This window comes from Plecotus auritus, assembly GCF_963455305.1.
Source record: "Plecotus auritus genome assembly, chromosome: 5".
Taxonomy (NCBI): Eukaryota; Metazoa; Chordata; class Mammalia; order Chiroptera; family Vespertilionidae; genus Plecotus; species Plecotus auritus.
The window spans coordinates 8,348,369-8,636,726 of record NC_137776.1 but is presented as its reverse complement, the minus strand read 5'-3'; the positions used below and the strand labels follow the sequence as shown (position 1 = coordinate 8,636,726).

General features: G+C 39.8%; 1 protein-coding gene across 1 annotated transcript; it reads left to right on the top strand.

The window, feature by feature from the left end:
• Positions 1-56,751: 56,751 nt before the first annotated feature.
• Positions 56,752-57,108, top strand: LOC308248196 (V-type proton ATPase subunit G 1-like; the record flags this gene model as incomplete). The annotated part of the gene is made up of 1 exon (XM_080668240.1): positions 56,752-57,108. One exon carries the CDS (start codon positions 56,752-56,754, stop codon positions 57,106-57,108), a length of 357 nt encoding a protein of 118 aa, XP_080524366.1.
• Between the last annotated feature and the right edge of the window lie 231,250 nt (positions 57,109-288,358).

Sequence of the window (288,358 nt, the reverse complement as noted above, 5' to 3'; positions counted from 1 at the left end):
ACTGATGCCCTAGGCCCACTCCCCTTGGGGAGTGGATCTAAGCTGGCAGTGGGACATCCTCAGTGCTGCTGCAGAGGTGGGGGAGGCTCCCACCACTGCCACTGAGCTTGTCAGCCATGAGCCCAACTTCTGGCTGAGCAACACTCCCCCTGTGGGAGTGCTCTGACCACCAGGGGGCTGCTCCTGCATTGAGCGTCTGTCCCCTGGTGGTCAGTGCACGTCATAGCGACCATTCATCTGCCATTCGGTCAATTTGCATAGTAGCCTTTTATTATATAGGATAACCATTTATGGTGTCAGATGGGTACCAGATCACACCATATTGGGGTGATCACTTATATAAGTGTCTAATCACTCTGCTGTATACCTGAAACTAATATAATATTGTATGCCAACTGTAATTGAAAAATAAAAAAAGCCAACTTGCATTGGACATGCTAAATTCAAGTTAACTTGCCCTCTGCCTGCTCTCCTTAAATTTTTTTCTGCCAGACATTTTTTCAAGTTCTTATGTCAGCTATCTTTATAGCTTTAAATAATACCTAAACTCCCATATCTTGGCCCATCAATTTTAGATTGTATCTCTTGACTTTCTCCTATATAAATCATTAATTGGTTATTTAGCTTGCTATGGAATTGCAGCTACAATATTATTTTCCTCTGACCTTTCAAGATATTGTTCTGTTGCCTTCTAGCATCAACTAATGATCTCTGCTTAATTTGTTTTCTCTAGAAGCTTTCTGAAACTTCTCTTCAGTTGGGTATTTTGAAATTACACATGTCAATATTTTTCAGTCATCTGGTTTAGTACTTGGTTGAATCTTGAAATTTCCTGATTTTTATCTCTTTTCAGCTCTGGGGTATTGCCTTATATTATTTCCTCAAGATTTCTTTGTCCTCTCTTTTCAGAACTTCTTTTAGTTGAATATTGAACTCCTTCATGTATTCTCTATGTCTTTTATTCTCAACTATTTGTAAATGTGATGTACTCTTTAGGATAGTTGCACCTTTATCTACCAACCTTTCCATTAAGTTATTATTGTCTGTTCAGTTATTTAGAATTTAACCTCATTTTTAAACTTTTAGTTCTTAAGAGCTCTACCTTGTTCTGTGGGAATTATTATAGCATTATGTTTTTGCTTTATGAATAGAATACATGAAATCTCTCCAAGGATATTATACAGTCTTTCAAAATTCTCTTTTGTTCTTTACTGACCCTAGGGTGAGTTTTGTTTGTTCCTCTTGGTCCTGCTGCTTTTTTTCTCATTGTTGCTTTGTCCTTAAATATATGGTGGTTCTTGGTTGTACATGATTAAATATGAATAGAGAAGTAAGTTGCTAGATATAGGGAGCTAACTTAGGTTTTTATCTTAAGTTGTTTCCTAACAGGTCTCTCTCCTGGATGCACGGGCTGATTGTGAGCGTTGAGCAGTTTGCAATGGGCAAGGAAGGGGTTGGCACAAATCAAGCAGGAAGCTCGTTGGATGTACCCCAACCAGCTGAAGCCCAAATAGGGAGGGCTCCATTGTAGAATGCCACCAGCTCAAAAGGACCCCATATCCTTTACCATGCTCCGCCCCCTTCATGAAAATACATTCTATGGCTTTTAGCCTTGGCTTCCTAGGGATACGTTACAAACTGTTTTGTAGAATCCTACAAATAATCCCCTAGATTTTTGCTCTATTTCCTAAACTGTTCTTTGTTGTTTCTAATATGGCTTTATAGGTGGGGAGAAAAAGTATCTTACCTGTGTTCTGGGAAGGTATAGTTTCAGTCGGAGAAAATAGCCAACTAGATCAAATGCCACAGAAAGCATATCTGAGATCATAACTTTAAAAATATGCACGAGGCTTGGTAATATAGAGACCAGTGATGCCTCATAGAAAACATTCCAGTTTGACTTCAGATTGAAGAGAAACTGGAGATGGATAAAAAAGGTTTGTATTATGAGAAATGTGTATGATAAATGTTGAAAGTGAGAGGGACATTAGAGGAGGAGGATATGAGATCATAAGAGGGATTTTACTGTTAGAACAGGAGAAATTGGAAATGAAGGTGCCTCCACAGAGGAACAGGCTGAAGAAAGACGGAGAATTCAGGGCCCAGAGGGACAGACTGAGCCATAAAGAAGAATACAGGTGGTGAGTAGTCATCAGATATCACACTCTTGAATTTAGAGATTCTCTTCTCAAATGTCAAAATAATAGAATATGGCAAGAATGGAGTTAGTGTGTGTGTGTGTGTGTGTGTGTGTGTGTGTGTGTGTGTGTGTGTAAACATATAGCAGCTAATGATCAACAGTAGGCTAATGTACAGCATAAGCCTGGGGGTTAGTTCACATGCACTATTGTGCAATACACAGCAGTGTATTGCTCCAATCTAAGTAATGGTCAATTTGAAATTGAAAATTAGTTTGTTAGTCTAGTGGGTGTGTTGTCTTTTTGGAATTTATATAGAATGACACGCACCTGTTCCTGGAATAATTATGGACTTTGCTCTTTTATAGAACATGAGGTGCCTGGCAAGTGAATGTCTGTAAATAGCTAGACAAATCTGTAGATTAATTTTTTAAGAGAGCACAATTTATTTAGGACAAAAACCATCAGATGTAATGCAAAGTCAGAAGTTGTTAAATTTAATTTATTTAAATGCAGTGACATTTTTAGTCTTACCTGTCTCACTGTGAGATGTCCAATTCAGAGATCTTAGTATTTAAAGTAGATAAAAACAATATGTGTTTAATCCTCTAAACAACTTCCTCTATTTATTCTCATATTTAGGAGTTGCATCAAAATACATAAAGTACTCATATAACTCAGCAACAAAACAACAAAAAAATGAGCAAAGGACTTTGATAGACATTCCTCCAAAGATTTATTACAAGTGGCCAACAAGCATGTAAACAAATATTGAACATCACTAATTATTAGGGAAATAAAAAATTAAAACTGCAAGGAGATGCCAACTCACACCTACGAGGCTGGCGATTATCAAAAATAAAACAAACAAAAAGCAGAAAATAGAAAGTGTTGATGAGGATGTGGAGAAATGGGAACCCCTTTGCACTGTCAGTGGGCATATTAAATAGTAGAGCCACTTAGAAAACCATATGACAGTTCTTCAAAAATTTCAAAATAGAATTGCCATCGGATGCAGCAATTTCACTTCTGAGTATATAACCAAAAGCATTGGAAGTAGAATCTCAAAGAGATATTTGTACACCCATGTTCATAGGAATAGCCAAAAGGTTGAAGCAACCAAATGTCCATCAATGGATAAATGCATCAACAAAATATGTGTATACAGACAGTGGAATATTATTTAACCTTTAAAAAGGAGTAAATTCTGCCAGGTGCTACAACATGGATGAATCTGAGTGAATGAAGCCAGTTACAAAAGCATGAGTGCTGTGTGATTCCACTTACATGTGGTACCTAGGGTAGTCAACGTCCTAGAGACAAAAGTAGTGTGGTGGTTGCAAAGGGCTGGGGGGCAGAGGGAATTGGGGATTATTTAATGAGTACTGACTTTTATTTTTGCAAGATAAAAGAGTTTTGTGGATGGAGAGGGATGATGGTAATACAAGATGTGAATGTACTGAATGCCATTGAACTGTACACTGCAAAATAGTTAAGATGGTAAATCTGTGTTAATGTATATTTTACCACAATTTACCAAAAGATGTTGGAGGCTGTTTTAGGGATGCAAACTCCAGAGGCAGGCTTTCAAGTAGGTGAGTCAGCTTAGGGGATCTGCTACTTAAATTAGATGTCTGTTACTTGCTAGTTGAGTCATGTAAGGCATGTTATTTCAATGTTTTAGTCTTATTATCTATAAAATGGGGATACCTCAAGGGTTGTTACAAGTATTAAATCAGTTAGCATATGTAAAACATTTAAATAGTGCCTAGCATTGAGTGCACTCTCTATAAATGGTGGCTATTAAAAGCTGTACTCTAATTTTCCTCTCTTTTTCCTTGACTTGCCTCTTCCCCATTATATTGTTAGCCTCCTCTTAGGTTTGTGCATTCTAGTTGCTCTGATCACCGATGCTACTGCAACATCCTCTTGTCTTTTCTCTGTTTTGTCTTTTGTACTTTTTATATACCCTCAACGCTCTTGAAAAATGGTTAATTCCTTGTCCACATTGGATTCTTCCCATGTACAAGTGAATACTTTTGATCCCCTTATTGAAGAGAATTGAGAAGAATGTATTAAGCCGAGTTTAGTAGCTGCATACCAACTGCCAGTGGTGGTGGTGATCTATTTCAGTAAAAATGCCATATTCTTCACAGTAGCAGCTTTTGGATCTACCACTTGGTTACATTTTGTTGCAGCCCACTGTCATTCTTTTATGATCTATCTAATTTTTATAGTGACCGGCCAGGCAAACTGCATGGGGATCTGATGAGGAACAGTATCCTTCATCTTTTGATTGTGATACTAGTCTCTGCAAATCCTCCCAGAATGCAGTCTTGCTTATAATATATTATGTTGCTTAAGTAAGAGCAATTGCAGTGGTTTCAGTCAACCCTTCTACCACAACGTAATTTACCGCACAGACCAGGGAACCAATGTGAACATGCTGTAAGTTACGAGATCTTTCACAATTTTATCGTTAGTCTGGTAAAACAACCACAACACAGTTACAAAAACCCAATGAACCTGCTATGAGATGGACGTGGACAAAACTCTGTACTAGGTCTGGCTAAGGTATCTTTGTAGGCCATTTTACTCTGAATCATGGATGCGTGCTCCCATGTTAATAAATCCTCCCTACCAAGTCTTATATTCCAGCTCGCAGCCCAACACCTGTAAGGTACACTTTCACACATTGAGATTCCTGCCATAGACATCGAGACGTGCAATGCCGTGGGTCTGTAAACTGAAGAGATAATGTATTTTCTTGCTTAAGCTGTGTTGATATTCCATCCTGGTCACTGTCTTGGTGGCAATAGGGAGAGGCAGGAACAGCTATTATTATCTTGTGAGGTTGCTGTTTCAGATATGGTCATTATAGGTTCTTCAGTCAATGGAAGGCTACTCCCCTCAAGAAAAAAAAAAGAGATAGCTTTTGTCAGCATTGAAATTCAATAGTATCTAGTTCAAGATACATGCTAATACACCCAAATGTCCCTATCCCAGGCCTCAAGCCTCCTCTCTTTCCTTATTCTTGGCACGAGAGTCCTGCTGATGTTATACATTTAGTGGTACTTTTATTGCTGACATCCTTGCACCTGTGGCCCTGATATTCATCACAATCTTTTCTACAAATTCAGGGGCTAAGGGATGCTCTCTGGTTCTCACATTTTCTTTTCTCAAGGCTTCCAAAGCAGTTAACAAAAGACAGGCAGAGTCTGACTCCAATTGATGGAGAAGTTTCTTGATTTAGTAAAACTCAATGGAAGCAAATGGCATAACTGAGAGGATGGATTTGAAAATATCCAACACAACACATTTCTCACATCTTGTAGGATAAGCCTCCTAATTTTATAAAGTGCTATTTTCCAAAAATGCTTTAGTCTCCAATAGGCCCTTTGACTGTACACAAGGCCAGCTTCTTCCCGGTGATGATTTGGGTAATGAAATCAGTGGAATCCCTTAATGCCGGCTCATTGTCTGACTTATTCCACTGGACACCACCACTGGATACTACTGCTGCTGTCATCACCTCTAATCACTATTGCTGGGCTGCCACATCTAATAAATCTTAAAATGTCCCTAGATTTCCAGGCTATTTTAGGATCTCAGCCAAACTGAGGGATTTATTATCTATAAATAGGACTGTAACCCATGAACAGAGTCAACCTTAGAGACTGGCTGCTCTTGATCTGGGATTGTTCCTCACCACACACACCTGTGCTCTCCTCTACCTGACAGATGTGCTTGTGCATGGACTTTTCTTCCTCATAACTTCAGCTTCCCATGAGCGCTGATGGTCCTGACGCTGATGGTTTCTCTGTGTGAACTACCTAGCTTCAGTCCCTAACTGTTAACCATCTCAATCTCCCACCAATATCTCAAAGTTTAAATTCTTCAATAATAATTTATTCTAGGCCATATGACCTATCTGGATAGCCATGGATTGACTGGCTGCATTTAGCTCTGGCCCTTACCAGCTTTTCAGTGAGCTGGAATGGTGGGGGGAACCGACTATGCAGGATCAAACCTGCTGACTTGCATCTTTTGCTCAGTGAGGTCAATGGGTGGGGCATCTTTCCTAGGGGACTGTGAGCGCAGCTTGTGCTAGCGCTAGCATGTAAACTTCCATACACCAGCTGTCCTAATCAGGGTGGAAGTCCTGTGCTCTGTCTTGGGAAAGAAAGGAGAGAGAGAAACACATTTTTTGATTTTGCTAATTGTCTTTTCCTCTTCATTGAGCTGGCCATTTGTGTGTCTCAAACATGACAACAAAGAATGAATGGATGAGAATTAAATAACCTTCACTATTTCTTTTAATTCACAAGGAACTAAACATTTCATTTTGTTAATCCAATGAATTCTCCACAATTAAATTAATTATTTTCTTTATATGTTGATTTTCTACATGACATCCTATCACATGTCATATTTTATTATGCTTTAAACTTTACAAAGCACTTTTGTGCTTATTACTATATTCAGTCCTCACAACAACTTGGAGAGTTAGGTGATAGAGACAGAATCAAACTCATAATATAAAGAAACTGCTCAATATCTTGCTCATATCTTATCTCTGAAAATTAGCAGGGTGCAAATAGAACCCTTCCCCAGATTTTCAGTCAAGTGCAGCTTTTTTTTATACCATACCATACATTACCATACCATACCATACCATACCATACCATACCATACCATACCATACCATGCCATACCTGCTTATGTAAAAACATGTAGATTACATCAGTGAGGTCCTATTTTTACAGGACCCTGGAAACACACACACACACACACACACACACACACACAGACTGTGATAGTTTCTTACATGTAAAACAAGGGGATTAGACTAGATGACTTCTAACATCTTTTACATTCAGATATTTTTTTAACTCAAACACCATAGCACCCTGATGAAACCCACTTTTATCATACCGTAAGCCATTAGTAGGATATTTTTCTCTCACTTTCACTAGGAAATCAGCTCCCGTTGGCTGTTGTATCCCTAATTCCAAGGATGGTGCTTTTCACATAGTAGGCATTCAATACATTCATCAATTGAATGAAGCAACAATTGGGAATCAAATTTTAGTTCCTGCCAAAACCGGTTTGGCTCAGTGGATAGAGCGTCGGCCTGCGGACTGAAGGGTCCCAGGTTTGATTCCGGTCAAGGGCACGTGACTTGGTTGCGGGCACATCCCCAGTGGGAGGTGTGCAGGAGGCAGCTGATCGATGTGTCTCTCTCATCGATGTTTCTAACTCTCTATCCCTCTTCCTTCCTCTCTGTAAAAAATCAATAAAATATATATAAAAAAATAAAAATATATATATTTCAAATTTTAGTTCCTAATTCTAAAAACATCACATCTTATTATTTATGGTTATATTGAACTAAAGGTCTTGAATAATTGAAAATCAAATTTCAGTTTTCAGTTTAGGGCATTTATATTATTAGAGCTAACTAAGGCAAAATGATGAAGTGGGCCAAGCGAATCTTCAGTGACTGTATGTTGCTCCTCTTTCCAAAGCTGTTTGGCGGTGAGTATGTAATTCATTCACCTAAATGTTCAGAATTAATGGAAATGGAAAGATAGACTTTGAAAAAGGCAGAATTGGATAGTAGGGATTTAATGAAGTAGAGTTAACATAATAGATTCAATGAAATCTAAGATACTCTTCTGTAAGCAAATAAATGCCTTTGAAAAGAAAACATGACTTGGTTTTAGTGTAGATGACTCAAGCACAATTGTATAAGAATAAAATAATTGAATTGTGTTCTTAGTTCTATAGATGTCACAGACTCAATTTATTGTAATTTGTCCCAATATCAGTGACTTATTTTAAAAATATCAAATTTAATGTAACATTTACATTAAATTTGCTGCAATAATAATATTTTTTTCAAATATATATATATATTTTTTATTGATTTCAGAGAGGAAGGGAGTGGAGAGAGAGATAGAAACATTAATCATGAGAGTGAATCATTGATTGGCTGCCTCCTGCATGCCCCCCAACTGGAGATTGAGCCTGCAACTCGGAGCATGTACCCTGACCAGGAATCAAACCATGACCTCCTGGGTCATAGATCAACACTCAACTACTCAGCCACGCTGGTCGGGCAATAAAAATATATTTTTAAATGCACCTCTGCGTATGAAACTGACATCGTGTTTCTATTTCTAGGTCGGAAAATAACTTACGCAATAATATCAATATGCACAATTTGAGCTAGAATAATGCAAACAGTAGATAGTAGGTATTATTGCAGTAACTCTAATGACTGCACCTCAATATTTATTCTTTTAATTCATTAATTATGTAAAAATCACGTGGAAGTTGAGCCTCCACACTAGAAGGATGATTATGTTGATGTGTCTATGCGCTCCCAATTTGGTGACCTCAGAGGTGCTAGGATCCTTTTCCTCCTGAGTTTAGGATGACTACATTTCCCGTAACTTGAAGTTCCATGCCTGATTTATGCTTGCTTTCATTTTTAAAAGGCAATTCATTTTTAATAACTGTACCCCATATTTTGTTTATGCCACATATGTTCAATCTAATAATTTATTTTGTTCACTTTGTGCAATTTTCTTAAGACTCCTTCTGTGGTTTTTTTTTTTTTTTTCCTTTTCAAGTATTAAAGTTACCATGGAAATCTTGCCATTGGCATCATGGGTGGGGCTTTTCCACAAGTATATCTAGTTGCACTTTGTGAGGTTTTAAGATTCAGACCATGTCATAAAGTGAGAAAAATCAAGGTTGACATGCCTTTTACCTTCAATATATGTTTTAGCACATTAGTCACAGAAAGCAATGTTTTAGCAATGCTTTGATTGAAAATTAAATGGCAAAGGGATGAAAGTTAAACCTTAAATCTTTCTTGGTAATGCCAATTGGTTCATATTATATTTTACTCAGACACTGTTAACAATCTAACTATTAATGGTGTATAACAAAAAGTTTCTGTGTTATAAATACATTATTACGTGCTTCCATTTGCTAAATTTAAATTAAGAAAATTTAACATCTGTATTTTTTTATATTGGTACTATGACATGCCTGTATGGGCCATGTGGCTAAGGGATATTATACCATTTACTTATATTTATAATATATGTCTTGATATGGAGATGATTCCATATAATGGAAAGAGCTTATCATTTTAGTATGTTATATGTAGTTTTGGAATATAAAAATGCCATAAGTGCTTTTAATTTTCAGTTTTAATTAATTCCCATTCTCATTTTTAAAACTCATATCTGAGAAATGGTGCTTTTTATAAATGGCATCCAAAATATATTGAAAATATTTTTGTCAAATATTTGCTGAGATTTTATACAGTATTGCTTAGAAAAATGTTATAGACTTGAAAAATTTTTTAAAAATTTAGGAAGTCCTTGATCTATCATTAAAATATTGCCAGGCCAGCATGGCTCAGTGATTGAGCATTGACCTATGAACCAGGAGGTCACAGTTCAAAAATTCCCAGTCAGGACACATGCCCAGGTTGCAGGCTCCATCCCCAGTGTGGGCGTGCAGGAGGCAGCCCATCAATGATTCTCCCTCATCATTGCTGTTTCTCTCTCTCTCTCACTCTCCCTTCCTCTCTGAAATCAATAAAAACATATTTTAAAAAATACTGCTTAGTTACTAATTAAATGTCATATCCAAATTTCAAATATCATACAGGAGAGGACACTCTGTGGCCCAGGGGCCAGACCCAGGTCCCTGCCTGTTTTTGTAAATAACGTTGTATTAGAACAACAGCCATGCTCACTTCCTAGTATTTATAGGTGTTTTCTATGACTGCTCTCATGCTATTATTCGCAGAGTTGAATAGTTGCAACAAAGATCATATCATAGCCCATCAAACCTAAATTATTTACTCTCTGTCCCTCTGCAGAAAGTTTGCTTACCTCTGGCAAAATACAGCCCTTATTATCATACGTGTGAACAGCAAACTGATGGAAAAATGCAGTGAAACGGACAGACAGATCATTCCTAACAACCTAAGACTTACATGCGTTGTTTGGGGGCCAATTCTTCTCGCCCCACCCAGTGTTTTCTTTCCTGTGGCCTGTGCTCTGTGAGTGGACTGCTGCTGCTCTCCCCGTCACCCCCATTATGCTACACCAAGAGAAATAGGGGAGCTATCTGACTGGCGAGTTTGGGAGAGGACCTGGGTAGTATCTGCCAGCCTCATCCTCCCCGCTTTGGCCTGAGAGCCAGCCATGGGCCATGCTGAATCCAGCCCTGCAGGAGCGGGGAGGGCAGCCCCTCCATGGGGAAGCTGCCCTGAGACATCCCTCCTAGGGCCTGGACTTTGGGTACAGGGAAGCCATCCACTAGAATCCGGAACACCAGGACGATTGTCCTCAGTACTGGTAAACACCTAGATACAGGCAGTCTTCAATGTTTTCTGACATGGAAGCGTTTTACAAATGACATCCCTCTCCTGTATTCCCCGAGTCCCCTGGGTGCACATGAGCAGTGGAGCAGTCCAAGTCCCTTCGGATGTGCATAGTGAGGCATCAGGGGTCTGCTGCCCAGGTGAAGGCACACGCAGCCTTCAGTTCGCGACGGTGTTAGGGCTGAACAAGCCATTGCAAGGAACACGATGCCGCCGAGTGGCATCTGGGGGCTGAGACCTGGCGGTTGCCCGCAGGGAGGCCCTGGTGTTTGCTGGCGTGGCTGATTTCCCAGCAGAGGAGATGTCAGAGTCTGCGGACACACGGAGGGAGGAGCAGGTGTTGACCTCTGATCCGCAGCCTTCTGGCACGTTTCCTTTCCACCCTTCCACTGAAAATCATTTCTAGTAAATTGTTCACGTTCTCTTCGCTCCATCTCGTCCTGAACGCCACCTGCCATTAGCAAGTGCTTCGCAGGGCACAGCAGACAGCGCTTTCCCCAGGGCAAAGGGAAAATGTTACCTGTAAAGTCTGCCGCATTTCCTCCGGGTGCTCAGGCCTCTGGAGGCAGTATTGCATTTCAGGTTCGAGCACCAAAACTCCCAGCAACTGTGTTTTATTGGTGGTGGGGGTGCATTTATCTTAATGTGGCAGAAAAATCCAGAATTCCAATGGGGGTGCGGGGGAAGCTTTGTATTAGTCTCAGAATTTGGTGGACCCAAGTTTAACCTGTAAGCTGTGTAACTTTAAATATTTTTTTAATTTTTAAAATATGTTTTTATTGATTTCAGAGAGGAAGGGATAGGGAGAGAGAGAGAAACACCAATGATGAGAGAGAAAGGCAAATCAATGGCTGCCTTCTGGGGACTGAGCCTGAATTAGAGTGATGAAGAGCCAGGGGTCCTCAAACTTTTTAAACAGGGGGCCAGTTCACTGTCCCTCAGACCGTTGGAGGGCCGGACTATAGTTTAAAAAAAAAAACTATGAACAAATTCCTATGCGCACTGCGGGCCCGGGACGCGTCGGCTGCTAAGCAGGACAGGCAGCGACACCCGGCGGGCCGGATACATGTCCTCGGCGGGCCGCATGTGGCCCGCGGGCCGTAGTTTGAGGACCCCTGAGCCAGACTATGAATCAGAGATACCTAGGGTCAAACCCTGGCTCTCCTAATTTTAGCTTTGTGACCTTGGACTTGTAAAATGAGGATGCTACGACTACTAGCCTCATTGCATGCTAGTGAGTTAAGTGCTTAGATTAGCCCCTATCATACAGTAAAGGTGAGGTCTACTGTTTACTGTTGCCATTAAGCTCTTCTGCCTCAGGGTCACCATGCTTCTTTGATAGCAAAAAATGTTATGCTTCGTTCTCATTAAGGGGAAGAAGCAGTCCAGCCAAATCCTGTTTTTCTCCACCAAGTAATCACCGATAGCCCTTTCATTTCCAGGATACTATTCCCTTTATGTGTAGCTTAGAGAGGGTGGATGGTCCTGGAGGTTGTAAAACTCTTAAGCCAAGTGGAGGACAAGGCATGTAACCATGGCTTATGTAAGAAAGCCTGTGAGTATCAGTGCTTTTCCGATGAAAAGATAAGAACCAATAGTAATTGGTACCTTGTTTTGTGTTCTTACTGTGTGACATGCAGTATTCAAAGCCCCAAATTAAATATAACTTAATCTTTATTTACATTTTATTATCTCAGCAAGCCTATGAGGCAGGGACAATTAATCTCTAGCTTTTTAAAGAAGAGGCAACTGAGATTACTGAGATAAAAAGTGAAGTATTTTGCACAAAGTTACATAAGCTGGGATTCAAATTCAGGTTGTCTTGTTTCCACATCTCTGCTCTTAACCACAGTGGCAGTTCACACAATTCTGAGTCGCTTCCATCCTGTAAAGGTAGGCAGATTGATATTGCATAGACTGCCACAATCCAGCAAATAGAAGAATACATACAGGGGCTTTCTCTAGACCCAAATATTTCTTTGTAGCTAAAAGTTCCTTGGGTCATAAATCTGAGGTGTACATAACCATGATTCTCCTCTTTTACTGGCTTGTTAGGACACACACATTCTTTATTTACCACTGGGATAAAACCAGGCAAAAAATGTGATGCACATTTTAGAAAATGTATCTGGTCTCTTACCAAGAGCAGAATATTTGAGACACTCGGATATTGTCAGAAAACCAACCGCAAAGCCATTTTGGGCTTGAAAACAAAAGTACATCTACGTACTTTAAATAAGTCTTATGAATACTATTGCTACAATTAAGCACACACACAATAAAAGAGGAATCGACTCTGGAAAAGAGAAGAGGCACCTTACAATAATGAAATGGCCACTGGTCAGCCATTAAGTCTAAGAAAAATGTATAAGCAAAGGACATAGAGAAACAATCCATTTCCCCAAAGGTGCTGGCTGAGGAATGACTGTGCTTCACAGATAATTGAAACTTGAGGAATATTTTATTCCTCTCAATGCATGTGAAATGATTTTGCCATTGGTATATATATTTTTTAACTTGGAAGCACATTTCCTCCATTTAATGCAGGTTGAATTTTATTTTCACTTGCTTTCCGAAGGAGATTCTAGCTATTGTAGGCTTTGCATAAAGCAATATTCTCCTCCAGAGAGGGCATGAATGATATGTTGTGTTCTTAGAAAACCTCCTGGTATCTACACAAGCATGAAATTTGGGGGCAGAAGGTAGTATTCTGGAAAGATGACTAATACATTTAGGAGAACTTGCTTTCCATACTACATTTACTTCTAATTAGCTTTGCAATTTGATCAGCTTCTTGGTCCTCAGTTTCCTCACCCTGCAAAATAAAAGGAATATTCTGTAGATAGATTCCTGTCTAGCTCTTCAAATAAACCCATTTACAAATCATCTGCTTCAAAGCTTGGTAAACTGCAGGGGCATAGACAATAATCTGGAACTTGGAGATGGATGGATTTTGTTCAGGTAAAAGTTGTTCCACACAAGAAGTTGAACCACTTGGAGAACAAGTGGTTCTTCTTCCGGGGGTTTTGGAGTTCTAATCTCTGAGCTCTGATTAGAGATAACTACCCTGCCTCCTTCATAGGGCGGGTGGGAGCTCAACCCAAGGTCCTTTTGAAGCCTCACTGCTTTCCTTATTTACCCTAGGTTAATGAGAGCAGAGATCCTGTCTTTCTTGTTCTCCATCTCCTTGGAACCCAGACAGCCCATGACATGGCAGACACCCAGTACATAAATAAATAATTAAAAACCATTTTTTTAAATTTACAATCGACATACAATGTTATATTAATTTCAGATTGACAACACTGTGATTAGGCATTGATATAATTTGTGAAGTGTTCATCTCAATAAATCTAATAACTGTCTGATACCATACATAGTTATTACAATATTATTGGCTACATTTTCGCTGCTGTGTTTTATATCCTCCTGACTATTTTGTAACTAGTAATTTGTACTTCTTAATTCCTTTCTCTTTTTCACCCACCCACCCCAACTCCCCTCTTATCTGGTAACCATCTAAATGTTCTCGGTAGCTATGAGTTTCTTTCTGTTTCATTTGTTTTGTTTTTTAGATTCTAAATATTAGTGAAATCATATGTTATTTATCTTTATATGACTTATTTCACTTAGCATAATAGCTTCAAGGTCTATCCATGTTGTTACAGATGGACAGATTTCATTTTTTATGACTAATATTCCACTGTATATATGTACCACTTCTTTATCCATTCATCTGTTGATGGACACTTAGTTTGCGTCCATATTTTGGCTAATGTAAAAAATGCTGTAATGAACCTTTGGGTGCAGATGTCTTTTCAAATTAATGTTTTGGGTTCAGATAAATACCCAGAATTGGAATTGCTTGGCCCTTCTTGTGCTCTTGTTATAGTCTTTGTTTTAAAGTCTACTTTGTCTGGCTCAAGTATTGCAATCCCAGCTTTTTGTATTGATTTGTTTCCACCCCCATAAACTATCTTTTTCCATTTCTTTATTTTAGTCTCTGTGTGTCTGAAATGAGTCTCTTACAGGCAGCATATGTAAAGGTCTTGTTTTCTTATCCATTCAGCCACCAAATGTCTTTGGATTGGAGCATTTAATCCATTTACATTCAAAGTAATTATTGATAAATATGTAGGTATTTCAATTTTATTATTCATATTTTTTTACCTTTCTTTTCTTAAAAATGTCCCTTTAACATTCCTTACAATACTGGTTGGGTGGTGAACTCCTTTAACTCTTTCTTATCTGGGAAGCTCTTTATTTGTCCTTCAATTCTAAATGATAGCTTTGCTGGGTAGAGTAATATTGGTTGTAGGTCCATGCTTTTTATCACTTTGAATATTCTGTGCCATTCCCTTTTGTCCTACAAAGTTTCTGTTGAGGGATCAGCTCTCTTAAGAGAGCTCCCCTGTAGTAACTAACTGCTTCTCTCTTGCTACTTTTAAGATTCTCTCTTTGTCCTTAACTGTTGGCTTTCTATTTATGATGTTTCTTGATGTGGGCCTCCTAAGGTTCTTCTTGTCTGGCACTCTGTTTCCTGGGTTTGTATGTATATTTTCTTCACCAGGTTAGGGGTGTTTTTGTCATTCCTTCCCAACTAGATTTTCAATCCTAGCTCTCTCTCTTCTTCTGGTACCCGTGTGATGGGAATGTTGGTATGCTTGATGTTGTCCCAGAGATACCTCCTATCTTAACTGTTTTGGATTCTTTTTCTTTTTGTTGTTCTGATTGGGTGTTTTCTGCTATCTTGTCTTCCAAATTGCTGATTCAGTCATCTGATTCATCTAATCTACTGTTGATTCCCTCTGATATATTCTTCATATCAGTTATTGTATTCTTCATTTCTTACTGTTCCATTTTAATGCCTTCTATCTCCATTTTTATGTTTCTTCTCTTTGCGTTGAAATCCTCACTGAGATCATTGAACATCCTTACAACCAGTGTTTTGAACTTCACATCTGGTAGATTGCTTGTCTTCATTTTGTTTAGTTCTTTTTCTGGAATTTTATTCTGTTCTTTCATTTGTCTTCTCATTTTGGCCGCCTTGTTTGTTTCTATGTATTAGGTAGAGCTGCTATGGTCTTTGTAGAGTGTCCTTATGTAGTAGGTGTCCTGTGGGACCCAGTGACAGCGTCTCCCTGGTCACCTGCACTGGGTGCTTTTGCATGTCCCTGGTGTGTGTCCTCTTCTTGCAAATGAGCCTTGATTGTTTTGGCACATCAATAGGAGGGATTGACCTTAGGGCTGATTGGTTGTGAGGACTGGCAATTTGTATTTAACCCTCAACATCTCGTTATAATCATGACCTAATTGCTTTGTATTGATTCCCTGATCTTACTTTATGAATCTGGATGATCTAACCAGCATAGACAAAAATTTGGAATGTGAATTTTTAAAATGATTGCCTTTTTTTTTTTTAGCTGAAAGCTTAAGGCAAACAAATTTCAAGTATAAATATTCAGGTTTTTGGAATATGAAATTATTCAACTTCTTTGGTGACCCATTGAAAGATGCTGCAGAATTCTTTCTGGTTGCCAGTGTTCTGGGTTATTTTCATGGATGTGTAATTCTAAGAAGTTCTCATTTTTTTAGAGAATTGGTGATGATGTGGATTTGTTTCCCGAATAGTGCAATGCAAGGATTTTGACTAAGTCTGTTTCTTGGTCTCCTTTTCAAATTAGTCCACCTTATTAAAATCCTGGAAAAGGTATGTGACTAGAGGTATAGAACAATAAATGTGCTGGACTGAGAGAGAATAGATCTTTTAAAAGTTGAAAAAATAAATTTAAGTAACTTGTATTTTAATTGAATTTATTTGGTGATTGCTTATTGCTAAGCATTATACTTTGAAGTTTAGAAATTTTAAGTTGAGAAAATAAGTGTCCTGTGAAATTAGAGTTCAGCTAGCAAATGATTTATGTAATCAATTCACTTGAATACACCATCCATCCTCCACAATTCTGAGGGCTGAACTTTATAACTACGTGGATGAATATATGCCTAATAATCTGCAGCTTGCTTTGTTGTTCTGACATACCTCTCCATTTATAAGTAAGAGCTCTTGTGAATAAGCACTGTAACCTTCACAAGCTCTTGAGAAGGCCAAGTTGAAGTAAAAAAACAAAGCTCTATTAAACTACCCCGCTATAAATTGGCTTTAACCTGAATGCAGTTTTCCTTGGAGTATAGGAAATGTTTTTTATTCTTGTCTTGGACCTCATGTAACATTCTTCTGAGATCCCACAATGAAGAATTTTATTAAGCTCTATTATTTGTTCAAGTATTTTTATAGTTAGTAAGGACATGAAGGGGCTAGAGAGATTAATAATGCAAGGAATGCATGTTGCTGACAGAATAGCAGCGATTTTAAAAATATTGCCAAGTTCATTAATAAAAGAATACTTCATAATTTTAAAAGCTGTGGCCATGCCCATCATGCAAGGACAGTGTGAATGTTTGTTGGGGTTTGTACATTTTCCAGACATTTCTCAATATCACTCTTAACAACTGTGCCAACAATTTACCCTTTTCAAGGTTACTTGGTTTTTCATATAGAAGTGTCTCTTACTTTGCTTGGTAGGAAATACAGAGGTAATATTATGAGTTATTTGTAGATAATAAATTTGAAAACAATTTTCCTTTCAGAAATGTATTTTCACCATTTTCATAACATCAGGGCTTACATTTAAATGAAATTCAAAGACAGCAATATCAGCATCTTTTATAAACATTTCTTTGCAAGTAAGCAAATAGATACTAGCAATGTGGTCATATTTAGCGACATTTTTAAACAAAAAGCAGGGACATGGATTGTAGTATGAAGCTTGATTAGCTTCTATTGGACTTTGGGCAAGCCGCAGAATTGGAGTGCATTGAATGTGAATGTGATTGTCACTGCTTCAATTTCTTCACAGTGGAAATGTATAAAATTGTGCTATGGCCCTGACTGGTTTGGCTCAGTGGATAGAGCGTCCGCCTGTGGACTGAGGGGTCCTGGGTTCAATTCCGGTCAAGGGCATGTACCTTGGCTGTGGGCCCATCCCCAGTGCGAGGTGTGCAGGAGGCAGCTGATCTATGTTTTTCTCTCATCGATGTTTCTAACTCTCTATACCTCTCTCTTCCTCTCTGTAAAAAATTAATAAAATATATTTTTTTAAAAATTGTGCTATGAAGACAACAATTAATTTATTTAAGTTGGGTATTTGGGATGAAAATAATTTACTTTTAATTTACACTATGAAAGATGATTTGTTAAGTAAAGTTTTTCATCACCTTCCTTCCTTTTTTCTTTCTGTTTAAACATAATTGACATATAGCATTATATTAGTTTCAGCTATATAACATAATAATTCAATATTTGTATATTTTGCAAAATAATCACCATGGTAAATCAAGTTAATGTCCACCACGACTCAGTTACAAAAGGTTTTCCTGTGATGAGAACTTCTAAGATCTACCTTTTTAGCACTTTCAAATACACAATACAGTATTATTAACTATAGTCACCATGCTGTGCATTACAACTCCCCACTTATTTGTTTTATAACTAGAAGTTTATACCTGTTGATAACTTTTACCCATTGAACTTTCCCCTGCCCCCACCCCTACCTCTAACAGCCACCAATGCATTCTCTGTGTCTATGAGCTTTATAATATAGTTAAACATGTATAGATTGGTATACAGAAAAGAATGAAGAGATTTGTTTAGCCTTTTAAGGTATGTAATCCTTCTTTTGCTGCTTCTTGAAGCAAATGGCAACTCTTTAGCCAGTCCATCGTAAGTTCTTTCTTTAGCTCATTTTCTGATGTTTCAGTTCTTCGAACCTTTCCTACTTAGGACACAATTACCAGTATCAAAATCATGGAAGACTCATGCCAAACTTTTTGGGAGGTTCATGAATCTTGAGAGGGAAAAACCATGAAATACTCCAACTTGCTCCTCAGGGATCCTATTAATTGAACTGTTTTCATCATTTTTCTCCTCTCTTTCTTTTGTGTAGTCTAGAGGTAGGTGATGGTGTAAGGATGCCAGAACCAGTTTTTGTCTACCATTTTGCCCTACATATGTATTCTGATACTGCGTAGAAAATATGAGTGTGGCAACTTAACATTTTTGTTCTCAGTGTTGCACACGTAGTAACGACTGGGGTAGTGTGCCACTTTCTCATTCTATCACATATGCATTTAAATTAAGTATTATAAATTCATTGATCTTAAAGTCATGTATTTTGGGGGTATACAGAGCAAAGATATACCTATGTCAAATGAATGACTAAAGGACTGAAGATATTCTTCTTTCCAACAGTAGTCTCAAGCCAACCCATGCCACTGAGGGTGTATTTCTAGTTGGCAAGTCTTGCACTGAAGTATTCAAGATCTTAAAATATCATTATGGTAGCTACCGTTTTGTGGCACTGTGTAGAGTCTGGAATAAAATTAGTCATTGTTTCAATGCAGTCAATAAAATAAGTTGAGCTCATTGCATTCACAAAGCAGGCATGTGTAACCAGCACATCTGGCAGTGTCTGAAATGGAGGTGAATTCCCAAAGATGGAAATTCAATTTCCTTCTGACTTGTAGAGAGGCGAACTACACTCATCACAGTCCATAGACCAGAAAAAATTTTCAAAAATTTTAATTGAGAAAAGGATACAGTGATTTTCGTTTTATAGGGCTTCAAACCAAAAATAACATGTAGCTTATGCCTGGTCTTCCATACACAAAATATTTATTGATAAAGCACTGTTCAAGTTCTCTGCTCGACAATGAAGAGGAGTAAAACCCCAATCAAAGAGATTAGATTTTAATTGGGAGGTAAGGGGTGTAATGCTCAATCAATATATGTCTGCATCAGTTGAATATAGAAAGAATGAATATATAGTATAGTCTGTACTATTTGTGAAATAGAAAGATAAATAGATAAATAAGTATATCAATAGTGAAAATTTTGGACTGGGCTGTCCGAGAGCACCAGAAATATTCAGGAAAAATCTTATTGGTCAAAAGGGAAGTTCTTTTTCTTCACAATCTCTCCAGCATTTGTTATTACCTGTTTTGTTGATAATAGCCATTTTAACAGGTATGAGGTGGTATCTTATTTTGGTTTTGATTTGAATTTCCTTAGTAGCTATTGAAGTTGAACATATTTTTATCCATCTGTTGGCCATTTGTATGTCTTCTTGGGAGAGGTGTCTGTTCAAGTCCTATGCCCATTTTTTAATTGGATTGTTTGTTTGGTGTTGAGTTGTATTAGTTCTTTATATATTTTGGATATTAACCCCTTGTCAGAGCTGTTGTTTGCAAATATCATCTCTCATTTGATTGGTTGCCTTTTCAGTCTGTGGTTCCTTAAAAAATTAAGAGTTACCATATGACCGAGCAATCCCCTTTCTGGGTATGTACCCAAAAATCTCAAAAAAATGTTTATTCACAAAGATATATGCACCCCTATGTTCATTGTAACATTATTCACTGTGGCCAAGACATGGAGACAACCAAGGTGTCCTGGAACAGAGGACTGTATACTATGGAATACTATTCAGCCATAAGAAAAGATGAAATCTTCCCATTTGAAAAAACATAGATGGACCTTGAGAATATTATGCTAAGTGAAATAAGTCAGTCAGAAAAAGCTAAGAACCATATGGTTTCACTTATATGTGGAATGTAAAACTAAAATTCATAGACATAGTTAACAGTATGGTGATTAGCAGAGGAAGGGGTGGGGGGTAGTAAAGGGTAAAGAGGGCCAAATATATGGTGATGGAAGAACTTTGGACTTTGATGGTGGGCACACAATGCAGATCATATATCATAGAAATGTACACTTGAAACCTATATGATCCTATTAACCAGTGTCACCCCAGTGAATTTAATAAGAAGGGAGGTTCTTGATGTTTTACTTTACACGTTAACTTCTAATTGATGTGCTGGAATATGATGAAATCAATGAAATTGCTTTTGCTTGGATAAAACAGATTTCACTCTTTCAATGACTTCAATAAGAGAAAGGATTGAATCATTGTCTTGGAAATGAAATAGATGGAAAGGAATAACTGGTGAAGTTGAACACCTCAGCATGGGGCTGTCTTGTATTCAGCTATAGAATCACTGCAGAATCTCTCCCACCCTAAATTTCAAATTCATCTGCCAGACACAGTTCATAAGTGGGACTGGAGGTAGAGTTTTATTTTGCTTATTTTTAGCGTTTTTAAAAAATCCTATATCAACACACAGGTGTAGATTTGGCCAGGGGCTGCAATCAAACCTGCTCTTTGAAGAGGAGCAGAGTTGACTTAACTTTATTGTGAGAAGTTTTTTTTTTTCTAAAAGAAATTCAGGTTTCAAGGAAGGGAATTAGAGGAGTGGGAGAGAAGTGGAGAGTGTTCAATTTCACCAATGCAGAGGTCTGCTGCTTAAGGGAAGTATAGCTTAGACCTTCCAGAAATGAGGACGAGAGGATTTCATTCAAAAGCGGGAAATACCAGGAAAAAGCACTGACCAGCTGTATCATTACCCTTGTACAGTAAAGACCTCTTCCAGTTTTGGCTCATTGGTTTCCTTATTGACTTCCTTTCCTAAATATATTTCTCAATCTGTACGTACCTGTCGGCTTCTAAATGAAAACCCCGAAAGAACATCTTTGCCTCTTTGCTTCTATATTACACTTTAAAAAAATTTTTGCTAGAAAAAATAATTTGAAACTTTTTTCCTCCTGTCTTAAAGAAAAGACCTTCACCTTTACAGGTCCACTTAACTGAATAAATAGTCTGTGCAAACAAACCTTTGCACCCCTGCATCTGAGAGTCTATCTTCTGGCCTTTGTCTCTGTGAGGGAAACCCCGTGTGTGAAGTTAATGGGGAGGATGCCTTTCTCCTGCAGACAAACTCCTCGTCCCTCCTACTCATGACGGTTCTGGTTATTCTAATTTGTGTGTGTATGTTAAGGCTGGTTCTGTTCAACACCGCCTGAAAGGTTGCACTGTTCTCCCTTTTTCATGTGTTGATGTTTGTTTGAATTTGTGTATTGGAGCCCACGTCTCTGTGGTATATTTTAGGTTAGAAATTCTTAGAGGACAGGAATTGTTACTCTCCGATTAACCTTGTATATCTTCTAGCATGGCCCTCTGTATATACAAAAGCTTAATGCATTCAATCTGTTGAAAAATGACTGGGCCTGGGATTCTTCAAGGGTAAAATTGTATTCTATGATATTTTCATTTAAACATGGAATTTGTCCAGATGATTGTTTCACAGAGCGGTTCTAATGGAAGGTTAGAGGGAGAGGAGAAAGAACGCACAATGCTCTTATTTTACCACCATGTGAGGACTGAGGGGAGGTAACTGATTCTTAATGCTCACCTGCTGTGTGACAGGTAGTCTGGTACAGGTTATCCCAGTGACTGTTCACAAGGTCAGGGGCAGAGGATAATGAAGTGCATCTGAAAGATCCTCGTATTTAGTTAGAATAGACGTACCTGAGTTTGAATTCCTTTTTTTGCTACTAAACTGTGTAATCTTGAGACTCTTACTTAACTTCTTTGAAAATCTTTTGCCAATTACACCTGTCTCACGGCGTCCTTATAAGAATGTAAATGGATGTTACTGTTATCAAGATAAGATTTACTGTACTCATTTCATAAATGAAGCAACTGAGGACAGAAGCATTTCATGATTTACCCAAGATCGCACTGCAAATGCCTGGCAGGGTTTCTGTGACACTTTAAGAGCTGAACAGCATTGGGAAGAATGGAGTTAACTCAGACAGTGGATGTGGAAAGGTGTTCTCAACACTGAGCAAAGAACAGCCATGATATTTGAGTGACAGTAGAATGGAGGAGCTAGAGGCTGAGATGTTTGCTATTTGTATTCGTTAAGATGAGATTTGCTCACGAGTGAGAGAAGACCCCAAACAACAGTGAATGTTAAAGGTGCAAGTGTGCCTCTCCCCTGGGTAAATGTAGGCAGTCTAGAGTTGATGTGTTGGCTCCGAAATGACTGAGGATTCGGGCTCGCCCTGTCTTATGTTCTGCCATTTATTAACACCCAGATTCTACCTTGTGGCTCAAGGTGGCTGCTCTCTGCCCAGCCGGCCCATCTACATTCTCAACAGCAGGACGGAGGAGGAAAGGCAGGGGGAGGCATGCTCTCATCCCTCTAGGCCTCTTCCAGAGAGTTGTGTTTAGCCACTTCTGCTTGTATTCTTTCAGCCAGAATGAGGTCCATGCTCCACTAGCTACAGGAGGGCGGGCAGCCATGAGCTAACCCGAGAGTTCTAGGACTGAGGGGCAGAGGAAAGCGGGTACTGGAAGACAACCCCAAGTCTCTGCCACACCATTTATTAATGGTTTTTGTGTTTGCAAAATTAGTTAGAATGAAGCTGTTTTTACTGATTCCTATGATTTCAATTCGATTAAGAAACTATTTTCATTAAGGAGGAGTCTTAATAGTTTCATAGCTGGAACATCTGAGTTTCAATTATAGACATTCATACAAAGGAATACATAAAATCTGCAAATTATGCCCTGGCTGGCATGGCTAAGTGGTTAGAGCATTGGCCCACACACTGAAGGGTCGTGGGTTCAATCCCCGGCCCCCGGGGAACCTGTGGGAGGCAACCATTCAATGTGTCTCTCTTATATCAATGTTCCTCTCTCTTTCTCTCTCCCTCTCCCCACTCCCTCCCTCTTCTACTTTCTCTGAAAATCAATAGAAGCAGTAACTCATAGAACATTCAGATAACCTCCATTAACATAAAAAATAAAATCTGCAAATTGTAACTTTTTCATTGACAATAAAATGTTATCAAACAAGCCCAGTTCCAACAATGATAAGGTTTTATACATAAAGTACAACACATAGTAAGGGCTATTGAAAGAAATGAAATGTCTAAGGATAATCAGCACGTTTAGTAAGATTTAACTATTCTTAATACATTTAATCTAAACCTCTGGCTAGGCTTGAGTAAATCACAAAGTTAACTTGCTGGACTATAATCCTGGGCCATTTCTTATTTGTCTTTGTATCCTGGGCAAACTAGCCCACTCTAGGTCCTAGCCTGTAGTAGGTAGAGGAGGCTAGATGTTTGGCCCATCTATAATAATAAAAGCGTAATATGGTAATGAAATGGACGACCTTCTGGACGAAGCCGGGGCTGTGAGGGAAGCCTGGGTCCTGGGTGCCAGAGGGAAGCTGGTGCTGGCAGCTGAGGGAAGGAAGGCCTTACTCTTGCACGAATTTCATGCATCGGGCCTCTAGTAAATAAGTAAGTAGAAGACTGAATACTTAGGGTGGAGGATGAAGTAATAAGCATCCTTCTGAAGTAGAGAAGTAGTGTCAGCTTTAGTCTTTCGCAGTTTTTTTTTTTAATTTTAATTTCTTTATTAAGTTAAGTTATTACATATGTGTCCTTATTCCCCCATTACCCCTCCCATCCCTCCCCCCACTCATGCCCTCACCCCCCTGGTGTCTGTGTCCATTGGTTAGGCTTATATGCATGCATACAAGTCCTTTGGTTGATCTTTCCCCCTTATCTCCACCCTCCCCTACCTTCCCTCTGAGGTTTGATGGTCTGATTGATGTTTCTCTGTCTCTGGATCTGTTTTTGTTCAGTCTTTCGCAGTTTTAAGGTGCTTTGTTTCATATTCCCAGCATTGGAACGTCAGAAAGATTTTCATTTCAAAAGCCCTCGAAGAAAGCTCAGTTTTTCAGACAGAATAAACCTTTGGGTGGTGGTTAGTAGTGTATGAAGGGAAAGGTTCTGGTTAGTCTTCCAAGTGTTGTCTTTCCTATTTTCTGTGGATCATACTGTAGATATAGTTTTGTATCTTCCTTATCACTTAAAAGTATATCATAAGTGCTTTTTCACATCATCATAGCTTGACATAGACATTACCCTTTTGTTGAGTATTTTTGTGTGGCCCGAGATTTCTTATACAATGCTGTGGGAAATATCTTTATATATGAGCAATTGACAGCTTTCTAATTTTCTTATGCTACTGGGATTACTAGGTCAAAATATATTACAAAAATCCCAAATACTTATTACTATATTACATTCCAAAAAGGACTCAGTTTCCATTCCAGCATTGTGTGCAAGTGCCAGTCCTATCACACCATCCCCTATATGAAGTTATTAGAATTTTAACTATCTTTCCAAATGTATTAAGTAAAAAATTACACTAGTTATAGTTTTAGTTTCTTGTTAGCCATTTGATATAATACATACATGCATACACACATTTGTGGTGTGTAAACATATAAATATGAATATATAGAAAACATCGGGACCATACTGTTTTTCCTTTGTAATCTTTTTATTTTTAAACTTACAATGTTTTATGACTCAGTGGTAATTCTTCCATTATTTCATATTTAGATGTAATGTTGACTAATGGCCTGAGATGGCATTTTTAATCATGTTAAGAAAATATCCTTTTTCTTATTTTCTAAGTTTTATTTAGTGACAAATATTGAATTTTATTTATTTAAAAATTTGTTTCCATATTCCTTTTTTCCTTCCTTCCTTCCTTCCTTCCTTCCTTCCTTCCTTCCTTCCTTCCTTCCTTCCTTCCTTCCTTCCTTCCTTTCTTCCTTCCTTCTTTATTCCTTCTTTTCTACTATCCTTTTTGCATATATATTTACTTTTTTCTTTATTCACTTGCTTTGAAATATGCATTTTATACCTTCTTCCAAAGAATAAACTTGTATATTTATTTGTCAATTCTATTCTTTTTCTGTTTTTAATGGCATTTCTGTTTCCACACACACATTCCCCATGCCCTCCTGGGGCCTAAGCGTCAGACCTGGCTGGGGAGGGCGTGGCCATGGCTAATTGAGTGGCAGATGATAAGCTGTGGGGTCACACAGGTGGAACTCGCTGGAAATCTACCCTCCTAGGCGCTGGGGAAAGCTGTCCGTGGAGTAGTGTTTCTCTGGAGGCTCATTGCTACAAAACCAGTGGACGCGCTGGCCACTGGGTTTCCTGCCGCCATGCACTCCAAGCTTTGGGTGTTGAAGATGATTCCGAGCTCCAGGAGCTGGGCTGAGCGACAACAACCAGGAGAGGAAACTCCGTTTTCATTGTGTCGCCAGTGCTTTCTGCTAACAACGCATAGCATCACGCTGACTGGCAACAGAAAAACAGCTAAAGGCCCATTTTAATATTCTCAGAGTAGACTTAATAAAGGGCGAATTTGGAGTTGAGAAGCAGCAATAAACTGGTAAATTAGTATTAGAATACAAATTCTTACTACTTATGAATTTGGAATGGAAAACACCGATGTACAGTCTTAACTGTTTCAGTTTTTATCATTCAAGTAAAGCAGCATTATCCATGACCAGGCCTCGTATATAAAATCTAACAGGCACATTTAGACTTCTGCACTTGACTTGGACAAATTATAAATTATTCCCCGGGGTATGTGCCTGCTTTGATGCTCATGTGTGTGCAAAAGAGAATAAATACTTAAATGGCAATAGAGCTCTTTTAGGAAGGATGGGAAGAGGGACATTATGAATGTTGACAATGTATAAAATGTCCAAGCTTCTAAAAACATATAGATTTAATAAATTTTCTTTAATTAGATATAAAATGTTATATTAAGTCAATAAAAGAGAAATAGCAAGAATCCATGAAAAGCTTAAAAATAATATTATATCAAGGGAAAATTTAGTATATCAATGATCACAATAATTGTAAATGGATTAAGTTAAATTTTTAATATATATTTGGTTCAGGTAAAAGAAGAATACACATATACATGCATACACACACACACACACATACACACATAGTAAACAACTTGGAAGAGATACACCAATAGGAAAGGGACATACTTTATTAAAAGTTTGCTTAAAAACAAATATTTTTTAATGTCATGGAAAGTTTTAAAATAAATGAATGCTAATAAAATGAAAGTAGGTATAATTCTGTAAAAACAGAACATTAAATGATAAATTGACCAAGTACATATGAGGTAAAAGAATAATTTTTATGTAACAGGTAATATAGCATTAAATACAGAGAAAAATGTTAGAAATGTGGGGGAAAATGTAGAATTTCAAAGAGTAGGTAGTTTATCATAGTTCAAATGATCAAGTTCACAAATGTAAGTAAAGACATAGAATTTAACTAACACAATCAATACAAATAAATATACCTAGATAAATTGTGTACATATATAATTATTTAAATGTATATACTAAATAGATAAAAATTGACCTTGAGTTTATGGTATTTACTAAGTGTGAGACACCATTTTATGCACTAGGCTGCACTCTTAACCATTATGCTACGCCACAAGGAAATGTTAAGTAAATTATCCACAACAGAAATCATACTGTGTATAATGTCTGTTCACAGTGCAATAAAATTAGGAATTAGGAACAAACAGAAATAAAAAATACCAGTCTCCTTTAAAATGTAAAAACAAAAAACCACCAATAAATAATGCTTGGGTTAAAGAGAAAATAAAAATTCAAATAAATTATTTCAAAAGGAAGCCTGATGGGAGCATTCAAATAAAAGTAATAAATAAATAAAACCCTGTGATTTGGCCAAAAGCATTGCTGAGAAGAAAATAATTGAGCTTAACTTAATTTATTAGTAAACAAGAAAGATAAAAACAATGGATCAAGGATTCAACTGAAGGAGTTGAAAAGAAAATAAATAAGTTAAAAAAATGAAAGTAGGAGGAAGAAGTTAATAAAGATAAAAGCAGAAATTATTAAAATGAAACACAAACCACCAGATTTAAAGACAGTTGACTTAACCATTTAGACAAAAAGCTGGTTCTTTGAAAAGAATCAAAGTAGACCAATATTGCCCTAACTGGTTTGGCTCAGTGGATAGAGTGTCAGCCTGTGGACTGAAGGGTCCCAGGTTCGATTCCGGTCAAGGGCATGTACCTTAGTTGCAGGCACATCCCCAGTAGGAGGTGTGCAGGAGGCAGCTGATGGATGTTTCTCTCTCATCGATGTTTCTAACTATCCCTCTCCCTTTCTCTCTGTAAAAAAAATCAATAAAATATTTTTTTAAAAAGTAGACCAATATTTTAGCAAGTTTGATTAAGAACTATTGACTTAGAAACAATATTATAGTAAAAACAAGCCAACAAAAAAATGAGTAGCACTACAGATACAGAATAGATTTTTAAAGAAAATCCATTTTCCAGGAAAATATAAATTACCAAGAGTCTCCAAAAGACACAGAAATCCTGATTGCACATAGTCATAAAAGACAATAAACAGCTCTTCAGAGATCTGCCCTTGAATAAGCACCTGCCACAGACATGTCTACAAGACCTACCAAAGTCTTTCCTATGCTGTCATGCTGTCAACCTATAGCTCTTGGACACAAGGTGAATATTTGTTTTTTAAACAATTTTTAAAAAATATTTTTTTATCGATTTCAGAGAGGAAAGGAAAGGGAGAGAGAGAGACAGAAACATCAGTGATGAGAGAAAATCACCAAGTGGCGGCCTCCTGCACACCCCACACTGGGGATTGAGCCCACATCTGGGGCATGTGCCCTGATGGGTAATCAAACTGTGACCTCCTGGTCTATAGGTTGAAGCTCAACCACTGAGCTCCGCCAGCCAAGCAAGTTTTGCAAATCATTCTATAAAACAGAACTACCATGATACTAAAATTAGACGAGGGTGATAGAAAAAAATAGATCTGTATCACTTATAGAGTGAGTAGTCCTAAAATAATAAAAGTGAGCACCTAAACCTAGCTGTGTATGCATAATGATGAAGTAGGATTCAACACAAGGATGGTGTTAGCTTAGGAAATCTACATGTAATCATGACTGAAATGGATCATAGAAGAAAAAGTACACGATCAACTTGAAGACCATGAGTAGGTTATCCCTCTGGTCAAGGCAGGAATAGAAGGAAGCTCATCTGTTAGAAAGTTCTCCGTACTGTGGTGAAAATGAGAAGGCTTCTAACTAAATGCAAACACTAACAATAGTGATGGTGGTGATCGTTGTAAAGTGAAGAGCCCGCCTGTGCCAGCGTGCTCCTGGTCGAAGAACATTCTCGTGTTCCATCTCTTTGCCACTGACTCATTCTCGAGGAACTGCTTATATTTAACTTCCAAATCCAGATTCAATTGTTTTTGAAAGTATCAATTTTACTCTTTACTTCTTATAATGCAAATTTTGTCTTAAACTTTAATTTTTTAATTGCCTTAAACTCTGTTACATTTAGATGCATTTAAAAATATAACTCATTGTCATTTCATCAGATTTTCATCTCTTCCTTTATAAAAATTATATTTTCTGGAAAGTCATCAGGAACACACACAAAAAAAAAGATGATTTCTAAAATTTAGCTTTGTTTTCTGTTGCTAAACTTTGCCTAAAGATTCTTCTCTTCAGAATAGTCATTAGTTTCCACCTTATTTAATGTTTTAGAATATTTTCATTAGCATGTGTGTGGAGGCGGGGAGGGTAGTTATTTTGTTGTTCTTTTGCTAGTTCTTTATACTTGAATGAAGAGAAAATGGCTCTCTTTGGTATACCCCACTGTCCTCCTGCTTGGTAATAGACTCTTTTTCTCTGATTTGAACTTGGAGGAGGTGCTTACTGTGCAGATCTCAAGCCTAGTTTTCAACGTTCAGGGCTCATGCATCTGGCACGTCTCTCCTGGCTGAGGAGACTCCCAAGGAGATGCTCAGGATGAGCTGTTCCTAAGCACATTCATACAGCTGCGCTGCTTTGTGCGTTGTGGGGCTGAGAGGCTGTAGAACCAGAGGTCGCAGTGTTCACGCTTACAGTGTTTGTCCCTTCAGAGAAGTGGCTTTCTCTCCCAGGAAGCAGTCGTCCATCACATGTCACCTTTTGTCTTTAAAAGAGAATATGGAGAAAGAAACACTGGAGAAGGGAGGCTGAGATGTTTTAATGTTTTCCTACACCTGCCATGAACAAATCAACAAATGACAGGTGCTGGAGAGAGTGTGAAGAACAGGAGACCCTACTACACTGCTGGTGGGAATGCAGACTGTGCAGCCACTGTGGAAACCAGGATGGGGTTTCCTCAAAAAGTTAAAGATGGAACTGCCATTTGACCCAGTGTCTCACTTCTAGAAATAAATCTTAAGATTTCTGAAACATCAATCAGAAAGATTGTTCATAGCAGCACAATTTACAATAGCTAAGATCTGGAAACAGCCCAAATGCCCATGAGTCGATAAAAAGGCTGTGGTACATTTACACCACGGAATGCTATGCAGCTATAAAAAAGAAGAATATCTTGCCCTTTGGAACAGCATGGAGTCACCTGGAGAGTATTATGCTAAGTGAAATAAGCTAGTCAGAGAAAGACAAGTATCACATGATCTCACTTAGATGTAGAACCTAATGGACAAAATAAACTGACAAAATAGATCCAGAGACAAGGAAATATGCAACAGAATGACAACAGAATTCTCAGAAGGAAGAAGGGTGGGTGGGAAGACATCAACCAAAAAACTTATATGCATATGTGCATAACCCATGGACACAGACAATAGTGGGATGAAGGCCTGGGGAAGGGGTGGGTGTAGTAGAGGGGTATCAGTGGGGGGGAAAAGGGAACATCTGTAATACTTTCACCAATAAAGATAAATTTTTTAAAAAGATTATTTATATAACACAATCATAGTTGTGAAAAAATTAGGTAAAGAAAATAATTGAAACATCTCAGCCTCATAAACCATCTTTCATATTATATAATTTTTTACTAACTATTCTACATGCATTTCACTTTAGTGCAAATGATTCATGACATGATTTTAAATAAAGTAAACTTTTAGGGATTATTATTTTTTTCTTCCATCTTCATAGATATAGCCTCAAGAACAAGCATGATGTGTAAGAGAGAATAAATATTTGTGAGAAAAACTTAATTTTTATTAATTTATTTAGCCATTTACCAATTGTTGATCATTTAGTTAATTTCATTTTTCCTATTATTAATAATTTTCTATTGGACAAGTCTGGGTAGTTTGTTTCTTAATTTGATGATATTTCTTGGTATAAATTCTCAGAAGTAAATGTTTATTGATGAAACAAACATTGTTATTGATGTAAGGATGCAATATTAAAAACATTTAATTTGGCAGCAATAAGATTTTCCCCTCAGTTTTTCCTCATGATGAATCATTGTGATTTTGGGATAAATATCATGGATTATCATATTATCAGCTACTTCATGTTATTGCAAATGTTAAACTAAAAAGCTGCTTTTAAAAAATATTCTAATTTATCCAAACTTCTTTTATTCTTCCATCACAGTAATCAAAATTTGGTTCTAGTACTTGAAATTGGGTAAATGATACTTTATTTTTAGATCAAGAAGATAATTTTTAAGACAACACTGTATTAACTCCCAAATATATTTATTTTCTTCCTCAACACATTCTGAATAAAACAGAGAGGTGTGATAAGGCTAACTGGGAATGTAGTTAATATCAATTTTTAATATTATCAATAAAATAAATGGAAGAAATTGAAATATCTGTAAAGTGTTATAGAGTTAAATAAAAATGTATTTGTTTTTTTCCAGCCTGAAATGATATTTTTGCTGTATGCTGGTGAAAGCATAACTATATAATTTATATAAAGCTAGGGTATTATTTTGCATTTTGTGAACTAGAATCTCTGGGCTATCAGGGAAAAGAGGATTGTGAAATTGAGGCCAAAATAAGTAATTATTTAAATCTGTAATCCAATTACTATCTTAAAAACAATGAAAGCAAACCAGTCAACAGATCTGTAGAGAAATTTTCTGTGTGCATTTGAAGGTCATCTTTCTGAGCTCTCATTTGGTGTGCCGGCCACTGGGGTTGTTTTTGTCGTATTAGTGATAGATTTGTGGCCTTGACCATTCATAAGACACATGGCTTGAGTTAGGGATTCATTCTGTGGCCACAGAACAGAGGGAACCCAGAAGCCCTCAGGTATGAAAGCCAGCGTTCTGCTGTCAATCAGCGCAGTGCTCTGGCCAACTCAGATACAAAATAAAATAAAATAAAATAAAAATTAAAAACAAATGAGGGACTGACCTTTCCCTTTTTCAGACAGAAGCTCTGGTGTAACAGAGAGAGCTTTAAGTCTGGGTAGATACAGGCCTTTGGAATTTCTCTGTTGATACATGTGCTAGAGGAGAACAATTTCTCATGACTTGATGCTGGGTCTGAAACAGTCTTTCTCTTACTAGGACATCAGGTGGCATTAGTTCTCTGAAAAGACATCACAATGAAAAAAGTTATATATTTTTTAGGAATATCATTTAAAAATATACTTATTTTCAACCAAAGAACGTGTAGGCATACATGCCTAACCCATGGACACAGAGAGTGGTGTGGTGAAGGCTGGAGGGGGTCAATGGGAGAAAAGAGAGCACATATGTAATACTTTCAACAATAAAGATTAAAAATAAAAAAATGAAATTTAGCTAGCACGAGGACCACAGACTATACTGCAAGCCCAAGTAAGTTTCAGAGATTCACTTCTAAAGCCTGCTGACCCGGGGAGTGGGGGGAGCTGCTCCGCTCTGGCTGGGAGCCCCACACAGCAGCGCGCCTCCGCTCTCAGATGTTGACTCTACGCTCTCCTGGGCACCATGGCATCTCCTCAGACTCTGTGGTTTGCAAGGCAGGAAGCTTCTCGGATCCTTGGGAACAGAGAGTCCTGCCAGTGCCACCCAGTCACAGGGAAGGGCCTGGCGACTCAGCTGTGAGGTGCAGCATGGAGCATTCTGGTTGGTGTTAGCTTTTTGCTGTATGGATTATTGAAATTCTCCATACGGGGAAATGGGTTATGACAAATCTCTTAAAATCATTTTTGACACTTCCTAGGATGGTAATGTCAGCATTAGGTTTACTCTTGTCTTTTATGAGCTATTTGAACTCTGCAAAAAGAGGAACTTTTCTCGAATTAGTCATCTGCCTAATGGAACTACCTATGCTATTGGACTCGATTGCATTGCAACTGTAGCTTATGGTACAGGCTCTCTGAGTTTTGAACATTCTTCAGTAGGTGGCTTGTTTTTATTGGCTTCTCACGTTCAACCTAGAGAGCTCTTTAGGAATAGCAAAACAGGTAAGACTTGTGGGAACAGATCATTATGGAAGTGAAGGAACTGAGGTATGTGCCTTTGATCGGAATCAAAACTGGCACCCTTCAGTCCACAGGTCAACACTATCCATTGAGCCAAACCGGCTAGGGCTGGCCTCATAGTTCTTGTTTCAAGACTAGGCTATGAGCCCTAACCGGTTTTGGCTCAGTGGATAGAGCGTCGGCCTGTGGACTGAAGGGTCCCAGGTTCGATTCCGGTCAAGGGCATGTACCTTGGTTGCGGGCACATCCCCAGTAGGAGGTGTGCAGGAGGCAGTTGATTTATGTTTCTCGCTCATCGATGTTTCTAACTCTCTATCCTTCTCCCTTCCTCTCTGTAAAAAAAAATCAATAAAATTAAAAAAAAAAAGACTAGGCTATGAAAGGAAAATAATGACCACCTACTATGTGTCAGGCACTGCTATCTTGTATAATCCTCACATATATCTTATGAGGTGAGTATTGTTTTATTTTACAGATGAGGAAACTAAACCTTAAGAAGTTAAGAAGTAGGCCAATTTTATGGATTGAAGGTATTAGAGATATAATCCAAACAAAGTCTGATTAATCCCCAACTCTGACTTGACCCCCAACTCTCCATCTATACATACCCACAAAAGTCCTCATGAGTTAAATATTAATTCTCACTTTAAAGATCACAAAACTGTATCAATTTGCATATTGCTTATGTGTAGCTACAAGTTTAGAGAGAACTCAGAATGTTAACCAATCAATCTAGCCCTGTCCTACACACATTCCCACATATGTAGTACATGTATCAAAAACTGTCAAAGCTACCCCATACTATAAAGTACTTAAATGTCTTTTGTGTAATTAAGGGGATTCTTCGTCTTTAAATTATTCAGATATTTTTTATAATGGATAATACTATACGGAGCGACTCCTTGTTATTCAGAGTACAGAAATGGAACAAACTGTTGGGATTATAATGTGGCTGGTCTATAGGGCATGCTGAATAACCTGAACATACCAAGCTTCATGATATTTGCAAACAATTAATTGTTCTGAGGAAAAATTATGAGTTGAACAAAAGTAAGGTATTTTTGTCTATCTTTTAAGAGGATTCTCCTGTACTTACTGTAGGAGGCATATAAGGAAGCCGTGCAATTCTGTCCTATGTCAGTTTTTCTGAGCCCCTGGATACAACCACCCCTGAGAAGACACAGCTATTCTAGGAGCACCCATGTGCTGTGTGCATGGGACAAAGGCTCTTATTTTTATAGAGTCAAGGTCTGATGTTCTCAGCCAGTCGGATCCCTATAGTTAATAATTGTTTCCAGGGTCATTATGGTCTCTGTGACTCACTCTTTAAAATTAAAAATAAGTCTGATAATTTGTTTATAATGAATTTCTAATAAAAACATGGCAGTTACACGATTTGATTATTATAATAACATACTAAAATAGATTTATTACATACATAAAATGAAATATTTCATAAGGTACCAAGTTAACTACTATATGTCACATGTGACAATGTTATCACAGCATATTTTTTTTTTTAAGTTTTGTCTTGTTTTGATTGTTTTTAGCACTATGAGGAATTGTGTTCGAGAATATTTTCTTTTCTTAAAATAATTGAACTTTTTTTCTGAGTGGCATTTGTCTTTGTTAGGGTTTCATGCATTTTACTGAGGGGTGTGTTTTCTTTTTAAAATTAATTCACTATTATTTTCCCCTTCCTGTTCCAGTTAACTGAGTCATTTATAATTTTGTCAGATTTATTTATCTATCCAAGGCACCAAATTTATCCTCAAGTCATTCTTTTAAACAGCAAAAGAGACCAAAAAAGAAAACATTAAAAGACTCAAGCACTCTCACAAAGAAACTGCCAGTTCAGTCAACAAAATTTAAACTTCCAGTAAAAACAGAAAACTCTCTGAGGTGTAGACCCCAATGGCTAAGAAAAGCCACAAGTTCAAGTTGACCTCGCCAAAAGCATTTATACTTTCAGCCAAACTTATTAAAAAAATTCATTTGAAAGGGAAAAAAAACATGCTACTGGGTTTCATAACATTAAGATGACAGGCTACAAAAGGATTTTATTTTTAATAATATTGCCTACTGAACATGACTCTAAATCTGTTTTTTTTTTCTTCCAAGTTTCTCTGTTTCCTACATTCCAGCTACTTCTAGAATAGGCAGTCCACACTTGTGACTAAAAAACAAAACATCACATTTGACAGGATTTTATTTTCAGGAAGCATTCGTTTTCTTCTTAGCGTTATAAAGGGTTTCCCACCAATCCTAGGATGAAACGTAAACCAACCTTACAGCGAATGCCTTAAAAAGACAATGGCTGACCGGCGCTCTTTCACTTTATGGAAGTTTAAAATGGGTCAAAGACAGATCCCAAATTAGAGCTGCATGCTTCTCTTTCTCAAACACCCAGCTTTTGTTGTTTTGTGTCAGGGGAGAAATGTCATTTTAAAGTTGTTCACATTTAATAGGCCATGGATGGCAGCTGGAGGAAGCCCAGTCACTGGTAGTCTAAAGGAAAAGGATTTGGCAGGACTTGTGAAGTTCCGCACTGATAGTCTTGAGATCGAATTTTCTACAGACAAAATAGCTGTGACCTCTGTCACTCTAGTGGCACAGCACATCAAGTGGAGATGCACCCAATGTGCATGTGCACTTTTCTGATCCACACTCCCCAAAGAGTATTGAGGTGACATTGCCTGCCCAGCGTGTGTGGCTCAGTGGTTGAGCGTCAACCTATGAACCAAGAGGTCACAGTTCTATTCCTGGTCAGGGTACATGCCCAAGTTGCGGGCTCTATCCCCAATGCGGGGTGTGCAGGAGGCAGCCAAGCAATGATTCTCTCCCATCGTTGATGTTTCTCCCCCTCTCTCTTTCTCGCTGAAATTAAAAAAAAATATACTATATTTTTTTTAAAAAAGGAAAAAAAAAAAAAGAAATGACATTGCCAAACAAAGGGAAATGTGTTGGACTTTGTGGCTCTGGATGGGCATTCTGATAATGTATTGAGGAGTTGTTGAGATGTGATCTAAACAATTTGCCTGAGCTACATTCTGAAGAGTCTTTATATTCAGGCTAAGATTTCATCTCACCATATAATGAGTTCAGTTGTCGGTCCTACCATGAAGAACAGAGATCTACCTTCTTAGGAAGCACAGTTAAAGAATGGGGGTGTAAGAGCATGGGTGACTTTCTCCTTATATACTGCTAGTAGGGGGCGTACAGGAGGCAGTTGATCGATGGTTCTCTCTCATCATTGATGTTTCTATCTCTCTCTCTCCCTCTCCTTTCCTCTCTCTGAAATCAATACAAATGTATGTTTTTAAAATGTTGAAACTGTGATAAAACATTTATGTCTTAGATTCTATCTTGGTCAATGAGGAAGGAGTTTAGGACTTTTTTTAGGGGACAGGTGTCAAAATTCAAATCTGCTATATTTAGCCTTTAGAGATTTCTCTGAATAGCAGTAAAAATAAGTGTGGAAAATCAATTTGATGAGACTATGGTGGCTCCAAGAAACACTATATGATCTCAGCATAAAGCATTTTTTAAATTGACATAAAGTTACAGAGATTATTTTTTAAATGGCTTAAAGTTGATCTTATAATCTCCTATTATTTGGGTAGAAAAATACATATATTAACATTTGTTTAAAGAAAGCATATTACTCAATAGTATTAAAAAATCAACCCTGCATTTCCCTTTTTCTTTTATTCACACTGAATTTTCTTACATCTTATGGTGCAGTAGATACTAAAAGAGTGAATTTCTATGGCTTCTATGAGGTGGCTGTTGGATGTGATTTATTTCAATGGCAGAATTCATAGGACATTGGATCACATATAATACCTCTCTAATTCTGCTTAGAGGTCCAGGAAGAAGTTGAGGGAAATACATCTGAGAGTAGGCAGGAAAAATGGCTAGATCTGTATAGATTCCAAAATCTTAGCACACATTTAAATGTGTCTATTGCCATAGTTGTCAATACAAGTATCACACATTGTATACCAGATCTATTCTTTATAAAATATTTGTGGCTGATATTTTCTGAATGTTGATATATCTTACTTCTATAAAAGAATTATACTCTGTGAGGACAAGTATATTGCCTCTTTTATTTCCTGGTGTATTTCAAACACCTGGAATACTTTCTGATATAAATATTGTTGAATAAGGGTATAAATAAACAAAAGAGAATTTAGAATGGAGCACAGTCCCATAATACTTTCCTATAAATCAAATAATTGTTATTAAAAAATTTAGTTTTCCATAATTTGATTTATTTAAATGGGGTTACAAGTTGAATAAAGGATACTGTAAGTTTTGTCTGCCTTATTTTCCAATTTTGATAAAAATCTCAAATTTAGGGAATAAAAAGCAATTGGGAAGATAATTTTTTTTAAAGATTGTGTACCAGTTCTTATGCTATTGTCTCTTATCTCCATGCCCATCCTTCCATACTTCCTTTTATGATGCTGGGGCAGGCACTCTATAAACCACTTTTTCTATTGCACCAGCTGGTTCTGCTAGGCTCAGCCACTTGGAGGTGCTAGACAAAGAAGTGAAGCTGCTTCCTCTAGTCCTCTCACTGTCAGTGCATCTCAGCTTCTCACAGGTGTCCTGTCTGTTCCTTGTTCATGTGATCATCGCCCCAGTAGCATCATTTTATCTCCCCAGCAGCAGCTCCTCCTCATAGCAGCATGTAAATCCACCTTGTGGTTTATTCAACACTCAGAGAACCATCCTTATCAGACGTTTAGAGACACCACCAGCATCAGACCCACAGTGCCCTTCCTCAAAATTTTGAATTTCAGCTTCCTCTAATCTTCTAAATTTTAATAGTTTCAACCTCTTACCTTTATTCCTTCAGTCTTATGCATTGGAGCTTCTTCCTGAAGTTGTTACCTCGACATCACCTAGTATTCTCTTTTTACTCTTTCACTTAGGTAGTTAACAATTCTAGTTAACACTCTTCATATTAAACCTTCTCTGTCCCAATAATTGGTGTCATTTCTGTGTCTTAATGGGACCCTAACTTATACAAGTTGGTTTTACTAAGTCTCTCTCCTTAATTTCATTAGTTTCTACATGCTGTTTGATTAAATGCAAACAAAGAGTCATTTTAAAAAAATGTCAAGAGACTTCATGTAAGCAAAATCCTAAAATAAGTGAAATGTCCTGAATATTTCCACCATCTTCCCTGGTCTGTGGTTTTTGCTCCCTCCTATTTCTTTCTTTTTTTCTCCTCCTTCTTCTTTTCTGGCCTTCCCTCTAGGTGTGTTTTTTCTCGATCCTTTTCTTTTCATCTTGGAAATGCTGTTTTACCTTATTCTCATCAGCCCAATATTCATTCATCATCTTCTCTTCTATTATTGAGGAGACAGTGAGCTCCGTTATTTCTCCTAAACTCATCAAACACAAGCTAGGCGCCTTACCCCACTGAAAACAGAGAGAGGCCAAGTCCCTACACATTGCAACACAGGAAATTGAAAATTAAACAGCTGTATCCAATGGTGGAGAAGATCTATTCCTATGGCACCCTGTCAGTGGTCTCTGGTTAGCTTACTCATAAGGACCTACCCCCTTCCTTTGGTGGCAGGCAGTAGAAGAGGGAAATGTTTCATTCACTGGAAGGATCTGTAGCTGGATGAGCCCCTAAGAAATTTAAATCTCATAGATGGATCAATATGTGCTCAGATACACTGCCAGGACCACACTCTGATCACAGTTCTTATTACTGACTGAGTGTCTAGGTTCCCACTCCTCACCATCACCTCAAAATGAGAATATTTCTTCTGTATCCCAAATCTCAAGGGATTTCAGCTAGCTTTTACATAGAGATAATTAGCAATTCTAAGCTGTTCTAAGGTGTCAACATTTTTATATGTTAACTTTTCCAAGGATATTTGTATTTTGAAAGAGTAGGCCCAGACCTCTTGTCTTGATGCAAATAGTAAGAAATTATAAGGTAAATTTTAGGCATAAAAAGGGGGCTGTTTTGGCAACTGTCTTCAGAGAACATATTTCTTCATCCTCATATTAATCAACCTGAGGTGGAAGCCAGTCTAAACCAGACTTCCACTTCTGGAATGCAGCTTTATGAGTCAGAAAGTTTAAACATCCTATAACTATATAAATAAAGATAAAATAACGGGTTTTTGCATCTTACTGGAGATACATTTCAAAAGAGAATAACAATATAAGAAAAATAGTCCGTAGCCCTATTATGGTAGAGTGTAAATCAATGTAAGGGGAATTTATTTTTATTATGCTAATTACCAAGAAGTCTTAGTCTCAGCCAAGAAACTGTTTTTCATTTGCTTCTTGACAAAATTTGAAAAATAAAAGTTTGGTTATAGATCAGAAGGGGGCTAGAAATGAAAAAAAAAAAAGCCTATTTTTGAACTTTAAAAATGGGTTGTAAGCTTATTATTAAAACCATCCCCTCATACATTTCCTAATACAGTCATCTGGATGCATTAGGGCCTCACAGTAGTGTTTTCCTGCTGAGTCTTAGAATTCCTACTTAAACCATCCTCTGGCCTAATTTCTCAGACATTTTCTCCTTCTCCTGATACTTGTGGTATCAGGTAGACTAAAGTAGCTTCAGAGGACTGGCACCTGAAGGTCATGTAAGAAAAAGACAGGGATTGGCCTTGCCACCAATTTCATGCTTTTATTTACTTGGCAGAATCCTTTGACTTCTAGAGTACAAGTGTAGAAAAATTTGATTTCTTAAGATTCCTTTGAGGTTTTATGGATGGTTTCCCCCAAATTTTACTTAGCATTTTGTAGGCACTCATCAAAATTCTAGTGGGATAAAGATGGTTCTCTCTTTTAGAATGTTTTCTGGCCCGGCTGGTATGGCTCAGTGGTTGAGCATTGACCTATGAACCAGGAGATCACGGTTCAATTCCCAGTCATGGCACATGCCCAGGTTGCAGGTTTGATCCCCAGTAGGGAGCATGAAGGAGGTAGCAAATCAATGATTCTTTCTCATCATTGATGTGTTTTTTTTCTCTCTCTCCTTTCCCTTCTGCCGGGGTTCTTTTCCCAGCATTACAAAGGGTTCAGCATTCTGGAGAAAGGGGCTGCGTGTAGATGATTAAAGAGTCTGGAGACGAAAGATAGTTTTGAAAGGCATTGGGGGTCAGAGGAGCTTCAGCTAAAGGGAGCTAAAGACTCTCCCTTGACCAAGGACCGGTGCTTTTATTCAACACAATTTGTCCCAAGGCAAGGTGGAAATATACACTTCAAAGGGTACCGTTTCAAAGGGTTTAGAGAGATTGTTAGTTTCGGGAATAGCCTACAGCTGTTCAGGTGTTTGGCCAACAGGAGGCAATAAAATGCCCTGAGCTGTCTGGCAGCAGACAATCCTATTCAGGTTTGGGGGAAGTGCCATTTAACCGTTTCCAACAGGTAAACTACATATGTGGCTCACCCTTGTTGAGCCGCCCAAGTCCCATCAACCTTTTGATGGAACTCTTGTAATTATTACATGCTGGAATTGGTTCCCGGCACCTTCCTCTCTGAAATCAATAAAAATATATTCAAAAAAACTATTCCTCAAGCAAAAAATAAATAAGAAAATATGTACAGTACTGTAAATGTATTTTCTTTTCCTTATGATTTTAATAACATTTTCTGTTCTCTAGCTTATTTTACTGTGAGAATAGAGTATATAATACATACATTATATATATATATATATATATATATATATATACACACACACACACACACACACACACACACACACACATATATATATATAATACAAAATATGTGTTAATTGACTGCTTATGTTATTGGTAAGGCTTCCCATCAATAGCAGGCTAATAATAGTTAAGATTTTGGAGAGTCAAAAGTTATATGCAGATTTTTTACTGTAGAGGGGGTCAGCACCCCTAACCCCCATGTTGTTCAAGGGTTAATGTACAATATAATGAAGACTCTCCAACATCAGCTTAGAAGTGTCTAAATGGATTATTCTGTTGCGCATATTTTCCTCATGCTCAGGTGGTGTGATAGGGAAGAAAAAGTACTAGGAAGTCAGGATGTTAACTCATAGGTACTGGCACACTTATCTCTGGACCTATGTTATCAGCCAGAATTGAAAATAATGGAATAGATAATACATCCATTCCCTTGCATTTGTAAATATTCTATCTGAAGTATTTACTATTTCACTTTTTATTATAGATATAATAAATATTTAAAAATTTAAATATGGAAAATATGTGGCAGGTATTTAAAGAAACACCTAAATTCCACCATCCATTAAAAAGCACAGTGAACAATTTGTAAATATCCTTCCAGACATCTCCTCTTTACAGGATTGAACACATAACTTTATATACATAGGAGTATACTACCTAATCTATGTCGCTCTCATATCTTTTTACACTTAAAAGTATGTCAAAAGAACTTTTTATATTGATGAATATCCATATACATCATACTTTTAAAAAGATACAAATAATTCCATTGTATGAATGCACTAAGATTACTTAAATTCTCTTGATAGACAATTAGGTTCTTCTCAGATTTTCTTATTGTATGCCCCACTGTGATGAATTTTCTTAGGCCTATGCTTTCCCACATTTAAAAAAAATACATTTTTATTGATTTCAGAAGGGGAGAGAGAATCATTGATCGGCTGCCTCCTTCTGGAGATTGAGCCTGCAACCCAGGCATGTGCCCTTGACTGGAATCGAACCAGGGACCTTTCAGTCTGCAGGCCGGCACTCTATCTGTTGAGCCAAACTAGCTAGGGTTCCCACATGTTTGTGCATGACCATTGCTTCTATGAGATATTTAAAAAATAAACCACTGGGTAAAGACTATTGGCATATGTTACCAAGTTGCCTACAATAAGGTTTAATAAATTAACATTTCTACTGGCAATGTATGAAAATATGGTTTTCTTCACCCTTACCAACATTAAATAATTAATATTTTATTGAGAATAGGTCACTCAAAAAGTAATAATAAATTGTTTTTACTTACATCTTCTTTTTTATTAGTGAAGGTGACTATCTTCTCATTTTTTAGTCTCATATTCATTCCTTAATTGCCTGCTTATGTGTTTAGCTAATTTTTTTCTATTGTGACTTTATGTTTATTCATACTGATTTTGAAAATCATTGTAGTTGATATTAGTTTTTTATAAGTCTATTACAAATATCTCCCCCAAGGCTTTATTTTTTATAGTGTGTTTATAGTGTGTTTTTTCTTTCTGTTTTATTATTATTTAAATTGTTTTTGTTTGAATATAAAAAACAAACCCAGGCCCAAAACATTCCATGTAAATAATCTATGGTGAATAGGAAAGATTTGGTGCCCAAAACCAAGATGACAATGATGTGTGATTTCCTTGGAGCATCTTCTTTGCAATCTTTACAACTTGGTCATCTGATATGCACAAGGGCAAGAGAAGAGAATCTCCAAAAATACACTTGGCTCACTTTACATGTTTGCCTAAACACTGTTCACTGTTCGTTAGTTTATGTGTGTGTTTTTTAATTCTCACCCAAGGATATTTTTCCAATGATTTTTAGAGAGAGTGGGGGGCAGGGGGGCAGAGAGAGAGAGAAACATCGATGTGAGAGAGACACATTGATTGGTTGCCAGTGCTCTGACCAGGGCCATGGGCCTGGGAGGAGCCTGCAACCGAGGTACATGCCCTTGATCAGAATGGAACCCTTCAGTCTGCAGACTGCTCTATCCACTGAGCCAAACAGACCAGGGCTGTTTGTTTTTTATCACCTATGATTTAGTTCTCAACCGAGAAGTTCAAATTCAATAGCATTCAGTGGTTAAAAAAAAGGTCTGTGGATGCTGTCCCCACAATAGCAGAGTCAAACAGCTGTGCTAGATGACCTGTAACAAGGAGCCCGAAGCCCCCACTCTCTAAGCTTCCACAGAACAAGGCTACAGACAAATTCAGTTTCATTTCTTGGCGAGACAATGCAGTGTTGGGCAAAAATGTCCAAGAGGAACCCTTTAAGGAGTCATGTGAGAAATTTAAAATGTCATTCCTGAGTAAGAATGACATTTCTCACTCAGGATGAGGGTCAGTAGCTCTCTATTTATTTACATTTGCAAATACTCTGTAAAATTTTTAATTCATAGCAACAAATTATTTACTCCCTAAAACAAAATAAAGAATGTTGTCCAGCATGTAGAATCTAAGTATTAGGTATGTTTCTCAACATATATTGTTTTACAGTGTTCTATTTTTAAACCAGTGCTTTTAAATCATATATATATATATATATATATATATATATATATATATATGTATATATATATGTGTGTGTGTGTGTGTGTATGTATATATATACATAGGTGATATATAACATATATATAACATAGGTGATATATACATATATGTGTGTATATATATATATATATATACACACACACATATATATGTATATATCACCTATGTTATATGAGAAACATGGAGAGTAGCAGAAATAGAATTGAATTGAGATCTGGTTCATACTTCCAATTTTTCCCAATGACATGTTGCAATTTTGGAGAGAGGCCAGGATTTCTATATTGGTCAATCTGGCCTTTTTTTTTTTTTTTTTACACTGAAGACCTTGCCATTTCATGCCATCCAGATTGTCCTAAAATCCTTCGGGGATTTGTAAGAGCCAAATCATCATTTTTATTTGATCAGGAAGGAAGATACCTTATAAGCAGTTAGGTTTATGTAGATAAGCCTGTGGAAGCAGAGTTTTCCTATTTTCAGCTGCCACAGACTTTGTTTCTCCTCCAGCCTTCAACACTTCACTCATGGCTCCTTTTCTAAGCTAGTGAGTTCACCTTGTTCTTAAAATAAAACGATCAAGGCTATCCCTCATTGATCCTCATCTTCATCTCACTCTGTTTTCTTCTGTCACTACAGACACCTCTGCATATTTTCCCAGTCTTAAAGGAGTCTCAGAAGTGCTCACCCTGCCCCTGGTACACTCCATTGAGGTATTTTGCCCCACACTTGTCTCTTTCTTCTCCATTCCATTTCTCCTCCTCTAGTTTCAGTAATTCCCATCGCTCCATCTTGAGGAGAGCTTTTGCTTGACCTTCCTGCCACTCTGCCTTCCAGTCAATTCCTATCTATTCTGTTCTACCACAGACGCCCCACTTCCCCATGCTCTTCCCCAGCATGCTTCTGTCCTTACTTCTGAAGCATAGTTTTCATCCCACTCACGTACTGAAGAAACTCCTTCAAAATTCACCATCTTTGTTGTCAATCACAATGGCAAATGCAGCCTTCCTGACCGGTTTGTAGTTTTTGACACTGTTCAACTGCATTTCCTTCTTGAAACACTCTACTTCTTTGTCTTTAGTGAAATGGTACTCGACTAGTTCTTTTTCATCTACTTACTTCTGCCCTTTCTTTTATTGGAGGATTTTTAATTTATTTCTCTGTTCCTTTCTATATATCCTGTCAGTCACCATATAGTACTGTGAAGGAATCAGGGCTCAAAACAGGATATACCATTGGTTGGTGGTACCACTTTGGGCAAGTTAATTTATTTGTTAATTTCTTCTATGTAGATTGATGTTAAAATGCCTGACTTGAAAAGAGACAAGGAGGAGTGAACGAGAATCGATGTAAAAGCATCCATCTAGCACAGTACCAGCCTGAAGACCATCCATGTTTGATCTTCTCCTTGACATTCTCTTTGATAATTTTGGCCCTGAAGCTTTTCTTCCTTTATGGCCTCCTAGAGTTTAGGAAAGCATCTGCTTCACAATTAAATATTTAATTATATACCGTCTTTTATCAGTTATTCTTGTGTCTTTCTAACTACAAAGTAGAGATCATCCCCACCTATTCCACTACAGCTATGCCTCTTAGCACCGAACATGGCTCAGTTTTCAGTAGATGTTAGATATTTGTGAATTAGTTCACCTGAGATAGTCACTTTGCCCTGATATGGACTTAAAACAAGTAGTCCAGAAAACTATGAATATGTAAGGAATTTAATATTACCTTCTTGATCATTGCTCTGGATTCCTTTGACTCGCACAAAAGTATTACACTCTGAAATAAAGACAATGCAGGTGGTAAATTAGTTAAAATTACCTTTATTCTCTATATTCTTGGGGTCAGATCATTCCCTATTTCTTCCATTGTTTCCACAAGCACTTTCAGAGTACAATAAAGTGTCAGACACTTACATAATGGTAAATAAAACAAGGATCCATCCCTTAACTAACTCACATATTGATAGGCGAGACAAAGGGGCATGCAATTCCATTAGGTATGGTAATAATACCCCATGGGAAAGAAATAGGTATTATAATATACAAGGAAAGAGCACTTAAGTCATTCTTTGGAGTTAGGGTAGTCTGAAAAGACTTCCAAAGGAGATATTCTTTGAAATGAAACCTGAGACTATATTTCAGGTAATGAATATAGGATTAGTGTTACTTATGATATTGCTTTTTAAAGGGATGCACATTATTGGCTTATACAAATTTTAAATGTCTTCACCTTCACCCCATACACTTTTTTCCCCAAAATTACTGCCAGATTCTGGACCTGTGATGCCCTAAGATTTTAGTTAAGAAATGTTGGAAAGAATAATTTAATTTTAACAATCAAGTATAAGAAAATATGAAAAAAGTGGTCAGTTAAAATCGATTTTCTCTTCTTAATCATAGAAAGGTGGCAAAAGTTTCAAACCTACTATTCTACATTAGAAGCTAGGAAACCCAAATTTAAAAAATATACATTTTTTATTTTTCATTGATTTCAGAGAGGAAGGGAAAGGGAGAGAGATAGAAACATCAATGATGAGAGGGAATCACTGATCGGCTGCCTCATGCATGCCCCCTACTGGGGATCGAGCTCACAACCCAGGCATGTGCCCTGACCCAGAATCCAATGCTGACCTCCTGGTTCATAGGCCAATGCTCAACCACTGAGCCACACTGTCTGGGCTGAAACCCAATTTTAAAATGGCATATAATGCACAGAAAAATATCAAAATGAAAATGTAAACGGTGCAGTATCAAAACAGGATAGCCAAAGATTGTCAAAGACCTATAGTTACACATATGCCCCCATGGTCAATGTGAAGTGGAGGAAATGCTTTACAACTTGAAAACCTCACACCAAAGAGCATTGATCCTTCCTGGCTTGGTTGTGTGTGGAAAAGGCTTATGGCTACTTTTTTGCTTCATGTATCTTCACTTTTTCTCTACCTCTGAGGGTTATGGAGAAAAAAACAAAGATGAATTAGCAAAGTGCCCTGACTTTGTAACAGAGTCAATGTCTGTTTCATATGAATAACACAGTGACCCCAAAAGAGTAAATATTCAAATCAACGAATTTTGTGTTGTGCCCAATTTCCTGTTTAGAGAGAAAGGAAAATGTTTTCCTTCCATGTCCCCACTACACAATAAGATTGAGGAAAGTAGAAAAGAGAATTCAGCTGATCAAAATTCTCCACTGGGAAACCAATGCTCCCATTTTACACACTATTTGTGATTGGCTTTAGGGTCTCTCACCTAAGTCTTTCCTTTGAATTAATTCAAGGATGTTGGAGTGTGACAGACATTTTAAAATTCCCTGTAATCTGGCAGGAAGAGTTTTTTTTCCTTTCCCATTCTCCTTTTTTTCTTCCATAACTATAGAGGCTCCAAGCTCCAAAGATATTACCACAATGCTGCAAGGTTGTTTACCTTCGCTCCTTCACAAAAGATAATCCAACAAATTACATTAATTATAAACCAATATGTTCCGTTCAATTCCCATATGAGCCAAACCTGGGGATGAGCATCTGCTCTTATTTTCTGAGCTCAGTTTTGAGGACAAGATTCACAACAATGCTCAATCCATAATTAACAGAAAAATTAAAGATGCAACATCCGACACCCTGCTTTTTGAAGCAGTATGCTTAAAAATATCCAAGCCTACTCCTAGCAAGCTCCCCCCACAACTCAGAAATAGCCTATTGTTATCCCTGACATGTTTTTGTTTATTTAAAATATTTACATTTGTATTTGACTTAAAATAAACACGCAAATATTTCCTACAAAAAGAATGAACAACAATTTGCCACTATGACAATGTTTTAAAAACTTGGGGTCTCTTTTTTCCTGGATAATTTCTTCTCCTTCTTCTCCCTTTAAAAACAATATTGTTATAAGCATGTCATTTCATGGTGGGGGAAATAGAAATGGATAAAAATTTATTTAGGATACTTGGTTTTCTTTTTTTCCTGTTTGGCCCTTAAAAGAAATAATAGTAAATTATACTATATATATATATATATTCATATATTTAGCACATACATCTTTTATTCTATTCATAGAAATCCTAGTTAAGCAGTTGGTGGTAAATAAATATTTAAAATATCTGCACTATAGATACCTAATTCATATATAGCGCCCATATGTGACGGAATATAAATAGGCATACTGTTTAAGTACACCCACACACCACACAGAGTGAATGGAGAGCGGGACAGTGAATGAGCTTCTCTTTCTTGTTCACATGTAAAATACCTGAGTCTGATGTGAAGATGACCATTCTTTACATAGTCGTTCTGAGATCCTGGGAAGAAAGGAGTCACAAAATGAGCATAATTCTATGCACCTCTGAAGTGCTTCATTGTCATTTATCTTTATTGCATATTCAGTTGAGAAGGGAAAGTTATTTTGCTTTCATTGAATTTCCTCTGCTGATCTGCAAATTATCCTCAGCATCATCACCTATTTGCACCTAAAACTTATTGCCTTGATGGGGTTGACTTTTATCATTGAACTAGAGGCCCGGTGCATGAAATTCATGCACAGGGGGGTGTCCCTCAGCCCGGCCTGCACCCTCTCCAATCTGGGACCCCTCGGGAGATGTCCAACTGCTGGTTTAGGCCCGATCCCGGATTGAGCCTAAACCAGCAGTTGGACATCCCTCTTGCAATCTGGGACCGCTGGCTCCTAACCACTCACCTGCCTGCCTTCCTGATCGCCCCCAATTGCCCCCCCCCCACCAGCCTACTCACCCCCAACTGCCCCCCCCCCCCGCTGGCCTACTCACCCCCAACTGCTCCCCACTGCTGGCCTGCTTGCCCCAATTGCTCCCCCTGCTGGCCTGATCACCCCAACTGCCCTCCCCTCCTGTCCTGATTGCTCCTAACCACCTCTGCCACGGCCCCACCACCATGGCTTTGTCTGGAAGGATGTCCGGAAGGTCTTCTGGTCTAATTAGCATATTACCCTTTTATTAGTATAGATTACTGTTATTTTGGAGGAAAGGTGGATATGATACAAGGTTCTAGGTTCTTTGAGTGATAGAAAGACCAGACAGTCTTGTGGTGGTTCCACAAAGCATCAAGGCCCAGGAAAACACTGGCCTGGAGGCTGAGGATTCCCGGTCTGATCTTTCATGTTCTCCATGGGAAGAGAAAGTTTATCAGTGGGCAGGTCAAGGAGGGCTCTGATTTCACATTCCCAAAGGGTCTGTGATTTGTGTGTTCGTGTTCTTCCCAAAAGAAGTTTGCTATATAATCATGAACAAGACGGAAAGAAATAGTAATTTAGATGCTTTCAAATGCAAATAAGAGAAAACCCAAGTGAAGTGTGTTTCTTAAGGTTTTAGAAATAGTTATTGCTAGATTAATAAAATAGTCATAAGCTGGAAGTTCTAGTGGGTCAATAGAGTCATCAAAGACAGGTAACACTCTGTTTTGTTCTTAGTATTGCCATCTCATTATTTCAAAGTGGCTGCCACCAGTCCAGACTCATATCCCTGAATTAGGAAGGGAGGCGGGAAAAAGATTCACCTCCTAAGAGGCTCTCCTTTTTAGGGAGAATATGTTTCACAGGGTCTCTCAGTTAAGTTGTTTTGAGTTCTTTGCTAGAATTGGGTCTCATGACAACCCTCAAACCAATAATAAAGGAGAATACTATGATTATACTAGCCTAATAATAATTCATTTCTGTTATTTTCTAGGACTGGGAACATTGCTGCCGGTGAGTAAATTTCTATTGCATAGGCAAACTACAGTTTGCTGGTCACCAAATATCTGTCATACAAGTTTACACATGTACCATTACTAGGTCATATCTGGAGTATACCATATATGTGTGTGCATGCAAACGTCCACACAAACACCTATACATACCTTTACTTATAATTCCACCGTTATTTCACCTAGAATAGTTGGGGGAATGTTACTTCCTTACAGAAAAGGAAGTCCCATCAAATTTCAGAGACCAAAAAGACTTGGTGATCTTGACAGGAAGATGACATTTGGGATGGATCTGATGGATGGTAGAGTAGAGGAGATTGTGATAGAGAGAAGCAATGTCATAAACAAAGGCAGGGAGCCAGGAAACTGAGGGTTGTGTGTGGGAAACCATGAGTAATCTAGTTCAGCGGGAGTGTCTGGGAATCATATATAAATGAATTTAGTAAAATGTGTTGGAATCAGAGGGCCATATGCCAAGTTGAAGACTTCTATAGACTCAGGGTTCCACAGAGCCGGTGAAGGATTTTTGAATAGGGTTTGGGTATAATTGTGCTCTTTTGCTTTGGTACATTCCTGGGACACTGTTATTCTCTCAACAGTGTTTATTTAATCCAGGCCACTTTTAATTAAAAGAGTTTATGAAGGATTATTTTTTAATCATTGCTAAGAAATGATGATCAAAAGAATACTTTTGGTAACAAGTTGAATAGAAGGTTTCCAATGATGTTAAGAAACATTCATTTGCATATATATTTTCTATTATCATTGGATCTTGCATTTTGTACTGGACCAGTACAATGCAACAAATAATTGCATTTCTCAAAATGGTTTATTTATACTGTTTGATCAAGCTAAGTATGTGATGACCATCAACCAAGGGTTCTCATTAGTCTTCTTGAACTCCAATTTGAATTTTTAAAACATGTTTTGATTCTCTTGGAATGAAGAAAGGAAGCTTCAGTGTCATGAACATGGAGTCTAATGAATTAATGTAATCAGGAATCCCACATCTCTGCTCTGAGGAAATGCCTTCTCTAACCATAGGACTTTCTGGGTTTCTGCTGCTAAATGAAGGTTCTTAATCTCAGTTACTAGCACCCTTGGGGTTGGCTGGAGTAGTCACCAGACTGCTCAGTACCTGTACTCTGAGGGTGTTTGCCATTTGGGGGCCTCACAGATCCACTAGTTGCTCATCAAATGATTTCTAGTTCAGGTGGAATAGGCTCCTGAATGTGAAGTTCCCCCCATAAATCTCAGCCTGGGAAGATTCATATACCTTTCATCTTTCTTCTAGGAATCAGCATTGGGTGAGTACTGCTGCCATCACTACCGGTATGAGTACCACTGCCACTTCCATTATTGGTGGTTACATCTTGAGTACTAAGTACTGGTCCTATGCCAAATGCTTTATGCACAGTCCTCTGATACTGGTTTATATCCTTGATTTTTACACATGAAAACTGAGGCTTAGAAGAGTTAAATTTTATTTTCACAGTGGGATACAAATGCAGTCTGTCTGTCTATAAAGACTCATGCCCTGGCCCTCCTCCCTCACCTAACTAATGCCTCCTTCTCCACAAGCCTCAATTTAAGTGTCATTGCCACAGAGGACTTGCCTGACTCACCAGACTTGGTTAAATTACTTGTTATACATTTTTTACTGCTCCCTTACTTTTTAATTATAAGTTCATGTTGTATTCATTGTCCAGTGTTTGTCTTTATGGCCAGACTCAAAGCTTCACTAGGGCAGGAACGGTATCTTTCCGGCCAACTTCAGTATCCCTTTGATTGACATGATTTATTGACTTAACCTAAATTAGTTACAATATGCATGCTATTGGGATGCTTCTGTCGAAAGGATGATACTGTCTGGGAAGATGTCATATTTAGACACCATTATCATTAATGCCATATCAGAAACTCTTAACTCATCTCTGAGATCAAGAAAAATAGCATACAGAGAAGTAAGTTTTGATGGGGCAGAAGAGGAAGAACTGCTCAAGAGCAGTGAGATTGGTTGAGGACCAAATATGGAGACCCCAAGCAGTGGATATTCATAATGAATGTCCTGGGCATTCAGGGTCACAGACACCAAAACAGGACAAGAACAGTAGAAATAAGGCAGCAACACTGTGTTTTTCTAGTTATGTCTATCTTCTCTTCAAACTTTGCTTATTCTTCTCCCCCAGCAATGGCACTGGGGGTGGTTCTTAGCATAGGTAAGGCTAAGGTTGGCATCACCAGTGGGCAGAACTGTTCAAGAGCAGGGAACTGTCTTCTTCCCCTTTGCTTAGCAAGGTGCCTGGAATATGCTCCTTGTTTAGCCTATATTTGTTGATGTGAGATTCACTGGTAGACAGAAGCTTTGTCCATCTCCTTTCATGGATATTTTTACCTCAACTTAGTTTCTCTAGATTTGATTAGCTCTTGTGAGTTTACACATTTTAGAAATTTGTGTATGCAAGTAAAGTCACAAAACACTACTTATTTTAAACATGTAAAAGACAAACTACTTTCTATTACTTTTCAAATGCTGGTTGATGCATGCAAAATTGATTTCATGACTGACTAATGGATTGCAACTTGTGAATGTATTTTCAAATATACCCACACCCACACCCACATACATTTCTGTATATGCTGGGTCACTCTGTAAAATACATGTCTTACCATCCCAGGCAGACAATTTGAAAGGTGCTGTTCGTAATCAATGCTAAATTCTCCTTCCCAGACTTCCTTGGAAACATCTGGTACACCCTATACAAACCATCTTAGTCAGGTCCCCAAGCCCATCTGTAGCCTGGAGGCAGATCTCCCGGTGCAGATTGCAGGGTTTCTGCACATATTATTAACGGGGAGGTCTGTTTTGCTCAGAGGCATCCAGAAAATCAACAGACACTTCCTTTTCTTGAAAAATACTCATGGGCAAGGAGGGGCAGAGGATGAGTTCTTTGGCTGATTTGGATGACAAGCTTTTCTTTTTTAACTTCTTGAATATGGCTAATAAATGTCATTATCCTAGTATTTCTCAAGTACCATGGAGCAGAACTTAATAAAGTTGTATTTTATTAACCAATTTCCCCTCTTCATGTTCTTTTAAAAAATGGATATTTTGTGGGCTTTAAAAAAGACGGAGTGCAAGAAATCTTTCCCCGCTGGGCTGAAAGGGGAAAAATATATATATTTTTTCATATTTAGTTTAGCACTGTCAGTACTATCCTCTGAGATCAGGTATATCATAGAAAAAGAAGGAAGATGCAAAATGGGAGATTATGCAAGTTGTTATAAAAACACAATTTGGGCAGCGTTAAGATTAGAAAGTGAGTGAAGCTGGTTCACTGGAGAATTGATTAGGACAGCATCCCGCAAACTGCTTCCACCAGAACACAAGAACTGTTTATTTTCCTAGGGCCACATTTCAAACCCCAGACTGTGGACAAACATTTTTCTTAGCTGTTTTTTTTTAAAGCTTAGTCATCTAAATTGTGCCATTAACTTTGTTCTCATGAACGTGGTTTGAATTTGGCTTGATTATTGTTCTGGATATAACATGGAGTTAAACTATGTTATATCTTTTCACAAACTTTTTGCATGCTGACTATGGCCAAGATATGAAGAAACAGACTGGGGGTTTTGGAGATGAACCCAACATCAAGGAACATCCAAGATAAATATGTGTCTATTTAAAATCATAAAACCATCCTGGCAGGACATAATAATCACCTGAGAAGCTTTTACATAGCACAGACAGTCAGATCCTCTTTCAGGGCAACTAAATGTGAATTTCTGTGGGTGGAGCTCAGGCATCATTAATCTTAAAAGCTTCCTAGGTGCTTATAATACCTCACTCTGGCTGTGATCCACTGATGTAGAATGAGAAGTGTCACAGGAAGAGAGCTGAAAGAGAATACTCAGAGTCCAAGAATACATCAGGGCCTTTAAGATCTAGTTCTAGCCCTCACTAGCTGAGTGGTCCTGGGTGTCTTACTTGAAATCACGTAGCTGCTGTTTTCTCATCAGTAAAATCTATATGTAAGTATATTTCACACAGTATAGTGAAGAATAAATTAGGCAATGAGTATGAAATGCTTTTAAAAATATAATGAGCTCTATTATCATTGCAATAACACTAAAGAATGTGTAGTGTTCTGTAGGTGATGGAGAAGGACGAGGAGAGGTTGATATGGCTGGTAAGACATGAATTGCTGTCTTGACACAATTTTTCTTGTTCCGTGTCATGGTCTCTAGTGCTGCGCCAGCACAGCCAAGGGTTCAGTGAGCCTGAGGGAGGGCTGGCGAAGGATGAAGAAAAGACAGACAAAGAGAATAAGCTGGGTCTAGGTGGATCTTCTGTGCCTGGCTGAGACCACAGAACAAATCCAGACTGCAAGCTGAGCCTTTATTTTATAGTCAGAGGCAAACAAGGTAATTTACAATGTTCTTGTAAGTTTCAGTTATTTTGGCAGCATTTGCTGCACCTCCCACAGCCCATTAGCTACCCAAGAAGGATCTAGGGAGCGTCATAAGGTCAAGCTTAATTATGCTAAGAGGGCTGTGCCCTCCAAGCTGGGACTTATTTGTGGCTTTGCCAGCAGGTCAGTCCAAGGCTTAACCCTATAACTGCTCCCTACAGTCTCTGACCCTGGATGTCTAGTTACTTCATTAAGAATCTCCATGAATGTGGGATTTGTAGTCAAACAGTTTGGGTTTTATCTTGAAGGCAATGAGAACTCATGTAAATGATTTAAGGTAGAGAGTTACACAGTGAGATCTGTATGTTAGAAATGTCACTCTGGAAAGATCATATAGATCCAAGTATGAAGGTCTAATAATACTGAAGGCAAAGTCATTGGGGAATTGCAGTAATAATCCAGATAAGTTTGAATTGACAAACTTTATAGGTGATAGAATTAACATAATAAACCATCATTTGATACTTCTGGCTTGGACAACTCTGTGGATAGTTGGGCTAAGCATCCAGATAGAAAATAATAGGATGAACATGTTTGGTTTAGTGGTGGTTGGGAATTAAGGGAGTGAACAAGCAAAATAAGTCTTGTATGAGGTTGAGTTGGAGATGACAACCGTAATTACAAGGGGGCAAGTGTATTTATAGTTCTGGTGCCCAGGACAGAGTTCTGAGCTGAAATATAAATTTGTGAGTCATTAGCAAAAAGATGGAAGTTGAAGCTGTGGATGAAATCACCTAGAGAAATAATGAAGAGAGGAAGGCAGAGAGTATAACCATTGAGATAAGAAATGGAAAAGTAGGAGCCTTCAAGGAAGACAAACTAGAAATGGTCTGAGGGGTAGGGAAGTGTCACCTACAAGGGAGGAGAGAGTTTCAATAGAGCAGAGTGATGAACAGTTTCAAATATTATGAGGAGGGGAATGGGCAGAAGAAAAATACATACAAGATTAAGGAAAGAAGGTATTAGAAGAGAAAAGGAAACCAGGTGAATATAGAGGCTTGGAAGCCAAGAAAGAAAGGGTATAAGGTTGTTAATAACAAACAAAGAGACCAAATGCATGAGGTTTTATTAGGATCTGGTGAAGAAACTCAGTAGGTTTTGGCAGTTAGGGATTCAACCGAACCTAAAAGAAAGTGATCTCGGTAGAATGATGGGGCCCAAAGCTACTTTGCAAGCATTTGAATAGCTCATGGATAGTAAGGAAGTAGAGACAAGGAGAGAACTCTATCAATGAAAAGATGGAGAGCTATGATGAGCAGCATAAAGGAGCAATGAGATTCAATATCTGAATATTTTTATGGGAAAAGGTAATAAAACAGAAGTGATTGGACATGGAGGGCTACTGAAGGGAAGGTCAACAAACAGAGATATATTAGATGTACTGGAGTGTGGAAGCAAGTAGAGAAGTTGAGATTAAGGACATGTAAAAGTAAATGATGATAAAAGTGTCAAAACCAGAGCGGTATTTTACCTTGCAAAAATAAAAGAGGGGAGGTTATCTATACTATACTTTATTGAAACTAAGATGTATAGTTTCAACATTTTAATGTTTCTAAAATTGAATATAATTTACGATCAATGCCAAAAGAAATTTGCTAATCCCAAGAAGAAAATGTTAGCTTTGATACTGCTGTTGTTTTTCTGTTATGTGAAAATTTAGCTGTGTGTAGAAATTATCTGTTTCTTCAGTTGTCCTATATATTATTTCAAACTCATATGGAATTAAATGTGAATCCCCAGTAATGAATTAGTAGGTCTTTTATTTATTACTTTTTATTTTGGTATAATTGACATACTATATTATATTAGTTTCATGTGTACAAGATAGTGATCCAACATTTATATACCTTACAATGTGATCCCCACACTAAGTCTAGTTAGTAATCATTGTTACCATGCAGTTATACCAGTTATACTTTTTTCGTGATTTCTAAATGAATAGCATAAATAGAACATTCTCTGACATATATCAGGCAATAGAAACTGCCAAATCTCTCAGAATAGATCAAAGCATTAATGTGAGTAATTCATAAATATGAAGTAATTATCACTTATTACCTCACATTAGTTGGTCAATGGCATACAGCTGATGCTCAAGACAATATTTTAAATTTTTAGAAATATAAAATTTAGTTAAGAAAATGAAATTACAAGTTTGATGAAATAGATAATGCAAATATAACAGTGGTACTGTTTGATAGGTTTTGAAATCATGTCATTTGTAAAGATTCTGCCGAGGTTAAGATCATGAGCACAATTTTGAAAAGAAGCCTATCACTGTGGTGAAATACATCTATAAAGAAAGCAATAAGTAATGTAGAAAGATCTGTAGATTCTGTGTTTTGATGCTTAGGTCTACTCAAACTTTAATTTGAGGAAGTCAGGACTGTTAACTGTCTATGTCCACGCTCATGAATGCTGTTGTGGGATAGTGTGCATTTTATACAGTGAGTCACTTAACATATCCCCCAAGCTATTAATCACCAATGCTTCTTTTAGTACTTATAGTTAGACCCAATTAAAGAAAAATGATCAAAAGCATACATTTTGATGGGACACACATCTACCACCTCTTCAAGAAAAAATTGTGTAGTGAATGAATTTGGACATACATCTGCCACTTCCTCAATTTTAGAAATCTCTTCTTCTCCCAGACCCACCTCCAGCCAGCCTCATACTTACAACCTGTCTTCTCAATCAGTTCTGCCCTTCTGATCACATCTCCATCCCCAGAACTTGTCAAAACATTGTGGAATGTTTATAAGACATTCCACAAAGTTACGCTGGAAATTTGAGGCACCTAGGTATAAGAGTTGAATATTATAGGCCATCAGTTCTTTGTCCACCATAAACTGATGGGGGTAGAATTAATCTTATGGGGATTGAGCTAGACATAATTGTGTGTGTGTGTGTGCGCACGCGCGCACGTGTGTGTGTGTGTGTCAGACAAAGAACAATACAGAAAGAGAAGGAGAGAGATAGAATTGGAGAGGAGAGTTTTATACACTAATGGATATAAGATGAAATCTAATAGTAGATAGTGAACACAGCTTTAGTGAATATCTAGAGTGTGCATATCTTGGTTAAAACGTTTATTTTCTTCCAAGAGTTAAGATCTGTTTTTATTTTCATACTTTGGGGCATGAAAATATAGAGAAGAAAAAATAATCCAGTATTTAAAAAAATTATTTCATACACACACACACATATATATATACACACATATGTATACACACATATGTATACACACATACATACATACCAATATGCACATTATATATTCCTGTGAGGATCCAGAAATATTCCCTTGGCCTGAAGACAGATGCTGGCAGCTCAGAGAGAGAATCACATCTCCATAGATGGCGTTCTGGAAGCAATCTTCTCACCAAGGGGTGGCAGGAGCCAAGGATCCCAGTCCCTCTGGCTCTTGCCATCCTGACCATTATGCAGAACAAGGAGCATCTTCCTGGGAGTCCCAGGGAAGCTGCCCAAAGCAGAGAGACATTTACAGTGGAGCCTTCCCTAAGTTTTAGTATCTTGCCCTACTCCACTTTCTCAGAGTGTGTCCAGCGTGCCATGAGTGCTTGAAATAAGACTTAATATTAGGGGAGTCACCGCCGCCATGGCCAGTCAGTTGCAGGGCATCCAGCAGCTGCTGCAGGCCCAGAAGCGGGCTGCCAAGAAGGTGTCCGAGGCCCACAAGCGAAAGAACCTGAGGCTGAAGCAGGCCAAAGAAGAGGCTCAGGCTGAAATTGAACAGTACCGCCTGCAGAGGGAGAAGGAGTTCAAGGCCAAGGCAGCTGCGGCTCTGGGATCCCACGGCAGTTGCAGCACTGAAATGGAGAAGGAAACCCAGGAGAAGATGCTCATCCTCCAGATCTACTTCCGGCAGAACAGGGATGAAGTCCTGGACAACCTCTTGGCCTTAGTCTGTGACATCCGGCCGGAAATCCATGAAAACTACCGCATACGTGGATAGGGAAGAAGAAAGAAGCACCTGTTCTATGGGTAGGCATTTTATATGCCTCCATGGAATATGAAGCTTTTATTGAGATATAATCTTGTGAAAAGGCATTAAATTATTTTTGCATACTGTAAAAAAAAGACTTAATATTAGTTTAAAAATCTAGACGGCAACAATGTCCAATGGAGTTGAGTCTAATATATCGAAAAGTTAAGAAAAAGACCAAGACATCAGATAAATGCAAATTAAAACTGCAATGAGATATCACCTTTCAGAATGGCAATAAATCAATGAACAACAAATGTTGGTGAGGATGTGGAGAAAAGGGAACCCTGGTGCACTGTTGGCGGGTATGCAGATTGGCACAGCCACCGTGGAATACAGCATAAAGGCTCCCCCAAAAATTGAAAATGGAACTGCCTTTTTGACCCAGTGACTCCACTTCTGGGTATATATCCAATGAAATCCAAAACACTAATTCAAAAGAATATATACACCCCTATGTTCATCGCATCGTTACTTGCAATAGTCAAGATAGGGAAGCAGACCAAGTGCTCATCAATAGAAGAGTGAATAAAATAGCTGTGGCACATTTACACAATGGAATACTACTAGGCCATAAAAAAGAACACAATCTTACTTGTGTTGGCATGGATGGACATAGAGGGTATTATGCTAAGTGAAAGAAGTCAGTCAGAGAAAGACAAATACCATATGATTTCACTTATATGTGGAATCTAAACAAACAATATAAACAAACAAACAAGACAGAAACAAACTCATAGATACAGAGAAGAGACTGATGGTTGCCAGAGTGGAGAGGAGTCGGGGGACTGGGTGAAAAAGGTGAAAGGATTGAGAAGTACAGATCGGTAGTTACAAAATGATCATGGGGATGCAAAGTACAACATGGAAAATATAGTTAATAATATTTTTTAAATTGATTTCAGAGAGGAAGGGAGAGGGAGAGAGAGATAGAAACATCAATGATGAGAACAAATCATTGGTTGGCTGCCTCCTGCATACCTCTACTGGGGATTGAGCCTACAACCCGGGCATGTGCCCTTGACTAGAATAAAACCTGGACCCTTCAGTCTGCAGGCTGATGCTCTATCCACTGAGTCAAACCGGCCAGGGCTAGTCAGTAATATTTTAATAACTATGTATGGTGGCGGGTGGGTACTAGAAATATCTGGGGGAACACTTTGTAAATTATATGATTATCTACCACTAGGTAGCACACCTGAAACTAACACAAAATAATATTGAATGCAAATGGTAATGGAGGAAAAGAAAAAAAGACCAAGAATTCCTGACTGTATTGCTTTGTTGTTGAATTGAAAAAGTAACTCAGTGTAAAATGTTAAAGATGACTCTAAACCAGCCATGGGCAAACTATGGCCCGCGGGCCAGATCCGGCCCGTTCGGCTGTTCTATCCGGCCCGCGGAGCCAAAAGAGTGGAGGGTTCTCTTGCTCTCCCCTCCGCTCCTTTACTTTGAATTTATATTAGTTCACACAAACACTCCATCCATGCTTTTGTTCCGGCCCTCCGGTCCAGTTTAAGAACCCATTGTGGCCCTCGAGTCAAAAAGTTTGCCCACCCCTGCGAGTCTAAACAAATATCTCAATGTCTGGGTTACAGTCTCTGCTGTTAACCAGCTGGTTCCTGTCCCTGAGCCTGAGTTTTCTCATTCCAAAGTAAAGGGACTTGACAGCGTAACTGCTGGGACCTCTTTCCTATAGTCTAATTTTTGATGACAGAACGTTGGATCAGGTGACTTTGAGAGTTACAGAGCGATCTTACCACTCGCCTTCATTTTATCTGTAAATCGTGGTTTTCCCTTATTCTTGTATTTCTTATATGCTAAGCAATTTATGGCAAATTCTGGTTTGGCTTCCATCTGTCCAAGTTCTCTCTAAATATTGTTTTTTCCCCCGGAGCTGAATATATTAGATCCTCTTAATACTCTTAAAATAAATGGCATGGTTAGAAAACGAACTATTAATTGCATCTGGAATTCTTGTCTTCAAGTTGTTTTCATAACGAAGGCCTTACTGGAATGTGTACATGTGTAGAGGAGCATAATAAAGCATTTGGAATTTACTGATGATTTTACTTTATTTGGTTTGTAAAATGCATCCTTAAGTGAGCCTGGAGCCTCATTTAATGTGGGATCCTGTTCTAAGTGAATGGAAAATGCAAGGGAAAAATTAAATAAAAGAACAATATAATCAGCTGAAACCAAAATGGATGGGAATTGGGCTTGAGACTGTGGGGATAAAGTGGGGTGAGCAGAAGAGGGAGGGAAAACGAGCGCCAGAAGCGTTTACTAGCCCACATTATTTATTTATTTTTCCTCGCCAATCTGCCTTTATGTGGGGTCACGGGTAATAAAAGAAATAAAACCAGTCTGTCCGGCTTCCCAAGCAGTAATTCAAAAGTGGCACAATCAGTTAATATTAGGCAACTGTGGTTGGCAGAGAAGGTAATAATAATGTAGCGAGCCGGAGGACGGCTCAGCTAGGGAGTCGTGCCCAAGATAAACCTACCCCAGCGGCCAACAGAGCTTCCAAGCAAGGCTTCTGATTCCGACCCATCATGCTGCTCCAGTGAGAAAAAATAAACATCATTAATTTGCAGGATAACGCAAAGAAAACATAAAAAGAAAACAGTTCAAAAGTAGGAGAGTGAGATAAAATGGGCTAACTGACAACATAAATTTTGTCCTAGGTTCTGCTGTTACTAAGGGAATTGGATCTGGTTCTCACTGCCTCCCTCCACCCTCCACACCCCCCCGACCTCCTGCCACTACCCAAAGCATATCACGTTTAACCTCTTCACTTTTCACCCAGACCGCTCTTATTCTTTTTTTCTGGCCATCTCCTATGTTATCCTGGTGTTATACTCCAAAAGACAGTCCCACTAATATTAATGAGTCCATATTATCCTATTCTTGAACTATGGCTCGGTCACTTTCGAGTTGTGCTCTCAGGCAAGTTTCTTAGTTTTCCTAAGTTTCTATATTGTCATCTCTAAAATGGATAATAATATTCACTTCATAGAATTTTTGTGAAAATCAAGTGATGCGGTGCTCATGATATTTGTAGTATGATGTTTAGCACGTAATAAGCACTTAATGACAGCTACTATGGATTTGTCAGTAATTACTGAAACTTTTATCCCATTAATTGTGTGTATCTGATTGTTTACTTAGACTATTTTCTCTAATCTGCTTGTATGTTTGCTAAGGTGGCTCACTAAACATAGAACATTTGTTCAACAGACATAGCTCGTGCAATAGAGCAGAAGCTTTCTGAAACTTTCTTTTGCCCACTGTAGCTCAGCTAACATAAGAAGTCCCTTTTTGGTCTTACTTTACACATGCGGTCTTCCAAAATGTCCTAAGAAACAACAAAATTCCTTTACAACTCAATGTCTGTGCTGCAAAAGTAAAATGTGATTGTGTCATTTACCAATTGTTTAATGGTGAGTTTTCCCCTCTCCTATATCTATGCTGTATTATAAACTCGGGGACAGAAAGTTCCCTATAACTTAGCACAACACTGGACTCAAGAGAGGCAAAGGACAGTAGTTGAGTGAGTAACTGATATATTTCTACACTGGCTGGATTGGCGATTTGGGCCATTATTGTAGAGACCAGATTCCTCAGACTCTTGGCTTCTTCATCCAAAATGTTTTCAAACAGCCAAAACCGGTTTGGCTCAGTGGATAGAGCGTCAGCCTGCGGACTGAAAGGTCCCAGGTTCGATTCCGGTCAAGGGCACGTAACTTGGTTGCGGGCACATCCCCAGTAGGAGGTGTGCAAGAGGCAGCTGATCGATGTTTCTCTCTCATCGATGTTTCTAACTCTATCCCTCTTCCTTCCTCTCTGTAAAAATTCAATAAAATATATTTAAAAAAAACAACAACAACAACAACAAAAAAAAAACAACAAAATGTTTTCAAACATCAGATTGCATTTTGGAAGAAAGTAGCTGTGCTCACACCTATTGTCTTTGTTAAAAGACACCGTACTGTGATGCAAAGCTTCGGCTCACATTTGGAAGTGGGCTAAGCAGTATCATAGAAGAAAAATAATGGAAATGTTGGCAAACATGTACATACTTTAGATATCTATTCAGCCTTCAAAATCTAGAATCTGTCTAACTGGCTGAGTCAATTAATTAACTAATGTAAAACCCTAGGAAGATGTGGCACTATATTTAAGGAGAAACTTTAGAATGACTTCATCCTGGTCGCTAAGGGAAGCACCCTATTCCTGTGTGTCAGCCAGTTTCCAGTGGACCAAATCATTTTCTAAGCAATCCCTTCAGAAGCTCATTGAAGGGCTAAAAACAACTAACAATAATTTCCAATTTCCTGAAAAAAAAATTGCATTCAGATTTATATAGAAACATCTTGAGTGGGATTTCTTCTCCTTGGACAGGACCCAAGGCTCCAAAAAATGATTGTGCTCTCTTCTTTTTTGTTTTTCTAATTCTGAAGTTAATGGTAATACTTCTTGCAGTTGTGGGCAAGTTAGGTTCCATGTTAGAACACTTCAAATATTATAATAGGGTCCGCTAACTATCCCTTTTTTTCCATGGAGCTCAACTGTTATATTCCACAGAGTTTTATTGAAACCGGAATCTGTGAGTCACATTTGAATTCATCTCTTTAAAATACATTGCAACCCTCTATTTTTTAAAACCCATCTTCTCATAAAACAACCCTGGTTAGCCACTTTAATGAGCAATTTTGTTTCTACTTTTATTTCTTAATGAACTTTTCCCCTCCGGCTGAATTCTAGTCTTCTAGTTTATTGTCATTGCTATGGTGACATTGGTCAGGGATAGCTCTGTAAAATTAATCATCACATTAGACCAGCTTTCAGCAAAAATTCTTTTTTGGAGCAAAAGGAAGTTCCATAATCCCACTAGCATATCCTCTTCGGGTGTTCTATTTCTTTTTATTTTTTTTCACCCTAAAGATTAAGTTACATAAATCAATCGAATATAGCAAGTTTGGGACAGAGCAGAAAATTGAATGACTTTCTAACAAGCCAAAGGTATAAGAGAATTACTTTCCTTCATGTTTATATTATGGTTAGTTAAAAAATGTATAATAAATTATTGCTGAATGAGGTTGCTAAGTATTTCAAATGAAAGCATTCAACTTATTCATGATTTGTCTAACTTCTTAAGCAAATTTATATAATAAATCAACATGCTGTTTCAAAGACTTAATGGGGGTAAGAATGTTGGTTGACCACTCAGCTTCCCTTAACCAGAGCTGAATCACAGATTCCAGCAGACATGACTCAGATAAATGATCACTCTGTAGTGACGTGGACTTGAGATGGTTGCCTTGTGGAATACTTACTGACTCTGTCCCCAAGAGGTGAGGCAGTGATTCCTCCTGAAATGTTTGTGCAATTTAGATGAATATGAAGTGACCTTTTAAATTAGGAGAGTAAGGAGATCTGCAAGCTAAAAATTAAGCCTAACTGAATGTTCAACAGTAAGATATTAAGTGTTGAGTAGTCATTGGATTAAACAAATCCACTTTATTTGGGGAAGCATTGGACAGTGGAAAAAATTGTCCTCGTTCCCTGCTTTTGTACAACTCCTATTAGTTTCATTACCTGATTGGTAATATTGTTAATATAGCCTAATAGTACATCACAACATTTTATTATTGTTACTCTAATCTAAAGGGACTATTGATTCAATTATTTATTTATTCCAAGCAATAATTCAAATTTCTAGTAAGAGTACCTTCCCTACAATAACTCTGACCTATGGCTCCAACCTTCCAGTGTATAGACTCTGGATTCCCTGTATCCCAGGGTTCCCTGTGTCCTGGGGTTCCCTGTGTTCTGGCATTCCCTGTGTTCCAGGGGTCGAGGCCTCAGAAGATCAGAGGTGCTGAGGGATTCCTGGATTTGCTGAAGATTTACAGCTGGTTGCTTCTAGAACTTGCTTCTCCTCACTCCCAGAACAGCTTCTTATGAGCTCCTGTTACAATCACTCCTTGTGTGTATTGCTCAATCACGGGAAATTCTTCTTATGCATAGTCTTTTATTTGGCATATTTGGCACAGTCTGAGAAATTTGAAATTTCTTCACATTTCCCTTAACCCTAGCCTGGTCACAAATGGAATAGACTCCAGACGTATCGGATTCAATTGTAAAAACAAAAACATTTAAAAATCTTGTCTACTGGAAACTAAGTCTTCTTTTACTTCTAGCCTTAGAATTGTGTTAAATGTTTCAGGGAAGGCAGACACTTTAAAGCTATTAAGGGTAGTTTACATAGGAAAGTAAGTTGTGTTGGTAGGGTGGACACTGAGAGTATACCTCAGGAGGGAAGGGTAAACTGGCTGTAGAAGATCAGTTTCTCCCTTCCCTATCCCCTATCACTCTGGATAATATTCTACATATTTTTCATGGTATTTTGTCCTCATTTATTTACTCAACATGGTGGAAGTTGAGACATCCACCCCAGACTTTAGATTCTGAGAATGTTACTGAGCATTTGCTGAACTTGGTATTTTCCCTTCTCCTTTCTCCCTCCAAAGGCTTCCTTTTCTCTCTTGAATGATTCTGGAAAAGTAGAAGTAAGATTGTGCTTTTTTTTAATTAGAAATTTATTATGGCCCATATTACCAATGTTTACGACATCTAGTTCTTCTCTACTTCTGAGCACATGGGCAGATTGCATTTCCCATTTCTTTGTAGTTAGGACCATACACTTTAATTTGACCAACAAAATGTGAGCAAAAATAATGGGTGTCACTTCTGGGTAGAAGCATTTACATACTAGCGCCCAACGATCCCGTCCCTTCTCTTGCTGCAGCAATGGAGAGAGCACTGCTGATATGCAGGTTCCCAGGCTCAGTGCAGCCTGGGGTGTAGACGATCCGTAGAGAAAAGCTGTCCTGGAGAATCAGCCGATTTTCAACAGACTGTGTGAATGGGTAATGAACTTTTTTTTTTTAATTTAGGGGTTACTCGGACAAAACCTAGTTTATCTCAACTCCTATAGGTCTCCTCTTTACTACTGGCATGCTATACTTCTCACGTGTGCTGCTTGTGTTGTTTGAGTGCTGCCAAACTTTGCTATTTTGTTTATGTCCTTCCTTTCACTGGGTTTGTACCCAGAAGCCACATCCTCTGAGCAGTGTCACTCTGCCTCTTATCCCACATATCCTGATATTAACGTATAAAAGAGTCCAAATTTTCCAATTTTAAAAATTAAAGAAAAAGTAAATTTTATATTCACTGGGAAAGCTTTTATTTTCTTAGTACTAGAGTGAACATCAGATGTATCCCCTTTCTGTCATCTAGCCTAATACACCAAAACAGTTTCTACTCAACACTCAACTCATTTACAAACAACTAAAACCAGATATAGCCTGGCCGGCATGGCTCAGTGCTTGAGCATCGATCTATGAACCAGGAAGTCAGGGTTTGATTCCTGGTCAGGGCACATGCCTGGGTTCTGGGCTTGATCTCCAGTGTGGGGCATGCAGGAGGCAGCCGATCAATGATTCTCTCACATCATTAATGTTTCTCTCTCTCCTCCTCCCTTCCTCTCTGAATGAAAAGAGTAAAATAAGATATAAAGGAGTGAGAACATGTTTGGGGATGAAGAGAATGAGTTTATTTTGAACTTACAAGTTTGAGGTACCTGCAGAACATTAGCATAAAAGTATGGTTCTGTATCTTGTGAAAGAGATGAGTTGAAGTATATAGATTAAAGAAATATGAACACAAAGATGACCATTGAAAGCATGGAACTTAGTAAGATGCTTTAAAGTTTGTAAGAATAGAGGACAGTAAAGAAAAGAGTAAGAATCTAGAAATTACCCCTACAAAGACCTACAGAGGAGAAGGGGTCAGCCAAGAAGCTGCAAAAGCAGAACCACCAGGAGAAAATTAAAAAAAAAAATGGAGAGAGTTTTGAGATGGAAAGAATGACCTAGACTGTCAATAGGTAAAATGAGTTCAATTAAAATGAGGACCAAATCTATGCCAAAGGATCTAGCTATTAATTTGTTACTATGGTAAGAACTATTTCAGAACAATGATGAAAGTAGAACCCAGAGTGTAACTCTTTTCTTTTTAACCCTCACCCAAGGATAATATTTCCCCCCATTGATTTTTAGAGAAAGTGATAGGGAGGGGGAGAGACAAAGAGAAACATCTATGTGAGAGACACACATGGATTGGTTGCATCCTGCATGTGCCCTGATTGTGGGCTGGGGATGGAGCCTGCAACCCAGGTACATGTCCTTGACCAGAATTCATGAACCCATGACCCTTCAGTCCATGGGCCGATGCTCCAACCACTGAGAAAAAGTGACTAGGTCTAGAGTGTAACTCTTGATATGACTCTAAGAGCATGTAAAAACTCCAATAGAGGATTTTCATAGACATTTATAAAAGATCTTGCAGTTTGGCCAACAACTAGCATATTAAAGACTCTACATCTATAATGGTTAAATAGCTCAAAAGCAACTGTCATTTAGTCAAATGCCTCCCCATGTGCCAGGCACTGTTTTAGACCCTGGAGCTACAGCAACAAAGTGGGACAAGTGTGCATACTCATTTTAGTCATGCACTGAAAGATGAAATGAACCTAAATGACATCATCTTCAAATACTCAAAAGGAAAACAGTATTCCTAGAAGCATAGATTATAATGAAGTAACATCTTAAAAGCTGCCAAAGCATATTCATCCATACACTAAACCAATCATTTGGATGGATTTCCAGAGGTAAATCATTCTTTTGGAGATGAATATAATTTTACCTTGAATGTCCTAGTTACTCATTGGATGAAATCAATACTTTCCAATGATGATACACACACACAAATCTGTTAGTTGACATTTAACGTCCTTTTAACTATCCATCCAAACAAACAGAACCATAGAGGAGAAAGGAACAAAAATAAAATTCAGTAATGTTTTCCAAGATAGTACAACCAGGCTTGTAGTTCAGTTTGCCCTCTAAGTTTCAAGGCAATGTCTCAGCAGGCAATGGAGCTAAGAAGTGTTCGGAGTCATTCTTTCAGATCAGTTACTTTAATCTACGCTTAACATGCTTCCGTTGTCCCTTACTTATTTCAAGTAGTCTTCAACTATTCAGTTTAATATTCTGCATTAATATCTGCTGGAACAAATTCTACACAAAGAATGACATCTTAACATGTTACAGTGGAAACTAGCACTGTCTCTAGCACTAAAAACTTGGGCAATCAGGTAACTTCGTTAAACGAAACATAAATTTACCAATTCATGACCATTTCTGCCGTACTCGATGTCAGAGCAGACAAACAAGGCCACATTGAGATATGGAGGCGAGGTAGCTGGTAGGTTTACTCGCTAGTTAAGTGACTCACACCTATATACCAATCAGTGAAGCATATTTCATTGAAGGCAAAGAAATTATCACTGAATAGTTGGAGAGGTTCTATGATTGCTAAACAAGTATTTTAACAACTGGGACATTTATTTTAACTGGTCATGTGCTCATTTGTTCTGCACATCCTTTCTCTGACCCGGAAATTTTTCTACCAACCACCTAATTCATTTCAAATTAAAGAAAAAAAAAAACACGTATGAAGACTATTACCGTACTACAATCACATAATATACTAATACCATATTTGAGGTAGGGAATAGTATGTGCTGATTAATGAAATTTTCCAGGAAACACCATTTATGTAAAACAATTATCCAGAACAAGTTAAGTAGGACTGCTGTTGTCTGATTTCCTCTCAGGTTTGCACAATTATTTGTCCCTCTATTACATATTTATGGAAACATTGGGTTTTAGCAAATATAGGTCCTTAAGTTTGGAAATAGACCACTTAATATAACACCATATTGTGAAGGATGCCTAAGAGAAATATGTAAGATGCTTCTAACAACGTCACGCTCACTGGGGTTTCTGGTAAGCATTAAGGTGGGAGATTCAAAGTTCAGAGGCACCTCCTAGACAGGGACCCTGAGGACTTCTTAGTTTTGTATCCTGATAACAGCCTCCATAGCGTGTCCTTTGTGTGCCTACGAAGGCTATGACCAAAGTAATCATTGACTGATGTTAACATTTCTCCTAAGCCAATGCTCCAGTAGGCAGGTGAGGGGAAGTAGTAATTTTATTTTCAATTCTATCTCTTCCATCTTTCCTGAGATGCAACCATCAAAGGATAAAACATCAGATGGGAAGTATTAATTATAATAAAAATAGTTGCTATCACTTATTTAATACTTAGTATGTTTATAATGGCAAATGCTAAGTCCATAAGCACATGTACATCCACCAACAATCCCTTTAGCTCAGGATAGGGGCATCATTATCATAGATGAGGAATCTGAAGTTCGAAGTGGTTAAGAAACTTGTTCAAATCATGCATTTCAGAATTCAATTCTTCCTGTTGCTGGGATCCAAGTTCTAAACAGCAATGTTGATTTTTATCACTAGAATGGCCAATTATGAACTACGATGAAAAATAAGTCAAAATTCTTCTAAGCAGAACTGAACCAAATTTCCTTTTTTCTCTTTCTGTTATTTCCCCAACCCTAAAACATATTGATATATGTAAATTCCACTATTATGTTAACATACTTTTTCTTTATTTGTTCATTTCCTAATATAATTTATCTTAATTTCCAGCCTACTCTTCTTTTAAAAAAAAGTAACCACAGAGTACTAATTTAAATCCTTATGTTAATAGAACAACTTATTTGGATGTTTAAAAGAATTATTTAAAATATTATTTTGAATAATAGCACAATATAACATTACCATTTTACATTATTTATGGTGGCATTTAAGATATGGTACTGCTATATGACTATTGCCCATTGTGTCAGTTGAACATAATTATTATAATGTGATTAGTCTTTTCCTTTGATGGTTGTTTATATCCTTAATTTTCCACATACTGTACAAATCTTATTTTTATAAGGTTAATTAGAATTACTCCGTCTAGGAGACCAGCATTCTTGCTATTTAGGATTTTTAACCAGATTACAATGAGCACTTCTCATTATGCCTTTGAAATAACAGTCCTGTATGTCTGCCACTGCCATATTTTGAGCCTTAAGCTTATAAGTAATACATTAAGAAATAATCAAAACATCAGATATTATACTCCAACTTAATTCAGCAACTAGTGTATGCCTCAATTAGTGTCTTGGGTTGTTACATAGAAAACACTTTCTAAAATTGTATCTGGGTTTGCTGAAAGAGGGTAGACCAAAACTTCAGAAGTAAGATATACTTTTAAAAAATAAAAATAAAAAGAAATAGTTCTAAGTGATTTTTAAACAACTTTGTTTGATTTTCAGAACTGTAGAAATTATTTCAATAGTATGTTTGTCCTTTAGGACATATCTTCATGTGACTTCACTGCCTCTATTATGGGTTTACTAAAATCCTATATAATAAAAGGCTAATATGCAAATTGACCAAATGGTGGAAATACCTGTCACTATGATGCACACTGACCACCAGGTGGCAGACGCTCAACACAGGAGCTGCCCCCTGGTGGTCAGTGCGCTCCCACAGGAGGAGCGCCACTCAGCCAGAAGCCGGGCTCACGGCTGCAGAGTGCAGAGGCGGTAGCTCCGCAGCAACGCTAAGGATGCCCAAGCTGGCCCAAGTCATCAGTAGGACATACTGCGAGGGCTCCTCAACTGCGAGGGGGCACAGGCCGGACTGAGGGACCCCCGAGTGCACGAATTCTGAGCACCGGGCCTCTAGTAATTCTCTAAGTGGTTTTCTTAGCTAATAGCAATACACTTTACATTAATTCCACCATGCACAGCAAGGTTAATCTTCTAAAATAGGCCCTATTTGTGCCACTCCCCTCCTTGCTCAAAATCCTCATTAGTTCCTGATTTTCTTTCAGATGGAATGACCTATTCCTCAGCCTGGTGTTCTGGTGGTATGGTAGGGCCATACCCTATCATCCTTGCTCTGTCTCACCACTTTCCTTCCAAAATCCATGCTGAACAACTGGTTGAATATTCAGTATATTTGCATCTTCTTTACTTCTGCTCATGCTGCCGCTTTTACCCCCATCACTCATAGAATGAAAAATTCTAACAATTCTTAATGTTGACTTAAATAAATTCAATGGCCTATAGCAGAGGGCAGCAAGCCCATCCTGCAAAGGCCAGCTTGCTAACTACTTTAAGTTTTGAGGCTGCACAGTCTCTGTCACAGCATTTCACCCTTTTGTGGTGCAAGAGCAGCCACAGCCCTAGTTTGGTTCACTGAATAGAGCATTCACCCCTCAGCGTGAAGGGTCTTGGGTTGGATTCTGATCAAGGGTACATGGCAGGGTTGTGGGCTCCATCCCAGTAGGGGGCGTGCAAGAGGCAGCCGATCAAGATCCTCATCATTGATGTTTCTATCTCTTTTCCTCTCCCTTCCTCTCTGAAATCAATAAAAATATATATTTTTTTAAAAAGAGCAACCACAGATAGTAGGTTGTGTCCCAATAAAACCTGATTAATAAGACAATGAAATTTGAATTTCATAGAATTTTCTCATGTCACAGAAATAGTATTCTTTTTTGTTTTCCTTTATCATTTAAGAAGGTAAAAACTATTTTTAGTTCATGGAATGTATAAAACATGCAGCAGGTCAGATTTGTCCTGAAGGCGATAGGTTGCTGAGCCCTTGTCATTATAATGGAATACCAGGCATTCGTTAAAGAGAATGAAGTAGCCCTGGCTGGTGTGCTAAGTAGTTAGAACAGAACCTGTGCACCAAAGAATTGCGGGTTTGATTCCTGGTCAAGGGCACCTACCTGGGTTGTAGGTTCAATCCCTGCCCCCAGTTGGGGCTCAAGCAGGAGGCAACCAGTCAATGTGTGTCTCTCACATTGATGTTCTCTCTCTCTCCTTCTTTCTCTTTCTTCTCCCCATCCCTCCCTCCCTCTCTTCCACTCTTTCTGAAAAAGCAATGGAAAAAATAGCTTCAGGTGAGGATTTTAAAAAAGAGAGAGAGAGAATGAAGTAGGCCTCTATAAACCAATATGGAATATATTATTATTTATTAAAGAAAGGGCAGAACATTATCATGGCATGATAAGTTAGGCAATTTTTTTGCACTTTTAATATACTATTAACTTTCTTCTAGAAGGATAAATTAAAACCTATGAAATGTGGGTCAGCAGATTGGGGAAGAAGAATTTTACTTAGTATTCCTTTATGACCACTAGAGTTGCTATCCTTATTAGCAGTATTATTTAAAATATCAAGAAAACTATCTGTGTGATAAAATTATGATCATTTTTTTTGTTTCTCTTTGTCCTTTTCTGTAATGTAAATCCATTCATAGCATATTTTAAACTACCCATTTTTTAAGGTCAAACAGAAAAGTAATTTTTCCCTGTTTTATTTCAAACTATTTTGTTTTTCCCTCCTTTAGTCTCCCACAACCCTCCCCCCACCCCCCCCCACACACACAATATGGAATTAATCAAAGCTCCTGATAAATCTCTTTTAGGAGATTTTCTCCCACTTTACCATGTATGTTTATATACCTTGTACTCTTGTGGGCACATGCCGATTATAGGGTGTCATTGTGTCTAGGGTATGCAATATTCCATACTTTTTCTTCATACTCATGAAACATTTTGGAATACAAATGAAATTAATGATACTAGAGTGGTACCCGAATACATTTTAATTTAAAAACATATATTTTAGACAAAGTTCTTAGAGCTTTCAACAGAGGAAAAACAGATCATGTGCAAAGGATCAGGAATCATGAGTTGTCAACATCCCCATTGAAAGCTAAGACAAAATGAATCATAGCCTTCAGCACTCTGAAGGGAGTCACTTCCCGGCTGGAGTCTCTCAGTCACTCCCACTATCCTTCAGGTGTGAAGGAAGAATAAAGATGATTTTAGATATGCAAAGTCTCAAACATTTTTGTAAGAAGCTACAAGAGAAAGTGTTTCATCAAAATGAGGCAGTAAACCAAGAAAGGGAAGGCATGGAGTTTTAGCTCTGTCTGCCGTAGCAAAGTACCGTGGACGGCGTGACTTAAACCACAAGCTTATTTCTCACAGCTCTGGAGGCTGGAAAGTCTAAGATCAAAGTGCTGGCAGATTTTGTTCTGGGGAGGGCCTCCCTCCTTGTTTGATGAATCCTTTTCATTGAATCCTCACCTGGTGGAAGGGGGAAGGGAGCTGCCACTAATCCCAGTCATGAGAGCCCCACCCTTATGACCTAATCACCTTCCAAAGCCCCCACCTCCTAATCTTACAACATTGGGGTTGGGGTTCCAACAATGACTTTGGGGGAGCCACAAGCATTCAGTTAGTAATACATGGGATCCAGAAAACAGGGGATCCAGGATAGCAGAGAGAATCCTCACGACGATAGGAAAGGGAGATCCTAGAATGATGGGATATCAGGCATAGAAGGAAAGCAGAACAGGAGGGCCCAGGAGAGACTTTTTCAAAGACATAAAATCAGTAGAATAGCTGATATATCTGTACATCTTAAGAAGTTAGTTCCATGATTAGGGGAGTTTGCTATTTCATAATTTAGAGGTACTTATAAATGTAGCAAGCAAATACAAGCATGGCAATTATTAACTGACAGGAAAGAAGCCCTTGAGAACCGAATGTTCCCATCTCTTTTAAATTGTCATTTACTAACTTCAGGTCAGTAGTTTAAAATCAGTCCAAATGGGATCATTCATACCATGGGAACAGGCAAAATGTATAAACCAGGACTTCTTTTTTTCTTTACAGAGAGCCAGTTTACCAACACACCACTAATATATGACTCAAATCTTAGTTGATTTTATATAATCACTACAATGTAAATACTCAATATTAATCTAATCAAAATTATAATATATCTTTATTGAGAGGATGGGGTGGACGGGTGAGGGAATACATGTATAGCAGGATCAAGGGAGTGGGGAAAGCTAAATCTTTAACTTCTCACATAGTATTGTCACATGAATTCACTTGGGAATTCAATAGATAATGTCTAAAATGGAAAACTGAAGAATTTGAATTATTTAGAGAAAAGAACCAGAAAGGAGTAACAAAAGTGGCTGCCTCTAAAAAAAAATGGGAAGAAAAAAAAATGAAAAACTGTAATTTCTCATAACAAATCTTATAGAATTACCTGATTTTTAAAACTATTTGAAGTTTCTATCTTAGAAAATAAACTTAAAACCTAAAAATGAAAAACTAAGTAGATTGTGAATTTTCATACTTTTAATTTATAAAGTGTTTGAAACCTCACACTGAGTAGACATACTAATATGTCAAAATAGTAATAGTATGCCTTATAATGTGCCTAAGGTTCTAGTTACAAACCTTTATAAGCTAACTTCTCTCTCCACTGTCCTTTTTGCCTGCCTGACAATTACTCCGCCATTCATTATGCCTTCCCTGGTTGCCATATAAGCTCCAGAATACCCCCACTCAATTCTGGATGCTCTTCCCCTTACAATACACACCCACACACAGAACACACACACATACACATTTGTAACACTGTATGTATCTGGGTCCATGCATTCACACACACACGGTGGGGCTATTATTTTTTTGTGATTTATTTGAGCCTCAAATTCTGGAATTATGTAAAATGAGAGAGAATAGATAAAAAGTGAGTTATTTTTGAGTTTACAACTCTTAATGATTCTAAGAAATATCAGTTTGAATTCAGTTAGGATTCTGTTAGATGCATGTAACAGAAACCCCGATTAAGAGGGGCTTATAGCAAACTGTTAGCACAGGTAACAGGAAGTTCAGATTGCGGGTAGTGCCATCAAGGCACATTTCTATCTGTGTGTTCTGCTTTAGTTTAATTCTTAGGCTGGTTAACTGCCTGCAGATTGGATGGCTCCTTTGTGTTGTTCACTTTTAACAGGAAAGGAGAAACAGATATCCCATTGCTCTTGTCAGAATAACAAGGAAGATATTTCTCTGAAGTTGCCAGCAAATCTCTCCTTGTGTCTCATGGATCAAAAATGAGTCATCTGCTCATTTCTGAACTAATGACTGGCAAAGTGATTGCTATTGAAACAACCAGTCCTACTTCTGGAGTGCAGGGTGGGGCAGCTTCCCAGGAGGCACCAGGGCTAAGGTGGGGAAGAGGTGATTACCTGACCAGATTTGAAGTTCTATTAGGGAGACCTTGGTAATGGAAACTGGATAAGCAAAGGGAGTGTTCGCTGCAGATGGACAATAAGAATGCTATACCAGGATGTTTTCAGATCTTGCAATCTTGTTTCCAGGTTGACTCTGTATTTTTATTATTGGTTTTGACTTTTGGAAACAGATCTGCAATAATTCATTAGGATGTTAATATATTATGATGTGCCTTCCGTGATTATTGGCTGATTCACTGCCATCTGGTCAGGCAAGAAATAGGTTAGACAAAGCAAGAAATGAGAAAAATTGCATGATGGAATAAAAATATTATATAAAATAGGATATATATATATCCTATATATAAATTTGCCCATTTCTAATATATATATATATATATATATATAGGCAAATTTTGGGGAAGGGGAGAGTATACTAAAAACGTTCTTTGTTTTGCTCATTTATTAATATTGATAATAATATTTTTTTCCAAGAAGGGCTGAGATCTTTAATAACACCTTAAATCATGTTTATTTCCCAGAATGCTCCATCCTTCTGTAATGATCATGTGGGTTTTATGGTTAGGTAGGCCAAGTTGCTACCAGATAGTCATTGGCCTTTCTCAATTCCTATTCAACTTTTCATTATTTAGTGTCTGGATCGATATCACTTTATTTTGTCAGAATGAATAGAACTGGTATTCTATTGCCACAATCTCCTCTCTTTCTTGGGCTTGATAATTGGTCATTTGATAACTTGAAGTTTCTTTTACCTTTTATGAAACTAAAGCTTTGCATGCTTTCTGGTTATGTGTGTACCCGGCTTTCCTAAAACCCACTGGGTCCTCCAATGTCCCACCTGTCCTATGTTTGCTAATAGCTGATTTGCCATGTGCTCTTCAATAGATAATATGCAGACCTTTTGCTGTTGTTGTATGGCCTTTTTATACTTAGATACATTCATGTGTTACGCGTCTCTACGTTCCAAGTGGCTAAATATGATCCTTCGTTGAGCTTGACAGAATCTATGCAAAACACGCTCAGGCCTGGTTTGGTTGTTGTCTTCCTTTGTGAATCTCGCAGTCACTTTAAAAGCACTTTAGAAATGCGGCCTTATTTGAAGAAGGAATGGAATACATTTAAGTTCGAGTCTCATGAATGGCTAAGTCTAATATGACCATAGCCACATAGGTGGACAGTGTTGTGTTGAGTGGAAGAAATAAAAACCATGTGATTAGGGTTTCATGGAAACAGTCCTCTAGGGCTGCCGAAACCACACCGGTGTAACTCTACCTAAATAATGATAACACATGTCCAATGAATGCAAAAGGAACAAGACACTTAGTATTCATTGAATAAGTAGCTTCCAAACTACAGATACTAGTAGGCTGCCAAGAGTGCGTATAGATTTTCTTCCTCTACCTGCGTAAATCCAAGACTAGTTCTCACACTCCAAATTTCCTACCATAATTGCCTTTTGCTATATTGGATTACTTTTAATCGCTCAAAAACCGTTGTGCGATAACATATGTGAAAATGCTTTGAGCAAGTACTCAACAAATTCCATGTGTTATTAGTAATTTAACAAGGCCTTCTAATAAAAAGAGCATGTATACCACAGAACTGGCAACCAGAATTCTTCTTTTTTCATTTCAGAACTTCATCTAAGTCTGCATAAACAAAAACAAATTACCACTTTTTTTTTTGTCTCCATGCCATTTGAACCACAAAAACTCACCTATCCATGTACTTCAGCTGCTAATATTTTGGTTTTATATCCTAAGTTAAAATGTGAGATCATTCTCCCCCAATTTAATTTTTTGACAGTGAATATTTATACTAAATTTAAATTAAGTGTAAAAGAGCAGATTGATAAGAACACCAAAAACCTTGTAGATCAACCAATAACACCAGCTGTCCAAATTATTCTACAGCATTGCAAAGGTTCCTCTAAACTGCATATTTATTGCTGGATGCATTCCATCCATATGACGTACAAATTTGAGATTTATACTTTTAAACATAATAAGATGGAGTTCTGCCATGCCTACTGGGTGATAAGTAAATGCATACACAACCAATTTGGTTTAAATCTCAGTCCATAATATTTTTGCATTAATCTTAGGCCATACGACATTTTTTTTTAGATCAAGTATTTATAATTGTAAAATGTACAATCTCTTTCCTATACGCTTTCTTCTCTAGGTTCATTAAAAACTTGATGAACCTCAGTCTCATGAGAAATGTGACAATATCACTTCTATTTTACTCATTTGTAAGATCCTGATATAACAAAAGCGTTTATTTATACAGTGGTTTTAGGATATGCTTTTTTTCTAATAATTCAGTCAATAAAGAAAATGTGTCCATTAAAGCCTATACATCCTCCTATAGCCAAATACTTTATAAATAAATAAGTTATTAGTGGCGGAAATATGCAGGGTAGTGTCACAATGCATGCCTTGTGACACTTTGAATAAGAGAAACCTCCCTAAGCAAAAACAGAAAAAGGAAAATGCTGGGTAAGAATCAGTGAGCAAAATCAATGAGAGAATATTTTAAACAGATGCAATTTTATTTCTTTCAGATACACACAATAGCTCGAATTAGGCTAGAAAGTGGTGCTTGGTTGTTGCTTGCATCAATAGATAAGTCTGTTTAGTTAGGAAATATGTTTCATTATAGAAATGAGGGGTTCTCAAGTGCTGAAAGATAATCTGCTCATTTAATTATTGCAAGCAACCCTACATATAACCTCTGTTTATATTACGTAAGAAGAAAAAGGAAGGAAGGTAGATGCTTACAAGTTCAGAATTTAAGTGTTAAGATTTTACATTAGCAGGGTTTTGCTACCTTGATAATCAAGTGACAAATGAGATGTTTAGAGTGTTGAGATTTCTAAGTTCGAATTTTCTGCATTATTAGCATTATTATTACTTGAGAACATACATATTATGCTCTTGATCTTGTTTAAGACTAAGCCTGTCTGCTCTTCAGTGAGTCTTAGGAACTTACAGAGTTAATATGGTTTTAGTAATACACCCGAATCTTTTTATTTATAGGCTTACAATGCTATCCTATATCAATGAGCTTACAACAACATTTTATGGAATATGCTCATGAGTGATACATGGAAGTTGCTATTTCTTCTGACTTAGTCATTAGCCACTTTTTATTCCTACAAAGTAGTCACAAAAGTGGAATGCCCAGAATACAGGGTAAGGAGGTTTAAGGATGATTGATCTAAGGGTTCTTTTGAATATTGCATTAAAGTTTCCACATTTTCCCACATTTCTATGTATTGTTTTTAATGTCATTTCCTTCTGTAAAAACAAGAAAATGTTTGCTGGCCAGCACACAGACTTGCCTTTTGTCTTTCTTTATTGGCCTAACACACTGCCTACTTTAGCAAAAGTTGGATTATTATTTTTTCGTTTGCAATAATAAGGTGCTATTTCTCTTTAAGGCCTACAATGTTTTTTAAAAGTATTTTTTTAAAACGTGGTGTTGACTGATCTTCTTACCATGACTTCAAGTTCATTTCTCGGGTTGTAAACCAGATTTTAATTTCTACTGAGTTGTGACCTGATGGACGGTGAAAGGCTACTATGATTTGTTCCTTATTGGCCTTTTAGTGGGTCAGGTAATCCCCAAGACTTCCCACCCACTCCCCTGAAGTGGACGTGCCCTGTTAATATAGCTGTAGGACAATATTCGGTGCATATTACAGTTCCTGTTGTTCCTGTTGATGTCATTTTTATTGCTATAGACTTTTGACTTATAATAACAATCACAAAATGAACAGCAGCCAGAGCTGTGTAACTAGAGACTTTTTCTTTTTAACAGCTGTTGTCAGCTCTGGGGTGCAATGTGTAAGGTTCAATCACTTTCCTAAAATAACATAATATAGCTTGCTAGAGGCACAATTAGGCTCAAGGAACGTTTTTCTCCAATTGTGATTCATAACATAATAACATTGTCATTTAAGGTGGGTAGGAAAAGTCTACTGTGAGTGTCAGAACTTCATCTGTCTGTTCAGCTCTGCGTAGGACAGAGCCTGGCACATAGTAGGCACTCAGTGAATAGTTAACGAAGAAATTAAGGAATAAATCAATGAAAAAATTGAAATTATTTTTAAATGATTATAATTGTTAACATTTAACAATAAAATTTTTCTAGAGCTCTTTGAATCATTTAATAGTACTATAATCTTTAGTTATCAGTTAATTATGAGTACTGGCAATGGAAAATGTCCATATAGGATACTATGTAAGACAGACAGTAATTTACATATAGTGATATTTTTTTTAAATAAAATGTACTGAAACACAATTGACGCTAGATAAAAACAAATATAGTAGCAAATTGACATAAAAGAGCTAGATAAAGAAAAATAAACATAATACAAGGCTACATTTTAAATTCAGATTTGCAACTGCTCAACACCTATATAAGTGACAAATTTGTACTGAATGATGCCAAAATTATACCACTGACCCGTACCCTGAAGGGAATTATTTTTCTCTCCTTGGTGATAAATGAATGACGATCAATCTATGTTGTTTTGACTTTCTTCCCTTGGGGCTAATGGCATATCCTTGTAGATTCTGTAATAGGATGAACTTTACTCTGTGCTGGAGTAAAGCACAGAACACAGCTCCCGTGGATCTCCAAAGTCCAAAATCATTTTCTCACCTCATTGGCACCATTCCCTCATCAGCTGAGCTACTCTTCTCGCCGTTGTATGAACTTGAACCAATAATAAATGGGTAATGAAGAGATCATGAAATCTCTATGTTTATGACTTACATAACTTTTTCTTCTTTAAGTACTGACATGACCATAATATTGCTTATCTTGATGGAGATAATTGAAGGCCAAGACTATTTCTGGAAGTTTTAAGGAGTTAGATCGCCACCATCTACTCACACCTTTATCCTTATTTCTGACTTTAGATACTAGAAGTAAAGTTTCTAATGCTTATTCAGCTTTAAGTTTCTGTTTCAAATAGCTGGGTTTTTATTATTTTTCATGCCTTTCAGGTCCCTGAACATGAAGCCTAGTGAGTTCCTGGGCTTATCTGGTGAGAAATTACATTAGGGAGAAAAACCAAACCACACAGGATTCTGCATAGGAGTTAGGTGTTTCTGGTGCTGTTATTATTTTTTCTTCACTGAAACTCTGTGAGTTGTTGTTGTTATTATTATTACTGTAAAGTTTAGCAACGTCAGGTCCGAAAGTGGAGGTCATCTCAACCTTTTTCTAAAATGGAATCTATTTAAAGAGCCACATACTTTGTCTTAAACTAGGCACATAGTACCTTTAAAACAGCAGCATTTTACTATTGGGGATTTATAACAGATTTTGACAAGGCTAACCACTTTTTTTTTAAAGTGTAAACCTTATGTGAAAAATATAGAGGATGTAAAACAGGAATGAAGTATCTTGACAATGAGTTTTTTCAGTGAATCTGTACTCTATCTGATCACTCAAAACATGGTGTTAGAATGCTGGCTTTAAATTTTTCTTCTAAATATGAAGCCCAATGATTAACATGACATCAGCAGTCACATCTATTTGTTAAGTAGTTTCACTTTATCAGATTGTATACTACAGAGCTCAGCTACACTTTTCACGTCTGTCTACCAAGATATATACTAACTTTGGAAAACAAAAAGTGAACTTTATAAAAACTCAATTTTACTCCCTTCAAAACATACCTTCTAATAATTTCTAAATTAAAATATTTCAATTAACTTTTTACAAGCTAAAACAAAATTTAAATGTGAACACTACTTTTATATTGAAGTAGGACATATTTAAAATATAAATGGTATTGAACCGCATACATTAAAACATGGCTTTGATATTTTTAGTAAAACAAATATATGGAAAAACTAAATGGTTAGTTATTTTGATAGGGTCAAAGATTAATTATGTTTATTTGAAAACTGCTTATGATATTACTTTGGATGTATGAAGCAACAAACAAACAAAAATAAAATCAGACTCTTTGTGAGGATCTATTCTTAGAGGAAATGTGTATTTTCCTAAGAATTTTAAATGTTTATAACTTGGATGTCTCCCAGGATTCACCCTTTTTCCTTCCCTGGAATCTAATTACTTTCCACACAGCACCTGGACTTGAAGTGATGCTTCAAATTAATATGTTAAAAATAAAAATTTTAAATTTAAAAAGTTAACCAAATGCTTTTTACCATGTAACGAGAGAGACAAAAAGAGGAAGATCCTTCTGTGCCTGAATGAGTTTTCTCTGTGTTCTGACTCGGCCCTGCCAGCACCCTGCGGAAGCCTTGACATTCCTTGTAACCGGGGAGTTGCTCTTTTGGGGAGGTAGCTGTTGTGGTTTCCCACACCTTCCTCTGATAACCATTGTGATTTAGTTTTCCGAAGGTGTCACTGTTTACTAGGAAGCCTAAATAATTTTTTAAAAAATAAATTATATATTCTTGCTTCCCAATTTTAATGAAACATTTGGGCAAGCAGAATTATTTACACCCACTACCTATGCTCCATTTTTTTGGAAGACCACATGGACCTGCTTCTTTTCATTTACCAGTTTAAGGGATAAGCCTATGCAACAAGATTCCATCTGCTCGGTAATGTAGAATTCATCTACTTAATTTTCATATTCCTAATAGAAACAAAGATGAGAGTCAATTAAAATATGCTCACATTTCTAATGGTTGAATCTCAGTCTTCTTCTGAGTTAAATCTTGAGGAAAATCAATGCTAACATCCTACAGATTAACTACTTAACAAAAATATTATTTCATAAAGCCAATTTTGATATATAAATGTTTATCATATTTAATACTTTCCCTTTGAGGTTGGTAAAGCCAGCAATGTTTTTCTAGATGTTTATAAAGCTGCTATTAAAAAGCAATGTATATGCCTTTAGAATAGGACCAGTGTTAACCCTAAAAGGAATAATTAATATTTGTTGAGTGCTTGCCTTTTGGAAAACTACTTTACTTTTTTTTTTTTAACCTATTTCTCACAAGATTGTTTTAAAGTAATCTCTGGCTTTACCTCTGAGAAAACTAATAACCAGAGAGGTTTCAAAATCATCCTCAAATCACAAACCCAGGAACTGGGAGGACCAAGATTCAAATCTTGAACTGTTGAGCACATGGCCTGTGCTGTTTCCACTATATCACACTACACATGGGTTTGATTTGGAAGTCACCTCGCTCAAACCATGTATGTCTACACATGAAGAAACCGAGGCACAGATTGCTACTGTGACTTAACCAGGAACTGAAACTCGGACAGCAGTTTCCATTTAGCTGCCTCCGGATTTGCTGCAGGGACTGACAGACTGAATGGATGGTCGGACAGAGGAGGAGGATGGAAGGCTTACAGTTGATGGAGCACTAACCTAGAGTCAGCCTGTTCGTGTTGTGAACCCGTGTGACCTTTCCGCATGTCCTGCACCCTCTTTGTGGCCCCAGTTCTCCATGTCTGTAATGGGAATCATCGTGGGCTTCCTGCCTGAGAGAGCTGTCACATAAACCAAATAAGGCAATGTACTTAAAATTACTTTGCAAATTATGGGACATATTCTAATGTACATCACTGAAGACCCTTAGTAGTGTGGATTGAAGAGTAGATAGTTGAAAGCACACGGAGTATGCAGTAAACTCCACAGTGTAAGCCGTTCAGGGAAATGATATGTGACATAACAGTTCATCTTCGCTGGCCCTGAAAATGTTGGCTCGCTGCTGTACCAGTCAAGTCAAATTCGGTCACCAGACAGCAGAATGGGGCTCTCTGGGTGGCTCCCCCCGAAGTTCAGATATCCAGCCTGTTTGACACCTGCAGTTTAGTCTGATAGCAAGAGGCTACTATCCGGTCTGAGGAGTACGATATGAATCCTCCAGGCCCGTGCCGGATTCTGTGCATCTGTGAAAACAAAGGAACAAAATTTGTTCTCAGCAGTGCATCTAATTATTCTTAATGTGGATCCTCAAGAAGCAGTGAATTTAGATAATTTATTTGTTTTTGCCAGATAGAATATTTAAAATCCTGAAAACAGGAGACGATGGAGTGCACAAATATAAAGCAGGTAAGATGATCTGATTTGACCAAGGATGGAAAGTGGGACAATGAAAGACCAACATCTAGAGACAGTTGGACAGTTCAGGACTAAAGCATAATTTATGACCTCTCAGTCTAATGAATAATGCATTTATTTTGTAAAAATGATGTGTTCTGAAGTCCTCTGAAAATGAAACTTGAGCTTTAAAGATGACATTCTGCCTTAGAAGATTCTTACTGTAGAGGTGTACCACCTATCAGTCTCATCTTCTCTTCAAGGTAAATCTGGGTAACAGTCAAGGCGGGTCTCACCATTGTAACCCGGATGTTGGGACTCAGCTTGTGCATTCAGCCTGATGTTCCAGAAGCAGCAGGTGTAGGAGCTCGGGAATCCTGACTCCTGACAACCATTTCATGCTGCCACTTTAAGAAAAGGCAAATATAAAACTGACCTTTGCATCTTTGACATGGGAGTCCACAGTGTTAAATCTAGAAAGGACGTTTCATGTTGAGAGCTGAAGATAAACGATTTTTTTTTAAATACAAACCAAATTAAAATATTTTGCCAGAGTCAAGCCACAGCCCTTTTGAAGCGAAGGGAATTTTTCGTTGAAGGGGGAAGTGTGAAGTAAAGAGGCACATCTTCCCCAGCTCACACTGCAAACAGCGCCCCTTCTAACCTGGAGCATCTGTATGTGCCCTCTTGTCTGGCAGGATTGCAGGGGGTGCTGCTTTTGAAGTTCCATCAATCTATTAAACATTAGACAGAAGGTTTTAGGAAACAGGCCATGTGTATTGTGACGTACGGCCCTGGAAAGAAAAATGATCAATCTGTGTATTTGCCTTTTAACTAGTTGTAGACAAGTTGGCCACATCCTTGGCACATTAATGAATTCTGTCATATCTCATCTGCACCGCTCTCTTATTATCTGAATTTAGTTTTCTGTTTGGCAATAAAAATAAAGTCACTGATTTAAGTTTCTATTTCCAAGCTAGGGCTCCGGGTCCCTAATAACCAAGAGACTGGGTACCATCAGGAAACGAAACAGAGTTTGGTAATGTGATTTGTGACATGTCACTTGAACCAGATTCTAAAAGAAATGCTCACAGAGATTTATTTTTGCAAATGTCTTCTTCCTGTGAATGTGTAATCCTACACCTCGACTGAACTACTTTTCCGCCTTCTAAAGAAGAGTTCCGGACTTACGCAGGATGTTTTGTTATTAAAAATACCAGGGCGTCCTCATTTACTCATGGTTAGATTGAAATCCAAATTATGGAAACCTTCAGTAAAGCCAATACCAAAACAAGTGTGCGGTGCATTTGATTTTTCCCAATTTGCCAGGAAGTGATTGAAAATAGGGCTCGCAAAGCGCAGCGCTGTCTGCCCACCAGTGTCTCTCCATTGCAGGGCCTTTCTAGAAAATGGGGCTCCTTTTCTCGGCATCTGGTCTCTTTTATCTAGCACATGGACTCCTGGCTCCTTTGTATCGAGGACAGCTTCTTTATAAATCTTTCTAACCTCTCAGTAGCCCCCTTTAGGGTATGCTCAAGTTCTCCCTACTGACGTGCGTTAGGCATTTGAAGGCCATCTTCATGCCTAGGATAACGTCAGAAGAACAAAGCGTGAACCGAGCATTGAAAGCAAACGATGTGTAGTCTAGAAATTATCTGGAAGTGGTTAATATTTCTACAAACCTGAAATATACGTGTTTATTTACAAAAGTATTCTTTTGTATTACAAATGTATTCTGCTTTTCTCCTTATTTGGACTCCAGTTTTTCTTGTATTACTAAAAACCAATTGTAAGAAGATCCTATCAATAATAAATCTGACCAGCTCCAGGTTTATCTTCCTGGACTGTGAGCTGAGAAATGTTTTGCTTTCTTTATGGCTACATTTCTATTGCCATTTTCTGGTCTGAGGGTTGTGTGCATTGGGACAGTTTTCATTAATTCTTTGACTTAAGAGGTATATAATGGAATGATAGTATCTGTCATATACGTACTGCTCTAGTTACACCCCCATAAAGGTTTTTACCCTCAAAAAACAGACACTCTAGCCAGGAAGAGAGATAATAAATAAGTGAGCAGCAGACATGTGCTGTGGTTTATTGATTCCAAGATGCCCACATTTGCCAATATGAATGCATCTGAAACAGACACATAACTGGTGTCTGACAGTCAGTCCTGGCCAGGGGGCAGCGGTGGAGAGGATGCCATTGACCTCTGATAGGTCAATAGCAGAAAGCACCAGCGCCCCAAATTATAAAACTGGTGTCAGTGAAAGAATAGAGGAGACCAGGGGCTGAAGACTGGGGGTAGTTATTGTTTAATGGGTACAGAGATTGTCTTGGGGATCACGGGGGTTACATAGCTGGTAATTAAAGAGTTTCATGTACAAATAGTAGTGGTGGTTACACAGCATTACTTAGGACTTTCTGTATATGGCATGGGGCAAAATTAGGTTTACACTTGTTCACATGGAAAATAATACAACAATAAGCAATAATACGAGAATAAACTGTTGAATGTACTCACAACTGTAAACCTACTTTTGCCCCACCCTGTGTAAGGTCATTTCATCTTTGCCTAGAGGTAGTTTTACTTCTTCCTTTCCGATCTTGACGCCTTTTATTTTACTTTCCTGCCTAATTATCCTGGTTAGGATCTCCATTAACATGTTATAGACGTGGTAAGAGTCGACATCCTCATCTTGTTTATGATCTCGGGGGAGAGTAGTCATTCACTCACCATTACGTATGATATTAGATATGAGTTTTTCATAGATGCTCTTGGTCAGATTCAGGAGGTTCCCCTCTATTCCCAGCTCATTGGGTGCTTTTATCATGAAGAGGTGTTGGATGGTGTCAAATGCTTTTTCCGCAGTTATTGAGATAATCACGTGTTGTTTTTTTCTTTCATTCTATTGATATACTAGTAGTTGATTATGTAAATTACTTTTCAGATATTAAATTGACTTTGCATTCTTGGAATAAATCATATTTGGTCAAGATGTATAATCATTTTTTTACATGTTGCTGGATTCAGTTTGCTAGTATTTTGTTGAGGATTTGACCATTAAATTTCTTAAATTGCTTTTTTTTAATCTATGGAGATAATTACCAATGTCCTCTTTGAGCTCTTAATATAGAGAATTATGTTGATAATTTTCCTAACATCCATTTGATAATGATGTATTATTTAGATATTCAGTTGGAATATATTTGCTAATATTTTATTTAGTATTTTTGTATCAAAATTTATAAATGAAATTAGCATGTGATTTTTGTGTTAAATTTTTCAGTATTCACACTTTTACATTAACTTTATTTAAAAATTGGCATCCTTTATTTTATATTTATTTTTCTAGGCTCTAAAACAACTTAAGTAGTATTACATTTTTTGTTTCTTAAAATGTTAGGGTAGATTCACCTATGAGAATTGCTTGTCTTGATCCTTTGCGTATAGGTAGATGTGGGCAACGGGGATTACGTAGCTGGTAAGTCAGGCTGATCATGTATATTTCTATCTCATCGGTTAAGTTTGAATATAACCTTTGTGTAATCTATTTTGTATTACTACAGACTCCAAATATGTAGCATAATTTCCCTATATATTTACAATTTTCAAAATCCATTTATTTTTATTTGGAGTTGATACTATTTAGGTTGTCACTATTTTTTTTTTTTTTTTGTCTCATTATTTGTTAATAGTGACAGCCGCGTGCAGCTTTTTAGTTCCAAGCTGGAGTTTGGCATGTTTAGGAATTGAGGCCATATGAGTAACTCCCACGAATCCAGGATATTGCCTTTCTCTTATTCACACGCCCCCGACTTAGCACAGATTATCTGCACACACCAGTCAGGAAAGGCCACGCGGTTCTGGAAATCGCTCAGTGCTGGAGAAGAAACCCTGTGTTGTTGCTCATGTATAAACTAATTTTTAAAATCAGGCTTCAGATTGAGAACAAGAAATCAAAATAGCAATGCCAATAAAACATTTTACATTGAGAAATAAAGATGTACACCTCCCTTGGATTGATAATGATTTGCTCTGTTGGAAGAGCAAAGTGATCTCCCTTCTAATAACTGAGTTAGGACCAATTCCCGAAGGTTTCTTTCCTGAAAGAGCCTGTTGTTCACATTCCTATCAGGTTGTAAAATACTGAGACTTAAAATTCTGTAATTTTATCATTCCAACTACTTGTCTAATAATTTAATGTATGCTCATTCCTTTTCTAAGCATTATTTTATTAAGCATGTAACCTCAACACTTAAAAATCAAATTTTCAGGAAGGACAGCCTTGGTGGTTTTCAAAAGCAGCAATATCCAAAGTCTAAGAAAAGAGACCCAATAACCCAGGCTTTCAAGAAAATGTAAAAATAGAAGCAAAACTTTCCAGATCAGTCTGGGCTGCCTGGCTTCTGACAGAAGTTTCAGGGGGAACACAGAAAAGAACTGGATTTCACTCAAAGACCAAGGATAAGATTTGGTGACATAGGCTGGACAGTCCTTTCTAGACCTAAAAGAAGAAGCAGGAAAACTAAAGTAGGAAGAGCCACAAGAACATGGACATGAGCACCTGGTCTGGGTTGCAGATGTGAATTTCTTCTCTTTTTTTTAATATTTTTTTATTGATTTCAGAGATGAAGGGAGAGGAAGAGAGAGATAGAAACATCAATGATGATGAGAGTATCATTGATTGGCTGCCTCTTGCATGCCCCACAGTGGAGATCAAGCCTGCAAATTGGGCACGTACCCCAACCAGGAATGGAACCATGACCTCATGATTCATAGGTCGCTACTCAACCGAGATGTGAATTTTTTTTAAATGTATTTTATTGATATTTTACAGAGAGGAAGGGAGAGGGATAGAGAGCCAGAAACATCGATGAGAGAGAAACATCGATCAGCTGCCTCCTGCACACCTCCCACCGGGGATGTGCCCGCAACCAAGGTACATGCCCTTGACCGGAATCGAACCTGGGACCCTTCAGTCCGCAGGCCGACGCTCTATCCACTGAGCCAAACCGGTTTCAGCGAGATGTGAATTTCTTGATTGGTTAAGTCAAATTCCGAATGAGCAAGAGAGCAAAAAGTATGGACAGAAGGAACCAATGATAAAAGGTTCAAATTTTATAAACATTTGATGTCCTCCCACCCATTTTCAGTATTTTGTTTTGTAATATTATATTATAGTGGTTATCCTTGGGATTTCAAAACACCTAGTTAAATTTTATTTTCTTAATATCTGGAATCAACATGACTTCAAATCATTTTACTAAACAAAACCAGACACTTAGCATGTGCTTATTACCTCCTTCTTTCTCATAATCTACCCTACCCCACCCAACCTGTCTACCCCCTGAATTGATATAGTCTAGGATTTTAATTATATATCATGATTTCAGTTGTATGATTGAAATGAATGGGCTGAAATGAATTTAAATTGTACACTACTGTTTCCTTTATTTCGGTAATCCAAAGTTTTCTCTTGGGCTCATTTTTACTGTGTTGTAGTATATGCTCAAGTAATTCTTTCAAAACGATTCTTGAGTGATAAATGCTCTGACAGAATGCAAACGTTTTATTTTCCCCTCATATTTGAATGATTGCTTGCTTGGCTATGTATTGAATTACAGGTTCAAAGACATCTTTTTCCTCAGAACTTTGATTCTATACCAATAATAATTTAATATGTTCAGTTTTATGTGTTAGAAATTCTGTTTCCAATTTTATTGTCATTTTTTCTGCAGATAATTTTTTTCAAGAAACTTTCAATGCTTTGTCTTTATTTCTGCTTTGAAATTGCATTATGTATATGTCTACGAGTGGACCTTTTCCAGGCCCCCAGTTTAGCATTTGTTAGACTAGTATAAATTGAAGACATATATTTATGTAGGTTAAACATTTAGTTATCTAAAATTTTTTTAATGTTTTTATTTTTATTGATTTTTAGAGAGAGAGGAAGAGAAAGGGATAGAGATGTAAAAACATCAATGAGAGAGAAACATCATTGATCGGCTACCTCCTGAATGCCCCCTAATAGGGATCAAACCGAAAACCCAGGCATGTGCCCTGACCAGGCAGGAATCGAACCAGTGACCTCTTGGTTCATGGACAGATGCTCAACCACTGTGCCACACTGGCTGAGCAGTTAGTTATCTAAATGTTCTTGGTACTTCCTCTATTCCATTTCTCTCTCTATCTCTTTCTCCCTCCCTGTCTTTCTCTTTTGCTCTTTTTTCCCCCCTGGAACTCCCAATCAAAGGACATTAGTACTTCTGGGTTTATCCTCTGAACTTTACAACTTTCTTTTATACAAGCAATTTCTTTGCCCATTTTTTGCTATAATATTGGAGAATTCATCAGATTAATCTTTTAGCTTCACAAGTTACTTTTTGATTGTATCAGTGCTGTCATGTAGTAAGGTTTTATTGGTTTAATTTCACTGTTCTTGTTGTTGTTGTTGTTAATTTCCAAAATTTCTAGCTGAATTTTTCATTGTTGCTATATCCTGTTGAATTTTATAATTACATTTGTTATAATTATTTAAACCCCACCCATTTGTTAACTTCATCAGTTATTAATTAGATCTTCTATTTTTTAATTAGATATTAATTTTTGTAGTGTTCTTTATTTCTCAAATATTTGATGCTTTTGGTTGCATACCAATATTCGTAACTGAGACTCTCCACTGGCTCTGTTGGAATGCTGTGGATGTTATCAAAGCCTGCTTTAATGATTTCTTTAGGGAAAGGATAGATGTACTAATATGCTCACTACCCACTTGTCTCTAGTAGTTGAGAGATCCACATTATTTGAGATGTTTCCAGCCACTCAGAGCACAGAACTTCTTTAGCCTAAATTACAACTGTGTTCCAAGTTGCTATTTGTTCTTTATAAAAGTGGAAGAGAGGCTAATTCATTTGGCTGCTCTTATGATGATACCCCAGTAAACCATCCTGGTATGACCCTGGGAGTCGCTTTTGCTCACCATATGCCACCCCTAACTCTATGGTACCTTTGCACACACAGCCACCTATTGTGGAAGTTTTACTACACAGATTGGGGCCTATGGCTTCACACTCAACCTGACAATCTGACACCAGTTACCTCCTCTCCTTCCAGAACTGCTCCTGGTTTCTGGTTCAGGGAAGGCACGGTTCTTGTTTTTCAATAAGTGTGTGTGTGTGTGTGTGTGTGTGTGTGTGTGTGTGTGTGTGTGAGTGTGTGTTGGTCTTTGTGTAATATAATCTTACTAGGGTATAAGATTGTGTTGACATTCTTGTTTTCCACATCAACATGTATGTGTATCATATAAAATAAGAATATAAATAAACATTTTTCCCTATGGGTTTAACATTATAAGGAAAGATGGATTATATGCTCAGAAGATTTCTGCAATCTTTTTATAACCTAAAGTAAATTCTAATTTTTAAAAACCTTTATTTTTAGAGCAGTTTTGGGTTTGCCGCAAAATTAGGTGGACGTTACAGAGATTTCCATATACCCTCTACCCCCATACCCACAGCCTCCTATTATCAGTTTCCCCAGGTGGTACCTTTGTTACACTGGATGAACCCATATTGGCAAATCTTTATCACCCAAAGTCTATACCTTACATTAGGCTTCATCCCTGGTCTTGCACATTCCATGGGTTTTGACAAATGTATGATGACATATATTCACCACTGTAGTATCATACAGAGTAGTTTCACTGCCCTGAGAATCCTCTATGCTCTACCTAGTCATCCCCTGACAAACACTGATCCCTTTACGTTCTCCATAATTTTGCTTTTCCAGAATATCATACAGCTAAAAATCACACAATATGTAGCTTTTTCAGATTGGATCCTTTCACTTCATAATGATCCTAAAATTTTACCCTTTAAAAATACCAAGAATATATAAAAGAAGTTTTTCTACTCAAGCTGCATTCTGATTTTATCTCAGCTTCTACTCTCCCACTAAATCTTACCGTATTCATTTTCTTGCTGAGACCGAGACAGGGGTTGGTGATCCAGAAAGGGACAAGCTAGGCACAACATTCTGTATTATAAGGAAAAGCTGATTATGCAGTAGTAACAATCCAACCCCAAGGTTCAAGACAAAACATAAATGATTTACTTATTTGCCATTCAAACTACACGTCCACTGAGGTCCATTGTACTTACTCAGAGGCCAGGACCATAGGGCATTCCCCATCCACCACATGGCTGGTCTTTGTGTTAGAGGGAAAAAGAGCTTCACACTGTCAATGAAGGGCTCTGGCCCAGAGTGACATGCATCGCTCCTTCTCACAGCTCATGGCCACTAGTCATGTGACCCAGCCAACCACAAAGGGACTAACAATTGCAATCCTACTCAGAGTGGAATAGTACCATGGAATGATTTGTATGTCACCGTTTATATATGACATCAAAATAGCTGCAAAATCAGGGATCAGTGAATATTTATAAAAGTTATTTGCTACCACCACTTCCTGGACATTCTGATAGAGACTAATATCATCTATTAAGTTTTATTATAACTGATACAGAATGGTAAATCATTTTACCTTACTATAAAAGCAGAAAAAATTGAGAACTAATGTTATAGAAAAAAATAATTTTGAATAATTTTAGATATGGAAGGGGTTTTTAGCCACCATAAAATTCATTCCAGGACTTTTAGCTATTATATGCATTTATATCTAAGTACATATTTATTTGTGTGTATGTATATATATATGTACAATATGATATGGATATACATATGTGTGCACATATATCATTAGTATTATTCCTTTGGAATCATATATACTTACAAATTCAAAAAATATTGAGCATTATATAAGATGCTCTGCTGAGTTCTGTGGATGGGGGTGCTTGTTATTTTTATATAGAATCTGCTATTAGAAAAAAATGAATTATCTGCTCAAATTCAATCTGCTCCATCTATACACAATCTGACATGTGTCACAAGCCAGGGCAAACGGAAAACTTGGGTTCTTATCTCTTTTAGTGAACTCGAGTTGTTTCAAGGTAGAGTCTTAACTAAGTTATTTTTTCATTGTGTTCTCATTGTACGAACATCCGTTTCCTTGCATAGATGCCTAGAACCCAGATGGTCCTGCATAAAAAAAATGTCAGCTTAAATACCATCAGTAATAATTTTAAATATTGCAATAAAATGTTTGAGAATTAAACATTAACCTTGAAGATAAAGGTGAAAGTTTAGTCAGAATGGAAGTGACAAAAATAATGCAAATATCACAAGGCCTACCATTTTATGTGAGAAAACTTAAACATTAAGGGATTTCAGAGTGAGTAATGTCCAAGGATATGAAGCCAGGTTGATAAAACTGCGAAGTGTCCTTTTTCTCTCTATAAGGACAGCAGAGACAGCACTGGGTGACCGCACCCTCCTGAGCACAGGGAAGACCAGATTTCTTTAGCTCCCCTGAAACAGACTCTACGTGTGTGGCCAATGGGATGTGCGGGTGGGATCCATGCACCCCACTTCCGAGGGCTGGCCTTTGGAACCCACCCTCTGGTCCTCTCTTCCTCTGTCACAGCAACCTCTGAGCTCTTGGGTTCTGGGTGGTCCAACTACAAAATGGCAAAACTTCAAGAAAGCCTGGGCTCCTGTGCTTCACTCCATCCCTAACTAAGAGGGGAATTAAAAAAAGATTGTTGTCATTATGATTCTGGACTTTATTTCATAACTACAACATAATGTAGTCCATCCTGACTGAAACGTGTAGTTTAATAGTAGAGTTTTGACCCTACTTCAATTATGATCATCTGATTTAGGGACAAAATATCTCAATGGCTAACATAAATGAGAAATCTAGTCTTTTGGTTTAAAAACATGTAAGTGCATTAGACATTACTTTATCAAAATACATTGATCTTCTTAAGCTGTTATTTTTGGGCTTTGGGGAATATTTTTTAATATTAAGAAATTAAGTCAATATTTTAAAATGTATAAGGTTATACTATAATACTAACTTACTTTCTATTTTACACTTGATTACTTTTCTCAAAGAGTTAAACAACAGAGTATTATAACTGGATTTTTGCCATTTACAAGCTAAGTTTGTAAGTACTTTCAAATGTGAAATAGCTATAGAATTTTGGGAGAAATTGGCAAAATTCTTTGACATTTATGTTATCTCCAACCATAAGATCTGGAAGCGGGGTTTTACATTGCCCAAATAGATTGACTGACTCAGACCTAATCCAACATGCTGTATTTGACCTAGGGATCTTTTCATCTTCTAACGTTATGCCAACTTTATGACACATCAAAGGAAAGAACTTCAAGACTTTCCTGCTGGGAAATTGACAGTCGGTGTTTTGCATAAAAATACTTCCCTACATAAGAGCCCTTATTTGTTATATTAACAGAAAGCAGAAGAAAATTTGCATTTTGAGTGCTATGAAAAAAGATCCCAAAGTCATCAGTTGCTCTGAGCAACATATTGTACATGTTACCACATGACAATTGAGACACACACTCATTTGTTAATCTCAGCCGTGGCAGCTCTTACCATTCTGGATGGAGCAAACCTTATTCCAAGAGGTTCATTTGAAAAAGGTCAAGGGTGCTAGCCTTATTACGACTACAGATCGGAACAATTTTCTGCTTCGTTTGGAATTATGTATGTGAACACACAGAGCTGCCACTAGCCTGTAAAATGTCTTTATGCAAATTAGAAAAGGCACTTCTTCTGGACAGACCAATTAGAAAGGTTGCCTGGCAATGCAACTTGGTGTATTATGCAAACTCCAAAACAGCATGCAATGGTCCTGTGATCATTTTTAAATAAGGTCTTTTTTTTTAAAAGAGGAAGTTTATTAAAAAGTCACAAAGGGCCGAAACCGGTTTGGCTCAGTGGATAGAGCCGTCGGCCTGTGGACTGAAAGGTCCCAGGTTCGATTCCGGTCAAGGGCATGTACCATGGTTGCGGGCACATCCCCAGTGGGAGGTGTGCAGGAGGCTGCTGATCGATGTTTCTCTCTCATCGATGTTTCTAACTCTCTATCCCTCTCCCTTCCTCTCTGTAAAAAATCATTAAAATATATTTTTTAAAAAAAAGTCACAAAGGTAGAAGAAGTGAGCACCCATAACTCATTTTCACCCAAAAGGTTCTACAGGCAGTGTATGATACTCAATCCAGTATCAGAAAGATACAGCATTCTGAGATAAGACCAATTTTGCTTCTTTTAATGAGTCATGATGTTTTTTAAGAAATATTTTACCACAAAGATTTTTTAAATACTGGAACTAATTATTTTCTTTGAGTAAAAACTCCTTGGCAGTGGGAAGAAGCTGACCAACCATCCATCAGAGCTGTGGTTGTAATAATTCTTGCTGGTTTGTTGGCAAGAGCAGGTGAACCAAAAAGTAACCTTGACTCTTTCCCTCCCAGGCTGCTTGAGGATCAGCTGCCATCATGAAAGACACAGTAACTACATGGACCAGGGACTTCATGACCAGCAGACACCTTCGGCAGAAACAAATGCTCACCGGCGTCCTTCACCCTGGGAAGGCAATGGCACCTAAGATAGAAACTCAGGAAAAAACTAGCCAGATGTAGAAGACCACACCAGACATCATCTTTGTGCTTCGATTCAGACTCCGGTTTGGTGGTGGCAACACAATTGGCTTTGGCATGATTTATGATTCCTTGGAATATGCAAAGAAAAACGAACCCAGGCTCAGACCTGCAAGCCAGGGCCTATATAAGAAGAAGACCTCAAGAAAACAGCTAAAGGAACACAAGAACAATGAAAAAAGTGAGTGGGGCTGCAAAGGGCAATGATGGCGCTGGCAAGAAGGGAGCTGGTGATTGGACAACGGGAAGAGTGAAGATTCTTCAGTGACTTACCTGTGGACTTGTGCGAATTTTTCAGGAGAGGATTAATAAATTAAGAACTTTAAAAAATAGTAACTTTGAATAGTTCAAGTGCTATACCTTGGTAATTTATCTGGTTTATTTAAAATATTATTACATATTTTTCCAAGGATAACTTTGGGTCACTACTTCCCTGTTAGTTTCTACAAGATTTGCTGTTTTCAGAGAGGTAGGAAGTGGGGACCAGGAGAGCAGATGTGCTGGCAGGGCTGCAAATAAGACTTTGAGGCCACAGGGCAGGGAAAGACATTAAGTAATAGAATGAGACGTGTGTGTGTGTGTGTGTGTGTGTGTGTGTGTGTGTGTGTGTGCCATCTATTTTACTCAGGCAGGGAACATATATGAGAGAAGGGGACCAAAACAAACACCAAACATACTGTATCTGTTAGCCAGATCCAGGCTACAGATCACCGGATTTCAAACTATGATTTTAGACTTAATTCAGCAAATAGAACAAGTTGCTCTTTAAAAGTCAAAGTGTTCAGGAATGTTCCTTTAAGCTATTCAAGTCTAAAAGTATTGCTCACAATTTTGCCCAAACATCTAGGAAAATAAATCAGTTTTTTAAATCCTATCAGATTATTTCCCTCGTGGGAATTTGTAAACCAAAGTGATTTTCTATATGCAGTCACGTAGGTGAGAAACTTGGATTCTGTTAGCCGCGTGCCCCACACTGTGCTTAGAGTTCTGAGAGGTAAACATGGCTGAGCCCAGCGTTTCTCCCTGGCACTGTCAGCCAGGGTTCAGGTCCTGTTGACCCCACTTACAGGTGTCATGCCTGCAGCGAAACCTAACAAGCATGGCTCTGCACCATTGCTGGGTAATGAGAATATGTTTATAATTCAATCATGGTTTCTAACAGTAAATTTAATGCCCCATGACTCATAAACCTGCGGGTATTCTTTTGGTGGTGGTTGTTGCTGTTGTTCTAAATGCGTATTTGCCGTGCTGTTTGTGCTGATTTCTGTAGCTAAGATATGCTCTTACAGTGACTACGCACCATCAAATTTCATTGTTAGGCCACATCTGAATTACATGGGAAGGCTTTCACCAGACCTTGCATTTAACCCCAAGGGGTTTGCTTTTGGCCTCAGTTGCATGACCACTCAGAACCCGGAGACGTAATAGTCTCCATTTGCCCCATGAGATACATTGACTAAATTTTTTTTGTTATGGTCACTTCTCAGACTATTGGTTCCAGAATAAAAATCTTGGAATCAATGATTGTAACACCAGCTGAGATACAGGCCCATTCTGTTTTAGGACATGCCATGGGCACAGGAAAGCATTCCATGGCTCCAACCATGACAAAAATACTTAGGAATACAAGGGGAAGTTCATTTTTTAATCCATCTATTGTTTATTTTTTAAGGCTCTGACTAGCAAAAGAGCAAGTGTTTTCTTAATTCAGCCAATCAGATATTGACATACAGGTTAGTTCCATTGGATTTTGCTTTAAACAAAATAACTGTTCTCTCAAATGAGAAAATTTATAGTTCATATTTAAAAAATATTTAGTTTCATACATTCAAAGAATAGCATAAGAGTACTTGGATTAAGAGAAAGTTAAACCACCTTTTGATAACTCAAAGGTAAAGATTTATCATGAAATTTGCTTTTAATTTCTTTATGGATGATTATGAACATGTGGTTCAAGTTTTCTGTTACCTAATTTCTCACTTTAAAACAATTATACTTCTATCCACAAATTATTTAGTTTGAAATGACTAGTGAAAGTAGAAAAGCCTCTTGGAAAACTTCAATAAAGACTAGCTTTAAGAGATTTAAGTCTTCACATTTTTAGAATAATTTCCAACATAACTAGATTTGTGTTGCTAATCAATAATACACTCCAAGACTCAGCCTAATGCTCTTCCTTAGGAAAAATAACACATCTAAAACACACAGAAAACAGTGGACAAGAAACAGCCATAGGAAGCAAAATGTGGGAAATACATGCATGGCTTTGGAGCCAAAAAATCCCAACTTTGCACCTAACTAGCTATACTCTTGGGCACGATACTGAACCTACCTGCATCTCAGTTTCACATCTAAAAGGAAGCTCACATGAGCTACTCTTCAGTATTGGTTTGAAGTTTAGCTCTTGGAATCCATGTAAGATGCCAGCACAGTCCCTGACATATCATAGGTGCTCAGTAAGCAATAAGTAACAGTTATTATCATCTTCATATTTAAGATATTGGAGCAATTCGTGGACTCATTACACCATCCTCCCTGGCCAATGACACTTTGATGAAACAAAAGTATCTGGGTCGTGAGTGTCAGTTGAAATTCATGTCCAAAAAAATTTTTTTTTTTAAATATTGAGAAGCCAATGATTCCATTGGAAAATAAATCTCCGAAGTTGGTTTGTAGTAAGACAATGCAGTGCAGATGTGGGAGGAGGGAAAGGTAACTTCTGGGGGTCATTTGAACTTTCTTCTCTACTGAGAACCACAGGCGATTGTGGTGGTATTTGGTGTGCATATGATGCGGCTTCCCTTCCCTTCGGGGATCGTGCTGAGGCTAGCAAATGACACTCAGATGTTAGCAATTTGGGGTCACATTTGAACTGATGACTCAGGGGGCAAGTGCTCTGTATCCCACCAGTTTCTTTAGTCAGCTCCTGAGTCACAACTTTCTTTATTTTCTTAAATAGAGGGAGCTTGTCCCATGGGAACCATTTGAAATGAATAAAATATAGTGTTCGGTGGAGCAAATTCTAAATTAGCTACTGTGGTCAGGGAGTTTTCTGGTTGGTCTAATCATGGTGCCAATTACTGATTTTCAGAGAACTGAGATAGAGTCAAAATATACTTATCACTAAAATGAGACTGGGCAGAATTCAGTTTTTCTTAGGTTCCAAAGGCCTCTCAGGATCTTGCTGGTCCAAAGTGATAACGATGAATCATCTTGTGGATGTATAGACAGATCAGGCAGTAAAGATATCGCACTGATGGACTATCAGGTAGACCAGCTTTTACTAAATTTGAGACTTGACCTAGGGATGAATAACCCTAACTAGCAAACAACAACAAAAGCAGTTATAAACAGACCAAAAAAGGCAAGGTTGAAAAAACATGGATATGATTTTATCCTACCAGAAAACTGGTTTTTATTACATAACAGCTCCATTATTTAATCTTTAGGACAACCAAAAAAGTGGGCATTATTGCAGCCAGACTGGGGAGAGTCAGATATTGGCAGTGCTAGGCACACAGTAGGCACCGAAGGAACAGCAATGCTTGTGTGGCAGGGTCACGAGGAAGCACTCTCTTCCCCTGAAATTTCTTTCTTCCCAGAGAAAAAGAAAAGAACAACAATGCTTTTTCAGGATGGCTAATTTTGCAATAAGAGCAACAGTTTGTAGTTAATTAATTTGATTTTTTCTCTTTCTCCCTTCCCAACCAAGTACAGTCCTTTCTTTCTCACTGGCCTGAGACCTCTGCTGGCCTAGAAAGGGTAGAGGAAAGAGGAAGATATGTTCATGTCAGACAATGCAAAAGAAAGAAAAACTCTAGTTGCTGACATTTAAGATATCACATAGCAAGACAATAGCTTTGAAACCTGATGTTGTAAAGAAGAATTTTGTGTTTGATCTCATTTTTTTTTTTTGCAACTCAATGAAGATTTCTGTTTTCTAGCATAGCAAAAAAAAATCGATTACTGCTCTTTAATAGAGGGGTGATGCAAGGCAGGAAAGAAAGCGCTGGGTCTGTTTGTGAAAGAGAAGAGAGAAAGCAGTCAGATATTTGTTCTGATTTGCTTTCTCTCTATTTTGCTCCTCTGTGGTAGGGTTAGATAGCTAGAGCATGGATGGGCCACATAATACAGTCTTCCACATGGGACTGCGGCAGGAGAGGGCCATGCCACCCTGGGAAAGGTCCACATGGAAGAGAGAAAAGTGGGGTGGGTCAGATGGAACTAAGGGAGGTGACCACTGTCTCCAGGGAGTTAGAGGGGAAACATGGAGACTTGAGGTCTTCAGCCAGAGGTGACCACTGAGTCCAGGGAGTTAGAGGGGAGACATGGAGACTTGAGGTCTTCAGCCAGCTGCTGATGGGAAACTGGAGATGGCCCACGCGCAAAAGAAGGATCCCAAGCTCACCAGAGATTTAAACATGAGAGAGGCCAGAAGGACAGCATTCCACCCACCCACTGGTCTTCACCTTTTAGGGAAAGAATCAAGGGATATAGGAGGCCATCAGAAACAAGCCTTTTTATCCAATCTAAAGGGCTATTTATATGTTTGGAAATTCCCAAGTATTAATCTTGAGAGAAGCATTTTTTTCTTTAGTCCAGCAGATGTGGGCTCAGGAGGGTTACCAGTTTACTTCCAGATTCAAGGAAGGATCTACATTTTCTCAACATTCCACATGTTAGCATGAGTTACAGTTTGACATTTGTAACCCACCTGATAATTGTGTTTTAAAAATTAATATATCCTAAGAAACCAGAAACACCAATCTGAAAGAATGTATGCACCCCCTGTTTATAGCAGCATTGTTTACAATAGCTAAGATCTGGAAACAGCCCAAGTGCCCATCAGCAGATGAATAGATTAAAATACTTGTGGTACATTTATGCCATGGAATACCATGTAACTGTAAAAAAGAAGGATCTCTTACCCTTTGAGACAATATGGAGGGACCTAGAGAGTATTATGCTAAGGGAAATAAGGCAGTCAGAGAAAGACAAGTATCACACGATCTCACTTATATGTGGAATCTAATGAACAAAATAAACTGATGAACGGAAAAGATCCAGAGACACTGAAGCATGCAACAGACTGATGTATTTCAGAGGGGAGAGGGCAGGAAGAGATTAACCGATGAACTTATATGCATATATGCATTGCCCATGGACAGACAAGAGTGCAGTGAAGGCCTGGGGAGGGGACAGGAGTGGGATTGAGGAGGTCAATGAGGGGGGAAAAGGGGACATCTATAATACTTTCAACAATAAAGATAAATTTAAAAAAACAATGCTATCTAAATTGGTAACTTGCTATTGCAGAGTTTACAGCCCCTTTTGCCAGCTCCTCCACCCCAGGGCCCACCGCCTCCCTCCCAGGACCTGGGTATCCCAGGGAGGGTCATCTCACCTGTGCTCACAAAGAAGACTGGTTGGAAATGGACCTGGAGCCATATCTCTTCCGCTCCAGCACCCTGAGATGTCTGGCTCCCAATCCCAGCTGAACATTAGAGCCACCTAGTGACTTTGAAAAATAGTACCCATACTGGGGAATATTCTGTGTTCACTGGTCTGGTGAGACCACAGGCATGAATAACTATTTCTTGAGAGTCCCTGGGTCATTTTTATGTGCTGCTCACGTAGAGAAGCAACACCTTAGTGCACCCACTGAGGAATCTGGTACAGGAATCTGTGAGGCTGCCTTACCCCTGCTGACGGGGCACAGGTAACCCACCCTTGTGCCTTTCCTGGGCATTGCTGCTACTTCTGCCAAATCCTGCCCCCTCCTCGGCCCCATCGCCTCAGCAGGCCCCTCTGTTCCCACAGTGGTGTGCCTGAGTCCCCGAGGCATCTAAATTGTGCTCTACCATCCAGTGAGGGGTTGAGCTGGGATTCAAACTCCTGCCACTGACTGTATCACCAGTGTTCTCTGCAAAAGAAAAAACAAGTGCAAAGAAGATAAAGAAAGTCCTAAGTTTAGAAACTTGCCACATAAAATGGGAGAGAAACACTTGACTATAGTGATAATTTTCCCAGCCTGACTCTATCTGAAGAGGATACAATACTACAAGGGACTCAGCTAGGAGAATATTACATACCATTTTGATGTTTGGTGCGAAAACATTCATTCAACAAACCACATTTAATGAGGATTTCTAGGAGTGAACCTCTGAGCTAGGAGCTGGAAAATGAAACAAGTAAGAGACTCAACTTCTTGCCTTCAGGAAACTCATATTTGTTTGTTTGTTTCCAGTTTTATGAACGACTTAGAAATTATTGAGTTTACACTGTATATTTGAAAATTTTTTAATCTATTTGTATAGGAGCATGTACTAATCTATAATTTCTCTTGTTTCCAACTCGATTCAAAATAGTTATCTTACTAACAAATCTTCTTCAAAATAAGGACAATATGCTATACCCTGGTGAATTAAAGTGAACAGGGTGAGAAAGATATAGGAAGAAAACTTCATAAAAATAAATGAGTGCCGCCAGCAAGTATTATATTACTTGGCTCCATCCTCCTGGAAGTCCTGGGAGCTGATTACCCGATTTAGCTCAGGCTTTAAATAACCTCATAAAAGAGTCCCATCCACCAACTATTTACACCTTTATTGAAGTAGCAAACATTTTTTATTTTGTGAAACAGGTAAGAATCCCGAGGAAAGCATGTATTGAAGGGTGTAGCAATTGGGAAAAGTCCACACCTATAAAATATTGTAATAAATTTTGTTTTCCAATAGAAACCAGTCTGAGATAATTACCTGTGTTATTCATGAAAATGGGGATAGAGGGCTGTGACCTAGTAAACTTGAGATCACTTCAAGCTCTCTTGCTATAAGCCATAAACACCGCCCCATTCAGCATGTGAAATGGCCTGTAAAGGGAACGCCAGTCCTCCTTGAAGCTGGTGTTGCCAATAGCTGAGCTGATCTGGAACCAGAAAAAAAGCCTCGGGTGGGGCTCCTGTAATAGGTTTTATAAGATGCCACATGTATTGGAAACTTGGTAATAAAAGTATATAAAATTTTAATCTTCAACTTTTCCTTTAAAAAAAATGGTGACAAAGCAAATAGGGAAGTAATATGAAAATGTATTTTTAACAGTGTCGGGGGAACAATAAATTTTAAGTTCGAGTCAGTGTTTTTAAAGATATTTAACAACTGAAAGCAAATAAGAAAGAACTTGACAGAGATTGCTGATTCCTTGTCTACCCTTTTCAGTACTTGGTCGGTTGTGAAGACTGAGCATGTGTCATGGGCAGTAAGGAGATTCTTTTGATGCCTTCTTTTGCATAAATTTCTTTTTATGTTTTTAAAAATCTGTGACTCCTGATAATCAGGTATCTTCATTTCTTAGCGTTACTTGACTAACTTAATTAATAGTTCAGAGGGGCTAGTTATCAGGTGATGAAAGGATTGAGACCAAAATTTTAAGCAAGCTTTGTTTATTTAAATTCCTAATATGAGTTATTTATCATTCAAATTTTAATAGTCGGGAAGTAATTCATTAGGCTTATAGGTGCTTAGCATATATTCTTGATGATGAGGCTGGTAGGGGAGAACCTGCTTTCACTCCTAGGTGAGTGAAGTCATGTCAGTGTACCATTTGCAAAAAGAACCGAAGGAGAGTCAAATTTCTGTTAGGAGTTACCCGTGAGTAATCTTCATGATGTATTTCCATATCACAGTTCTCATGAGGGTAATATGACTCATACTCAACGTAGGCATCATTTAGTGTCAAGGCGAATTTTTTAAAGAGAACTGAGTGGAAAATGCATTTCAGTTCTTCTTAGCCATGGCAAGCTCCATAGAGATATCTGTTGGCATTAACATAATTTGCAGCCAGAATCATTTAAGCTGGTCCTTCATTTGTGAAGTTCCAGATAGCTGAACAACTTTACAACACTGGAAGCCATAGCTCAAGCTCTGAAGACTGTTAAGGAGATTCTAATTTGGGGAGGAACCAAAATGAAGACAATATCTTTACTTCTATCCGCTTGCTTTTGTTCCACAGCCCATAGTAAAAGCTCAGGTTCTATTTTAATGGGTACTACCAAACTTTAAGTGGAGACAGGGTTTATATATGTTAGTTCATTCAAACCACAGTAAGTTGAATTCTTTATGATATCCTAAAAGGTGGATATTGGGCATTTTGTCTTGACTTAACCCATAGATCACATATATCATGTTGTTCTGACACTGAGCAGAAAAATCCACAGAAGAGTGTGCCCAGTATGATCTCAGCTGAAATGGAGGTTTTCTTTCTCTCCACCTACCTCTTTAATCGCCCTTCTGCTAAATAATCTTCTAATCTCAAAACAACACAATTTGTGTTATTCTCATCCAGTCAAGGCTCAGTTTATTGAAATATCTCTCCCTTTTTTGCACACTTGGTTATTAATGTGTATAAAATTTCATGTCTAGCATAAGAAATACTAGATGTGGTTTCTTTTTGTGAGAAGATCCTTAATTTTTAAATTTAAAGAACAATCTTGGTAATCTCAGTGGGAGTGAAAAGTACCATTCCAACATTGTTTTCAATGGGAAATTCAGGAAAGGATGAGCTACCATTTCCCAACACATTGGACACTTTGCTCCTTCTCTGGGCCCATAATATTATCTGAGGAGCCATGGCATTGAAGGTAGAATTTTTATCAAGAATAGTTTGTATCTAAGAATAATATATGTACCTGTTTTGTAAAAACAAAACTTATATTTATTGAATGGATTTTAAAAATTGGAAAATTGGACATTTTTGTAGAAGTAGTCTAATTCAGAACCAAAGGAGGGGAAATTAAAAGTGCACACCACTGGTTTAGACAGGAGAGTCACATGATTATGCCACCTAACCACAAGTCCATTTTGATTGGCTCGGAAGTGATCCAGTTGCCTTTGTTGCACTAATTATCTCCCTGTGTGCACTTAGGTGTTTTTCTGTGTTACGGTGTTTGTTTAAGAGTATGCACTTAAGTGCCATCTGGTTATCAATCATTGTTATAGCTCTAATAGCCACACTGATGAATTCAGCTTATGAAACAGAAAGTTTTGACCCTAATTAGCAATCAGGTGAGAGCATTTACCTTGGAGCTTAGAAATGCTGTGTATCAATATATCATTAACCAAACTCTTATTATCTGGAGACTGAGACTAGCACACAATAGAATATTTTCTCAATTTTTGGCAAAAGCCCTAGAATTTTGGATCTATTGGCCAATACATCTAAATGCTGGAAATGTGTCCCCAGTGCTTGAATGACTTAAGAACTATGATAAACTTATTTTAATGGGTGCTGCCAAACTTTAAGTGGAGATAGGGTTTATACAGGTTAGTTCATTCAAACCACAGTAAGTTTTAGAAATAAGTGAATAAAAATTATTACATGTCATAGCTGGGGATAGTATTTGTATGATGGTTGAACATCTCACATTACAGATACATACCAGGATTTTATTCTTTAGATTGGCAGTCTCTACCCTGAGCTCATTTTAATCTTGATAAATTTGTGTAGAGAGACCATTCATGCATGCATGCATTCATGCATTTATTTATTCGGCAGCCACTTTTTGGAAAGCCTGCGATGTATACGGCATTCTGCTTAGGGTGGAGAATTCAGAGAAAAATGAGATGGTTTCCTCACATCCAAGAATCTCACAACTTTTCAGAGTGACCCATTACTTGAATATTGTGAAATAGCACCATACACTGAAGTCTCCCTATTCTTATAAGAAATGGGTCAGGGGTGCATACATACACCACAGTGAATTAAGAACATAGGGGGAAATGCGCCCTCCAACTGGCTTCACCTACCTCATTAAGTAACTACTCCTTTGTTTACACAGTTCTCCCCACCCCCTGTTGCTTCTGGAAAGAAATACTCCAGGTTCTCTCCTAGCTGCATTCCAGGTTCCCCTAGTCCCACCTTTTTTATCGCTTTTAAAATATGTCTATTTTTCTTTGAAAGCCATGGTGCTGAAGGAGTAACAGAAGTGACATGAAAAGCTTTTAAGAAATGAAGTTTGAAAAAGGTATTGGTGGCAAGGACTCTTCTGGACTTGACCTTGACAAAACAAAACAAAACCCCCAAACAAAACATCATGGCCACCTTCCCGAAAGCAGTGAGGTTTCTACACACAACACAGGGAGGGTGGAGGCCCCAGCAGCAGAGGAAACGGCTGGTTCTCCTCCGTAACACGCCTGTGCCAGGTGGCCCCTGAGCAGGGTTCATGCTGCCAGGCCAGTATCAGCGTGAAAACACAGTCCTTCTCCCCAGCCCTTCCATTGAGATTGGCCATCGCAAATGCTTTCCTCTCAGAATAACAGAGCACAGATCTGCCTTTTCATTAACTGTCTGGTATTTAGAGAGCAGAGGAATCATTCTTCAGAAGTGTAAATCGGTGTCTTGTATGCCACGGAGAACAGATCAGAACTCAAGAGTGTCAGCTTTCTAAGGATGTTATTCATGTGAAGTTCATGTGCTCAACATAATTAAGACATCAAGGACAGGCCACTGAAGAGGCAGATGACGTGAAGTAGCCTGTGCCATTAGACTGGATAGGAATTTTTTTTAATTATTCCAAATGTATTAGGAAAAGTGGACTAATAAATATAAAATATTTATGACTCTTCATATATAATAAAAAGTCAATTGGATATTGAATTAATACTATTCAGTGAAATATTAGCAGACCTAGGAACAATGGAAGTCTATTGCTTTATAAAAATCCTTATTTGCTGGAGTATAATAATAAATCCTGGCTCTAGACTTGGATAAATAAAACAGTAAAGGAAGATAGACATATTTAGAATTTTTCTTTTTATAATCACTTCCAAAGTATTGCTTAGTAGATCTAATTTTACTTTTATTTCAAATACTACATGTCTAGTAACATGTTCATAATAGAAGTAAAATATCATTTTCATCTAAGATTAAATCTGTTGCACAAGCTCCTACATAGTAAAAATCACAATTAATAATCAATACATTGTGAATATGCAAAGTAAAGAAAGATGTAATTTAAAATAGTGGTGAGACCCCCGATTGAGGATTCCTGTGCCCACATTTGTAAAGAGTAGTGCCAACATTCACTCATGAAGCTTAAAATTATCAGACTAAAGTTACTTTTACTTTACTTTAATAATCTATTAAAAATTCATCATTTGAATACCTCCATATGTATCTCCCCAAGATCGTTTTTAGGAAGAGGGCAAGCATAAAGGAAAGGAAACCAATGTCTATTGAATGGCTGGTACACGTTGTTTTTCCCCCTCCCGGCAATCCTGTGATGGTGGTTTTATTATCCCTGCTTTTACAGAGGGACGACTGGCCTCTTGAGAGTTGAGAGACTTGCCCAGGATTGTAAGGTAAGTGGCAGAACAAAGAACCCGCTCCGGAGTGTCTACCCAAGTCTTCCATCCTCTCCAACTCTGGGCGGCTTCACAACACGCAAGGAAAGGTTTTTGCTTTGATTACATGTTTCTTTGTTTGATGGGAGGATCTAAAGTCAGAGAAGTGATGAGACTTTGGGTCCGATGTCCTAAATTTATCACTTTAAATTTTCCCCTAGCGTGTGAGTACTCAGAGATACAGGGGTTGGGAGCCAGATCCTGTCTTTCTTGTCATTTCTGTTCTAATACTTAGAGGAATAGCTCAGACTTGTCTCACGGATTTGATATTAGGGATAACTGATTTAAAGTGCTTACATCAACCTAAGGACTCCGGATTTTAAAAATAAAATGCAGTCTTTAATAATTAGTGTCAGAAAAGCTGTATCTTCAAAAACGTTTTACCTGCTCTTAAAAATGTGATTTCCACCAGTGTTTTTATTGGCTTAGTGGGAAGAGTGCCATCTACTGAATCAACAGTACCTTTTCATGTACTACCTGAGTAATTCTTAGAAACCAGTACTGTGTAGAAGTTAAAGACATGTATGTATGAATGCATAAAGACATATGTATATATATATATGCATACGTGTATACAAAACGATAGTCCTTTTATTTTCGCTTTGCCCACTTACCTGTGAGTTGCTCTTAAACACCCAGATATGGTAGAGAATGCATTCTTTAGAAATTCGGATATTCAGCTAAAAATCGAATTTGTGTAAGGTTAGGTCAACCTAATTCTCTGCCCCATTGTTTCTTGTCAGTGCCTGGGATCATGGGAGGTCTGATGCTCTAAACACATTTTTTTCTTTGTCTTTCCTTCACATTTCTGCTCCTACTCAACTGTTTCATAAACAGGCACGGAAAGTAGAATTTTCCAAAGTGATTTTTATAAACTTTATAACCATTTCACTTTCATTGCGAATGTAAGTCTTAGTGTCTCAGAAAGTCTGTGTTGCTAAGTTAATAACAATCTGAAAAGACCATCATTCAGGACAGACTTTGTCCTTTAGACACACGCTCCTCCAGTGAAAGGAAACTGCTTATTTTTTCAGTTTAATCTTAACGAGTAACAAGGTCTCTAACCGTGTGGCTTATTGTTGAGTGTGGGTGCCCCTGTCTTGCTCTGAGCTGTCCACTTTTTCCTCTTCTGAACCTTTTTGTTTATGTATTTGTTCTTAGTTTGGGGGATATGTCACTCTTTGGGGGGGGGGCAGGGGAAAGAAGAAAGTTTGTCCTGGGGTTCCTCATTCAAAAGAGAGCCAAATTAGGGCTCCTTTTTTTCCTTAGCCCAGGACTCCAGTGAGGAGGCAGGTGGATTTGATATAAAAAATTTCTCCATCAGTTCGGTTGAATAGGTCTTACTTTTTCTCAATTGGTATCATTTTTAAAATGCTATAAAGCTAAAATATCTATTGTGAGGGTATTTAAAAAAATCACTGGGTTTTAGAAGAGTATCTTTTAATATAAGATTTAAAAAATCATCATGAGATTAGTCAAAGCTTAAAAATGATCAGATTAAGAGAAGAAAAATCTCTATTGCTTTATTCCGAGTATATTCAATACATATTCATAATATAATGTGTTTTATGTTACATAATGAAAATATATATACAACAAAATTGATTACTTTCTTGGTTTCATTTTCATGGATAGTTAAGCCCACAACTATTGCAGGTGGACGTCAATCTTAAAATACCCCTGGACAATTTTTGTGGTAACAAAGTAACTTTAGTAAAATTCCTATTCATATTGCTTTAATAAAAAGTCACTTATGCCCATAGCTTCCTAGAAACTCCCCAACCTCCTCATATATATCTTTGCAATTACAATTTTTCATGAAAAGTTTAAAATGGGATGGGGAAAATTACAGTTAGACTCACAAACTTGTAGGAAACCAAGATTATAAAATGGACAAGACGAAAATTATTCCAAAGTGAAGCTAATGCCACTGGGAAAGCAGAGACAAGTTCTCAGGGAAAAAGCAAAGAAAATGTAAGTTGGATATTGTGAGAGGAACATTTTAAACTTGCTGAGTTTTTAAGTGCGATTCTTCTAAAATATACAGGGGTGGGAAAAAGCAGGTTCAGTTGCTCACGTGGATAAAGACATGCAAAGTATGATGCTTACAATGGTTCTATCAACTCAAAAGAATGCCACAAGGCAACTCTAAACCCACTTTTGCCCCCCACCCCCTGTATGCTGCCCCAACTGTGTCAGTATTCACTTGTATCTCTGGTGTAGCTAGGGTTACCACATAATTGTAAGGGCGGCCGAGAATCAAGAACTAAAATAAGTAACCTGTAGTAGTTCAGTTAGAATATCTGATTTTTTGTTGTTGTTTTTCCTTTTTCTTCTTTTTTAAGCTTGTTTTTATTTTTCTCTTTATTTGTTTATTGTTTTCCCATCACCATTTAAGTCTTCGAGGATTCAGTCTCTAAGGTCATGTCCAAGTCTCTGATCCTATAGTTCCATGAAGTGTCTTTAAATCCTCATTTCCATCCTGCTGCCTTTGTATGGTTCACCCACCTGCGATTATAACCGGGATACTCGCTCCTGGCTCTGGCATTGCCCTTGTTCTGGGTCAGTCCTCTGTCAAGCAGGAAGCCCAGGAGGGTTTAAATGCCTAACTTTGACCTTTAGAAAGTGATTAAGATGCTACACAAAATAAAGGAAAGATAAAATATGGAGGTTTACAAATACGAATACCATGTTAGAAAATACATTTCTCTCTTTGAAAGAATGTGTTCTCTTATCCCGAGCTTTCACCTAACATTCAGTTATTTAGACTTTTCTCAGGGAGGGCCTTTATTTTCCTTGTTCTTTTGCATATGCCTTTGTCTGGATATACTGCCTGTTTACAGCGTAAGTGCTGGGCCTGCCGTTACGTTAGCTCTTCCAATGCACATTAAATGTTTACCACCAACATCCCTCCCAGCACCGGTGGCAGCTTTGTCTCTGGTGTACCTGAGAATCCTGAGTGAATACTATTGAATTCTGCTGACATACCTTAATAGGGTGATAATACATGTTTGCTCAATTCACTAGGTTTCTTGAATGCCTTCTCAATTCTAAGGACAAAAGTTACTATAAAGATGACTTGGGAAGAAAAGGTGGCTTGGTGATAGTTGATTTTAATGATTCTATTTAAAATGATGTAAATGTAACTCTTGGGTATTGCTTTTCCAATGGGATTTGTGCTATAACAATAAGTTAGTCGACTTTGATTAAATCTAGTCCTGGTAACCATATGAAGTAAGAAGACATATTTAAGCAGTCCTAACAAGGCTTCATAAAAAATGCTATGTTTCAAATAAAAATAAAAATAAAAACCCACACATAATTCTTTTGTTTCTTTGACCTACGACTAGGAAAAAAGTTTGATGGAAATACTGAGGACTTTTAACTTTCTGATTCACAGGCAGTGTTTGGAGAAGAAATTAAAATGCCCATTGTCTAAGTGGTGAACAAAAATAGGAACTTTTAAATTATGAATTGGGTTAACATCTGCTGGGCAAACTGTTTGCTTAGCCCTATTTTAACATCTCACTTCCCTCTCTCCCCCTCTGTCCCTGCACATCTGGGTGTGTGGTGAGAGCACCGCAGAGGCAATTACAGAGCCCGAGTCTGGTCGGGACCCTGCATTTTCCATTTTTAGCCTCTCCTGCAGGATAAGGCTGTCCCAAGAGGAGGCTGGGTGGACTCCACAGGAAGAAAGATCTTGATTTAAAATATAAATAAAACCAAAGTTTCAACAACAAAAAAGGGGGACTTTTACAAGGCAGATTGACACAAAGAAGCCCAACTATGAAGAGTTCATTTCAAAAATGGTATTAAGAGGCTGAAGTAGTTTCATGTGAAGCAGAGTCTATCATCTATTAAAAAGGAATATTTTAGGAACACGAGTTAAAAGCTGAAACATTCTAGTGGGAACTGGTTCCAGTGGGCAGAATGTAGGCATAATGCAGGGCCGAGGCTTTGGGGTTAAGAGCTCTGGGTTCCCCTCCTGCCTCTGCCATCTTGTGGTGTTGCCTGTGGGCAAGCCGTACCAACTTCTCTAAGCCTCAGTTTCTTCATATGCAAAATGGGTATATAATCAGAATAAGGATGATGGTAACACACCTGCCTCAGATGGTGATTGGAGGATTTAGCCCAATCATCCATGCATATGGTTGTCACAGAGCGTGGCATGTGAGAAACAAAAGAAATTACTAATAGCTGCTGATCACAATGAGATTGTTGAAGAAGGACCAGGATCACTGATATGTGACAGCATCGATGCCAGATTGAACCCATTGCGACAGTGATGCTGTGGCAATGATTTTTATGATGAAATGGGGAGCACAGGGACTTGCCAAATAGCATATGAGGGGGCCGTTCGCTGAAGAAAAAAGCACCCTCTGCTCTTTTATGACCATCTGGACTAGTCACGGGTCTAGTGCCTTTCCTGTAGGCCCACTAGTGGAGGGAGGAAGCACTCCAATAGGCATAAGCGTCGTCCATGTCCTCTCAAACACCTTAAGAGTGCTACTACGTTTAGGAATTAGACCCAAAGAAATAAAGCACGGTGATATCGCAAATAAGTTAAAACATCAATTATTCACCTTCAGTCATTCCACTCATCTCCTCCGGAAGTCCTCTACAGGTGCCAGGAAAATTTTTCTTAATGTAAAACTGACCATGACACTCACCTCGTTAGAAGTTCCAGTGTAAACCCCAAAGCACCCTACAAAGTCCCGTGGAGTGGAATGGCCTTCGTTGCTCTGGCCTCATCCGGACCTCGCCCCTGCATGCCCCAGCCTCCCGCATCATGGGCACGTTCCCCTGATGCCCCAAGCTCTCCTTGACCTGTTACTTGACTTTTATATCATTTCCTCCTCTTTGCACACTCTCCCTCCAGTCCTTGGACAGGCTAATTTCCACTTAGTCCTTTAAGACTCAGCTCAACCACACTCCTCTTTGGGGAGGCATTTCCTGTCTTGATCCCCACTTCATTCGACTGTTAGGGGTACCTGATGGGGCAATTTCCTATCCTTGTGAACTTGCAATCCAGTTCCCTTTTCCATATTTGTATCCTTGGTATCTCCCAACTAGATTGTGAGTTTTCGAGGCCAAGAATAATGTCTTGTTCATCACCTCGAGTGGAATCTCAATCAATAGAACGTGAAAGAATGGTTTCTATGAAGCTCTTCTAGATCTGCCTTTTGTACAGCAAAGTGAATATGAATATTTGTAGTTTCTAGTTTTTTGTTCCTTTGGTTTAACACTAACCTGTTCCCCAAAGCCTTAGGTCTTAACAACAAAATTGGGAACAAGCCGAAGGTAGTTATGGTACCTGAATTACACACCGTATGATTTGGCAGGAGTGCAATTTGCCTTATTTAATAGTAGATTTGAGAACTCCAAGCAAGGACCTCTTGTATTATATTTGAAAAGTAATATCAATTTGGTTCTTTCCCCAGTGTTAGAGTTCTGGGTTTCCTCCCCCCCTTTTTTTAAATATATTTTATTGATTTTCCACAGAGAGGAAGGGAGAGGGACAGAGAGTTAGAAACATCCATCAGCTGCCTCCTGCACACCTCCCACTGGGGATGTGCCTGCAACCAAGGTACATGCCCTTGACCGGAATCGAACCTGGGACCTTTCAGTCCGCAGGCCAACGCTCTATCCACTGAGCCAAACCGGTTAGGGCTGGGTTTCCCCTTTACACACAAGCTACATACAAGATTTTTCAAGACCAGTTGATGGTTTAGTCATCATAAAGGCCATCATTGGCATTTGATAAGTAATGATAACAAGGAGGATAATCAAGAGATTTTTAAGAGATGTCTGTGCTAAGTGGAGAAATTAACTCCCTGTGTCTACAATGAATGGCATGTGTTGGTGTATCCTCGCTGCTCTTGGCGTGAGGATGACTCCAGCGCCAAAGGGACTAGCTCTTTCCCAGCAGGATTTCATGGTTTCTCCAGGGCCCTCCAAGTTCCTCCCAAAGCTCTGCAATCAATAATGTAACGCATTTCACTGTCCTTTCATTGTTTCACAAGTTCTTAATTTCCAAGTAGTATTTTGAAGCTTGTTTTTGCACAAACTTGGGTTGTTATTCACATCTTTAAAATTGGTGTGATAAGTATTTATATTCCCACATCCCTCTGGCTCTTTAAAGAAAAATAAGATGCCTTTAAATACAAATGTGTGCACATCTAAACTATAGGGGCAAAGGAGGAGATTCTGAGAAAAGATAAGCCAAGATACTCCTTATTATGTTGAGAGGGCAACTGAATACTTAGCAAGAATGGTTTATTGCCATTGACCTGATTTTTATAGGTCTCTGATTTTGTCAATTCTACAATACCCCTTTTTATGCAGTGAGTTCCATGTGCAGAAGAAATGTGTTCAGCTCATAAGGATATAAAACTATGTCCAATTGTATTCTATAATGGGAAAATAGCCATAAATATGAAGTGAGCCAAGGTGTTCAATTATTGCTCCCTTTCCTTTGAAGTAAAATGGTATTTTGATTGTCCAATTGAAAATACAGTAGCTTATCTGTTCCAAATAAATTTGTAACCTATCGAAAGCCATTGATTGCCTGGGAAATCTCATTTTCCCCCAATTATGCAACTCAATGTGTTTAATCATTAACTTAAAATGAAGAAATTCAGTTAGAGAGAAAAGAAATCATACGTCTTCATAGCTATTGCTCTCCATTAGTATGAGGGTAAGCAAAGAATGGCAGAGAAAATTAAGTAACTTCTTTTTTCCTGAAAAGTAGAAGCTTAAGATCTTCGTAAATTGATGTCCAACACCAAATATTTATCTACAATTACAGAAAAAGCTCCCTCTACCACAACTAAAGGGCAAATTAAAATTTAGAATTAAGAATAAAGATTTAATCCTGATTTCTTATAACCTTTTTATTTCTAAATTGCTTTGACAAAAGGTAATACAGGGTTGAGACCCCAGAAACTTCTATCCTGAGTTTCTTGGTAATTACCTAGAAATGGAATTCATGAACCAAGGTCCAGATAAATAAATCAGATATATTTATTGATTTTTGCCTTTGTATCACACATTGTTTTAAATTAAAAAAAAAAAAGAGAAAAGTGTTTGTCTCATTTAAAATTGGAGGAGGAACATGCAAGCCCAGACCCATTTAGGTACAGTTGTTTTTTTCAAACACATTTGTTGGGCACCTTCCGTAAGCTCCAGGTCCAGCGCTGGACAGTGAGGATGTCAAAGTGAGTCAGACACACCCACCCCTTCACTCAAGTTCCGTCTAGTGGGGGAGACAGATACCTGCGTGGGGGTAGGAGAAGGTCACTGTAAAAAAAAAACCACACTCAAGACTAAAAGTTCAAGGCTAACTTCTACGAACTCTTTTAATTACTTCGTTTCCACTAGCACAACTTCCTTTGGCCTTTCTTGTATAAATAGTGAAACAAACGCTGACTGCTGCTTGTCCTTGCAGGCAGCTGGTGAGAGCTCTCCAAAAGGTTGTGTATCAGTGTCTTTAGGCCTCCTCTGGAGGCCAGGTTTAAAGAAAGAAACGCAAGACCACAGACAGATAGCACAAATGTTTGAGGGGAACTGAATACTGCTTTTCATGTCCTCCCTTTCCCATTGTTCCCGTCTTCTTTCCCTCTGAATAGCTGCTTATTACATATTTTTATATCTCTATATATGGATAGGATAGGCCTGAAAGCGTTTTGTGAAACATAATTATAAGATGCCACAAAAGCCACAAGAGAAAAAGAGCCTAAAAGAAAGAACAAAGCTAAAAGGAAATCTGCCTCTTTCACACCCAGTAATTTAGGCGCCTCGGGATGGTGGGAGGGTCAGAGGAACAGGTGAAAGTGCGGAGGGCCGCAGCCTTCGAGGTGCAGGCACTGCCTGCGAAGTAGAAATCCTGATTGTGGAGAGATCAGGTTCTCGAGATAAAAGTGCAAAACGGTAGGTGTGTGCGATGTGGGGAATGTGACAACAGTACGTTTCAAACCCAGTTACTTGTATTTAACATGATGTATTGCGATGTGGAACCACGCCTTTTGGTATTACTGGAATAAGGCTTATGTATATTTTTTAAAAGCCTGTTTCTGAGACTTGATCTGAGCTGGGCAATCCAGGGTGGGTTCATAAGCCCCTCTCCAAAGCTACCCCTTTTGAACTTTAGTTGGAGGGGATTGCAAGTGAGTGTGTGCGGAAGGGGAGAGAATATAAATGTGTTTTTCTAAGCAATTTCCCTTTAATTAAAAATGTGTTTTGGATTTATATTTATTTACACTTGAATTATCAAAATGTTCCCTTGGAAGAATTTTTTCCCTTTGAGGCATCCTAGCTCACCCTCCCGGAAGCCACATTTTGCCATAAGTAGAAAAACTCTACACCAAGAGGTTGGAGTTTTGTTCCAGACTCTAACCCTACAATTTTGTGTGGGTTTTAAACTTGGCACAACGCATGATCCCATCCCTAATCACAATCCATAATAGTACAGTGTGTGACAGTGGGGACAGAAGAAGGACTCTCCCGAAATACCAATAAATCTACCCAGGACAGTTGTCTGTGTTTCACTGTTCCCTCTGCCCACGGATCCCATGGAGAGATTTTCCTCCAAACAGACCTTCCTTTGTCCCCAAGATAAACAGAGCTCCTAGGCCTGCCGACAAGGCATCTCAGACTGTGAGATTCCAGGTCTAATGATGGAGATGCCACCACCCTCACTGCCCACCACTGCTTTTCAATGAGCAGCTCACATGCCTTGTTTGATTCTTGGTCCCCAGAGCATATTCCACCCAGGATAGTCCCACACAGCTGTCTGCATCACCCAATTGGGTTCTTGACCCAAGAGATAGTTTTACTTGTCAATTTCCTTTCTGAAAGGCAGGGTGTAAAACAGACAAAATGAGTTTTACATCTAAACCCACTAACTAGCTATCTGGTCTCTCTATTTAAAAATAAAAATAATAATAATATATATATATAATATAAAACATAAAAAATATATTTTCATTGATTTCAGAGAGGAAGGGAGAGATAGAAACATCATTGATGAGAGAGAATCATTGATCAGCTGCCTCCTGCATGCCCCACACTGGGGATCGAGCCCCCAACCCAGGTATGTTACCTGACCGGGAATCGAACCGTGACCTCCTGGTTCATAGGTTGACGCTCAACCATTGAGCCACTATCTGGTCTCTTTATTGGGGGGGAAAAAACCAAAAAACTGGTTTTCTCTGACTTATCCTAATTGAGACAAACATTAATTTCTCCTCTAAGGGGCTTAGTTGGAGTTCTGGTTTATCTTGACAAGGAGACTCAACTTCCCTAGGTTTCTTGCTGTAAATGTGGCCCAGCCTGGCCCTCTAGATAACAATGTGCTCCACCCTCCAGGCTGAGGGCCTCTGCTTGATTGTTAACCACAACCTCCAAACCTCCCAGGCCTTTTACTGCCTCTAATGGCACGTATGGAGGGAGCAAAAGTATCAAAACAATGAAAGTAATAAGAGCACCTTTAAAAGGTATTTGTTAGCACTCACCCCATGGACTTAACTATTATTTAAGGGAAACATTATAATTGTGGTGAAATTATAGATTACCATTTTTCTCAGACTTCCTACAGCTAACCTCTGCCCATTATGCTCCTATATTTGGAACAGTCCGCTGAGCTGGTTGGAGGAAGGCCATTAGCTCAGTGCTTGCAACCGGAGTTATAGAAAGGAAAAAAGAGAGAAACTTTTATGATAATTCTTATTTCATAAAGTGTCATGTTATTTATAGAAAAATGAGACAGTAAAGTGTGCTTTCTTTTAAATCTGGCCTTTACTGCACCCTGTAATTTATGGTAATATAATAAGTGATTTGAAAATAAAGATTTGAGACAACATTTCAGCATTAGTGTTTTTAAGACAAAACAAACATTCAAAATAAAACCTAAACCACTAAAGTGAACTCTATCATTAAATGCCTACTTTTTGCTAAATTTGTAGTTATAGCAGCTCAAAATCTCAAACTCCTCAAATGTGACCTCTTGCAAAGTAAAAATAATTGTATTATTTTCTGTGGCATGAGGGCATCATGGCCCATTATTTTTTTCCTCCCCAAAGTCCAAGTGGATTTGCATCAGCTGCTATTAAATGGGATTAATGAACTTAGAGGAATTTAAATAACAGTGTGAGATTTCAGATATGAACAAACTGCCTATAATATTTCAGGCTCCTGATTCTGAATTGCTTCAGCTTTGTCTCATAAGGCTCATTGAATCTTATTTCATCGTACATTTATAAATCAGCGTGAATTTTTTAGCTTCCATGAAATAAATTAAATTCAAAAGCCTTCTTTCCGGCCCATGGTCTGCAATCTACTACCATACTATTGTGCCAAAAATTAATGAGAAAAACTGTAAATAATAAATGTCAGACAGTTCGATTGAGATCCTTAATGCTGTGAAACAGCTCTCTCACCTTCATTCGTTATGTTTTCTGTCATCGAAGAGGAGAACACTGCATGTCTCACAGCCCAGGGTGTGGAGTAAATGAGGAAGAGAAATCCCTAAAGTTAAGGACATGATAGCAGACTTGCCTTATACTCCTACCCCCAAGTCCCCTTCCCCACCCCCTTGTGTCTGGGTGGGCTGCGCTAACAAGGTATTATAACATTCTACACTCATGTTATCTTTGCACTCTTAATTGCTTCATTTTCCACCAACTTTCTAGATAATTTATCTTATCCCAGAACCTCCTTCTAGAGTCAAAGAACCCTCACAATGGGAAGAAGACTGCTTCTTATCTTGTTTTTAGGATAAAGTTGTTGTCTCTTTTTTAAAATTTATTTTTATTATTTTTCTGATTTTAAATAATTTATTTTTTTATTCTTTTTTTCTTTATTGATTAAGGTATTACATATGTGTCCTTACCCCCCTCATTTCATCCCCCCATCCCCACTCATGCCCTCATGCCCCCTGGTGTCTGTGTCCATTGGTTAGGCTTATATGCAAGCATACAAGTCCTTTGGTTGATCTCTCCCCCTTACCCCCCACCCTACCCTGCCTTCCCTCTGAGGTTTGCTTCTCTGTCTCTGTATCTATTTTTGTTCATCAGTTTATATTGTTCATTATATTCCACAAAAGAGTGAGATCATATGATATTTATCTTTCCCTGACTGGCTTATTTCGCTTAGCATAATGCTTTCCATGTCCATCCATTCTGTTGTGAATGGTAAGAGTTCTTTCTTTTTTAAAGCAGCGTAGTATTCCATTGTGTAGATGTACCACAGTTTTTTAATTCACTCATCTGCTGATGGACACGTAGGCTGTTTACAAATCTTAGCTATTGTAAATGGTGCCCCTATGAACATAGGGGTGCATATATCCTTTCTGATGTTTCTGATTTCTTGGGATATATTCCTATAAGTGGGATTACTGGGTCAAATGGGAGTTCCACTTTTAATTTTTTGAGGCAACTCCATACTGTTTTCTATAGTGGCTGTACCACTCTGCATTCCCACCAGCAGTGCATGAGGGTTCCTTTTTCTCCACATCCTCACCAGCACTTTTCATTTGTTGATTTGTTGATGATAGCCATTCTGACAGGTGTGAGATGGTACCTCATTGTCATTTTAATTTGCATCTCTCCAATGATTAGTGACTCTGAGCATGTTTTCATATGTCTCTTGCCATTCTGTATATCCACTTTTGAAAAATTTTTATTTTAGGTCCTTTGCCCATTTTTTGATTGGATTATCTTCCTTTTAGTAAGATGTATGAGTTTCCTATAAATTTTGGAGACTAAACCCTTATCGGATATAACATCAGCAAATATGTTCTCCCATGCGGTGGGCTCTCTTGTTGTTTTGTTGATGGTTTCTTTTGCTGTACAGAAGCTTTTTATTTTGATGTAGTCCCATTTGTTTATTTTCTCCTTAGTGTCCATTGTCCTAGGAGCTATATCGGTAAAGATATTGCTACAACGTATGTCTGATATTTTGCTGCCTATGGATTTTTCTAAGATTTTTATGGTTTCCCATCTTACATTTAAGTCTTTTATCCATTTTGAGTTTATTTTTTATATGAAAGTCTTGCAACTCAGAGAGTGGTTGGTGGGTCTACAGCATGAGTATCCCTGTGAGGAATGCAGCCTCTGGCTAGCTCAGAGTCTGCATTTTCCCAGGGTGAGGAATCCACTTCACAGGACAGTTGGGGAAGCATGTTCTGAAGCATTTGTTCTAAAATGTGAGCTATAGGCCATCTTCCCAGCCCCACCTGGGTCTCTTCTTAAAAAGCCCTGTTTTGCTTACCATCTAGGTCCCATTTAGATCTCCTTAGTCAGAATTTCTGAGGATGATGCCCAAGAATTTGCATTTAAACAAGTATTATAGGTCCTTCATGCTCAAAATATGGTCCGAAGACTGGCTGCATCACCCGGGAACTTGTTAGAAATGCAGACTCTCCAGCCCCACCTGCAACCTGCTGAATTAGTACCTGCATTTTAACAAGATCCCCAGCTGATTCCAACACACAGTAAACTTTGAAAATCATTGCTGCAGGTGATTCTTGCAATATTAAACAAACAAATACTGTTCTAAAACACATAATATTGTGGTAGGCATGAAAAAAAACACTCTGGGATGTTCAGTCTGCTGTAGCTTTAAATGGCAAAAAACAAAGAACAAAAAAGGAACTCAACATCAAGGCCCCCTTGTAATAATTGCAGGACATGGCGTAAGCAGATATGAGGCCCATATAGCATGTTCTAAATATTTGAGCGTTTTCTATCAAGTTTAAGCAACTGAAATATAAAATATCTACTGTCCTTTTAGAAAATTTTACTCTTCTACTACCTGGTAGGCCAGGTTTTAGGATCTTGAGACTTCTTGGTTTCCTGTGCTGGAATGTGGCAGAGCAGAGAGCCTAGCACCAACCAGAAGAGGAATCTCTTCTTATTTTAAGGGACTACACTTCTAGCAGTTTGTGAAAATGGTCCTTAGGTCGATAGGGGCACAATGTAGTGCCAAGTAAGCCAATAGTAGGCGAAAAGGAATTAGGGTCTGAGTTTGTCGGTGGGAAGGGAAATTGAGGAAGGAGTTCAATTCTAGAGATGTGGCTAGAATGGAAACTTGAAGGACTTGGAAGGAGACATTGGGAAGAGGGTACTGGGAATCCAAGGAAGGAAGGACAAAGCAGAGCATTTCAAGGAGGTACAAGGCTATGCTATGTGGAAGAGCACAATGAAGAATGCACAAGTAACAAACTTGCAGGAAGTTGGTAGTTGGTGATGTTGCCACCAACCATTGCAGTTGAGTTGGGAGGGCTGGTTCAGGAGCAAATAAGGGTTGGAGAGTGTTAATTTCACTTTCAAGAAGCCTGATGGTGAGAGAAGAAGAAAAGACAAAGACAAATATCATCAAGGAAAAACAGGGTCAAGAGAAGATAATTGGGTGTGTTTAATTTGTTTTTATATGTTTGAGAGTAAAGCCTTCATCTTACACATTCATCGAAAACCCACTCCTTGTATCAGATTTGATGATATGAAATAGTGGGACAAATTTGAAAAAAAAAAGTGAAGAGAAAGATTCAGAGGAATGGGATAAGAAAAAGAAGATATAAATGGTATAATAACATTGCAGAGAAATAGAGATTCTGACCATTGTGTTGGTGACATGGTGGGACTTTTCAGAATATTTTTCTAAATCATTGTATTTTCTTCATAAAGAATAAAGAAGGTCATCTGCTGACAGTGAGAGGGATGGGAATGGAGCAAAGAACAAAAGATCCTCTAGAAAATGTTAGACATAAAAGAGTGAAATAAACCTAACAGGTAATTATGCATCATGGACTTGGTACATGGTTGAGTGGGCAGCCTTTTTTTTGTGACATTGATTGTGTAGATAATTGCCTCATATTTCCACTGTCTGGGTAGATACTACTTATGGATTTTAGATGTTTCCCTAGAGCTATGAACTGTCACCATAGTTCATGCCTTACAATAGAAACTAAACAAGGCTTTTGGAAGGAGAGAAGAAATGTTTTGCATCAGACTGCATGACATGCCATGCTGCTAATGCGTTTTGAATTCCACACTCCAAAACATCTGGCCAGGCTCCCATGATTCATACATCCATTGAGAGCTTCAAACTCCAAATTTAGTTAAATAAATTGTTAAGAATGTGTTTTTATTATATAAACTCAAGCTCCAAATAAGTCCAAATACTCTTGGAAATTTCAAACATGAATCCCATAAATAGTTCTGGATTTTGACTGTAAAGGTCTGAAGGGCTAAACAATTACTTACCAGTGATTTGGGTACCGAGGACAGACCATTGAATTGTTGCTTTGCCTTGAACTATTGTGAACATTTCTCACAGGAAATTTCAGTAATTGATCATTGATATTTAGCATGGCTATTTTTACCCTCCAAGGGAAATATGTTTACACTCAAAATATTTTGCTGTGTTTTGAGTAAAGTTTAAACCTTAAAACTGTTGGCATCATGCCTAGAGTAATTGTTTCCTAGTAAAACATTTTCCATAACAATAATTAAACTTGAATTTATGGAAGTGTTAAGGAAATTTTACATTAAAATGATAATTAGCTACAAGAAAGCTAATTTTAAATTTATTCTCAACACTCTAATTTATACATTATTTTGACTTTATTTTCCCAGTACCTAGAGCAGCACTTCTTTAACTCCAATGTGCCCTAGAATCCCTTTGAAGAGCTTGTTAAATGCAGGCTTAGTGGGTCTGGGGTGGGACCCAAGACTCTGCATTTCTAACAAGCTCTCCTGATGCCCCTGGCATGCAGGCCACACTTTAAATGGTAAGGATCTAACATCTTGCAGAATATGTAACCTCCAGATAGTTCCAGGGATGTTTTTGGTCTGAATCCTCTATCCAATAAAATAATAAGGGAAAGGCAATTCCATAATTTAGAATTGTTCTGATCAGCAAATTTCATTGATTTAGATGCTTTTTTTTTTTTCTGGAAATGGCAACTTCAGGTAAGTATTATTGAGCCTCAGACTCTCATGTCTAACTATTGTGATTTACTGTGTTCATAGTAGTCAGAAAACTCTCTCACCATTCCATATGCTGGTAAGCAAGCAGCTCCTTTATTAGCGAGGCTATTTGGTGTGGCATGAATCCAACACAATGTCTAAGATAATGCATACTATTTCTTTCCATCACAGAAGTGGAAAGGAAGTCTATAAATCCCTAGGAACTTTTCTTAGGACTCTTTCTCAGCAACTAATAATGGTCTTTATAGTCTAGCCAGTAAGCCCTTGCATGATGTGGCCCCTACCTGGCTCTCCAACTCCTGCTACTCCTTGGGGAGTAACTCCAGCCTCCTCTCAATTTCTCCAGTGTGTACAGGGCCTTTGCACGTACTGTTCTCTTTGCCTTGCACACTTTGGCAGTCTCTCTCTCTCCACCTCATATTTCAACACCCAATTAATTCTTACTTATATACTATATAAATATACAGTGTACATATACTATACATGCATCGCAGTTCAAATGACTCGTACATATAACTCAATATAAAAAAAACAAATTATAAATTAAAAAAATATTCAGAGAACCTGAGTAGACATTTTTTTTTCAAAGAAGACATATAGATGACCAAGAGGTGCATGAAAAGGTGCTCAACATCACTAATCATCAGTGAACTAAAAATCAAAACCACAATGAGATATCACCTTATACCTGTTAGAATGGCTGTCATCAAAAAGACAAGTGTTGGAGAGGATGCAGTGAAAAGGGAACCCTTACACTCTGTTGGTGGGAATATAAATTGGCATAGCCACTATGGAAAACAGTACGTAGGTTCCTCAAAAAAATAAAAATAGAATTACCATATAATCCAGCAATGCTACTTATGAGTATTTATCCAAAGAAAAAGAAAGTAATAACTCATAAAGATATAATCACCCCATGTTAATTTTACCATATTTTATAATAGTCAGGATATAGAAACTCCCTAATTATCAACTGATGAACGAATAGGTAAATAAAATATAATATTATTTGAATATTATTCTATTGGAATATTATTTAGCCTTAAAAAATGAAGTCTTGTCATTTGGGACACTACAAATGGGACTTCAGGACATTACGCTAAGTGAAATAAGTCAGACAGAGAAAGACACATACTATTATCACTTACATGTGGAATATAAAAGTAAATAAAAACCAAGCTCATAGATACATGGTGGTTGCCAGAGGCAGAGGATAGGATGTGGGCAAAATGGGTGAAGGAGGAGGTCAAAGGTTACAAAGGTGCAGATAAGATAAATAAGTCATGGGATGTAATGTACAGAATGGCAACTATAGTTAATAACACTGTATTGCATAACTGAAAGCTGCTAAGAAAATGAGATCTTAAAAGTTTTTATCATAAGAAAAAATTATAACTATGTATGGTGATGGATGTTAACTAGATTTATTGTGGGGATCACTTTGCAATATATACAAATATCAAATGATTATGATGTACACCTGAAACTAATACAATGTTATATTACAACTAGAGGCCTAGTGCACAAATTTGTGCACGGGTGGGGTCCCTCTGGGTGGCCTGCAGGGATTGGGCCGAAACCCGCAGTCCAATGCCACCTGCAGCTCCTATCTGTTGCTCCTGCTCATCTGGCCCCACTGTGCCTGCCGCAGTCTTGTGCCCAATCAGTCCCGATCAGGAGAGGCTTGCGCTGCCACAGCAGCACTCACCAGCCATGAACCTTGCATCTGGCACCCTCCCAAGGGGAGTGACCTGCGGGATCATGCTTAAACCGGCTCTCCGACATCCCCTGAGTGGTCCCAGATTGCGAGAGGGAACAGGCCAGCCTGAGGGACCCCACTGGGGCACGATCAGGCAAGGGAGGGCCGCAGGAGGGCTCTAGGGCGTGTCTGGCCCATCTCGTTCAGTCCAGATTGGCCAAACCCCAGCAGCAAGCTAACTTACCGGTCGGAGCATCTGTCCCCTGGGGGTCAGTGCACATCATAGTGAGCAGTTGAGCAGCCTTAGCATATCATTAGCATATTACGCTTTGATTGATTGTTCGGTTTTTCTGCCATTCGGTCTATTTGCATATTAACCTTTTATTATATAGGACTAGAGGCCCAGGGCACAAAATTCGTGTATGGGGGGGAGGGGCCCTCAGCCCGGCCTGCACCCTCCCCTATCCAGGACCATTTGGGGGATGTCTGACTGTCGGTTTAGGCCCAATCCCAAAACCGACAGTTGGACATCCCTTTTGCAATCTGGGACCACTGGCTCCTAACCACTCACCTGCCTGCCTGCCTGATCACCCCTAACTACTCTGCCTGCCTGATGCCCCTAACTTGCTCCCCTGCCAGCCTGATTGTCCTAACTGCTCTCACCTGCTGGCCTGATCCCCCTAACTGCTCTCCCCTGCCAGTCTAATCCCCCTAACTGCTCTCCCCTGCTGGCCTGATTGCCCCTAACAGCCTCTGTCTCAGCCCTGCCACCATGGCTTTGTCCAGAAGGACATCCCGAAGGTTGTCTGGAAGATGTCCAGTCTAATTAGCATATTACCCTTTTATTAGTATAGATTATACTCTCCCTAAGAGTTTCCCTTCAAGCCCATGGTAAACAACTCCTAGCACATTGTACCTTTTCCTGAATCAGTTCATATCATTAGCAATTGTACATGTACTTATCCCTCAATTTCTTGTAGTCCTCTACTAAACTAAAAGCTCAGTAAACAGGACCTGGGGTTGTTTTGCTCCTCTCAGTGCCTCCATGCTAAGCACAGCTCCGGGCACGTAATTGGGCTTTCTGAGTACACAGTGAGGGAAGACAAGCCTGGTTCTTTCCTTTCACTGTCCTGTGCTTTGCACATGCATGGAGCCCACTAACAGGCACTTACAAAGCTCTTGGGATGGTCAGGGAAGGGTTTTAACACAGGCACACCACTCACAGCTGTGAGATGGTCATTAACATAACAGAATTCCGGAATGAAAGGGCGAAACAGGATCTAAGTTGACAGGAGAGAAGTTTGAGGAAGGGTTGCTTAGTGTCCCTCAACTAGTTAGTGTCCAAGGAGACAGCACTTAGGTTCCTTAACCCACACACCTGTGGTCATCCACATAGCATGTGTATATTCATGTCACAGAGGAAATGTCTGCAGATAGAGGCCAAAGATACATTTTATCCAGCTTCACATCTCACTGAATGTTGAACTACATAACCAATGACTGATATCCACAGTATAAGGTGGGTTTACTATCAAAATAAGACTTTGGCATTTTCCCAAATGTATGTCTTCTTTTTTTAAAAAAAAAAATATTTTTATTGATTTCAGAGAAGAAGAGAGAGAGAGAGAGAGAGAGAGAGAGAGAGAAACATCAATGATGAGAGAGAATCAGAGAATCGTTGATTGGCTGCCTCCTGCACACTCCCTACTGGGGATCAAGCGCACAACTCAGGCATGTGCCCTTACCGGGAATCAAACCGTAACCTTCTGGTTCATAGGTCAATGCTCAACCACTGAGCCATGCCAGCTGGGCTAAATGTGTGTATTTTTAAAAATCTTCCCAGACTAATTCCACTTGAATCTGTTTACCCTAGCCATTTAATAAGACTCCTATAGATTTAGATAAGCTGTGACCAGCCAAAGTCAGTTATGAACCCCTTTATACATTTTTCATGCCTGGAAAATATATATATATATTTCTTATGGGTTAAGAGTTCCTTTTAAATTGCTAGCTCCTAAGGGTCAGGAGGATCATATCTACAATTTCTTCTGTAACCTCACAGTTTATACTGAAGTAAATTATTCTTCACTGACTTTGGCACACACACACAAAAAAAATGAGGATCAAAGATATAACTTTACCACAGTAGAATTTATTTATTTATTCCAGATTTTCTTCACAAAGAGATTTCCTAAATTTGAAATTTATATTCTGGACCAATTATTTAATTCATGACTCACTTTCACATCTTCAGAAACTCCATTTCCCCCATATAAAATCAAATGAGAAATCATGCCGCAAAGCCTGTTAGTATCAGTGGCTAGTGCTGATAATACTAGTAAGTGTTTAGGAAGCTCAGAGATGCTGATGAGGGGAACACGTGATTTCCACATATGAAAAGCCTTTAAGGACTTTGCCAGGGCTTCGTATGTCACTCTATGACAACCTAATATTAATGACTACATGTCCTGAAGGGGGATTCTGAATTAAGTGCTGTTTTTTTCATTCCTTCCTCAAACTGCTTTGGCCTGGTGAACTGCAGGCTTTGCCTACAGAAGGTAGGGAGCATGGGCTCTGGCCCAACTGCTGTCAAAAGATAAGCAATGGCTCCGACAGACATCAATCTGTTCCTCTTCACAGGCCTGTCTCTTCCCCCTTCCCCTTCCAGTTATTAAGCAACAGTGTCAGTCACGGGCCCGCTCCGCTTTCCTCTTTGTATTAATGATTTAACGTGGGTATGTCATTGCTGCTCTATACATCTTTATGCAGATGGCACGACTGTGCATTTTAATGGCAAATCTGTTTCTCACTTAACTACTGAACTGCAAAAAGACTTTGGCAGGCTGGTCCCAGGAAAACAAACTGGTTGTAAAAGCAGCAGAAACTAAAACAATGGTTTTTGGCTCTACTGCTCATCGAAGCTTGAATAGTGATTACTTTAAAAGCCAGGATGATGTGAAAAAACGGCTTATTAGAGGCAATTCAAAAAATATTAGGTTGCACGTGAATACATTATTAAGAGTATATTCTATATTGTTTTTTGAGAAGTTAGAGGAGTGAACTATAGAGAGAATTTCTTTGACTTTAAGTTATAGCTTTTTTTTAAAACTATATGTAATATTTCTCATGTACTAATTAATACCAATGGCAATTTTTCTTTTATTGTGTTTTCTAAAGACCAACCACTAAAAATAAGTTGGTGTCCAAAATCTTAGATTTAATGTATATACTCAACATATATAAACTGTATCTGCTGAAATAATTTTTAAGAATGAAAGCACCTGAAGCAAATATAAGTTGTGGCTGATTTTGTTTATATAAAATATCACAATTCATGTTTTAATTGATATAAAATGTTTTATAAGATGTGTGCTTTGAAAAAGTCAATCCATACTTGCGCACTTTTCTGTCTTTGCCTCTCTCTTTCTCTCCATATACATATATATTCAATATCAATAAATATATTCAATATATATCAATAAAAACTTAAGATCCATAGGTTTTTCTTAACTATTACATTGTGTGTATATATATATATATTTTAGTTTTTTCTAATGACTATTAATTTTTGAATAATAATTACAAAGTACAGAAAAAAATAATTAAAACCTGGTATAATCTCACCAGCACAGTGCTTTATTTTCTGTACTGCTTGTGTAATCTACAGATCAGAAAGAAACTCTAAAAGAATATCATAAAATAGCTTAATACTAAAAAGAAGCTTAATGATCTTCTAGCCCAAAGATTTCCAAATTTGTATTTAATTTGGAATTCTTTCATTATCCAAGAACTTAATATGCAAAACAAATCGAAGGGGACCTTCCCCATGAGAACAGGAAAACCGGAGTCATCTCTGTTGTTCTATCCTCTCTTCTCTCCTCCTCCCATTTTCCAGAATAGTTTGCGGTCAGTGTTCTAGCTCAATTCTCTTATTTTGCAGGGAAGAAACCTCTTTCCAGAGTGATTACTGAGTTGTCCAAGGTCACACAACTGATAAAAGACACAAACCATGCTGCCAGCTGTGTGGCCATTATTAATCACAGCCTTGGATTAAGACAGGATCCTGCTCTCAACGCACCCACAATGGTGTGTATTGTGGAGGACCAGTCAGTGCCAAAGGGTGGAGCATGCACTGTGACTTAGAAAAACTGGAGGGGAATGCGTGCACAAAATAATGGGGCCCGTCTCAGCTAAACAGATTTAATTTTAAAACCAAACCTCCAAGCCAATACCTGGTCTTATCTAAGGTGCAATCTGCAACCCACTACAGATTTGCACTGTTTTCTCCCAGTCTTCACCCAGCTCGTAATAGATGAAATCAGCATTTCTAGGGTCATAGCCCCTCCAATGCACTAGAAGCTGAGGCACACTGACCACTTTGGAAACAGTTGTAAGCATTGTAGCCTGCGTCAGCATAAATCCAGAAGCTTCCTGAACTTATATAGAGATCCACTTCCTCATTCTTTCCCCTCCTTCTGGTCTTGTGCCTATTAGAGGCACTTGTTTTCTATGTCAAAAACAAAAGAATAAGAGTGGTTTCCAATAAAATCACTTTGAAAGTTATAAACATGTGTGAGCACACACGTGTGCACGCTCAGGGTGGGGAGCACACACTCAGAGTACACTCTGATGGAAATTAGATCGCTAGCACATGAGCAGTGAAGGACCCACGTAGTCTATAAAGTCAAAATACTGTCAGCCTAAAGATATGCGACCTCAAATGCTGGAAAATAATGCCAGACACAAAGCAGAATTCCTTACAAGTTCCCACAGAAGAGTTGTCTCCTCGTATAGCACGTTTAATTAAAGTATGTGAAGATCACAGATCTTGAGGCATCTGAATTTTATTTCATGTGCACATCAGTACTAATATCTTAAAAGATGAAGAAAAAAGTTGGTACTTGCTTAGGAAAACTTGGGAGCGGGTAAGATATGAAGACTCCGAGGCTAATGGGAAAGGCATCAATCCTTCCTCACACGGTGGCTGACCACATCCCTTTCATATCAACGACCACAGCATGTGCGCAGTGGCATCTATAATAATAAATCAGGAAGGAGTTGTTTCAAGCGCAGAGTATATATTTTTTTAAAGCATCACTTAAAGCATTCTTTCATGAGAAAGTGTAATGTCATTTTTGTTTTACCATAAATAAAAGAGCATGCGGGATACATTCTTGGCACACAGTTACCTGCCAGAAGTAAATGTTGTTTGAATTTATCGTAAGTGATTGATTGCCATTATTAAGCTCCTCTGATACACAGAGTTAGTTGGTCACATTCTTTTATAGGCTACATTGACTTCATTTACTTCATTCTCCTCAACTTGAAAGTCTCAATGCCAAGGGATAAATCTCAAGGGGGTGATTGTGTGATGCATTGGTTTTGCAAATGCTTAAGTTGTTTTATTTTTGTTGTGTGTTTATTTTCAGCTTATATATCATTCCTCTCTGATGGGGAAGAAAATTATTAGCAGGATCAGTGTTCTAGATATGGAAGTAAACTTTTCTTTAAATGTTCAGTAATTCATCAAAGTCACTTAAAGTCTATTTATGTAGTACCTACTGTGGGCCAGGCACTGTGGACATTGGGAATCCAGGAACAAAGAAAACACTGGCCAATATCCAATCAAAGCACTAAAATGTAGAGGCAGATCTTCCAAAATGAGAGAATAAAATCTTCCTTGCATATAAATTGTTTTATTAGATAATGGGTTGATACTGCAATATTTCAATTCAGGTAGAAGTGGTTTTAATGAATATATGGGTTAAAACACCTGTAAATTTTAATGAAGATAAAATCCACCCCTGAGCTACAGGCATGATAGCCAGGCTGCAAATGGAACAGGTCCTTGAGGCAGACCTTGTACTGGACTCAGACGGCTCAACCTGAGACTTGCTTAGAGGTATTGGCTCATGAAACGTTTGGCTTCTGGCCCTGTGAAAGGCCCCATGATCTTGTAACCCAGCAACCCCTTTGATGTTTCCTAAGCATGCCCTCCACCATTACACTGGAGGTGGGTTTCTTTATCTTCTAATAAAAGCAGCATGAGAGGTACTAATTCTCAGAAATTCTTGGTTGACGTGTAGTATGAGCTTGCATATAATCACAGCAGGTATTGAATAGGAGCTAATTTACCCAAACTCCTGCAATTGGATGCAAGAGGCTTTTGCATTTCTCTCTAAAGGATCCATTTTATTGGCTCATTCCATCACTTACATGTACTGGGCTTCAGTTTCCTGACCAACAGGTTAGAAAGTAAGAGGACTAGATTAATTACTCAGGTCTTTACAACTCAAAATATCTAATATTTTATTTTTCTGAGTCTTATCTTAATATCTATTATCCCTGAAAGAAAAATTATAGTTTTAAAATGATCACCCATCTATATATACTAGTATAAAAGTCTAATATGCTAAGTGTCCCCTCGGAAGCTTGACCGGGAGACTGGGAGTTTGATCACTCACTATGATGTGCACTGACTACCAGGGGGCAGCTCAGAACATGGCAGGTGACCAGCAGTGGCAGCGGGACGCTGAGGGAGTGAGGGAAGGAGGAGGCGGAGAGGCGAGGAACCTGATAGGCCCTGATCACCAGCCAGTCCTAGGTACCCTACCCATGCATGCATTTCGTGCACTGGGCCTCTAGTTACAATATAAATGAGTGATTAAGAGACCCAGACACAGGACAGATAATTCTCGTTGTTTGGAGAGGGTTATGATCAAGGGCATGGAGAAATAACTGACCTCAGAAATAGCTTCCATGAAATGAAGATGAATAAAACACAAAGAAATAAAATAGATTTCATCTCAACATAGATTGATTAAGTGCTAATTAACTTATGCACAAATATACCTAGTATTTTAACGTCAGGATAACCATTGACCTATGAACTTGTCAATGATGAGAAATTATGTGCTCTTCAGGGCTAGTTGCTTTGTTATACGCAATGTCTCATTTGTAATCTTTCTCAGTGCTACAAACTCCATGTGGGAGCTCTTCCTTACTTCGCACCTAATGATTGCACTACTCCCCACCTGGTCCCTCTGAGTCCAGTCTCTTCCAACACATTCTTCTACCTACTATCACCTATAACCACCACTTTCATTGTATCACATTACTTCCCTCCCAAAACTCCTATACTGGATCCTCATTTATGACCAAATTAGACGAAACACAAATACTTTTTAATCCCTTCATGTGGAATGTCGATCTTATTTGTCTATCCCAGTAGTCAGCAAACTCATTAGTCAACAGAGCCAAATATCAACAGTATAACGATTGAAATTTCTTTTGAGAGCCAAATTTTTTTAAACATAAACTTCTTCTAATGCCACTTGTTCAAAATAGACTCGCCCAGGCCATGGTATTTTGTGGAAGAGCCACACTCAAGGGGCCAAAGAGCCGCATGTGGCTCGCGAGCCGCAGTTTGCCAACCACAGGACTCTACTCAAATCTTTGAAGTCCAGGCTACCAGGACCACTCATGCCTTGAGGCCCCCTTCATCCTGTTTTCCCTTACTAAGAACCTTCCTTTCCCTCGTTCAACTAATTCACCTTTAAATTCCCACATGAAACCCCTTTATCATGAAACATTATTTGAGCACTTTATTCTTCATTCCCCTCATTCCTTCCTGCTTTAATTGAGGCTGCTTTGAGTGTTTAAAACAAACGTTAAACACATAGACACACACATCCTCAAATACCTACCAGGGCCAGACAGGTTGCTCAAATGAGTGGAGCAGGCGAGAATAGAGATCATGGTGAACTTGAATGTACATATTGCACCTAAATGAGCAGCTCCTGTCAGATCAAACCAACATTGCTGTGTGGGAATGGCCACTGTAGCCTAATATCCCACAATGAAATCAGAAATCCAGATTTATTTATGTTTTGGCGTGAAATGTTCCTATATTTAAAATACTATGGACCCAACACAGTGTGTCTTCACGTCTGTAGTCTGAATTTGCCTGCAAGACCACCAGCTTGTGGCCCCTGCATCTAGAGCACTTATACTCTGCATTACACAGTAAAATGTGGACACACAAGCTTGCTTAAGTGTCTAATATCGTTCCATCAGAATTAAAGAGTCCTTCTCAGTTTCTCTATGGACTCTGTGACTATTTTCTGTACTCTTAAAATGAATAGTCTGGTGCTAAGTGTGTGGACACATCACTTAGCTTTGTAAATGACCAGCACGCACGTCTGAAGGTACTGCTCTCTGGTGACAGGTATGCCTCATTATGACGTAGCTACGACCCTGTCCTAAGCAATAGGTATTTATCTTCTTTGAGGGCAGCAAGATCCCAGATGTTTATTGATAGGAAAGTCACATTAGACCACATATCTAAATCCTGCCTCGATTTCTTACTATTAATACTTAATTAAGTCCATTTGTATCTGTCAGTGAATGTCAGGTCTGTCACATATGGTTCAGATGATATTAGTAGCACGTGCTTTAGAAGTTCAGTTTCCCACATAATTTTGTTTCCTTGAGACAGATCCCTTTAGTAAGGTAAAATGTCAGGTAAACTTGTTAGAATTAGACATGTGTACATACAGCAGACCTTGGCTAATTTAACCAATTAGGTAATTTGCTATATCAATTAAGTAATGTTGTAATGTGCACTGGCTTTATTAATGCAATGTAACCCTTTAACTTGATACAGTCACATTTCTTTCTAATAAGCAGCTCATGTCTCTACCCCCAGCACCTGACCTGTTGTGCTGAGTTTAATGAATTAGGATCTCATTGCTCAGGTGCACTTAGAACAAGGATGAGGTTGGGCCACTTTCTGGGGAAGAAGTTCATAAACACAGATTTCTCAAAGAAAAAAATTGATTCTTTGGAAAAGACATCTGGCCACGGGTATATGGAGACAGCAAGACAGAACTGATGAAGTCAAGAAATCGTGAAAAGCCAGGTGCTTGGGAAAGAACAAAGCAGGGGCTGCTGTTGGACTCGGGAAAAGCGACAGGCAGGCAGGGAAGCACAGCGCCACACTGAACCACCGTGTGTCCAGACAAACACCTGAGAGCTTGCTGACCATGGAGGAAGGCAAGAAGGGCCCTTTCGGCTGCCCTCGTAGCCACAGTGCTGGGGCTGGGGGGGGGGGGGGGGAGGAGGGGGCTTTGCCTTCCAGAGCTCCATGTCCCTCTCTGTGGCAGGGCCCGCTTCTGTCCAAGGAACTGGAAATCCCAGGCCCTCGAAAGGAGTCGGACCATGTGGGCTGACTAAAAAGGGCTGCATTTTAGAACACAGATGAGTACCTCTGCCCTGTTCAGAAAGCAACACAGCCAGCAGGCTGAGCTCCCTGGCTCAAGAACAAGTGGCGGTGCCCACCGCCCCCCCCCCCCCCCCCCCCCCCCCCCGTACAACGGATGATCCTGGCAGTGGCTCAGTGTTGGTTGGCAATGGCAGTGCCGATGTAGAGACCTCACAAAATTGCTCCGGCTCACTCTGCTCCTTCCTACCAGGTCATCACAGGGACTGGAGGCCTCAATGACCCCTCTCCTCACCTCCCCGCCCCCCCAAATCCTCCACTCTCCCTGGATAAAGTTGGTTCTGGATGATCCTCTGTGGTGACTCTCTAGGACTTGTTCCTTTTTCACCCTGTCTTTTGATTCTGAACATTTTCTGCTATCAAAAGCCCGGTTCCTGCAGACAAAATCTGTGGCTTTCTGACGCAGGTTTCAAAAGCCCCTCTTGGACGCCAAAAGTTGGGCATTGACTGTTTTTTTCTTTGTCACTAAAACCTAAAGCTGCCAAAAGGAATGGATTCTTCCAACTGAAGAGGGGGGTGATCAGATGCAGAAAACTAAGGCGACATCCATCAGTATTTTAAAGTATCACTAACGTTCCCATTTGCTGTTCTCTCTCCCTTCTAAGATGGTTAAGTTCCTTCAGGGCAAGAGTCATGTCCTATTAATCTTTAGAGCCTCAACCCAGGCACAGTACCAGGCATATACAAGTTTTCATTTTTTGCAAGTCATTAAAATGAGAAATAGAAATTATACAGGTGTCTTTATTTGAACGAGATTTTAGAAAATTATCGTAGACGTATTCAGAGAGGAATGCCCAGAAGCAAGGTGATGATGGAAGCATATTGCCTTGATCCTCCTGTCCCAAGGCTTTCGGTTGCCAAGTTCACCTCTTCAATTATTCTTGGAGGAAGAGTCCTGCTTGCAAATTAGGATGTTACTGGCAACCTATAGTCAATCCACCAAATTGTTTAAGGAAAACTGAATATTCTTACCCTAGTCATCCCCTATTATTTTATGGGAAATACTTAACTGGTGTGTGGCTTTAAAGCTGGATGAAAAAGGTGAAGGGATTAAAAAGTACCAATTGGCAATTACAAAATAGTCATGGGGAGGTACAGTACAGCTTAGAAAATATAGCCAAAAATATTGGAGTAACTATACCTAGTGTAAAATGGGTGCGAGACTTATTGGGGAGGACCGCTTCATGAGTTATATGTCTAACCACTCTGTTGTGCACCTGAAATTAATAATGTCATATTGAATGTCCACTGTAATTGAAAAGTTAAAAAAAAGTTTAAACACCAGTGTGAAGGAGTCCATTCCTCTATATGCCTCCACAAATTTTCTTTCTGGATTTCTCCCCTGCCCTGCCTGTCATACTTCCTCCCCTAGTCAAGTCTTAAATTCCAAAAGGGGGTGGTTTTTTTTGCAATGTAATTCAAGGCAGTCTTTTAATAAAATATAATTTGCTTCTACCCAGAACACACATTGAGAGAATATTAGACATATACATGCTCAATAGTTTCTAATTTAATTAATTTCATATTAACTCGGGACTGTGTAAATTGTGTACTAATGATTACACTCACCTTCCCAGGCCTTTCACTAAGGAGACCTTGGGCCATGTGGTGTATCGGGCAAGTCTACTCTCACCAGCCCATTGTCCTAAATCCATACGAGCTTTGTGTTGGAAAGCAGTGGGCACGTTGCACATACACTGGTTCTGTAGCCCTACAGATGTCTGCAACGTGCATGCTGGGTGATACTGGGCAAAGCTCTGAGGATTTCTAAGCCCCAGCTTCTTCCTCTATAACAACCACCTCCCTCCCAAAGCTGTTGGGGGAGCTAATTAATATCTTTTAATAGCCCAGGACATGGTAGAACACTCTATCACAGGGGTGGGCAAACTTTTTGACTCGAGGGCCACAATGGGTTCTTAAACTGGACCGGAGGGCCGGAACAAAAACATGGATGGAGTGTTTGTGTGAACTAAATAAATTCAAAGTAAACATCATTACATAAAAGGGTACGGTCTTTTTTTTTTATTTCAATAGTTTTATTCATTTCAAACATTTTAACAAGAAGAATGTAAACACTAATTATTATAATTTGAAACTTCAAAAAATGGAGGAATCATAGCACAATAACACACCTTATATTGAAGATGGCAAAGGCAAAATAAAATTGCCTAACAAAGGAAAGGTACAAAAGCCTTTCAAATTAAACTTAAATATAATAAAATAATTTAAAACTAAAACAAATAGAAAAGAACAAAATGTGTAAACAGTAAATTAAACATTTTCTTTAGTGCAACTTCCAAATGATGCCCGGGACGTAGATGTAGATGGCAATGTAGACTGGTTGAAAGGTTTTTGGTCTTTAAAACATCAACTTCAGTGGGAACAGCGTTGTTGGTCTCCTTTTTAGCTAATGCTCTGATCCTGTGCTCTCCAGGGGCGTGTCTCCCTACATCACCACGATAAGGTGTCTACGCATTCCCAGGGTTATGTTGGGGGATGTGTCCGCGGGCATTCCAAGGAGCCTCTGGAAGATGGAGAGGTGGTTCCTTCTACTGAATGGGGATATAAATCTGCCCACTCAGAAGAAGGAGCTGCGGCCGTGTTTCCCGACGTTGCCATGTTAACACTGCTGCTGGTGAAGGAGCGGAGGGGAGAGCAAGAGAACCCTCCGCTCTTTCGGCTCCGCGGGCCGGATAGAACAGCTGAACGGGCCAGATCCGGCCCGCGGGCCGTAGTTTGCCCACAGCTGCTCTATCAGCTAGGCAACTTGCAGCCATATAGAACAGCTCACTAAAGTGTTCTTCCAATTCAGAATTCTCAGCTGGGTGCTTCTTTATCTAGCTCTCTCTCTCTTTTTTTTTTGTCTCACATCGTTTACTTTTAAGGTAAGGAAAGTTGACAGCTTTATGAGAAAAAATAAATCTGGGCATGAATTTTAATATTTCACTTACTTCCAAAATGCTTTAGAAAAAAAGTCTTCTTTTTGTAGAACAGTTACATTCATATTGTGGTATGACTACCAATTCATATAGTAGATACATTTGTCTCGGTGGCACTGAATAGGAATATAAATGTATTGAAATATCTGAGCATTGTCACAATAACAAAGAGATGACTTGAAATTCTCTTTGTTAATGTGATTTGAGTAGTTGAGGTTTAAATTTGATACTTGAAGGAGTGACATCTTTTGTTAAGTAAAAATGAGTAAGGTCTTCAGAGGGGGGAAATTTTCTTCAAGTTTGTTAAAATTGGTTAAATTATCAGTGTCAAATGTTGATGTGAAAATAGATTTTAGTATCATAGATGAAATGAATGGAATAAAGCAACTGAGCATTATTCAGTAAAATTTTTTTCTCTTTTTTTACTTTGTATGCTTTTGCAAAATATACTGCTCACTAAAGAAAAGGTGAATTTTTAAGATATAGAAAATAAAAAAGGAAAGTTCGACGTTATGGTTTGTGAACTTAGGAACTTGATAAAATGAAAAAAATTCTATAAAAATTCAAACTGTCAAATTATTGGGGATTTACACAAAGGTATCTATACAAATATATTTGTAGTGGCACCATTTAAATTTGAAAAAAATAGAAACAATCTTAAATTTCCAAATCTAGAATATTAAATGAATTGTTTTATGTCCATATGATAGACTACCTATCATGTTACAGCTCAAAATCATTTCATAAACAACTTGTAAAAATGCTAAATACTCACATTAAGTTATAAGTCTTTCAGCAAAAAGTCAGATTACCAAAATGTTTGTATATGTACCACAGTAGCCCAGAAAAACTGAATTAGTTTTAGCAGCAACCACTAAGTATATGATATGTATAAAATTCTAGCAAAATTTTATCTTGATAGACTCTAGGTTTTCTTTTTGTTTTAATTAGAATTTAGAAGTATGAATTTAAGAAGCATTAAGTAAGTCTGCTGAAAAAATTGAGAACTCCTGTTCTCTAACGTACAACTCTTGTGGCCAATAAAAGGCCATAGCTGTATAAGAATTTCAGACCCATCATGACAAATAGAATCCAATCACTTTCCTTTGCTCCCACCTGATATATGATGGAGTCCTGCAGGATTTCCTATATTTGTTCATGCCATTCACCCGCTGACGCCCACAGACCTTCCTAGATGTGGGCTCCCAGCCTGAAGATGCGCATCCACGTGTCTCCACCAGGGCAGCACTGCCTCCTCCCACTGGGGGTTGGAGGTTGGTCTCTGGGGAGCTGGGGTAGTTGCTAGATGCCACATCTCTGCAGGGACAGGACTGCTGGAGTCACTTCCCTGAAGGTAGCAAGGGTGTTGTCTGCTTGTTCAAGACCTGAGCAGGCTACTAACTCCAGTCCTTTCTGCCATTTGTTCTTGGCATGGGTCTCTGCAATTGGCCAAATATGAGTGGACTCTAAAGGTACAAAGGGAGGTACTCCTCACACGGGAAATGTTCTATCAGAGGCCCTACAGCAAAACTGCCAGGCCACGTTCACTAATCTTGGAGTTCCTGTTCTCTAAGTAGTCCTTCTCCCCAGTGTCTGAGGATGACAAAGTCCTTGGCTCTGGTTTAAGGTCTAAATCATCAGGAAACGTTCCCACATTCTGCTTCTCTCATCATTTCTCCTTCATAGTCTGCTCTGGGACTCTTCTGCTCCCTGGTTTTTCTCAGGGCCTTCACCATCCACTGGATATGTTTTATTAATCTTTAATCACAAAGTGAAAGGCCTCATGGATTTAATCTTTCTTCTCTCAAACTCTCTGAAAATGGACAATCAAAAGTATTGTGAGAGGGATTGTAATCCAATGATGTTCTGAGAAGTTTAATTTATCTTTGCAATTTTATTATTTGCAGAGAGGTCATTGTGTATGTGTGTTGGAGGGGGAGGGTCTATCAACCCCTCTCCCCAATAATGGGCAAATTTTCATATTGTGTAAAATGCGCCAAGATCTATTACTCTCTCTTTTTTCCTCTGCCTTCTGTCCTTTTATACCCTTTCAGCTGTAGGGTGTCAATAATGAAACTGTTAGAAAATACTCAATTGAAATCTTAAAGTTTCAGTTGGTAACATTATAAAATGGAAAGCGTTTGTGTGTGGTTATCTTGCTAGCAGGTATTAAGCTGTTTCTAGCCATCAAAATAAGATGAAATTATATAGGTATTGTTCAAGGCTAAAAACTATATTTAAATTAGCATATCTTTCACCTGACCCCACTAGATTTAAAGTAAACAACAACAACACACACAACTTTGGGGTGAAAAGAAAGAAACAGTCCCCAGGCTAAGGAAAAACTAGGAGACTAAGGCAGAAAGGAAGAAAAAGGGCAGCTTTAAATTTTTACCATGAGCAAAAGCCAGAATGTTTGAAGTCAAATCATCTATCCCTCCCTTCTTATTAATGAATCATCTGTGTTTTAAATATCACAAGTTGATTAAAATACACCGTGCACTAAAACTGCAAAAATGAATACTTTGCCTTGAATTCAAATGATATTGTTTTGTGGGGTTTGTCTCTTCTCTGTAGAGTTAAATGCAATGACTACAAACAGCAGAAGTAGGGCCGCTGGGCAAGGCATATTTTGATTCCATGATGGAAATGGATTTCTATTTCAAAACTAAATATCTAAGGTTCTATATTAATGTTTTATAAAATATAGACTTACAATTGAAATATATTGTAATGAAGTATGTCCCAAATAGAAAAACTGAATTAGTTTTAGCAGCAACCACTAAGTATATGATATGTATAAAATTCTAGTAAAATTTTATCTTGATAGACTCTTTTTTAAAATTAGAATTTAGAATTGAATTTAAGAAGCATAATAGTAAGCCTGCTGATTTTGAGATCTTTGCTAGGGCTATCTTTAATTAAAATAAAGATTCACATATATACATATATTTATATAATTTTATATATAGTGTGTATGTTACATAAATTAAAATTATATCTACTCTCATAAGAGTCAAAAGAGGATTTGGATAAAAACTCAAGAGCCTGTATTTACACTTGGTTCTTTGCTAATCTAACTCTGACTATGAAATCACTTGGATCTTTATTCCACGAACTTTGTTATAACAATGCATAGCATGAATATTGTGTTGATACGGAATGTTGCCTAGTGTGAAAAAAAGAGTTCATGGTTTTGAAAAGAAAGCAAGATAAATGCAAAAGCTTTAATACCAGAACCAGATTTAGAAAAGTTGCTATGTATTTGAATATATGAAAATACGAAGGTTCTAATATCAGTAGAAATTAAAGAGTAAGAAGCAGATTTTTCTCTTTTTGCGTGCCAGCCAGAACTGAAATATATAAATCTTGCACTTATAAATATACATTATCTCATTGTAGATCAACCAGATGGTGGTGAAGTGAAACTCGGTGTACAAAATGTTGGATACTGAGCTGCTCAAGTGTTCCCATCTTCCGAAGGTGGGATGGGGGTGCGGACTCCGCCCTCTTCTGTGAGGTGAGCTGTGCCACAGGGACTGGTAGCTTAACGCAGGCACCTTCTGAAAACTCCAGACTGTCAGCTGTGCAAATGCCAATGGCGTTCCATTGACAGTGAACTGAAACTATTGAAAGAACTATCCCCAGAAGCTCTTAGCGGGCAAAACGGATTGAGAATTTGTGAATGACTCAAGAAGAAAGAAATTTGACAGTATATACCTGGTAACCGTGACATATGGGGCACGGGGCATGGCAACTTTGGGAGGGAGATGACCTGCATTCAGGCAAGGATGGTGCATTGCCTCAAAAAACATTAGAAACAATAATGGGAGTGACTAAAACTGGGTCTGCTTTTTATTACTTTGCACCAGCAGTTCTATCAGTAGTAAAGACAAGATGTTCCTCTCATGGCTCAGAAGCTCCCCCACCTTGGTATCACTATCTAGCGAGGTGCATTTTAAGGACAGAAAGAACTACATAGGAAACCTTGAACTTCATTCAGGAGTGTTATTGTTTAGATTATTATTGGCATTATTCTTTTGGGAGAAAAAAAATTTAAAGATTGTTAGAAAAGTACTTTTATTTTCTCAAAAAAAAATAAGATTTTCAGAGAAAGAGGAATGGAGATATAATTTCAGAATGAAAATGTAATGAAATGCTCTGTTGTTAGAATTGAGTAGTAAACATCAGTATGCATCTATTTCCTGTTCTTGGTCCATTGATGTGATCCAAAAGCAATGATTCACCATAATTTATCTTAGTGTCTAGATTATTAATTATCTCTGATGCTTATTTTTTTTTCTGACCTGAATTTAATCTGTAGAAACAGCTAATTTCTAACCTGGAGCAGGGACCTTTATTAAATTTAATTTTTCTATTGTTTTAATATTGTGGAGCCAAATATATTTTAAAATGTTAGACCCTTAAAACTACATAGTTCTAGACCCACACTGTCCAACATGGTAGCCTCTAGCCACATATGGTGTTGAGCACTCGGAATATGGCTTGTGTGGATTAAAGTATGCTGTAAGTATGAAATATACACAGGATTTAAATGAATTAGTACAAAAAGGATGTAAAATTTCTCATTCATTTTTATACTTATTACCCATTGAAATAATATTTTGATACATCGTCATAATATATATAGCATTATAAAGTAAATCCATTTGTTTTTCTTAAACTTTTTAAAGACTGTTAGGAAATTTGATGGTACATATGAGACATGCATTATGTTTTTACTGGGCAGCATTGCTGTAGAAATGGATCATAATGTCTATTTGTTGAAATGGTCCTGACCTTACCTCCACCTTGAGAAGTTGCATACCTTCTGATACATAGCATCTTTCACTACATTAAAAACTCTAACAAATATCTATATGTATGTATATATATATATATATATATATATATGTATATATATATATATAGTTTTTATTATTGTCTTTATAAAGAAATCTTCATTTAGAGTTATACAAATTTTTACAACATCTGTATTTTAGGAAGAAAAATAAATACTTTTACACACACACACACACACACACACTCGTATGAATTTAATACTTACTTCTTCCTGCCCAATTTAAAAGCAGGTATACTTATCCCTAATGTATGTAAACACAGTGGGTTTTTTGCTTAGTTTTCAACATTTAATGAGTGTCTGCAGTTTGTGCTACGTATTTACCTGTAGTAATTAATGAAATCCTCAAAACTCTAAGGCAGGCGATATCACTAGTCTCATTTCACAAGGAGGGAGGCAGAGGCAGTAGAGAGTGAGTAGCTCGCCCTGGTCACAAAGCTCAGGATTCGGCGGAGTTGGGATTCAGACCAGGCAGGATGGCTCCAAGCCTCTCTCCCACCAGCTTGCCATCCTCCCTCGCACCCATGACAGCTTTGCGCTTTCTAAAGTGAGAAGCAGAGTGACTTAAGGGAAGAGGTGGTGATTGCTTTTACGTGGGCAGTTTCTGCAGTAGTCTGACACACTCGGACGCTGCACCTTGCTCGCTGCCCCTGTAAATAAAACCACCTCTTCTTCTGTGTTGTCCGTAGGCTGCACCTCAGTGCCACCAACACCAGCACAGGCGTTCCGCTGACATCAGGGGACCCAATGGTTCCCAGAATCTGCATGCTACGCACCTTCTTCCCCCCCACCCCAATATATTTTTACTGATTTCAGAGAGGGAGAGAGAGACAGTAACGTCGGTGATGAGGGAGAATCACCAATTGGCCACCTCCTGCACACCCCACACTGGGGATCAAGCCCACATCCTGGGCATGTGCCCTGACCAGAAATTGAACCGTGAACTCCTGGTTCATAGGTCAATGCTCAAGCACCGAGCCAAGCCGACCAGGCAATCTACACCTTCTAATCAAAGCCAGCTGGCACTATTTAGGTCTCTTTTTTAAAACTTTTTTTTTTAACAAAAACACATCTTGCTGAGAACCTGTATGCCAATTTCATGTGTTTTAAAATCTCATAATCCCCTTCAAGGATTATAATGGGAATGCTGGCAGACCCATCCCCACATCGGTTTGGGTGGGTGGCACTACCCTATATATCTGTCGCTATGGCATATTTATGCAATAAAATTAAAATCTTGGTCAGGAATCAGATAGAAACTCATATTTTTGATTCACTCTTCTCTGTTATTGCTTATCATCCTTGAAGATATATATTTTTTGGCATCTTGAAAACAAGGAATCTGGTTGCTATTTCTTTAGCCTATATAAATACACCCTGTTTATATTAAAATGATCGGCAAATATACTTAAAGTTGGAAAACATGACCACAGAAAACATCTTCCCCTCTCTCTACTAAGCACGGTGATATACTTTTAATATTACTCTCCTTGTGCCGGGGCAAAAACCTTCTTCACATTTTCACATATTCAGAGATTTCCTTCATGTGGTCTGAGTATATTCTGTTGTAGACTTTATTGCAGTTATAAAAATATCAAAACATGTATTTTACAAGCATACATTACTGTAATGTATGTTATAGCATTTGTGGATAATGTAGCCACATATATATTTTTTTTATAATCACAACTATTTCAGTGTCTTACCCTGTAAAACACTTAGCTTCGAACAGTAAAATGACGTGGAAATGAGGATCAGGGAGGTATGGATTTGAGACCAGACTTTACCATTTTCTAGCTGTGTGACTTTGACAAGGCCATTTAACCCCCCTGAGCCTCAGCTTTCTTATATTTATAGGGAGACTACTTATAAAACTAAACATACTCATACCATATGATTCAGCAATTGTGCTTCTTGGTATTTACAAAAAGGTGTTGAAAGCTTAGATCCACACAAAAACCTGTACATGGATGTTGATAGCAGCTTTATTCATAACTGCCCAAGCTTGGAAGCAACTAAGATGTCCTTCAGTAGGTGAATGAATACACAAACTGTGGACTATTATTCAGCACTGAAAAGAAATGAGCTAACCATGAAAAGCCATGGAGGACGCTTAAATGCCCATTACTAAATGAAAAGCCGATCTGCAAAGCCTACACACTGCCCAATCCCAATTACATGGCATTCTAGAAAAGTCTGAACTATGGGAACGGTGAACAGATCAGTGGTTGCCAGGGATGGCAGGGGGAGAGAAATAGGCAAAGCACTACCACAGTGGTAGACACATGTCATTATTTATTTGTCCAAACCCGTAGAATGTACAAAACCAAGAGTGAACCCTAATGTAAACTACAGACTTTGGGTGATTATAATGTGTCATCCACTGTAATAAATGTACCACTCTAGTGGGAGACATTGATTTTGGGGGAGGCTATGCATGGGTGGAGGTAGGGAGTACATGGGAAATCTCAGGACATTTTCCTCAACTTCGCTATGAACTTAAAAGCTGCTCCAAAAATAAAGTCTTTATTTTAAATATTACAAGTATGGTAGATGAAAATGTGTAACAACCAACTCATGGGGTAATTCATGTAGGAGGAGAGGTACTAGTGTATCACTTTTCAATTTCTCTGCTTGAAAACATTATACCAATGCCTCTGGCCCCTTTGTTGTCTTTTGGGGAACAATGTCAGATTTTGCAAGGTTTCCAAAAAACACTTTCTGGAATTCTTAAGCCTGGGCTGGGGTTACAAAGAATAGGCTTTTGTTTTGAGATCAATGACAGATATTACTTCCTCTCTCGGTTCAGGTTTACTGTTTCCTAGAAATGAATTAGATGTGTACGTTAACAAGCCACAGTGAGCACAGAGCTGAGTTCAAACCAGACTTCAGAGAAACAGATGGATGGGTACATCAAAGAGAGAGAGGACATTATCCGTTCTACTTTTTTAGTGTCTTTTCTGATCAGCATAAGTTCTCATAAAGATGGTTCTTACTTGTTGAAAAGTGAGAGCAATTTAAAATAATGATTTTTCTTTAGTTGTAAACTTTAAACACTTTTTAATGACCTATCATTAAGTATATGATTGATCGTGATATCAGTGAGTAAAATTTCAACCACAAATGAGAAAAAAAGAGAATATTCCTTACCAGTGGGTTTTCACCCCCTTGTTCCTTAAAAAATTTAACATTTTTTAGGCAGACATGACTTTTTAAATTTGATTAGAATCTGAAAAATAAAAAACCCTTCTCAACATAATTCCCCCAAATTTGATCTATTTAGATTTGATCATGTTCCCTATTAAAATCCGATTCTTCTGTTAACAGGACTGGAGATATTGTACCTGTTAAGTCATAATAGGGAATGCTGGAATAAAAGTTAGAATAATATTTCAAATCCATCATTAGTGCTTCGAATGACAAAAGCTGACACTTTGTGCTGGTGTGCAGTCAGCAGGAATTTGGCAGGAAGATATCAAGTATAGTGTTTCAGAAACGTTTCACAGAACTGATGGGCCATTTATAGGGGACTCTCTCTGGTAAAGAGCAAACTTTGTAACCAGTGTGAATAACAAGATTAAAGCCAGTCTGAATCTGATCAGACCACTCTTTTGCCCCTAGGAAAATGATAGCTATCCAGGATTGTCCTCTGTGCGACTCAGTGAGCAAAATGCCTGCGGAATTCAGGTAGATCTTATTGCTTTAGTTTTTCACACTGGATTTTCTGTGTTGGAGACCATGGCAGGTGCACAGATCACTCCTCACTGCATAAACCCATCCTGTGGCAGACAACCTCTTTAGTAAATGGACCGAAGAGGCCTAATGGGAACATGGCAGTCAGCTTCTTTGTGTGTGATGATCTTTACATATGAAAACTAATATGAAATAAGTAAAATAACTTTAAACATTTTTATTTAAAAATGAAAGTACCTACTATACATACGCATTGCTTTAAAAAAATAAAACCAAGTACCTATAAATAGAGCAAGTATTTTCTAGGTTATTGGGATATAGCAGTCAGAAAAATGGGGTCTCTGTTCTTACCCAGCTTGGGTGCTAATGAGGAGACATACAATAAAAACCAAAAACAACTGCCAAGTTGTGAGATGGCCCTGAAGAAGGATAATAAAGAGTAAAGTGAGGAGGGGATGGTAGAGAATGACCAGAGAAAGCCAGCATGGCCACTGTAATAAGATGTGCTGTGGGGGAGTGAGACTTATAGCTCTGGGATGAAAGATTATTCCAGAGAGAGAGAAGTGCAACATGCGAAGGTACCATGGAACGAATGGGCTCAGCTTGTTTGAAAAATTGTCCATGTGGCTGGAGTGGGGCAAGGTGTCAGGTAGGGAAAGGTAGGAGATCAGGTCAAAGGTATAGTGGATGTCTAGATCATAGAGGGATTTGAAGGCTGTGATTGGGACTGGATTTTACCAGGGGCAAGTGGAAATGATTGGAGTGTTCCAAAGGAGTATGACCTGACTTGGGATTTCAAAGGAATGTTTTGTCTATTTAAGTTTCCTGTGTGGAAACCAGGATACAGTAACCCAGAAGCACAGGATGGTGGTGTGGACCAAGGTGGGAAATGAGAGAAAAGAGGAATCAAGAATGACTTCGAGGTTTTGGCATGAGTACCTGGTAGACTACAATTGGAATATGTTGAGATGGGGGAGACTAGAGAACCAATTTGGAGACAGCAATCAGGAGTTGGTTTTCATAAATGTTAACTGTGAGTTGCCCAATAGACATTCGTGAGGTGATGTAAAGTTAGCAGCTGATACAAGGGTTTGTGAGTTGTAGGAACTGTTAATACTGGAAAAGCTCATTTGCGAGTAATAGTATATGGAGAGTATTTAAAAACATGGCCATGGGTGAGAAGACCTGGGGACTGAGTGTAGGTAGAAAAGCGAAAAGTCCTGAGGATTGAGCCTTGACGTATCCGACAATTAGAGGTTGCAGAGATAAAAAGAAAATAGTCCAGGGGACCAAGAAAGAGTGGTCAGTAGAGAAGTGGAGAACCAAGAGAAAGAAGAGCCTTGGAGTCCAATTGTATTTCAAGAAGGAAGAAGTGATTGGTGTATCAGATATGACTGAGTGGCCAAATAAAAAGTTCACAGAAATGCCTATTGGATCTGGCAATCGGATGGGTCTTTGTGACTTTATTAGAGGTGATTTCTATGTTAACTCCTAGTCATTGGAATAAGAGAAGGCAAGTGACGTCACATGGCTCCACGCCGTGAAGCCCAGTTGACTGTGGAAGACAGCAGCGTTAGAGAGGACATGACTTAAGGAGGCAGAAGGAAAACGGACCTTATTCAGGAGCAAAGTCAGAGGCAGAAACTGATACTAGATAGTCATCTGGTTATTGTGATAACTGAATCAACAACCGTGGATACATCCTCCCAGGAAAAGTGTGCAATGACAGCATAGACTTTGACAAATTTCCTTAGCAGGGGAAGAGGGGGACGTTGAATAAAGGACGTCCTGCCATCCTCCCATGTATTCTTCACACTGATGCCAGAATAATATTTCTAAATACCAATAGATCATGTCACCTCCACTGGCCAAAACTCTTTACAGCTTCAGGATGATTTCCAAACTCCATAGCCTGCCACAAAGTGCTGTTTATGTTATGATCGTATCTCCAACCAGCTCCATCATTTGGGGCCATCACCCAGCCAGCCTCCATGCCAACCTCACGGGAGGATTTGCTACTCTCTCCCACTGCTGTGCAACCTTCTAATCACTTTCCTTGCTGAGGGGGGGAAGCCTGACCTTCTCAGGTGACCCAGCGTCTCCTCATAAGAGCCTTCCCTTGTGTCTCCAAGTTCATCCGAGGCCACCCTCTTCCACTTTGCAGAAACCTTTCTAGGGCATTTATATCTTTCATGATGGTTTCACTTTTTGCCTTCTGCTCACAGATGGGCTAACTTTCATTTCTGTATCTGCATTTCTTGCTCTAATTGCACGACGTGGCCCTTTAATACGTGTTTGCTAAAAAAATGCATAGATGATCAGATAGTAATAAGTGAATTAGCCAAAGAAGTGATCAGAAATATTTCATGAGAGATTTGGGAAGGGGGGTGAATGGTGAATATAGGACCATGTTCCACCCAGGCCCTGGGGAATGGGAAGGAGAAAACACCTGGTCTAACAATGAGGCGGCCAAGGGTGAGCTCTGAGTGACTGTTGAGCAAGCAGTTTGGCCAGAAGCCACGAGAAGGCTGGGTCGGCATGGTCTGGGCACGGAGGGTCAAGTGAAACATGCAGGCAGCATGTGCGATCGATTCTAGTTCAGACGTCTAGGGACCAAGGGAGCAACGGTGAGGTGAAGGTCAGGCGAGTACTTTTAGAAGGGTGTGTGCACAGGCATGCCGGGAGCAGCAGGGCTGAAGGGTGCAACAGGAAGGAGCCGCTAAAGAGCAAAAGGGGCTTGGGGACAGGAAAGTGGGCTGGTCTCAGAGAAACTTAGGGTGAAGCGCAAAGGAGGAGGATGAAGGCCTCCAAAAAGCAGGAGGAGAGATTATCCCCAGAATGGCGAGGGCTTGTTGGGACATCTGCATTAGGAAATGGGCTTGGTTCTGAACGGGTAGGAGGAAGAGATTTCACTGAAGGTTGAGGGTCTGGGAAATGTAGTGTCTCCCTAACCTGGTTTTTAGAAGGTACTCGGCACTTAATCCAGACACCGTCCTCTGTTTAAATGTTTAGTCTTCTCAGGTCACATCTCTTGACACAAGCAATAACACATCTGCCCCTTCCCTGCCCCCAACACACAGCAAACGTGCTGTAATATTGCTGGCACAAAATTTGAAATTACTTTTTATATACTCATGTTTCTTCGTTTTTGCGTCTGTATGTTAAAATAGATGGATGTTGTGCTCTAACTAGTGATTTTAACGGCAGCCACACTATATTGTTTATGTATATTTTAAAACACTCTGTCCTTGCCCAGCTGGCGTGGCTCAGTGGTTGAGCATCGACCTCTGAACCAGGAGGTCAGGGTTCGATTCCCGGTCAGGGCACACGCCTGGGTTGTGGGCTCAGTCCCCAGTATGGGGTGTGCAGGAGACAGCTGATCAATGATTCTCTCTCATCATTGATGTTTCTATCTCTCTCTCCCTCTCCATTCCTCTCTGAAATCAATAAAAATATATTTTAAAAAATAATAATAATAAGTAAAACACTATGTCCTCAGCTTTATAATATCTATTTAAGAACTCAGTAATTTACTTTTGATAACTGGAATTGGTTATTGTATTTAACATTGTTGAAAACGAACTCATCTCCCCCAATGTCTGTATAACCTTAGTTTTGTAGCATAACAGTTCACTCTGGCATTAGTCTGTCTGTGGGTGAACGCTGGCCCCTCACTCCCCAGTTTCACGAGTTTCAGCATGATGCTTACTCCCTCTGAGCCTCGGTTTCCATGCTGGAAGGGGAAGAGTCGAGTCGTACCAACTGATGATATCACTGGAAAAGGTGGGAACGGTGCTGGTGCGTAGGAGTATTCAACAAACACTTATTAGCAGTAGAACGATTAAAATGCTATGATGATTTAAAAGGCAAGCTTGCCCTAAGTGGTTTGGCTCTGGATAGAGCGTCGGCCTGTGGACTGAAAGGTCCCGGGTTCGATTCCAGTCAAGGGCATGTACCCTGGTTGTGGGCACATCCCCAGTAGGGGGTGTGCAGGAGGCAGCTGGTCGATGTTTCTCTCTCATTGATGTTTCTGGCTCTCTATTCTTCTCCCTTCCTCTCTATCAAAAATCAATAAAATATATTTTTTAAAAAAATTAAAAATAAAAATAAATAAAAGGCAAGCTCATCTTTCACTTCACATCACTTTTGTAATGGCTTTAAAAGAATAAAAAACACGTATCCCTCTTTCTCCCTTCTTAATCTGGTGGAATAACTGGTCATGTGGTGTGAGGCCAGGAGAGTCTCTGATACGTTAAAAATTCTGGAAAATGATGTTGGCTATTGAAGAGTTTCTTCTTAAATAGTGAAAATTACGCGAACCATCCCATGCAAGGGACTCAGGGTGCACCATTATACAACTGAGGATGCGGCGCCTCTTCAGCCAGGAGGGTTGGCAGGAACCTCTGGAAGGTGAGAGCCGGTGACCGCCGCCTGGTTCCATGGCGGGTTTTTTCAGTGGTTGCCAAAGAAAGGAAAGCTCCACCATGGAGGGCTAGTGAGCTGGGCAAGAACAGGCAAACTGAAAACTGCAGGCTGGTTTCGGGGAAGGCGGTCGGTCCCCTGGATCCGGTTCTCTCTCACGTTAAGTGGCGCCCGTCGCTGCTCCGGAGATCGTGACAATGCCTTTGAATCTGGTTTCAGGGAAAGGACTGGGACTTATGACAGCCGCCGCAGCCCAGCTCTCAGGACCAAAGGAGGCACTGGCGAGAGAGAGCCGTGCCCCGCGAACGTGATCTCCAGGCTGCCAAGAGGAGCGGGGAGGCGCTGGCCTCTGGATGTTATTAGTGGAGTCCTTCTATCTATGGATGCTTTAGAAGGGTATTGAGCAAGCCGTAATTTAAGCCGACTTCATGTGCCTGGCATTGAGGAAGCCATAAACATGGAAGTCCTCGTCAGACTTTCTAGGGAGAGCACAGCAGTTCCAAATTATCAACCAAAAGTGACCAGTAAGATACAAGCACATACAGAGATTGGAGCCACAGTGGAATTGAGAGGATTGTCCGCACACTTCATCATAAAGTTAGTGATAGTACAAAATCGGAATCCACCAGCTAAACTACCATTTAAAAAAATTAGAGTTCTCAGAGCATTCTCCTGTTTGCTGAGAAGAGATTGAAATGATATTTTTTCCTACCCTGAACAGGCCTTTGAGTTAGTATTACTGTTGTTGCCATAAAAACTACTATAGCTGCTCTCTCCTGGTAAAGGACGGTGAGGCAGGATGCTATGGATGGTGAGTGGTAGATAACCACTGACTGCCTGATTCAACGCTGTATGTCTTGGAAAATTCCCTCTTAGGCAACTATCAATTAATCACCCATTATTCATGGACTCCTACTCCAATGTCAGGCCATTAGGGACATAAACAAGACAGGCGTGGTTCCTGTTCCCGTGATGTTTGTAGTCCAGGGAGGAGGATGTGCCACCTGCAAGTAAGTACAAGAGAACTGAGACTCTCACCAAGGCCCAGCGCGGTGCCCTTTGGGAGCGTGTAGCAAGGAAGTAGCTGCCTCCCAGCAGCTACAAACACCTGTGGATGAGAAGAGCCTTAAAAACCACTTTGATTACAGTAGCGAATAGTTATCTTCAGTGCGTGCATTGCACATAACTATTTCAAGGCTGAAAAATGTTTACCCTCTGCAACCCCCCCAAAATGATTTGAGGCAACTAAAATCTCAGTTAGCAAATTAGCCTTAGGTGTCTGTAAAACAGTCATTTCCTTCCTTTGATCAATAAACTTTAAACAAGATAAGCAACTCCCCTCTTTGTGGCTAGCCATGAAAGCGGTGGTCCTTCCAGCTAGGGAGGCGAGAGCAAGGAGGCGTTCCAAAGGGTGCGATCTCTGAGCTTCTCCCGGGTGCACGCTTTTGGCCGAAGGGCTGTCTGCATGGCTGCTGCAGCGATAAATATTTTTCCTTTACCCCCATGACAAGCATTTAATTGACAATCTGATAAACGCTACCAACAAAAAAAAGCTATCAGCTCTTTCCTGCAGTGTTCTATCATCAATTATCTTACCACTCAGAGTGTCCATGAAATATTCAGGTCCCAACGGCATCCGAAGTGTGGCGTGTGCCAGAGCGAGGTAGCATATGCTCAGCGGCAAATGCTCCGTGACCCGGGAAGTGTGCCTTCCTCTCGGAACACATGCCCGGGACAATCGCAACAGAAGTTCTCAAGTGGCGACCAAAACACACTTCCTTCCAGACAGACGACACGGCCTGTCATTTTTTTTATTTTTTTATTTTTTTTAAGAAAAGTGACTTAATCATTCCAATGAAATGTGTTTGAAACAAAACTAAATGTCAGCAGTTTACATCTTTTGTACCTGATTCTACGCTGCTTTTGCTTATGAGCCTTGTTGATGACAGGGTACAAGGGAAAGTATATACATAAGGCCAAGCTCTACTTCTCTGTGAGACGTATTTTTCAGTATATAGCCAAACATGATCATAGAAAGGGTTCCTCCTCCCTCCCCGGCTTCAGGACGTTTTCCTCTCAGATGCTTCAGGAGATAGTCGAGGACTTGGTGATGGGCCCTCTTGTTGCCTTCGGGACTGTTTGATGGAGGATAAAAGCCAACGATTTCAGGAAAAGGTACCTACTAGCCGTGCAGAAAGCAGCTCCGACTGTGGCATACGGGGAGCGGGGGGGGGGGGGGGGGAGGGGACCATAGGAACCCTTTAGTCAAATCTTCTCAATTTATACAAGAAACACAAGGACCCAAAGTGGGGAAGGGCACAGCTCCAGGCCACACAGCTGGTCAGGGCTGGGCCCAGAGGAGGTCCCTGGCTTCTCCTCCCAGCTTGGCTTTTATCAACAAAGTTGGCACTTCCAAACGTGTTTGCTATTGTACAGAAGAGTGGCTGACATGAACAGATGATGACGGGGCTAAAGTGAAGAGGCCGTGGGACACGCAAAGGGCCGTCTCGGGAGTCTGAAGCCTGGAGCCCCGATCTGGGCCCGCCGCCACCCCAGCCTGCCATCTCGCTCTCCCTCTCAACTGCCATGTCAGACGGATGAGACCCTCTCCTGAGGCTTTCTGGGCCTTTTAGGGAGAAAAGGACAAGTAAATTCAAAATTCAATATTAGTAACAAAATCAACAGGCAACACTGAAAATAGACAGGTCATTGGGGACTTAAGCCTTCAGGCGCTGGCCCCACTCAGGGCTCGCGTTTCAGCATCCCCACTTCACACTGTTTATTTAGGTCACCTCTCTGCGCCTCACTTTCCTCATCTGTCAAATAGATTTAATAATATTTACCTCATAAGGTTGCTGTTGAGACGAACCGAGAGTGTGCCTATAGAACTGATTTATAACACTGGTGTGTAAACATGAATCAATTTAACTTTTTTCCATAATTATCTCGCCCCAAACTGTGGCAGTTTATTTGGTGACATCATAGTCACATTCCTTAACGCTAAAGTCACTTCTTATTTAAAAGTCACTTTTGGTTACAGAATCACACATATTTGGGTCTATCAGAATCGTGTATGTCAGTCGAGAAAACTCTTTCCTGATTTTAAAACTTCTATCTCAAAGTCTCCTGTTTGGTTCACAGCTCCATCTGGGAGTGGGCTGTGTGCGAGCAGGAGCGGGGCATGACATGTCTTGGTGTGTTTTATGAATTTACTTCTCTTTTTATTCTCCTACTTTCCATTCCCCAAACCCTTTAGCCTCTAGAACCCAGTCACTTCCAGGGCCTCTGGCATCTCTTCCCCTCCATTAGGGAGAGCAGGCCCCATCACCCAGGAATTTCCATGGAATGAAGACCAACATTTTCCTTTTCTCTTATCTCATTTCCATTTTTTTTTTAATATAAATTTTTTTATTTCAAAGACGAAGGGAGAGGGAGAGAGAGATAGAAACAGCCATGATGAGAGAGAATCATGGATCGGCTGCCTCCTGCATGCCCCACACTGGGGGTCAAGCCCACAACCCGGGCATGTGCCCTGACCTGCAATGGAACTGTGACCTCCTGGTTCATAGGTCAATGCCCAATCACTGAGCCATGCTGGCTGAGCAAGTAGTTAATGTTAATAAGCATAAAACTACTTAGCTGCAAAATGTTGTCTAACCCCCACCTATAAGCAAAGAGTGTGTGGATGGAGTTAGTTTTAAAAGAAGAAAAGGTATGTTTATATTTTCAAGATGCATACACTCTTTTATAACATCCCAGTGGCTTTGCAATCCTTTTAGGATAAATTCCAGTTCCTTTCATAAGGCCTACTTAGCTTGGCCTGCCCTGGCCTTGCATCTCTCTCACCTCCTTTTCCTCTCTCCCTTATGTCTGCCCTCCAGCTGTAGACCTCTAAGCATATGGCTCCTCCTGCTTGGCCACACTCCTCATGCACACTGCTCCTCCTGCTTGGCCACACCCCTATGCACACTGCTCCTCCTGCTTGGTCCCACCCCTATGCACACTGCTCCTCCTGCTTGGTCCCACCCCTCATGCACACTGCTCCTCAGCTTGGCCACACCCCTCATGCACACTGCTCCTCAGCTTGGCCACACCCCTCATGCACACTGCTCCTCCTACTTGGCCACACCCCTATGCACACTGCTCCTCCTGCTTGGCCACACCTCTCATGCACACTGCTCCTCTTGCTTGGCCACACCCCTCATGCACACTGCTCCTCCTGATTGGCCACACCTCTCATGCACACTGCTCCTCAGCTTGGCCACACCCCTCATGCACACTGCTCCTCCTACTTGGCCACACCCCTATGCACACTGCTCCTCCTGCTTGGCCACACCCCTCATGCACACTGCTCCTCTTGCTTGGCCACACCCCTCATGCACACTGCTCCTCCTGATTGGCCACACCCCTCATGCACACTGCTCCTCCTGCTTGGCCACACCTCTCATGCACACTGCTCCTCCTGATTGGCCACACCCCTCATGCACACTGCTCCTCCTGCTTGGCCACACCCCTATGCACACTGCTCCTCCTGCTTGACCACACCCCTATGCACACTGCTCCTCCTGCTTGGCCACACCCCTCATGCACACTGCTCCTCCTGCTTGGCCACACCCCTCATGCACACTGCTCCTCCTGCTTGGCCACACCCCTATGCACACTGCTCCTCCTGCTTGGCCACACCCCTCATGCACACTGCTCCTCTTGCTTGGCCACACCCCTCATGCACACTGCTCCTCCTGATTGGCCACACCCCTCATGCACACTGCTCCTCCTGCTTGGCCACACCTCTCATGCACACTGCTCCTCCTGATTGGCCACACCCCTCATGCACACTGCTCCTCCTGCTTGGCCACACCTCTCATGCACACTGCTCCTCCTGATTGGCCACACCCCTCATGCACACTGCTCCTCCTGCTTGGCCACACCCCTATGCACACTGCTCCTCCTGCTTGACCACACCCCTATGCACACTGCTCCTCCTGCTTGGCCACACCCCTCATGCACACTGCTCCTCCTGCTTGGCCACACCCCTCATGCACACTGCTCCTCCTGCTTGGCCACACCCCTATGCACACTGCTCCTCCTGCTTGGCCACACCCCTCATGCACACTGCTCCTCTTGCTTGGCCACACCCCTCATGCACACTGCTCCTCCTGATTGGCCACACCCCTCATGCACACTGCTCCTCCTGCTTGGCCACACCTCTCATGCACACTGCTCCTCCTGATTGGCCACACCCCTCATGCACACTGCTCCTCCTGCTTGGCCACACCTCTCATGCACACTGCTCCTCCTGATTGGCCACACCCCTCATGCACACTGCTCCTCCTGCTTGGCCACACCCCTCATGCACACTGCTTCTTCAGCTTGGCCATGTCCTTGGACTCATTCTCACCAGCCTTGACTTAAAGGTGCTCCTTCAGGTTTTAGCCCTGTCATTCCTTCAGAGTTTATTACCCTACCCAAACAGTGCCTCCATTATGCATTTGCATAGCTTACTATGGCTGTCTTTCAAAACACTTTATCACTGTTGTGATCTTTCATTCCTTTGTGCCACCCTTAGCTAATATCTGCCTCTCCCACAAAACTCTAATTTCCATGAAGTCAGGGACCATGCCTTTTTGCTTATTATTGCATCCCCAGGGCCTAACTTAGTGCCTGGCATAGGATAGCCATTAAAAACTACATTAACAAAGTGAATGAATTAATTTAAATAATAATTGCTGTTATTCTAGATTTTAGGACTCATCCTACACCGCGTTAATAGTGTATTTGCACATTTCCACCCACCAAAGTTCTGTCTTTCTTCTCTTTTTTTCTGACATCTGAGAATGTTTCATGAGATCTGTGTACTAAAAGTATCGTTCCTTTCCCCATTTATTTTTTTAATGAAGTCATAAAATTTAACTCACTCTACAATTTGGATTTTTAGAAAAAGGAAAGTACTTTTAATTCTTTCTAAATTTAATCTAGTTGTCCTCTGCCAATTACCACCACCCCAATCCCAATTTCCCACATATTGGTTAGCAGGGGAAAAAGTCAAATAAGACTTAAAATCTCATCGGATCCAATGATTTAAATAGTCCTTTTAGAGATCAGTTTCTCACATAAACTTCATGTGCAATCTCAGCTAGTCTCTCTCTTCTGCTTCCCTCCTAAAGTCTGAGTTTATGTGTAGCCTATATGACTTCATGGCAACGGAGATGGAAATGGGGATTTTAGTCATGATGTCCCATGCCTTCTCTGGTCTTTGTTCACTGTTGTTTGACTTGCTGGCATTTGAGCCTGGAGTCTGATGCCCACTGTAATTCATTCTTTAGTTCACCGTGGCTGTGTCAGAGACCAGCAGTGTCCTCTAGCAGAGAAGCAAAGCACCTCATTCCTTATGTGTATCTAAAGGCTGCTGTTCATTGATGGCCCACCCAGTCATCAAATAACCTTATGGATTGTCTTGTACCAGCTCTAAAAGAAACATTGTTCTCTGATAAGGAGTTAATATCCAAATATATAAAGAACTCATAGAATTCAATAGCAAAAATCCCAAACAATCGAATTTAAAAAACTGGAACTTAATAGACATTTTTCCAAAGGAGACATCTAAATGGCCTACAAGTACATGAAAGGGTGCTCAACATCACTAATTATCATGGACATGCAAATCAAAGCCATAAGTAAATATCACCTCACACCTATTAGTATGTCTATCATAAAAAAATAAGAGATAACTGTATAAGTATTAGGTGAGGAGAAAAGGGAACCCTTTTGCACTGCTGGTAGGAACTTAAATTGGTACAGTCACTATGGAAAACAGTATGAAGTTTCCTAAAAAATATATATATATATATAATATATATATATATATATATATATATATATATATATATATATATAGAACTGCCATATGATCCACCAATCCTACTTTTGGGTATATATCCAGAATAGATAAAATCACTATTTTGAAGAAATAGCTGTACTCCCATGTTCATTGTAGCATTATTCACAATAGCCAAACTGTGGAAAGAACCTTAATGTCCATCAATAAGTAAATGGATGAAGATGATGTCATATATACAAAGTGTATATATATATATATATATATATATATATATATATATATACATATATATATATATATATCCTATATAATAAAAGGCTAATATGCAAATCAAACGGCAGAAAGACCGGTTGCTATGACACGCACTGACCACCAGGTGGCAGACACTCAACTCCCATGGGGGGAGCTCTGCTCAGCCAGAAGCCAGGCTCATGGCTGGCAAGCACAACGGCAGTGGCAGGAGCCTCTCTCGCCTCTGAGGCAGCGCTAAAGATGTCCGACTGATGGGCCTAAGCCATCAGTCGGACATCCCCTGAGGGCTCCCGGACTGCAAGAGGGTACAGGCTGGGCTGAGGGACCCCCCCAAGTTCACGAATTTCATGCACCAGGCCTCTAGTATATATATAAAAGCCTAAGCGACCATCGCAACCGAATGGACAACCTAACAGGCTGTGTGGGGCGACCAGGCTGGTGGGGGGGGGGCAGTTGGGGGTGACCAGGCTGGCAGGGGGGACAGTAAGGGGCAACCAGGCTGGCGGGGGAGCAGTAAGGGGCAACCAGGCTGGCAGGGGTGCAGTTAGAGGTGACCAGGCTGGTGGGGGGCAGTTGGGGGCAACAAAACAACCAAGCAGCAGGCTGCATGGGGTGACCAGGCCAGCGGGGGGGGCATTTGGAGGCGACCAGGTTGGCAGGGGGGACAGTAAGAGGCTACCAGGCTGGTGGAGGGGGGGGCAGTAAGGGGCAAACAGGCCAGCAGAAGGGCAGTTGGGAGCGACCAGGCTGGCAAGGGGGCCATAAGGGGCGACCAGGCCAGTGGGGGGGCAGTTAGGGGCAACCAGGCTGATGGGGGGGCAGTTGGGGGTGACCAGGCCAGCAGGCAGGGCAGTAAGGGGTGACCAGGCTGGTGGGGGGGCAGTTAGGGGCAACCAGGCTGGCGGGGGGGGCAGTTGGGGGCAACCAGGCCAGCAGGGGGGCAGTAAGGAGTGACCAGGCTGGCAGGGAGGGGCAGTTAGGGGTGACCAGGCTGGTAGGGGGCACAGTTGGGGCGACCAGGCTAGCAAGCAGGGCAGTAATGGGTGACCAGGCTGGTGGGGGGGCAGTTAGGAGTGACCAGGCCAGTGGGGGGGTCAGTTGGGGGCAACTGGGCTGGCAAGGGGGGGCAGTTGGGGTGACCAGGCCAGCAGGGGGTCAGTTAGGGGCTATCAGGCAGGCAGGCAGGTGAGCAGTTAGGAGCCAGTGGTCCTGGATTGTGAGAAGGATGTCTGACTGCCAGTTTAGGCCAGATCATCCCCTGAGGGGTCCCAGATTGGAGAAGGTGCAGGTTGGGCTGAGGGAACACACCCCCCCCCCCCATGCACGAATTTCATGCACCGGGTCTCTAACACACACACACACACACACACACACACACACACACACACACACACATATATATAATGGAATATTATTCAATTCTAAGGAAAAAGGACATCCTGCTGTTTGCAACAACATGATGGATCTGGAGGGCATTATGATAAATGAAAATAAGCCAGGCAGAGGTAAGTAAGTACTGAATGTTTTCACTTACATGTGAAATCTTAAAAAAAGCCTAACTCAAAGAAACAGAGGCTAAAATGGTGATTACCAATGGTTAGGAGTGGGAAAGAAGGAGAGATATTAATCAGAGTACAAACTTCCGCTGTAAGATGAGTAAGTTCTGAGGATCGAATAATGCATAATGATTATGATTGATATATTGAAAGCTAAGGGAGTAGATCTGGTAATTATATGACCTGATGCAAGTGTTAGCTAACAGCCATATGCAAGTATATCAAATCATACTTTGCACTATATAAGCATATCAAGTCATGTTGTACACCGTAAGCAATGTTATATCTGTCAATTATATCTCAATAAATCTGAAAAAACTACAAAGTATACTACAATTTTTTAACTTAATATTATGGAAAGATTGACATTTCTCTGTGGATTCTCTAACTTGGCCCATAGTCTCAAGTTACTTATACAGCCCGAATTTTGAAGCTTCCCTACTTAATTACATACTGATGTATATGTAGGAAAGGTCTTCAGCACCCCTTCCTGGTTATGGGACGTGTACTTGTATATTGTTAAGTTAGGATTTTATTTGGAGGGGAGCCAAACCAGGGTTGATTTGGGAGAGGCATGTCATAAAAGCCACCCAATTTGAGGAAAAGTGAGATAGCCTGGAGCTTTGAAAATTCACTTAAGTATCTTTAGAGGCCATGCTGCTCAAATATTTCATTTCACAGCTGATAAAACTGAAGCTCAGAGTAGTTAAGTGATTCACTCAGATCACTGAAGGTATAGGTATCAGAATCTAAATACAAACCCTAGTCTTTCCATCTCCAGCCCCTTTGGCCTTTGTTGCTCTGTACCACACTGCCTCTCAGAGAAAGAAAAAAAAAAAAAAAAAGGAGGAAGGAAAGGAAGAAGAAGGGAAGAAAACAGAAGACCATGTGTAGGTAGGGTCTCTGGTAACCACACCATTGAGTGGCAAACGCTTTCCTCTGCCCAAGTCCGGGAAAGCATTAGAAGCTTGTAGGAAAGTGTGTACTATAGACAGGACCGGTTCTGGTGAGGAGGTCCTTGCCATTGGAAGTGGAGGTACCAGAGGCCACTTCTGCATTGCTAATGCTGCAGAAGACCTACCAGTGTCCAGCGAGGCAGCGGGACGCCTGAAGGAGCACACATCTGTACCTTTAATTTTGTTAATCAGTTTGCATAGCATTTTAGGATTAATGGATGGAATGCAGTTTATAAATGTCAGTGATAACTATAATGTTCACCTTGAGCCATAATTTAATTCAGTGAAGCTAAAGGCTAGTAAATTTAGAGCCAATAAAAGGAAATACTTCCTTCCATTGTACACTTCACCCTCCGAGACCACTGCCAGGAGGTCATTGACACGGTGCCAGCTCTGAGAAGGCACTTGACAGGCCCCAATTAGATGAATATCTGGGCCGTCACAGGGAAGGTGATTTAAGAGTTACAAAATCCTGTGCTTTAGTGTATAATCGAAAGCCTGTGCAAGGGTCGGAGGGGTACGTCACCCTCCTTTTTCTGCTCCACGTAAGGTGGATTAATCACATCTGCATGGTGTAGTGAAGAAAAACATGTTGCATGTAGGTTCAGAGAGGGAAGCACAAGGGGACAGGCCCCTTTGCTCTGCATGGAAGCCGAATTTCCACTGAATACAGAGGCTCTGCTTCCCCCGGGGAAGCAACCTGTAAAAGGGCCAAGAGACCACGTGGAAATCTCCTCCAGCCTTCTGAGGACATCTCACAGGTTTCCCTGAAGATTAGGTGTAGGCATTTCTGGATAAATTAACCCCGTTCCCTCTAACTTCTCAACCATGTGCCTTCCCCATCAGAGAAATCCATCTTGGAAACAACGGTCCCACCTCACTCCTGTGTCTCTACAGCAACTTCCTTGAAGAGAAACGAACAGGGCAAAAAGCCCTAAACACTGTTCCTTCCCATTTTAGTTCAGAACAAGATCTAATGAGAAAGTCCCTACTGAGGTGCCTGGAGCCATCTAACCCAGGGGTCTCAGGGGGGTTACTCCGAGGGGCAGCTTGGAAAGGTAGGAGCATACTTTTGTCTTCCAGAGGAGGCCTCCCTGGATATTTACTTATAGAAATAGATAGTTTACTTATATGCTATTCTTCATGTCTTCTTTTTATTACACCTAGGGCATTATACTGAGTTTTAAAAAATCCCCTTATATTATCTCTGAATTCCATCTTATAGTGGCAAAAGGGATTTTTTTCAAGTATTTCTTGTGAAAGGGGAGAATTAGATCAGAGTCTGAGAATCATAGACACAGAGCATGAGTTCCAGCATTCACACCTCTAGAGTGAAATTTTCTGAGTGTTGAGTTTCCTGCTCTGTATTCCACTGTTGAGTTCTTTGACCTCATTGGTTCTCACTAAGGCTTCTACTTCCGTGAAATACTGGCTTTACTGTCATAGGTTATTTGCTGTTGCTACCTTTATTCTTCCAACTTCTGAATTTCCCATCAGTTTGAGGGCACTATTCCTTTATCTTTGTCCAGAAGATCAAAGCCCTTCCATATGATTACTTGTCGGTCTTTTGGTATCTATAAGAAAACTAGTGTGTGGGATTTCTCAGGAAACAGTTGAAATCATTTATGTAGGGGGCTAAGAAATCAGAGTTGGAGAAATATTTGTTCAACTCTCAAGAAATCTCCTAACATCCCTAAACCTTAGTTTTCTGATCTATAAAATGTCGGTAATATTATTAACTTCACTGGGATATTTTGAGGATTAAAAGAGATACTGCATGTAAAGGATTTAGCATGCATGGTATTAACTGTGGACATGCAGAACTCTTTATTCCCTGATTTCAAATTACATATGTGATTCTTGAGACTATCAAATATATATTAGGCTTTTAATGACATCCCTTCCTTGCAGGATTTTGTCATTAAGAACTGTGAAATTAACCCAAATTCAGATCTAAAATACACCTACCAGTTATTGGAGATACTCTAGTGAAACTGTTTATTATTTCAATTTGATCTTAATTAGCAGGGTGGGAAAGGCTTTGAATACAGCATCCAAGTGTTTACTTAATTCCCCTATTTAGCTCTCTCAAGGGTGAACTCTTCTGTGTTAGTGCTTGGTCAAGCCCTAAGCTCTATGTGTTTTGGCATTGCTCTGTAACAGAAGTGTTCGTGGCTGAGCTTGCCAAGCACACAGAGTAAGTATAAATGTGTATCAGTACAGTAAGTGTGCATGGTACTGTCAGAAAGCTATAGGATGCTTTTATGATTCCAAGTATATGAGGAGCAGCATGACTTGGGAGTGGCTATGGGTCCACAAATACTATTGTACATACAATAGTGCCCATGACATTGAGCATGGAACCTAGTGAGGAACCAAGAGGCCAGGGCTGGGATCTAACCAGAGCTTCATGATGATTCTCTGCAAGCTGCATAAAGACCCTAACACCCTTATCTGTAGAATGAGACCAGGACTGGCAGGATCTCCTCTACAGGGTTGCTACGAGGAAATAATGAAGTAGCACCCGGGAAAATGATATCCAAGTAGAAAGCATGACTGTACAGTCGTGAGGCCCTTCACCCACATCTACTTCACTGTTATGAAAGAGTCCAGAGGGTTTTCGAGTGAGCCAGTGGCATGAGCACAGGCTATGTGATTATGCAGAATACACTTATACATGGAGATCTATCAACTTCATGGAGATCTTCAGAAATTATGTTGTCTATCTCATTCTACTTCCAGGCTTTTTAATCTTTACAAGTGAAGATAAGAAACAAAAATCCTCCATACGCTCTCTTTATGGTTGATGACCTAGATTTTTCTCATCTATCAACTAGCAAATCTTGGCTAAGCAAAGATCCATGCTGAGCTACCAAGTGCCTTTTAAGAGATATAGACTCCACCATGCTTATCCTGGGAGCTGTTCCAGTGCACTAGGGAGAAACTAAATAAGATATTACAGGGAGGAACAAACCGCCTATAAACAATTTCTCTTCATTCTTCTTTTCTGGACTTGTCCTATTCAAAGCTAGGCTGTGCAGGATTTGTGCATTGGGGCAATCGGTGCCACTCTGGCATTTTTCTGTAAATAGTAAACCCACCTACTGTTTAAAAGCATGAATCATGATCCTCCCTCTCTCCATGTTATTCAATAAAATCTCAAAATGCCAATATTTTTCTGGAGCCCCAAACGATAGCTTACTTCAGCTAAGAGCATTCTTGGCCAGAGAGAGTATTTGAGGTGAAATCAGAATATTTTCTGCTCTAGAAGATCATTGAGTTAGGTTATATCTTATCTGTGATCCCTGAATCATTAGTAAATTCCAGAGTTTCAAAACTGATGATCTATGCTTCGTCGGATTGCTCTCTGTTTTATGATTCTTCATTTTACATCGCCGACTCAAAAGGGACCGGGACAACATCTTTTAATTCTGCCATATCCCCTGGAATATACCACACAGAGCTGGCATTCAGTGCAATTTTAATACGTATATTGTAAATTCTCCTAGATAGCATGAATAATTCAGGAACTCTCTTGTTAGAAATGATCCTTTCATTAATTCAAGAACATATGCTGTTTATCCTTTTATTTAGAAAAGAAATCTCTAAACCTTTAAACTGGTAGAGCCCAAAGGGCATTTTATGTCGGGTTCATTCCTGTGCTACATGGGTACCTATCACCCTCACCCCTCACCTGGGCTATTTTAAGAGTCTCCACATTAATGGCACTTCATCTGCTTTTTCATTCAATCAGTACACATTTATTAAGAACCCACTGTGTTCCCAGTGCTTCCTGGGTGCTAAGGATACAGACTAGTTTTCTGCTGTCATGGGCTTTTATCCTGATCCTCAGAGATCGGCAATAACCATACAAACAAACTAGATAATTTCAGGTGCCTTTACGTACAACAAAGGAAATAAGATACAGTGAGGTGACGCAGGCCGACTGGTGGGTATAAAGGCAGGATACTTCTTCAGGAAAGGCATTTTGAGTTTGAATTATTTATCCAAGTTTTGAAGGATGAGGAGCCAGCTCTCTGAAAATCTGGGTGGAGAGTCTTTCAGACATAAGTAGGGGCACAAACCGGGAGCAGAGAGCTGCACAGCACAGATGGAGAACAGAAAAGATGGACGTGTCCTGTGAGCTGAGGTGGAGAGATGGACGGGCAGCGGATCATGCTGCTTCACTTTACAGGCCGTCGGAAGGAGTCTGGGTCTTACCCTGGGAGCAAGGGGCCGACCCCGTAGAGTTTGAAGCTGGGGAGTGTTATTCCATCTAATTTCATTTTCCATGAACTCACTCTTGCTGCCCTGAGGAGTCTGGGTTGAGGACAAGTGAAGCCCGAATCAGAAAGGCAAAGGAGGAGACCTTGGCAACAACCCAGGTGAGAGAGGTGGCGCTTTGCCCCACGGTGATGAAAAATGGAACAAAGAAGAGAGCTTTGGGCTTTATTTGGGATACTAGGTGTGAGGCAAAATGAGAAATGAGGAATAACACCTAAGTTCAGGGCTTGAACATCTAAATGGCTAATTTTGCCATTTACCGAGATGAACAAGAATAAAGAAGGAATGCATTTCTCTCCATTCTCCACAAATAGGAAGAGCATTTTTTCCCTAAAAGTTGTGTAACCATGTTTGCTTACTTAATATATTTCAATCATTTCCTATCCTTTGCAGTATAAAATTGTAGCTTTACATAATCGCATGACATCACCTGCACCCGCCTTTCCCATCGCTGCCTCCCCTCTTCCCCCCACCCCCGCCGCCCCCAGGCACCTGCAGCGGCAGCCACTGCAGCCATCATGAGCTGCCCACCTCCTTCCCCCACAGACTGCGCTTTCTCCTTCTCCATGTCGCCGCACTTACTCTTCTTCTGCCTCAAATCTCTTTGAACAGCATCCTCTACGTTGCCATGTCCGACATCTTTCAAATGCAACCTTGCAACCTAAGTGTTACCTCTTCACCAGGTGAGGCAGGCTCTCCCCAGTGTTCCCATGCTGTCCTGAGCTAACGTACTAATCCCATCTCATCACCTTGGATATGTCTCAGCTGTGGTCGCTGTCATCGGTAGAGAGTCCCACTCAACTTTGTACCCCCAGAATTCAGGAAAGACAGGATCCTGGAGGAATATCTCCTAAGGAACTGAAAGCTTGAGAGCCACTGAACACCCCATCTTGTGAAACTGTCAGCGCATCTCTGCAATGCTCCCATCTGAGCAGGCAGACGGATGGTTGAGTGCAGGGCATTTACTAGGGGGAAACCCGCAGGCTGCCATTCGTCACCCACCTCAATTCCCCAGGCACCTGGGCAGAGATGAACCTCACTGCAGAGTCACCTTTGGAGGGGAATACAGCCTTTGGTAACTGCTCTGCTGCTGTGCTGGATCGATGCCCAGTCCCTTACTTTGGTCCCTGGGACATGGACCCAGAATTGGAAAGGAAATTACAACAAAGCCATATTCGTGGACTTTAGCAGAATCCACATCAGCATCTACCATGGCCCCACAATCCGGCGGAATGGTCTTTAGGCCTCACGGGTGAAACAGCACCGTGTGGTGAGGCACATCATAGCTCGCAGACAGGCAACACAACCTGTGCATACCTCCCCTGTGACCCTGGTGCTTCCCCTCCTTCGGCTAGCAGGGTGGGGGTCTCTGTGAATTGCTCATCTGTTCCTGACAGACATGACAGACAGCCCACTCTTACATGGTTGTGTTGGTACAGGATAGCCTCATGGATGTTCAGAAACATGGACATTTTTGTACAGAAAAAAAGAAAAGAATGCCATCAGGGTAATTATCCTGTGGGTCCTAAAACCCTTAGACCAGCCACCACACTTGAAGGAAAGATGTTTTCCTAATGAGAATGTAGTTTTCAGTGTGTCCAAGTCATCACATGTTGACCCTTCCCTACATTGTACGCTGTGTCTGTGTTCTTCTTGCCTAAATATGCTACCAGTAGATTTATATTCTAATAACTTGATTTTTAATTAGTGAGAAACCCAGGCAGTCCTAGTTAAATGTCTCCCAAAGCATTGCAGATGACTCTAAATGCCTCGCGATATAAATACCTTTAGTCAAGCGAAAACACAAGTAGCTTTGCATGTATTTATATGTTTTGCCCTTTAAGTTTCGAGATTAAAGGCTGAAAGCAGAGACAGTGGTAAAGGGAAGGCAGCTTCTTCTAAAGATCCACGCATTAAATTAGCTCGATTCAACTCAAGGCACATTTACCAAGCACAGCGTATGTGCCAGGACATGTGCAGGGCACGGTGGGAACTGCAGAGACAAGTGGCACGAAGGGCCTGCTGCCAAGCTGCTCTTCAAAGCAATGTGTTTTCCAAGGAAAACCTTCCCACTCCTTTCAGTGGTCTCAAAAGTCGGGTCAGGCCAGGAATAACGCATTGATTCTGGGGTCCTAAGCATTTTGTTGGAAATTGCCAAATCAGACCATTAGTGAGAGTGATGGAGCTCCATTCATTACAACTCATTTCTGAAAAGTAAATATTCATTTCCCCTAAAAACTCGAGGTGCGTTTTAAAGTAAACTATTAAAAAATTAAAGTAAGTTTTAAAATACTGCAAAGCAGCTAAAACAATGTAAAACTTAAATTTTCTAAGCGAATAAAAGAATTTATTCTGTGACCTTTTTGCTCTGGACCAGAATAAAATGTCTAGTTCACTCTAACTCCAGACTAGAATAAATTTCCTGACCAAGCATGATAAAGAAAAGTCTCTCTCTTCCTCTCTCACTCTATTTTCTCTCTCTTTCACTGCCCATGGAATCTACCCCTAAGTACAAACTGAAATTCATACTTTGCCCGTATCCCTGTGCTTCTTTTATTGCAGTGAAAAGCAATATCTTATATTCAGAAGTCTATGAATCATCTTTAAATTATTTTTTAGACCCAGTTGGTTGACTATCTGTCCTTATTTTTTTAATGTGTGTTGTGTGTGTGTGTGTGTGTGTGTGTGTGTGTGTGTACCAGATCCCCACTGTCCCTCTTTTAGGTGGTCCTAATAGGTTCCCAGCACTCTTCTGGCCTGCTCTTTCTTTCTATTCACTGCATTCTCTGCGCTGAGGCCTGAATTATAATTCTAGAAAGTAAAGGCAATGCCCCTTAAAGTCTCTTACAGCTCACCTTTGCCTGGAGTTTACCATGCACACAGGCCCTCAAAGCATGCCTGCCTTAAGCATTCTGTAGGTATTCATTCTTTAGCAATTGTTCTTCCACTTGGCCCATGAACACAACAGAACTGACATGTCTTTGAGTTGCTTGAAATGAAAGGCTGTAACTTTTTCTTTATATCTTCCAATGAACCTGAGACAAGGCCTGACGATAATCACCTCGTCAACATTGTTATCAACCTAAATCTTAGGACAAATGCTGTGAGTACTTAATGCTGTGTGCCTTGTACTGTGTGAGGTGCTTTGCATATCTTACTGTATATGATTCCTATGGAATAAGTACTAGTGCTATCAAAATGCAGCACAGAGAGGTGAAATAAATTGCCCAAGAACCCACAGTTAGTAAGAAGAGCTAAGATTGGAATCCTCACAACTATAGAACTCTTTTTTTTTTTTTAAATTACATTACTCCCATAATGCACATCAACACATATTTGCTGAGTAAATGTATGAAGGATTAAAATCAAAATGTATTTTTTAAAATATATTTTTATTGATTTCAGAGAGGAAGTGAGAGAGTGAGAAAGATAAAAACATCAATGATGAGAGAGAATTATCGATTGGCTGCCTCCTGCATGCCCCACACTGGGGATCGAGCCCACAACCCAGGTGTGTGCTCTGACCAGGAGTCAAACTGTGACCTCTTGGCTCATGGGTTGACACTCAACCACTGAGCCAAGCCGGCAGAGCTGAAAATAAATGTATTTATTTTAAAATGCATAAAACAAACTAGGTGATGGGACTTAAAATAATATTTAGCAATATTTATTACATATTTGTGTGCAAAATAATGCTTTAAGAGGACACAATAACGAATTCATGAGATCAGTTTATTTTCAAAGTTTGGCATTCTAAAAATAATGTTAAATTTAACCATATTACACATTTCTCCTGTGGTAATTTCTCAAACATAAGTCAGTCAACTAGTTACATGTTTCCCAAGTACGAACAATGTCTGTTTTAGTGCTGGCAACCAAAAGGGAGAGGTTTTAGAGATCAGCAGCTCCCCCAGCCCCATTTAAAAATATTCATTTGTTTTTCACTCCATCATTTAACACAAGTGTTCTGTTTTTTCTCAAGCAGAGAAGCCAGTAAATAAGTTATCAGGGTGAAATTCAAAATTTCATAGAGATGTAAATAAAATAGAAAAGTGATTACTGTGGTGGGGATTTAAGCTCTCCTTCCATCTGAGCGTAGTGTTGTGGGAGACCTAATCCATTCTTAAATAATCTCTGACAGACTTGTAAGAACAGTCATTGGAGATATGAACTCACTGGCAAAGTCCCGAGGCGTTGGCTCGAATTAACTAGCTTTGTCTGAGTTGGCTAAGTTTAAACACGCATTTACTAGCAAGGACTTCCTGGCTTTCCTTCTGTAACCCAGGTCTTTTTACTAGTTGTGTACCTGCCTTAATGTTCTCAATATCGAAATGTCTGGAATGCACATCTCACTCTTCTATTCCTATAATTTACTTTCGCCTGCACTATCAGTGATCTTTTGTTGATGGCAGTACTATAGAACAAAAAGGTAAGTTTGCTAGCCTGCATAAAACTTATGGTGCTGCCTACGTAAGGCTGAAGGGAGCTGGTGGACAGGGAGAATTTTACCAAATAGGATTTGTGTATGGACAGCCCTGCACCTGGAGCAGAGTACAAAGATCAGTCCTGATGTGTGTCTGACTTGCACTGTACAGTTATTGCTGCAATCATCATTGACCAATTTCTGTTTTATTATATTTTCTCTTTGTTTTTATGGGAGAGAATGCATTTTTTCCCACAATCCATCCTTGAGCACAAATACAGTAACAATTTGGGGAGAGAAAAAGGAATCTCAGTTTTATCTGCATAGAGGGACTGATTGGAGTTCAGTTGTGCATATAATTGTGTTTCAGTAGAGTATTCTGGAGATTTCTTCCTCTTGTAAATAGTTATTTTAAAGAAAAATAATCAAGAGGAAACTTGTTTTCTTTGACTGATTTGTAAATATTACAATTCCTAGAGATTTTACATTTTTTATGCAGAGCAGATTTACAGATATGTACATAGGATAAAGCAGAACATGACACTGATTATTTTCCAGGTAAGAGTCATTGTCCTGCTCGTTAGGAGGAGGGATGCCCTTACCATGTTCATAACCCACCCTATCTTGTAAGGGAAAGTGTCAAAGAGGAGCCCAATGATGGTGCCACATGCTCTTTGCCCATCCCCTCAGCACAGGAGGTGAGATGCCGTGGGAATGTGGGTAACAGTCCAGTCCAGTTACTGTTTATCTCTACTAAGAAGCTAAAGAAAGATAGAAATGCTAAGGGCTTTCTTCGTTCATCCTTTCTCCTGGTACTCCTTCACAGGTGTCCACGGCAGCCCCAAGAAAAGCAGAACACTGCGATGCAATGGCTTAACAATGCCTTTGATGAGAGAGATAGAGAGAGATAGAGAGAGAGAGAGAGAGAGAGAGAGAGAGAGAGAGAGAGAGAGAGGAGAAGGAGGAGGAGGAGGAGGAGGAGGAGGAGGAGGAGGAGGAGGAGGAGGAGGAGAAGGAGAAGGAGAAGGAGAAGGAGAAGGAGAAGGAGAAGGAGAAGGAGAAGGAGAAGGAGAAGGAGAAGGAGAAGGAGAAGGAGAAGGAGAAGGAGAAGGAGAAGGAGAAGGAGAAGGAGAAGGAGAAGGAGAAGGAGAAGGAGGAGAAAGGAGAGGAGGGGAGGGGAGGAGAGGAGGGGAGGGGAGGGGAGGGGAGGAGGGGAGGGGAGGATGAGAAGGAGGAGGAGGAAGAAAGGGAAGAGGAGGAAGAGAAGGAAGAGAAGGAAAAAGAGAAGGGAAAAGAGGGAGGGAGGGAGGAAAGAAGGACAGAAGGAAGGAAAGAAGTTAGAAAGGTAGGAAGTTAGGGATGTAGGAAGTTAGGGAGAAAGAAGGAAGGGAAATTTAATATTTACCTCTTCTTGGTAAACATTAAGAAATGTTTAAATCAGTTTACTTCATTATTTATTTAATTGGAGAACCTAATTTTATTTGTGTATAACGTGAGTTTCTTTACACCAGTGCTTACAGTTGTGTGTAAAAAATGAGCCCACTTAATGCTTTTCTCTGCAACTCAGAGGCCACTCCAATGCAGGGTGCTGTGCACTCCCCACACAAAGTCTCCTGACATTACGGCTTCACAGAAATGCAAGTTTCTCATGAAAAACGTACTCCATGAGTGTGTGTGGATTGATGCATAAAATATAATTATTTTCTAATAATAATTATAAATACATAATGTAGGCTATGAGGAGGAATTAAAATAGTGAGGGGAGATAATGGAGTATTTACTATTTTTAAAGTAACTAAATATAATACAGAGTATCAAATTTTCAACTTAACACTTAGATTGCCATCTGTTAAAAAATACTGTCATTTTATTTATTTCTTTCTTAAATATGTAAGATTTCTATTTGGTATTGTCTATGAAGCCTGAAGCAGATTTTGAAAGGTTACATATGTATTATAGAGTGTTCCAAATTCTTCCTAAGATACAGAATGAAATAATAGGATTTGGGTTTTATAACATAATGATAGGAAAGCAATACTCAAATGCTAAAAAAAAAAAAGAATACTTAAAACATGTTTTCATATGATATATTTATTTTCTTTGTATGTTTGCCTATGTGTCTACCAATTGATAAACTCTAATGTTTAGAAATACAATTAAATTTACATCTATACCCCACCTCCTTTTAAAAACATTTTAGGCAGTTATTAAAAGAATTCTACAGTTCTCTTTGGCATCTGAACATAACTTAGAATAACTTTAACAGAACAAAATAATTATTTCATCCCCATCAATAAATATAAAAATACTTTTAAGGAATTCTGGATAGGGTATCACTCTAAAGCTTAAAGCACAGATTAAAATATGGGGCAGGACAGCTTCAATTTGTTTGCATTTTATTTCTTCTAGAAAAGACTGGAAGATATCCAGGTCAGAAAAGGCTGCCTGTGCCGTAACTCATCCAGGATAAAGATACTGAATAATCTTTATTACAGTTATCACTGATTCGTTAATGCCGAGCAGGTAAGTAGAGGGCTGCTTGTTTGTTGATTTGTTGGTCACTGTTGGGCTAAATTTCTCACAGCTGATAAAGAAGACAGTAACAAACATCGGCTACAGAGATATTTGAATTTCTGTTGCATAGAAAGAACTCGAAGGATCCATTGCTGGACTCCTGTCATTGTCGAGGCCTGAGAACTGTGAAAGGTTCTGTTTCATTTCATACGCCTTCGGTTCTGACTTTAATTTCCCTCTGCCTGCCTTTGAGAGGCTTGGGACAGCAGGATTCTGCTTGCCAGCGGGTTCAGAGTCCTCCTTCTCAACCCGCCCCAGCTTTATTTTCTTAAGTGACTTAATCAAAGGTAATTCGAGTTCACATTTTTGTATCAATGGTTGTATTTAAAGAGGTCTTATCTGATTTCCATCACCAATTACAGGCTTGCATTTCTTGTTTATATCCATCTCCACGCTGACAAGGGCCCGGTTTGGTTTTGATAGGAAGTCAAGCCTTCATCTCATGTCAGAAGTCCCTAGAGCACATTTGTTCTGGTAAAATTATATCTGGGGAATGAGGGGTTCTAATACAGAAGGAGGAAGTGGTGGCATGGGGTGGTCCCTGCCACTTTGTTTGAAAAATAAATTGTGAAACCTCAGTAGTAAATATTTGCCCGAGAGCACACAGTGGGAGGGAAATTACAGTGCGGGGAATCCTGCCATTAAGAGGGGCCGAGTCAGAGGTTAACGTAACAGGAGTGGGTCTCCTCGCAGAGGTCAGAGCGGGCTGGCCTGCTCAGCTCCTAGATGACTTTTAACTATTTTTGGCAAGATAAACATCAGATGTCGCTGCCTCTGGGAGCCAGGAACAAAGGTCGGAGATCCGGGGGGATTAACTTCTTAAAAAGAGATACAATATTTAACTTGGCTGCCCTCGAATGCCTCGGCTTTTCTGGCCTGCTTGCCTGAGCAGTGGAATTCCAGGTTTTGTTGAACATAAATAGAGTATCTTTTAGAAGTCAAGGTCCTAACGCTGCAATCCCAAGACCACAAGGAGCCGTAGATGCTAAGTTAAATTTTAGACTCAGAGCTGTTGAAGAGGCGGCGAGGCCGCCCTGTGTGTTGTAGGGGTGTGGACTGCCGCCTCCCCCCTCCCCGCCCCCCTGCAGGTCCTCACCTCCCTTTGCCCCCCCCCTCTCCCCCGGGCACCCCTGGCACCTGTTCTTCTGTGTGTGCTGGACGTACCAGCCACACGTCGATCTCCTCCCAGTGGACTCTGTTTCTCTATCAGGGGTGGGCAAACTTTTTGACTCGAGGGCCACAATGGGTTCTTAAACTGGACCGGAGGGCCGGAACAAAAGCATGGATGGAGTGTTTGTGTGAACTAATATAAATTCAAAGTAAAGGAGCGGAGGGGAGAGCAAGAGAACCGGATAGAACAGCCGGATCCGGCCCGCGGGCCGTAGTTTGCCCAAGGCTGCTCTAGCTCCTCTTAGTCTCCTTTATTTATTGTTGACATAGTTTAGTTCACAGAGTTATTCTGGAGCCAAATTGCCTTGGTTTGCTTCTTTCTAGCTGGGTAAAATGGGACATGTTATTTGATCTCACTGTGCCTCAGTTTCCTTGAACCGGAAGTGGCAATAAAATAATATCAAGCTGGTTTGGCTCAGTGGATAGAGCGTCGGCTTTCAGACTGAAGGGTCCTTGGTTTGATTCCAGTCAAGGCCACTTACCTTGGTTGCAGGTTCGATCCATGGCGCTGGTCGGGGTGCATGTGGGAGGCAACCAGTTGATGTGTCTCTCACATAGATGTTTCTCTCTGTGTCTCTCTCCCCCTCTAGTCTACCTCTCTAAAAATCAACGGAAAGGTATCCCTGGGTGAGGATTAACAACAACAGCAAGAACAAAAACAAGAGCACCAACCTCAGAGGTGAAAGTGGGACCGGATCCTACAATCTGAAATCCAAAATGTCCCAGAAACTGAAGATCCGTTCTGAAATTTGCAGCAAACCCATTTGATGACCTGAACTAATGGGTAGCAATGTGCAGACTTCATACCATTTAGTGTAACTGCAGTAGTCACAGATTCTAGTGCAGAAAGTTCAATGTGTTTGATGATGGGATGTGGCCAGACCCCCTGGAGATACTATATACTCTATCAGCATCATATCGCTGTTTTAGCATCTTAAATTTTTTGAATTTTGAATCATTCTGACTTCAGGAGTCTTAGATAAGGAATTTTGTTTACTGACAGGTAAATATCAATAAAAATATGTTAGCTTTAATCATTACATTTAGAATCTTAACACCTGGAGTGATAACTGGCACAATGAAGGTGCTCATCAAATTCTAGGGCTCTGCCTTTTAGAAATGAACGCTTATTGGTCACTTCTAGATCATGGCAGGCCGGCTCTTCCCACTCATGCCTGGTGAGGGCGAGGTACTCAATGGTCACACACATGTGAGGCGGCACAGTGAGAATTCCTGGTTCACACACTAACAGCACCAAGACACTGCCCGTCCACATCTGCTGTAACAAAGTGGACGGAGCTACTATGAATGGGATCTGAATTCAGGTGTCCGATGTCACTTTTAAAATATATTTTTATTGATTTCAGAGAGGAAGGGAGAGGGAGAGAGAGAAACATCAATGATGAGAGAGAATCACGCCCCCTACTGGGGATTGAGCCCACAACCTGGGCATGTGCCCTGACCTGGAATCGAACCGTGACCTCCCGGTTCATAGGTTGACGCTCAACCACTGACCCACGCCAGCCAGGCTCGGATGCCATTTTTAAGTTTTGTGGGTGTGTTTTTTTTTTAATTGAAATGTATGCTGACGCTAATGAAATAAGGAACAGAGCAACTAAATAGTGTGCATCCAAATGAAAGATCGATGGCATATTGTGTGTGTGTCAATCTGCTCATCACACCTAGTGGTGCTAGCTACTCAGCAACTGCTCAATTAACACGCATTGAAGTGAATAATGAAAGCATGTGCCACGCAGGTTCTCTGTTGTTTCACCTTCTGCAAGTCTACTTCTATGCTCTAGATCAGCAAATATTTGAGTGTTGCCCTTTATCCTCTTATTTTCTTATGAAATGTCAAATATCTATAACGAAAATAGAACCAGCAGCACTCGTTTGTTTCACATCAAATTCAAGTCTTCCTAGGGAAAAAAAAAGGGCTCATTCATTGATTAATCACATTCTTTATTATATAAGCACCACGCGAATTTTTTAAGGAGAAAAAACAGTGTGGACATAAAAATCATTTCTACTTTTTAGTGCCTATTAAAATAGCTTCCTTGGGGCTTAAACCTTTTTAGTGTATTGTTTTCTTACATATCTGTTATGCGATTATGATGATCCAATTTAAACTCTGACACTATTTTTTTTTCTAAAAAAGATTACTCTCACTTAACTTATATAATAAAGAATGTCAGTAATAATTATTTGGTTTAATAGAAAGAGCTTAGGAGAGGGATGCCAGCTGCTAAAATGCTCTACAGTTTTGCACGGGGTATTTTGTTCAGTCATTGTTCCGATGGTCCCACTTTCTTGTAACTCCCAGTACCCACCCACATGGACTCTGGGCTGGATCTTAGGACTAATTTGGTGTTAGCAAACATTAGCAAAGTCAGTGAAAACAAAGGCCCAAAAAAGTGCATTTTGATTGGGTCTTATGAACCCCTGGAGCTCCCGTCACCACGAGACTATACCCAGGCTACCCGGCTGAAGGTATGTGAGAGGCATTTAGCAGAGGTCTAAGTCACTGAGCTGAGACCATCCCTAACCAGCCAGCTCTAGCCAAGTCACCAGCTCGTGCAAATGCCTGAGCAAGCCTAGTTGCTATCAATAGAGCTCCCAGCCAGAGAGAGAATCTGCTAAGTCAACCCATAGGCTCATAAGAAATAATAAGTGGTTGCTGTGTTAAGCCACTAGGTAGGGGAGTGGTTTGTATTATGGCAACAGCTATGAGAATTGGCTCTGCGACATTGATTTCCCCTGTCCACTGTAAGAGAGATTGAATTTCAGTCCCGTCTTCAAAATCTGTGCTTATTCTTCGTATTAATTTTATGTGTTCAAAGGGATTATAGAGTTTGCATTTTAATATTAGTGTCATCAAGAGCAGTATTTACCAACATCATGGTCCACAAACATTCATTGAACACACACATGCTTGGCTTTAAATGGGATATAGCAAAATTCTTTAAAAGGAAAGAAATTCCTCACCATCTACAGCAAAAGTTGGCAAACTTTTTCTGTAAAAGGCCAGGTGGTAAATAGTTTAGGTTTTGTGAGCCACGTGATCTCTGTCACACCTATACAACCCTGCCATTGTAGCACAAAGGGACCCTAGCCCAGTGGTTGGCAAACTCATTAGTCAACAGAGCCAAATATCAATAGTACAACGATTGAAATTTCTTTTGAGAGCCGAAAACCGACTTGTGCGCATGGGCCATGAAATTTCAATCACATTGTACGTGTGCGCCCGCACGTGGTATTTTGTGGAAGAGCCACACTCAAGGGGCCATAGAGCCACATGTGGCTCGCGAGCCGCGGTTTGCCGACCACTGCCCTAGACAATACGCAAACAAGTGGGCATGGCTGTCTTCCATTACAAAATAGATGGCGGGCTGGATTTGGCCCACGGGCAATGGTTTGGCAATACTTATCCAGAAATCATTGAAACCAGGCAACTCTGTTATTGTTTTATGGGAAAGAACACATAGCAGACATCAGCATAAGTATTTGATTTTTAGCCCATGTGGCAAAAAACACATAACATGAGATCTATCCTCTTACTATATGATTAAGTACATAGTACAGTATTGTTAATGGCATGCACGTTGTCCTACAGCAGATCTCTAGAACTCACTCATCCTGCATGAGCTGAAACTCTACACCCACTGGAGAGTAACGCCTCATTTCTCTCCCCTGATGGCCCCTGGCAACCACCCACTGTGCCACTTTCTGCTCCTATGAGTTTTGACAATCCAATTATACCTCACATTTGTGAAAGCAGGCACTACTTTGACCTTCTGTGACTGACTGACTTCACTGAGCATGATGTCCTCAAAGTTCATCCATGTTATAGCATGTGACATGATTTCCTTATTTTTTTAAAGGCTGAGTTATATTTTCTTATATGTATATACTACATTGTCCTTATTCCTTCATCTGTCAATGGACATTGATGTTGCTTTTACCTCTTGGGTATTGTGAATAAGGCTGTAATGAACATGGAAGTACAAACATCTCTTTAAGAATCTGTTTCAATTCTTTGGATAAGTGATTAGAAGAAGTAGGATGGTTGGATCATATAGTAGTTCTAGGGTTATTTTTTGGAAGAACCTCCATACTGCTTTCCACAGTGACCGCTCCATATTACATTCCCACCAGCAGTGTGCAAGTGCTCTCGCTTCTCCACATCCTCACCAACACGTGCTATTTTCTGCTCTTTTTTAAAAAAAAATATGTAATGACCGCCGAAACCGGTTTGGCTCAGTGGATAGAGCGTCGGCCTGCGGACTGGAGGGTCCCGGGTTTGATTCCGGTCAAGGGCATGTACCTTGGTTGCGGGCACATCCCCAGTGGGAGGTGTGCAGGAGGCAGCTGATCGATGTTTCTCTCTCATCGATGTTTCTAGCTCTCTATCCCTCTCCCTTCCTCTCTGTAAAATATCAATAAAAAAATAAAAAAATAAAAAATAAATATGTAATGACCATCCTAATAGGTCTAAGTGATATCAGTTGTAATGACTCATCGTTCACTTCTAATCATGATTAAGAGATGTGATCATAAATTATCCACCTAGTCTGTAGGGACACAGATGCTGGAGCCACAGCCTGGGTGTGAATTCTGTCTCCATTACTTAACAGCTGTGTGACCTGGGCAACCTCCTTCTGTGTTAAAAATGAAGAGGATACCCTCTGTTCATAGCAGCACAATTCACCATAGCTAAGGTTTGGAAACAGCCTAAGTGCCCATCAGCAGATGAGCGGATTAAAAAACTGGCACATCTACACAATGGAATACTACGCTGCTGTAAAAAGGAAGAAATTCTTAGCATTTGCAACAGCATGGATGGAACTGGAGAGCATTATGCTAAGTGATATAAGGCAATCAAAGATAAATATCACATGATCTCACTCATTTGTGGAATATAATGAACAACATAAACTGATGAACAAAAGCAGGTCCAGAGATAGAGAAGCATTGATCAGACCGTCAAACCTCAGAGGGAAGGTGGGGGAGGGTGGGGGAAAGGGGGAGAGGTCAACCAAAGGACTTGTATGCATGCATATAAGCCTAACCAATGGACACAGACACCAGGCGGGTGAGGGCATGAGTGGAGGGGTGGGAGGGCAATAGGAGGATAAGGACACATATGTAATACCTCAATAAAGAAAAAAAATTAAGAGGATAACTATTTCAGAGTTGTCGAAAGGATAAAATGCGTGAATATGTGTAAAGCAGTTGGATAAATACAGGCGAAAAGTACATGTCATGATTATTTTTATAATTACATGAAGTAAAGATAGACTATGTAATAACTGAGGTTGGACATGGCTATTCATATAGGGGAAGTATAACAGATACCTCTCACATTAAAGACATCACACTTTATCTTATACAAACAAATTTCAGATGGATAAAGTTATTATGTAAAAATTACCACAAATAGAAAAGGATTACTACATACTATACATAACACAAATGCAAAAGCCATTAAGAATAACATTGCCCTAACCGGTTTGGCTCAATGGATAGAGCACTGGCCTGCGGACTCAAGGGTCCCAGGTTCGATTCCAGTCAAGGGCATGTACCTTGGTTGCGGGCACATCCCCAGTAGGGGGTGTGCAGGAGGCAGCTGATTGATGTTTTTCTCTCATCGATGTTTCTCTCTATCCCTCTCCCTTCCTCTCTGTAAAAAATCAATAAAATATATTTTTTTAAAAATAATATTGTTTTTCAATACATTAATATCTACAGAATTTATAATAAAAATTAATAAAATATAAAGGCAGGTAAAATAATAGCACAAATTATTAGACATATAGATTCAAATGGCCACTACCTACAAAATATTAGCTAAAAGACTCAATTTAAAGAAAAAGCCAATACATGGATAAATACAGATGATCCCTGAAAAGATGTCCAACATCACCATTAATCAAAGAAATACAAAACTAAAAATAATTTACAATTTTTTGCTTATCACACTGCATGAAATTTTAAAGTTGAAATACTCTATTTAGTTGGTAATGCTCAATTGTGCCTCTGAGAGAAATGCAAAATTTTCTCCCTCGTGACAACATTTTAAAGGTTACAAGGAATGCTTCTCGTGCAGGTTGTGGGGGAGGAGTGATGACAGTGGTACTTACTGCTGCTGCGAATCCAAATTCCTGAAGTCTTCTAGAGGATAATTGGGGGTTTCTGAAAAATAATTTGGGTACCACTGAATTCAATAATTCGATATCTAAAAAATCTATGTTATAGGCATGCTCACATAAATGCAGATACACACACGGGATGCTCATTACAAAAAAAAAAAAAATGGAAGTAAACTAAAAGTTCATCCACAGGAGAATAGTTAAATTATATCCATAGCCTGGAATACTATGCAGCATTTAGAATGGATATGGTGGTAGACCTTTATGGAATTATCTGGAAAGATCATAAGATATATTCTTAAATGAAAAGAGGAGTTTGGGGTATAAAATGATAATAACACGCATGTAATGTTCACTGTGTGCTAAAATTAATTCTAAATGTTATATATATAACAGATGACACACCCTGAACCGTGGAATGCACACACACATACACACATGCTTGTAACATGCATCATAAACATTATTTACGGTCCATACTATTATTATGCATATTTTAAATATGAGGAAATAGGAGGAAACTGAAGCACAGAGGTCAAATGACTTATGGAAGGCTGGGATTGAATCCAGGGATTCTAACTCCTGAGTCTTGTATGCATATAAGATGATGCCTCCTCAAAAGCAAAATAAAGAAAATAAAAATAGGCAATATCTAAAACTCCACAGGACTAGATAAGTAAATAGATAGATAGTAGGTAACCATGAATGCCTGGTAAAGACCCAAAGAATATATATCAAAGTATTAATGGTATTTAGTTTTAGGGTAAATGTTGAGATGGGAAAAATGTATTTTTACTCCATATATGTTTTTATAGGGTTTGAAGTTTTACAGCAAGCATGTATTGATTTAGTGCTTGCAATTTAAAATAATTATTTAATGTCAAAAAAAAAACCACACAACTAATTATTATCCACACACACATATACACCAAGTCCTCAAATAATGTTCTTTTGTTTCTTGTTTGATTATCATGTTGATGAGAAAAACATCAGTTCCCAGCCAGGGCCACTGTCTGTGTGGTTAGCAGGTTCTCCCCATGTCTGCCTGAGTTTTCTCTGGGTACCCCGGTTTCCTCCCACATCCCAACCACGCGCACGTGTGGTGACATGGCGCGTCTATGTTGTCCCGGTGTGAGTGAGCGTGGGTGGGTGATTGGGCCTCACATGGGCAGGGAGTCCTGCCCAGGGGGGTTCTTGCCTGTGCCCTGAGCCGCCAGGGGCTCTGGCCACCTGCAATATGGAACTAGATTGAGCGAGTTGGAAACGAGTTATCCTACGTGTTTTTGTTATCCTTCCTTAAATGTACGTAAAGCTCACATTTGCTTCAATGTTTAACATCAGTAGTGTTTTTGGATCTTTATTTAGAAGTTTGGTGATGTTTTTGTGACCACCATATACTGTGGAAACTGAACTCTTATTTATTTCTATTTGGTAAAATTGGTTTCATTATGTCATTTTGCTTAAAGTCACCGTTTCCAACAACCTTTTGACAATGTTGAAGATGCACTGTAAGTATATACCAGGTGTACCGGTTGATAATGCGGATTTTGTAATCAAAGAAAACTTGATAATTTCAAGAGAAACATCAAAAGTGTTTTATTCAAAGTAATGTCCATCGCTAGCTACACATTTCCCCTATCTTTTAGGTAATTTGTGGATACCGTCCCAATAGAACTTTTCTTGTTTTGAGGCAAAACATTCAGAGACACAATTTTCCACTTCTTCCTACGTTTTGAAATGCTGCTCAGAAAGTGCGTGTGCCATTGATCAGAACAAATGGTCATCTGAAGGAGCACATTCTGGTGAATACAGCAGGTGGGTTCATACTTTCTAGGCAAGATCTTTTAACGTGTCTTTAACTGGTTTTGAAGTGTGTGATGGTGCGTCATCATGAAGCAAAATTACTTTGCGGTGTCTTCTGGCCCATTCTGGTCATTTCACGATCAAAGGGTGGCTCAAATTGATTATTTGTTGTCAGTAGTGATCAGTATTAACGGTTTCACCTGGTTTTAGAAGCTCATAATACACCACACCTCCCTGATCCCACCAAATGCAGAGCATTGTCTTCTTTCTGAAGCAATTTGGCCTTGCAGTCGATGTTGATGGTTGACCTGGATCAACCCATGATTTTGTGCATTTGGGATTCTCAAAATAAATCCACTTTTCATCTCCAGTCACAATCCGATGCAAAAAAGACTTTCTTTCATGCCGTAGAAGCAACATTTTACTGATGACGTTTTGGTTTTTCATTTGTCTTTTGTTCAGTTGATGTGGCACCCATTTACCTTCCTTTAAAATCTTTCCCATTGCTTGTAAACGATCGGGAATTGTTTGCTGAACAATGTTTACTCTCTCTGCAAGTTAGTTTTGAGTTTGACACGCATCCAATAATGCTTGTACCTGTTGGTCTTCAAACTTTTTCGGTTGACCTGCACGTTCTTTGTCTTTCACATCAAAATCATCACTTTTAAAGCATTTAAACCAGCGTTCACAAGTATCTTGAGATGGAACGTGTTCACCATAAGCTTCCTGAAGTATACGATAACTTTCAGCAGCACTTTTCTTCAAAATAAAGTAATGAATTAAAACTTCCCGTAAATGCTCCTTTTTTTGGCACAAAATTTGACATTTTTAAGCGTAAAAATATCTATGATGTTAACACCTTCAGAAAATTTGACATATGAAGCTTTGAAGCTTGTTGTCAATACAACAAAATAGCATACATATCAAATCGCATATATATCAACATATGTGTAACTCCATCTATTGAAAAAAATCTGCATTATTAACCAGTATACCTGGTATGTAAGTAGATAGATAATAAACACCACAATTATATATATATACATATATATATGTATATATATGTATATATATATGTATATATATGTGTATATACATATATATATATGTGGGGTAAATTTATTCAATTTACTTTCTGTAAAATGGTGGTGGTCATTGTAAAAAATTGTTATGACAACAATGACTAGAACTGAAGAATTGACAATATCATATACATCAAATAGTTTATTGATCAAGGAATTAAACCATATTCAAGCTTTAAGCTGTCAAACCACTATTGGGTGGCTATACAATGTAAAAACCTGGAGCATAGAACCATATACATCTTGATCAATGTCACATTTACTGCCTTGGTATCTGTGTTATTAAATAGCTCCTCTCCTTTCCACCTTTATGGTTTATCTTTTTCCTTTTCTGAAAATTGGTGACTCTCTTTCTCTAAATGGGTGGTCTTTAAATGGATAACTAGCTCCTGCAGTACAAAAGCAGTTTATAATAGTGAAAAATCTTGGCAAGCCAAGTCCCTTGGTTTTATATAATGCTTTTAATCAAATTGATTTCTAATCCAAACCTCTACAAGCAATCCCAGTCATGTTAAGGCCAGGGACCTGGAAAAGACCCACTTCTAACCAGGGTGTCGCCTCCTTGTACCCAAAGCAATTCAGACATGAAACCGGAGAAAAGAAGTGTTTACCCAGCACAAGTTTGCTGCTTAGGAGACCTTTTGCAGAGCATCTCATGGCAAAGGGGGCCCCTACTGGAATAGAAGGGGATATTCTGATCTGAGTTTGCCTGGATAATTACATTGGTCTGAATGTAATGCAGGAGAGATTTTCAATACAAACATGAGACAACAACAAAGATTCTTTATGATACAATCTGATATGAAATGATTTCACGCAGACAAAAATTTAAGGTTAGCAAAATTCTAAAGCTTGATTGCTCGTGGGATAATATTTTAAGCCTCCAATCATTCCATTTTAAAATACCTCAAGTTTACAACGATGAATCTAAAATGCACTAACAAATCCTCCTCATTCAACTCTAGTTCTTGAAATGGCATCTGCCTTTGAGCTATAAAAATAACAGATGATTTTTTGATAGCTTATCAGTTAACAGACTGCTTAGTTAGGGGAGCACATTTTTATGCTAATGTCAGCAAGCAGTGGAGAGGGAGCAGGGAAGAGAAGAGTGAAAACAGGGAGCACCACAGTGGGCTAGAGGGAGATTTAAGGACTCATTTTGATTGGGGGAAAAAGTGGGGGGGGGATTTTTCTTATCAAGCTTAATTTTTTGCAATGTAAGGTGAGACTGAGTGACTTGAATTGTTCAAATTTAAAATAGAGCCTAGGAGTAGGTAATGGCAGTAATAAAATATGATTTCATGTTTAAGTCCTATAAAATATGCCTTATACTGGGCATAAAATAAATGAGGGGTGTGCAACAGGATAAACAATGCTGTTGCCTGGGCCAGTGTGGCTCTTGTTTGGAGCATCGTCCTGCGCACTGAAGGGTTGGGGGCTTGATTTCTGATGAGCGCTCGCTCCTATGCTGCAGGTTTGTCCCTGGGTCGGCTGTGTCAAGGCGTGTACAGGAGGTAAACAATAGTTTTCTCTCTCTCTCTCTCTCTCTCTCTCTCTCTCTCTCTCTCTCTCTCTCTCTCTCTCTCTCTCTCTCCCTCCTTCCCTTCTTCCCTCCCTCCCTCTTCCTCTGTCTCTATTAAACATAACCTCATATCATATTAGAATTTAAAAAGAGTGCATTTTTTGAAATGTTAATGGCATTGTAGTCTTAAAGTTAGGATTGTAATATGAATTGCAAGAATTCAAACCTAGTCAACAGAGAAATATCATTGAGGTCTTAATATGATGTTGTTATATTAACTGAAGGGAAATAGAAATAGATTAATATTAGATTTTCTAAACAGTTTATTATTTTTTTAATCCTCACCTGGTGACATGCTTATTGGTTTTAGAGAGAGGCGAGTGAGAGAGGGAGAGGGAGAGGGAGAGAGAGAGAGAAAAAGAAAGAGAGAGAGAGAGATCCATTGGTTTAGATTCAAATATGGAGAAAGAACATTTTCTTCCATAGCATATTTGTCAATGAGGCTTGGGACAAGGTCTGAAATCTCTCACCACTGCATAACAGTGTTCCCTGAGCAATTTGATGCTTCCGGGATAGTCTGTTCCATTCTTGGGTGAGCTCTGACATTAAAGGTGATCGTGTTAAATTATGGTCTCGTGTAGCTTCCACTCACCTTGTCACACACGTAGCCCTGAGCATCATGGGAATATGTCCAGAGAGTTCCATGAAACAGTCTTTGAAGTACTCAGTGCTACCCTCACGTTTGCTCTGAGGCCCTGACTCTTCAAGCTGAGCATCTCTGACCCGCCCACCAGTCCTTTGCCCCATCGCATGGCTTCCCTTCGCTCCGTGTGCTCCTTACACTCCTCCGACCCCACTCGAGTTTTATTTGGAAAGCGCCCTTTTGGGGTTACACAGAATAGAAGCAAAGTCAGTGTGCAAAAGAAAAGGACACAATATCACTTACTACAGGTGAAGGATATTTTTTGCTTCTTGACCTTGTTTTGAGCTAACGAATAAAATAAAATGAAGAGATAACTGTAACACAGGAAAACAAAATTTTAATTCTGAAGAGCTGACATTAAATGACCCCTTATGGATAACAAGTACCATACTTTCCATGTGTCAGGCCCTATACAAACCCCTTATCTGCGTGACCTCATTTAATTTTTGAAATAACCCCATATGTACATACTTTCCAACTAATGGAGAGACTGAGGCAGCAAGAAGTAGCTTGCCCAAGGGTACACAATCCTAAGCTACACGCCCATCTGACTCCATAGTATCTTCTTCATAATACATACAGGAAACTGAGGCCGCCAAGGTGATTTATTCAGTCACCAGGTAACCAGCAGTGCCATCAGGGCTGTGCCCCAGGCTGATTATCGGTCCAATACTGTGCTCTACCCACTGCTTCTGAGAGGGGCCCCCTTGTGGCTACAGGGCAACTATTAAATGAGAAATTATTGTTCTGTAAATTTGTTCAACAGTCTATCCTTTTCAGATAGGCATCAGATAGGTGAGCCCAGATATTGGCATGAAAACCTCTTCCTGCCAAATAAATGAGTCAAGATGAGGATATTAATGCATGGATGCAACGTATGTCATTGTCACATTTAAAGAAGGATGAATGGCGTCGTGAAGTCGGGAGAACACAGGTCGGCTATGGAGCCTGTGTGTGTGTGTGTGTGTGTGTGTGTGTGTGTGTGTGTGTGTGTTTGTAGGGCGAGCTGCAGGAGAAGGAGTGTGGGTTTATGATGATATCCCTGCATATGCCCACTCCACCTTACACTTCGAAACCCGACATGCCCGGATGCTCAGTTCTGCTTTCTGAGGAAATCTGAGATCCCCTTGCGCAGGGGATGATCTGACCCTGCAGCGCATCTTCTTAGGGGGCGGGGCCAGGAAGGGATGCCTCCTGCGCCCCAGCTCCCTCTTACTTGGCTTTTGGGTTATATGTGTGTTTTTAACTGATTACTGCTCCTGAGAGTCCTAGAGGGCAGTGGGGATCTCCCTTAAGAAGGTGAGGTTAAACCTTTAGTGCATTAGGGCAAATGATTCAGACCAATGTCAACTATGGCAAGTTCCAAGTTACTAGTAGAATACCCATATTCACACTGTACGTGTTCCAAGGTCTCGTCCAGCCTCAATATCTGTGATTCTTTACCTCGTGGTCTCAGTATCTAAAGGGGTGTTAACAACTACATGTGATTCCTGGACTCTTAATGGTAAAAATAATCCTCAAGCCAGGCTGGTGTGGCTCAGTGGTTGAGGATCAACCTATGAACCAGGAGATCACGGTTCGATTCCCAGTTAGAGCACATGCCCGGGTTGTGGGCTTGACCCCCAATGTGGGGCCTGCAGGAGGTAGCTGATCAATGATTCTCTCTCATCATTGGTATTTCTATCTCTCTCCCTCTTCCTTCCTCTCTGAAAATAATAAAAATATATCTTAAAGATTAAAATAATCCTCAATATTTTATCAATGCAATTCATTAGAAATAGAGCACCTGAGAAATGAAATTCAAAAACTCTCAAAGGAGTACTTTGTTATATTTGTCAAAAATATCACTTTCTACACACACACACACACACACACACACACACCATGTGATAAGTTCAGTCATTTATTCATTCAGCATTCAGCAAATAATTTGCAATTGCCATAACTTCTTTATAATTTAAACTGAAGTTCCAAAGACAAGTAGGACACCATCCCAATATTCTATAAAGTCAAAGGCAAATTGGGGAAGACAAATAAATAGCAACGGAAAGGCTAAACTGGAAAACTTGCTTCAAAAACAACAACAAAACTGTTGCTTTAAGTGGGCCAAACACTTTATTCTTATTAGTTATGTATATTGTATATCACATTTGAATATATTAATAGAAAAACTTTGCATTGGAGTTTCAAATTATTACAGTAGGTAGATACCCAATTCTTTTCCACTGGTCTTTTTTTTTTTTTAATCTGGAAAAACAGTCCATAAAATGAGACCTCTCTGAACTCTGTTATCCTTCAGATGTTAAATTTATGTATAATCATTGCAACCCCAGCCCTTGAATTTAAATATAAAACTCGGTGTTTAAGAGCTCTCAAATGGGAGGAGAAATTTGGGTTCTCTGATATAGTCCCACATCTGTGTGACAATCTGAGAAAAAACAAGTATAATTAAGTGGATTATTTTACTGACACCGGAACAATATCCTAGTCGTGTCTATCATTATGTCCAGCCAGATTTCTGAATTTTATTTTGAAGTCACATTGATGCTTCTCACCCTCCCTATAACAATACCATGTATTCATGAAAGCTGGTGAAAATGGAAGTTATATCCCCCTCCTCCCGTAACTTATTTTTCATCAATCTGCACACTTTCCCGAAAGTGCAGTGTGAATTACTTAAGTATATCGGTTTCTAGAGTAGATGGTCACAGATTCCTATACAAACCTATGGCAGTTACAGGCTCTGTCCTAAGTAAAGGGAGTCACATATGGAAGGGGACCTGAAGAGGCCCCAGGCCTAAGGCAATGCCCAGTAGGTAGAGCTAAGTGAGGGAAGGGGCTGAGTCTAACCTCAAAGTAGAGAAGGAAGATTAGAGAAACTGACCAAACTGTTTCACCTCTCTCAGGACACTAATTTTTAATGCAGGTTTTAAAGTGGTATAGAAATATTAATGTCAAAGATGTATACTGCTGCTACATCATGGAAAAAAATAAGGTGTGATTTTTACCTCAGTATTTTGCTTTTCATTAACATATGATAAGTAACTGGGAAGATGACAGTAGAAATACATTTTGCTCATGCTTTGGACCAAATCCAATCTCTTCCATAAAATTAAGAAATTTAAATTTTGTCTAAATGCAGAAATAAATTAGAAGTTTTTCTAATGCATAAGGTTTTAAGAATGGGCTATTTGGGTTTACAAATCATTTTTAAAATTTTATAACAAAATTTATTTGTGGATCTATTGTAAACCAAATGAGGAATTTGAGTACCCTGAACCTCATGCATTTTCTAGTCCCAACAACTCACATACAATCACATACGTATAACATATTCTAGAACAATTCTAAATGTGCTTGGTTTCTATGAAAACAAGTATAATTAAGTGTATTATTTTACTGACACTGGAACAATATTCTAGTCATGTCTATCATTATGTCCAGCCAGATTTCTGAATTTTATTTTGCAGTATGTCTGTACATTGAAGGTAAATCAACATAGAGAAGATAATTCAGCATTGCAAGGAGACAAACAGTATGCCTATATACCCGAGGCCTTTGAAAGCAATCATGCCACTTATGTATTGAAGACTATAAGACAACAAATTTTTAGCTTGAGCAGATATATAGTTTGAGCTTTGTATTTCAAAATCAGGGGACAAAAGGGGGCCTTTATCATATCATCTACCGTAATAAATGTGTGGCTCCCTTTCTTTGAAATGCTCACCAAGCATATATACATGTGGATGTGTGGCGAACAAATATTCCATGCGGAGCTGGTGTGTACCTATAACTACTGGATTATAGGTTCTTATCAGCCACAGCCACCATCTTAAAAAAAAAAAAAAAAAAGGAACCAGATACACAGTGGAGGGAATGTGGTTCCTAAATGGAGTGTGCTCCTCCTTCCCACTCTACTGAATGAACTGTTAAAAGACCAAGAAGGCTGTCACAGAGATCTCACAGGAAGTAGAGAGCTCCAAGCCAAGGGCGTGTCCGACGGGGTTGGCATGGAATGACAGACCGCCCTCCCCACATGGAAAATCTCGTCACCCATCTGAGATCTCACAGAACGGTGGCAGCCCTCCAGAGACAGAATGAGCTCCACCTGTTTGCAATGTGTTTAGCTATTAATATTTATGTAGTAATTCAAGGGAGTAAAAAAAATGACAAAATGAACCAAGTTGTATTGCTGTTGGTGCTTTCAACCAAGATTTCTAAAAAAAAAAAAAAAAAAAAAAAAAAAAGTAACAGCATGAATCTGTCCTCTCTGCAGGAAGAAGTCATATGACATCCTCAGGATGCCAAGGATTGTTGAAGAGAAGGCGGGCAGCAGCCATGTCCTTGCCCGGCACATGCACTCTACACCACTTTAATGAGAAATTTTTACTATTTGTAGTTGTGCTTCTGACCCATGTAAAAATCATATAAAACAAAAAAATGTTTTCAGAGCTCTGCTAATATTGGTGAGCCATATCACTAAACTCAGAAGAGTCAAAATAACACAAATGTCTCATCTGAAACAAAAGAAATCGGATGTCCCCCAGGATATGTTGAGTAAGGTCATGGCCATTCTCCATGACAGCAGCCTCAGAAAGTGGGCAACAGTGCATGCAGATCATTTTCTTGATATCTATGGCCCTTTGATTCACTAGTTTAGCTAAACTATACTTGAACTTATTTGGGTTTTGGGGGAAGAATAACTTCATCTTAAGCAAATAAACTTCTTAAATATAGTGGTAAAATGACGCGTTCTCCTATTTATCCTAAAAGGAGCGATCTGTGGTGTGTGGCATGATGGCAGAACCCAACACTGGATCCAAGGGCATCGGACCTCTAGTTCTGCTTCTGAGCAGTAAGGTGGGTGTGATGACGTAATCATAGGCACTGGGGTCAGACTGATGGGCGTTCCAATCACGGTTTCACTCCGAAAAAGCTGATGACTTCATAAATATGCTGAACATTTTGAGCCATGATTTATTACTTGTTAAAAGAAGATGATAATATTATCTCACATTGCTATTGTAAGAATCAAGTATTACGGTACACATAGTGTCCAAAACACTTACGTACCTCCCTCCTACCATGATCTGCTAGGACCGATTCCAAGGTTACTGACATCATTTGGATACGATAAAATGCCAGACTAGAGAATATCTAGAACTTATATTATTTCTTTTTAGAGCGGAACTTCCCCTAATCTAGCAGGTGCTAACTAGAACCTAGGACAGTGCCTGGCAAATAGAAGATATTTATATTGGATTTTTTTAATTAAAAAAAAAAAAACCACATTCCCCACGGGGTGTATGGTTCAGATGAACACCCTCCTTTGGGAGTTGTAACCCATCTCAGTAGAATGTAAAAGGGCCTGCTATGAGTCCAGGCCTCCAGGGACCATGGAGAAGCCTCCTTGGACTTAATCCCTCTGGGAACCTCAAAATAGCTTTGGCTTTGCCCTCCCATTTCTTGCAATCCTTTTAAACAGGACAAGTAAGCCCTAAATTACTCCAGGCATCTTTGTGAAAACCTTCCGATGCCTGTATGTCCCTTACATCACAGAATCGCCAGGGTTCTAGAGTCTCATCTAGACCAAATTTGAATGGTTCCCTCCATATGGAGCGTGAGACTTCTACCCTAGAATAGCTACATGTGAAGGTTATTCCGCCCTTTCCCTTAAACACTGCGGCTGTTCAGGACTGTAAGTGCTGTGTTTGGCTGATAAACAATCCCCCGAAGATATCAGATCCTGGCATCTTTGGATGTTACTTTAATGGCAAAGCCTTTGCAGATGTGATTAAGTTAAGGGTGTTAACGTGGGTAAGTTATCCTGGATAATCAGGGTAGACCCTACAGGCTCTCACAAGTTGTCTTTATAAAAGAGAGACAGAAGACTAGACAGACCCCGGAGGGGATGGCAATGTAAAGACAGAGGCAGAGAATAGTGGGGTGCCCGCAGATGCCAGACCCTGAGAGCAGCAAGGAGCGGATTCTCCCCGGGGCCTCTGGAGAATGTGGTAATCTGATAACAGTCACAAGTCCTAATGCATCCTCTGGATTCCATTTTACACGAGTTTTACTGAACAACTCCTATTTGTCAGTCACTAGGTTGGAACTGTGAAGGGCTTTATGAATATTCGAAGGTGGCTAGGACTTGAATCAGTTCCGTAAGATCTGAGGAGGCTCTTGAACACGCTACAGCTACATAAAGGAAAGGTTTACCATCTAAGCTTCTGCTGCAGATGTGCCAAGCTCCTTCTGATATTTCCTGGATCCTCCCAGACTAATGGTGATTTATTTTCCATTCCTTGGGCTCTGATCGGCGTACTGTAAAACCCCTCAGTAGCTTTCCTTCCCAAGACCCTCCACTATTTGGACCTCCCTTGTCTCTCCATCTCTATTGCTTATCACTGTCTTTCCCATGAGAGCCAGTTGAGCCTTCTTGAGCCTTTCAGCTCCCTCATTACCCACCACCATCTCATCACTGAGCCTCCACACCCAGCATGCCCACTCCCAGAAACACTCCTCTTTCCTCTCCTCCCTGACCCCTAGGCTCAATTACATCCCCACCTTCTATGCCTCCACTAACACCCTCTCTGTCATTATCTTTATTGTTGTTTATTATAGTTATAGGTCTAATATATTTTCACCAATGATTACAAGCGCCGTGAAGATAGAAAGCATGCCCATATTACTTACTACTGCATCCTCAGTAACTGCCATTATGTGTGCCCAGCTTGCAAAACAGGGGTTACATTAATATTTGTTGGTAAATAAATGATTGAACAAGTGAATGGGTGAACAGCCTTCCCCTGAGACCAAAGTCCCAGCTAGCGTGTTTATTTTCTTTTCAAGATATAACTCAAGTATTCCAAGTCACCATTATTGCATTTTAACCCTGGGCACATAGCGCTGAGACTGAAAGGTATTTCATTGCTGCAATACAGTTTCTGTTTCTCAGATTTAAATGTGCCTCAGTCCCTCCGCCCTATTTATTACAGTGGGTATATGGACATGGATCACCTCTGCCAACACGGCCGCACCCACCAGTGCAGGGTGTCAACCATGATTCACATGCAACGAGATCTATAAAGTCACAGACACCTAGGACCCAGGCCCACCTGTTTGAGAGAACATTCCTGGGCGGGGTCATGGTTTTAGCTCTGCAAGCCCGCTGAGGAGGAGCCACACAGAACGGCGTAGGTTCCTGAGATGATGCTTTGGGGCCTGCATGTCACGTGTGAGCTCATTATCGGAGCGGAGGCCAGTTTGATAGTGATCAAAATGTGCTCACATCGAATGCCAGCTCGGTGGACCTTCTGGAATTAGTTAGTGACCATAGCCCGTTTCTAGTGGAGAAGGCTGTGTGCAGCAGCCAGCTGTCTGAGCAGGAAGGAAAATGATTTGCTTTCTCAAATTGGCTTTCAAAAGCGCGTACGCTGCCAGACGGCCTCTGGGCATGTGTATGAAACATCGAAAACAGACACAACAATACACACGAAAAAGACATGCATTCCCAAGGCAGGCTCCGCAGGAAGTAGCCAAGCGGGCTCCACCGATGGGACTGAATGGGCCGAAACACCGCCTTCCTCTTCTGTAAACGGCTTTTCTCCGTGACAGCTGAACTGTATGGAGGAGGGGGAGGTGTACAGTGGACTCTATGAATTACGATTTAAAATAACCAGTGCCACACCTACACGGCTTTGCTATAACTATCTAAACTGTTACTAATTTTAAGTGTGTTTTCTGTTTTAGAAAAACATTTCATCTCTCAAATACTATCATTTATTTAAGGATCCACAAAGAGTAAAAATCCACAAGCTCTCTTAAATTTAGAAATGCCATTAATTTACCATTTAATTGTCATAACTCTTTTTTTAAGTCTTTATCTTGTTGGTTTCTTTACACAAATAAATTTTTATTTAATCTCTTGCTCATAAAGAAACCTAGGATTCATATTTAATGTTCTGATTAATGATTTAAACAATGCTTTCAAAAAAATTTTTTTAACTTGTATATAATCAAGCCATCTAGTTACCAGTAACTGCAAATGTCACAGATCTCAGTGGTCTCTTTGGGACTTTTAATCTGTTTGCTTTTAGAAACAAGGTGATTTTATTTTTACATTAAGGAAGCATTAACATCATTAAATGGGCTCCCACTTTATGATAACTGCAAATGTCACATTGATCCAGAAAGATAAGAAGATGTGCTTATCTTTGGAACAAATATCCAAGGCTTGAGCAGGCAACCCACACTATTTGCATTAAAAAACAAATTGTATAAATGCGGAAGATTGATGTACCATCTGTTCATGTCCTTCACTTTCCTGGCTCTTCTGTGTTGAGATATTTTTATGGAATAGTTACGTTTATTATTTTGAAAATGAGCCACAGGTTAAAGAAGTTTACAACGGGGAACAGAACTCCAAGCTACTGGCTTGCTGTATCCCAGGTAGGAAAGCTCGCATTTTGTTACATTTCATGCCGTTAAGTGCTTATGTCATCTGATGTTCAGCACAAGATAAAATGTATACAAAACTGTAAAAGATGTTTAGGACCAAATCCAAAATATCTCATTAAGATGCCTCTTGGCAGAGGGAAGGAAAAAGTCCTAAAAAAATCGTGACTCTAAAAACCCCTGGCAGTAGGCAACCACTTGCTCCCTCACTCCTCAGAGAATCAAGGGGGTGAGGCAGTAAACAAACACCTCTTGTGGGGGAAGCGATTGGGCTTAGTCATGAGCAAGGGCACTACTTCTTTCTTTCAAATGGCCATACAAAGCCTCCCAGCACACCTGCTCTCGGGAAATTTCATTTTCCTTTTGTCTGTCTTTACTCACTAATGCCAACATATTTACTTTCTCTTTTGAAGCTGAAGATGATCTCGCAATCACTGTAAAATGTAAGGCTCCATTGTATATTACATGTTTTGTTTAACCGGACAACTAGCACTAGATAGATGATAGATAGATAGATAGATAGATAGATAGATAGATAGATAGATAATTGATAGATAGATGATAGATAGATGATAGATAGATAGATAGATAGATAGATAGATGATAGATAGATGATAGATGATAGATAGATAGATAGACGATAGATAGATAGATAGATAGATAGATAGATGATAATAGATAGACGATAGATAGATAGATAGATAGATAGATAGATAGATAGATTATAGATAGATGATAGATAGATGATAGATAGATAGATGGTAGATAGATGATAGATAGATAGATATATGGATGATAGAGGATAGATAGATGACAGATAGATAGATCGATAAATATAGATAGATAGATGATAGATAGATGATAGATATAGATAGATGATAGATACATAGATATATGATTGATAGATAGATAGATTGATAGATAGATGATAGATAGACATAAAGAAGCCAGTTGTGCCGAAACCGGTTTGGCTCAGTGGATAGAGCGTCGGCCTGCGGACTGCAGGGTCCCAGGTTCGATTCCGGTCAAGGGCATGTACCTGGGTTGCGGGCACATCCCCAGTGGGGGGCGTGCAGGAGGCAGCTGATCGATGTCTCTCTCTCATCGATGTTTCTAACTTTCTATCCCTCTCTCTTCCTCTCTGTAAAAAATCAATAAAATATATTAAAAAAAAAAAAAAAAAAAAGAAGCCAGTTGTGAATGAAGCTTTGCTACAATAACTGCCCCCTGGTGGCAGCGGTTGGGAGTGACTATTTTGGCCATAGACCAGAGGCCAGGTTTTTCCCTAAGGCGACTGTCCCAACTGCGCAAGACTCCTCTTTTGCTGTGAGCATTCTACACTGTACGATGTACATGGTTAAATTCCATTTCATGCATAAACATCATATCTGTGCGCATGAATGACTTACTGAGGTCGATGACCCCCTCAGAGTGTGACTTTAAGCTTTTGTCATTCTTAGTTACTGATTAGAAAAAGTATGGTCCAAATATAGAATATATATTCTGAAAACTGAAAATTCTCAAAACACATATTAGCACTAAAATCAAAAGCCTCAGAAGAATTTTGCAACATATACTCTCCCCATGTCTTCTAAAGGATACCTGATTTCTTACATCCCAAACCTCCAGGAGGTCACTATAAAGGAAAAGATATATGATGAGAGCAATAATGGAAATTTTTTTTTTCAATCTCTTCTCACCGAACCCATGAAATATTCGCACTGGAATAACTTACTGCACCATCAATAATGAACTTCTCTTATGAAATGTAACTTTAGCATATGCAATTTTTTTAACCTCTCAAAAAAAAAAAGAAAAGGCCCCCTCCCTTTTTTGTGTGTGATACCGTGGAATATATGAAAGAACTGAATATTATGTACTAAGAAACTCAGCCATCTCAGACATACTTAGCACGTCTAGACTTGGGGGGACTTGGAAGTCCTCTTCATTCATCTAAAGTCTCAAGAATCTGAGAGCTTCTAAATAAGGGGGGTGGGGGAGGAATCTAAGCAACTGAAAGAGTGGGGGGAAAGCACAGAGTAGAAAGAAGTGCTGATGGGGATTTGTTAGAAGAACGAGTGTGAACATAGAAAAAAGCACTACAGAATATCAAAGGCATAAGCTTTCTTGATAATCAAATTGGAAAACAATTATGAAGGGTTCACATAGTCAAATACACTTTAAAGACAGACAAAGGAAACTAAACACTTGATTTTTTTTATGTTAAAGCTAAAACATTCTCTTAATCCTCATTTTCCTCAACTGTAGCTTTTCCTTAAAATTGTTTTCATTTAATCCTAGACAATAAATTGGCTCCCCCAATGACTTCCAGACTATAAGGATAAAGCTGGAGATCAGACTGGAAATGTGATATGGAAAACATTAGTAAAATAAAGCCTTCGCTCATTACAGAATGTTAAGTGACCTTCATATTGTATATAGAAGAAGATGTTGTAATGTGATCAGCCAGAGCATTTTATAAAGGTCAGAGAAAATTTCTATAAATCCATACTTACTCATGAAAGGAGTAAAGTTCTATTCTTAGAAGCAGCAACGTTTAAAAACACTTTTGTAATTGCTAATATTGGAAACATGCAGAAAAAAATACGTGTACACATCTATACGTATTTTTGTCATTTTGAAAATCTAAAGGAATATTTTTGTTTGCAACCATAAATTGATCAATGAAAAAGGCTGGAAGTGACTATTTTGGCTCATGCTCCCTTATCTACTTTCACGATTCCAAAACAAAAATTCACATTTTTCTGACTGAAATTCTGTTTATCAGATAATTCCAAAGGCATCTCATTTCAGTACATCCACGGTATCTAATTCAGAATTCTTCGCATTCACATGAGAAGGCACACACCCGGGACTTCAGGGCCTATAATGTAAACTGAATCGGGACAGTTTTCTGAATATACAGAAGCCCACAATAATCTCATGCCTAACCATTCTCCAAATGCCAGTGGTGCATTCTTATTTTATGTCAAACACACTCAAATCTCTGCTTATGGAACTTGTATTCTGCGTTGTGGTTGTGTTCTTTTTCCTTTCGGGAAGTAGCATGCATTTGACTCTTTTTTCTCATGTTTTATTTAAAAATAATAGTATACAACTGCAACACATAGCTAGTATCCAGTAGACAATGGAATGTTCTATCTTCCTTGGTTCATTGCTCTGTTCTTAATGTTTAGTCTCTTCAACCATGTACGTTTCTTTAAAAGTAAAGTTAGAGATCTATGTGTTTTGGAAGACCTAAAGAGGGTTCCATTGGTTATCATATTTTGTCAATAGTGCATTTGACTAGAAATTATTCTTTTCACGCTAGTTTCAAAGAATGATTTACTGAGGAATTTTAGGAACTACTATTTTTTTTATTGGAAGGAGCTAATCAGAGTTTACATTGTGAGTCCTAAGTTATTTTTATCTACGTGACTATTGAAAGCTGAAAAAAAAAATACAGTGAAACCATGGCAGAGCTGTTGTCTTGAGTTCCTTCTAAAAGCAAAAGAGAAGGCCCTTGAGTCCCTGAGAACATTCTTCCTTTAAAGCAATGCTCTCCATCTCCTCTTTCAGACAACTGCCCAACAATGCAGCTGACCTTATCAGCATAAAAGTCCCAAAGGGGATTTACAATGTGTCTTCAGAAAAAAAGGGTTGACAACTCTTTCTGTTTTCCTATTCTTACCTAGATGTTAGCTTAAGCTTTGCTGAGGTAATGCCAGGATGTGGTGTTCCCTTCACAAAATAAGTAAAATCTCTTAAGAGAGGCTATTTATGCTTAAAAGATATCGATCATGATATCTGCTGTAAACATTAAGATCATAAGCATTGCATTTCTAAGAGTGTAAAGCTTAAATATTAAAATTATTCCTAAGCCTTTCCTTTGTTGTTTCTGCAATGGACAATATTTGATTTTATGGAAAAAGGAAGTGTGGAGAAGCAAATGAATTGATATGAAAATATTAAAAATTCATAATAATAATTTGGCAAGTCTCTTAAATTATATGCATCATATTATGGCAAGTTTGTCATTTTTCTTACCTGAAACTTTTAATACAGGTGAGCTCTGGGCAGTATGGTCAGACAGTAAGCTATGTCTACCCACACTCCACCTTGGGACTACTCCCCTCCTAAGACAGATCATTCTGACGTGAAAGGCCTTAAAAAATCTATATCCATGAACTCTCAAGTCAGAGGAGAGCCCTGTGGTTTGGGGAATATCACAGCACTTAACACTAAGCGATTAGCTTCTCGGGAACAGCCCCGAGCCCTCCTACAACATAGACCTCTATACCAGGTCTTACTCAGATCAGTCAAGTAACGTTTTCCAACAACTAAGGAAATAATTCATTTTAATTGACAACTAAAGCAGAGACTTTAGAAATTCACACAGCGGCTGCAAAATGAAGGGTGTGTGGAGATGGTAGGGCAAAAGTCAACCAGCCACTTGTTTCAGTTAAAAAACCATCAGTAACTCCTTTGGGTAAAAATATTTTAGCTAAATTGGCCAATTGATTTAGCCTCTTGTACAATAGAACAAGCAACAATAGGGCTAAAACATATTTTACATTTTCTAGGGCAATATGCTATGATGCAAGAATATTTTTAAATATTATTTTCTTGTTAGTCTTTTTACATGATTTTTAACTATGACAGACACATTTATACAAAATTAAAGTCTTAAAATGTGTATTTTTCCAAATGTACGTGGTAGAGGGGAAAAAAAAACCACAACAGAGGCAGAGGAGAGAAAAACATGGATAGTAAAATAGAAAATTCTCAATTACACATTTATATAAACAAATAGGTATAATTTGTTTCTTTTGCATGCATATTCTAAATGGGGCCATACTGTTTTAAATACTAGAAATATAATAGCGAATACTTTACAATATCTACAGTTAATAGTCTTTAGAGCATGCATGAAGGAAAATAAATTCCTCAAAAGAACAAGATGAATTCTTTGGGGGAAAATAATGTTCAAGCTGGCATAAAAGTGTTTCCTAAATGCTCTCCAATGAGATCTAGTTAAAAAGTTGTTTTCAATTTATTACTGAACTTTTGCACTCTGTTAGGATAAAAACTTTTAATAATGTTTCTTGAGTTTGAGAAAAAATAGACATTTTGGCTTTTAATGATGGAAATAATTTTCCAAGTACCATTTCCTCACGTTCGCATAAAATATCCTCCTCTTAGTGTGTATTTGGCCTTTCTCTTTTGTTCACTGTCCCTCCACACTGTTACTGCATCTGAGACCCTGGGTTACGCTCCCATCTCCTTTCCCTGCATCCCTCCCTTTGTAACCCCGGGGGTACCTCCTCCTCTTACCGATTAGGCACCAACGTTATGCTCAGAATTGTATAGAATATAAAACGAGATATTGTCCCTGCCCAGTGGGCTCACAGTATCTCCAAATTTGCTGTAAAATATGTCTACATATTGTATAACAGATGCACTTCAAGTGCTAAATGTCTGGAGATAAATCTATTATTGACTTCATCCTCTCAACCTTTCCAATTTCCCTTATCATTTGTCAGCTCTCTGCATGTACGTGCCCAGGCAGACTGGTGAGTGCAGAGGGAGCGGGTCCTTGATGTTGTAAGGGGTGCCACAGTGCAGAGGAACTGTGCAGGTCCCGGCCCCTGGCACTGGGGACTAATAACATGCTTGACCCTAACCCCTGGGCGCATGCCTTCCTGCACTAGCAACAATAGCAGATGCGCAAGTGCATTCTACAATACCCTTTACGTAGTACCAGCACTTATTGGTACCTTGTTGGAAAACTCAAGATTCTGTCCCTTTTTAAAGAGTCCATCCCTTGTCTTGAAAAACATTCCCCTTTCTTCTGGGCTGGGGGACTTATTGAATTGACTGTAAAAACACTGGAAAAAACACAGGTGACTTTGTGTGTTTGAGCACACACCTATGGTTGTGTAGTATGTGTCCGTATGTGTGTCTGAGCATGTGAATGCATCTTTATACTGGCATGTGTATATTCTGCATCTCAGATACATATTTGATACATATAATTTATACGTTTAAACATATAAAAGCCCTGCTTTCTTGAGACTTCAGTGTTATCATACTTTATTTGCATACTTTAATTAAGAGCCATTGCTTTTGCAGATAGCTAGCCAGAAATCTTAATCTATACTATAAGAAAGCAGTTATAGCATTATAAATGTTAAATCACATCATCCATTCTCCTGCTAACTTCAAATCTCTAGATCAATAGTTACAGTTAAAAACTCCTTCAGACTTAGAGTTGAAATGTGAGTTTACCTCAAATACAACTTTTGCCATTTTTTTAATAAAAGAACAATTTTATTTCTCATTTTAAAAATAAAGGAAGAAAAATGTAAACGTAAATTATCCCCTTCCTCCCTCCCTTTTTTGTTTACTTCTGAGTCTTTTCTTCATTCAAATGAGTTTTTAAACACATTTGGCAGTCAGTACCCCTAATCATTCAACGAGTTGTGTGACAAGGGGGGAGCTGGCTTGAGCCCACCAGTTCTTTTAAAATGTATTAGTCTTTAACCACCTGTCTTCTCCCTTAACATTTCAACAGAAAAAAATATCTTTTGATGAGGAAATCAGCTTAATGATTCCATAATGCAGTTTGGGGTACATACTTTAGCATATCTCATGACTTAAGACATTGTCAACACGATGGAAACGAGCTCTTTTATTCAAGTTTTGCCTCTTGGTAAAAATAAAAAAAAAGTCATCCCTTTTACCACAGTGGTCCTACATGGGGGCACATGAAATTGAATAAAAACGAATCTCCCCTGTTGCGGGGCTGTGTGTTCATGGCCCCAGGTAAAGCCAAATTTTGGCTTCCATATTAGCATCTGTGTCTCTCCCCTGGGTGAAGAGAGCAGAATCTCATAATCTCTTCTAAGTTCATTGACATTCCTCCTGATAACATGTGGTTTGGCCATTAAGATGCTAATACCTGGTGACTATTTTATAACCCTCAGGCCAGCTACACCCTGCCATGTAAGCCCATGCTGCATCCACCAACCTAATGCTCTTAACTGCAAAGATGTCAGTAGAATTCTAGGACCAATTCTTTGAAGGTAGAAGACCACCTACATTCTGAAAGTAATTGGTAGCTTGCAGAGACAGTAATAAATCTTCTTCAGGTGATCGGAAGCTATTTCATGTTAAAAGTATAGAGTTTCTTGAGAAACAAAAACATTTTTAAAATATTTTTTTTTGGGGGGGCGGCATTTCATTAGGATTCCGAGCTCTCAAATTTGTTTTAGGGAGGAAGAGCTGTTTCCTCTTCCAGACATTTTGACAACTTCTCTAGAGGCAAAGGGAAGATCCTGAAGTCAAGGGGGCGATAGCTGGGGGCCAGAAGCCCGGACATGGTCAGCACTGTCTCGCCCATGATCACATTCCTAGGTCGGGAAAGAGGCTGGGAAACAGAGAAGGGGGAGACACAACAGCTAGAGGCACCAGTGCAGTCGGCTGGTTGGGAACATTTAAAGCAGATAAGGGTTGGCAGATACATAAAAGAAAACCTCATGTTGGTAGACATGAAGAAAGCAATGGTCATGTTCCAGAAAATCATAGCAATCACTCTGTGGCCATCGAATTCCATTCATTTAATAAGGTGTGTTAAGTGTCAACTAGGCACTGAACATGGTATTGGGTCCTAAGAGTGAGATGGTAAAGAAAAACCCCAGGTGATTTTCCTGTGCGGCCTACAGACCTGTGAACAAAGCAGGTATTAACTACGGTAGATAGGTAAACATTCCAGTACTACGGGGAAAGATACGTGGTGCTATGAGGGCCCCCAAGAAGCAGCCCCTAACCTTGTGCGGAGAATCCTGAGTTTTGAGTTGAGTATTGAAGATAGGTAGACATTATCATTCTACCAACGTTAAAAGTTGGAAATAATAAAGTAGACACATTAATAACAAAGCTAGCCTTTAGAGTGTTTTTGTTTATAAGCTTAGTAAAAGGAAATGAAAGGCTTTATGTTATCTGAAATTATCATTAATTCATAACCTCTCACAATGTATCACTCACAAGCAGTAGTTTTACTATATATCTATAAACTTCAGTTTTCAGTTTAAAATCTCAGATGTTTCCATTTGCATTTAGCTAAAAATTGGCAAGAAGATTATCATCTCTGATCCAATTTTTTTAATGGAAAACTAATTTTGATTTATGGAGTGGCAAAAATATAAACATTTTAGATAAATCTTTTGCCAATTTCTAGATAAAAAGTGGTTTTAACTGTTAACTTTGGCCTTTTGAAGGATTATTTTTAACTGAACATGTCAATGTTTTTACCCTACAATGTTTCTACAAAATCACAAGTATCACCTTGTTCTCTCTCCCAGTACGCCACCCTTTTACGCGACACTGGCACTTGTCTCCTCCACAGGAACAGTCATTGTCCAATGAAGCTGAGTCTTTGTATCATGACCATCTTTCTAGGCAAGTATGTGATAGTTATCAGCACATTACGTTAAACACGGAAAATCTTTTAAAATAAATGTAATTGTCCTTTATGGGATTGCTTTTATAACAAGAAACAAAGAAACTGGTGAAAAACATGCGTGATTATCAGTATTCGTGTGAGTGGTCTCATGTCTGGAGATAGCCAGTTGAAGAGATGGAGAAAAAGGGAAGCTTATGGAGAACCAAATCCGAGCAGCGTCTTCCGGGAAATGAAGTGTAAGCAAGTTCAGAACATTCAAGCCTTCTGAAGCTTCCACAGAAAACTCATTTGATTATTTCCAAGTCCTCGCTTTATAACTTTGTGCTTTCCTTTTCACAACTTATTTTTACTAAGTAAATGGGCAGTACTTCTCTATTTTTAAAAAATAAATCACCAGATTCTTTTGTTTGAATTTGTCGTAGGATCCGGTTTTCCCTTTCAAATAATTTATCAAAAGTTACAATCGTGTGCTCATTTCTTTGCTTTTCTTAACTCTGCGTAAATAGTTTAATTAGTAATATTCCATGACAGCTGACCTCATCAGTTTTTGAAGTCAGACTAGAAAACTTGCTTTCAATGATTTTACTGCTCAGTGCAAAAAAGTGTGAGTAACTATGGATTTTTCTCAAGCATAATGCATTTGGGACTTATTGCTCTCATTAAATATGTTTTTCAAGAGCAACTAAACTCTAGTTTTACATTTCACTTGTTCAAAATGTGAAATACACATGTATATATACATACATATGTATCTACATATATACATACAATTATAGATAATTTTTAACAAATTAGAATTGTCTTAAAATATATACATGCATGTATATGTACATACACATTTTCATCTTTTACATATTTGTTTAATATAACATGCACATATGTCTGTCTGTATATATAGCCATATATGTATATGTAAATTTTAACAAATTAGAAGTTTTTAAATTTAAAACAGTATTAAAAGTACAAAGTTGGTGGCAACTTTTTGCCAGCTATATTGCAATATAATTTATGAACAATAAAATTTAACTATTTTAAGGGTACATTTTTATATCTCTAACAAAGATTTTTAGTTCTGTGTGATCACTACAACAATCAGAATAGAGAATATTTATACCACTGCAGTTTCATGCCCATTTGCAATTAATTCCCTCCTTCTGCTTTCACTGTAGTTTTGTATTTTCTAGGATTTTGGTTTTGTTTGGGTTTTTTTGTTTGTTTGTTTTTTTGTTTTTTTGTTTGTTTTTCTTAACCATCTCTCTTCCCCCAAGATTGTGAGCTCTCTAAAATCAGGGATTGGGTTAGTTCAGTGGTCGGCAAACTGCTGCTCACGAGCCACATGCGGCTCGCGAGCCACGGTTTGCCACTCTATTGACTAATGAGTTTGCCGAAGACCACTGGGTTAGTTCAATGGGAGATTGTATTTTTATCTTGTTCCTTGTTTATTCTCCTAACTAGAGGCCAGGTGGATGAAATTCGTGCACTTTGAGGGTCCCTCAGCCCAGCTTGTGCCCTTGCGCAGTCCGGGACCCCTCGCTCCTTACCACCCTCCTGCTCGCTGCTTCTTACTACTCAACTCGCTGCTCCTTAGTGCTACTATGGAGGCAGGAGAGGCTCCTGCCACGCCATTGCACTCACCAGTCGTGAGCCCAGCTTCTGGCTGAGTGGCACTCCCCTGTGGGAGAGCAGTGACCACCAGGGGGCAGCTCCTGCATTGAGCGTCTGTCCCCTGGTGGTCAGTGCGCATCATAGTGACAGGTCATTCTGCTGTTCAGTAGATCTGCATATTAGCCTTTTATTATATAGGATGGACTTTATTAAGTGCCATTGTGTTGGGTGCTGTGTCCTGAGAGCCAGAGCACCCCCAGATGAGGAACTCCAAGTTTCTTCAGACTTTAGAATTGGAACAGTAAAGAACATCTAGTCCAACCCCTTAGTCATTCAGATGAGAGATTAATAGATTACCCCTGAGCAGTTAAGAGTAGGGCTGGTTCCTTTTGTTTCTCTCCTCACTCTGCCTCTTTTTCACTTTCTCTTGTCAACTGGTGAGGCATGAAAGTCCCCCACAATCCTATCTAATAAAAGAGTAATATGCAAATTGACTGTCACTCCAACACACAAGATGGCTGCCCCCATGTGAACACAAGATGGCCACCACAAGATGGCCAGCAGGGAAGGGCAGTTGAGAGGGACTAGGTCTTCAAGGGAGGGCAGTTGTGAGCGATCAGGCCAGCAGGGGAGGGCAGTTAGGAGGGACGAGGCCTGCAAGGGAGGGCAGTTTTGGGGGCGATCAAGCCTGCAGGGGAGGGAAGTTAGGGGTGACCAGGCTGGCAGAGGAGGGAAGTTGGGGGCAACCGGGCCTGCAGGGAAGGGCAGTTGGGGGGGACCCAGGCCTGCAGGGGAGAGCAGTTAGGGGGACCAGGCCTGCAGGGGAGGACAGTTAGGGGTGACCAGGCCTGCAGGGGAGGGCAGTTAGGGGCAAACAGGCTGGCAGGGGAGCAGTGAGGCATCAATCAGGCTGGCAGGGGAGTGGTTAGGGGTGATCAGGCTGGCAGGCAGAAGCGGTTAGGGGCAATCAGGCAGGCAGGCAGGCGAGCAGTTGGGAGCCAGCAGTCCTGGATTGTGAGAGAGATGTCTGACTGCCCGTTTAAATGGGCAGTCGGACATCCCTCGAGGGGTCCCAGATTGGAGAGGGTGCATGCTGGGCTGAGGGACACCCCCATGCACGAATTTTGTGTACCAGGCCTCTAGTTGTAATATAATTTGTCATTTATTTTTTTGATTACTTCCTTTAGGCCCATTAAAAAGAGTCAATGTGGAGTAAGTAGTTTACAGAGCTTCTGTCATTTGTCAGCATCCTCTTCTCATTACTTTGGTCTATACCAGTGGTCGGCAAACTCATTAGTCAACAGAGCCAAATACCAACAGTACAACGATTGAAATTTCTTTTGAGAGCCACACTTTTTAAACTTAAACTTCTTCTAATGCCACTTCTTCAAAATAGACTCGCCCAGGCCGTGGTATTTTGTGGAAGAGCAACACTCAAGGGGCCAAAGAGCCGCATGTGGTTCACGAACCACAGTTTGCCGACCATGGGTCTATACCAGCCGTGGGCAAACTATGGCCTGCGGGCCGGATCCGGCCCATTCGGCTGTTCTATCGGCCCGTGGAGCCGAAAGAGCGGAGGGTTCTCTTGCTCTCCTCTCCACTCCTTTACTTTGAATTTATATTAGTTCACACAAACACTCCATCCATGCTTTTGTTCCGGCCCTCCAGTCCAGTTTAAGAACCCATTGTGGCCCTCAAGTCAAAAAAGTTTGCCCACCCCTGGACTGTTCTCATCTCTTAAGGTCATCTGATTCAGGAAATAGTAAAGAGAAACTAAATTTTTATGCACAACTTCCTCAAAAATATTCAAATAGAAATCAAACAAAAATGGAAAGTAAAGGAAAAGAGATCCAGTATTAAATATTGAATTTCCCTCATGCCTATTCTCTAGTTTCTTCCAGACAATTTTTATGTGATAGTTTCAAATATTTTTAAAAAATGAAAGCATCAAACTTGTTAAACCTACGTTAGGCTTCCCACCTTATTTCATCTTTGACTAAACTACTAGTTACTTTAGTTTAGGAACATAGTAGCATGGATAATACTGACTCATACCCAACTGCCCGAAGCTGTCCAGGAAACTGTATAAGGCACTTCGTTGGGAGTGCCTCCTGGAACAGTCGTGGGCAACTCACATGAGTCCAAATTGCATTGGTAACACGCAGGTAACAAGTGTGACACATCAAGAAGAAATCGTTCTGCGCTGAGGAGGCAAGGAGGATGAGCGGTGGAAATTAAAAGCACAGTGTCCGTGTGGACACAGCAAAATGGTTGAGAACTGAGACTGACAAGTTAAAGCTTATGGAACTTGGTGCTGTGAAAACATGAGTGACAGACAGGCAGGGGATACTTCTAACAAGGACACGAGCATTGGAAATGCTACTTTCTCTTACGTAAACTTCCTCATTGTAAAAATGAGACCAAGCGCCAGGTTAAAGGGAAAATAAAACAGTACAAAGGAATATATTGCAGGATGGAAATGAAACATCTCTTCGCCTCCACTCCTAATTCCTCTCCCCAGAAACAGCCAGTGGTGTTTCCTTAGGTCCCTCTGTCTGCCTTCCGAGTGCGCCCAGTGCCCACAGAGGGCACGTCACCAGTGCTTGAGAGAATATGCTCATTTCAACATGATGCCCGTGAAGGCAGACTGGGTCCTGCACGCCCTTTAAAGAAACCTATACATTTTTCACATTTCTAGGGCATCATTTCACAAACCTACACTAAAAATCATCCCAAATTGAACATATTGGAGGCAATCAGCCAAAAATCAAGACTACACCATGCGAAGCATTAAGAGCCAAGAAGAGGGAGTGGATGTCATGTGCAGAGCTGTGAAAACCCAGCCCATCTTGACAAAAAATAGATGTACTGTATACCATGTACTGTAAATGGCAGCATGTGGAGCGAGCAGTCACAGACGCTGAAAGAAACTCTGCGACAAGCCAGGCCGCCAGCTCCACAGGGCTGAGACGAGATGAACTTCTTGGTCCCTTTATCCCACACACAGTGTTTTGGGCACATTGTCCTGGACAGGCTAGTTAAGGTGTGCCTTCTTCCGCTCCAGTCCCTGTTCTATGGCTCAGGGCATATAGGTCTGGTGAAGTGCATTCACCTAATTGATCTCCAGTTCTTGGTGCGAGAGGTGTGGGACCTCCTGGGTCAGACACAAAAGCACTGTGCCTCTCCAGGAAACAGCATCAGAATGCAAGTGCTGTTGCTCTTTGAGTATCAGCGGGCAGATACTTTCACTGTCCATATGTCTGCAAGTGAGGAGGGTTATTTAGAGAGAGAGGACCTGGCTTTTGATCTCATCTATTCCTAATCCTTAGTAAAAGGTGGTAGAGAAATGATCCTGGGAAGTTCAACACTTGTAGGCCACTTATTCTTTGCATAAAACACAAAAGGGTAAATTGCATTCAAAGAGATTTGCCTTCAGAGGTCATATTACTACTATGGTAGGCTGTTGTCATGGTTTAGTGTTATTAACACACTTTCTAAACATTCCAAGTGTAATGTTAAGAAATATTAGTTAGATGGTAATTTATAATGCATTATATGAGCTACCAAATAATATACATTTACAGTAAATAAATACAAATGTATTATACTGTAAATGTAATTTCATTTGTATTAAATAAAATATATGTTAAATATTTTCCATATGCATTATACATAATATATTTAATATTATGTCATGTATACATCTATTTATAATGTCATTACATAAGTAGATATATCTATTTTGTGAAATAATAACAGTATATTTAACTCTTAACTTATTGATTTCATATTCACAAGTTATACCTTAAAATCAAAAGCACTTCAGCAGTGTCTGAAAACTTAATAAATTAACAGTGACATTTCAATTTAAGTATTTAACTTAAAAGCCTTGAAGTATATTCATCTTATACATAGAAGGGTGGTTTTATCAGAAGTTATTGAATAACCCATGCAGAATTATATTTTGTATTTTAGCATGGACACAGGTAATGGTTTTAAGAAACCATAAGGTTATCTCTCTGTTTATTTGTGCAATTAGAAGTCAAAAGTTTCCAAGCACCATTATAACTGTATCGCAAGGCAGTCTTCAAGAAAAAAAAAAAAACACCAAACAGTATTTATTGTGAAATATGACTTCAGTTTCAGTAGTTATTTGGTCTTATTTCTTTAAAAAAAACACATATATTTAGCTAGATACCGTATACAATGACTTTAGTTCATTTAGAAATGCTTTAACCAGCTTTTTCTTCATAATCAGACCAAATAAGTTATAATTCACTAGGTGTCTGAGTGATGAAATACATATTCTATTTTAACAGAAAAGTATACAATTATAAAAGTAACATCAATTATTTTTTTAAATGTACTGTACTGAAATGGTGTATGAAAAAAAAAAAAAAAACAACACCAACCCACATTGGTCTTCATGTTATCTGAAAACAGAATTGCTGGAGACCAAAGGGTGAATGGGGAGAGGAAAACTAATAATTTGTTCCTGGGGAAAATCTAGCTTTCCTAGTAGCTGTATTACATTGAAATCAAAAAGTAAGTGTCTAACACAGCATTTCTTAATAACAAGGCAATGACACTTCCATATTTAAAGCCACCAATGTGAAATGAATGGACTTTTTTTTTTTAAAATATATTTTATTGATTTTTTACAGAGAGGAGGAGAGAGGGATAGAGAGCCAGAAACATCGATGAGAGAGAGACAATCAGCTGCCTCCTGCACGCCCCCTACTGGGGATGTGCCCACAACCCAGGTACATGCCCTTGACCGGAATCGAACCTGGGACCCTTGAGTCCGCAGGCCGACGCTCTATCCACTGAGCCAAACCAGTTAGGGCAAATGAATGGACTTTAATGCATCAAGAGATTAAAGGAAGCTTTTCTTCTCCCAGCCCCTCCCAGGAAAGGCAACCAGAGGGAGGAAGCATAGGGCTCCTTCTCCATTTCCCATTGAACAGGGTGTCTTCCAAGTTCATCTGAGCTGTGCCTTAAAGGACCATGGCATGGCATCTGCTTTGCAGAACACAGATGAGGCATCACCTTCTCGTTCCTATTTTCATTCATCTGGAGGACAATGAGAAATCTCATTCGGTCCCACTGCCTCAAATGGCTTCCTAATAACTTGGTTGTTCTGCTACCACTTCCTTTATTATTATACTGTGGCGTGCATATTGGACCAAATTAGTGATTTGGAGTTCAACTCTGTTATTCTGCTAACACGGTGATGTTTTGATGTATGATAAGCAATACGTATTTATTCTCCCTTCCCCTGTCTGGCAAAGAGTTCCTAAAACTCTTGGCACTTCCTATGTGAAGAGAGTAACAAAGTTGTCTTTGGTTATGTTAATGAGGATACCTGTGGGGCTCTTTGCCTGGAAAACCAAACATGTGATTAGAGGGTTGAAACTTTCAGGCTCACCCTCCTGGCCTCCAGGGAAGGGAGATGGGTTGGAGGTTGAACTAATTGCTAACGGCCAATGATTTCATCAGTGGTACGTAATCAGGCCTCCATAAAAACTCAAGCAGGGTTCGGGGATCCCCCCGGCTGATGGACACTTGGAGATTTGAGGAGAGGGCATGGAAGCTCCAAGCCCTTTCCCCATACCCTGACCTGTGCGTCTCTTCCATCTGCCTCCTGCGTTGTATAGTTTATAATAAACAGGTGACCTGGTAAGCAAAGTGTTTCTCTGAGTTCTGTGAGCCCCTCTAGTAAGGTACCTGAGCTTAAGGAGGGGGTCCTGGGACCTTCTAGCTACCGCAGGTAGGCCAGGAGCACAGGTGACAACCTGGGATTTGTGACTGACACCTGAACTGGGGAAGGGGAAGTTTTGTGGAACCGAGTCCTTGGCCTGTGGTATTTGCTGCTACCTCTAGGTAGACGTTATACAAATTGAGCTAAATTGTAGGTGTCAGAGAATTGTTTGACACGAGGGAAAAAACCCATACATCTATTGGAATTGGGTACAGAAACGTAATCACTCTCCACAATGGATTTTCAAGTTGTTTAGTTTCCTAAATGTTGTCAAAGAGCAGCTCTGGACAAGTGCTTAAACATTATTCAATTGTAAGTCATAGATGGGGCTACAAAGGAGCAAATGGGAAGGAAATAACCTTTTGCTGTCAAGTTTACATAAACAGTACAAGGAAGACACATTCCTATTCCTTCCCTGACAGTCCCTAAGGAGGGAGATTTTAAACTTACCCCAGACTATATTGTCATGTTTTTAACCTCTTTCCTAATCAAATATTCCCTAGACTTGAACTGCAATCCTTTAAAAATGCATCCTGGCTAGTGTTGGCTAGTTAAGTGTGCGAACAGTTGTCTACTTGATTCTAAGAAGGAGGATTTGCCCCTTAAAATGATTTCTGAGTCTGTGCCTTAGGTTCTAGGCAAAGTTCTCTAAAATACAGACAGCTATGGAGTTTCTTATTATTTTAGTACAATTTTTAAAATGTATTAATGTAATTTGAAGTTTGGCTAGCATGATTGTGATCATAGTGTTTTGTTAGGTTTTAGATTCTTTTAGAGGGAATATGAGAATATTCAAAAAAAGTTTCCCACGGCTAAGAAAAAAGGGTGAGGCATAAAGTAGGGAACGGGTATCAGAGTGTCTGGCACACCATAGATGTTTACATCTGTGATGTGTGTTTTTGAAAAAACAAATGTTTTAAGAGAAATTTGAACACTGACAATTTTCTTAAATGAGTATGTGCCTGCACAAGAGATAGCATGGTCCTTGATACATACTAGAGACTTCAATAAATGTTTATTCAATAAAACATGGGGGCTGAAGGCAAGAAAGGGAGGGAGAGAGGAAAAGAAGAGGCATTTGAAATGAAAAAACTAAGTAGCATTAATTACACTAAGCGTTTTAAATTTAAAACCAGACATTAAACCCACCATGTTTCCTACTTTCCCGATATAAATTCATTTCTAAAGGAATTCCACTTAAGAATGTTTGGTCCTGCTGAGAAATCCTCAAAATAATAATGCAGAAAAATAGTTTATATTAAAAATAATTTTTTCACGTTTCACTAGGGCAGTGGTCGGCAAACTGCGGCTCGCAAGCCACATGCGGCTCTTTGGCCCCTTGAGTGTGGCTCTTCCACAAAATACCATGGCCTGGGCAAGTCTATTTTGAAGAAGTGGCGTTAGAAGAAGTTTGTTTAAAAAATGTGGCTCTCAAAAGAAATTTCAATCGTTGTACTGTTGATATTTGGCTCTGTGGACTAATGAGTTTGCCGACCACTGCGCTAGGGAGTTGAAGACCTTAGCTTAATGAGGAAATAAATTGTTTCAATAAAATCCACAAAACATATATCAAATGTCTAAAACTGGTGCTCTGAAAGAGACACAGATAAATAAAATATAACAGCTACCCTCAATTTTCTTAAATGAGTATGTGCCTGCACAGGAGATAGCATGGTTCTTGAGACATACTAGAGACTTCAATAAATGTTTATTCAATAAAAAATATTTGGAAGCAGAATTTAGCCGGTGACATAATGACCGTCACACAGAAGCCAACCTGACTTTCCCGAAGAGCGGTGGGACCCTGGTGTGTAGGCTGAGCTAGAATAAGGAAAACCAGGGCTTCCGGGGCTTCACTGGATGACCTTGGGCCTCCGTTCTTCAGTCTCTGTGTTTGTAACGCGGGAATATTAATATGTACCATCCACTAATTTTTATGGACATACCAAGAGGAATAAACATGCATCAAAGCAGTCTGAACTGTCACAATGCGCGTTATTTCTCGTACAAAATATTAGCATAACCACGTAGCCCTTTGGGAGGCATTCCAGGTGCTCGTGGAATTTGGATTCTGTTTGGAAACGCTGGATGTTTGTCAACAAAGAGCTATAGGCATCGGCATACAGAAGGAGTCGACCTCCGTCAGATGTATGCTGGATGGTTCTGATTATATGACTTTTCTGCTGATAGACATTTCCTACTGTGTTTGTCAAATGGTAGGTTCATGGCTTAGTCAGGGGCAAAGTTATTAAGGACATAAAACGCCATCTGGATGGAGCTAATAAACATAAAGCGTAACCTTCAGACACACTGCTGCAGGGCCAGGCTGTGCCTGCCCGAGTACCCTTTGTTTGTGTTTCAATCGGAGCTGCATCCGAAGCCTTCGACTCTGCTAACTTCCCACGTGTCCCCTCCACTCAAATGCAAAGATTGCAGGAGGCGAGCAAGTGCGCTTTGTGAACTACAGCAGGTGTAGATCTGATGCCTCTACGGCTGATGTGTCATTTCAAAACTCTCCCTCCATTGTTTTCTTTAGAAATGGCCCCAAACGGTAATTTGATTGACTTATAAAAAGGTAAGAACTCTAAAATTGTACAGGGAAATATACTTCACACTATACAAACTATTGTTAGTGAAATACAAGAAAATCAGTATTATAACCAGGAAAAATCTGACCTCCTAAGTCCCTTGAAAAACATCTCTGATCCAAAAAGATTGTGTAAACATTATGCTTCAGTACTTAAGTTGGGTTGAAATAGAAAAATCAATACATTTATATATAAACTTGCAGCAGCAAGCTGGTCTCTTTCTCAGATGTGAGACGAATGACTAAGATTTGCAAAGATTCCGTTTACATTATTATTGTCACAGAATATATTTCATTGACGAATGCTACATTACATTATTAGGCAATGGAGAACAGATTCTTGAAAATTCCACAGAAAGACCTTCCCATAAGGCATACCCTGCCGCTTAGGCTGTGCCTGATTGGGTCTTTGTTTCTAGGAGAAATGTGATGACTATGGTGGATGATGAGCTCTGCCACTCAGGACTGCCCCCTTTGGAAAGCAAGACTTATTTCTCCACCTGCTGGGAGTGTCCTGGTAGACGGTCCTCAGAGGTCAGCCATGTTGAGGACTCCCCTGGCTGATTGCTTCACGCAAGGTCATGACCTCTTCCTAGGGCATCGCACACCCACTGACTGATCACTGCAGGGGTTACAAAAACCCAGCCCTCTTGCCACAACTTGGGCTAACTCCAGGCACCATCTCCTCTTCAGAATTCCCTTGCGAGTTGGTCTAGGTTTCCATGGAGACTGTACTGCACACCAACGTCTCCCTGTCTTATTCTGCTGCCTCCTCTTGCACAGGTGTTGATCCCAAGAGCGTTCCCCAGTCAACCTCTGGACATCATCTCTGCCTCAGGGTCTACTTCCCAAGGAGAATACTCTCCTATGCTAGTCTTCCCCGGGGATGTGAATGGCAGCAGCTGGGACACTCTTTTCAAACTCCCTTGGCACCCATCCAAGCAAGAGAGACGTGCACTGGCTTCACAGACGTGCCTCAAGTCTCATCGGCAGCAGAAGAGTTAAATAGATTTAGTGACTAACAAGTAGGATTATTTTTAAAAGAAAAATCATAAAACACTATGAGCCATGCTATGCAAATTACCCTGAAAGTGATGGCAGTAAAGGCTGACTACTCAGCAACATCAATCCATACCCACAGGCCCCTGCAATTAGTCTACCATGGTGAAATTGCAGCCACAGACACATGTCTCAGCCCTCATTTCTCTGTCGCCTCAACATCTGAAAATTTCTTCTCTTCCTAAGTAAGAGACATTTCATTAGATCAGAATGACAGCTATATAGTAGGAGTTTAAAATCAAAAATGCAGATTACAAGTGGGAATGCAATGCAAAATGGCGATTGAATTAATTATGAGGTCTTCTTAAAAATTTCAAAACCCACATTATGATAATATTCCCCAATAGATTAGGGATCTGAACATGTTTCTTTCAAACACTAGTGGCGTTAGGCAGGATTATGTTGGTGCCTTTTGCTATTGGTTATTCATATTTTCCTTACACCCATTTATTTCAGGAATCCCATCATTTATTGATTGACTAACGTGGATTGTACTCATGAAGACACGCACATGCTAATGAAGACAGAGGTCTCCAGAAATGTATTTTGCCAGCCTACCGTGGCCTCACACTCACATTGCGTTTACCTTTTGCACTAACCACATAGAGTTAATGCTGTTTCTCACTTGTGTCATCGTCTTTTGTTGTTATCGGTTTTTCTACTTGATTCCACACTCACCGTCGGATTCTCCCCAGAAGCCTTGTCACAGCTGGCAGGTTTCTGAAGCTTCTTGGTAAAAGCCTCATAGCACTTACCAAAGTGGCTCAACTATGGGTAAGGCTTCATAGATATTTGGCAATTAACTTTTTTTTCCTAGTTTGGTCACAGACTATTTTACTGGTGGCTCAGAAATGGAATAGCTGACTGCACAACTCAATGAGATTTTCTCTGTCTTCCTTTAACAACGGGCTACTCTCTCATTCCCGACGAGCCTCCGTTCTCTGGCCTTTGGGATGCTGAGTGATTCCAGCTCATCTTCCGCCAAGCACCTGACATTTCCTGGTTTCTTTCCAGCTCTCTCTTCCCTCTGCTCTCTCACTACATAAACCAGGCACTCTGCCAGGGGCTGGGCTGCAGAGCGTTAGCCTTCACTCCCAGTTCTCCATGAGAGAAGCATCTCACTCCACAGGGTGACTCTTACATTTCCAACCCCTTACCTTTACATTGTGTTCATGTAACAAGATACTTATTGAGCATCTACAATATGCTACACCTTATTCTAAGACAGTGGTTGGCAAACTGCAGCTCTGTTGACTAATGAGTTTGCCGACCACTGACCTAGACTCTCGATTTCAATAATTAAGGCTGTTGTTGTTCCTTGTGATTAAGCCCCCATTCCAGTGGTCGGCAAACTCATTATTCAACAGAGCGGCAAACCGCGGCTCGCGAGCCGCATGTGGCTCGCGACCCGCAGTTTGCCGACCACTGTTCTAAGAGGAAGAGTAAAGTAGAAAGAAAGTAAAATCCTGCCTTCATGGAGCCTCCATATTTGTGGGGATAAAAATGGAATATATAAATACAAGATATATTAGATAGTGGCAGCAGAGCAAAGCAGGAAGAACAGGCTACAAAGCCAGTTGTCCTGTGTTCAGACAGGATTTCACAGCTTACCAATGACAATTTAAGTACAACTTCTCCGGCCTTGGTTTCTCAACTGCAAAAATGGGAATATGCTAGTATTTCCCACATAGTGGTATTAGAGGATTAAATAACCCATATGTAAAAGCCTCTGGGACAGTGACTGGCACAATTGACTGGCACATGCATGTCATGTTTATTAAATAAAAAATAATGGTAAGGGCTAAGAAAAAAAAAAGAAGCCAGCACAGGGCATAAAGAGGGTGAGAGGGGCTGCTAACTTACATCGGGTCATGGGGAAAGCCTGGAGAAGGTTACACGGGATAGAACTGTGCAGGAAGCAGGACAAGACTGGAAGATCCCTTTGGGAGGCGTGTTCTGGAAGGAATGAGCAGCTGGTACAGTGGATGCTGAGCAGGAGCATGCTAGCTGTGTTCAGCAACAAAGGGAGCCCAGGGCACCTTGGGGAAGTGACAGGAGCATAGAGTATAGGAGGTCAGCCACCTCCCTGATGCCTCTATTACCTGACTTCTTATCCTATCTAATAAAGAGGGAATATGCTAATTGACCATTACGCCCTCACAAAGATGTCAGCACCCACAGCCAATAAGGAGGGAATATGATGACTGCCATACCCGCCCTCAAAGATGGTGGTGCCCACAGCCACAAGATGGCAGCACCCAGTCCCCTCAACCGCACTGGGGCAGCAGGCTCTGCATGCCTGCCTCTGAAGTCCCCCAGTCCCCTTAACCCCCCAGCCGCCCAGGGCCGGCCCAAGGCAAAGGCAAGCCTCGGATGTCAGCTGCCCAGCCACCCAGGGCTGCCTGAGGCTCAGGTAACCAGGGCTGGCCGAGGCTTGTGCTGCCGGCAGTGGCAGCAGCAGAGGTGTGATGGGACATCACCTTCCGCTAATCGCCGGGTCACCTCATACCCCTGAGGGTTCCTGGACTGTGAGAAGGGGCAGGCCAGGCTGAGGGACCCCCCCTCCAGTGCATGAATTTTCATGCACCAGGCCTCTAGTTTCTAAATAATCCCAAACCCTAATCACTTTTTTTTCTTTATTTCCAAAACAAACACACTTGAGTTACAATTACTTAATTTTTTCCTCAGGCAAATTGTCTGTATTTTCTAAAGCTTTTCCATGTTCTCTCTTTGAAAGCCGTGATGGTATTGTCCATTTCCAGTCTTTCAGATCCTCTCCCAAACCCTACTATTCCTCAAGGGTCATTGGCAGCAGTTCTGAGATCAACATCCCTGGGAATCTGGGGATGTAATTTGTCTTGACTTCATGGCTTTAACTTGTCCAGAGTGGAGAAGCAGTCCCTCCAACCAGATGCAGGTCTCTCCTGGGTCCTCTCTGCAGTGCCTTTTCCGGACCTTTCTTTCAGCAGTAATGGCTCCCTCAAGCAGTTGAGACACCGTTTATGTCTTCCTCTTATTCCAAAAAAATCCTCAGTAGGGGATCTGAGGGTCCTTCCTGCATCTTTATCATAGCTACATTTAACTTACCCATATTTGCTTCTGGTTTTATATTTTTCATTTTATCTTTATAAGAATTCTTTAAAATTTGAGGTTATCAGAAAACTCCCTGGGTAGCCATTTTTGTTTTCTTGTTGTTTTTTTCTTCTCTTTTCTTTTCTTTACACTCAAATACTTGTACTTTGTTTGCTTTCAAAGATCACAAGAGACCATATTTGTCACAATATGTTTAAGTTCTTCCAAACTTCCTGAGCCATTCTCCATGGGGGTGGAATCAGGCATCACCAAGCAGGCAACTTACATTATAATAATGGACTGGCCTGGGCTCTGGTGAACTGCAGACATTCCCGGGAAAGGGAGCAGCCACTACTCCATCCAGCTGATCAGCTGAGTGTTGCCAAATCTGGCTCCTTTTCAGAGAAGCTGAAGACCCAGGGTTTTCATAGGCAAGTTGTGCTAGTTTCCTAGGGCCACGTGGCTGTGTGACCTAAACAGCAGAGACGTATTGTCTCACAGCTCTGGAGGCTGCAAGTCTAAGGTCCAGGTGTCACAGCGAGGGCTCCTCCCGAGGACTGTGAGAAGGAAGCTGGTCCATGACGCCCACCAGCTTCTGGCGGTTTCCCGGCAGATGCTGGCACTCCTTGGCTTGCAGAAAGCATCACCCCAATCTCTGCCCTCATCTTCACATGGAGCTCTCACTGTGTACATGTTTGTGTCCCAATGCCCCCCTTTAATAATGTCATTAGTCACAGTGGCTAGGAGTCCGCTCTACTCCAGTATCTTTGTGATTCACGTTTGCAAAGACAAGACATCTGCATCTATTTCCCAATGAGATCAGATTCTAAGATACTGGAGGTTAGAACTGCAACATGTGTATGCATTTTGGGAGACACAGTTCAACTCATAACAGAAGTTACTGATTTTAAAATACTAGCAATCCTTTCTAATTTGTGTGTGTGAGGGGGGAAGAGTTTCCCATATACTCTCTGTCCCCACACATGCATAGCCTCTTCTATTATCACCATCCTCCACCAGAGTGGGACATCTGTCACAATTGATGAACCCCCATTGACACATCATCATCACACGAGTCCCTAGTTTCCATTAGGGGTCCCTGTTGCTGTTGTACATTCTATGTGTTGGACAAGTGTATATGACATGTCTCCATCATTAAGGTATCATCTAGAGCCATGGTCGGCAAACTGCGGCTCGCAAGCCACATGCGGCTCTTTGGACCCTTGAGTGTGGCTCTTCCACAAAATACCACGGCCTGGGCAAGTCTATTTTGAAGAAGTGGCGTTAGAAGAAGTTTAAAAAATTTGGCTCTCCAAAGAAATTTCAATCGTTGTACTGAGGATATTTGGCTCCGTTGACTAAGGAGTTTGCCGACCACTGATCTAGAGTATTCTCACTGTCTAACTTCATTTTACTCCCTGGGCAGGCCATGCAGAACACACCTAGAAGCTACTGGTAAACCCAGCCCATGGATCACGACTTTGCTGCTGCTTCTCTTAGGAGGTGTGGAGTGCATTCCTGAAGCTTAGGCCACTCATTTGACCAGGTTCGGGATAATCCACTCTCACAAAATATAGGTATGGCTAGGTTATCTGCCACCAACCCGCTATGGTGCCTGGTTCCCTCGCCTGGGCTGTCCTGACACGTCATGTGTATTAATATGGAGGACAGAGCTGCCCTCGAGGTTACTCGCCACAGTGCAGGCTTTGGTGGGGCCTCTGAGGACTGCAGTCATTTAATTACAATGAACAGTATTTTTGTGCTTAAATTTTTTGAAAAGCATTAGCAAATGAACCCAGGTATTCCCAAAGTGTGAATATTTGGTCAAACTTCATTTATGCACATCTTGTTCTGCATAGTCCCTTATAAATAATGAAGATGAAGATGAAATTGTAAACTATTCAGCATGATCTTTGTTTATAAAATATTTTTTTTACTTTCCTCTGAATAAAAAAAAAAAAATGTGTGCTTGAAAGAAAAGGAAGAAACCAAATGAAATTTCACTAGAAATCAGGAAAGATGATGAAATAAATATTTTAGGCTAAAAGATTTAAAAATATGTCATTTTAAAAACATGCACCTTTAGCCCTAACTGGTTTGGCTCAGTGGATAGAGCGTTGGCCTGCGGACTGAAGGGTCTCAGGTTTGATTCCGGTCAAGGGCATGTACCCTGGTTGCGGGCACATCCCCAGTAGGGGGTGTGCAGGAGGCAGCTGGTCGATGTTTCTCTCTCATCGATGTTTCTAACTCTCTATCCTTCTCCCTTCCTCTCTGTAAAAAAAAACCAATAAAATATATTTTTTAAAAACATGCACCTTTAATTAACTAGGAGATAAAATAAAGTTTTTAAGGTGGCTAATTATAACTATTAAAATTGCATGAGGAGATTTTTGTATTTCTATAAAAATTCAGCTTGTATATTTTCACATATTTCTCTATCTAGAGTAAATAAAACTATGAATAGAAATTTCCCCTCACTCTTTCTTTCCTTTATAAGTTTGTTGTGTATTTCCACAACTGACAGGCTATGCTTTGCTTTAGATGAAAATTCAGTTTATTTCCAAAACAATACACCTCCCCCCACCGCCACCTCTTTATTTAGGGTCTTCTATTTATTTATGGGAGGTGAGTTGCCTGGTTGTGTAGTTCTTTACCAGTTTTTGCTTTTACAGAATCAATAAGTCAAACCTGCTCTTTTCAAAAATCGCAGTTACAACATCTCCTATGTTCTATCATCGAAGTGGATCTTCTTATGCAATTCAGGTTTATCTGCCCAACTTCCTGCCAAAGGGACAACGGTGTCCATTTTCACCAAGAAGAGTTAAAGAAAGCAAAGCCTTTGGAAAGAGAATGATGCGAGTTCTTTTCTCAGTAATGTAAGCAAATGGAGGGGCTGAGGTAAGCAGCATTCCGTTCGCTTGTTGGTTGGTTGGTTCTCTGTCAGGCACTCTGGTGACAAACACAGAGCCTCTGTCCATAGTTCACTCCTGCTGGCTAGATTCCTGGAACCGGGCCCCTTCCTCTTCCTCCCTAGGTTCCGTGCTTAGTACTTGCTTCGGTCTGGATTCTTAGCTGCACACGGTAGACATCAACTCTGGCTAACTTATGTAGAAACAAGCATTCATTGGAAGGAGGTCAAGTAGCTTTCTGAATCAATAAGAAGGTTGGAGAACTGGGCCAAGAAGCCCAGATGGGCCAGGGAGGCCAGGAGGAAGAATATAGTCAGGCCACACCATAGGCCCTGTCTAGTTAGTGTGATGAAACGGGGAATCACAGCCACTGAGGCGCTCACGAGTGATGTCACTGACACTACAGGTAGGCCTTGCTGTCATGCCACAGGTCCCTTACCTTCACTGCCACTGCAGCTACTGGATGGGACAAACTTGGGTCAAATCCAACTCTGAGCTTGCAAAAAGCAAGGAGAAGCCAACTTTTTGCCAATGGGTAATTAGTGATAATGATGAGAGATGCCATTCCTTCAGAGTTTGGAGAAAAACCAGCCACATATATGGATTCAGATTACACATTTGTTCGGAGGAATACATAGAATCATTTGCTAATTCTAGTATAGTTGCTATCCAATATTGTATTAGTTATATTCGTTTCAGCTGTATAGGTCAACATTTTTATACCTTACGCTGTGATCACCTCACTAATAATGACATTAAAGCAGCTGGGTTGTGGGGGAGAAATGATACGTATTCAATGTAACTGAAAAAGAGACAGAGCACCCTCCCGCCAGCAAACACCATCACCAGTGAAATCTGGCTTCTTGACTTAGAGAACTATGTTCTCATTAAAATTTGCAGATGTTTTCCTGTCAAACATGTAAAAATGAAGGCTATCAGCTCACATGTACCCTCCTTACAATGCCCCCTTACTTTTTCTATATTGTTCAAGAGTCAAGAACTTGCAGGAAACAGTATGACAGAAGGTAAGAGTGGGGACAGAACAGTGAAAGGCTGCCTAATGAGTCACCAAAAGTAAGGACAAGTAAGGCTGCATACTCAAGAGGGGAGTCCTGGCTGTCGCTTGTTTTGGGAATTGTGGTTTCTGCACTAGCCTACTGTTTCAAGGGCTCAGAGAACCGGGTCTGAGTAGGAGAGTCCTACCTTAGTTAACTGGAATCATGCAAGAATTTCCAACAAACCTAGAGTTGTACTTGGAGTTGTAGAGTGAACAACAGCCTTCTCTCTAGACATAGAGCTGGTCATCTAAGTGGACAGTGCATTGGGCAGGGGACGGCTACATGTTCTAAGATGCATCTGACTGTGACCCACCTCATTTCTAGATTCATAAAGTGGAACTAATGCATTGTATGAAAAAAACACTGCAGAATGGGACACAGGAAACAACATTCTAAAGACATGGGGATGAGTGAATGTTTGGAAAATAGTTTATGGTTAAGATTAGTCGATTCAACAAATATTTATTATGTAATTGTATATTCAGGCATTAGCGGTCTCTGGGAGACACAATAAAAACAATAGGACATTGCCCGGCCACTGTGTCTCAGTGGTTGGGCGTCAACCAGGAACTAAGAGGTCACTGGTTCGATTCCCAGTCAGGGCACATGCCTGGGTTGCAGGCTCAATTCCCCAGTAGGGGGTGTGCAGAAGGCAGCCAATCAAGGATTCTCTCTCATCAATGTTTCTATCTCTCTCTCCCTCTCCCTTCTTCTTTTTCTAATATCAATTTTAAAAAGCATATTTTTGAAGAAAAAAAACACACAATAGGACACATATACAAAACCACGGCCTCCATAAAGGTTCAGTCTAGGGAGAGATATGGCCAAATAAACAAGCTCTTATGTATCATGAAGTAAATTTTCTAAAAGGAGAATTGTAGACCACTACAAAAACACACACAATGCAAACTGGGGAGGTCTGATGATTTTGTCAGAGATGAGGTCCTAGGTAAAGTGGCATCCAAATTTAAACCTAATAAATAAGTAGGGGTTGATTTGGTAAATGGCAAACGAGGATAAATATCCAAGAAGATAGTGATTGGACATAGTAAAGCATGGAAGTTCAGTAGTTCAGACTGGCTGGCCAATAGCATTTTCCAAGTGTGAGGTGAACAGGGACAGGGGCTGGTGGGAGTGAGAGGGTGGGACAGGAAGGGAAGTGCTAGAGGGAAACAGGGACCAGAACATGAATCACCTTGTGAGACACATTAAGAAACAAAGAATTTATCCTGAGCTCAGTATGAAGCCACAGGATACTCAGAACCATTATTCCACTGCTGTGTGAAGAAATATTAAGAGGCAGGAAAGATGGAAACAGAGACCAAATAAAATCGTCACATTCAGGAATGATAAGGGCCTGAAGGGATGCCTAAAAAAATACAGAAATGGAGAGAAATAGGTGGTATTTATTAATAATTAAAAAGTACAAGCAAAACTATTTATCATTCATGAGGAGGACAGAGGAGTCAGGGACAACCTACCTGGGTGTTTCTGGCGTGGGTACCTCAGGGGTGGTGATGCCATCTACTCTAAAGATCAGATGGGTGGCGGGAAGATGCTGAGTTAAATTTATGATACAAGGAATTGGAATGATCTGTGCCATGCCCAACACGTATTTGGAGATATGAATCCAAAGCTCCGGAGAGATAGCTGGGCAGGAGCGCCCACCCCCACAGTCGCCGACATGACACTGCAAGTGAAGGCATGTGCTGCCTGAGATCAGGCTGCAGGAGTGCGTGGAGGTGGAGGCAGAGGGTGGAGGAGCAGCTGCGGCTGGGAACGTGGGCTCTGGTAAAGGGAGGAGGAAGCGAGAGGAGGGCACCTGTGGTTTGTTGTCGTATGCAAGTCACAAATGTGACTGGGTGGTGTGTATCTTCTGTGGGACCTGGGAAGCCAGGTCATCACCGGGAATGCACAGTAGGGGAGAGAAAGGAGCAGAAAACAGAAGAATTTAATGACAACTGTGTTTGGAACCCAGGAATTTATAGCCATTCTAGACCAGAAGGCACAAGAAAACGTTCCTCTCCATCCCAGCCCGAATTCTCAGCAGCCCTGGTGTAGACTCAGAGGGAATGCAAAGGAAAGAGTGGAGCGATGAGAAGGGATGGGAGAAATGATGATTGATGTGAGCCAGTTTACAGAGCAAAGGACAAGCGCAAACAACAATGCGTGTCTAAAGAAGCAACAAGTGTCCTGGCCTCTGTTTCCTTTTGATGGACTTCTTTGCAAGATGGACCCCTTGCATTGCAAGATAGATCATGACAGTGTTGTGCTGTTGCTGTTTAAAAAATACAAAACAATTCAAAAAGATTCCAGCAAAAGCAAAGCAAAACAAAAAAGTTTATCATTCTAGAGGGTAAATAAATCCAAGTTATTTTCAGACTTTTCAGTAACACTAAATGCAAGAAAACAGAGTTTTAATGGGGGGGGGAGGGAGTTACCAAAGGGAATTATGTGTTTGTAGTTTTTTAAAAACTGTATTTAACCTGTGGAAGCAAAATAAAGGCAACCTAAAATAATATAAAAGCTTAAGAAATTTAATAACCATGTCCTCTTTTGCAAAAAACGTTGAAGTCTATTCAATACACTGGGAGTTAAAAGAAATTTAAAAGTTTAAGAAATTGTATTCCTGAAAGATAATGTGAATACTGAAGCCAATTAAACAGAGAAATAAATAAAAAATAATTATAAATCTAACACAGATCTAAATACAAATGCTAAAAATATTTTTGAAAGGAATGCTACGTAATGTCTTATAAATAAAGTAGAATATATGAATTGTACATTTAATACATTCCCTAGTTTATTGAGCAAAAGAAACAAAATACCAGTATGCCTAGTCATTAGAAAATTAGAGAAAGCACAATTATACAAAATTCGTCAGAGTTCACCACTGACCTATATTTTGGGAAATTTAATAGATATACTATGCATATCCATAAAGCTTAAAATTTTAATAAAGTACCAATTTCCAAAACTGATGTAAAGAAAGCAGACTTTTAAATCATCTAATAATTATGGAAAATTTTACAGTTAGCAAAGAATTACTGTTAAATACAATGTAACAATTCCAGTAATTTCATGAGAAATTATTTCAAATGTTTATACAAAAGATAGTAGGTAATATCTGTCCTGTTAAAGTATTGCAAAAGGTTGTAAGCTTCTCAACTGACAAAGCCAGTAAATCTCAATGTTGAAATTTGACAAGGATACCACACAGACAAAAACTACAGACTAATTTTCTATTTTTAGTAAAGAAACAGTTATTCTACATATTCTATACTACATATTCTATACTACATATAATGCATACCAAGACATATACTATCCTATACTAATTTCTATATTATATAATTACTATATTATTAATTCTACAATATAGAATTAGTATAGTCTATGCTATTATTTTATGCTAACAAATCTCTAAAAAATTAAAATTGTTCTAGCTTACATTTTGTAACAACTAAAATCATTTTGAAATATAATTCCAGCAACTAGTATCCTACAGAGTGTTAAAAGAATAATATACCCAAAGAAAGTAGGACTCATCGCAGTAATATACAGATTCCTCAATATTAGAAAATTAGTGTCCAAGAGGTCTTCATTATATCAGGATAATAGGAGCTGATATTTAGAAGTCAATTCAGTTAAAACAGGAACCATACTTTTGTAGTAAGTAGGTTTTTTTTTATTAAAACTTTTATTGGTAATTTATCTTAATACAGAAATAAATCTGTGTAATGTGTTTGGTTATATCTAACAAAATGTAGCTTGGAATTAGAGCTATGATCTAACGTCTAGAGAATAAAATAAAAATGAGTCAAATGCTAAAAAATATTTAATAATACTTCTCCAATAACATTATATGATCACATTTTCATAATGATCATGAATTTCCTTTGTAGGAAAATTCGTCTCATCCTATATAATAAAACCCTAAATTGGGCAAAATTTCTGTAGGACTCCATTTATCTTCCAAGGGCCTTTGACCCAGAGAGTCAAAGCGTGCTCCCTTAAATGCAGTTAGTGTCCTCAACCCTCTGGGGTGTTTTCCTCTTCAAACACTGCACTGCTTTAAATTTCTCAGACCCTCTGGCCTCAGTGGATTTGAGTATGATTTTAGCAATTGTTTAACATTTTTTTTAATTTCAAGAAAGCATATATATTTTATAACATTTGCTATTTCATTTTATAATTGATGTACATTGTTGGATGCGTACTATCTAACATCAATATTGTAATAGATAAAATTAGTACTTTAATGTGATATGTTCTAGAGAGAGGGGCTAAATTTAAAAGTGTTCAGCTTGTTCGTGCATATTTTGGGATTCTGATGACATTTCTGATTATACTCTTTTGTAATCTTACAAGCTCTGGGGGCCTGAATAATAAATAATATCTGGATGAGATCACATGTTCCCTCCTACTTTCTCCCTCATACACATCATAAATCTTTATTTCACCAAGTGAAAGGGGAGGGGGACAGAGATATCTATCTTCAAAGTTACAAAAACAAGTATTCAGAAAAAAAACATACTTCGTTAGAAAAAATCTTGTAAGCTAGAATGAGATAGATGATTATTTAACAAAATATATTTAGAAAATTGAACTAACAATTAATTGCTTAATGAGGAAATACCAGAGGTATTATCATTAAACCATCAGTCTAGGACAAAGGGTTCTTGGGCCACTTTTATTGAACATTTTATTGGAAGTTCTGGTCCAATCAAAAAGGAATGAGGCAAATTTCTTGAAAATAAATAAAATTATTGGTATTTAAAATGTATATCATTGTAGAATTTAAAAAGCTAGGAGAATGAACGACAATATTATTGAAATAATAAAGGGAATTCCTTTCCTATGTAGCAGTGAAAATCAGGTCAAAATGTTTCTCTCTCACTATTCACACCAGCAGAAAAACTCACACCGGTCAGAATATGTAGCCAAATGAACAGAGCTCACATGAAGAAAACTGCACAACTCTTCCGAAGGGCATCAAGAAAACGTCAATGAACACAGAAATAAAAATGTTACTGGAAAGAAAGATTTGATTTTGTCAAGATGCTATTTGCACTCAAATTAATTTATATAAGTAATGCAATCATAATCCCTTTATGGGAAACCTCACAATGTAATTCTAGTTTTCATCTGGAGGAATACACTGACAAAATTAGCCAAGAAGAAGGAATGGAAAAGACAAGTAATGAGGGAAACTTGCTTTATCTGAAATAAAAATATAACATCACCATAGTGAGAAACAGGGAGGTATTTGCTCAGAGAATGACACATCATTGGAGCAGAATGGAAACTCCAGAAACAAGATGTTTCCAAGCACTTACGGTATCATGCGAGACCCTGTAAATGATATCTGTGACACATGGAATTATTAAGAAAATGTTGACTTAAGAATAAATAATTCTGGGGCATTTTTTCAGTTGGAAAATAAGTATTATTTTTAGAATCAGAGCTACACATCAGGTAATAAAATTTGGATCTTAGGGCTTTGTGGAGACAGATACATAGAGGGACATCCTTTGACAGTCATTTATGGTTGAAACTGTAGGAAAGCAGATACGAATGCAAAGAAAGCTAAAGGAATAAACTAGATACACAACTTGGAGGAATTCATATATTTATGGGCAGAAAAGGAAAAAGAGCCTGTGAATAAACCCTTGGTCCTCAAAGTCTAGAAAGCAGAAGGTATCAAAAAGGAGACACTGTAAAACACTTTAAAAACATCTGAGAGATGGAAGAAAACACTGGATTTGCTATATATTATTGGCCATTGACATTTTGTGAAAGAGCAAAAATCAGTTTACAAGAGGAAAAAGGAGGAATGATAATAAAGAGTTACATTCCAAGGTAGACTGGATTTAAACATAGAGAAGAGGTGACAAAAATACGTTCATGGGCAATCATGCTAGGCACTTCCAATTGATGTAACCTTTGTTTTTAAACTTTTTATGCATTACTCTTGGGGGGGGGTGCAATTACATTTATTGGCATACAGTTTCCATAGTAAAATTTACCCATTTTAGCTATGCTGTTCTATGAACTGACAAATGTATACAGTCACGTGACCGCCACCACAACCAGGATACGGGCTGTATTCCTCACCCGGAGAACACTCCCGTCTCATCACAGTGCGTGCTCATTTCCACCCTGACCACTGGCACCACTGGTTTGCTCTCTGTCCCCACAGCTGGGCCTTTCCAGGTGTAATATAAAGGGAATCACGTCATATAGAGCCTTGACCCTGGCTGCTTTCGTTTAGTGGAATGCTTTTGGCATTCATCTGTGTTTTGCATGTATCTTTTTAATCTCTAAGTAGTATCCTATTTGATGAGTATGATGCACTTCCATTGCCATCAAAAATAAGCCTCAAAGCTAACTATGAGGGAAATGGCATTATCTCCATTTTACAGAAGACAGAACTGAGGATCCCTGGGATTAATCAGCTTCAGAGCTAATAGGAACTGGAGCTAGGATTTCTACGCTGGCCTAACTCTAACGCACAGGGACACAGCACACCTAAGAGACAGAAAAGAAAGGAAAAGAAAGAATTACGGATCTAAGAGATGAAGCAACCAGTTGTTGTTGTTTTTTAAAGTTGATTAACAATATGCCTCTCATTAAAAATGAAGATAATATTAAAAACAAACATGTGCTCCTTCAACTTGCACATCCCCATGTCTCCTTTTGTATATTCCAATGCTTTAAGAGATACTCTAAGAATTTGGGAAACTCAGTCAGTCCACTTGCCCCCCTGGAACATTTTAAAGAGCTTGAAGCAAATTGAACTTCTGATTTGGATCTGTTCCTGGGGGACATTTGCCACAGCCACATGCTTCCATCAAATGTACAGTATCTGATCAGAAGGATTCATACTATAGATAGAAAAAGGACAAACTGCATTTGAATCTGTTCGTGTCTAAATTTAACAGTTCATTTTTGTGTTTATGTAGAGAAGTGTGGAAGCTCTTGCTTTGCCAATACTGTATTTTCTTTAATTCTTAGATTGTTACTAATTCATCCGTGGCCTGACTTTGGAAAAACCTCATCTCCGTGCAGGGATGGTTTTGTGCGTATTTGAAAAAACAAGTTGATCAGAATTCCTGCTGCCGTTGGTCCCACAGCAAGCCCCTCCTTTTTTTTTGAAGATGATAAAGTCACCCTGCGAAGGCCACCACCAGGGAATGTGTTTCACATCACAACACAGATGGCTTGTTTACACCATTTCCCCTCCTCGTAGAAATTTTTAGGGATGAATGCAAGTTTTACTTCTCGTGGCATTATGTGTCTTATAATTCCATTCTAGTCAAAACCTTGAAGTGTTGCCCTTGAAGTCCAGTAAGAAACTATTCGGCCTGCGTTCCTTTTAACATAGAAAGACACACAATAGCTACCCCCTCCCAGCTGTTGGCCAACTTTTAAACAGCTCTTGAAATAATATTTGGGGTCACCCAGTGCTCACCCTGATACTAACAAACGGGCATCTTGAACCTCTCTCTTGAAATTGGAGCATTATCTCCTTCATATATAAAGGTTTCAGCTCAGCTTTCTTTTTTCTTTTTAAGTAGACAGATTGATAAAGGCTAATCTCTGGCTCTCAGCCTTTATTGTAACCTAAATTAACTGTGGAACTTTAAAATATAATAATGCCTTGGCCCCAGCACCACAATTTCTCACTTAATTATTTGGGGGTAGCAAGCCTAGCATTAGAATTTGTCAAGTTTCCTAGGGTGATCTTAATGAAGAGCCTGGGTTGAGACATATGGGTCTAGTAGAATCTCTAATCAAACATTCAATAGGATGCCAATAGAGGACTTGATTTGCTTTTTTTCCCCACCATCCTTATAAAATGTGTGCTTGCCATTTAAGGTTATAGGAGTGCATAGATGTGGGAAGGTTTCCATAGTGATGGATATTTATGGAGAGAGTGGCAGCTCTCCTATCGTGCATCCAACAGGTTGGTGAGAATGTTTCATAACCTTCTATAGGAATACAACATGTATCTAGTTCCTGGAGCAATTTTTATCTTAATATCTTACCCCAAAGGACAGTCAGTTAGCTCTGTTCCCCAAATTAATGGCAGACCCATTCTCTCATGCTGGAGAACCCCCACCAAGAAAACTGCACTTCCACTGGAAATTCTAATCCATGGTACCTTGACCTCAGCGCCATTTACATTATTTTTGGTGATTTTGTAACCAAAAAGTATTTACATATAAGTAACGGGTTAGCTGAAAAATTGGGTCCCAGTGTTATGACTTGGGTCCTTAAATTTTTTGCCAGCATATGTCAATCAATATAACTATTATCACAATTATACCAATCTTATATCAAGTAGGAGAAGAGTAAGGCAAAATAATCTAATATAAGAAAATGTAATAAAGAAGGAAATATAATAAAGAAATGTTTTTTTTTAATCTTGAAGAGCAATGGAAGAGCTATATGAATTAGAGCAGCTTCCATCTGGACTCCTAGAAGTTAAATAAGGAGTCCCAAATATGTCTCGATTTTAAATAAAGATTCCATTAACAAGTAACTTGGTTTAAGTGCTAAGGAAATGGTGTATCCAGTACTTGGTAGTGGAGCTTAATGAAGGGGCTGTTATCGAGAGCAAGGGAGCCCTGGCAGGGGTGCTCAGTTGGTAGGAGTGTCCTCCCATACACCAAAAGGGTGCAGATTCGATTCCGGATCAGGGCACATACCTAGGTTGTGGGTTCGATCACTGGTCAGGCTCATACAGAGGCAACCAAGGGAGACATCATAGAAGATCTTGGAATTGATTTGAACTTTGTAGGAAAATTCAGTCTCATCCTATATAATAAAACCCTAATATGCAAATAGACCAAACAGTGGAATGACCAGTCGCTATGATGTGCATTGACCACCAGGGGGCAGAGGCTCAATGCAGGAGCTGCCCCCTGGTGGTCAGTGCGCTCCCACAGGGGGAGCGCCGCTCAGCCAGAAGCCGGGCTCATGGCTGGTGAGCGCAGCGGTGGTGGTGGGAGCCTCTCCGGCCTCCGCAGCAGCACCAAGGAGCAGAGAGCCAAGCAGTAAGGAGCAGCGAGCAGGCGGGCAGTAAGGAGTAAGGGGTCCCAGACTGTAAGAGGGTTGTCCACCTGCTGGCTTAGGCCCAATCCCCCCGAGGGGTTCAGGACTGCGAGGGTACATACCCTGAGGTGTCCTGGACTGTGAGAGGGAACAGGCTGGGCTGAGGCCCCCGCCCCACCCCCACCCCCAAGTGCATGAATTTCATGCACTGGGCCTCTAGTATAAATATAAAGATGAGGAAGACATTCAAATGGAGACAGCACTGGGATCTTGTCCAAGGGGAGACAGGGAGGGAGAGAGGGTGAAGAGGGGGAGACAGAGAAAGACAGAGAGAAGGAGAGAACTTGGTAAATCAGTGTCTTGGAGTAATCTTTGAAAAGATTAAACATGTACAATATAGATTGTATTAAAGTGGTAAGAGAACTATTGGGCTAAGCCACGTTTGAAACTGCAGAATGGAGCCAAATACAAAATAATGGCAGGACCGCGGTATTGGAGGTACACAGGTAAAAAGATAAATAAGTGCTCATGAACTGTGGGATAAGGTTGTTTGTGTGTGTGCATGTGTGTGTGTGTGTGTGTGTGTGTTCACATGAGATTTGGCTGTATTTATTTAAATAAGATGATTTCAGGATATGTTGTTATCGTTCCTATAGTTAGCAATATAGTTAGCAGAAACATTACTTTGGCTTCAGGATTCCATTCAACTATTAGGCAACTTTGCCTGGTTATATGCAGAATTCTGCTCAAATTTTAAGCCAAAACAATGCAGTGAAAAAATACGCATAAAATTACATGCACAATTCATTAGCAAATATATATGGAAATAAATTACGCATGTGCGTGCACGCACACACACACACATACACATAATATAGCGCACAGTTCATATGAAATTTCTAATATATACATAGAAGGAAAAGTAGCACTGCTATTTCAGAATATTTGAATTATGAATGATGGACATATTTTTATTTCCATCTTTATATATCTGCATTTTTCATCATTAACATTTCTGACTTTAATCAGATAACATATATCAATATTAATTGACATTTATTGAAAACTTTGTATGAGTCATGCACTATGCTAAATGCTTTACATAGTTTATCTCATTAAATTCTTAAAGCAATCCTGCATGGTAGCTCTTACATAATCCTCACAGTACAGATGAAGAAAATGGGATAAGAAAGGTTAAAAATACCTAAAGTTCCTAAAAATATCTGTAGTTCCTAACATTTTGTTGTTGTTAGTCCTCACCTGAGGATATTTTTCCATTGATTTTTAGGGAAAGTGGAAGAGAGAGGGAAAGACAGAAAGAAACACCGATGTGAGAGGAACACATAGATTGTTTGCCTCCTGCATGAGCCCCGCCCAGGGCCCAGGCTGAGGAGCCTGCAACCAAATTACCAGAATCGAACCCGGGACCCTTTGGTCTGCAGGTCGACACTCTATCCACTGAGCCAAACTGGCTAGGGCATTCCTACCATTTTTAAGTGGAAAAGCTAAGGTTGAACCCTGGCATTGTAACTCAAGAGCCTAACCCTTAACCATAAGATGCATTGAGTCCCTTAATACAAATAAGAGGATGGAAAATAGAGACTATATGATTAAACCCCACAAGAGTACATAGAGTCCTCTAAAAATTCCAATGGTCCCACCATCTATACTAATAAAAGAGAAATATGCTAATTAGACCAGGTCGACCAGACATCTTCCGGACGTCCAACTTCCTTCCAGACAAAGCCATGGTGGTGGGGGCTGAGGCAGAGGCAGTTAGGGGTGATCAGGTCAGCAGGGGAGGGCAGTTGTGGGTGAGATCAGGCCGGCAGGGGAGGGCAGTTAGGGGCAATCAGACAGGCAGAGGCAGTTAGGCGTGATCAGGCCAGCAGGGGAGGGCAATTGGGGGCAACCAGGCCAGCAGGGGAGGTCAGTTGGGGGCGAGATCAAGCCAGCAGGGGAGGGCAGTTGGGGGCAATCAGGAAGGCAGGCAGAGGCAGTTAGGGGTGATCAGGCAGGCAGGCACATGAGCGGTTAGGAGCCAGTGGTCCCAGATTGCGAAAAGGATGTCCAACTGTGGGATCGGGCCTAAACCGGCAGTCGGACATCCCCCAAGGGGTCCCCTATTGGAGAGAGTGCAGGCTGGCCTGAGGGAACCCCCCCCATGCACAAATTTCATGCACCGGGCCACTGGTTTCTCTATATTTTTGTTAAATTTTATTTTCATTAAATCCAGTGGGAATTTCATCTATGGGTATGTGGTTTTGTCTTTTTTGAAGCTGTCTCACTTGAGAAAGCTATATTCTAGGTAGAGTTCATAAGATGCTCTCTTATTGCTAGAGGTCAAAATGATATGTATTTTCTCATGGCTTATGTTTACTTTATTCATAGGTTGCAAAGACAAGATTAAGAAAAATTCTTATATGCAATGACTAGATGCTGTTACAGAGACCAGTTATATTTTAGTCTAAATCTCACGTTTTATAAATTTCAGGAACAGAATTTAGCATGTAACTGACTCAAAACTAATAATAAAGCAAAAGCTATACATTTACTTTCAGACATCATATTTTAAGCAGAAGTACACTATTTTTTATTTTACAAAAATAACCTGAATGTTTTCCATTTCACTTTCAGTGTTTGCCCAAAGTGAAATCTGACTCATATTTTACATGTAGTAAAACTTCTGAGGCAGTCTTTATTTAAACAATAAAAACACTATGCTGTAAGGAAGACTGTGTTCTATGTAGTAGATACAGAAGCAACATGTGTTATAATTCCTATCTGAGTTATTTATTACATATCACAGAAGTCTAACAAAGATTTTGAGGGTCACACGCTAACCACTAGACCACTTAATCAACTCAATTGAGGTTAAAATTAAAAGTAATTTAAGATTATAGGACAGGCCTTTCTATCTACAATCCTTGACCACAGAGTAAAGAAAGATTTTTTTTTTAATTTTTTGTACACAGGATACTGACTCAAAGATATAGTTATTTTGACATTTGTATATAAAGTAAATTTTCAGAAAGGATGAAAGAGCACTAAAATTGTTTACAACTTTGACATCAGTATCTACTTTGAAACAAAACATCCAATAGATATTTTTCTTACCCCTTTATTTTTGAAATGATAATCCCCTCATTGATCTACTACACAAAAACAAATAGAATTCAGAATATGCTGCAAGTGAAAGGTCATACAGGTTTTTAATATTCTCAGTATGATGAAAAGGTTAGCTCTGTTCAGTTTCAAAAGTAAAATATATTATCTACTATGGCTTGCTTGATTTTAGCTGACAAATACAAAACAGATTCAACTTTTGGCTTGGAGTAGATTATATTAATGGACAAGAATGTCTGTTGTCATTTTCCATATTTAGATAAATGACATTCACTCTACCATTATGACTGAAGCGTATTCTTCATGATTGCTGTTTAATTTTTCATAAAACTACTTGGAACAGTTTTGTCACTCAGTGAAAGTTTTTAACCCACAGTCACTGTCTAAAGACCCTTCCAAGACGTTTAAGGGACAGGGCAAAACTTATCAACTGGTTAGTGCGGTACTATTTAAACATTTTCTCTATGGTTCACAATTAGACACATATTTCATTTTGTGACTCAATACAAACACATGTGAAACTAAAGTTTTGGAAAATACCTATTACCTTTACTGACTGTGACTCTAATAATTTCAATTCTACACTGTTTTATATTATTGTATTATATTTCATTAAAAATAAAAACATTGGTATAACCAACTTAATTGATTTTAAGACCCAATGAGTTGCCACAATAAATTAAAAAATACCAAACTTCTTTGTTTATAGTAACCAGATTTTATCAGTCATCAGAAATTATTTCTATTAGCTATAAAACTTAGAGGATTTTAATTCATATTAGCCAAACACATTTTTATGATTGACTCAAGCTTTACTTTTCATCTTTGTCCTATTACCTTTGATTGAGATAGCCATTGCATTTTTTACTACCTGATAGAAAATATATAATCTTGCCCTAGCTGGTTTGGCTCAGTGGAGAGAGCTTCAGCCAGCGGACTGAAGGGTCCTGGGTTCAATTACAGTCAAGGGCATGTACCTTGGTGGCAGGCTCGATCCCCTGACCCCGGTAGGGATAGGGGTCGGAGTGCATAAGAGAGGCAACCAGTAGATGTGTCTCCCTCATATTGATGTTTTTCTCTCTGCCCTTCCTCTCCCTTCCACTCTCTCTAAAATGTCAATGAAAAAATATCCTTGGGTGAGGATCAATCAAAAAAAGAGAAGATATAATCTTACAAATGAACATTTATAAATATATTTATATAGGAGATAGAGGTATTTTCTGTATTTATCTATTGAAGCAAACAGAAAAAAAATAAAATTGAAATTTTAGCTTCCTTGTCTCCATAGTTAATGACAGCATCTTGAGCTACATTTATCCAAATTAAACCAATATGGATATTCTGGATTTTTTACATACATGAAAAAGTTGTTCTAGAAATCAGATCCCAACTTGGAGTCCATGACTTCAAGTGGCTCTAGATGACTTAGTTTCTCATTCTCTTGTCCCTTTATATTCATAGACACCTTACCTGAAAAAAAAATCTATTAAGCTACTTTAATTAGAAAATTTTCTCTATTTATGAAATATTTACTTTATTTCTCAATTGTAAGTTATTCGTTTATTACTTCTAAAGGTATTGCTACAACCAATTGTAATGACATATTCTTTAACAACAATAAACACCTAAATAAATTGCCTTGTAGTAACCCCTAAACCCACATTTTAAAACATGCATGTTTGGGAGAATAATAATAGTTAATGGAAATGGGAAAATAGAAGAAGGAGGCATGCGGAAGAAGGGAGACTAAGAGAAGAGTAGAATGTTGCCAACAGCTTGGATTTAATTTAAAATTGTGCAAGATGGTTGGAGAGCTGGTTAAAGGAATTAATTACTGTCTGTTGATCATCAGAGTCCTGGCTCATACCAAGGAAAGCAGAAAATATTTAATTAAATAAATGGGAGCCTCTAAAAAAGAAATGGGTTCAAAGCCAGCTCCTTACCCATATGCAAAGTCAGATGGGGCAGCGGCGAAGCAGCATCGTGGTTGTTATACACAATCCCATGTTAACCTTCTCTTAAGGTAGAGATGGAATCAACATGTCTGCTCTGTGTCAAAAGTTTCAATGCATATTTGTGAATTAAAAAAATAATCATATAAACCATGTTCTTTTTTAAAAAAATATATATTTATTGATTTCAGAGAGGAAAGAAGGAGAAATAGAAACATCAATGATGAGAGAGAATCATTGATCGGCTGCCTCTTGCACACCCCACACTGGAGATGGAGCTCGCAACCCAGGCATAGGCCCTCACCAGGACTGGAACATTGACCTCTTGGTTCATAGGTTGACGCTCAACCACTGAGCCACGCCAGCAAGGCTAGACCATGTCCGTAAACATTACCCCTCCCAAACATCTAGAATGTGTTTAGACTCTGTTTATAATTATTTTAATAAAACATCTTCCTAACCCACTTAAATCCTCTCACTGATAAAATTTCAATTGACCCATGATTAGGAGAGGATGTTGAGAATAAAGTGTCAATTTAATTTTATGCTTCTAGTTATCATCATGACTCATGTTTATGGTTTTAACTATCAACTTTGTGTGGATCTGATTTCTTAAAAGAGTAGAGTATCTCTTAAAATCAGAGATAAAGTCTATTTCATTGATAGAACTTTGAAAGTAAAACACACTCTCAAAGCCAAATACCTTGGATTCTCATTGTAAAATCAGACGCAAATAAACCAAACTGTACTCCCCCAGTACGTTATGGGAAAACATTAGTTAGTGCTTCCTTTTGTGCAATCAGACCTTAGCCCTTTTTCACTTAACCATGAAGATCTCACAACCATAAATCAGCAAATCCTTATGGGAGAGGAACGGAGCCAGTCCCCAAAGCACTATGAATATTATCACAAAGGGGTTTTGGAGAAAAACAAAGCCAGAGCCAAAGCTACTGGTTTTCATTTAGAAGACAAGGCTATTCCATAGAACGTCATGGTTAAGTCACATCCCAGCAGGATATATCCATTTGTAACTGTGACAATTAACAGCTTCTATTTCCCATTTGAAAATCACGAGGAAGATGGTTATGATTATGATGATTATTTACTCAGGTTATTCCTGTTCTTAGGTCTCTACATCGTCTCTACAGTGTGTTGTGTTCTTTGCAACGGGAAAACCAGAATTACTTTATTAAGTGACCCTTGAAAATTTCCCCAAATCCCCATTTGGTTTGGATTTCCCTTAATCTATTCTAGGATGATAATAGAGCAGAGGAAAGCATATGGTCCTAATAGATATTCAGACCAGATGTTAGTCGTCTAATACGTATCCTATTCCTAAAAGGCTGAGCAGAGGAGTCAATAAGAGAAGATGGAGAAGTCGTTAAGGAGAGACCTTGTGCATTCCACTGTTCTCCCCAGTTTACAAAAGCTAAGAGTCCCAGATTGCAGGACCTCCGGTTCTGTCACTTTGAATTTCTGGTCAATGTTAAGAGCATTAAACTTGCTGCATATACACATGGAGCGGGAGGGGAGAAGACACACCTGAGATCAGATCTCAGGCTCACATTGGAAACAGGACGGGGCTGAGCACTGCATTCAATGTTTCTCCACACCTCTCCGTTCTGCAGCAAGGAATACACCAAACCTCTTCAAGGAGTTAAGCCTCCCCCCACACCACGCATCCTAATGAAGGCATTTCCCAGGATTTGTTGGTCTTGATTAAATCTAATTTCCTGGGACCTAACACAGAGCTTGGTAGACATTAGGAGCACAACACATATTAACTGAATAGAGGCCCGGTGCACGAATTTCGTGCACGGGGAGTGGGTGTCCCTCAGCCCAGCCTGCACCATCTCCAATCTGGGACCCCTCGAGGGATGTCCAACTGCCCGTTTAGGCCCGATCCCAGTGGGACATCCCTATCACAATCCAGGACTGCTGTCTCCCAATTGCTCGCCTGCCTGCCTTCCTGATTACCCCTAACTGCTTCTGCCTGCCAGCCTGATCACCCCCTAACCACTCCCCTGCCAGCCTGATTGATGCCTAACTGCTCCCCTGCCAGCCTGTTTGCCCCTAACTGCCCTCCCCTGCAGGCCTGGTCCCCCCCAACTGCTCTCCCCTGCAGGCCTGGTCACCCCTAACTGCCCTCCCCTGCAGGTCTGGTCCCCCCCCAACTTCCCTCCTCTGCCAGCTTGGTCACCCCTAACTGCCCTCCCCTGCAGGCTTGATCGCCCCCAACTGCCCTCCCTTGCAGACCTGGTCCCTCCCAACTGCCCTCCCCTGCTGGCCTGATCGCCCACAACTGCCCTCCCCTGCTGGCCATCTTGTGGTGGACATCTTGTGTGCACATGGGGGCAGGATCTTTGACCACATGGGGGCAGCCATCTTGTGTGTTGGAGTGATGGTCAATCTGCATATTACTCTTTTATTAGATAGGATAGAGGCCTGGTGCACGGGTAGGGGCCAGCTGGTTTGCCCTGAAGGGTGTCCCAGATCAGGGTGGGGGTTCCCTTGGGGCATGGGGCGGCCTGGGCGAGGGGCCTGTAGTGGTTTGCAGGCCGGCCACGCCCCCTGGCGACCCAAGCGGAGGCCCTGGTATCTGGGGTTTATTTATCTTCTACAATTAAAACTTTGTAGCCTGGAGCGGAGCCAAGCCTTCTGCTTGCTCCATGGTGGCAGCCTTTTCTGTTGGGATTTTTGTATCTTCTATAATTGTAACTTTGTAGCCTTAAGCAGAGGCCTGGGCTGGCCAGGGTGTGCGGAAAGCTTGGGCAACCATCACCGGGGGCAACCCTAGCCTCCTGCTCTTTCCAGCTCCATGGCTGCCGCCATTTCTGTTTGGGTTTATGTATCTTCTATCATTGAAACTTTGTAGCCTTGAGTGGAGGCATTGGCCAGCAAGGGCAGGTGGAAAGCTTGGCTTCCTCCATTGCCGGGGAAACCCAAGCCTCCCTTCTGCTCTCTGTGGCCATAGCCATCTTGGTTGGGTTTATTTGCATATTCGCTCCTGACTGGATGGTGGATGTGGCTTGTGGGCGTGGCTTGTGGTGTAGGGGAGGTACAGTCAATTTGCATATTACTCTTTTATGAGATAGGACAAATGAATAGAAGTGAATTCATGCTGGCATTTTTGGGGACCAGTGCTCTGAGTGGAATTGGACACCTTGAGTTTGAGCAAAGTAAGCATAATTACAACATCAGAGTGTGTATTCTTTTGAATAATTAAGATCAGTTACAGGTCTGTTATTAAAGTGATTATACGCCCTATGTTTCTTCAAGTGATGATGAAGGTCTTACTGCAGAGAATACGATTTAATTTAACACAAGATAATATTACCAGAGAAATATCTTTTTCAATGCCCATACAAAAGTGCCTTCTAAGAAACAACTCAGCCCTAACCAGTTTGGCTCAGTGGATAGAGCGTTGGCCTGCGGACTGAAGGGTCCCAGGTTTGATTCCGGTCAAGGGCATGTACCTTGGTTGCAGGCACATACCCAGTGGGGAGTGTGCAGGAGGCAGCTGATCGATGTTTCTCTCTCATTGATGTTTCTAACTCTCTATCCCTCTACCTTCCTCTCTGTAAAAAATCAATAAAAATATATTAAAAAAATAAAATTAAAATAAAAAACAACTCAGAGGAAGATGCCTGTACCAACCGCCATCATAGGAGTGGAAGAGCAAGATTTGGTAAGCCAGCCCTAACCAGTTTGGTTCAGTGGATAGAGCATCGGCCTGCGGACCGAAGGGTCCCAAGTTCAATTCCAGTCAAGGGAACATGCCTGGCCTGCAGGCTCAGTCCAATGTGCAAGAGGCAGCCAATCAATGATTCCCTCCCATCACTGATGTTTCTATTTCTCTCTTCCTCTCTGAAATCAATAAAAATATATTTAAAAAAAGATTTGTTAACCCAGTATTAGATCTGTGGATTAGCAGTATAAATGATATTTTCAGTTGTTGAGTACTAAAATAAACAACAAACATGCGCATAACATGAAACATTTTATACATGGGTAATCATAAAAAGAGTCACAAAAATGGTGCAACATTGAAAGCCTTCTCTTCCATGTAGAGACAGACAACACTGCCCTTTAGAGGCCAATTGGAAAGACCTTTTAATGAGAAGTGTGGTTCAGAGGATAAATACTGTATGCTATTGTTTTAATCCTTAAAAATTTGTTTTCACTAATTGATAATTGCTGGCAAGTAAGGGCTAAGTGATAAATGTAGTTACGATGCTTCCGTCTTCATTTGCAATGAAAATCTGCTTTCCAAAAACAATTTTTAATCAACATGAGCTCAAAGGAGAGACTCAAGGTCATGCACTGCGTACAAACCGTGGACACGTTCTAAGACGGAAACACGGCATTTCCACAAGGGCTGGCGCGAGCTGGCCTCAGCGGGTGACCTTTCCTGCAAACACAAAAGGGCGTGGGGCCTCAAGAGTCACGGCAGTGCTAAAGGAGAAATCAGCAAAAAGTGTAACGGGACACGCCAGTCTGCCCGGCGTACTCAGCAGAAACTTGCTATGGTTTCACTGGAAGACTCTCGGGGTCCTAGCATTGACGGAAACCTGAGGGACCCGCTTGGCAAGTCGGCAGCAAGGGGATCCCGCGTGTCCACAGGGAAACACAGCACCATTCCAGAGCTGAAAACCAGTCAGGACGCATGTGCTGGGATCAAGGACTAAGGCATCCCATCTCCTGCCCCTCTCCGATCAGAGCTTCCTGCCCTGAGAGAACTTGGCAAGGGTGAGGTTAGGCCTCTGCTGCTCTGGTGTGTCAGCGGGCGGGAAGCTAAGCGCCTCCTTGGCTTTCTTCGTGGGGTGCCAGGACCTGAAGTACCTTCTCACCAAAACTACGTATGGGAGCGGGGGGGGGGGGGGTAAGTTTACAGTGGCTGCAACATGGACAGAGTTGATCCTTGCGTAATTATGTATTAATTATTATATTATTTTCCATATGAACACCTGCAAACCTACTTTTGCCCCACCGTGCATCACGGCTGGCAGCTCCGGTTCCATGAGGAAGGGCAATGGTGGTAACTAAATGCCAAACAGTGTCCAATGCCAAAGGAAGTGTTTGTAATCCAACATGGTGAACTTAGTTTAGACAAAGAAAGTACTCCACTGGCAGCATTTAACGCAGCCTGTACAGAGCACAGAAACCTGGGAAGATGGGGATGGGAGAGAAAAGAAGGGAAATGCAATGCGTTGCTCACCTGCTCGAGAGCAAACATGTTGGTGCATGTAATAGATGCACATACTCATTTGATATTTACGATTATACAATAAAACGGGTCCCATTGATTTGCTCACAGTAGAGATAAAGAAACAGAAGTACAACCCTAACCGGTTTGGCTCAGTGGATAGAGCGTCAGCCTGAGGACTCAAGGGTCCCGGGTTCGATTCCGGTCAAGGGCATGTACCTTGGTTGCGGGCACATCCCCAGTAGGGGGCGTGCAAGAGGCAGCTGATCGATGTTTCTCTCTCATCGATGTTTCTAACTCTCTATCCCTCTCCCTTCCTCTCTGTAAAAAATCAATAAAATAAAAATAAAAAGAAACAGAAGTACAGAAGGATGAAATAATTTGCCCAAGGATGACAGAGACATTAAAGGGGACGGCTGAGGGGTGAAGGTAGGGGTGCCCCATTCCACGGCCCACACTCCCCACACTGATACACCACGCCTGAGGGAGGCACAGCTCTGCCCCACAGGGACCGCTACTTCATACAAGGCCTGGGAGACACCGTCTGTAAGGAGGGGCGTCAGGAGAGGAAGAAGGCTGGGTGGGAGCTTGGCAGGAGCAGAGGAAGGTGCGACTTTACTCTCCAGCAGGCCCGGAGGAGAGCTCACTCTGTGCGAAGGAGGCTGGACTCTGTCCGGTAAGGGAGAGAAGAGCCGGGGGGGGGGGGGTTAGAAATGGAAATAATGATCAGAGTTTAAATCCCTACTCTCGAGGCCTTGTAGAGAAGGGACTCGATGACAGATGATGGTAAGTAAACTGGTGGCAGTGATGTCAGGCAGCTCCTGCAACAACCTGGTTGAGCCGTTATGGCCAAAGTGAACACGGACATGGGAAGCAGGTAAAATGAGAAATTGAATTCATTCGGAGAAATGGAGTGACCAGTAGAATCTGGCTCTATGTGCGAAAGAAAAGAGAAGGTTTCCAGATTTCTGGCTTAGGCATGTGGATGGATGCTAACGTCAGTGGTACTTTAGCGTATGCGACGGTCGCCGATGGTTTGTCTAGACCAGGGGTCCTCACACTTTTTAAACAGGGGGCCAGTTCACAGTCCCTCAGACTGTTGGAGGGCCGGACTATAGTTTAAAAAAAAACTATGAACAAATTCCTATGTGCACTGCGGGCCTGGGATGAGTCGGCTGCTAAGCGGGACAGGCAGCGGCCCCCGGAGGGCCGGATCCATGTCCTCGGCGGGCCGCATGTGGCCCGCGGGCCGTAGTTTGAGGACGCCTGTCGCCAGTCCCTATCCCAGCGGTTCTGGTACAGTGGTTCCAACAAAGGTCCCTAGAATCTGCATTTATAACAAGTTCCCTGATGCTGTTGATACATCATTAAAAACAAACAAACAAACAAACAAAAAAAACTATGAAGCAGCATCTATTTTTAGCTCCATGTTATAGAAGAGAAAATCAGCATCCAAGAGATACTAAATCATTTGCCTAATATCAAGCAACAGTTTCAATCCAATGTCCATGCGTATAAACACCATTCCTACCGTTTCACAGTCCAAGGGAGGTAAGAGATGCAGGGAAAGTACATTTGATTCTGAGCGGGGAGGAGTAGGGAATAGCCCAGGGAGGGAGGAAGACTTGCTAGAAATGCCAGTTTCTCAGTCCTCCCTCCAGTCTGACTGGATGTGCCCCTCGCATCAGATGGAGAGGCCAAGAGCAGACCCTGGGAAGCGTTCTGGAGTGGATCCCTGGAAAGAAAAATGAAAACCCCATCCCCAGCCCCCTCAATTTACTCTGCATTGTGAGGGAGGACTTAGGATTGAGAGTAGATCCTTGCATGATATCCAGGGTCCACATATGTATATGTGTATGTGTGTGTGTGTGTGTGTCTCATAGTTCTCTATCTGACATTTTTTTTAATTTTTTTAATATATTTTATTGATTTTTTACAGAGAGGAAGGGAGAGGGATAGAGAGTTAGAAACATCCATGAGAGAGAAACATCCATCAGCTGCCTCCTGCACTCCTCCTACTGGGGATGTGCCCCCAACCAAGGTACATGCCCTTGACCGGAATCGAACCTGGGACCCTTCAGTCCTAAGGCTGACGCTCTATCCACTGAGCCAACCCAGTTAGGGCTATTCTACTTTTATACATTTGTGCAAATCGTCTGAATAACTCTATCTCTGAAAAGTGAATACCTCGCTCTTCTTTCTGTTAATAGTTTTACATGACCTGATTGTTGTTTACAGTAAAACAGCTACTATTTCCTGGGAGCTTGCTGTATACCAGACACTACGTGAGCTTTAGGGTCAGTACTTCGGAAAATCAACTGTAAAACAAAAGAAGTTTCTAGTGAAATTCTACCGGTGGCAGCTAACCGGAATGTGTTGCCCACATCAATACACTATACGTTTCATGTCCTGTTTCACTGTTTCAACAGCAAATTGCGTCAGAGAAGACACAGCTCCCTCCATGCTTCCCGATTGCAATGTTCGGCTCTGAAGACACAAATGCATTTTCACCCCGAATGCAATCTGCACATGGTTACATCCAACAGCCTCCCTCCGCAGCCTTTCCACGGGGTGCAGCGTACTGCCCCCTGCCCTGTCCACTCGCTGCCTTGCACGGCCTCACACCTCCCAGATACACCTCCAGAGAGCGTCTGTGCTGGGTTCAGCTGCGCACAACTGGGCGTGGTGCCTGGTCCTGGGCACGCGTTCCGGGCTGAGAGATTCACAACTTGAAACCGCCTCAACTCTCTGCCCATAAAGTGACTGGATAGTCTGCTTTGCTGGGAGAGTTGCATCACTGAGGATGCAAGAGAAGGGAGATGTGCGAGGATTGAGCAGGTTCTATTTCAGAGGCCAGGCCTCCTAGACATTCCACTGGGAAGCCAATTCTCATATAAATGATCGTCTTTAGGGTGAATGTCCGAGTGGAGGGGACACCATTCACTTTCACTTTGATGTGGTTCTTTCTTTCTGCTTCGTCTTTTCCTCCAAACACACAGCCACACACACACACACACACACACACACACACACACACACACACACACACACCTGGCTTCAGTCCTAGGAGCTGTGATAAAAGAAAGAGGACTGATGATCAGATGCTCTTTGTATTCACCCATGTATCTCCCCTTCCTTAGGACAGGAAGCTGTAAACCTAAAACTTTCTCCTACTTTCTGGCTTTGAAAGAAACACAATGAAAATAGTTATCTTCAACGCACATCACACTCTGCCCCTTGTTTCAGATAAGATCAAGGTATTTATGGCTGCCACTCAGAGCAAGCTCCCTTGGCTTCTGGACATTCAGCGATGTTCCCTGCAAAGAAAACACTTCAGCGTTAAAACACAAGTCTAGGAAGCATCAAAGTGGCCAAACTAATTTTTTATGTCATTTCCCTAAACTCTTTGGGGGGAGGAGGGGGGATTTTTGTCAATTATGTAATGTCATTAAAGTTTACTATATTTCAATCAGAATTGTTCCAAATATTTCCCAATATTTTTATAGAGAAACTTTCTAGAAGTTCTTTTGAATGCTGAATAAAACATTCCGATGGCAGCGAGACTAAATTACTCTGGGCAAGAACTATTAGTATATTAAAAATAAGCATTAGAGTTTGAGGGGGAAAAAAGCATAGGGTGCAACATTTTTCATGTGGCTACAATGAAGTAAGGGATTTGAAGGCAAAAGCAAATCTGGCAAATTATGAGTTAGGGTAGTAATTCAAGGAAGTCATAAAACAGAAGACTTTTATTGCACCATGGAGACAGTTTGGTGCTATTAGTGGATTAAAAAGCATGTGGGACTGTGAGACTGGAAAAGATGGAAGCTTAAAAGAGTTGGTGGGTTAAATATTAACAAAGAAAAGATGTTTACTGACAGTTTCTGCAAACACACTCTAATAAATAAGATTCTCCAAGCACTCAAAAATAGAACTGTGCAAAGCCACAAAAATCCATGCTATTGATCTTCTCCCAAACTTGGTCTCCTTCAGCAACGCACGGCTTCACTGTCATCAGAACCTGTGTAAGTGCATGTCCTTTTGGAGAATATTGCCAGACTAGTCGAAAGCTAGTAAAAATAGTAAAAAAAATAATGATAATAGACAATGATTTTGCGCTTGTTTTTAAAAGCCAGCTCCGTGCTCTGGAAGCAGGGACGGGTGGTAGAAATGTGGGAATTTGGCTTCCCTGAGCCCATGGTCTCACATGGTGCAACCGCCCCGCTCGGAGCCTCACATTGCTTCTCTGTAGAAAGGAGGTCACCCTGCATACTTCTCAGGGTGGCTCTGCAGTGCTTCTTACACTTTAAGGTGCGCATTAGTCACCTGGGGAATCTTGCTCCGATGCCATCTAATTCAGTGAGTCTGTAGGGGGCCCTGATCCTGAGTTCCTAGCACACTCCCAGGTGCTGGCCAGTGGACACACACTGAGTGTGAGGTCTTCAAAATCTCGAAGCATTTAGTATCTCTTAACTAAACTGTCACTTAATGATAATAATACTTTTGTGTTTTTCCACATCATATTTTTTCCAGACTATTTTACATTATTTGAGCTTACAAATAGCCCTTTAAAAAAAAAGAGAGAGAGAGAGAGATTGAGTATTATCATCCCAAGAGGAAGCCAGAGGCATTATGATGAACTGAGAGCTAGTCTCTTTTTGGAAAAAAAAAAAAAAACTTTAAATTTTAAATTACAGTTTACATTCAATATTATTTTGTACTCATTTCAGATATATAGCATAATGGTTAGACAATCACGTACTTTACAGCGTTCCCCCTGATATTTGCAGTACCCAACTGGTACCATATATAGTTACTACAATAGTACTGACTGTATTTCTCAAGCTGCACTTTACACTCTCATGACTATTTGTAACTACCAATCTGCTAACCACAAATCTCCATGTCTATGAATCTGTTTCAATTTTATTAGTTTCTTTTGTTCTTTAGATTCCACATATAAGTGAAATCATATGGTGTCTGTCTTTGACTGACTGACTTCACCTAGCATAATACCCTCTAGGTTTATCCATGCTGTTGCAAATGGCAAGATTTCATTCTTTTTTTATGGCTGAGTAATACTCCGTTGTATATGTGGAGTACATACAACTTTTTATCTACTCATCTATACCACAGTGTTGTGTACAATAGCCAGGATATGGACGCAACCCAAGAGAACAGTCATAAGCAAAGGAGAAGAGTGACAACTATAAGAGACAATCCCTGGGTCTTCAATACATCCAACTAGAATTTCTTGATTTATTCTACTTTTCATCTGATTTTGCAGCCCTTAATTTGAAAGGGAACCAAAAGCCTTGACCATCAATGCATTACAAAAACTTAAAGCCTATTTAAAATGTACGAAAATTCTAATTTGGGGATAACCTCATTTCTAGACATGAGGAAGAACTTAAGAAGAAGGCATTTCAAGTTCTGCTCACCACTTATAAATAAACTATTTAGAAGACCTCATTCAAGAGTCATGGCAAAGACTATCTGGAATATTCTTTTAAGAAAAGGTAAGCTGTCCTAATATTGACTGGGCAATTGTCTGAGCTGTAGCAGGCTTCAAATGCTTATATCTCCTGCTGTAAAGGTTTGACCAAAGAGAGAGGACTACCAGATACTGATTTTACAGCATTGGCCAGCATCTTTTCATGAATCTTATTGTCTTATTAGTTTCATTAACACATTTTAGTTCTAAGGTTAAACAGATGCTGCATAGAATGTCCTTTGCACTTTACATTCAATTTTATCTTTTAGAACTAGGTAAAGATAATAAAAGAGATAATTAAAAATTAATTCTATGTACATTTTATATGATTATTCAAATCAAATATGCTGAATAAATATCTTGTATTTTCTCTAGGATGCTAATAAAGTTATAAAGTGCACAGTACGGTGGTTGTTATTGTGAAAGAATGAAGAACTAAATATCTAGGCATGCAACAGAGCTTGGAGATTGATGGTAATGGCTCTGGGCTGACAGTGAAACTGTGACAACCCCTTAGCCTGGACACTGTGTGTGTGTGTGTGTGTGTGTAGCTAAAATCAAACAATATATAATCTCCAAATTTTTTCCCATCGTAAGATTAAAAGATAATAGCATTTTCTCTATAAAAATTACAACTATTCTTGTTGGGGGGGAAATATTCTTTTGAAAGCATCACTTAAATTTTTTTTTCAAGTGACAAGACCCATACCCTCTCTATTTATACTTCTCAAAAGGTTGGTGGGACACGAGAGGAAAGCATATCATTTATATATGCCATTGTCCTAACCATACCTGGAAGGAAACAATGCTATTACCATACTCATAGTATTTTGTTAAACCTGAAGAATCTGTAGGTCACATGGGCAGAAATAAGCTACCATCTGCCTCCACCAGCAGGTGGATGAGAAAACATACAGTCTTTTACACTAATTACCTACAACAGCATCTAACTCTAAATATTTTGCAAGTAGAGATTTCCGTTTTATGCTTATAAGTACACATATATGACAAAGAAACACTTATTTTAAAGATCTTAATATCTTGTTTGTTAAGCAATTAGTATTTAGGAGAGGGGCTATGTTGACAGATCTGCAAACAGAAGTTTCTACTTCATCTGCTAAAGAAGTACTCACATTCCTTGGCAGGCTGCCTCACTCTGCTTTGTTTAATGGTTTACCCACATTCCAGGTAAAACCACCTTGTTTTTCCCAAACCACCTTGGATATCCATCCCAATAATTACTCTGTTAAATATCAGAGCATAGAATATAATCTGTTCAAGATTCCTCAAATCTTGGGAAATGTCAATGTAATGTCAAAATGTTTTATTTTATTTTTCCTCCTGGAGGCACCTGTGCTATTTATCACAGCAACAAATAACTATAAATAAAGCAAAAAAAATGCAATATTATGAATCCTAGGAAAATAAAATATATTTCAACCATTATCCATGCAGTTCCTTCCATACTTCTTCAGAATAACAATGCTTCTCTTTAAACAGTGTCTATATGATAGCTCCTCACTAAAATCTATCTTCTCTTCTTCCTGGGAAGAACTGGATTAAATTTTGCAAACTCCCTTGCAGTTAGGCATGGGCCTGTGACTGAATTCCAACCAATGAAATGTGAGCAAATGGAAATGAAAAAAAAAACTCGGATAGCAATACTTACACATACTCTTAAAAAAGATCAATGAAACCAAGAGCTGTTTCATTGAAAAGATAAACAAGATTGATGAACCTTTAGCCAGACTCATCAAGAAACAGAGAGGACCCAAATAAACAAATTCAGAAATGAAAGAGTCAAAGTAACAACTGACCCCACAGAAATACGAAGGATTGTGAGAATGCTATGAACAACTACTAGTATATGCCAACAAGCTGGACAACCTGGATGAAATCGACAAATTCCTAGGAAAATACAATATCCCAAAACTGAATCAGGAAGAGGCAGAAAACCTGAATATGCTAATAATAACTGATTAAATTAAAGCTGTAATAATAAATAAAAATAAACTCCCAGAAAGCACAAGCCCTGGTCTGGACAGCTTCACAGGGGAGTTTTACCAGATGTTTACAGAACTAACACCTATCCTCCTCACACTATTCCAAAAAATCCAAGAGGAAGGAACATTTCCAAGCTCTTTCCATGAGGCCAACGTTATCCTAATTCCAAAATCAGATAAAGACACTACAAAGAAAGAGGATTACAGGTTAATATCCCTGATGAATATACATGCTAAAATCATCAACAAAATATTAGCAAATCAGAGCCAGCAATATATTAAAAAGATCATTCACCATGACCAAGTGGGATTTATTCCACGGATGCAAAGCTGATACAATATTTTCAAATCAATAAATGTGGTACATCACATTCAACAAAATCCAACACGCATTTTTGAAATAACTCTCAGCAAAGTGGGAACAGAGGGATCATACCTCGACATAATAAAGGCATATATGACAAACCTACAGCTAATATCATACTCAATGGGCAAAAACTAAAACCATTTCCCCTAAGAACAGGAACAAGACAGGGATGTCTGCTTTCACCACTCCCATTCAACTTGAAGTCCTAGCCACAGCGATCAGACAAGAAATAAAAGGCATCCAAATTGGAAAGGAGGACGTAAAACTGTCATTATTCACAGATGACATGATATTATACTCAGTAAAGTTTTATATTATGTCGTATGCTAGGTACTGATCTCCTTACATGCCCCGAGTTTAGATGAAAGAGCTTTGCTGAAATCCCAGTACCCAGCATAGTAAATGTATTACATTCCCCTAAACCAGCATTTCTTGCACTGCGTCACACAGAACACTGGTGTTCTACAAATACTAAATAGGTATGAGGTGGAAGAGGGTACCTATACATGGTGACAGAAAAGAAAAGAAAGAAAGTTTAAAAAGCTAGATATGTTTGGAAATGACACATCTTCTTGGAGATTAACATTGCATGTTTGCATATGAAAAACTAAAAAGTTTAAAAACCAATCTAACTTTGTTTAACCCAGCATTTCTACTAAACACATTGGACCATTCCCAAAGAATATCAAGTAACTTCTCTAGGAATCCTAGTGATCTGGAAACCTACATTAGGAACATTATTGTTTTCATTTTTAAAAATCTGAAATGTTTCATACAATCACTTATTGAATGGCATACTTAAGATTTGTTAGCTCTGATATTTAACCACATAAAGGGGACTTATCCTCTCTCTTCTGAGTGTCATTTGTTTAAGCATGTCTCTTCTTTCCATAGTTACTGGTTATGTTTTTGCAAAAACAACCACAAGGAAAAAACACAGGGAAGCAACTAAAGTTGGTGCTGAAATGTATACCCAACAGTACTTAACGGCAGAAGTATTAAAATGACTATGGCGCACATGGGAACTCATCGGCCCAGGATTTACTATCATTGAAATCACCCTTGAGTCGCTGAGTATATTACAAACACAACACCATAAAGGAGACTGCAATATGGGAACAATGTGCTGGGACAGCGTTTCAGTAAACAAAGCCTCGGTAGACTTTATGGCTTTGGGTAATACTTGTCACTTAATACAGTTTATAAAGATTTGCTTATTATATTGTGTAGGGCAAAGTGACATACCGTCCCGTGTCTAGCAGTGATGTTGACACAGGTTTCAAAAAGCTGCAGCTGCAGTCTTCCTGCACACCCCCCCCAACGTTATTACAATACGTGTTGTTCTGAATTTTTCAATTCAGCTATACACAATCTACTTTATCAACAACATGCTTTTGCACTTTTTGAAATGGTGCTTTGAGGCAGATGAGTGAAAGTAAGGATGGCAGAGTGCCAACAGAAATTCTGCGAACAGTATCTTCAGTGGAGTACAGACCAGGCAGCGCAACGTTTTATTTATTTATTTGTTGTTGATTCTGAATCCATTTCCAGCCATACAATAGCTGCTTTCTCTTGTTGGCTATTTGTTCTCATCTCAGCTGACATTTTTAGATAGCAATGGCTCACACACTTTGAATCACGCATTCATCAATACAGAAAGAGATTTGGGGGGAAATCTGGCATCTTTTCAAATGCTATATGTGTTCATAGAGTAAACGGAGGTTGAATTTTGTAGTGTAGGACATAGTAAAAGTGCTATTTACTGCCCCAAACTTGACTACTTGAATATGTAGGGCCCCAGGTTCTAAACTAAGGTCTTCAGCTCTAAAATACCTTAATTTTATACATAATGCGTGTGTATGCTTTAATATACTATATGTATATTTATTTTCTGATTGTCTATTTTTAACTTGGTAGTTCTTTCAATAGCTTTGCTTCATGATCTTTCCTTATGCTTCTTTGGGTTCTTCAGAAACTTTGCTTTAAAAAGATCTGCTCAATGGAATAACAATAAATAATACAAAATAAAAGTCATTATATGTTGTGAAAGAAAAGAGGCTGTGAAATTGAATTTCTCAGCTTCATATTGGTTTGGATTATGAGAACATCAAATTCCAGTTTAATTCTCTGTAAGTAAATTTTAATTGTATGCACACTAATTAAAGATTTGCTATTCGATATTAGTTTGGAAATACCCAATTACAAAGTACATTTGAACATCATGGACTTTCAATTCTAAAAGAAAATCCTTAGGGTAATCCTTCTTAGTAATTAGTAATTTTATTGAGTTTGGGGTCAAATCAAATATGTCCATGATCAAGAGTCCTCCACAAACTTAGCAAAACTTTATTCATTCTTTTCTATGATAATTAAGTGACTTGTTTAATACTAGTAAGCTGAAAAGAAAAATTGAAATTGAGGCAGGCCATAATATTTTCACAGTAAAATAGATTTATATATGGTAGCAATATAAATGCTTGCATTAAATAAAACAAATGCTGAATTCTGTTTGATCTGTGTTTGTCTTTAGTTTAGATTACCTGAAATATGAAGAATGTTCATTCTAAAACCTTCATAAATTTAGTCATCTAAAATTTACTGGTCATTTATTTTTTTGTTACAAATCCAATTCCAAAGTTATTTGATATTTTATGGCATAGCTAAATTTATGTGAAATAAATTAAAATTGTGCAAAGGAAACCTTTAACATATTTTCTTTATCTTTATCAACAAGAAACAAATGCTCATCTTACCATGGGGAATTTCTAGAAGTTAAAATATTCTTGAGTATTGATTCAGTGGTCACGACAATTTTATGTAGTCTCTTATAATACATACTGGTATACTTTATAAGTTTAAAAACTATTATAAATTAAAGTGTATAGATTCAAGAAATTAGATATTAATAACATTGATATATCAGCACATTTTACATTATGACCCACATATTAAGCAATGGAATCATAAAATACTCCTGTGGAAGAATGAATACCAGTGACAAATAATTCTAAGCAGCATAGTCACGACATTTCAAAAATAAAGTAAATTTGGACACATTGCTGTGACATCTACACTTCCATCACTCTTAGCTTCCAAATCAAAAATGGGATTAGAGCCATCCTACTTTATCCTTGAATACAAAGAGAAAATAAGAGAATTCTGGGAAAGCACAAGCAGGGAGCTGAATTTCTCAACCACAGGGGAGTGGAATTGAGGCTCATTTCCGCCCATATACTCCCACCACAAAAGGATTAACTAAGGGCAATATACATTGGTTTTTATGGATAACCAAGTTCTCTCCGGACTACTCCATAGCCTGTTTCTGTTATCCCCCACTCTTTAAACTCCTCCCACTTCTTTCCTCACTACCTTGCACCCACCTCTGAGGCATTCACCACGACTTTCACACTGATTTGTGTTTGTCCTCCTCCCTGCTTGCTGGAGTCCCCCCAGTTGACAATGTAACAAACACTACCCAAGTCTAAAGATTCGGTAGCTTCTTAGCATGAAGATTATAGGAACAGGCCGATAGGACAAGGGGGTGACAGTCACCATAAAACTCTGTGTACTAAAGCACACTTCTCACCAATACGAACATGCTCTATCCATGATTCTACCCGCTTTGAACACATGCACTCCTCTAGCTTATCTTGAGCAACCTTCCTTTGGACTCACTTTAGGTAGAACTCCTGCTTTTTCAGGGCCCAGATGCTGGTTGCCTTCTCGGTACAGCCTTTTCCAGCTCCAGGAGGCAGAACAACCACACTCCACTCCTTTCTCTAGTTATCTGTCTACATAGCTAATTCCTCACTCAACTCCAAACGCTTGGAGGACAGGAACTATGCTTTATTCATCTTTAAGCAGTGTGGGCTATTGAACACTGTTGGATAAGTAAAAGGACAAAAGCAGGACTCAAGTACAGTTTAGCAATGATCTACTGAACACACACACAACGCAGGAAAGACATGGTGTTAGGGCCATGGAAGACACGAGTTAAACAAGACATGGAACCAGTCCTCCGGGAGCTCACAGGAAGAGGCAGGACAGATCATGATAAACTCTGGGGCAGGTCCTTGGATCCACTCTGCTCCATGTGTAGCGTGATGTGCCTGGTTTTATATCCCCACAGAGAAAAACACAAGCCATCATCATCACTTTTTATGGAGAACTTCACTGTGCCAAGTACAGTAAAATCATCTTTTAATCATCAGAAAAACAGTATGATGTCAGAAACATCTCCATTTTACAGAGAAGGAAATGGGACTTATCAGAGCGAAACTACTTGCCTATCCATTACATATTTGACATTTGAACACAGACTCTGAATCCCACACACCCTTAATCAATCTTTCTGAGGTCAAAGCACTTCCTATAAAATACAGGTTGCCTCATAGGTACTTTCTAATAGTACTTCTTAGTAGGAAACCCTTCGGCACAATTCTTATCTTAGCAGCATTCAATCCTTAAGGTCGACTCTGAGTAGAACAGGTTAACAAATTCACTATGGCGACACCTCCGCACCAATGTTCACAGAGTGAATGCACTCCCTCTTGTAGGGTTTGACCACACCCTGTTTAAATAACTCAACTAGCGATTTGAACATCTGGTGTGTTTATTTAAATCTCTCAGCATTTCAGCATCAGATTCTAAAATAGGGAATTATCAGTTCCTACTTCCTCCATCGTATGCTTTCTAACACTGAGAAACTGATGTGATATTGTGATATGCTTGGTGGTGGGGCGGGGGGGGGGGGAATCCTACAAATACCTCAGCGTGGCTGCTTTGCCAGAAGTGGCCGGAGTGGGGCTGTTACACAGGTGTGCACATTTGATAGACTTCTGGAAAAGCTAACACCCAATTGTTTTTAAACACAGGCACCTTTTGAGAAGGACACAGCAGAGGCATATACACTTTAATACGGAATTGAATTTTCTATGTTGTTTACACACGAGAACTACCATTTCAGGGATAAAAGAACAGCGAACAGAGCTACAAGTTGAAGGGTGCTTGGTCACGGGTCGGGAAACTATGCAAAAAGCAGTTCAGATACGTGCAAGGTGACTTTGGGTCCGAGATGCTCACCGAGGGACACTTGTACCATGACCAACCCCTTCACCCGGCTTCTTCTACATCCGAGTGTGTGCCTCCTTCCTCTTGCCCTCTATGTCTACCTTCCTCTCCTCTATTATCCGCCGTCTCTCTCCTAGACACAGAAAACACGGTCTACCAGGAAGAGAAAAGGAAACCTGACCTGTGCAGCTTGTAAAGGAGCTCGCTCTGGAGGAGCTATTTAATGCAAAAGACATATAACCAGCCAGCCAGGCCCAGGAACACCGTGCAGAGGAGCCTGTGGGGGCCTCTCTCCAGCCCACCTGCACACCCTTGGGCACTGATCGGGCTTAAGCATTCATAGGCAGGGGGGCGGGGGGGGGCTGCGAACCCCTGGGCAGAGACATGCTGTATGCACACTAGCTATGGAAAATGTATGGGGGGGGGGGGGAGATTAACTGACAAAAAGTTAATTAAAACTGCTCTGACTATGAGGCAGAATGGAACAATTACTTTTAAAAATGCAGCGTGACGCAGGGCCGCTGCGCTGAGTGAATCGTGAAGGAGGAGGCCCGGTGCCCGTCTGTGCGCAGGAGAGAAACGCTCAGCGGACTTGACAAGCAGAGCCGGGCCACGCGCTGCAGGCGCTCCGAGGCGGCTTCTCCCCGCGGTCCTGGGGAGGGAGCTAAGCAGATGTGCTCAAATATTTACCAGTGCACAATATTCGCACGCTCCTCAGCCGCCTGCCCTGCTGATTTCGCAAGAAGTCGCCTCCAATCTGGAGGCTGCTGGGGGAGCCATGTGGCCGGTGAGCTGCAGCTCAGCCCAGGTCCCCGCTGCTGCCTCCAATCCGTGCCCTCGTTCAAGGTGCAAAGAGAGCATATGCTCAGGTTGCGGCTCGATTCCAGATTGTGCAGGAGGCAGCCAATCAAGGATTCTCTCTCATCATTGATCTCTCTCTCATCATTGATCTCTCTCTCTCTCTCTCTCTCCCCCCCCTTCCCTCCCTCCCTCTCCCTTCCTCTCTGAAATCAATATACATACACACACAAATCAATGGAATACACTAGATGTTCTCTGAGCATCTGTCACCATCGCAGCACCATGGATTCATCCCTCTTTCTTCCAGACTGCATGCACTTCCATTGTAATACTGGTGGATCTGTATTGAGAATTATTATATTCTTAACTTACTGCACGCTATCTATATATTGTTTTCAATTTTTATTTTCAAATCTTAAACTCTGAATTAAGCTATATGTGAATGAGTTGTTCTATTTCCCCCCAAATATGTTCCCTCTACGTGGACATAAGATGAAGCGGCCTATCATCCCCATCATCAGGTTGACACCTCCTCCACCTTTCTCGTCCGCATTTCCTATGATTTCATTGTGATTGGTCCATTGCGCTATGTGTGTTTATGAGTCTGCGTGCACATACGTGCATGTGTGAGTATGCTGTTTGAGAATGTGTGTACGGTTGTGTGTGTCAGTATGTGTGAATATCTGTTTGTGTGTAAATAGGTGTGTGTGTGCTCTTAAGACACGAAAGAGAATTTTGATATTGAAAATAGTTAAGGGTGTAAAACCAAATAGATATCAAGACAGATATTTTCAGATTGAGTGATACATTTATGTGAAAATACAAGGGCCTCTCCGTCTATGTGTACAGCTTACTTCTTTGAAAATATGTGCATCACGTGTCATTGAGTCCTGTCTGACTCCTGGCGCCCCTAGGGGGTGAGTGCTGCCCACAGTGTCCTGTCCTTAACGGCCCTGCTCAGTGCCTGTACACTCCTGCCTATGGCTTTTCTGTGGAGTCAGCTTATCTCACGCGGGCTCTTCCTCTTTTTCTGCTGCCTTCTGCTGTCTTTTCCAAAGGACCCTGTCTTCTCAGGATGTGCTGCAAGGAGGACAGCTTCCGTTTTGTCATTTTTTGCCTCCAGCGATGTTTCAGGCTTCATTTGCTCTAGGACCCACTTGTTCATCTTTCTGGTTGTGCAGAGTATCCATTGAGCTCTCCTTCAACACCAACGTGCAAACGAATCTTTTTGTTTGTTTGTTTTTACTACCCATCGTCTTCACTATTGAAGTTTTACATCCATACAAAGTAACTGAGAATATGAGGGGACGGATGATCTTAGCCTTGGTCTCTAGGGATACATCCTTGCTCTTAGAAAAAAAATCATTTTCTAATTCTTCCACTGTTGTCCTTCTAAGCCTCAGCCTTCTCCTGAATTCTTGGCTGCAGTCTCAGTTTGAACTGATGTGACTGAACTAAGCAAAATCTTTAAACAATGTCCATGTCTTCCTTGCCTATGCTCAAGTTGTGTATTTCTTCTGTAGTCATCATTTTTTGTCTTCTTCATATTCAAATGCCCTGCTTTGGCATTTTCTTCTTTTACTTTCATCAAAATGTTCAAACCGTCGCTACTTCCTGCAGAAACTTGGTGTCATCCGTGTATTTTAAGTTATCGGTATTATTCCAACCATTTTCACTCCTCCTTTCTCTGAGTATACCCCATTTTTATATGATATAGTCTGCATTCAGATTAAACAAGCAAGGAGGTAAGATGCAGCCTTGTCTGACACCTGGGCCTACAGGACACCATTCCGTGTCTCTCCACATTCTGTCCCCACAGTGGCTTCCTGGCCACAACCCAGGTTGACCAAGGATTGAGACACGCTCATTCCATTCAGAGCCACCCACAAATTACTTCAAAAGTAGTTTTAAACCACTCTGGTTTTGGTTTGGAGTTAACCAGGAGTATACATCAGTAATGTTTTTTTACCTTTATGACTGCAGCAAATACTCTTTTACGTGAAAAGCTGTGTCTTGAAATGGATTTGCGGAGCCAGAGAATACATCTCCTTCTCCTGTCAGAATGTACAAATGCTTTCCTGTTTTCACGGCTGCTGCAGTGAGTGTTTGGTTGCAGCAAAACGATTAAATTATTCTAACAAACTTAGCTGTTCTCACATTTGATTTATTCTTTTTGTTATGATATTTAAATTGTAAAAAATGCAACAGGTTGTTTTCGTAGTGTTGGATAACAAATTTTTTAAGACTTCCAGAAAACAAAAGTTCTATCAAAATGAGAAAAAAACAACTTAGCAGAACTCCAAAACACTTCCCTTCGAGCACTACCATGAGCTGGCTTAGCGCTGTCTGTCAAGTGCCAAACCGACCTGGGAGAGAGAGAAAATCATTAACTTGCCTAGTTGCTTTGGCTACATATTGCTAGTTTCACTTTTTCACTGAAGTGCATTGGCATTAGGGTAAAAAATATATATATTGTAGATTCAGACGCTCAAAGGCTTTCTTTATTCAATTGCATGGATTTTTTCAAAATATAATTTGAAGAGTTTGACTTTTTCAAAATGTTGGCCGGACACTAAATTAAAATAATGGCATTTTCTTTTAAATCAGATACTTCCCTGACATATTGAGACATCACTTTTCTCCTTGAAACATGCTTATTTAATAGTAAGATTGTATCCTTTTTCTCAAACATATGTTCTCTTTCAAAAGGAAATGTCTTGTGTACATCAAAAGAGGAAAATAAAATTGGAGCAATTGTTGAGGAAAATAATAACTCTGAAAAAACTAGTAGGCTTTTAAAAAATTGAGTAGAATTTTTGAAGAATCAAAGGAGAGGAGGGTTTGAGTTATATCAGGCATTGTGTCATGATTCTATCTTATTAAACATGTCAGAAAGAACTAATATTGACATTTCAAAACAAAAAACAATACAGTTTATGCTAATGAATTTCTTTAAAATAAAGAAAATGGCACATTTTAAATTATTGTAAATTAGAAATTAAAATGTTAAGTGTTATATTTTACAAATGCATATTTATATTATCATTTTATTTGTTGTTAAGGTATAATGTCTGCATTGGGTGATAACTTTATCTACTGTATAAAAATTATGTTTTAAATTAAGTCAGTGAAGTATAGATTTAATTTTACTTTATCTGAAAAAACAAATACATTATTACTTGTATCCTTTAATACCCACTAATCATTAATAATGAAATAATATCTATTTAAAAATTACAACTCAACGTTCCTTCTTGGATCCATCTTGAATGTTTCTAAAGATACATGGACCAAGCAACGTAATGATTATTTGCCATTTTTGAGAGTTTTGGTTCAACCCCTGGACAGATCCTTTTCAATTCACCATCTTTTGTTTGTGTTGCAACATTCTGTATCTCTTGACACTTCCGCCGAATACCTGCTACAACGTTTTTCTCTTCACCTCTTCCATACCCTCGTGTTCACACCTCGGGGAATTATCATGTTACAAGTAAACAAATATGTTCTATCTACCAGTTTGAAAAAGTGGGCAAAACAAGTGTTTTTTACCACTGTTCAACATACACTGTAAATACATCTCATGCATGCTTATTAAGTTCTAATTGAAACATGAAATCGGAGGCTAAATTTCTATTGAATGATATGGCCTCTTGTTAATTCTCTCATGCTTTGTTGGGCAAACAAATCTCCCAATTGCTTTTTGTATGTGATAGGCATTGATGGCTCAATAAAATGACCTAGAGATTGTACCTGTCTTGAAAGAAAGAAAGAAAGAAAGAAAGAAGAAAGAAAGAAAGAAAGGAAGGAAGGAAGGAAGGAAGGAAGGAAGGAAGGAAGGAAGGAAGGAAGGAAGGAAGGAAGGAAGGAGAAGAGGAAAATAAAAAAAAAATTATTTGAATTTAAGATCAGCTACAGGGTAATGGAGATATTCTCCCAAATAAATGTCATCTTTTGCAGTATGATGCCACATTGCTTTGAGAAAAGCTACAGAATCTGCCCTGGAACCAGATTCCAGGTGTGGAATAACCAGATGTGATTCTCCCCTGATGCCAGCCTCTGATTCCAGATAGCTGGTGGAGAGCCAGCTCACAGAGCTGTCCATCACGAACTCCCAACTAGGATACAGAGTCTACATTTTTGGGGAAGACCAAATGATTCATAAGAAGCTGATTCCCACAGTGAGTGTTGGCAAAAACCCATTGGTAAAATGGAGCAATGAGATAAATACAACCCTAAAATACAAAAAATAAATACAACCCTAAAAATATGTTTCAAGGTTTATTTAGAGATGATATCTATTTCCATAGAGTCATAATCATGAGGTGTTTGGGGATCTGCAGCAAACAATTTAATATTATATTTCAACTCCCCAAGGCAGTGAGGAGGAGGTAGGAAATTGTGTGAATGGAAACTTTATATAGTAACGTCAGTGAATGTCACACATTACACCTCTGCCACTTTGCTGGTTAAATTTCTTAATCATTATGCTAATCAAAGAAAAAGTACATGTGGATAATTTTTTTAAAACTAAAGCACTGTGCCTGGCCGGTGTGGCTCAGTGGTTGAGCATCAACCCATGAACCAGGAGGTCACGGTTCAATTCCTGGTCGGGGAACATGCCTGGGTAGTGGGCTCCATCCCCAATGTGGGGCATACAGGAGGCAGCAGATCAATGATTATCTCTCATCATTAATGTTTCTATCTCTCTCTCCCTCTCCCTTTCTCTCTGAATTCAATAAAAAAATACTTTTTTTAAAAAAAAAAAAAGAAGAGCTTTTCAGGGATCTTACAAACTGCTTGTGTTCCTGAACACTATATTTGGAAAGATTTCAGGTTCCACTCAAGGACCATTCTCTTAGAATAGCTGGTAAGGAGACGTTGGTGTGAAGGTCTTCCTTGGCAGCTAACATCTGGCGTCTGTCAGCCAAAGGAAGAATTCACAGAAAATAGGGTTTCCATGTCAGCCCGTGTTCTACTAACTTAAAATCATAATCCCTATTCGGGGGGGAAAACTTATGTGGAATAATTTCACAGAGATGGTTACATGTTCTTGAAAATATTTTTATATTATTGAAAAAATCTTATTAATAAATAACATTTTTAAACATGCTGATCACTCACTAGGTTCTTGTGAGAATGAATTCCCCTTGAACACTAGCAATGAGCAGTGCATCGCCTACCCACCATGGAAATTCCTTTTCAACACCCAGCACCTTCTTCTCCCTCTGCGGAAGCCACAGTAGGCTCCCAGCCAATTAAAACATGCTTCAAGTATGTGGTGAAATATGGCCAGACCCTCCCAACCACGGCAGAGGGGTCCATAAAGCTGAGTGAAGGAGGAGGAAAGATAATTACTATCAATATGCCTCCCACATGGGAAACTGTTAAACTTATCATTCCCTTCAGTGGTATGTTTGATGTAATGTGCTCATTTTTGTACTTATTGCTGTTTCAGGATGTTGTCTAGGAAAAGGTGTCTAGACAGAATGGAAAAGAGCCTTTTCAGTGAGACTTGTAATGGTTGTAAAATGATGACAAAATAGCTGACAAAACAGCTGGTCATTCTCTGGTGGAAACTTCTAGAAGGACTGTTTTCTATAGTAGGGTATTTTGAATTTTTCTAAAATAGTTCATGACACAAGGAACCTTCCTGTGAAATCGGAGTCTCCCCCAAATCTTTCAGAAAATCCATCCTTGCTGTGTAGGATACTCTGAGAATGATACTGAACAAAAACCACACAAACAACACAAAAATATCAATTCTGATTTTAGAGAAATTGCATGTTTAGTAGCTCCCCAAAACATAAAAATAGGACCACTGAGCTCAATGAGGGTTATCAGAACTGTGACTCCATTGACTCCACTCACCAGAGCTACAGTATTGTGTTTTATATACACCTATTCACTGTACACCTTTGGTTAACATGGGACTGTTGTTGTAAATAATAATGATAACTAACACAAAAGAAAGATTAGGCTTGTATTCAACATCTCATATAGATTCTGTAATTTAATCATCCTTATAAACTTTGTGACCATGTTAGATCGTGAGAAAGCAATGCATGTATATAATCTATACTGATTTTGTCTACCAATTATTTGGCATCTACTAAATGTCAGGCACTAACATTTATTACCTATTGCAATTTTTATATACTCATTAGAAAAGTGTCATTATCACCATGTTTACAATTCAGGAAAGTAAGGTTACGAGATCTTAAATAAGTTGCCCAAGGTCACACAGAAGATACAGAATTCAAACTCAGATTCAACTACCAAAATCAGTGTTCTTTCCAATATACAAAAGATATTAAGTTTTCTGATTTCCCAGGGAATCTTTGATGGTGGTGCAGTATGTGTGATGTGTTTTAGGCCTAGGAGACAGGCCCAGACATTGAACTCGTCTTTCTGAATGAGCAGATTTCTAATTTATGGTTTACATTAAATAGCTTATAATCCAAAGCTTTAAATATTACCCAGAATATTATATACCTTCTAATAAGAACTCAGCTTAAATAAGTTAAATATTGGGTGTCCTCGATGGCTTTCATATGTCACATTGGCAAATATGGATTCTTTTAAAGCAGGTTCACAAATTAGTAAACTCACAGGCCCACCTATAGTTCTGTTTCACTCAGCTAGCAAAAAAGTTTAAAACGAATGAGCCAAAAATTATCAACTTAACCTGTCCACACGGATCCCTTAAATTTTGCTGCAAACCTGGTCCTTCCCATTCTCTCCCATCTCAGTGAACTGTGCCATTATTTAGGATCATGTGGGCCAGAAATCTGAGCACCACCCCACCACTTCCTCTCATCCTTCACAAACCCATAGTTACCACTAAGGTTTCCAGTACTTCCCCAAATCTTCCTTGAATACAGCTTTTCTCTCCTTCACGCTCTCATCCCTCCTAGTACCAGGCACCGCTGTATCCCATTTGGTTTCCCGCAATAGCCTCCCCTCTGCTCTCCCAGATTGTGACTCTTGTCTCTTTCCAACCTGTGTTCCAAACAGCACCAGCGTGATCATGGTAAAGCGACACAAATGCTTGGATCCTCTCACATCTGGCTTTTTAACCCCTTCGACGGCTTCCCATTGCACTTGACATAACATCTGAATTTCTTAACAAATTGAGCTGGTCTCCAAGTCTAGCTTCATTTCTTATTCCTTTCCTACCCTCATAGGTGGCTTCCGGCAACCTGGCCTCCCTTTAGTTCCTTGAACACAAGACAATCTTTCCTGCCTGTGAATTTCACCCGTTAAGCCCCCTCTGCTTGGGCTGCCCTCTCTAGGTGGTTCTAGGTGCTGGCATAAGGTCAAGTTTTCTAATACTCGATTTCTTTATGACTTGATCTAAGAAGATATCTTTGTCCATGATTCCCTCTGATTGCACCCTGCTCATCTCTGTTATGATTTGTAATTGGTAATTACCACTCAGCAATTACAAGAACAGATGAATGAATAAATGAAAATATGTATACACACACACAGAGTATGTTTGTTTTCTCGCTTATTTGCCTTTCTTATGGATGATAAGCCTCCCAAGGGAAGGGACCATGTTTGTTTTATCTTTCACCAAAATATCCCTCGTGCCAATAGAAGACTTCAGTGGATGTTTGTGGAATAAACACATAAATAAAAAGTTTCTCAGACTTAAACTATGAAAATATCCAAAAAGATGAAAATGCTCAAGAAGAGTAAAAAAATTGTAGATCAAGCGTCATTCCAAAACAGCATTTTGACGGCCTCTGAGTAGTCCAGCGCCGTGTCCCTGAGAAGAAACGTGTTACCAAGAGAGCTGCCTCACCATAGAGTCGATGACTGATGGGGGCCTCTGCTCTCCCCCAAAACGGCCCAGGGTACTTACTGCCAGGAGAGGGTCCACGTGCTGAGTGCCACTCAGGTCAGACCAAGGCAGCAATTATTAAAGTATCACAGAAAAAAGAATTCCATTGTGCAAAATCTCAATCCTTTATCATCCTACCAGGTGTATCGGTTAATAGTGCACATTTTATAATCAAAGAAAACACAATAATTTCAAGAGAAACATAAAAAGTGCTTTATTCAAAGTAATGTCCATCCCTAGCTACACATTTCCCCCATCTTTCAGGTAATTTGTGGATACCGTCCCAACAGAACTTTTCTTGTTTTGAGGCACCCCATTCAAAGACCAAATTTTCCACTTCTTCGCACATTTTGAAGTGCTGCTCAGAAAGTGCATGTGCCATCGATCAGAACAAGTGGTAATCTGAAGGAGCAAGGTCTGGTGAATACAGTGGGTGGGTTAATACTTCCCAGGCAAGATCTTTTAACGTGTCTTTAACTGGTTTTGAAGTGTGTGATGATGCGTAATCATGAAGCAAAATTACTTTGCCGTGTCTTCTGACCTATTCTGGTCATTTCACGATCAAAGCATGGTTCAAATTGATTATTTGTTGTAAGTAGTGATCAGTATTAATGGTTTCACCTAGCTTTAGAAGCTCATAATACACCACACCTTCCTGATCCCACCAAATGCAGAGCATTGTCATCTTTCTGAAGCGATTTGGCCTTGCAGTCGATGTTGATGGTTGACCTGGATCAACCCATGATTTTGTGCTTTTGAGATTCTCAAAATAAATCCACTTTTCATGGCCAGTCACAAGTCGATGCAAAAAAGACTTCCTTTCATGCCGTTGAAGCAACATTTTTCTGATATGGTTTTCCATTTGTCTTTTGTTCAGTTGAGTTGAGTGGCACCCATTTTCCTTCCTTTAAAATCTTTCCCATTGCTTGTAAATGATCAGAAATTGTTTGCTGAGCAATGTTTAATCTTTCTGCAAGTTGTTTTTGAGTTTGACGTGCATCTTCATCCAATAATGCTTGTAATTGTTGGTCTTCAAACTTTTTCGGTTGACCTGGACGTTCTCTGTCTTTCACATCGAAATCATCACTTTTAAAGCATTTAAACCAGAGTTCACAAGTATCTTGAGATGGAGCATGTTCACCATAAGCTTCCCGAAGTATATGATAACTTTCAGCAGCACTTTTCTTCAAAATAAAGTAATGAATTAAAACTTCCCGCAAATGCTCTTTTTTTGGCACAAAATTCAACATTTTTAAGTGTAAAAATATCTATGATGTTAACACCTTCCGAAAATCTGACATATGAAGTTTTGAAGCTTGCTGTCAATACAATAAAATAGCATACATGTCAAATCGTATATCAACATATGTGTAACTCCATCTATTAAAAAAAATCCACATTAACTGGTACACCTGGTATATAATAAAAGGCTAATATGCAAATTGTCCCCTTGGGAGTTCAACCAACTGGGAGTTTGACTACTCACTAAGATGTGCACAGACCACCAGGGGGCGGTGCAGAATGAAGGAAGGCCCTGATCGGCCCTGATCACCGGCCAGGCCTAGGGACACTACCTGTGCACGATTTTCATGCACCGGGCTTCTAGTTATCAATGTAAATGATAAAGTAACTCTAGGATTGTTCTTGCTGTTTATCAAAGAGGACCAGTTAACTTGAGGCAAAATATAGCTTCATCTTAAGGTAAAGATGTGATAGCTTTGTTTTATTTTTATTGACTGCTAAAAAGTATGTAACACCTTTTCCCCTGTAACTAATATATAACTGCACCTTTTGTCCCCACTGAAAAGGAGGATCAGCAAATGATGTCAGGAAAGAACGATGGGTCATTTCTATGATGTGTTGATATTATTTCATAATCTGAGAGGTAGCTAGGTTTTTTAGGTTTATTATCTTTCTGGATAAGTTTTGCCTCATAAAATAACAGTATTCATTATCAAGAGGAACTAACTATTGTACCACTTCAAGTAAAAAGACTTGTTTAGTAGGTCACTAACTCCAACCACTGTTTCCACACGGACTGTCACATTGCTTACAAAAGCCCACATTTGGGGCATGAGAGGATGGTACTCAAGAGCTGCCTTGAGTAAAAACACAGCCTGTCTCTTAGGAGCCCACCTTCTGAGTTACACACAATTGCTTCAGTGAAAACAAAAGCACACTGCTCTAAGGAAAGCTACTACATACATACTTCCCACGGGGGCTCTTCCGGCCACCCCATCCATGGGCTTCTGAGGCAACACTCAGAAGTTGTTTTGCCAAGAGCCTGGAATGCAGGGCGTCTCCAACTCAGGCTTTCTAAGATGCAATTAAATGTCGTGTTAGAGCGTAATCCAAAGCAGATTCTCTCCCGAGATAAAGGCCTGACAAGTGCCTCCTCCTAGCCCTGGCACCTTGTGCCTATATATGTTTGCTACTTTTGCTGCACAAAGAAACACATTTTGGGGAGAAAAAAAAAAGATAAATAGATTTTGCCAGGTTGGCTTTGAACCTATCTTTCACACCACTGTGAAGTATACTGCCAAGGATGTGCGATATGGAGTTGGAAGCAGCAGATGGAAAAGCATTTTTTGAGGGGCTTTTTGATGGTTCTGAATCTATGCAGCATTTACACACCAAAGCATGCTTGTTCATCTGTTATATACTTAGGGATATTTAAACTGTGAACATTTGTCTTCCTTAAAGACTACAAAAGTATCTGGAGATTGACTGACTGACGAAACAGACATAGGAAACTGATCAATAATTAGGTTAACATCCCTTTTCCCTGGCCCCCTCACTCCCAGCCAACGCCTGGCCCCCATTCCATATTGCCTTATGTGGAGCCTCGAGCACCCTGTGTCCTGGAAAATGTCACTGCACCCAAAGAAAAATACCCTCCGTGTGTGTGTGTGTGTGTGTGTGTGTGTGTGTGTGTGTGTGTGTGTGTAGAGAGACTGGGAGAGAGAGAGGGAACACTATTAAGAAGCCCTATGGAAAAATGTGGGGAAATTGGATGACATTGAATTTCAATGTAATTCAGCCAAAGGTAGAGCTTACCACAGCCTGGGACTTCCCTGCTTAGATTGTTCTCCTGATGTTTCTAAATATGATAGTGGGGATGAGTACCACCAACACTAAATACATTTGAATGAGTCATAGGTCATTCATCTTTCCCAAATGCATGTGTCTCATGCCCTAGGGACCAAAGAAAATAAAACTGAACCCTTAACATGTAACCCTAGTGCTACAGACGGAATGCCTGCATCTCCCCTAAATCCAGATGTTAAAACCCTAATCCCAAAAATGATCGTATCTGGGAATGAGACTCTCGGCGGTTAGGCTGAGATGAAGTCATGAACGAGTCATGATGACATTCGTGTCCTTATCAGAGGAGGCCAGAGAGTTTGCTGCCCACCCACCCTCCCAGGCAGAATGCAATCAGAGAGTAAAGAGAGCCTTTCCCAGAGAGTAAACCTGCCGGCACCTTGACCTTGGGCTTCTCAGCACCTGGACCTGTGAGAAATAAGTGACTGCTGTTGAAGCCCCCCAGCCTGTGATTCGTTATAGCAGCCTGAGCTGACGGAGATACGTGGGATACAGTGGCAGCACTTCACAGAGCTGACACCCTCCTGGGCCTAGTCCATAGTATTCCAATTAAACGGCGTGTATTCTCCAACACAGCCTAGACCAGTCATCTGTGCTTTGTGCACACCCTCTCGTTCATTCCTCACCTTGGGTGCCCCAAACTGGCTATGTCAGAGGAAGACATCATGAGATCAGGTAAGCAGGTACTTGTGGCCCACAAAGTCACTGTTGTAATAGGATATCTGGTAGAAAGATTGAATTATTGACTCTCGATTGTCCTGTTCATTCTTAAACCCAAAGATGATTTGAGAGTTTCCCAAAGCTAGCCTCAGCTCCCCCTCAGACCCCACACTGTGCTCACCGTTGTATCCGTGCTATGGGGCGTTCCAAAGAAAAGACGGAAGGTCGGCAGAACTCTGAAGACGAGCAAACCCAATTTCCACAGAACCTGGCATAGCAAACCACAACATTTTTCCAGGAAAAAAATAAGTATCAATTTTTGAACTTTAAGGCAAAGTTTATTTTCTCAGTTATTTCTTGGGTTCACCACAATTAATACTCATGGAAAATCAGTAAGTTAAAAAATCAATTGTTTGAAACCCAAGAATCTCCAAAATTTTACTCGCTCAGTCCCAGAGAGTTGGGAACACTGACCATCTACCTCACTGCCTAAACTCCACAACTCCCTGAATTAATTAGCATATGTCAAGTACTCAGCTCAGCCCACTGTGCTAGAGGGGCAACCAATAGATACCAGTCTGAATCCTCCTTAGAGGGTCCAGGATTCATACATGGACCCCTTTTTCCTGGCACATATTAGGGGTTCAATAAATGTTCATTTCCTTCCTTTTGCCCTTTCTATTGTAGCTAAACAAAAACAAAACCCATGGCATTTTTAAAGCATGAAACTCTGATAAATTTGAGAGAACATTCTGTGGACCCAAGGATAAAAAAAAAAAAATTATATCGTCTAACTAAAAATAATGTTTGTGAAACTGATTTGCATTTCAAATGTTGGCAGTACACCTATGAAGGGTGTCTCTGGCTCAGAATCCTGGCAAGAGGTGATGAGGACTTGAACTAAGGTGGTGGCAGGAGATTGGAGATAAACGGTTATGAGAGGCGAGATAGCAAAATTGTCAGGACTGGAGTGCAGAGGGAAGGCAACCTGGGTCCCATCTCAGCCCCAACCCTTACTAATTCGAGCTCTTGTTGCACGTTCCAATTTATGAAATAAAGAGGAAATAATCCTGACTTCACTGATGGAGGCAAGCATTAAAGGAGACAGTGCATGTAAAGCACTGAGCATAGCTCCTCTCACGTTGATGCAATAAATGTTGGTCACTATTAATAGATGTTGTCATTTATTTCTCTGTGCACACTCACAACTAAAGATCCATGTCATACTACTTAGTCCTCACTGGGTCCTTGATCACATTAAAAATCTTCTCTGAAAAAAAAAATGCAGAGATGGGACTTGATTCTGTAGGGGAAGGATACAAATCAAAATCTTTATTGTCACAGCAGAATGTTAACTTGGAACCTGGAAATCTGGCATTTGGTTTTTGAGTCCTACTTCAATCAACAACACAGAATTCTAGTGTTCCCGGTACTGGCCCCAAAGCTCAGACTTCAACTGGGAACCATTCAATTCCTGCCAACATTCAGTTGGAAAACGACATTTGAGAAATAAAGTCTAAATTAGAGTGTGTCCATCTATTCCCCAAAGTGTTCTAAGAACTAGCCTCTGAGTCACCACAAAAGCAGTGGCCTAGGCTCAGGTTAGTTAGCTTTCTTTTTCTTCTTCATTTTAAAAATCCTTATTGTTGAGAGTATTACAGATTCCTCTTCCCTGCCCACCCCCTCTACCTGGTTCCCACCCTGCCCCTGTCCTTCACCACCCTATTGTCTGTGTCCATGGGCAATGCCTATATGCATATAAGTTCTTTGGCTAGGTTAGTTAGCTTTCCACTGAAATATTTTGGATAAATTTATTTTTTTTAATGCAGAGTCAATAAAAAAATAGATCTATATAAATAAAACCATCTTGTATTGCCAGGAAAACTAGAACTCTTACCCAGTAAGTTATTTAATTTATCCATATATAAGACTCCACGTAAATATACTTTAATATACCAATAGATTTTTGTTCACAGATATTTTAAACTGTTATACATAAAATTTTAGAAAAAGTTTACTATTTGCTATTATCTGATTTCTAACTTGGTTAGACAATGTGGCATAATATTGGAATTTATTGGCATTTTTAATTTTTGCTAGTACTCTGTGAATAGATGAAAAGAAGGTACATTCTGCACTGGTTGAAAATACCAAGTTCTTGACCATGTATTGGCTGGTCAGTTTAGTAGAGAAAAATAAGGAAACAAATAGTGTTTCCTCCAACAACTGCTCCTCCATCTCTCACTAAATTTATCAATCCCCAGTCCTCCTCAAGGCTTCTTTTCTCTTGATTGATCTATTCTACCCGGGCTCACCTCACCTCTCTCACCTTCCCAGCCTGGTGTTGCTTCTGTTACTCCTTGACTCTGTTTTGTCCTTGAAGTTTCTCTGTTGATCCAGAGTCAGCATTTCATTTAAAACATTCTTTCTTCTACCCTTTGCCTCCAGGCAGCCTCATCTAACTCACTCAAGCTCTCTCTTTTGCTCTGTGCCCTGAGGCCCTGGATGGCAAACATGGGTGGTTGCCACCTCAATAGTGATTTCCCCATAATTTCTAACAGAACTCTGATTTTGTTTATAATGAAAATATGCCCAGCCCATAAGCAATGGATCATGACTGGGCTAGGCTAGTCATGGCAATCCTACAGCATACTTTTCCAGACTACCTTGCAGCTAAGGGTGCTCATGAGACTGGGACAAAAATATGACTTGGATTTTTATGGGATGTTAGAAAGTGTTTGGAAAATACTGCCAGAGAGTGTGGCTTGAGGGAAATCATGAGCTTTCCTAGAAAGATACACGGCCTTCCTGATGTGGTCCTGATTTGAAGGAGAATGTGACGGTTTGCAACTATTTAAAAAATGTTGGGAAAGCTGCAGAAACACTGGAACTAGTCTATCTAACTCTAGTGACATCCTGGGCCAAAACCTTCTATATGAGAAATGTAAATCCCTATTAAAAAAATAATTGTGGTTGGGCTATTACATCCCCTTTTTAGTAGCTTTTTAATAATGTTTCAATTTGTGGCATATACTTAATTGCCTTAACTTGCTCAGGAAATTTTTTTTTTTTTTGGGGGGGGGGTTCTGGTTACCTCACAATTTCTTTTATATTTTTATTATTTTTTTATTTTATTATTTTTATACATATGTGTCCTTATACCCCCATAACTCCCCACTCTCCACTCATGCCGCACCCACCTGTTGTCTATGTCCATTGATTAGGCTCATATGCATGCACACAAGTCCCTTGGTTGATCTCTCCCCCTTACTCCCACCGACCCCCTCCTTCCCTGAGGTTTGAGGTTCTGATTGAGGTTTCTCAGTCTCTGGTTCTGTTCTTGTTCATCAGTCTATGCTGTTCATTATATTCCACAAATGAGTGAGATCCTGTGATATTTATCTTTCTCTGCCTGGCTTATTTCACTTAACATAATACTCGCCATCTCCATCCATGTTGTTGCAAATGGTAGGAACTCCTTCTTTTTTACCGCAGCGTAGTATTCCACTGTGTAGATATACCACAGTTTTTTAATCCAATCATCTGCTGATGGGCATTTAGGCTGTTTCCAAATCTTAGCTATGGTGAATTGTGCTGCTATGAACATAGGGGTGCATATATATATATATATAAATAACTAAAATAACTAAAGTTAGAACTCAGCATATGGTTGGCATTTAATTATGCAATTATTTAGTACAGCTAAAATTTATTAAGCACTTTCTTTTTACCATACAATCTTCTAGGTGTTTTACATATGTTTATTATTGACTCCCAAAACCACTGTATGAGACAGCTACTATTATTGCATTCCCATTCTCACAGGTGAGAAAACTAAGACCTAAGGTCACACATCTTTAAGTGGCAAAGACAAGATTTGAACTTAAAGTCTGGCTCCAAAGCTTGTACTCTTAATAACTATGCTATGCTATCTCTTTTTTGGCAAATTATTTCAATTTTCCAGTTTGGCAAAGGTTTTTTAGATATACATATGCCTGGCAAAGATACATACTTGCCCATTCCTGCATATTCAACACACACACACACACACACACACACACACACACACATTTTTACCATACATGACAATCAGTTTAGCAAATGGTCATTCTTTTCCCAGGAAGTCCCTGTTTTGGTAGTTGTGGCAAATCGTTGAATCCTTTTTCATTGAAAAGATTAATTTCAGCATTTCCCCTCAAAGGCTAGCTAAAACCAGAAGCACCGCAATTCTAACTACCAGATTATTGCAAAACGAAGGCAGTCATTTGATATAAAATAAGATTTGACCTGAGTCTTGACCCTTTATTGGACTGAAATCAAAACCTCAACTTTTCTGAAGCTCTGAGCATGAACTCTGGGTGGCTTCCGCTCTTGGTTTCTCTACACCTCTTCACCCTTTGGGTTTGTCCAGGATGGAAAAATGGAATGACCAAAATACCAGAGGAAGATGCCTTCTGGGCCCAGGAGAGTCCAAAGTAGTGAAATCTAGCAAGGAAACCTGCTTTTCTTTTTTTAAATTATCTCTAGTGTCCTTTCTACATCACTTTTGTTGATATAGAAAACGCAGATGTTTCTGTGCCTAATATGTAGTGTTATTACAACAGAATAAAATGCTGGAGTATCTCACTGACAAACTTAGAGTGGAGTAATTAAAACACAGTCCTTTCAAACATTACAAGCTCTGTGACCTTGGGCAAGGCACTCCCCCCTCCCAGCCATCTGTGATGAGACCCATAACGCTGCCTACAACTAGGGGCGACATGAGTTTTCCAAGAACTGATGATGCTTGTAAAGCAACATCCTCATTATTACAGGAGCAGCTAATACATGCTTTGTGTCGAGCTCTATTCTACATGTTTTATGTATATCCATTTGCCTCGTCCTTATAGCAATGCTATGAGACAGCTACTGTTGTCATCCTTTTAAGAGAGCACAGTGAGGCAGAGTGGTTAAGAAACTTGCCCAAGTTCAGGGCTTCTAAGTGATAGGACTCAAACAACTCAGGCTGACTCTTATCTTTTAACCATAACACTGCACCACGCTTCCAGAAACCACTCTTTGTGCCCTGGCCGGTGTGCTAAGTAGTTAGAGCACCACCCTACACACTGAAGGGTCTCGGTTTCAATTTCTTGTCAAGGGCACAAACCTGGGTTGCCCATTTGATGCCAGGCCTGGGTTGGGGCATGTGCAGAAGGCAACCAACCAATGTGTCTCTTTCACATCAATGTTTCTTTCTCTCTCTCTCTCTCTCTCTTCCCCCTCCCTCCTTCCCTATATCCCTCTCTCTCCCTTCTACTCTTTCTGAAGAGCAATGGGGAAAATATCCTCAGGTGAGGATTAACAACAAAATAAAAAAGAAACAACGCTTATTACTAAGCTTTTGAAAATAATACATAAACAACTTCAAATTAAATAAAATATCCAATCAAGGTAAATATAGTCAACATAAACTCTACATTGACAAGTGTTTGTATATTTTATTTAAATAAAATTAAAACGCATGCTCCCAAAAGAGTTTGGCGAGCCATCTCTATCCACGCATGTAGATGTGTATATTTCTAGAGATTTCCACAAAAACAAGATAATTAATCAATTTTATGGTTTTTATTAAACATTTTTATTTTGAGACAATTGAAGATTCCCATGCAGTTATAGGAAATGACACAGACAGATCCCATGTACCATTTACTCTGTTTCACCCAAAGGTATCAGGTTGAAAAACTTGTGCTGTATTTATTTGTATTTAAGGTACAGAACCTCAGGGATTACTCATGCTGCCTTTCAACAGCTACACTCACTCCCCTCCAGCCCCTCCCCTCCCTTCCTTTAACTTCAGACACTGGCCATTTGTTCTCCACATCTAAATGGTGTCCTATGCAAATATCCACGTTTCCTGGAAGTTTGCACAAATACAAAGTAGGCAACTAATTGTATGGGATTCTGGACTCTCCTGTGTTTGTTGTGGCCTTTGAGTTGCCTACGGAAATTCCTTGAGCCTAGGGAGAGGCGTGGGCACCAGTGTGAACGGGGAGAGAAGTGAAGTAGTAGGACAAAGAGGGGCTCTTTCTTGCTCCTTTACATCCATTTCCTTCCAACACCCCTGCCTTCCAGAACAGTTCTGTGATTCAGAAATGTCAAGCACTCTCTCAGAAGAGTTCATTTTCCAAAGATCTTACATTAATTAACTTTCATGGTAGTAACATCGTATGCCTGCCTGTTTTCATTGTCTTTCACAAAACCAAGAAGCATAAAGAACCATCAGGAAATGTCAAAAAGCAGTTCATCTGCCCACAACGAAAGGCACCTGGGTTACTGAGGAGTCCTGTGTGGAAGGATGTCTCCATACACCCACCAGTGACGCAGCCACATGCGATGCACAGAAACCAGCAGGAGTTAGCCATGTTGGCGCCTGGAAGTCGGAGCCTCCACGGCCAGTGTACTGCTTAACTGCCATTTCTGACACTTGTATAATATGTTGTGTACTTGCATAATAATGCATTCCCCTTATAATAGGAAATAATACGTTTAAACAGAAATATGATGACTTTCTTTTCCTTTCTCCTTGCCACAGGGGCTGCTCTGGAGAAGAATACTCGTATAGGCAAGTGTATAGTGTCTCTGCATTTGAATGCCTGTGTGTCCATCCTGACCTCTCTGCTCCCTATATCCTAAAAAACGACTCTGCAAATATTTACGAGGAAAGAGTGATCATTTAATTATTTTCTAAACTGGGTTTGCTCCTGGTTTTACGAATTAGCCAGTAAAACTTAATGACCTTGCATAGAGTCCTGCTTCAAAGTTGCCTTTTACACATTGTAAAATGTCACTTCTCAAAGACTTGAGTGGGTTAAAATTCTATTGGCGCTGCATAAGTTACATTACATACAAGGTAGAGTGTTAGAATTTGCAGAAAGGATTTGACCAGAAAATATAATCACTCCAAATTTGTTTATAATCAATAATAAACTATCTTTACATCTTTCTAGTTTTCATTCAGGTTTGGACTTTCTTGTTTCTTAATCTCTTTTTTCCTAGGTATAGCTTTATGCTTTGAACTAGGTTGGTGAACAGTAAAAAAAAAAAAAAAGAAAGTGAATAATAGCATTTTTTCCGTTTCTACTCCTCTCCTCTATGCAATCCTTGTAAACATCTTCATCCTTTGGTGTTTGGAAAGAGCTGTAATATCTAATGTACAAAAAGCATTTCTAAAATGACCTAATCAACCAATGCTCAAAGTTCCCTCTTAGGGACAAATATTGCAGTGGCTAACGGGATATAATAATAAAAATTGAGAATCGTTAACAAATACCTGGTTTCTCTGGACTGACCCCTGCCCAAAGATCTTTGGGGGCCCCAAACAGACTTACTTATCAGGCAAGCACAAGTGCCCCCAACAATGCATGAAGTGCATGCAATTTCATCTTTCCGAATAATCTTCTGATGCCGGTATCCTGTAGCCAGTCCTTCACATGCATGGCCCCTCCCACCTCTGCAATCGCAGCTGGAACATCTGTACAGCATTAAAGGGCGTATAGTAAATGCTTCCTCTGCTCTTCAAAGGCAGTTTGTTTTTTGTTTTTTAGGCCTAGATAATATGAAGGCAGCCATTTGAAATGGATACAGCCGAGTCTTTGTTTAAATCTGGAAGTTGGCACGTGGAAAATCTGCTGATTTGTTAGCTCCCTCTTTTTGCCTTGATATTTTGATAATGATTTTTCTGGGCTCCCAGAAAAAAGAAAAGAGAAAGAGAGAGAGAGGGAGAGAGAGAGAGAGATAGAAAGTCACTTTTCTTTTATCTAAGCTTCAGTTGCTAGTTAAGCAGATGATCAGTAACTCAAGTCTCAGTAACTCAACAGGCCTTTGATTCAAGTTCTTTTGAGCCTTTCCCAGTAAGTGCTCTGCGCAATGAAGCAAAGAGGAGAGCCTCCATGTGCTATGGGTTGACGTAGTGGCCTCAGCAAACAGAGGTGAAGTCAGGTCTCGTTAGCCATTATAGAAAATAACTTGAATGCTTCCTTGGAATTACATCATCAGTTAGAACAAAAGAAACGTTAGGACTTAGAGAGTTTACAATCCGGAAAATTGCATAGATGCTTATCCTTCCTACACCCCCAAACTAATATGTTTCCAAAGGTGCAATCAATGTTCACATTGCAAATGGGCACAGTGGAAAAATCAAGCCTGTTTGCTTTGGAATCAAGTGTAAACAATGTTCCATAAACTGCTCAAGGCGCTCTAATGGCCCACCTTTGCCCCGCCCCGGAGGCCCCCTCCTTGTCCCTGGAATCCCTGAGTCATCCCCAAGTCTCTGTGTTCTTTTTTTTTTTTTAATTGATTTCAGAGCAGAAGGGAGAGGGAGAGAGAGATAGAAACATCAATGATGAGAGAGAATCATTGATCAGCTGCCTCCCGCATGCCCCACATCAACGGGGAATCAAACCATGACCTCCTGGTTCATAGGTCGATGCTCAACCACTGAACCACACCAGCCAGGCCAAGTCTCTGTTCTAGCAACACATCAGTGCCCCTCACTCCTGTCCAGAGGCAACTCAGTTGAAGTTCTGTTCAAGTTAACTTAGTGAACGTACAAAGTGTAAAGGGAGGGAAGCATCTGGGAGTGTGTGCCTGTGTGTGTATGTGTATGTGTATGTGTGTGTGTGCGTGTGTGTATGTGTGTGTTTGTATCTACTAAAACACATCTAGTCATTCAAAAGTGTCTCGTTGCAAGGTGAAGGAATATGCCGGCAAATTCCCATATTTCTGTTTACTTGTTTAACTATTAAGTCACATAATACTTGCCTGTATGTTATGAATGACATGATTACCATAATTCTCAGTTTTCAAAGCCCCCTCTGTCTGAGAGGTGGTTTTTTTTCCCTTTGTGAAAATAAAACAGTTACTTCGCTACATGCTCTATTGGGATGACTGACAATTGATGAAAACATACAAAGCTCCCACAAATAATTTTAATTTCCAACCAAAATAAAAATGTGCTAACTCCGCATGCCTATAACAGAAATATTTTCATCATGCTACTGTTTACACAGACTTAATCAGTGGTGTCGCTGGGGCACAGCAAAGCAGCAATGTGACCTGCCGAGACTTAGCACCAGATTGCGGTTTACAATCAAGGCAACAGGAGTCACTGAAGTGCGTAGCTCTCGCCCCAATTACTAATTAATCAGCCCCAAAGAGGTCTCCATAAAAGGCATACTGTTCATCCGTGCATCCCACACATTTAAAGGGCTCCTCCACTTATTAAAAAGGAAGGATGACCTGAGGAGAAATGTCATTACCCGGTAGCTGGCTCAGACACGAGCTCCTTGAGGCCATCCCACTGGGCCTGCCTGTCTTTTTGCCACTCCCTCCTAAACTCTCTGAATACACATTTCCCCACGATGGCAGTAACCCAGCATCACTGAAATGTCAGGAGGCTGGTTTCTGTATAAAACAGGGGACTGGCTTGCTTTTTGGAGTTTCTGTAACTGCACAGTCTTTTTCTCTTTTCTTTCGCAGCTAGCGCCTAGAGCACACGAAGGGGTATCAGAGGTCGTTGTTACTTTAAGACTTTGTTGGGAACAAGAGGACTAGCAATCAGGGTGATTCAATTCAGCTCGGCTTCCACCCACCTTCACCAAATGAAAAATACATGGGATCCCCTTCACATGTGGAGGAGAGAAAAGAAGCCTTCCAAACTTCCCAGCTTTGGGAAAAAAAAAAAAATCCCAGCCATGTAACGTAAAGAAAGCATGTGCCGCTGCCTTGTTTACTTGAAGCGTCTTTAAAAGGATGGATTTGCTTCTTGGGTTCTTCCTTTCCTGGATACCTCGGCCGCAGAGAGCATTGCCTTTGAAGTAAACGGCGACCCTCGGCCTCCAGATCACCAAGGGGAAGGCGCGGAATGAGAATCAGGCTGCTGAGTTCAGATTCCTGATGGACCGCCCGGCCACCCGAGGCCAACATGATTCACGGCATTTTGCATTAACCACGTATGGTGGTACATGGGCCACCTGAACACACAGCATCAGACCTAAAGGCAGGCATATGGCGGCGTCCACGTGTGCACAAACTGTCCATTGCAGAATCGGAAACTAAGTTGTCCGAGACTTCGATGATGCAGCCTGACCCCTTCACTTGTAAGGGATTTCTGAAAACTGCCATGAAATAGATCAGGTTTTGCATGGAAAAGATACAATGACTGGAGTTTTGCATTCTTTACTAAAGGTCACAGCCCATAAATCATAGTTGTGGGAAAAAAAAAAAAAAGGCCATAAAGTAAAAATGTAACAGCTATAAGCCACTCAAAGAATTCAAAAACATTTACTTAATTTTCAGGTCCTAAATGCGCATTGCACAAGCAGTAGACAGACCAGGGAGCACAAGGTTCATGACCTGTCGTTTAAATTGCGTCCTCCTTTGCCATCAAGGGGCCATGTGATCTGGCATAAGTCACTCCCCTCACTCCTTCTCTCACCTAAACTCACTGACCTAGACGATCCGGGAGGTTCCTGACATTCCCAGTACATTTCAGATCTACTAGGAGAGGTAGATAAAAGCATGGTCTACGTATCAATTCACTAGTTCATTACTAGTCATTGCGTTTCTTTTCTTAGCACCCAGAGGAGATACACTTAATCCACATCGCCACGACGTGGCCGAAGACGTCTGAGCTGATGATTGTTTCCCCCTGATGACTTTCTCTGGAGTAAACGGGTATCGATGGTAAAGAAGGCAGTGGTGTTCCAACAATAATTACTTTACATTAAACATGTGCCATGTGCAAAGCACTGTGTTCCAGGTCCATTCATGTTTTACCCTCACGGCTCCAGAAAGCTTCTATTGCCACCCCCACTTCCAAGAGGGAAAATGGAGCCCTGGGAGGTCAACTGACCCTCAGCCAGCAGCTCCGCTGGCCACGCACTCTCGAGTGGGGATCAGAAAGGGCTCACTGGCCTTGGAGCGCTCCCCTCTGCACACTCTCAAGCGGTGTACACTACCGGGCAAAAGAGAGTGCTTCGGGAACCTAACGCATTTGTCTTGTTTTTGTTGCTGATTCTCCTTTAAACAAAATTAAAAAGCAAACAAGCAGAGAAAGCCTGTCTGCCCTTTTGCACTCCAAGTCTCTTTGGTGTATCCCAAGTTAGAAGAGCAACTGTTCATTTCAGACTCAGACCAGGCAGTGGCTACCGAAAGCAGGACGGGCAGGTAGGCAGCCTGTGTGACCTCGCTGTGTTGTGAAGCGAACGCCAGTGAATGACCACTGGAGTCCAGACCAAATTAAAATTTAGGGAGCCTTTATTAGCCGGCCGGGCGACTGCTCTGCCATTCTCCACGCGGGGAGTCCGGAGAGCAGCCGCGACCCTTTGTGCAAGACCTCTTTTAAGTACATTAACCACATCCTGTTTTTGCAGAGTAAGTAACTCAAGACAAAACAGTTTTTCCTAAGCAACGTCAGGATCATGCCATTGACGACCATGTTATTCACAGGGTCATCCTGTTCTTCAGAAAGCTGACAATGTTCTATGAAAGAAGGCCTCCGTGCTGGGAAGGGGCCGTGAGACCATATCTCAAGGCCTGGCCTGGTGTCAGCACTGAAAACTCTATCTGGGGCATAGTCCACGGCCTCAGTAGTGCTCAAAAATCCCCACTCTCTAACAGCTGGTCACAGGGCCTCTGGAACATGGACGAGCCATTACACGCTTACGGCCGTGTCACACTCAGTTGGCATCTGGTGTATAAAGGGCCATGCCATTTATAACTGTTGTTGAGGCATTTAGGTCTTGTCCCAGAGACTGCTAACTAGCAGGGTCAGCTACCTAACTTGCCAGGACCCTGCTCAAGAGGAAAATGTAGCCTAGACTCCTGGGGAGTCAATTTCCCCTTCTCCTGGTCCTGCCCCACCCACAACAGAAGGGAGACCCCCGGGGAATTGCACTGTCTGTGCTGGGCCCTGCTTGGTACCTAGATCAGGGTGGGCAAGGGGCTCCTATCAGGTGTCCTGCCAGCTCCAAGCCTGGAAGCCAGGATACAGTAGGGCATGACCCCACCCTTGCCTCTTCCCAGGACCCTCCAGAGGGTGGAGGCAAAATGCAGGTTCTTCCACCCCATCCCCACCCCTTGGGACCCATAGCCTTCCCTGGCGATCGTGGGGGGAGGGAAGTTAGTGCTGGCAGGGCCTCAGCACCAGGGGTAGGGAGTGGGCAGCTGACAACAGCTGAGGATGGGGGAGGGAGGGTACCTACTGGGGGATGAGGACTGGGCGGCACCTGAGAAGCTCTAAGCTCCCAGCACCTGCTCCATCATCCTGGTCACTTCTTATACAACACAAACTCCAAGATAAAATTGTTGAGAATTCCAGGTTGGCGCCCCCAGAGCATTCGGGCCCAGGTGCTGACCCTTCGGGGCATGGATCCCCAGCTACTGCATGGGTCACAGGCCCACGACCTGAACCTGTTGAATGGTCGCTCAACACCACCCATTAGGCTGCAAGTGGATGAGTGGAGTTGGAAGCACCAAAGATGGCAATTGTGTTAACTTGCATTTAACACACAATGTCATGACTTTTATGGGACAACGGGACTCTGAATTGTGCTTTCCCATCTATCACTGCTGTTGGGTCTGAACTCCTCTGCTAGGGACTGGACCCTCTGGGACACCGGGTATTCGACAGAGAAGCCATGAGAAGTTGTGGGTATATAAGAGAGTCTTTACTGTAGAAGCCAGTAGCCATGTAGCCATTGCTAACAAGGAGCCACTAGACAAAACAGTTCCTCAAAGTAAAGTCTCATACAGTAGCCACACACCAACTAGGTAACAATCCATCTTTCCCACCCAGCAGCAGCAGCCTCGGTACCCACAGCAGCAGCCTGCTGGTCAGTAATATATCTTCCCCATAATGCAGCACCCTGCCTGCTGGTCAGTAGTCTTACACTAAGCAATCTAGCCTTACACAGGAGAGCCTCCTCTGGCTGGTCAGTAACAATTGTATACTACTTAGACAAAGGAGGTTTCTTGGCAAATAGTGACCTCAGTCTTTGGGGTTAGAGAAGGTCATGCTTGCACAGTGTACATACAGATGACTGGCCTTGTTCTTGCGCCTGTGTATAGTCCTTGGACACCCTGATTAAGATTCCCCTGCTCAGAGTGTCCTTGAACATCCAGAGTACTCTGAACAAGACCTCTACACTCTAATTGCCCTTGAGCATCCAGTGTACTCTGAATATGGTCCCCACAACTGCTCTGTCTCCTCCATTCATCTTCTGAATCTTTCTTATGGCTTCCCCGTGGGATAAGGTCACTGGCTCAGCCAGTTACTCCCCAGAACTGCCTGTTTCCTGAGTAAAATTTATCCTAAAGGGGTCTGTTTCCTGAGGCATCCACATTGAGTAGGGGGATGCCAGATGCAATAAATCAGACATTTTATATGACTGATACTAAAGAATACCTGTCGTCACCAAACGTAATTATGTTTTTCTGTCATTCAGAAAGTTCACCTTTCTCTGGAAAAGCACATTCAAATACTAGAATGTTGACAATATGTAAAGCATATTTTAATTGTAGGTTTTTAAAGCCATGTTCACTGCCATGAACACTAATGAACTGGTTTACCATATTCCAGTTTCCTTTCTTTCTCAGAATATAAGTGGGCATTTTGCTGTTTCTTACTCCTGTGCAGCGTGGCAAACTGCCTATTGTTTCTCTCTGTTCCAATGATCCATGACGACAATACTTCATATATACAAAGCGTGTTACAGTAAATAAAGCATGTTTATATCTAACTAGAGGCCCGATGCATGAAATGCGTGCAAGGGGCTCGGCCATCACAGCCGCAGCAGCTTGCCTCGGCCCTCGCAGCTCTGGCTTTGTCCAGAAGGACGACCAGTTTAATTAGCATATTACGCTTTTATTATTATAGATTCTGTGAGTTGGTTGAAATATATGTCATTGTCTCCTTAGAAATGAGGATAAAAAATGTCCAGAGTTCAGATGACTTTTTTCACAGTTAGACAGAGACCGGAGGGCTGAGTGAAACAAGTCCCTGGCTTCTGAGCTCCTGCACCACCTGCCTCTCCTGGGACCAGCGGACACCCAGCACCAAGAGGTGGGGGTGGGGGGACGGGGCACATTCAGGGCACCAGCCACGGGCTTGGCACTTGCCATGTGATCCACTGACTCCTCACAGCCCCCGAATCTGCAAGGTCTTAGCTTCCGTTCCTTACACAACGCCCCACGTCTCCCAAGGGGGGAGAATGAAATAGGAAGGACCATGAATGAAGCCACAGGAAACAACCCCAGTCATGTACCTGTGACAATGGGCACCTCCCCCCTTTCTTGAATCGCTAGAAAATGAGAATAAATGTGTACCATGGCGTGGACGCCTCTTGGGACAGGATGGACCTGGGGTGGCGATGGCCTCCACCTCCCTGTGGGTGAGCAGCAGGCCCTGCCCCTCGCGGGTCCGGCTCGCACAGGGAAGTGACCACTGCTTCCTGGAAGGGCACCAGCCTCTGCAGACAGGGGTCAGACTCTGAACCCAGCTCACAGCTCGGGCATAGACGGATGGAAGGTGGAAACTGAAACACAGCTTTCTGCACCATCTATATTAAAATGGCGTGGGCTACCAACCTGAATTTTTAAGGAGTAAAACAGTTGTGTGTCATTGTGAGCGCGTGCAACCATTCTGAAATGCATGTCATGAAGCAGATTCCTGACCTGCTTCGCTTCCCTTTGCCCTCACAATTGAAAGAGTTGGAAATATTTTAAAACCTCACTTATCACCATAAGATGCTGGTTTTGAGTTAACACTGGATAAAGTACCATGTTTCAGCAATTTTTTAAAAAATATTTTTTACTGATTCTTAGAGAGAGAGAGGAAGGGAGGCGGGGAGAGAGAAATACTGAAGTGAGAGAGTGAAACATCCATCAGCTGCCTCCTGCATTTCCCCTACTTGGGATGGAGCCTGCAACTTGGGCATGTGCCCTGACTGGGAATCACCTGGCAACCCTGGGTGCCGGGGACGATGCTCAGCCAATGGGGCCACACTGGCAAGGGCAGCTTCGACAATTTCCATGTACAGCTTATTTTTCTGTTAGACTTAAAAATACCAGCATCCACTTGTATTGGATGAAGGCAGTTGGGTTTGGAAGGAGGAGGGAGGGGGGAAGGCCTATCTGCACTGGCAGGACCTGAACCGGATCTCACCAGACTGCAAGGAGGCCCAGCCACAATGCCCTGAAGCACAGCAGGTGTGTGTCTGTGTCTTTCCCGTTACACACAGTTCCGTGCTGCCTGTCTTTGGCTTCAACGTTATGTAAAGTAATCTAAGAGATACCCTTCTTACGTTCATCTTTCTTTCACTTATGAATTTCCCTAGAGCAAGTTAACCTTCTCACGGTGTGGGCACATATGTTGTGGAATCGGAACATGGAATCTAGATTGGTTTCCCATTTGCTCTGCATCAGTTTGACAACCAATGTTGTTGTCAGGTTGCTTTGAGCTGTGCCTGAGGATTAAACTGTAAGCCTATGATTTTTAATATAAAAATAATACATGCTATAGTCCATAGCATAGTGTTATTGCAGCATTAAAAGGGGGGGGGGGAGGAAGAAGGAACAAAAATATAGTGTTTTACTATTTTAAAAGAGGAACCCTGCACTTATAGAGAATTTAATACTAATTCATTTTGGACAAATGTAGGGAAAATCAAAGAAGAGGCTATTTCTATTTCTTATTTTATCAAATGCCTGGCTAGTTCCGTAACATCGGTGGGGGTAGGGTGGGGAGAAGGAGTGTTTAAACTCTTCCAACCCTCAACAGCATAACAGGGCACGGAAATGCACATCTGTAAGTAAATGCATCATTAGATTCTCATCAATTTGTAAGCTTCGCTTGATGTATAGCTAAAATAATCCCACAAGGAAAACTAAAAAAAAAAAAAAAGGCGGAGGGCGGGGGGCGGGGGGCTGGTTTGAAGCACATGCCAAATAGATGAAGGAAGGGGGTGGATGGGTGGGACCAAATCACTTAAATAAAGAATTTTGCAGATACTAGAAACACCTTTACCCCAGTCTAGAGTGAGGAACTGTTTTAAGTACACAGCTATCAATGTCTTTACGAACAGGGGCGAGCTCTGGACACATTAAAGGCGCCCAGGAAAGCAACTAACGATGCACTTGAGCGCTAACAGGTTGTCATTAGACCGGCATCTGCTCTCATCACAGTTAATTATTCAGTTGCTTTGTTTTCCAAGTAAGTGTCTGGTAAAATTTAGCAGAATCTTAATTAAAACACATTTTCAAACTCCTTGGATGCTCATCTCAGCTAAAGAAATCAAGACAATTTCCACCATAAACATCAAGCTTCAGTTGAGCTATCAAACGGAAGAAGGAACTCAGCCAATATGAGTTGCTAGGTATTAACTATTATTGGGATGGCCAGAAGATGCAGATAATGAAAACCTACCCTGAGAAACAACCTATTTTTCCCAGACCACCAACTGGTCACAGCACACGGTCAAATAACAGTAATACCTGAGACACTTAATTGACCTTCACTATGCAACATAAAAACTGAAATGTAATTTATCAGCTTGGGACATTCAAAAGACAATGTGAGTTTCTGCATTTATCATTGAATTAATATTTCAATATTTGAAATAAATTTTTAAGGCAGTAGAAATACTTCCCCAAATGACCACTACTTCCCCTCAGCTATTCATATGGGGACGCCAATAAGGATCCTAACTAAAACTGTGGTAAATAACATAAACATGACAAACTATGAAAATGTAAATAATGGGTCAAGAATGACGATCACATTTGACCAATGACTTAAGTAGTTGGAAAGCACACTGTGGAAGTGAATGAAATCAAAGGTAAAGAAAACAGAGTAATCGGGAGGAGAAAGGTTCAGAAAGATTATGACAGGAATGAGAGTGAAATCAAAGAATACCAGAGACATAGAAGCATCGAACAGATTATCCAACCTCAGGAGGAAGGCAGGGGAGGGGGGGCGGGGAAGGTGGGGGAGAGATCAACTAAAGAACTTGTATGCATGCATATGAGCATAACCCATGGTCAGAGTCAGTAGTGGGGGTGATGGTATGTGCTGGTGGTGGGGGTGGGGGGATGGGAACAAGCGGGGAGAGGTCAATGGGAGAAAAGGATTCATATGTAATATTTTAAACAATAAAGAATTTTTTAAAAGTAAGAACAACACCAACTCTTTCCCTAGAATGTGAGAACCATGACTTTACTCTGAACCACCAAGATCCATAACCCTGGCTATGCATTCAACAAAAAGATTCTTTGTATGAAAAAAAATAAGAATTTTGAATGCATTCTGCCCTCAAAGTGAGGGTGGCATTACCATATCCCCCAAATTTGAAGCTAGATCTCTCAGGTAAAAAGAAATAACCAAATGCTGACTACTCAGTGTCATCCATTCTGGATGCTAGAATATGAATTCCCCTAATTAGATGGGGTCTTCTTGAACAGGTATCCATATATTGCAAAGACATGGAATCATGGCAATAACAATAAAGTTATTAAGAATGAGTAAATTAATCAGTGATGAGTGGTAATGGATGTAGGGGTTTTCTTTTGACTTCTCTATTTCCTCCCCACTTCCTGCTGTAGATTTTTTCCTTCTTTCTCTTATTCTTCCCTCTCCTTCTTCCCTTTTCCTTCCTCCCATCTTCTCTCCTTCCTTCTACCCTTTCTTCCACAAACATTGCAGGAGTCCCTAATATGTGCTGTGTACCCTGCTGGACACAAGGACTATAGTATGAAAAGACAGTATTTGCATTAAGCTTATAATTTACTAGTGAAAGCTATAATTATTTCCATTTTGTATTGGTACTCTCAAGATATGAGGATTTTAAAATCTTCTTTCATCAATTATTTCATCTCTGAATTTTGGGGAAATATCTAAGTTTTACCACCCCCCCCAAAAAAAAAAACAACAACACACACATACACACATAACACACTCTTCTTCCTTTAAAAAAAAAATAAAGATTTTTCATATCAATTCCAGCTCAGACAAAAACCTCTTGAGATCAGAATTTAAAGGCATACACAAAAAGAGGTCCCTGCAACAGTCATCTATCCAGACCCTCCCACAGCCACTCTGTCTATCAAAGGACTCCATGGGCAGAGCAATAGGGAGCATCCAGGGTAGACACTGAATGGACTGTTGGGCTCAATATCACAAATTCGATTTTTCAGTTGCTGTCAGCATACAGTGCACCTCTCTACAAAGATGTGTGGACCTGTTATATTTTTATGAGTCAGTCAACTTGAAACTCAAGAACAGAGTATAAAGCTGTCACTTTATACGAGAGAGAGAGAGAGAGAGAGAGAGAGAGAGAGAGAGAGAGAGGTGCAGGCCAAAGGAACTGAACAACCCCACCACAACAGATGGCTTGTGCCAGGTTGCATGTAGTCTCCCTAAGGAGCAAACCCGTGCAGAGGCTTCCAAAGCTCCTGCTTGCCTGAGAAAACGCTCTTTCCGTGTTGATGGCTATAACCTATGTGACTTGCGTGGAAAACAAAGTCACAGAGATTGACCCTTCCTTCAGGCAGAGTCCAACAACAAGGCCGGAAGACGAAATCCACAGGGTGCCGCATGCATCTTGGAGAACTAATTTCTGGGATAGCAGGGTAACAAATCCATACCACTCAATGCAAGATTTGCCTCCCGGAATAAAAATAAAATAGGCACATTACTCCTCAAAGACACATTTGATTTAGTTGTTAAGAGTAGAGTGTTGGAATTTGTGAAGAACTGTTGCTATTTAATAGAGGTGAAAGTTTTAATGTGAATATTGCCTGTGTGAGCGTGTGTGTGTGTGCAAAGTTGGCGTGACACATTCCGCTCAAATTAGACTTCTAAATAGCTAGTAGCAGCTGTGGTGCTTAGAAATCGGTTTGATTTAAATGATGATGTCATGTGCTTATATAAGAAAACGAGGTGTAGTCATTGGGTAGGAGAGCTTATAACGTACCTAAAGAGATAGTGCGCAAGTGTCTTCATTTAGAGGCTACAGAGATGCTTATATTTTTGCACACCCTCAAAATTCTTATCATTATGTACCACTTAAAAATACGTATGTCCATAAAGATAGAATAGACAACAATTATTTTGCGGCAGCCATAGGTTAGGCACAAATATTATTTTGTGGCAGCCATAAAAATTAGCACATACGAAGGTGTGAGTCTTAATTCATGTGTATTCCTGTATCTTAATTAAGATCCCTCGTATTTAAATGACTTGGATCCTTTATTCACCGTTAAGAAAGCAAGAACTCGGAAAACGACCAAGTTCATAGAATTGCATTTTTTATTTTCTACAGGCACATGAAGAGCAAAAGCTAGTAAATGAAAATTACTTGGGGATCAATTACATTTAGTTTACTAATTATCTCTTCTTTCCATAAACATTGACCAGAGATTAATGTAAGGGGACATGTTTGCCTAAAATTTAGAAGAATGAAATATTTTCTTTTCCAGACAACCTGGTTGTAATGTCTTGAGAAAGGGATATTATTTGGGTGGAGGAAAGGGAGCAAATTTAAAAATTACCATTGTCATGCAGCATTACTGGAGTCTGAAAATGTAAGTCTGGGTCTGGACTCATACTTCCAAGAAAAAAAAAGACAGCAGCAAGGAGCACAATGTGTTTACCTGGATATTGTCTTGTTAAAGATCAGAGTTAATTATAAATGCATTACTCGTCTGTAAAAAGATTTCACTCATGTTCTTTATTAAAGAAAAGCTAAAAAACGAGTTATTTTTGTTTTGAAACTCAGAATACAGCTCCTTTAAATGTCTTTCCTTTCAAAGCCTTACAGTAAAAAGAAGAGTTTCTCACTGGGAAACATATAAGAATAAGGGTTCTTCCATGGAAACCCACAGTGTTCACTCTTTGCACCCCTTTATCTCTGAATCTGAGGGAGTAAGTCTGCTGCTAGCATTCCTTTGGTGAGGTTTTTGTGTTGTGTTTTTTTTTGTTTTGTATTGTTTTGTTTTGTTTCACAATCATCATCACCTCTCATTTCAGCTATTAAGTATTTAAGGATAACAAAAGGAAGATAAACAATCCAATCAAAAAATGGGCAACACCCAATGGGCAAGACCTAAATAGATACTTTTCGAAAGAGGAGTACACAAGGCCAAGAGACACATGAAAACATGCTCAAAGTCACTAATCATCCAAGAGATGTGAATCAAAACGACAATGAGGTACCATCTCACACCTGTCAGAATGGCTATCATCAACAAATCAACAAACGACAAAAGCTAGAGAGGATTTGGAGAAAAAGGAACCCTGGTGCACTGCTGGTGGGAATGCAGACTGGTGCAGCCACTGTGGAGAACAGTATGGAGTTTCCTCAAAAAACTAAAAATGGAATTCCCATTTGACTCAGTGATCCCATTTCTAGGAATATATCCCAAGAAACTAGAAACACCAATCAGAAAAAATATATGCACCATATGTTCATAGCAGCACAATTTACCATAGCTAAGATTTGGAAACAGCCTAAGTGCCCATCAGCAGATGAGTGGATTAGAAAACTGTGGTACATCTACACAATGGAATACTCGGCTGCTGTAAAAAGGAAGAAACTCCTACCATTCGCAACAGCATGGATGGAACTGGAGAGCATTATGCTAAGCGAAATAAGCCAGTCAGAGAAAGATAAATATCACATGATCTCACTCATTTGTGGATTATAATGAACAACATAACGTGTTGAACAAAAATAGATCCAGAGACAGAGAAGCGTTGAGCAGACCGTCAAACCTCAGAGGGAGGGCAGGGGATGGTAGGAAGAAGAGGGAGAGATCAACCAAAGGAATTATATGCATGCATATAAGACTAACCCAGTGGTCGGCAAACTCATTAGTCAACAGAGCAGCAAACCGCGGCTCACAAGCTGCATGTGGCTCTTGAGCCGCAGTTTGCCAACCACTGGACTAACCAATGGACACAGACACTAGCGGGGAGAGGGTACAAACTGGGGGATGGGGGAAATGGGGGGATAAGAACACATATGTAATACCTTAATCAATAAAGAATAAAAATAAATAAGGGTAAGTAGTTGGATATTTTCTCTCCTACTAATTGTGTGGTATAAATTAAGTCCAAATTCTGATAATAGCTTGTCGTCTTAGAGAAAGAAGAAAGGAGTGTTTTAAGAGGACACTTAGAAGTGTTTCCAAAAAAGTTATGGTGATACAGCAAGCAAAAAAATGCTCACGATGTCCTACCCTCGCTGGAACATCTCCTGGACAGAGATATTTCACAAAGTGATTTCAGAGGCAAATGGTTTAATGCATGGCCAGCCAATTTAGCCTTTATTTTAAATATATACTTTACGCATATAGATATTTTGAGATTATGCCTTCTGGAATGATTACTGAACCCACATTGAAAAGTTATGCAGAAGCATGGGTGTACAAATAGTTCATAGCTTAGGGGAACCATAAATAGAACTAACTGAATCTTATTACAGAGCTCACGTCCTGGTTACTTAAAAGAACTATTTTGGTGGCATCCATCAGCTATAACATTTTTAATAAGCATGTCACTAAAAAAGTAAGAAAAACAATCATATTAGAGTATTTGGAAAGGAATGTGATGGAAAAAAAATACTCTAAATTAGAAAATGAATTATGGTCTAATTCCAACAAAAGAGTATGTTTAACTTTTCCATTATACCATAACGAGAGGCCTCATGCACGAAATTCATGGGGGGTGGGAAAGATCCCTCAGCCCAGATTGCGGAAGGGTGCAGGCCAGGCCGAGGGACCCCTCTGGTGCACAATCGGGGCCAGGAAGGGACGCAGGAGGGCTCCAGGGCATGTCTGGCCTGTCTCGCTCAGTCCTGATTGGCCAGACCCCAGCAGCAAGCTAACCTACTGGTCAGAGCATCTGCCCCCTGGTGGTCATTGCACATCATAGCGACTGGGTGACCAGTTGACTAATGCCCCTGGTGGTCAGTGCACATTGTAGCGAGTGGTTGAGCAGCCTTAGCATATCATTAGCATATTACACTTTAATTGGTTGAAAGGATGACCAGACACTTAGCATATTAGACTTTTATTATATAGGATTCTTTAATTCTGAGGCAATGTATAATAAGCACTTCTAATTTTAAGGTCATAGGTTCTAGAGACCAATGGTAATTGGGAAATAAATACCTCACTGATCCCAAGAATTGTACTGATAGTTATTTTGAGTCAAGTATTGTTACCCATGAATCATTCTAATATGTGACAATGTCAACTGCATATGGTTGTAGTATGACACTAGTCCCTATCAGCAGGGTAACAGAAAATATGCTTTTAAAGGTTTTTTTAGGTATAGTTATAAATTGGATAAAACAGCATGTTAGATTTGATAAAATTCTAAGATCCTCGCCCGAAGAAATAGAGCCTGTGAGTAGTGATCTGCTCACTTTGTTATGCCTCTTTCAGGAAATCCTGAAGTGACTAACAGGGACTTCATTCAACATGCCCACTTGGTTTTGCGCATTTAACGTCTAATTCATCATATCCCACAATTTTAGGAGAAATAGACAATGTCTTGATGCCTTTGGCAGACTACTAAACTGCATTGACATAGTTTACATTAAATATGAAATAGATCATCATAGGTATACACATGTGACATATGTTGTATGTATATATGTACACATGTACATATATATATTCCACTTCAGCATCTTACACAGTCATAACATCTATCCTATGTCAAAATTACCTTGTTTTGAATAAATGTGTACAACCTTATCCCTGAATGAGAAGCTTCATTAGAAATACTTTTATTCATAATCCATAGACAATTTAGGTTTATACATGGTACTCGAGGATGGGAGTTTGAATTTCCATGTAGTCCTTTCCCTGAACATATAGAAACTACCTTTGCTAGCCTTCTCTCTTTAGCTGTGACCAAAAGTAATGGAAATCTAATGAACAATTCAACAATCTTATTTAAAATATTGTAAATGTAAAAAGTGGAGTGATGATGCATCATGATGCTTTAAAAGTTCAGAGGAGGTTGTCATAGTGTTTAGAAGGACTAGCTACTGAACGCTGTCCCACAAAGCATGATGCATGCACAGTGCTGAGTTATATAGTGGGGAAATTAAGCCCATGAACAGCAGGAAATATGTTTTTACAACATATGTCAGAGAAACAGTCATTCGCTATCACTTACTTAAACAAGCCAAGAGAATAGAATTTTGCACTTTTATTCAAAAGGGAGGATCTGGCCTGACCAGCATGGCTTAGTGGTTGAGCAGTGACCTATGAACCAGGAGGTCATGGTTTGATTCCAGGTCAGGGCACAGGCTTGGTTTTCAGACTCGATCCCTAGTGTGGGGTGTGCAGGAGGCAGCCGATCAATGATTCTCTCTCATCATTAATGTTTCTATCTCTCTCTCCCTCTCCCTTCCTTTCTGAAATCAATAAAAATATATTTATTTTAAAAGGGAGGATCTGGTAGGGAATTGAAAAACTTCAAAATGAGGGAAAATCACTAACTTCAAATTAAATGCATTTCAAATTAGACTCTTATGATTTAATGTATATCTTCCTTTTTAATCCATATTAATGGATATTAATCACTTCAATAATTCTTTCCATAAATGAGAAGGAGGATCATTTTTCATAAACTGCACAATGAAGTTGGATCCATGTGCAGAAACAATGATCCAAAGGCAATGCCCCTGTAATCATACTGTCATGTGGACTTGGACAAGTCTCCCTTCTCTTAAACCCATCAACAGATGACTCAATTATCAGCAGATAATTATGAATGCCTACTGTGTGTTCATCACTCTGCTAAACTACAAGGATACAATGCGGTTATTATGTGTTCACTCTACGTCACCTCACTTAAGGGAGGACCAGCAACCTTTTTGGGTCTACATGGGCCAGTCATGATAACCTACTGTCAGTCTTAATTAGTTCTGAGGCAAACACCTCACCCAAGACAGGTCAACTAGAGTTTTGTCCTAAGGCTCTAAAAATGAGCTAACAATGGAGAGCAGCCATGCCGTGGTCTGTGAGGCTTGGGAATTCAGTGTCAATGTTTCCTGAATGGACTGTGAGATTGGAGCCTGAGTTCAGAAATGAGAGAAGAGGGGGGTTCAGTGCTCTGGTATCAGTGAATCCTGAGGGCCACTGGACACTTGTTCTTCTCAGAGTTATGTAGAAGTGTCCTTCAAACACCTCTCTTCTGTCTAATACAGTTCAAATCATCGTTTTGCTCCTTGAATTGGAAAGAATTACAATGCACATACTGTTGAACAGGAAAACATGGATGCTTACTTGATGTCCATCACTTTTGAAGATATTTGGGAGAATCAGTATGTTTGGATACAGTACACAAAGGTGCAATATGAAACTCACCCAAAGGACTTCAATCCATTAACTGAGCAGCTACTGTGTGCTCTAGGGTGCTTGGATAAAGGCCAAAAGTCAGAATAAACCAAGGGGATGGATATAAAAACAATGATGACAAGAAAACCTAGGTGTATAATGACTGTAAACTGCTTTCATTCCTTTTAGCTTTAACCTACTCTTGCCAATACATTAGCTTCCTATACTAGTATACCCTGCCCTCAGGGGAAAAGCCGTTTACAGTTGCTAAGAGATGAGTCTGTTGCAATAAAGAAAATTCTAGTTTTTCTTCCCTCACAGCACAGTACCAAAGTTTAAAAGCACAATTCTTTAAAGTCTTCTGCCTTTAAGATCTAGGAAGCAAGAGCTTAATAGAAACAAAAGCCAGGGCGTAGCCCAGGAACGCGCCAGTGGCTCAGAGAAGCGAATGGCCCCAGATAGAGGTGAAGGTTGCCTCTCCACAGGGCCCTGAGGGCAGCCTCCTAGAAGCCCTGCTGGGGCTGGAAAAGCATAAAAGAATTCCTAAATTTCCCCAAGCTCTCCCACTGCAATCTCCACAGGCAAGCAGAAAAGTTTGAGAAGGCTGAAGAGACCAAAAGGCAGCTGAGGTGGGAACAAGGTGGACGAAATTGGTTTACATTGTGACCAAGGTCACAGCAGGGACAATGGACATGGAAATCAGGTGGCAGCTCAGCAGATCATGGACCAGACAGAACAAGCCAAGGTCAGCAAGGACCCAATGTCCCCACTCAGACCAGAAGTTCTGCGACTTCCCTCCAGGCTCCGGATGAAGGATGTGTGTAAATTGACTCTCCACTCCCTGCACCCCACCCCCCTCCATACAGATTGTCCCAGGAAGGAGAAAAAGACAGGCAGTAGGAGAATATCCACTGGACTGAGTTCAAGTTCTGAATTGGATACATTGAAAATCTATTGTGATTGTGACTCAATATCTAGGGCCGCTAAATTGAAGATTTTGGGGATTATTTTTTGGGGGGAGGGATTGTTTTATTTTAATCTTTATTGTTGAAAGTATTACATAAGTCCCTCTTTTTCCCCCATTGACCTCTTCCAGCCTGCCCCCGCCACCCCCTATCCCCCAACCCCCACCCCCAGTGTCTGTGTCCATGGGTGATGCATATACGCATACAAGTTCATTGGTTGATCTCTTCCCACCCACCCTCCCCTGCCTTCCCTCTGAGGTTCGACAGTCTGTCCCATGCTTCTATGTCTCTTGGTCTATTTTTGTTCATCAGTTTATGTTGTTCATTAGATTCCACATATGAGTGAGATCACATGACACTTATCTTTCTCTGACTGGTTTATTTCGCTTAGCATAATCCCAGGAGCAAATATAGGTCCTCGGGAGCTGGTTGAATTCAGTAGGCATATATAAAAAGATTTAAACATTTTTATAATTTGTAGACTTAAAAAAATATGAAGAGGGAAAATGTACTCACACATATCACAGAGTGAAATGCACATTCATTCATCACATACTCCTCAGGGGACATGTAGCTCCTTAGTATAGATATCCAGTCTCAAAGGGCAGGAAACCTCACGGAAAACCCACTCTTTAGATAATAGGAGTTCTGATTACAAAACTGACTTCTGATGGTGAGAAATAGATCTGTTCATCGAAGAAAAAATAGCTAAAATACGTGACTGGCCATAATTTAGAATACATGCATTCTAGACTTGACCCTGGAATGTCTCGGTCCCAGTTCTGTCTTGTGAGTGGGCTCTTGATTATGTCACCTAACAGATCTGAGCTGCGTTTTCTTAATTTGTAAAACAGAGAAAATAAAGCCTTCGCTACCTACTTCGCTGATTATTGTGACAACAAATAATATATGTGAAGGCACTTAAAAAGCAAAGCTCTAAATAGATGTAAATTTCATATCATAACACTCAAAGAGCAGCTCTCTCATAGAGTACTGACTCTGTGGTCATGATTACTCATAAAATTATGCACGAGAGACCAGAATATGATATAGAAACTATGTGTCCCGATATCTCAGTGGCTTAATAAAACAAAGTTATATCTCTTGCCTATGTTTTACATTCAATGAAGTTGGCAGGAGACACAGCTCCACATAGTAACTTAGAATCCCAGGCTAACGACAGCGTCACCATTTGGGGATGCTGCTATATTAAGAGGCAGCATACGAATTGCTGCATCGTGGGAAGAGAAAGTTCATAGTGAACACACGCACTCTCACCTGTCTCAAATCTAAGTGGAACAGGTCATGTCTATTCACGGCCTACTGGCTAACGTTGTCTACGTCATCCAAAACTAACTACAAGGGAGAAAGTCTCTGGTTCCAGAGATTCAGACAGGGAGTTACCTCTGCAGACTCAGTCCTCAGTCACAGGGGATTGGACAGGAACTACACCACCAGCTTTCCTGGGTCTCCAGCCTGCAGATGGTCTTAGCCTCCACAGTCTGTCCCATGAAGCAAACCCTCCTGATAAATATCTTTCTATGCAGCCTTGGGCAAACTACGGCCCGCGGGCCGGATCCGGCTGTTCTATCCGATTCTCTTGCTCTCCCCTCCACTCCTTTACTTTGAATTTATATTAGTTCACACAAACACTCCATCCATGCTTTTGTTCCGGCCCTCCGGTCCAGTTTAAGAACCCATTGTGGCCCTCGAGTCAAAAAGTTTGCCCACCCCTGTATCTATAGTATACCTCTACATCTATGTGTATTCTTACTGTCCCCTTCCCAATTCAAGGATCCAATTGACTGAAGCTGTTCCTATTACAGGTGTCCCCTTTCCCCCAACCCCCAATTATATTTTTCAACTCTCAGAGTTTGATATAGAATTTTTTAAAGTCTTCTATAGTTCCACCTAGCTTTTTGAACATGTGAAACAGAATTGTAATGCCTTGTGCATGTCTCCTCTGACAATTTTATCATCTGTATTCATTCTGAGTCGATTTCAATTGTCTGATTTTCTTCCCATTGTGGGTCATGTCTTCCTACTTCTTTGATGTTTTATTTTTGATTGGATGCCAGAGGGGAATTGCATTTATTAAGTGCTAGATATTTTTACAAATATTCTTGAGCTTTGTTTTTAGATATAGTTAAGTTTATTATTAGTATTAGTATTATTTATTGTACTGGACATTCAGTGAGCTCTTTATCTGTATTCCATGTCCTCTGGTTCTGAGAGATCTTACTTTTGTTTATTTGATTATATTTCCTTTTATCTGTTTTCTAATAACAGTGCCTACAACTCTAATTAGTCTGATGTTGGACTTCCTGGACTAATTATATATGTAAAATCCCTTTCTTACACTATGAATATTCTTTTCTATTGCATCCTGTTTTCTTTGAATGCAGTATCTGTCATTGGCACTCTGGGACTATTAAATACAAATGAAAATGTTGGTTTGGTCTTTTTTTTTTAGCCTTTTGTACTCTGAATCATCTGTTTTCTCTGTTACAATTTTATGTTTTACATATTTTTGTTTTGCCATTTATGTTATGTGATTCTTAACTCACCAATCATATTTTAAGGGTAAGTGTTTGAAATGCTGATTGAAAGCTTTAAGTGCATGGGCAAGATTATTTTTAAGCTTTAATGGAGGATTTCCAAATGCCAATATATGCAAATATTTTCTCTTGCACTGGTCAGTTTCCACAGAGAATACATCCATCATCTACCTTATGTTGCAAGCTTAGCTACCAGCATATTAGCGCTAAGTTGAAAAGGGGGCTGAATCTCAGGATTCATTGGGAAGACAGACCTGCCCTAAGCTCACTGTCTTGGGTTTCAAACTTGTCTTACCTGTATTGTTTAACACCATTCAGTCTAGTGATACTTCTCTTAACATTTACTTTATTTCCTTTCCATTTTGTTTTGAGAAGCTGGGGGTTTCCTGTTAAAAGGGGGAAAAGTTAAGGAGCGTATTCTTATCTAAAACCATCACCTTTGAACTTTCTAGTCAATAGGGCCTAGAGTTAAAAAAAAAAAAAAGAAAAAGAAAAAGGGTAATATTTAAAATAATTAATGAAAACTATTTTAATTGAGAGATTGTATATTTAATGGTAAATCACCAAATTCCATACTTATGTTATTGCTCCATTACAAAAGAGATGTATTTTATCTGAAATAAGAATTTCTCCGAAGATGGTAGCACTTGTTATTTTCTACTCCTGTCCCTGGACCTCTACATGCCCAACGCATTCCCCCCACCCGCCCCGTATGTACAGCTATAGGACTGTCCACCCTTTGAGGCCTCTTCCAATCTGCGCCTTAGTGTGGGAGCAGGAGCAGCTGAAGGGGAAGCAGTGATGCCATGGCTCAGAACACACCCACTCAACTGCCTCCCTCCTTCTGAACATCAGCTGTTGAGCGGGGGAACGAAGCCAGAATTATCACCAGCTGTTTCCCAAGCTGTTTTGGCAGAGAGTCATAGAAGAATAGACTCCCCAGGCATATTCTTGAGTAATGTTAGTGGAACTGAAGATCTGTCTCCACAAACATACAGAACAGAGAAGAGAAAGTGGGCTTGATCGCTTCGTCTTCCAATCTCTATACCAAAAAGGCTTTGCAAGCCCTCCCTACCACGCTTAAAGTCTCTAATATTTGCAACCATCTCCAATTCTTTAATGACCCTATTATCAATGGCTCCATGAGTTCTGGTGCTTTTTTTTATTAACTAAAACTAACTGGAATTGATTTTGACATGAGATTACTATAAGAGAGAAAAGAGATCAAAACAATTGAAATCAAACCAGCTGGATTTTTTTTTTTGTCCTTTGTACTTTTTTT